General features: G+C 41.4%; 5 protein-coding genes and 3 long non-coding RNA genes across 18 annotated transcripts; 6 read left to right on the forward strand and 2 right to left on the reverse strand.

The window, feature by feature from the left end:
• The first annotated feature begins 3,465 nt into the window (after positions 1–3,465).
• On the forward strand, positions 3,466–41,797 carry RIMKLB (ribosomal modification protein rimK like family member B). 6 transcript variants are annotated; one of them, XM_070464040.1, is made up of 7 exons: positions 4,203–4,276; positions 4,506–4,588; positions 18,840–19,067; positions 31,774–32,004; positions 34,459–34,545; positions 35,566–35,769; positions 39,164–41,797. In XM_070464040.1, the coding sequence occupies exons 3-7, from the start codon at positions 18,893–18,895 to the stop codon at positions 39,625–39,627; spliced, it is 1,161 nt and encodes a 386-aa protein (XP_070320141.1). In that variant the 5' UTR covers positions 4,203–4,276; positions 4,506–4,588; positions 18,840–18,892; the 3' UTR covers positions 39,628–41,797. The 6 variants fall into 6 exon arrangements, with proteins under 6 accessions (XP_020756682.1, XP_020756680.1, XP_020756678.1 ...); XM_020901023.2 differs by lacking the exons at positions 4,203–4,276; positions 4,506–4,588 and adding an exon at positions 3,466–3,485; XM_020901021.2 differs by lacking the exon at positions 4,506–4,588 and having other exon boundaries at positions 4,065–4,226.
• A 1,905-nt stretch (positions 41,798–43,702) lies between these two features.
• Positions 43,703–48,802, forward strand: LOC139033964 (uncharacterized). The gene is made up of 2 exons (XR_011486443.1): positions 43,703–46,607; positions 48,645–48,802. It is a non-coding gene; the product is annotated as an uncharacterized lncRNA (long non-coding RNA).
• A 27,685-nt stretch (positions 48,803–76,487) lies between these two features.
• On the forward strand, positions 76,488–122,713 carry A2ML1 (alpha-2-macroglobulin like 1). Its single transcript, XM_020901014.2, has 36 exons — positions 76,488–76,552; positions 77,671–77,854; positions 78,362–78,524; positions 79,276–79,328; positions 84,034–84,054; positions 84,748–84,907; positions 86,065–86,149; positions 86,842–86,968; positions 87,839–87,953; positions 88,743–88,852; positions 90,481–90,648; positions 92,368–92,592; positions 94,991–95,051; positions 95,584–95,729; positions 96,415–96,564; positions 97,103–97,297; positions 98,662–98,755; positions 99,150–99,261; positions 100,203–100,431; positions 100,971–101,097; positions 102,907–103,028; positions 103,980–104,031; positions 104,394–104,477; positions 107,515–107,691; positions 107,856–107,937; positions 108,713–108,869; positions 111,882–111,956; positions 112,137–112,299; positions 114,172–114,386; positions 115,591–115,806; positions 116,201–116,328; positions 116,492–116,582; positions 117,089–117,157; positions 121,133–121,235; positions 122,017–122,058; positions 122,570–122,713. Exons 1-35 carry the CDS (start codon positions 76,488–76,490, stop codon positions 122,055–122,057), a joined length of 4,365 nt encoding a protein of 1,454 aa, XP_020756673.2. The 3' UTR covers position 122,058; positions 122,570–122,713.
• Positions 91,213–142,094, reverse strand: LOC139033956 (uncharacterized). The gene is made up of 3 exons (XR_011486429.1): positions 141,876–142,094; positions 100,311–100,413; positions 91,213–91,380 (listed from the first exon to the last, which is right to left on the reverse strand). It is a non-coding gene; the product is annotated as an uncharacterized lncRNA (long non-coding RNA).
• Positions 141,668–161,173, forward strand: PHC1 (polyhomeotic homolog 1). Of its 3 annotated transcripts, none has more exons than XM_070464032.1 (15): positions 141,668–141,748; positions 144,578–144,733; positions 145,878–145,988; positions 146,941–147,021; positions 147,600–147,749; positions 148,657–148,812; positions 152,746–153,241; positions 154,926–155,692; positions 156,241–156,388; positions 156,640–156,851; positions 157,602–157,716; positions 158,334–158,442; positions 158,640–158,790; positions 159,229–159,460; positions 160,211–161,173. In XM_070464032.1, exons 2-15 carry the CDS (start codon positions 144,620–144,622, stop codon positions 160,363–160,365), a joined length of 2,997 nt encoding a protein of 998 aa, XP_070320133.1. In that variant the 5' UTR covers positions 141,668–141,748; positions 144,578–144,619; the 3' UTR covers positions 160,366–161,173. The 3 variants fall into 3 exon arrangements, with proteins under 3 accessions (XP_070320133.1, XP_070320134.1, XP_070320135.1); XM_070464033.1 differs by having other exon boundaries at positions 148,681–148,812; XM_070464034.1 differs by lacking the exon at positions 148,657–148,812.
• A 302-nt stretch (positions 161,174–161,475) lies between these two features.
• M6PR (mannose-6-phosphate receptor, cation dependent) lies at positions 161,476–173,833 on the reverse strand. 3 transcript variants are annotated; one of them, XM_020869911.2, is made up of 7 exons: positions 173,742–173,833; positions 166,882–167,061; positions 165,667–165,833; positions 164,539–164,648; positions 163,974–164,104; positions 163,308–163,434; positions 161,476–162,873 (listed from the first exon to the last, which is right to left on the reverse strand). In XM_020869911.2, the coding sequence occupies exons 2-7, from the start codon at positions 167,058–167,060 to the stop codon at positions 162,751–162,753; spliced, it is 837 nt and encodes a 278-aa protein (XP_020725570.2). In that variant the 5' UTR covers position 167,061; positions 173,742–173,833; the 3' UTR covers positions 161,476–162,750. The 3 variants fall into 3 exon arrangements, with proteins under 3 accessions (XP_020725570.2, XP_070320136.1, XP_020725569.2); XM_070464035.1 differs by lacking the exon at positions 173,742–173,833 and adding an exon at positions 173,328–173,500 and having other exon boundaries at positions 166,882–167,043; XM_020869910.2 differs by lacking the exon at positions 173,742–173,833 and adding an exon at positions 173,328–173,500.
• On the forward strand, positions 173,714–177,816 carry LOC139033957 (uncharacterized). Its single transcript, XR_011486430.1, has 2 exons — positions 173,714–173,801; positions 173,948–177,816. It is a non-coding gene; the product is annotated as an uncharacterized lncRNA (long non-coding RNA).
• A 6,975-nt stretch (positions 177,817–184,791) lies between these two features.
• Positions 184,792–213,467, forward strand: KLRG1 (killer cell lectin like receptor G1). 2 transcript variants are annotated; one of them, XM_020904635.2, is made up of 6 exons: positions 184,792–185,055; positions 188,048–188,152; positions 191,369–191,454; positions 201,813–201,913; positions 202,246–202,345; positions 213,235–213,467. In XM_020904635.2, the coding sequence occupies exons 1-6, from the start codon at positions 184,974–184,976 to the stop codon at positions 213,460–213,462; spliced, it is 702 nt and encodes a 233-aa protein (XP_020760294.2). In that variant the 5' UTR covers positions 184,792–184,973; the 3' UTR covers positions 213,463–213,467. The 2 variants fall into 2 exon arrangements, with proteins under 2 accessions (XP_020760294.2, XP_020760293.2); XM_020904634.2 differs by having other exon boundaries at positions 184,819–185,055; positions 191,285–191,454.
• Positions 213,468–216,318: the final 2,851 nt, after the last annotated feature.

The raw sequence follows: 216,318 nt of genomic DNA on the forward strand, positions 1-216,318 counted from the left end.
ACTCTGGAAGAGGAAGCCTGGGGAGAGCTAGACTGACTGCAGCTGCTGCTACTGTTCCTTATTTGTTTGTGTACATTGATAGAAGATTCACTACCTTTTCTCCACCCACAAAAATCACATTAGATATCCCACTGATGGACACTATTTTAGGTACTGACAACAATCCTGGACTCCTTCCTGTTTATAGTTTTTTCTCTTTACTACTTTCAGCCTTTCGTATTGATCAAATCCCAGCTGGTTTCTTTGTCTTTAACCCCAGGAGGAAAAGATTTGCACCAGATGGTAGCTATGGGGTACTTAAAGATTTTTGCTTGACCTGCAGTCTCCGTGGTAGATAAGTTATGCTTTTCTGACTATATACCAAGGCAACTGGAGTGGAATCAGAGAGAACCTGGGCAACTTTGTTGAGAGATTTTGTTTCATCAAATCTTCTGTTTTATGTGCCTCCCCCATTACTGTTTTCACATTGTCCACCAAGACCATTTTAATAAAGTCATAAAGATAATTCCAGCATCTCTGTTGTCTAAACCTTGGTCTTTAGCTTGGGTGCACATTAGAATTCCCAGAAGAGTGTTAGCAAATATTGGTATCTGGACTCCAACCCCAGATATTCTGATATAAGCTCCCCAGTGGTTCTATTAAGTCTAGGAACAAAAATCTGGAAATGTTTTGCTTTATGCAAAAGATGTACTTTAACTTTGTCTCACATATTATTCAGGGTAAAGTTGGTCTCACAATCAAAGGGACATCAGTAAATGTACTATCACCATATGTCTGAACATTGTATAACTTCTCTTTGGTATTTGACTATTTTGGTATCAGCCATGTATAATAATAGCTAATGTGCAGTTACTATATAGTGCATTATATTTATGTTACCTCATGAATCCCTGAGTTTCCCTGGTGGCTCAATTGGTAAAGAATCCGCCTGCAATGCAGGAGACCTGGGTTCAATCCCTGAATTGGGAAGATCCCCTGGAGAAGGGAATAGCTACCCACTCCAGTATTCTGGCCTGGAGAATTCCACACAGTCCATGGGGTTGCAAAGAATCGGACATGATTGAGCCACTTTCACTTTCATGAGTCCTTAAAGTTCAATGAAATAATCTTCATTTTGTTGATGAGAAAACTGAGGTGACAATCCCATGACACTAGTAAATAAAGCTAGGATTTCAAATCAGATAAATCAGATTTATCTGACTTCAGAGACATGAGGTTACTAATAATATGTCTTCTCAAGGGATTCAACTGACCCTCTTCTGAAGAATATTAATTTATAGGTTAAAAATGAATGGTGCATGATTAAATCAAGATAAACTATTGTTCCCGAAAAGAGATGTGAGTCCTGTCCAGACATAATTACCATCAACCTATGAAACCTATAACTACTGCGAACCTGTGATTGAACCTAAGAAACTGAACCTTACTTTCCCACTATGGAAATGCTAAAAATACAGTGACATGCCACTAGATTTGTGTTTTCCTTTTTTTAAGTTATGTATTTAATTTGGCTGCACCAGGACTTAGGCATGTGGGATCTAGTTCCCCGACCAGGGAAGGAACCTGGGCCCCCTGCATTGGAAGGCAGAGTCTTAGCCCCTGGACCACCAGGGAAATCTCTCACTGGTTTTGTTTTTTAAAAACATACTCCCAGGTTTGTTTTTTTGTTTCCCTGACAAGGTTAAGTGAAAACAAAGTTGCTGTGTTTTCTGAATTTCTTAGGATGTGTCTGGCACACGGTGATAGTGTATTGAATGATTGATAACATTTTTTTAAAAGATAAGCAGCTAGTTAGTTACTAGTGTAGTACTCCCTATCCATGCTTTCACCTATACAACCTGGTTTTCCTGGATGTTCATGACACTGTGAATTGGGATCCTCTGCTGGTCATGTCTGCAACCTTTTCTCTGTGCCAGTTTCCCTGTGTATCTTGGACTCACTGTGGTCATATCTCTGTGATCAAGCTTTGATTGCAAAATAACTTTCTTTTCCTCTTCAGATTGAAGAGAAGTACTTTATGTTCCAGGAGATAGTATCAGAGTGGACTATATAGTAACATTTTAGCTCTGTAGACCTTTCCCCCCTTTCTCTTGAAGGTAGTAGATCATATGTACTTCCCTGTTGGCTCAGTGGTAAAGAATTAACCTGCTAATGCAGGAGATGCAGGTTCGATCCCTGAGTTAGGAAGATACCCTGGAGAAGGAAATGGCAACCCACTCCAGTATTTCTGCCTGGGAAAGTCCATGGACAGAGGAGACTGGTGGGCTACATACAGTCCACGGGGTTGCAAAAGAGTGTCATACAACTTAGCGGCTAGAAAACAACAACAGGTCATAAAGCACTTTTGCCCCTCTATGTGTATCTTTGATGAAAATTGTTCACTATCCTAGGTTACGCTCAGTGTCATAACATGTAGTAACAGCAGCAGAACACCCTAAATCATGCTACATTTCTCAGTCAGGGGACTCTGGTAAATAAATAAAAAAGCAGACTGTAAAGATTGGGAAAGGAATGCTGAAAAGAATTTCTTGGCTGAGGGGACTGAGAAGCTATTGTGATCTATCTGCAAGAAGGCTGACTTGTTAGGACACAACTGTAGCACAGCTGGGGATATCTGGGGGTAAGAAGTAAGGTTATTTGGAAATGACTATCTTCCTTATAAAGTATGATTTATCACAGGATATTGAATATAGTTCCTTGTGCAATATGGTAGGACCCTGTGTATCCATTCACTATAACAGACTTTGTAACTGCGAATTCCAAACTTCCAAGCCATCTCTCCCCCAATTCCACTCTCTGAAGACTGTTCTCAGGCTTTCTCTTTTGTAGATAAGTTACTTCGTGTCATATTTTAGATTCCACATATAAGTGATATCATATGGTATTGGTCTTTGTCTGGTTTAACTTCATTGAGTATGGATACTTTCTAGGGTCATCCACCTTTCTACAAACCGCACTATTCCATTCTTTTTTATGGCTGAATAATATTCCTTCCTATCTATACACATCCTCCTTCCCCATTTACCTTCCAATGTACATTTGGGCTGTTTTCAACAGATTCATATTCTTACGCTCCTTTGCAGAGGTGTTTTTGGACCTTCCTCACCAGCGTGAAAACATCAGCATCATCTTTTAAAAAATCTGTTCCTTCTCAGCCATATTGTGAAGAAACATACTGAAGTGAACGTTCCTTTTTACGCAGAGCTTGAGAATTTACAAAATGCTTCAAGTGTATTATCACATTTCATTCTCACAGCAACCTTGGAACATACGCTGTTCAGAACAAAGGCTCAGAGAAAGTTAGATAATTTCATTTGCCCAAGGTTTACACTGGTTTCTAAGTGGTAAAGCTGGCTGTGCCACGCGGCCCCGCCTGCATCTTAAAACCTGCCAAAAGCCCTGAGAACATAGGATGTAGTTAAAAATTGGCCTCACACTATACAGAGGCATTGTCCTTACTCTGAACACGGAGAAGGACCTTAGAGGTATTTACGATCTTTGTCCCCAGATCTTTCCCTCCTGCCTCCGGAGGGAAGACCACCGTTTGAAGGGGCTCGCGGGGACCGGGGTCCGCAGGGGAGCGCGGGCGGTGGGCGGGCCCGGGCGGGAGGCGCCGAGGGGCGGACACGGACACCGCTCACCGCGTCCGGGGACTCGGGGGGGCTCGCGTCAGGGGTGGACTAAGTGGGTCCCGAGGAGGGGTTGTGAGGGAGGGGAGGGTGTGTACAACGGAAGGGATCACCACGCGGTTTCGAGTTGGGAACAGACCTCGCCCCTCCGCCGGTTTCCCTTTCTCAGTGAGGACGGTTTGGGGGCGGGTGGGGAAGGCGCGTCCTCGAAGCGCCCTCGCGCTCCCATAGCCCTCCGGGTGCGCGCGCCCACCGCCTCGCCTCGATCCCAGAGGCCGCAAGGGCTGCGAATGGGGACAGGGCGCCTGAGGGGCGGGTCCCGACGCAGGTGTCAGATCCCCTCGGCCGGGTTCGACTGGCTGGCTAGCTGGCTCAGCCTCTCGCTCGCCGGCCACCGCCCCCCCCCCCCCCCCCCCCGGCCCGCGGCCGCGCCGCAGCTGCGCCTGGAGGGCGGGGCCGGGGGTTGCGCGCGGGTCCTCGGCACGCGGGCGGGCGGGCGGTGCGCGGCGCTTCGGTCTCAGGGAGCGCGGGGCGGCCCCCGCCGGCGTCGCGCGCGCTGTGTGAGAGCGGGGTCGCGCGCGCGCGCGCGCACGCCAGGCAAGTGAGGGAGTGTGAAGAGAGTGTGAGGGAGTAAGGAGCGGCCGGGGGTGAGTGTGTGTGTGTGGGGGTTGAGTGTGTGCCGGGGTGGGGGTGAGGGAGAGCCACACCAACCGCGCGGCTGTGAGCAAGGGGGCGGGGGGTGAGTGGGCGAGGGCGCCGGGCCTGGCTGCTGGAGTCGCGGCGGCGGCGGCGGCGGCGGCGGCAGCGGAGAAAGGAGGCGGCTCCCGGCATCCCGACCCCCTCCCCCTCCCCCTCCCCTCCTTCTCGGACTTCCAGCCCGCCTGGCCGCCCGCGCTGCCCTCAGAGGCCCCCAGCCCGGCACCGCCGGCCAAGAGCGAGGGAGGAGCCGCCCGAGCCAGGTGAGCTGGACCCTCCCGTCCTTCCCCGGGGGTCGTGGCGAGAGGTGGAGGCGCTCCCGCCCTCCGCCTCACCCCCCCGCCTCCTCCTCACCTCCCCCCCGCCCGTCGCGGCCGAGTTGGGGCGGAACGTGCTCCGGAGGAGCCGGCCCGAGCCGGGGAGTCGCCGGAGACCGGGTCTTGTGGAGGCCGGTGGTCGCCTCAGAGCCGGGGGCGGCGCGCGCGAGGCGGACCCCGGGCGGGGCGTGCGCGCCGAGAGGGGTTGAGGATGCCGGTGCGGGAAGCTGGAGGGAGGGAGGTGGCGGCGGCCTCGGGCTCGGAGCAGTGCGGTCTCCCCTCGGCGAGGGGGTGTGGTGACCTGGGAAGGCGCGGCCGAGACGCACACGCGTGGCGCTAACCTGTCCACGGGAGCCCGGTAATCGCTGCTGCCCCTGGTGCCATCAGACGGATTCCTGTGGTGTGAGACCGAGTAAGGCGGGGGTGGTGATGGACATGCATTTAATTCTGTTCTGATTTCACGGTTTCCTCCTTACGTTTTAGAAAGAGTGACAGCCATTCCCCCCTTTCCTTTTGACAGTCCTCTGGATAAGAATGGGGTGACATTTAATAATTGCTTGCCATGATTTTTTTTAAGGCATTTGACCATGATGCAAATCTTTTAACCCCCCCCCCCAATACAAAATAGTTAAGAGGCTAATAACTTCAGATTTGCCTTACTAATTTGTCCTTATCTCTGGTAGCAGATTTGTTTTATCCCCCGTATGTGTGTGAATAGAGATGGGGCGTTGATTCTCTTCTGGGAGTGGGATTTTTATACATGCTCCATGTAACCTCCTTGTAAATTCTTTGATTGTTCTGTTTTCCCATTAATTACCAGACTTGTTCCCACATCTTTGTGGAGTTGGGTTAGATTTGAAATCTGTATGGAAACTGGGCAGCGTAATATGGAGGATTTTCTTTTTGTGGGCTTGATAGGTTGATTATGTTTATGGACTGTTTTTGAACAGACTTAAGTTTTAACTAACCATTAAAATGTAAATAGTGTTTATTTTAAAGCTCACTTTGATAACATCGGATAGTTTCAAGGTCGTTGAAAAAAACAATTGATTGTCCAAACACTTTTAAATATTCATTTAGATTAAAAACAGCCTCTGAAATTTCAGTCATGGAGAGTCACCATTTATTTTCTAACTTTCAGAATGAAAGGCTCTCATACAGTTGTAAGGTAGTGACAGTTAAAATTTCTTTTATATTGGTTACTGGATATTATTTGGTTGGTGTGTCAAAGGGGAGGAGGCCTATTCTGTTTTGACGTGATCTTTTGTTTATTCTGTTCTGTCTTGGTTAGCTATTCGTTTCCTTCTTCACGTGTCATAGATTTAGTTGTTAGTTTGGCAACAAGGCTGATGTTTTTCTGGCTCTGTTTGCCTTGTTTTCTCTCATCTTCTCTTATCCTTGCCCCCAGGTGCTGGAGTCTGCTTGTTGCGGGAGGTGGGCAGTCTGTGATTCTGAGAGCCAAGAAGGGGAACAGCAAATTCTGTCTTATGTTCAGTCACGTTGAGAGTCCTCTACTTAGTCAAGAGCCAGTTTTCTCATCCTGCCTTTCTCCCTGCAGGGGGTAAGGAGCTGTTAAATATCAAACTTCAAGACTTGTGGTTACCAGCTAAAATTCCACTGATCTTAGTTTCTGGTTATGATATCCATGCGTGCTCAGCTGTGTTCAGCTCTTTGCTGCGACCTCATGGGCTGCAGCCCTCCCGACCTCTCTGTCCATGGGATTCTCCAGTCAAGAATACTGGAGTAGGTTGCCATTTCCCACTCCAGGGGATCTTTCTGACCCAGGGATCGAACCTGGGAAGCCCAGTTCCTGGTTGGATCAGTTAATAATTTCTCCTGTTTCATCTTGAATATGACACCTAGGGATGGAGGGGAGAGTAACAACAAGAAATTGTCCCCCTCCCCACCTTTTCCCTTCTGATTCTGTCCCCTTTTGCTCACCAGAGGGAAATTACCAGCAGTATTTTATAAATATTCTAACACTTCCTAGCCATATAGTAAAGAAAGTTCTAAAGTGAAGGTTCGTTTTTTCCTCTGAACACCAACCAAGCTTAGTGCATTACTTTGTTGGGACACAAGATGAAACATACCTTTCAAATTATCTCCCAGTTTTTACTTTCCCCTATTTGTAGTCACCTGGAATTTGCTACTGGATAAGTCACTAGACTGATCTCAAGTTGTCTCTCCTCCCTCTGAGCTGAAGGACTGAACGCTGGGCCAGATCAGGGGAATGGGACAGAGCAGAATGAATTGTTCCACACTTTGGGACATAACACTTTCCTCTGGGGAGCAGATAGAAAGCTAAATACAGAAAATGGGTGGAGAAAGGACTTCTATACCCATGAACAACCCACGAAGAGAGACAAAATTGAGTTTTATTGTATGTTGTTTGCTGATAGCTGTTTTCTTGGTGGGGGAGTACTTAAGTGATGTAGATTTGTAGAGACTTTATGGCTGGTTAGTTTTTGAAGAGTGCTCTCTGCAAGTGGGATTGTCATAAGCATTTGAGAAAAGAACCTTTAGAAGTGTTATTTAATTGAGCGGGTAGATTATGATAAGGACAATGAAAAAAGTAGTAGTATTCAATGTTAGCTGTACTGGCATGTGCAGTTGTTTCAAGAGAGGTTGAATAGGGGAGATTAGGCGCAGAGGTTGGGTAAATTGTCTTTCAGTGCTTGGGAATTTTCCTGCTTGTCATATTTTTAGGGTCATTAAGAAATAATACCTTCAAAAATATGTTTATTATATACTTTAGATTTATGTGCCGTACATATCTGTGTAAGTGTTCAGCTTGCAGAAAAGGACTGATTTTCTGGCTTTGTGGTAACTGATGCCATGGTGTTAGTTTCAGTGTTTTCTTTTCCAGTGTTTTTTCCCTTTGAAAATTGGCTTGGAGGACAAAAGCCACAGAGCCAGCCAGCTCTACTCCCTTAGAGTCTGGTCTGCATGGAACCCATCTGCTTATATCTTTTTTCCTCTCCTTACTGACCCTAACCCTCACCCATACTTTAATTATTAACAAAAGTAATTATTTCAATATCAGTTGTATAACAAGGATGGGAAGTAGCAGTAGGTTTGGGTTGTTTGTTTTTTATGAGAAACTAAAACTTAAATTTCTAACAGTTACATATTATGTGGCAGTTTGCTTTGGTGTTGGTGTTTAATATTGAAAATAGCTATGTTTTTTTCATTTCCAGTTATACTTCAGTATAACAAACTCCTTTAAAGTAACTCCCTAACTCTTAACCCTGTCCTTTCTGAGGTTCTGTGCTTCCCATTGGGGATATTAGTAGAGAATAAAATAGATGGGGATTCTGTCCTCATAAAGTGTATGGTTTAACTTCATTGTTCTCTGTCCTTTGCCCTGTCAGTGACTTCTCTCTTTAGTGTCTTGAGGAGTCTACTCTATCTGTGAATTGATGAGTTAGCAGAACAAATTTGTGTGAATATTGTTATGCCAATTTTTTTTTTTTTACTACCTTTCTTTCAAAAGTGACAGCACACCACAAAATGTGATAAACAAAAACTGCCCCTTAAATGTTTTTGTTCTGTTCAGCTTAACAGTCCTCCTTTCTCTCTTGTCTCTCTCTCTCTTAACCACTTCTAATACTAGTTCTTACCTTCATGTTATTAGAAATACAAAGATAGAGCATGGATTGGCTATATAAGATCAGACCTGTTCTTACTGCTCTGCTCTTCCGTATTTGGCATCATTTCAGTCTTTTGATACTTTATCAGAAAACTGCATCTTGAAAATACATATGCGTTTGCCCAATTATAGCAGCATTGGAATTCTTCCCTGATGTTTTGGAGTTCTCAGTTGTTAGCTTATTCCTTTGACATGTGATGTAATTAGCTGTATCCGTAAAGCCTCATTGAATATATTAACAGCTTCCCAATTGTTTTTTTCAGCATAGTGTCGAGAAAGAAAATTTGGCAAGAAGGCCCAACATTTAACATGTTAAATGTGATGAACTTTGAGCTGTACTGTGCATTGCATCTCAGGAACATTTTTGAAATTTTGTGCCACGTTCCAGAGATACTCTGATGTAACATTTCTCTGTTAAGTGAAATCATTAGAAATGTTATTTGGATTCCAGAGAAAACATAGGTTTTCTTTATACCACAAAGCGTTTTAAGAATTTTAGTAACTAACCTACAGGTTATTTAAAGGTAGCATTTCAGGCCCTTTAGTTGGGAATGTGTGAACATTTGCATGTTAATTTGTTCCTGACAATTTTTTCTTCCTTTTTTCTGTTTTCTTTTTACGGTATAGTATACACCTAAATTTTACCATCTTAAGAGTTTAGTGGTATTAAGTACACATATATTGTGCAGCCACCACCATAGCCATCTCCAGAACTCTCTTTGTCCTGCATTATCGACAACCTGTACCCATAAACATTTAACTCCCCAGTCTCAGGGCCCCAGCCATTAACAACCATCATTATGCTTTCTGTCTCTGTGAGTTTGAGTACTCTAGTACTGGAGCATAAGATTCATTCGTGTTAAGAATGTAACAGAATCTGATGTCTTTCAAAGACATTGTGTGTATACTGCATTTTTATTTATTCATCTGGCATAAAGGTGGCTTGCATCTGCGTTTGAGCTCTTGTGAATAATGCTGCATGTGTGTACAAATACCTCTTTAAAACTCAACTTTCATTTCTTCTGAGTATATACCTAAAAGTGGAATTCCTGGATTGTATGTTGATTCTATTTTTAATTTTTTGAGGAACTGCCATACTGTTTTCCATAGCAGCTGCACTATTTTACATTCCCACCAACAGTTTGCAAGGCTTCCAGTTTCTCCACATCCTCCACATTCTTATTTTCTGTTGTTATTGTTCTTTTTTTTCTTTTTGGTAGTAATCATCCTGTGTGTGAGGTAGTTTCATGTTTTTGTTTGCATTTTCCTAGTGCTTAGTCATACTGAACACTTTTTCTTATTCATGACATTTTAACATCAGGCCATTTTTAGTTCTCTGATGGCTGAGACTTCATTTCTTACCATGATTTTCAGTGTCTTCAGATAAAGTGCATAGTAGATACTCATTAATTAAATGTATTATGCAATTGAATGTTTACTTTTGTATATTTAGTAGTTTATCTTTTTTGACTGTAAATGAATCCCCAGATATCATTGACATAAGTTAAATTTATTTCTTCCTCATGTAAAAGAGATAGTAAACAGTTTAAGGCTATGGCACTGTGCAGTCAAGTTCTTCTAACATGTAGCTCTGCTTTTCTTAGAGTTGACTTACTCCAAATGGATGTTAGAGATACATAACAACTGGAGCAAGGACCAGGGAAGAGTACATCCCTTGAGTATGCTTCCTGAAAGTTGGAGTGCAGTACTTTGACTCAATGCTCTTTGATCACATTTAGTTGCAAGAAAACCTAGGGAATACAAATAAAGGTTCTTAGTCCTATGACACTTTGCTCAGCTAAATATCAGATACATTATTTCTGAGGGTTAGTGGATATTGGGAAGCAAGTGGCAGTCTCTGCTATCGAGTATGTGGAATTTGAAGTGACTCTGGGCTCTTCCTCCTTCTAATTTAGACAAGTGACCTCTCTGCTAGTTTAGCTTCACCTGCCAAATGATGATAATGTGTCATGGGGAAGATTGTGAGGATTAAATGAGGAGATACAAATAAACTGTCTAACATCGTATTTGGTACATGTAAGCACTCAAAAGTGAATTTATTTTCTTTATTTAAATTCCCTTCAGTATCTTTAAGTATCAAAGTAGTTCAGAGAAATTGAAAAATCTGAATCCTAGTCTTGGATCTACTATTGTGATATCTTGGGCAGGTCATCCCTTTAAGATGGGATATGTTATGTCTGTGTTTCTCACATAATTATGTGCAGACTAAATGACATTCACATAATTGTGTGTAGATTAAATAACAAAATATAGGGACTTCCCTGGCAGTCCAGTGGTTAAGACTTCCCCTTCCAGTGCAGGGGGTGGGAGTTCCATCCCTGGTGGAGAAGCTAAGCTCTCACATGTCTCTCCACCAAAAGACTGAAACATAAAACAGAAGCAATATTGTAGCAATTTGTCATTAAGGACTAAAAATACACAACAACAATCTTAAAAAAAAGGAGGGGGGGAATGTTTTGTGAACTATAAATGGAGAATGTTTTTAATCCCACTTGTATGCATTGTTTTGCTTTTTGTCTTTGCTTTTGTTTCTTTGTATAAAAAGGGAAATTTATAGGTGCTTGTTTAGATGTTCCAAAGTGTTGCCTTTCTTTACCTTCATTGTTTTCTGTTTCTGTGTAGACACTCAGTGTTTTATTGTTTTTCTTATGTCTTTTGATGGAGGGTCCCTGTTGAGTCTGTACAGAAAAATGGCTATCCTCTCATTTTTTCACCCCCCAAATAATGTATACACATTTTTAAAAAAGGGGTGTCATATGGAGAGTGTGTGAATGAATGTGTCATGTAAAATTTGGAAAATTAGCTATTTGCTGTTTTTGAGGTATACTCTTTCAAGAATAATGAGGGGACTGTCATACATTTCTTTTCTATCACTGTAATCTTTGATTAATACCAAACCTCCTGCTCCTACTTTCAAAGCATTTCAGTCTACCATCAAGTTAATGTGCTGATGGAAATGGTGTCCAAACAGTGATATTATTGTTAAAGTGGCATCTTAGCTAAAGGATGAGATTGTAGAGGAAGTACCTCTGCAAGTTTCAAAGGGTCAGTCGTTTAGTGGGTAATGGGATAACAGGTGTATAACACTTCAGAAAACTGTATTTATTCATTGGTTTGGCTGCCCTGGGTCTTGGTTGCGAAAGATGGCATCTTTAGTTGTGGCATGTGGGATTTAGTTCCTGGACCAAGGGATTGAATCTGCGCCCCCTGCATGGGGAGCACAGAGTCTTAGCCATTGGACCACGAGGGAAGCCCCCAGGTCTAACACTACTAATTTATTGATTGAGACTCTTTTGAGATTTTCATTTTATCATTCATTTTCTTTTGTGGTGGTTGTTCAGTTTCGTGAGTCATGTCCGACTCTTTCAGACCCCATGGACTGCAGCACTAGGCTTCACTATCCTGGAGTTAGCTGAAATTCACGTCCCTTGAGTTGGTGATGCTATCTGACCATCTCATCCTCAACCTCCCTCTTCTCCTTTTGCCTTCAATCCTTCCCATCATCAGGGTCTTTTCCAATGAGTTGGCTCTTTGCATCAGGGTAATAAAGTATTGGAGTTTCAGCTTCAGCATTAGTCCTTCCAATGAATATTCATTTCCTTTAGGATGGACTGGTTAGATCTCCTTGAAGCCCAAGGGACGCTCTCAAGGATCTTCTCTGACACCACAGTTCAAAAGCATCAATTCTTCAGTGCTCAGCTTTCTTTATAGTCCAACTCTCACATCCATACATGACTATTGGAAAAACCATAGCTTTGACTAGACAGACCTTTGTTGGCAAAGTAATGTCTCTGCTTTTTAATATGCTCTCTAAGGTTGGTCATAACTTTTCTTCCAAGGAGCAAGTGTCTTTTAATTTCATGGCTGCAGTCACCATCTGCAGTGATTTTGGAGCCCCCCAAAATAAAGTCAGCCACTGTTTCCACTGTTTCCCCATCTATTTGCCATGAAGTGGTGGGACCAGATGCCATGACCTTGGTTTTCTGCATGTTGAATTTTCAGCCACCTTTTTCACTCTCCTCTTTCATTTTCATCAAGAGGCTCTTTAGTTCTTCACTTTCTGCCATAAGGGTGGTGTCATCTGCATATCTGAAGTTATTGATATTTCTCCTGGCAATCTTGATTCCAGCTTGTGCTTCCTCCAGCCCAGCGTTTCTCATGATGTACTCTGCATATAAGTTAAATAAGCAGGGTGACAGTATATAGCCTTGGCGTACTCCTTTTCCTATTTGGAACCAGTCTGTTGTTCCATGTCCGGTTCTAACTGTTGCTTCCTGACCTGCATGCAGGTTTCTCAAGAGGCAGGTCAGGTGGTCTGGTATTCCCATCTCTTTGAGAATTTTCCACAGTTTGTTGTGATCCACACAGTCAAAGGCTTTGGCATAGTCAATAAAGCAGAAATAAATGTTTTTCTGGAACTCTCTTGCTTTTTTAATGATCCAGTGGATGTTGGCAATTTGATCTCTGGTTCCTCTGCCTTTTCTAAATCCAGCTTGAACATCTGGAAGTTCACGGTTCACGTACTGTTGAAGCTTGGCTTGGAGAATTTTGAGTATTACTTTGCTAGCGTGTGAGATGAGTGCAGTTGTGCGGTAGTTTGAACATTCTTTGGCATTGCCCTTCTTTGGGATTGGAATGAAAGCTGATCTTTTCCAGTCCTGTGGCCACTACTGAGTTTTCCAAATTTGCTGGCATATTGAGTGCAGCACTTTCACAGCATCATCTTTTAGGATTTGAAATAGCTCAACTGGAATTCCATCACCTCCACTAGCTTTGTTTGTAGTGATGCTTCCTAAGGCCCACTTGACTTCACATTCCAGGATGTCTGGTTCTAGGTGAGTGATCATACCATTGTGATTATCTGCATCATGAAGATCTTTTTTGTATAGTTCTTCTGTGTATTCACCTCTTCTTAATATCTTCTGCTTCTATTAGGCCCATACCATTTCTGTCCTTTATTGTGCCCATCTATGCATGAAATGTTTCCTTGGTATCTCTAATTTTCTTGTCTAGTTTTCTGGTCTTTTCCATTCTATTGTTTTCCTCTGTTTGCACTGATCATTGGGGAAGGCTTTCTTATCTGTCCTTGCTATTCTTTGGAACTCTGCATTCACATGGGTATAGCTTTCCTTTTCTCCTTTGCTCTTTTGCTTCTCTTCTTTTCACAGCTATTTGTAAGGCCTCCTCAGACAGCCATTTTGCTTTTTTTGCATTTCTTTTTCTTGGGGGCTGTCTTGATCACTGCCTCATGTACAGTGTCACAAACCTCCGTCCATAGTTCTTCAGGCACTCTTGTCTGTCAGATCTAATCCCTTGAGTCTATTCATCATTTCCACTGTATAATCATAAGGGATTTGATTTAGGTCATACCTGAATGGTCTAATGGTTTTCTCTACTTTCTTCAATTTAAGTCTGTAGTCAGCATACACAGTGATTGGAACACAAGAAAAGAAAGTCTGTCACTTTTTCCATCTTATACACTTCGGTTTGCCATGAAATGGTGGAACTGGATGCCATGATCTTAGTTTTTTTTTTTTTTTTTTTTATCTTAGTTTTTTGAATGTTGTGTTTGAAGCCAGCTTTTTCACTCTCGTTTTTTACTGCCATCGAGGGGCTCTTTAGTTCTTTATTTTCTGTACCTTTAATAAATCGCACCCTCCACCACCACATATACATATTTAAGTGTTTCTTCCTTTCTCTCATCCTTCTTAATGCTTTTGTCCCTCTGCCTCTTATTCCTACTCTTATTTGTACCAGTAATACAGTCCCACCTCTTTGAGAGACCTTTGGATAAGACAAGAAAAGGAAAAAGGATAAATTTCATATATATTCCAAATTGTGTTTTGTTGGATTTGAGGGGGAGGAGGGAAGCATTAGAATTTATTGAGAGAAAAGCATTGATAATCAGATCCTTGGTTAAAAACCTTAAGCATAACAAAGTAGGTGTTAAAAGTTTTAGTTGAAGTCAATATAGGTGGGTAGTATGATTTGGAGGGACGTTGTTGGGACTGAAAGAACATCTTTGGAAATTCAGGCTATGTTATTTAGTATCACTTAATAAAAAAGTGCATTTCTTAATTGTATTAATAAAAAAAAAGGTGCATTTCTTAATTGTATTAACGTACATTTCTTAATCTATAAATGGTTTCTGTAATCCGTTCAGTTTAGTCGCTCAGTTGTGTCTGACTCGTTGTGACCCCGTGGGCTGTAGCACTCCAGGCTTCCGTGTCCAGTGTCCATCACCAACTCTCGGAGCTTGCAGAATCGGTGATGTCATCCAACCGTTTCGTCCTCTGTCGTCCCCCTCCTGCCCCCCACCACCTTCAACCTTTCCCAGCATCAGGGTCTTTTGAAATGAGTCAGTTCTTCCCATCAGGTGGCCCAAACATCTTTAAACATTGTGATTCTATTAGATCATCTGTTTATAATATATATCATGTCTCTCTCACACACACACACAGAGTTGACTCTTGAACAGCATGGCTTGAAACTGTGCAAATCCAATTCAATAAAATTGAAATGTTATTGAAATTCAATCCAAATTCAATAAATATGTATTATAGTTCTTTGCATGCTTAACTGAGGCAGTAGTGGGAGGCACTGAGTTAGGGATGCCCATTAGGTACATTAAAACAGGATCTGAAATTCAGTTGAACTTCTGGTTGGAAGAATATATTTAGTAGGTCAGTGGTAGTAGTTGAAACTGGGCTGAGAATGAGTTTTCTAGAGAATGGAAAGAAAGATTTCAGAATGAAGCCCTGGGGATTATGTACAGGAGGAGAGCTGTCAGGAGAAAAGAGTTAGAGAAGATAATAGGCAAAGACTGACTGTTCACGAATTTGTTATTTGTCTGTATAAACCGGATCCAGCTCCTGTATTTCACATCCAGGACAGAATGATGTCATTGAAAGCATATCTGTAGTAATTGCCAAATGGAGTAAATTCTAGTTTTTATGTAAGTGTATATATATTTTTCCCAACATTTTCTCCTTTTCTGTCTTTTTATTTTGAGTTCATTTGATGTATCTTATCTGGAATAAAGATTTTTTCTAGTAGTAAGAGATGTCCTTAATATTATCAGATGGTAGACTGTGATTTTGCTTTTTCCTTAGCAGAATAATTATCATTGGGAAGAGGCCTCTCAAGAAAAATAAATGAAGAAGCATCTTAGGATTCTCATTTAATTAGCCTTGCCTGGACTATTGGAAGATAACAGATAAAGATAAATTGGTGTGCTTATCCATAATTTTCACAGGAAAACTATCTCTAATATAAAATTAAATTTTATAAATTTCCTCTATTTCAAAAATGCTATTTTAGCATTCACTTAGTATCTGATATTTATATATCATTTTCCTTGGTACTTTTAGATGAAGAGGATGAGAGTTAGTAGATCTGATTTTACATTCCAAGAGGAAAAATAAGCTCCTATGTGGACATTTGCAGATGCTGTATTTATCTTACTCTCTTGGAGAATAAATTCTTCTCATACAGATATGTTATTGGGTAGCCAGACTTACTCAGTTAAATGTCAGGGGAAAAGGGGGAAACCATTTTATTTTACAAGGGACCCTTTCTTGTCATTGATTGATTGATTGCTGTGTGGCACAGCTTGCAAGTTCTTAGTTACCCAACAAGGGATTCACCCCGTGCCCCCTGCAGTGGAAGCAGAGTCTTAACCACTGGACCTCCAGGGAATTCCCTCCTGTCTTTTAAAATAGTGAATATGATTTGAACTTCAAGGTAGTCCTTTTATTGGCATACTTGGGGCTCTTAGGCTGTGTAGATTTACGGTTATGCTTTTGACTTTTTATCGTTTTCCTTCATGTTAAGAGGTTGGGAAAAAGAAAAGTAGATGTTTTAAAGGGGGAGGAGACACCAATCTATTGGTCTCTGACCCGTAGGAGTGCGTTGGTGGCCTCTCAGGCCAGGAGGGGCTATATGGGTGGGGACAGTTGGGGACAAAGAGCCTGTGCCTTTGTGGTTGACATCTTCACTTGCCTGTTTGCTGGGTTACATTGTCACATGGTTAGATGTGGATCCCAATGGAACAGCCTGAAAAAGACAAACAGCCACTGTAGCAGCATCCCTGAGCACCAAGCCACTTACCCTCCTGTGAAAACTGGAGTGGACCATTGGGCAAAGAGGTTGTACCCTTTCACTCCCTGGCAATAAGTGGTCTCTGGAGATGAGTAAGATTGTAGTAGATAAAAATCTAAACAGGTGTCATTTGAAGATACCAACACCAATGGAACAGTAAGCTGAGGATGGTTAAGCACACTTTGCCTTTTATAACCTGGTGATGCCATTGACTTAGTGTACAGGAAGACTGAGTTGGAACACAGTGTTGCTGCATACCTCTGCAAAACTTTACAAGAAAACCAGGGCATAACAATATTCTGAAGATTTTTAAGTATTCTGCATGAAGATATGTCAGTGCAGCACAGGGTGAACAACCCCCATGTTGTCTGCCACTTAGGTGGGCTTTGAGGAACCATAGCCATTGACATCATCAACGTAGTCTCTACCTTCTTCTGCAGGGTAATAGCATTCTTCCAGTTCTACGTTAGGGGGTTCAGGCAACCCTACTTGAAAAGCTGGGGTGCATTTGTGGCAATCTTTGCTTCACCTCACCCAGATAGAGAGGGAACATCGCTTTCTTTCTTAAAACCCTGGGTGCAAGAGGATTTAGAGCCTCGTCATTAAAAAGAAAATGAAAAGAGATAGGGAGCCTAATCTGAGCTCGTAGTTGTTGGTCATGTACCAGCATAGAAACACCCAAACTTCACTACATGAGGCTATCAGAGCTATGGCCATGAGGCCAGACAAGATGGGTATGCTCACAAGCATCATCTCTTAGGAGTCTGCAAGACTGTGTGAGACTGCAGTCTTGGGATGCCTTTTATTGTGTGATTATAGAATCATTGGAAGCATCATGTGTATTACTGTTGTGGCCTCGGCATATTCCTGAAAGCTGATTTACTGTAACTGCTTCCCACTTACCAGTGGCTACTACAGCCCCATCCTGATTTCTTCTGGGGCCAGAACTGAACTAGTAATGCAGAACAGTTTCATTCAGTGAAATCAATAATAAAAACAGACAGTGGTCAAGACTTCAGCGTGAGTGGAGGCACAGAGGTGTTAAGTATTGGAGGTCAGTGAGTGGGTGTTTCAAAAGCTACCCATTGTAAACACTTTAAGGGCATTTTTATATTAATAGTTTCAGTGGAAACTGGACATCTCTCTGGTGTGACTTGTGGAGCTTTTTCTTCTGAGTGAGACCTTTTCCACCGGTCTGGAAGGCCACATTCCATATTCCTAATATGTAAATTGAGCTCTAAACCCCTTTCTGTGCTTATTTCCTGGTATCCAGTGGCTGATGCAGACAGTGGGTCCTGGGTCAGGTGGGTGAGTATGGTAGGCAGGTCAGGTCAAGGTCTTGACAGAGTGGGTGGTGTGAGTGTTGTGTGTGTATGTGTGTGGTGGTGCCTCTGTCCCATGATGTTCTGCTCTTACTGTGTGCATCTGTGGAGCAGGCCCTTCTGGTTTAGACTGTGCAAAAGCACATGAATGGTGCACAGGAAACCAGTTCCAGCTGCTATAAAGCAGTCCATCTGCAGGACCGTTGCTTCCCTTATTCTTTCCTTTTGCCTTAGTTTTGCCGTGTTATATGGCATAATACTAGAAATCTTTTATTTGTTAAAATCACCTATTAATGCTTGTTAGTAAAACTTGTAACTTTTTGTTACTTTTCATGAAAATGATTTACAGTTCTCTTACTCATGATATAAACTCTTGAGAATTAGCACTCTTTTTTGGTGGCATTCTAGTAAACAAGCTATGCTTGTTTAATAAAAATTCTATTTAAAGATAGAATAAAAACATTGAGTAAGAGCATGCTGTCTCTTGACTGAAAAATAAATTTTACTGAAGAGCTTTGGCATTTATTTTGGTTATTTAAAAGTTTCCACCACATTCTCAAATTTTTATTTTGATTAAATGGTGATTGACATCAGTAGTGATGCTCATCTAGTTATATAGGTACTACCATCTCATTTTTAAACATACCTGTAAAGATGTTTATAATAAATTGTACATGTGCTGTGTGTTCTTCGTTGTGTCCAGCTCTTTGTGACCCTGGAGACTGTAGCCCAGCAAGATCCTCTGTCCATGGGATTCTCCAGGCAAGAATACTGGAGTGGGTTGCCATTTCCTCTTCTAGGGGACCATCCCGATCCAGGGGTAGAATCCGAGTCTCTTATGTCTCCTGCATTGGCAGCTGGGTTCTTTGCTACTAGCACTTACTGGGAAGCCCAGCAAATTGGAATAAGGAAAGCAGTTGAACAGTAACTGCACAGATGTACATTATTTATTCGAGTTTGTAGTGATGGAAAAGATAAAGGGATGTAGTTTTTCCTGTTTTTTTTATGGTTAGTATATAATTGTAGTGTTTATTTGTGTGTGTGAAAGCAAAAACAAATAAGATTTCTTGATTTACTTTGTATGTGTATTTTCTTTTCCATCTAGGAGTCTATATTCAGGACAAAGTAATCCCAGGAAAGGAGGAACAGCAGATCAAGATGTGTAGCTCTGTGGCTGCCAAGTTGTGGTTCTTGACAGATCGTCGAATCAGGGAAGACTATCCCCAAAAAGAGATCTTACGAGCGTTAAAGGCCAAATGTTGTGAGGAGGAACTGGACTTCAGGGCTGTGGTGATGGATGAGTTGGTGCTAACAGTTGAACAAGGAAACCTGGGTAAGTTTATAGTTAAGTAACAGTTTGGATTTTTACCTAGAATTTGGTGATTCTTTTTGTTTTAGGAATAATTAGGTCAAAGGATCTAGGTAATAGGCTTTGTCATTACTAAGTATCATATAGTCTAAAAATCTAGTATATCTTACAGAGGAAATGAAAACACCAGTATTTATTAAACCCTTCATTGTATTATTTATTAAATAGTTGTGAGGGACGTTAAAGATAACCTACTGCTTTTTTCCCATTATTATTGTCTTCTACTTTTTAAAAAGTCTTGCTTTTAAGATGCCTCTAAAGGAATTTGTACTCCAGTCAGGGGTCCTTCTAGTAAATTAATCAAAATCCATGTGCGATTCTTCTTTTCTGTTTTCTTTAGCAAATACTTTGTAGGTATGGTGTATAATATTAATAGTATTTTTAATGGATAAAAGTGTCTTAACTGATGAGTTTTTTAAAAATATTTCTAATAGTTCATATTGTTTTTGGATTACTAGGGAAAGGTATTTTGGAAATGTATTAGAAATTCTTTAGGACTGTCTTTCAGGAATCTTTCAGGACATCTTTCCTTTGGAAAAGTTAGGATTTGTTACAGCTAAATTGGTCACCTCTGTTAGGGAAAGGTGGTTATTGGTGGTGCTAGTGATAAAGAATCTACTTGCCAATGCAGGAGATGCAAGAGAAGTGGTTTTAATCCCTGGTTTGGGAAGATCCCCTAGAGAGGAAATGGTACCCAACTCCAGTATTCTTGCCTGGCAAGTTACAGTCCATGGGGCCACAAAGAGTCGGGCTTGACTGAGCAGTTGAGCTTGCACAGTAGTAAGGCAAAGTACAGGTCTGCTATTGTAGGGTAACATGAGCTAGTTAATAATAGATCCAGAATCTTGCCTGATTTATACTGTGATATCTTGGGTTTAAGTAAGTAGAATCTTGTAGCAAACAGTCACTCTTTGTCTCAGTCCTCTCAACATTTTTTATTGCATTCTCATTACCTTTCAGTAGTTATTGTTTCTTTACAAATAACTGTTTTAGAAACATTTCTAAATTACTTCACTTGAATTAATAAGTAGTTACTACGTTTATAAGGAAGATGCATACCATGTTATTTTCAGTCCAGTTTTTTTTTTTTAAAATACGTGTGCCCAGTTCTAACACCTTACATGGATTCAGAAAAATCTGGGGTAGAGCGTGTGTCATTCTTTCATTAAAATTGAGTACCCACTTTTTGCTAGTTAATTGGTAACGGTGTGTAAAATTAGACATTAACATTAATCAATTGATCACAAATAAATGTAAAATTATTATGAAAGGAATTGGATGTCACTGCATCCTCCTATACCTATAACAGATAAATTTCCCTTGAAATCTTTTATCTAGTATCTGTTACATGCTTTTACAACTTTATAGGGTCCATACAACTGTTGTTGAAAATAAAAACTCTTTGTGTTAGAAGCGTGTTCTTGAAGTCTGAATGAGAAGAGATCTCAAGGACAGCGTGGTGTCTTAGCTCACTAAACACAACTTCCACAGGCTTCTGGTGTATGTTTCTGTGTTTTAAAGGTTGAAATACTAAAGGCTGCATTTCCAAGAGTCCCCTGTGTTGCTCATGTGACCTATCTTCTGTCAAATAGGCACATTTACAGAAAGATTTGAGAGGTACAAAATCGCTATTTTTCAGAAGTTTCATAGGTTGAAAACCATTGTCTTTGATTTTTTCCTAGGTGCCTAATGGACATTTTTACTTTGTTCTCAACTGTTTCCATGCCAGTCTGTCAAAACTGAGCCCATGTTTCCCCCCTAAAACAATCTTATTTCAGTTTTTCTGTCTCTAACATTGCCTTTTGGCCTTTTTATCCATTCTTAAGAGCCATTTATACCACACAATATTGTTGCTTTTTCCTTCCAAGCCACAACTATTCTAACTTCTACTTCTCACTGTCCTGGATCAGCGTCTTAGGGCCCAACGTTTTCATGACACAACATCCCTGTATCTCTTTTTCACAGTCTTTCCTCTGCAGCCCTCTCTCATTCACAAATACTACCTTTATCATCTTAACATGATAAAACCTTGAGAAACTATTGTTTCCCCATAACATTGAATCTAATTTTATATTAAAGACTTTTCATTGACGTACATCATATGAATCCAGGAATTCCTAGTTGGTTTTTTTTTCATATTTTGTGTATTTTTTAATTATTTAAATCTCATACCATCTTGTAAGAAGGTAATATCATTTTATAGATGAGGAAACAGATGAGGAATTAAGTGGAGAAATAATAAAATCCCTCTTCTAACTCTTTATATACCTTTATTGAGAGATTTATTTTTGCATATTACTTTGAGTTAACTGACAAATGTCCTGTCTTTTCACCTTGCAGCTCATAATCCCATTCATTATTTGCTTTTCTGTGAATGCCTCTTTTTTGAATTAGAGTTTTGCTGGGTATAGGAGTCTTAGTTGGCAGTTTTTTCTTTTAGCAGTTTGAATATATTAACTTCCTATCTTCTGACCTCCAAAGTTTGTGATGAGAAATCTACCAGTGATTTTATTGAAGATCCATAGAATGTGGTGATTTGCTTCTCTCTTGCATTTAAAAATTATCTCTTTGTCTTTTGAAAGATTGATTATAGTGTATCTCACCATGTGTCTGTCAAAAGGTGGAGATTGTTGAACTTCTTGAATGTTTATATTCACATCTTTCATCAAATTTGGGAAGTTTCAGCCACTACTTCTTCAAATATTATCCTCCCCGAAGTCTTCCTGGGACTCCAACAATACATAAATTTACTGATTGTTCTGTCTGCTCAAATCCACTTTGAATTCCTTTATGTGAATTTTCATTTCTGTTATTCTCTTCAGCTCCAGAATTATTTATTGGTTTCCTTTTATGTGTTCTGTCTGCTGAGATTAATATTTTGTTCACACATTGTTTCCTTGACTTTTTTCATTCTTTGAGTATCTTTAAGGTAGTTTTCCCCCTTTAAAAAATTTGTATTGAAGTATAGTTGATTTACAGTGTTGTGTTAGTTTCAGGTATACAGCAAAGTGAATCAGTTATTTTACATATAAGTATATCTGTTCCCAATTTATCTCCGCACCCCCTCCACCATAGTTTCTTTTAATGTCTTTGTCATGCTCAGTTACTCAGTCATGTCCGACTCTTTGTGACCCCATGGGCTGTAGCCCGCCAGGCTCCTCTGTCCATGGAATTCTCCAGGCAAGAATACTGGAGTGAGTTGCCATGCCCTCCTCTAGGGAAGCTTTTTGACCCAGGGATCAAACCCAAGTCTTTTATGTCTCCTGCATTGACAGGTGAGTTCTTTACCACTAGCACTACCTGGGAAGCCCAGTGGAGGGAGTGGTACAACAAAAAGTACTATGGCCTCGCTGTCTGCACCTCTGTGATCGGAAGCTGCATCCAGCCATCACAGCAGAGATCCCAGATGTTTTGAGGGCAGGTCGTTACACCCACCCTGACTCCTGCAGGGTGTGTCAGCTGCTCCAGAACCAAGTGCACAGTATGGCTAGAAAGTGGGCGATGAGTAGTTGTTGCTGTTCTGAAATTGATCAAAATTAACTGCGTTTATGATCCCAGTCTTTTTCTGAAAGTTGTGGTCCTTCAGCAAATTGACCAGGGGGTGTCTAGATGGCGAGACAGAGTTCTGATGCTTCCTACTCCTTCATCTTTCCAGAATCCTCTCTATACTCATTTTTGATTGTGGTGTATCTTTTTGTTTTGTTGTTTTACATTTTGGGAACAAGTCTCTTATGGGATTATGTGTACCATGAATATCTTTTATCTGTGGCTTGCCTTTTTCTCTCTGTTAATGACATCTTCTGGTCAGTAAGTGTTGAATTAAGTACAGTTTATATTTTTCCTTTTTTGATTAGTGCCTTTTGTGTTGCAGTTAAGAAAATTGTGTGTGCCCAAGAGTCTTTATTTTAAAACACATGCTGAAAATCTACTTGATAAAACACAGCATTATTAGGTGAAATTAATGTTAAGAAAAGGGCATTATAGTGTGGTACCATTGTCTAAAGATATGTGAGTGTTAACTTTTGCTGGTTTAAGAAATAATTAATAAAAGGATAAATGATAAAGAATTCACCTGCTCAGTGGTAAAGAATTCACCTGCCAGTGCAGGAGATGCGAGTTTGATCCCTGGGTCAGGAAAATCCCCTGGAGAAGGAAATGGCAACCCACCCCAGTACTCTTGCCTGGAAAATCCCATGAAGAGGGGAGTCTGGTGGGCTATAGTTCATGGAATCACAAAGAGTTGTACGTGACTTAGAGATTAGACAACAAGAACAACAATGATTACCTTTAGTGAAAAGAAAAGGATTGAGGACAGGGATGAGCAAGACTACTCTGACAAGTTTGGGCATGTATTGATAATTTTTGAAAGCAGGTACGTTGGATTTATTATATTTTATTTTCTATTTAGAATTTTCCTTAATAAAAATTTGAAATGTTTGACCTGATGAAAGTTTGTTTGACTCAACGATAGAAGGAGAAATTTTGGAATTTAGTGATTTTTGGTATGGCACCTTGTTGAGTTTATAAGTTGTTTCTTGCTTCCTGGATTCCCAGAATTGCCCTGGTGTTTTTTTGACCCCGGTTTTTACAGCATTCTTTTTTTTTTTAATTTTGTGCATAATCCTATATACATCCATTATTATTTTTTTTCCTGCTCAAGTTAACTAGAGATATTTTAATTGCTTACAAATCAAATAACCTTCCCCAATACAAAAATTAATTCCAGAGAGCATGTTGCCAACAATAGACCTTTAGAGACTTGGTTACTTGGCATAGATAGCGCAGAAATCAATTAAGACTACCTTTCCAGAATGGGATTCTAATAATCCAAGGCACACAGTGGTGAAACTGAAGATTAAGTAATTAATTTTATTCACTTGTAACCATGGCCTCTTGATGAAACTGAAAGAGAAGAGTGAAAAAGTTGGCTGAAAATTCAACATTCAGAAAACTAAGATCATGGCATCTGGTCCCGTCACTTCATGGCAAATAGATGGGGAAACAATGGAAACAGTGACAGACTTTATTTTTTTGGGCTCCAAAATCACTGCAGATGGTGACTGTAGCCATGAAATTAAAAGATGCTTGTTCCTTGGAAGAAAAGTTATGATCAACCTAGACAGCATATTAAAAAGCAGAGACATTATTTTGCCAGCAAAGGTCCATCTAGTTAAAGCTGTGGTTTTTCCAGTAGTCATGTATGGATGTGAGAGTTGGACTATAAAGAAAGCTGAGCACTGAAGAATGATGCTTTTGAACTGTGGTGTTGGAGAAGACTCTTGAGAGTCCCTTGGACTGCAAGGAGAACAAACCAGTCAATCCTAAGGAAATCAGTCCCGAATATTCACTGGAAGGACTAATGTGGAAGCTGAAACTCCAATACTTTGGCCACCTGATGGGAAGAACTGACTTATTTGAAAAGACCCTGATGCTGGGAAAGATTGGAGGCAGGAGGAGAAGGGGGTAACAGAGGATAAGATGGTTAGATGGCATCACCTACTTAATGGACAGGAGTTTGAGTAAACTCCAGGAGTTGGTGATTGACAGGGAAGCCTGGTGTGCTGCAGTCCATGGGGTTGCAAAGAGTTGGACACGACTGAATGACGAACGGAACTGATGTCTGTTGAAGATAAACCTTTGCAGTCTGTTAGATACTGCTGCAGAAAACTTTATTTCAGTTTAAAAATTATATTTCTTTTGGCAAACATGTTAGTTTTCTGGGAACCAACTTTTATCTTGGCCATTCTTTTCTTTAGATTTTTAGTTAGTGTTAATTACTTAGTCGTGTCTGACTCTTTGCAACCGCGTAAACTGTAGCCCACCAGGCTCCTCCATCCCTTGAATTCTCTAGGCAGGAGTTGAAGTGGGTAGCCATTCCCTTTCGGGGATCTTCCCAACCCCAGGGATCAAACCCAGGACTCCTGCATTGCAGGCAGATTCTTTACTGTCTGAGCCACCAGGGAAGCCCCAAAAGAAAGCCTATTTCTGCCTGGCTTCAAATTGAGGACCTTTCGCGTGTGCGGAGAATGTGATAACCACTGCATTATGGAAGCACAGTTACTTGGCTGAACCTCACCACATGCGGAACCTTAGCTTCCCGACCAGGGAGTTTGCTTTTAGTTCATTAATTTCTGCTCTTCCTTTTTCTTAGGTGTTAATATGATTTGATTTACCGTTGGTGTTTGAGTTATTTACATCTTGTTTTAGGCGGTATGTCTTCAGACGTTACGTAAAACACATGCTCTGTTTCTTAAAAAACGGTGAGAGGAAATTCCCTGGTGGTTCAGTGGTTAAAACTCCAATGCATGGGGCAAAAGTTTGATCCCTGTTTGGAGAACTAAGATTCCACATGCCAAGTTGTGTGTCCCACCCCTTCCGTGGTGAGACAAGTTCAAATTTCAATATAATAATAATTGAGTATCTACTATATTCCAGATAGTGTTGGGGGATATAGCTTTGAACAAGGTAGTGTTTCCTACTCTAACTGGAAATTTCTGGTTATTCTGACTCTCAGTATCCCTTGTGCAAAAGAGGAAGATGGATGGCAGAGGTGATTAAAAATTATTAAGTGCTTATTATATGCCAGGCACTTGCGAACTAATGTTAGCAAAGTTAATTCTCATCACAACTTTATAAAGGAATTACTTAACTATTCTTATTTTAAAGAACCTGCAGCACAGAGAAGTTCAGTAACTAGCCTGGGGTTACACAGTGGAGAAACAGTAGAGCTTGGATTTGAATCAGATATGGGGTCGTTGTTGCAGTAGATCTGTTCACTTTCTGTGTTTGCCTTTGCTATCCTTTCATTATCTACCTTTGATAATGAGAGAAGAACCTTAATTTACTTCCCCTGTTGGTTTCTTCAGAGTTTTCTGTATTTGGTGAGTTTAATACTGTTTCCTTCTTTGTTGTTTATTATTCTATAGTTTTAAATTTTATTTACAGTTATATATATATTTATATTTTGAATTTTACATCAAAAAGTTCTAGATATAATGTAATTATGTCACCTGCTCTAGTTTGCCAAAGTAGGTTGGAACAGACTTTAACCGGGAGTTGTTGAAAAGTTTACTCTTTTTCAAAGTGGAAAGTGAGACTTGACATTTAAAGGACACCACAAAGATACTTCGCTTCCCCTCTCGCCTTGTCTATACTAGTCTGTTGCTGGAAAACTGCAGTAAATTTTTATGACTGACTTCATTAATAGTGACTAAAATGATATACTTCCCCACTTTTCTTTTCTCTCCATATATATTTTTAACTATTTCAGAATAGATTGCTATCTTATGGGGGAAGAAAATGTATAATTAGATTAGAGATAGTATTTCATACTTGGACAATAGTAAGGGAAAAAACTTCATAAAACTTTTCATGCTAAATGAGAAAAATATAAATATTTTGCTTCTAATACTGAGACCTTATGCATCAAGTATTTAGTAAACCAAGTTTGCTTGGGAGCTGAATACAAAAGGGGATTAAAAAATCAAGTTCCTAAGATATATTACTAATAACAGTTAACACATGTGCCATCAGCCTACCTCATTCTACCATTATAAGCTATAGAAAAGGTAAAGAGAATGTACTCTTAACATGCTGAGCTCGAATACCAGCATTTATAAAATTTAGGTAGTTTAATTAGAATTATTTAGTGGCATCACATTTTTCTGTATTTGTTATATCTTACCTCCTTTTGGGGATAGAGTTGGTTATTTTCACTCCAGATTCTATAGTTTTTAAAGGCACTTAGAGCAGAAACTAGCCAGTCATTACTTTCAATAAAAGATGTCTTTAAAATAGACAGTCATAATCTGAATGCTTGTTTGTTTGCTTTCTACTTTCCTCATCTCTTTCTCCTTTTCTCCCTCTCTCTCTCCCTCTCCCTCTCCCTTGTTTTCAGACACGTGACTGTCAGCTGCTGCACAGCAGTGCTCAGTGATAATGAGGCATAGTGTTAAAGTAGTTTCTTTCTGGACCACTGATGAGGGACCTGGGAAAGAAGTGTTATTGGTTCCTAGTCATTCCCCAAAGAGGACATCTTTTTTTTTTTTTTTTCATTTATTTTTATTAGTTGGAGGCTAATTACAATATTGTAGTGGTTTTTGTCATACATTGACATGAATTAGCCATGGATTTACATGTATTCCCCATCCCAATCCCCCCTCCCACCTCCCTCTCGACCCGATCCCTTTGGCTCTTCCCAGTGCACCAGGTCCGAGCACTTGTCTCATGCATCCAACCTGGGCTGGTGATCTGTTTCACCCTAGATAATATACATGTTTCGATGCTGTTCCAAAGAGGACATCTTTGAAGAACATTTGTTTTTGCTATCTGGGATTAATAGTGAGATAAGTCTTAGAAACAAATTTGAGGGGGAAAAGGATTGCTGAGGATATTAAAGAGGGGTGGCTTGATAGGAAACATAAAATTTATTTTGATGGGAAGCAGGTGAGCAGATAGGAAAGGCATATATATTCTCAAAAGAATGGATTCTTACATTATGCCTGGTTTTTTGATACTTGATACTTTCTAGATGTGTGAGTTCTAACCCAGCCTTAATAAAGACTTTTTAAAGTATTTTGTTTAACTCTTCAGAGTTGTTTGACTCTTGGCACTACAAATTTCCATTACTAATTGCCCTATTCTCCTCAAAATTTGGGCAGTTACTTTCCTCAACAGTTACTTTCCTCCTACATTTTTGGGACCTGTGGGGCAAATAAGCCAGTGATTTTTTTTTTTTTTCCCCTGAAGTTTAAGAAGACCTTTCTGATGTGAAGACAGACCTGCATTTATGGTGGGCAGCAGTCCAATGTGACCAAAGCCCTCTTGCTGCAGTCTCTTTTTTTTAATGTCTCATTTAAAATATTGAAAAGTAGATTTACAACGAGTTGAATATTTTAAAGTGTTCAGAATTATGTGCTTTTTTTTTTTTTTTTTTAAAGATTTTACATGTGGTGAATTTAATAGCTTTGTCAGTTAAGTAATGGATTAGTATTCTGGGTTACTGACCTAAACAACTGAATGTGAATTTAGCAGGGTGTAGGGAGTGTTCAAGGAGAAGGCAATGGCACCCCACTCCAGTACTCTTGCCTGGAAAATCCCGTGGATGAAGGAGTCTGGTAGGCTGCAGTACATGGGGTCGCTAAGAGTCAGATACGACTGAGCGACTTCACTTTCACTATTCACTTTCATGCATTGGAGAAGGAAATGGTACCCCACTCCAGTGTTCTTGCCTGGAAAATCTCAGAGACGGGGAAGCCTGGTGGGCTGCTGTCTATGGGGTCACACAGAGTTGGACACGGCTGAAGCGACTTAGCAGCAGCAGTAGCAGCAGCAGGGAGCGCTCAGAATTTATGACTCTGTTATCCTGCCTACTTGCTTTTTCCAGGTAGAGCTCACAGCCTGAGAAAGAATATGTTAAATTTCTGGTCCAAAATTTGTTTTCGACTACCCCTTCCATTCGTGGAAGCCCTTTCAGTCTGTCTAGGGTCGTCATAATTCATCTGTCTTTGAGTGCTTCCTTGATTTTTGGCATAGAGATTATGTGGCTTTTACATCATGTACAAATAGCACCTTCACTTCCAGTTAAAATACTTAAAGTTATGTCAGCTTTAAAAGATTCCTGAAATCCTGATGAATACTCTTGAACTCTAAAGGATGGATGGAAGAAAAAGAAATGCCAGTCAGCAGGGAGCCTATCAGTTGTCTGTTTCTTATTCCCTGAGGATAAAAACATCTAGTACTTAATCATGTAGTCAAACTAGACTCAAAAAGCACAGGTATAGTGAGATTTTCCCACTTAATTACTGGCAAGGAGATTATTAATATCCGAAAGGAATCTTTCCACTAGGAGAATAGTCAGCCCTTAGCACCTTCTCACTTTGCCTTGACAAAGCAGCAGCCTTTTAACACATAGTACACTTTATACAAAAAATATAGGAACACAAATTTTTCCCAGCCCCAGTGCTATTCTAAGGTTAACTCATTACTGACTTTTGATGTTTGTTTGTTTTTTTTTTCTGACTTTTGATGTTTAATCATACACTTAGTTTGAAACTTAAAATATTTATATTGAAATCTCTATCCCAGTACAAAGCAAAATTAGATGAATAGCTTCATAAGTTACCATTTAAAATGATAAGCAAAAAAGAAGTGGAATTGAAAGCAGAACTGACTAGTGGAACATTCATTTGGAATGAATAGCTGTGGCCACAATAAGTAGAGTGCAATTGTGCCTGTGTATCATGAAAAACAGAGATCTAAGGAAAAGAGTCATTTGCCCCGTATTTCAGTTTCGTAAGCCATACATCAAAGATAAGTTGTATTTACTGAAAGTACCCAAGAGATCAGTAGTACTTTGCCTTTTGGGGGGGTTCACATTCATCTGTACCTGCCTCTGTTTTTTCTGGGTAGCCTCAGATCACCTTCTGCTTGCCTGGAGTAATAAAGTGTCTGTTTTTGTCACAGGAGGCATTGAATTTCTTTCCATCCTCAGTAATACCCATCATAGTGTACTATGCTTATCTGACTGTGCTTTGGGTAAAGTACTCCCGTATTCCCAGTTTCTTTTTGGCAGCAGACTTAGAGTGAAATACTTCCATTACCTTCTTTAATTCCCTTTCTTTAAAGTAGCAAAAACTACAGTTTAGGGAAATGAGAAGATAATGTCATAATAGATGAATTTTCTCTTGACAATTAAAGTATCTTTTTTTCTGCTCACTCTTCTTTTTACCTTTCATGTAACAAATTTGATTATTTTCTTCTGGTAGCACCAGCTTTTCTTATTTTTCATAGTAATACTTAAAACTAGATTTTCTGAGTTTTTTGACTGATTTTTCTTCAGGTTTTTGCTTCCTTCTCGTGACCCTTACCTGAGATTCATCAGGTCTTGGTCCGAGGAATTTCCATTTTTTCTTTTTCGTTTTTCAGCCTATATGTCCCCATTTCTGAAGTATTAAGATTCCTATAGGTGCACACTCACACCCCACACTACCAGAAATGAGTTCTGTGTACATATGTGTGTAGTTGCTATCCATGCTTCGACTATTACAGAATAGTTCTACTTTGATGTCCTTATGTTATCACCAAGATCATCTATGATCCAGAGTCGGCATCTTCTGCCCTAAACCGAATTCCCTTTTCACTTTTTTTCCATTCATTTGGTCACTAGTCTTTTCTCTGATTTCAGGGAAAATGCTGTTTAGATCTTGCCTGTTGAGGCAAGTCAGCACAAAAGCCAAAGAAATGAGAAAATGCAGGATTGCAGAAATCTGTTGCTACTGATCTCTGAGCATGATTGTGAGGAGAATGCCTGGAGCCGTTGGCCAAAAACCTCACATCTGCTGATTACCACAGCGCTACCCATAGCTACCCCCAGAGAATAATGACTTCTACTTTGACATTTTTTTTTTTTTACTTTGATCTTTAAAATTGTGTGTAATTATCTTTCACTGGTGAATTCTCCAAATTGGAGTCCTGCTGATAAGGTAGTCTGGGAAGTGCATCTAGCCCTTGCCATACAGGAAAGGATTAAAAGATAGGGGTGTATCAACAGGCAATACCAAGCTCAGTTCCCTTAATCAGAACAGATTGAGTCTCTTTGACTCAGAATTGTGGATCCAGCAGTTTCACTTCTGAATATTACTTAAACAAAGTCATTATCTTGAAGATTTATCTGTTACCCCCATGCTCAGAGCAGCATTATTTGTAATAGTTAGACACAGAAACAAACTTAATGTCCATTGACAAATCAGATGAGTGTATAAAGAAAATATGGTGTAAACACACACACACACACTTCCTATAAAAGTCTTGGGTATGTAATGTGTAGCATGGTGATTAGACAGGAAGCTTATATACCTTATTTACCAATCTTCCCAACTTTTAGAAAAGAACCTGACACATAGTAATTAATATTTATTGAATGGATATCCATGAGTAAGGGGTTGATCATATGGTGTATCTTCAAGTACAATTCCATTGAGCCCAATAAAGCTATGTTTACATTGGCTTAGATGTCTGTTATAATTTTACATGATGAAAGAAAGTGCCACAAAATGATCCAAACAAAATATTTGTCAAAATTACCTACATATTTTTCTTTACTTAGTTAACATTAGGGGAAATACTAATAGCAACCTGGGATGTTCGATGGGATAAATGTGTTATATTTTTATATTTGAATGTTTTAATAAGTATATATATATTTTAATGAATATAGGTTTTAAGAAGCAACTCGAGTACCTTGTTCCTTTATTTGGGACCTTTTTAAAAATAGAATGGTATTGGATAAAACTGAAGAAACTGCTTTTAAAAATTCTTTTTTTGTACTAAAAGCATATGTAAACACAAAGTTACTTGCTTTTTGAAAGCAAATCTGGACGTGTTTCTGTCTTCAAACAGAGAGATTTATGACAGTCTTTTTGATGAATACATAATATTTCATTGTATTGGTATGTACCAGAATTTATTTACCCAGTACACAAATTCTTCTCATTAATTTTTTTTTCTTACAAAAGAAAATCATTTAGGGAGGAATGTGGCTCTGTCTCAATAAAAATGTTAGCAGAATAGTACATTTTGTTTTGAGACCTGAGCTTTAGTATATATTTATTTCTCTGTTTCATTGTATAGTCTCCTTTGATGGTTTTGGTTTCATTCCTATGTATTTCAGGTCTGCGTATCAATGGAGAACTAATCACTGCCTACCCACAGGTGGTGGTAGTAAGAGTACCAACCCCTTGGGTGCAGAGTGACAGTGACATCACTGTTTTGCGCCATCTAGAGAAGATGGGATGCAGGCTGATGAACCGACCTCAAGCCATCCTGAACTGTGTTAATAAGTTCTGGACGTTTCAAGAGTTGGCAGGTCATGGTGTTCCTCTGCCAGATACTTTTTCTTACGGTGAGTTTACTAATAAGACTTTATAGCCTCAGTTTTAGAGCACTGATAGTATTGAAAGCCCTACTAAACTGATAGGGTTATGTGATACAAGGAAATTTGTGAATGTGAAAGAACTACTTATAGAAGTGACTTTAAGTTTTAACAAACTAGGCAGGAGAATTATGAGACTTATCTTTGGTATGGAGAAGGAAATGGCAACCCACTCCATTACTCTTGCCTGGAAAATTCCATGGATGGAGGAGCCTGGTAGGCTACAGTCTATGGGGTCACAAAGTCGGACACGACTGAGTGACTTCACTTCACTTCACTTCTTTCGTATAGGTAGAATGGACTTATCAAACTTTTTCTGTAAAGGGTCAAATAGTAAATATTTTTGGTTTTCCAGGCCATATGTTCTCTTTTGTGACCCTCAGTAAAGCTGTTGTATTGTGAAAGCTGTTGCTGTTTTTATGTTCAGTTGGTAAGTCGTGTCTGACTTTTTTGTGACCCCCATGGACTGTAGCATGACAGGCCCCTCCTGTCCATGGGATTTTCAGGCAAGAATACTGGAGTGGGTTGCCATTTCCTTCTCCAGGGGATCTTTTGACCCAGGGATCAAACCCGTATCTCTTACATTGGCAGGTGGGTTCCCTGAGCCATCAGGAGAGCCTGAAAGCTGCAGTAGACGAAGCTTAAATAGTAAATGTGGCTGTTCTGTAGTAAAATTTTATTACAAAAAGGCTATGAGCCAAAGCTGTGTTTAATTTGACAACCCCTGAGGTAAAAGAATCTGATAATCACTTTATAGTTTCTGATTCTCTTCATTACCATTTTCATGTTAATGATTCATAAATATTTTCTTTCTTTTTTTTTTTTAAGAAAATGACACTAGATATGCTTTAAACCATTGCTTTTGAAGTCATCTGTGGGAGAGGACCGTTTTTTTTATTTTTTTACGAAAAGAATTTACTGTGGCTTTCAATACTGTAGTGCTCTAAGCCAATTTACAGTACACATAAAGTACTGTAAAAATATCAGAACAATGCCAAATTATTTTCTTGTGTTTACTCATATTTTTCTGAACACATATCAATAGCAAAGAAGTCACAGAGGTGGGGGTTCCTGGACCACACATGAAGTAGCACTGTTACAAACATTGTTGTGTTAATATATTCCTGACTTTCCAGTTCTTCTAGTTTTAAAGAATCAGGCTTACTATAAATCACTGTAGTTTTTCATTAAAATGTCCAGCCGAATGCTTGAAAAGTTGGAGAGGCTTTAAAAAGAAATTACTGTCCTCTTGTTATTTTTAATATTTTAAAGAAGGGAATTCCGCCAGTTTGTATGGCATATGTGGAAACCATTTCTCTTTTTAGCAATTGCACAAGAAAAGACAATATGAATAGTTCTTATTCCTAACAGTTTTGAAATGTTATGGCTTACCTCATCAGTCTACAGTACTGATTTTAAGAGAATGGAAAGGAGCAAAGTATATTAACCAAATCCAGCTTAAAATGTGGATACTGGCTAATCATAATTTCTCTTAAGCTACAAATTTATGATGTTGCAGTTGTTTAATGAACTTTTTCCTAGTCTGATTATTCTGTCATCCATACTGATTTTTTGCAACTACAATCCATTTTTGCGCTTCATCATTTGTTTCTAGGCAGTATAAATAGAAAGAACAAGACATAACATGCAGGTACTGAATATCTCATGATAGAATGAACTCTGCTTTATAATCGAGAAAAGAAAAAGTGATTTGTGTATTTGATAAGAGCGAGAGCACACACGCACATGCATGTTAGCATTTTTTCAACTTTGGATGAGTCTTCCCCACTGACTCACTCTTCTATTTCTTAATCCGAATAGAATGCTGTATACTAAAGTTGATCTTAGGGCTTCTATTACTTGTGTGGTGGAAGAATAAAGGATGAAGATATGAAAAATAGAACTTCCCTGGTGGTACAGTGGATGAGAATCTGCCTGCCAATGTGGGGGACAGGTTCAGCTCTTGGTCTGGGAAGATTCCACATGCTGCAGAGTAACTAAGCCTGTGTGACAGCTCCTGAAGCCTATATGCCTAGAGCCTGTGCTCTGCAACAAGAGAACCTACAACAATTGAGAAGTCCTACAATGAAGAGTGCCCCTCATTTGCTACAACTAGAGAAAGCCCACACGCAGCAATGAAAATGGAGTGCAACCAAAAATAAATAAATAAATTATAAAAACCGAAAAATGTTAATGGAACTAGGAAACTTTGTTTTAACTTCTTTGGTTTGGATATTAGAATATTTATAGTTCAATAGTTTTTATCCATTTAAAAAGGAGTAGTTTTAAACTGATAGTTAACTGAAGACAAAATTGATCCATAAGTTCTTACCTTCTACCTTCCTTGTCTTGCTGACTTTAGATAAAATTTATCATAAAACACCTCTGCTGCTATTCTTAAATCTTATTTTTTGCTCAAACCAGGTGGTCATGAAAATTTTGCTAAAATGATTGATGAAGCAGAAGTACTGGAGTTCCCAATGGTAGTGAAGAATACACGGGGTCATAGAGGTGTGTATGAGTTGTTGCTGTTATACGTAATATTGAAACTATTCTTCAGAACTTGTAAAGAATTGTAGGGAAATTGCTAGGTGTGTGGTACCTCAGACTTGTGGAAGGCTTTTGTGAGTTACTGAGTTCTGCTGGAAGCTATTTCTGTTCATTAAGTGGTTATCTTGGACATTTTAAGATGCATACTTAATTTAGACTGAGTCTCAAGTTAATGATCTATCTTTCTTTTAAACAGTTCAAGGATTCTAGATCACAAACACCATTATCCCCATCCCAATTTATGTTGTTTGAAAACATTATATAAAATATCTTAACTCTGGATTAAGTAATGTAAAATGATTCATAAATCCAAGTACTTCCAAGCTATAGTGCCTTGACAGATAACTGGATGAGGGTTCAGCTGGGGCTTCAGTGCACTATTTCTACCTGATTTCTCCAGTCAGCTAAGAAGTCTTGGGGCTCCTGCAGTGACTGCTCCAGTGAACAAAGAATCTGTTCGACCTTTTACAACCTGGCCTCAGAAGTCAGATAGAATTCCTTTTTCTGTATTCTGTTGGTTGAAGCAGTTACATCCCCTCCTAGATTCAAGCAATGGGACATAGATTCCCCTTCCTCTTAATGAGAAGACTGTCAGAGTATTTATAATTGTGTTTTAAAAACAGACACTTCTATTGGCACAAAAGTAGTAATATACTGCTATCTTACTAGATGCAAATATAGTATCTTAATATTGCATAATATATAAAATTATGTTTTAAAAAATATCTTTTAACTCAGAAAAATGTTTTACTGATAAGTGAGGCTAGTATTATTGGCTAACCTGAAGGAATACAATTCATAAGAACCCAGCCTCACCATATATACCGGAATAAATTCTGTTAAGAGATTGGGGAATGAGAGAGTGACCATAGGCAACCGATTCTGAGAAAGTAGATTGGGACACAAGAAGGTATAGGTAGCAGATATCAACTGCTCATAGTCTGATGACATACTCATTTCTTACTCTTTTTTTGGTCACAGGCAAAGCGGTTTTCTTGGCTCGAGATAAGCACCATTTGGCTGATCTAAGTCATCTTATTCGCCATGAAGCTCCATACCTGTTCCAGAAGTATGTTAAAGAGTCTCACGGAAGGGATGTACGTGTCATTGTCGTGGGAGGCCGTGTGGTTGGCACCATGTTACGCTGTTCTACAGATGGGAGGATGCAGAGCAACTGCTCACTAGGTAAAAGCAATGCAGGAGGTTTTCTAGGATATAAAGGAGTGTTATTTAAGCTTATTCAAGGAGTATTTGTATATAATTCCTATCTTTTTACTTAATAAGTTGAAAAATGTATCTTTCACATGTAAATATGATTTATAGACTTACCACGAACATAATTTATGTATGTATAAATTTGCTTTCACCCAGGCTCAATTTGTAACCCAATTCATGCATGTATGAAAAGTCTACCAGATTCCCTCTTTGGTTTTATATTGAATTGGCCAAAAAGTTCGTTTGGGTTGGTCTTACAGAAAAACCCGAATGAACTTTTTGGCCAGCCCAGTATTATTTTCTGTATAATTGAGGTTCATTTAAGCTGTGACCTAAACTATTTAACTTGTTGGTCCAGATAATATTGCTGATTTTCATTTGTTTAAATGTATATTTTCTGAGATGTTTTATTGTTGAAGTGCCTCAGTGCATAGTCTGGGTGTTTTCCTCTTTATTTTACTTTCTTACCTAGTAATCTTACCTAGCTTGTGGCTTTAAATGCCACTTATATGTCACTGTTTTCGGTTTTTTTTTTCAGATTTCTCTCTCCAGTTTAGGCATTCTTCTTGAACTTGGGCACACATATATCACTGCTTGTCAATAGTACCATATAGATAACTGTTAGATTTTAGTCTCAACCTGTCCAAAACTGAACTCCCTATCTAACTACTTCCAGTATGTCCCACACACTGTTTTCTCCTTATTATTTATTGGCAGCTGTATCTTTCTAGTTTAGACTAAATCCTTGGAGTCGTCCTTGATCCCTTCGCTAGTGTTAAGACTTCATGTGCAGACTCCTTGAAATCTCTACTCTGAAAATGCACCACCTCTTATTCCCTCTGTCCCCCAGTGAAAGGATTAGAACAGTCTTACTTTCCTTCCTGCTCCCCTCCTCTTGATTCATTTATTCACTGAAGAAATATTTTTGAGCATCAAGTACTGTTTTAACAGTATTTTGTATATAACATTGTACAAAACAGACAAAAATTTCTGCTTTCCTGGGCTTAATATTCCATTGTTCTGGTGAAACCATTAAATAATTTTAGTTCAGGTATGGATTAGAATTTCTTTTATTGAGTATTGCTTCTGTTTCAAGAATCTTTATATAGTGCTTACTTTATCCATTCCCAGGCTGTCTTTATCTATTTACAGTTAATTATACCCATATTGGGGCTTCCCCAGTGGCTCTGTGATAAAGAATCCACTTGCAGTGCAGGAGATGTAGGAGACACAGGTTCAATCCCTGGGTCGGGAAAATCACCTGGCGGAGGGCATGGTAACCTACTCCAGTGTTTCTTGCCTGGAGAATCCCATGAACAGAGGAGCCTGGTGAGCTACAGTCCATGGGGTCCAAAGAGTCGGACATGACTGAAGCAACTGGGCACGCACACACTCATAACCATATTGCAAGAATTTTTACTCATCACTGTTGATTCCCCTGCTGCTCCTTCCCATATCTTGAGTTTTCTAGTCTTAGTCATCTGCTGTTAATATCTTTTCTAGATTATTTTCCCTGGATGATGTATGTGAGTGATAGATACCTCAGAGCCTGCTTTCTTTTTTAAGAGAGAATGATATATTGGCTGAGATAGGATTCTGAAATTGCAAAAATCTTGTTTCAGTTCTACTGGTTTGTAGTTTGTGTGTGCATACTCAGTCATGTCCGACTGTTCGTGGACCCATGGGCTGTAGCTTGCCAGACTTCTCTGTTCATGGAATTTTCCAGAGAATAATACTGGAGTAGGGTACCATTTCCTACTGTGGGTGATCTTCCTGACCAAGGGATCAAACCTGTGTCTCTCATGTCTCCTGTATTAGCAGGTGGATTCTTTACCACTAGCGCCACTTAGGAAGCCCACTTTATAGTTTACACTTTTGCAATTGAATGTCCAAATCTGCTCTGATTGGGCAGCGGGGGTGAAATGGGGGGTAGGTAATATATATATGTTTGTTTATTTTGTTTTGTTCTCTTATTTTTGGTGGTTTTACTTGGAAAGCTCAATAATTTTGTTAGGATATTTTTAGATGTGTGTGTCTTCTCAGTCTGTCCAACCTGGATTTTAGTAAGCTGTTTCTATCAGACCTACTTTTTTTAAGCCTCAGGAAAACTCTTCTTTCCTTCTTGGGGAGGAGTTTTTCTGATTTAGTTACTATGTTTTTTATGTTTGTGGCTTCACCTTAGTGTTTTTGTGTGTGCTTCAAAATATTTCTTAAGCTAGATTTTCCAAGTTATAAGTTATACTCACAAAAGCAACTCTCCTTCATTTCTGCTACGAAAGTTTTTAAGTTGGGTAGTCATTTTTGTGTTAGTTCAGAGAGTTTTTTTGTGCTAAACTTGAACTTAATGCTTTTCTTTCTTTCATCCAGTTGTAGATGACTTGTTTTTGTTCTTGTTACTATCCCATCACATCAGAGCTCTGCTCTGGTTATTTGGAACATTGCAAATGGTTTCAGAGCATTAAACATCCATCAGTACTGTGGATGCCGAGAAGCAGCCTTTAATTCATTGGCTAGTGTGTCATTCCCTTACTGAGTTACACGAAGCCCTCCTATTTCCTGGGCTTCTCTCCCTTACTCTTCCAGCCTCACTGGTGGTAGTGGTGGTGGTGGTGGTAGTTGTGGACAGGTGGGGAGGGGTACCTGAATCCTACTCATGTGTACATTTACCTTTTGGTCTTTTTGGGGTCAAGCAGTATTCACAAAGTCGTGAGGTCAACTTTCCTTCTGTTGAGCTCTTAAAGCCAAGGTTTTGTCAAAGTTCTTTTGCTTTCTGGTCCTTATCTAAAGCTTCCTGAAGCTGGTCACCAAATTAGAAAATCTAGTTCTAATTCTTTTCTCTCAGTTACCAGCAAAGACTTCCCCTACACTCAGCCAACTGCCTTAAGCCCCAGGATCCTTTCAGCTTAGGCATGACACATAGAATAGGGGCAAGAGAACCTTGTTCCTCGATTCTATTCTCTATCTCTATTACGCATCTCTGTTATTTTTACAAATCAAAATTTGGAACTGATAGAAACCGGCAACAATATTAAATAGTTTAACTGTATTTTTGCAAAAGTTCCATGTTATTGCAAGTAAGATAGGCTTTAGTCAAAGTTCATTGTCTTCAGAAAACATAACATTGAAAAAGTACTCAGTCATCAATTTGCTGAGACTGGCTTGGAAGGGGATTCCCTAATGAAGGAGTCTTAGACTTTAGAGTCCCAATTTTACATTAGCATAGCACTTTTGTTTTTGCTATTGATTTAGAAGATTTTGAAGAGATGGTTAACCTTAGCGGGCTTTACTTTTAAGGTCTGCTTTAGTTTTACTACAAACATTTATCATTTGGTAACTTTTTTTCTCTTTTTTTTTCTTTTGCCAGGTGGTGTTGGGATGATGTGCTCATTGAGTGAACAAGGGAAGCAGCTAGCTATCCAGGTGTCTAATATCCTAGGAATGGATGTGTGTGGCATTGACCTGTTGATGAAAGATGACGGCTCCTTCTGTGTCTGCGAGGCCAATGCAAATGTAGGTTTCATCGCCTTTGATAAGGCTTGTAATCTAGATGTAGCTGGTATCATTGCGGACTATGCCGCCTCCCTTCTGCCCTCTGGCCGGCTCACCCGGCGTATGTCCCTGCTCTCCGTGGTGTCCACGGCCAGTGAGACTAGTGAGCCGGAGCTGGGTCCCCCAGCCAACACTGCTGTCGACAACATGAGCGCAAGTTCCAGCTCTGTTGACAGCGACCCTGAAACCACGGAGCGAGAGCTGCTCACCAAGCTCCCAGGGGGCCTATTCAACATGAACCAACTGCTAGCCAATGAAATCAAACTCCTGGTGGAGTGATTCCACCAGTAAATAATTAACCAACAAAACCCTTGTAAAACTTTCTTTTTCTTCTTTCCTTTTTTTCTTTTTTCTTTCTTTTTTAAACCAACTTGCAATGCTGTTCATGAAAAATGCTCAGGAAGATGAGAAAATTGAGTAGGAGTAGTTAGGAGGGAAGAAGTGGGAGATAGACATGATCTCTGCTATTAAGATGTTACTTTTATTTACAAATGCTACAAATAGAGAGGCAGAAGAGGTGAGACACAGAAAAATGTCAGACTCTTGTAGTTACTCTTTTAAGTTACTCAGAAATGTGTAGGCTCTCAGGCCATGAAGATCATAATTTTTCTCATGGTCCCTTTTGTTTTTGTACAGTTGGTACAAATTTCACAGGAGTGTAATTTCATATTGTGTTTTAATGGATGAGGTAAACATCCACCTAAATTATAATTTTTCATTTTTTAAAAATCTGAAAATTCAGCCTATACACTATTAACTAGTAGCTTTATCTTCATATTTACGAAATCCTGAGGGACTCTCAGCGACTTTTTTCAACCCTTGAAATGGGTGGGAGGGCAACGTGAGTGTGACCCAATAAATATTTCCTTTAATGACAAAATTGGCATGTTTGCATGATAAAAGGGAAATGAACAGTATTGCAATGTCTGGCACACAAAATAACATTTACTCCATTGTAGATAAAATTGCACTAGTTAAAAATATGTGCATTGACTTGTATTTGTTAGTGTTTTAGCCTTTTTTGAAAGACATATGCTCTGTTAATGTTGCATTTTTTTTAATACATGCTAGTCTTAACATTCCCTGATCTATGCCTGCATCTTTAACAATGGCCAAAGTGAAGAAAATGCTACCTTTTTTGTTAACAAGACACTGACTTGAAACGTGCATTTAAGCCTTTTATTTTTTCCTTTTTTCTTTTGGTGGTTGGGCATTTAAAGAATAAGGACAAAGAAAAATATTTTGGGGGGGCAAATCAAGGGCCTATAAGTTCCTGAGTATAAAATTGAAGTGATTCCATCATTATTTATTTGCATTTTTCACATTTTAAGAGGGAGTTGTATGTGTGTGTGTGTGTGCATGTGCTTACACACGCGTGCATGTTTATGTGTTTGCTTTTTGTTTACACCAACCAATCAAAAAGGATAGATACTAGAAAATGGAGCATGATAGGAAACACAGTTTTTTACTTAAAAAAAAAAACAGTCGAGTTGTTTTCATAACTGTACTCTGCTGGGTAGAGGTACTCACCTGAAGATATGAGGAGAATAGATGCTTTTTAGGCTTTTGTGTATATGTGTGTTTGCTTTTTTTCTTTGATTCTAGACTGTCCAGTGTATGATTTATTCAAGGCTACATGCTTTCCCTCTGCTTCTTGCTGTGCATTTTTTCCTGTTACACATAGATTTCGGGGTGGGGTAGACTGAACATTTTTTGTTTGGGGACTTAGAAGTCTCTTATAGCCCTACTCTGAAGCCTTCAATATTCTCTTTATATTTCTTTATTTCTGAATTCATAAAAGCCCCCAAACTGCATATAATATGAGCCTTTAAACATAGGAAACTATTCCAACGAATGGTTTGGAAGGTGTGTTAAGAAGTAGAGATGCTCCAGAGCTCAACGTAATTTTTTTAAACAGCAAGTTCCATCTCCCTACAATCCTCTGAAGCTTTTTACCCAAGTCCTTTCTTGCCTCTCCAGTGCTTTTTTTCCTTCAGATGGACCTTAAAACATAATTTCTTGGACACTTACTAGAGAGACTTCAAGGCAATAAGATCAGTATTAACCAGCTCTAACGGAGGTTTGATCATGCTTACTTGTACATGCTTACTTTTTTCCCCCATTTAAAAAAAAAAAGGAATGTAATAAAATTTGTTTTCTTTTCCATAGAATTAAATAATATTAAAATGGAGTGAAAGGTTGATTGTTGACAAATAGAATAGTACCTCTAATCTGTGCAGTGTCTCATTTCACCTTAGAAAAAGATGTGTAAGAGGACTTTCTGGTTTACTTGAGGATATTCTAATCTCATCTAAAAGAATTTGACTTGTACAAGGTTATCTTGGGACATATTGTGGCATATATAAGTACCGCTGGCTCACTTGGTACTTCTTTTACTGAATGACCGTACTTTGGAAGATGCACACTGTTTGGGATAGAGAACTGAAAAGGGAGAACATTTAATTAAATCATCATTCATATGTATATAGAGACCATCTGCTTGCCACATAGATGATGACATATACACTTTGAATAGTTACATATCACGTGTATATAGGTCAGTGAATTTGAAAACACAGATAGGACACCCTCTCTATTTGATGAAAAACTCAAGGTTTCTGTTGGATGGGATAAGGCACCAGGAAAGATGTAGATGTAGCCTTGTAAAAAATTATCAAATTGACCAAATACATTAGAAAAAATATCTGAGATTATTTCACTGTTACTTTTGCTCACTATCTATCTTTTGTGCATTCACACTCTGTTAAGACATAGTCTTACCAACCTACTCTGGATCATACACTCATGTTAGAATGAGAAGGGCAAGGGTGGTCATCTTAGAGTTAAAGAACACAAATGTCCTCTTGAATTCTCTCAAAAAAGTAAAAACTATGAACAAACCATACTGGAAGAACCCAAATAAACCAGCCCAGATATTTAAGTGAAAGTTAAATATATTTTCATATGGTTTAGTAAATTCTTAAAATCTTTATTGCTATTATGAGAGTTTAAAATGTGTATTAACCAAATATGTATAGTTGTTATCATGCGAAAATCTGAATTATTGTAAAACTATTATATATTGTTAAAATTGTAATTCTGAATTGTATTTAAACATAATTCTTTCTGATATTGCTTTTATGTCACCCGTGATGAAAAGCGGACTATATATATATACACAAACATACAGATTTGAACTATTCCATTTAAAAGTTTTAATAGTTATTTTCTTTTGATTGGTCATTTCTGCTGGCTTTAACTCCACTGAACTTTGAAATATTTCTGTATATGCTATCAAATAAGAAAACACCCTGGAATATTTAGGAAGAAAATCCATTGAGAGACTTGTTTTCATCGAGCACTTTATCAGACTTTTGAGAAGGTACTGAAGACATTGAAAGAAGTCATTGACTTTCATGATCATCTCTTCTTTTTCACAAGAAGAAAACAAGGAAAAAGAAATTCTCTTCCTTCAATGAATCCCCAGTTTGGGGTCTGGGGCGCTTAGAGACGTTGTGCAATCCAATCTTGTGTTACATTTTTCTCCTGGCTCACTCACTCTTTTTGAGAAGGTTTATGGGCTATATGGCTGGTGAGACACGATCCCCTCCTAAGAAAATGTAGGTGCTCAGACAGGTAACCTCTGCTGCTACTGTTTTTATTTGTTTGTTTGTTTGTTTAATTTCTTTTAAAATTTGTTTTTGTTGTACTAGGATATTTTTTAATGTAATATATTGCAGGATTTATAACCAGGTACTGCTTTCTTTCTTTCTTTTTTTTTCCTTAAAAAACAAAACAAAACAAAATTTCATTTAAGATACATTTAGGCGCCTTTGAAGCTTGGATTTTGGACTGTTTCAGTAGTGGACAGAAATCTGCTGTTGGAATCTCCTAGTCTTCCAGGTTTAATTTGAAATGTTTTTAGTTTTGTTTTGGATTTTTGTGTGGTATTTTATTTCCTTTATACCAATTGCCCTTTTGCCATGCTGTTTTGGGGTGGCTGCCTAACTCTAGTGACAATTCTTTCTACATTAACGAAAATGTGGTGTTTTGAATTCCATAATGTTTTGCATTTTTAAAATTGTTTTTAAAGAAATATTCTAACTGCTTGCACTATTACTGTTCTTTGCCAGCCTTTTCAGGAGCCAAAAAAACAAAAACAAACAAACAAAAAAATACCCAGAGAAAAAGCTTTCCTTCTTCCCCCTTCCTGATGATGAGTGAGAAGTATTGAGAACTTTCGGGGTCAGTGCCCTTCTAAACTCCCCTTCCCCCAATAATGCAGCTGTAGAGTGAATGGTAAATGCAGCGGTTTGGATTCAGGCACAACCCCAGCCTGCTGGCAGGTAATTTGATTCTCCTTTTTTTTTTTTCCATCACAAGGCTAACCTTACTTTCTTTTTAAAAGTTCCTTTCTTTATGTACTTTGAAGGCACCCATGGGTTTGTAATTACTTTTGTTTCAAAAAACAATGTGTAAATTTGTCTAGCAGATAATTTGGTTATAGAAAAACCTTTGGGGGTAAAGTTTGAAGTAGTTGGGAAGAACTCAGAACTTTCTTGGGGGATTTGCTTTAGCCATTTAGATCTTTCCGTTTCTTGCATATATGTCTATGATTATTTCAGAGTGTGACTTTTTTGGCTTTGTTTTTGTTTTGGGTTTGTATGTTTCTTCCATTGTGCTACTCTGGCTTAAGCTTTTTCAGAGGTTGGTGTTCCGAATACACAGTGAGCTCACAGTATAAAGACATCAATTAGGAGTTGACAGGTATGGAAAACTAGAGTTTTGAAAAGGTAAAATTAGGTTCTAGGTTATATATATGGTAAAAACTCACCATAGCCTTCAGTTGACCTTAGTAGTGCTTCTCTTTCTCTGACTTCATTATAGAAGTAAAAGGTAATGAGACCAAGATAATAGATAGTGTTTATTTCAGGAGCAGCATGATTTCAGAAGAAATGATTTTAGTGTTTCTGAAACACTACTTCTCACAAAGAGATTGATGTCAGCAGACATCATAAAATAATAGTTTAAACATTCAAAAAGGTATAGGTTGAATAGATTGGAGGGCACTTTGAAGCACAAGATCTTGAAGCAATTTATTAATTCCATGAAGCAAAGTTATTGGTAGAAATAGGAATATAACTTAGCCATTTTAACAGCCTTCCTGTTAGTAAATATACTATCCCCTTCTCTGTCTATCCCAGTCCACCTACCCTTTTCCTTCTTTTTCCTGTCCTTCCTGAAGTTTTAGCTCTAATGTGAGTTTTGGGAGATAGTCCTCTTTCTGATACGTAGGATTTTAGTGGCAGAAGTCAGGACTTTTCAAAACTTCTCTTTGGATGTCCTATCCAAGCAGGCTGTAAGTCTGATAACCCTCTAGGTTAGTGAATAGGAAATCCTGGCTTGTAGTGTGGTTTCTACTGCTAAAGGCATATAATAAGTTACTAACTTGTTTTGTGCTTCAGTTCACTCCTGTGAGGTAGGGATAGTGATTCCTGTAATATCTTAAGATTTAAAATATTTATCTCTTGAACTGAAATTTACTAACCAAGGAATCCCACTGCACTCCTGTAGTAATTTATGATGTATACTAAATAGGCTTGAATGGAAAGACCTTGTTCTGTTGCTGATAAAAATAGCCAGCATTAGGGTGTATTCACTATGTGATTACTTGGAACGTGGAGGATGTGAACCTCCACTCCGCTGCCTTCCCCACTTCCCCCTCCCTGAAGATCACTTACATGTTAAGAATGATTACTTTCAGATTTCACCATATTCAAACTATATTAGATGGTCCTTACATAGCGTATATACCTGGCTGGTGTTGTGGGGTTCGGGAACATGAGGGGTGGGGTGAATTGTTGTTGTTTTAGGTTTCAGTCAGACAGCCATCCCTGTGCCCCAGTTCCCAGAAGCACAGCAGGCCTCTAGGAGCATCCGTGGGAACGGCGCAGTCCTGACATCAGCAACTCTCCTGCTCAGGCTCATCCCATATACAGAGGTCAAAGGGTGGGGCTTGAGATGGGGGAAGGAATGAAAAAGCAGAAACAATGTCACTGCAGTGCCACTGTTGACCAGCCTTTCTCTAGTGCTTATGTCAGTGTTTTCTTTATTTTTTTTAAGTTGACCAAAAAAGATTTTACTTTGGGAGTAAAGGTAGTGGGAGGGTGGACCAAAAACATGCCATTTTTACTAGTTCATTATTATCACTAGCTCATTCTTGCATATTGTTCTTTAGTAGCTAATAAAGAATAAGTGAAACCTAGACCTCAGTAATAAGGAGAATGTTAATACAAGTGAATCTCAGGATACTAAAAAAGAGAAAAAGCATTTTTGTGGTATTAATTTCCAGTTCTACAACAGTTATTACATTTGTCACTCTTGTCTCCCTTTTTTTGCCCTAATTCTTCTATGTATGTTTACAGTATGAGAAAATGTGCCTTTTTTTTTTTTTTTTTTTTTTTTGTGGTCAGTCCTTTTAAAAGGACCTAATGAAATTACTACTCTTTTGCAAAAAAAAAAAATATACCCATTGCTTATATGGGCATACAAATGCTACCCTATTTTAAATGTAGGTGGCGTATGTGTTCGTGTTTTAATGTATTCAGAGCCATTGGGCAATAAGCAGTCCAGAACATTGAAAACTCAAGCAGGTAAAGCACCTAACACCCTTAGTTTCTAGAATTACTTTTAAAAACTCCTTTATTGCTGCATCTTCCACGAGTCTTTTGGTAGTCTCTGAACTTAAAATTTGTAGGAGTTGTAGACTACCTAGTTAAAATGTTAAGTTATGCATTTATTATTTGTAGGGACAGGTGAAGAAGAAAAGTGTTAACAGACAAGAAATGGCTCCTTGAGATGGCAACTGCTGAGTGTCTGAATCTCTCCCCCCTCCCCCTTCCTCAGCTTAGCATGAACATTGATCATACCTGTTTTGATTTTCTGTGATTGGGATGTTTGTTGTTTTAACTTTTGGTGGGGAGGTTTCAGGGAAACAGGAATTTCATGCACATGTGAAAATATGAAATGTTAAACAAAGGAAGCTTTCTATTTAATGTGACTAGTAAGCGAGAACCTTTTCTATATACTCTCCTGCTGCAGCAGAGAAATAAACTGGTAGGTGGCAGCAGAAGAAAGAATTCTTCAGATTGATGGCTACTGGCAGTCTGCATAGAAGAAGAGAGAACGTGACATACCATGTCCAGCAACAGGGCAGAAATGGAAACAGGACTGCAGTTGCTGATCTTGACTTTAAAATGGTAAGTTAATTTCAAGAATGTGTTTTCAGTCTGATACCAGTGTTCCATAAATTACTGTGGTGCGTAATCATGAATGGCTATAAATTTTTGATGTAGAATGAATATGTCTTTAAATTAGGGGGAGAAAATAGCAATATGTAAAATTAGAGATTTCCAGTATATTGATACATGTAGATTTTTTTTTAATCTCAACTTTATTGAGGTATAAGTGACAGACAAAATCTTAAGAAAGTGTACAACGTGGTGATTTGATACTCATTGTGAAAAGATTTCCCCCCATCAAGTTACTGACATATTCCATATGGGGACTTTAATGATGGTAAAAATTTATGCTATATCATAGTAAATATCGCCTCCAATTTTTAGGGGGAACATTAGGGGGATAACTACAGAAGTATGTAATTTGACAAAGTTTGGGGCCGAAAATGATCTTCTTGCTATCTCTTTCCTTTCTAGTCCCATTTCCTTATCACTGTCTGCCCATCAGTCCCTTCTGCACATCTGCCTTCTCTCTTGCTTATTTGGCTCTGCCTTCCCTCTTTTTCTGGTTGTGCTTCCACTTTCCTGCCTTGGTATTTCTCTTACCTCTGTCTCTCAGTGCTTCTCTTTCTCACTCAGTCCCAGTGGATTTTACTTCATCTCCCTTCTGGCCTATGTTTGTTTCTATTCTGGGAAACAAAACAATCTGCAACAAAGATAGAACATTATATTCTAAACTTCTTTTTCTGACAGATTTCTAGGCTAGTAATGGGAGAAGTAGATCGTTAAGTAGATTGATTGTGTATATTTGGAATAAAGGATTTACAGTAATATGAAGCCGAAATTACTGATATCATCATTTAAATACATGCTGAATTTTCTTTTTTTTAAAAATGGTATAAAAATTCACCTATTAAAAATTGATTAATGCTAAACACAACTTTACATATATTAGAATGGAACATAAGAATACAATGGCTTCAGTTAATAAGATTACAATTTCTAAATTTTTAAAAGAGTTCTGTCACATTTTGGTTAGTATAAGGAAATGTCAGTGCTTTAGAGCTGAAAGAAAATGAACAGCTTGGATCTTAATCAGAGCCAAAATTTAATGCTCATTGAATAACTTACTGAAAATGTAGTTTGTAGCACTAGAGGAAGAACCTTTTAAGTTTAATTTTGTTTGTTCAGGCATTTTGTTACAGTAACTTTCTGTGATATTTTTTCTCCCCTTGGTGCTGACTAAAATAAAACACTGTTGTCTATATGATAGGATTGTTAGGGAGTAATATTACTGACACATTTTTTGTATAATTGTATTTTTTTAATTAATATAAAATTCAGTGTCTAAAATTAGGTTGATTTTTGTAAGATTGCACATATCTCTATAAAGTGAAGTCACTCAGTCATGTCCGACTCTTCACAATCTCATGGACTGTAGCCTATTAGGCTGATTTGTCCATGGAGTTTTCCAGGCAAGAGTACTGGAGTGTGTTGCCATTTCCTTCTCCAGGGGATCTTCCCAACCCAGGGATTGAACCCCAGTTCTCCCGCATTGCAGGCAGACTCTTTACCGTCTGAGCCACCAGGGAAACCCATATCTCTATAGTACAGTTTAAATCAGTCACTAGAAAAATATGCTTACTTGATGTCTAACTGAAATAAGTCACAAAACTCGAGGGATAAAAACAAAATTTTGGCTGTGGTGTTGGCAACATCTTGAAAAAAAACAGATAAAATAATGGACCTATAAATGAACTATTGATTCTAGAGAGAAAATTCCAGGAAATAAGAATAGTTTCTCCCGAAGAAGAGTCAAGTAAATTTGAGAAGTAAGGATGATATGCCTTAAACCTTTCGTCAGTTGAGATCACCAAGGTAAAGTGTGGTGATTACAAAAAGATATGGTTATGGTTTTGGGCAGCAGTCTAGACAATTTACTATTTTTTATTGTTACATTAGCTACTTTTCGTATCTTCTTTTCCTTTTTTCTCATCCTGTTTATTGGCACTGTTTAAATCTGGTTTTGAGTGAGTTGTATGTGTTTTTCCCCTCTAGGTTCTTTTGGTCTCACAGAATGGATGAAGATCGATCTTGACTGAATGTTTTTTCAAATGGAGGATAGAAGTAACACAAAACAAGGCAGCAGTAGCTCTCCAGTGTTTAATTCAATGTGCTTTCTTTCTAAAATAAAAACACCAGAAGTGGGAATGAAACAGCATGGGGTGTGATTCATTCTTCTGTCAGTTATCCCTGCCCACTACATTTTGTGTGAATTCACTTGAGTCCGTATTTCTAGGCTTGTTCCACATGGGTCATTCCTTGTTTCTTTTCTTCACTTTTTGCAAGCTGAAACTCCTTGGTTCTTGACAGACTGATCTCTGTATAATATATTCTGATATGATTATTCCTTTTGGCACAAAGATAGACACTAAAACCTGTATTATGTAGAATTTCTCCTACCCCTTTCATCTCAGTATATCTGTCCACGCTGAATAATTGTTGCCATGTTTTATCTCTGAAGAAGTTCAGCCTTTTCCCTGTCACTCTGACAAGGCTCTGGCACACACCTGTCATAGCACTGCTTACTATGTTTTAATCTTGTGACTGGAGACCATGTCTGACGTAGTTTATTTGAACTGTGGGGTATCTGATAACATACGTGTATATACAGAGGCAGCTGTCATACTTTCAGTAAAGAATGGCCTTTGTATCTGATACAAAGTCTGATTTCATTACTTACTGTTTACATGGTCTTTTTTGATAAGTCACCTGCAAGCCATAAAGGAGTGTTTGTAAGAGGAAAAATGGAAATAATTGTACCTGCTTTACTAGATTAATGTCTAAGTATTAGCTAAACTATAATACATGTATAATTCTTAGCATATAGTTGAGTATTTAATAAATAGTGTCCTTGAATTCTGTAAATTTTGGTTATTGAAATCTCATTCTAGACCTGCTGAATCTGAATTTTTCTTGATTTCCTTTCAGTTTTATTATTTAAGCTCCTTTCACATGAACTTTTGGTTGGATCACTGTGCGCATATGTGTGTGAGAGAGATTTCTCAATACAGACAGGATTATTCCATATTTCCATATTTCATTGGCTAAAGAATTTCATATTAAAAAAAAAAGAAAAAAAACTTGGGACTTCCCTGGTGATCTAGTGGATAAGACTCCCAGTGCAGGGGACCTGGGTTTGATCCCTGGTCAGGAGACTTAAGATCCCACATGCCAAGACTAGGCCCGAGTGCCATAATTACTGAGCCTGCATACCGCAATGAACCCCCTTTGCAGCCCAGATTAAGACACAAAACCTTTTATCTCATTTTTCCTCCATTAGCTCATAACAAAAATGTTCTTTTCTCGGGATTTGCCTGGTCATCCAGTGGCTAAGATGCTGCAACCCTAACACAGAGGGCCTAGGTTCCATCCCTGGTCAGGGAACTAGATCCTACATGCTACAAGTGAGAGTCTGCCTGCTTCAACTAAAACAAAGCCTACATGCTGCAGCTGGGACCTGGCACAGCCAAAAAAGAAAAAGTTTTTTTGTTTTTTACTGTTTTCGTTTACATGCAACCAAAGAATTCTACTAATGATACAGGGAAGGAGACTGAAGGAAGAAAAACCTTGATAGATTTTTCTTAGGGTAACCAGTTGAAAAGAATTTGAATACAAACTCAACCTTGCTAGAAGAGCTAGTATTTTCAGGGAGGAATATGTGTCCTAATGGTAAAAAATGAAGCACAAGCTGGAATCAAGATTGTCGGGAAAGATATCAGTAACCTCAGATATGCAGATGACACCACGCTTATGGCAGAAAGGGAAGAAGAACTAAGAGCCTCTTGATGAAAGTGAAAGAGGAGAGTGAAAAAGTTGGCTTAAAACTCAACATTCAGAAAACTAAGATCATGGCATCTGGTCCCATCACTTCATGGCAAAATAGATGTGGAAATGGTGGCAGACTATTTTGGGGGGGCTCCAAAATCACTGCAGATGGTGTCTGCAGCCATGAAATTAAAAGACACTTGCTCCTTGGAGAGAGAAAAGCTATAACCAACCTAGACAGCATATTAAAAAGCAGAGACATTACTTTGCCAACAAAGGTCTGTCTAGTCAAGGCTATGGTTTTTCCAGTAGTCACATATGGATGTGAGAGTTGGACTATAAAGAAAGCTGAGCACCAAAGAATTGATGCTTTTGAACTGTGGTGATGGAGAAGACTCTTGAGAGTCCCTTGGACTGCAAGGAGATCCAACCAGTCCATCCTAAAGGAAATCAGTCCTGAATATTCACTGGAAGGACTGATGCTGAAGCTGAAACTCCAATACTTTGGCCACCTGATGGGAAGAACTGACTCATTTGAAAAGACCCTGATGCTGGGAAAGATTGAAGGCGGGAGGAGAAGGGGACGACAGAGGATGAGATGGTTGGATGGCATCACCGACTCAGTGGACATGAGTTTGAGTTGGTGATAGACAAGGAGGCCTGGCATGCTGCAGTCCATGGGGTCACAAAGTGTTGTACATGACTGAGCAACTGAACTGAACCCTGGAAAACTGTAGCTGGGGCTTTCCATGGTTTTGTTCAAAGAGAATTGATTATCAAAGGATGGGGGCAAAACATGAGTTTTTAAAAGTAATGGCTCAAGTCCACAAGCCAGGTTATTGGATTGCCTGAGTAACACTAGATCTGATGGAGGATCACTGGCCCATAATAGGAATGTGGTAGGATTAATCAATTGCCAGATCTAGTTAATAACTAGGGGTTAAGGTGCCAGTAGGGATAGTGAAGTCATTTGTACCAGTTCAATAAAATCAACTTGAGTATTTAAGCGTGCACACGAAATATTTTCAAAATCCGTATTTGGCGTAATTAGGGTATTTTATCATACTAAAAGCAAAAAAACCCAAAGTTGCCAGTCAAATATTTCCAAAACAATTTTTATTATCTCTTTAACTATGTACTCCCATCTACAGGAAAACCAATTTGAGTGAAAACATATTCCAACATTAGTCAGTAACATTAATATATATTTGCTAGCACAAGTAATAAGCTTTTTATAAATTCAATTTATGTGTAAACAGATAGATTAGCATAATTCCAGACCACTTTATGTAAGTCATCTCTGCCAAACAGCCTGAAATATACTGGGGCTGGTTTTCACTGGGCCAGTCCTGACTTTGGATAACACAAACACATTATCCCTAGAGTAGATTTATACAGATATCTAAGTTCAAGGAATTTGCAATGAAGTGAAGACCAGTCAAGCCTATTATTTGTCCAATAGTCTCTATAACCCTAGCCTAATCATTTGACAAATACTATCAAAGTCAAATTAAAACAGTCTAAAATTTAGCTTTGCCACATGCTAGTTCTGTTATTGTGGAGAATTTATCTTTGCACCAATTTTTCCATCTGCAGAAATGATCAATGATAGGTTTTTCTTAGATTTAAAAGTAAACCTAATAGCATTTGGAACTTAGTACTAAATGGCTCAGTTAGAATTTCTCCCTTTTTCCCTGAACTATAAGTGATAATCTCTGTCTTCCACTATCCCAAAATTAAGCTGGAAGATGGAAAGAAGAAAAGACACTGTGAATAAATAGTAGAAATGGGAGAAAATTATTTGCAAGCCTATATCTGATAAAGGATTAGTATCTAGAATTGAGAGTTTCTAAAACACAACAGCAACAACAAAAATCTAATTCAAAAAGTGGACAAAGGACTTGAACGGACATTTCTCCAAAGAACATGGACAAGTGGCCAATAAGCACATGGAAAGATGCCGACATCACTAATCATTCGGGAAGTGCAAAAAAAAACTGCAATGAGATATGCTTCAAATCCATTACAATGGTTCCCTCCTAATACATAATAGCAGAGAAGTCAATGGCAACCCACTCCAGTCCTCTTGCCTGGAAAATCCATGGACGGAGGAGCCTGGTAGGCTGTAGTCTGCGGGGTTGCTAAGAGTCGGACACGACTGAGCAACTTCACTTTCATTTTTCACTTTCATGCATTGGAGAAGGAAATGGCAACCCACTCCAGTGTTCTTGCCTGGATAATCCCAGGAACAGGGGAGCCTGGTGGGCTTCCATCTCTGGGGTCGCACAGGGTCGGACATGACTGAAGCGACTTAGCAGCAGCAGCAACAATACATAATAAAATGAGTTTTTATTAAAACTCAATAAAACTTAATAAAAGGGAAAGAGGGTGGTTTTCTTCTCTAAAAAGAGCCAATGAATGGAATGACAGTGGAGAATAGTAATATAGAGATTATTTTCTTGTTTTACTGGTGATATAATATTTGAAAGGTTAAGACAGATTTAGAAGATTTAAGTGATCTTCCAATGGTCACACAGTAGCAAAGCCTAAGTATTTAAAAAGTACTTAGTCACTGTTCTCATAGCGGGAATTTGAAGCATTTTGGTTTATTTTATGATGATCTGGAAAATGGAAATTAATTGGAATAGCTCTGGATACTCAGGAAGTAAGAAGAAAGCTATTTCTTCCATTAAGCCCCCAAGATTCCTATCCTCTGGTATGTATGTGTGTGTTAGTCGCTCAGTCGTATCCGACTCTTTGCGACCCATGGACCATAGCCCACCAGGCTCTTCTGTCCATGGAATTTTCCAGACAAGAATACTGGAGTGGGTTGCCATTCCCTTCTCCAGAGGATCTTCTTCCCAACCCAGGGATCAAACCTGAGTCTCCTGCATTGCAGGCAGATTCTTTACTGTCTGAGCCATGAGGGAAGCAAGCTCTATTTCCCTTTCATTTTTAGAAACTTTCATTATTTATTTGGCTAAAGTCTTTGTTACCAGGTCTTCATCGCGGAATTTGAACTCTGAGTTGCAGCATGCAGAATCTAATTCCCTGATCAGGGATCAAACCAAGACCCCCTGCATTGGGAACACAGAGTCTTAGCCCCTGGACCACAAGGGAAGTCCCTATTTTTTTCCTAACATGTATTTATTCATTCATTTATTTTTGGCTGTGTCGAGTCTTAGTTGCAGCATGCAGAATCTTTTTGTTGCGTGAGCGCTTAGTAGTTGTGGTGTGCAGGCTTAGCAGTTGTGGTGTGCGGGCTTAGTTGCCCTGTGGCAAGTGGAATTTTAGTTCCTGGACCCAGGATCAAACTTATGTCCCCTGCATTGGTAGGCAGATTCTTAACCACTGGGCCACCAGGGAAGTCTATATTTCCCTTTCTTTAAATGGGACCTGTGTATATGGTGGCATACCATTGTGTGATTAGGTTATGTTGTATTACAAAGTCCAGGGACTTTGTAACTATAAGACTGTAATCAGTTGGCTTTAAATTAATCAAATGGGAGATGATCCTTGGTGGGCTCAGCCTAATCAGGTGGGCTGCTTAAAGCTCTAGAAAACAGAAAGAGAAATTGGATTTGAAGGAGCAGAGACACTCTTGTTGGCCTTGCAACAAACTGCCATATGGAGGGCAGAAGAGAGGATGAGGAACAGGGAGTGTCAGAGTCAATGCCTTCAGGCCTACAACCACAAGGAACTGAGTTCTACCAAGATCTTGGACTTGGAAGAGGAGCCTGAGACTCAGATGAGATGGCAGTCTGCTGACACCCTGAGCCGACTTGTGTCCAGACTCCCTACCCATTAACTGTGAGATAATAAATGTTAGTTGTTTTAAATACCTAAACTTGTGATAGTGAGTTATGTAGCAGAAGAAACCTAGTAAGGACTGCCCTGGTTGTCCAGTGGTTAAGACTCCAAACTTCCACTGCAGGGGGCATGGGTTTGACTTCTAAACAGGGAAATTCTGCGTGCCTTGTGGTGTGGCCAGAAAGGAAAAATAAAATCTACTGTATATGTACAACGACTAGGTCTGAAAAAAGAAGCAGTAGAGACAAATTTATGAGCAAGATTGAGGCATTAGGACAAGATTGTCAGGGAATGTTTGACGGGAGGATTCCTACGTGCTGTCTCTCATGAGTCCTTTGTCCCTCTTCAAGCGGAACAGCACGCTGCTCCCAGGGACTGAGGTCATTGTGTGAGGCAGGCTTGGGTCTCCTTTCTCTCTCTCTCTCTCTCTCTCTCTCTCTCTTTTTCTGGCTGACTCTCTGGAGCGTGGAGACCCGTCGTGCTCACTTTTCTGCCCGGGCTTCTAAGACCCCCTCGAGAGGGCGCCTGGTACCTTGGTGAGTGATGCAAGCCCTGTGTCAAGGACTTTATTGGTCCTCTGCGTAAACCAAGGGATATCAGCCTCTTTCTCTCTTTCACTTTCTTATCGTCGACTCCGTACCACCAGGTTCCGGTCCATTGAAGGACCCCAACACGATGATGTGGGGGTGGGGAGATGGGAAAGAGAGAACTTATAGAGGTCAAGTCTGGAAATCAAGAGAGACATGAGCTTCTCCATGCAGCTGGGATGTGTTTTAAGAAATCGAACTTGCCAATTTGGGTCCACTCAAAGGATGACAGGCAGTAAATGTTCTGTGCCTTTTATAACTCTGGCTTAAATCGGAACACCAAGGTAATTACTACCCTGAAAAGCAGAAATCATGTTTTAGAGCTTCTATGGGTACTACATGCTCTTCTGTCTCCTGCAGACAGAGACCTCAGCCCACACAGACTGCTGCTGGCTTCACATGAGGGGCCCCTCCGTGCAGAGCTCCACCTTTGTCTAGGCCAGGAGAACTGGTATTGGCAGCTATCACAGAATAAAAGAATGGAGGACCTGCCAAGCAGTCTTCCTAGTAAAGTATAGTTGAAAGAAAAATGAGATCTGGTGTTATGAAAGGAGGTTGAGTCTAGCACACGTTTTTCTACTTAAACAGAGCTGTAAACTTTTCTACTTCAAAGACAGAACACATGGAATTAGATGGGCCCCTGGGCTTCATTTACACTTTCTCCTGCTTTTACTTATATAACTAATCCCTTCAGGATACTGAAGGAAGAAGTTTCTTTTTAAGCCAACAATTATATAGGTAGATAAATACTTTTAGAAAAAATTTATTGTTGCTTTTTTTTTTTTTTTCCCTTTTAAGAATGGTGGTATTGGGACTTCCCTGGCGGTCTAGTGGTTAAGACTCCGAGCTTCCACTGTAGGGGTCATGGGTTGAATCCCTGGTCAGGGAACTAAGATTCCACATGCTTCAATGGCATGGCCAATAAATAAATGAGAAAACTGATCATTTTTTTTTTTTTTAAAGAAGGGTGGTATTGAAACCGTTTGGAGATGGATAGTGGTGATGGTTGCATAGCAATGTAAATGTACTTACTGCTACTGAACTGGACACTTTAAAGTGGTTAAAAGGGTAAATTTTACATTTCGTCTAATTTAGCACATTTTTTTAAATTGAAAAGTTTACAGTTCTATCGTTAGTTTCTAAGGCCCCCTTTCACATCTTCATTAGCATTAAAAATCTTGATGAATTCGGTTTTTAAAGGAGACTGATGGTATTATATAGCAAGTCTTCAAAATTTCTAGTAGGAATAATATTTTCCAAGTACACATCTGAGCTTCTCCTGAAGTTCTATTAGACATTTTTACCCTTTGAAGTCATGTTTTTGAGGCATTTTAGGCTGAGCTTAATATCAGATCCTGCTTCCCACAGTTTGCGTCACTTAGCCCAATCTCTAGGTTAAACTCTGATCTCTAGTAAAAGCACATTAAATATCTCTGGTCCAACAATAACACTTGGCATCAAAGAATCTTTTTTACTGGCAAGATTCTGATACTGTACTCCATTTTCGATAACCAGATTTCTGTTTTGTCTCTTGTGGCTGAGTGTCTGTTCTGTAACCTTCCTAATACCCTGAATGCTCTGTGATTAGGTTTAGAGCCTCATCCCACAAATATTTACGGGATCTACTATGTGCCACACACTATTTTAGATGTTTGGGTTAAATCAGCAAAAAAATGAAAGAAATCCTCATCATCATTTGCTTTATATTACAGTAGGGGAAACAGATAGTAAACGGTAAATGTTATTAAGCTGGAAATGTGCCTGGAATGTTTGAGGAACAGCAATGAGGCCAGTATGGACGGAGCACAGAGAAATGGTAGGAGAAAGGTAATTAATGGCTAGATTAACAGGCCTTAAGGAAACGGTAGAGACATTGTCTTATGTTGTGAGAAACTGAGAAGCATTGAACAGTTTTGAGCAGAGAAGTAATATGATCTAACATATTTTTAGGTTTTTTGTTTTTTGGCTATGTGGCATGTGGGATCTTAGTTCCCTGACCAGGAATCAAACCCAGCCTCTTGCATTGGAAATGCTAAGTCTTAACCACTGGATGGCCAGAGAAGTCCCTACAAGAGCAACAAAAGAAGCACCTAAAATTATTAGTAGGGACAGTCTCTCAGGCTCACAAAAGGACTTGAACAGTTTGTATTCCCACCAAACAGAATGGAAAACTCAAATATATCATGGGGCCCAAAGTAGGGAACTCGGAAGTGTATTGCCTCAGCAGTGGGGAAAAAATTGCCATGGTTTAAAAGCCATTCGACCACACTTAACAAAGCTCACCAATAAGCCTTACCAACAGGACCTACTGTATAGCACAGGGAACTCTACTCAATATTCTGTGATAACCTATATGAGAAAAGAATCTTCAAAACATGAATATTTGTGTATATGTATAATTGAATCACTTTGCTGTACCCCTGAAACTAATACAACATTGTAAATCAACTGTACTGCAATGAAATGAAAATATATTAAAGAAAAGCAGGTATTTTCCCCGTGGTCCAGTGGCTAAGACACCATGCTCCCAATGCAGGGGATCCGAGCATGCTAGAGCTAAGACCTGGCTGCTATGTAAAATAAATAATGTTTTTAAAAAAGCAAACTTTGATCATGGCTGGGGCAAAGAATAGATTAACCAAAAAGCTTAAAGGGACAAGCTAAAGAGTGAATTAACCATAGGGGCTTTGAAAGCTTCTATATATCCTGGAATCTAGGAGGCCATATGCATGAGTCAGGCTGTACACATGGGTGGGATGTTTCAAGAGAACAGCATTGAAACATGTATATTATCTAGGGTGAAACAGATCACCAGCCCAGGTTGGGTGCATGAGACAAGTGCTCGGGCCTGGTGCACTGGGAAGACCCAGAGCGATCGGGTGGAGAGGGAGGTGGGAGGGGGGACTGGGATGGGGAATACATGTAAATCCATGGCTAATTCATTTCAATGTATGACAAAAACTACTGTAATGATGTAAAGTAATTAGCCTCCAACTAATAAAAAAAAAAAAAAGATCTGAAGAAGAAAAAAGACAAGAAAAAGGGACTTCCCTGGTGGTCCTGTGGTTAGGACTGGGTACTTTCACTGCTGTGGTCGTGGGTTCAATTGCTGGTCAGGGAACCAATAACAACAGTGAACTGGGAAGAGGGGAGAATCTGATTGCCAGAGTTGCTACATTATAATATTTGATACATCCAGTTTCAAAGAAAATATTAGGACACATTAAATTAGCTATTTGAAATATGTTCCAAGAACTAAATGAAAACTTTGTCTAAAGAACTAAGATTTGAAAACAGTATCTCATCAAATAGAGAATATCAATAAATAAATACATATTATAAAAGGAGCCATGTTACCTCGCTGGTGGTTCAGTGGTTGGGACCCTGAGCTTCCACTGCAGGGGGCACAGGTTAGATCCTCATCAGGAAATTAGGATCCGGCATGCCCTGTGACCTGGCCAAAAAATAAAATAGGAGGAGCCAAAGGGCAGCTCTGCCCTTGGAAAATATAATAGCTGAAATGAAGCAAGCACTAAAGGAGCTTTGAGGAGAGATAAGAATCAACAAACTCGAGGACAGGTCATTTGAGCATAAAGGTAGGAGTTCAGTTGCTCAGTTGTGTCCTACTCTGACTCCATGGACTGCAGCACGCCAGGCTTCCCTGTCCATCATCAACTCCCGGAGCTTACTCAAACTCATGTCCATTGAGTCAATGATGCCATCCAACCGTCTCATCCTCTGTTGTCCCCTTCTGCCTTCAGTCTTTGCTAGCATCAGGGTCTTTTCAAATGAGTCAGTTCTTCCTATCAGGTGGCCAAAGTATTGGAGTTTCAGCTTCAGCATCAGTCCTTCCAATGAATATTCAGGACTGATTTCTTTTAGGATGGACTGGTTGGATCTCCTTGCAGTCCAAGTGACTCTCAAGAGTCTTCTCCAACACCACAGTTCAAAAGCATCATTTCTTCAGCACTCAGCTTTCTTTATAGTCCAACTCTCACATCCATACGTGACTACTGGAGAAACTATAGCTTCAACTAGACAGACCTTTGTTGGCAAAGTAATGTCTCTGCTTTTTAATATGATCTATCTAGGTTGGTCATAGTTTTTCTTCCAAGGAGCAAGCGTCTTTTAATTTCATGGCTGCAGTCACCATCTGCAGTGATTTTGGAGCCCCCAAAAATAGTCTGCCACTGTTTCCACTTTCCCCATCTATTTGCCATGAAGTGATGGGACCAGATGCCATGATCTTAATTTTCTGAATGTTGAGCTTTAAGCCAACTTTTTCACTCTCCTCTTTCACTTTCATTAAGAGACTCTTTAGTTCTTCTTTGCTTTCTGCCATAAGCGTGGTGTCATCTGCATATCTGAGGTTATTGATATCTTTCCCGGCAATCTTGATCCTAGCTTGTGCTTTGCCCAGCCTGGCATTTCGCATGATGTACTCTGCATAGAAGTTAAATAAGCATGGTGGCAATATGCAGGACAAAGGTATGAGGGAGTGGAGCTATGTAAGAGTAAAGTTTCTGTAAACTATTGAAATGGAGTTTGTATTAATCCAAGTCAGATTGCAACCAATTAAGATGTTAATGATAATCCACAGAGCAACCACTAAACACACAATTTAAAAATATGTAGGGAATTCCCTGGTGGTCCAGGAGTTAGAAATCTCAGCTTTCACTGCCAAGGGCCTGGGTTCCATCCTTGGTTGGGAAAGTAAGATCCTGTGGCCAAAAAAATAAAATTACGTAGTAAAGGAACAAGGACATTTAAGTGGCCACTAGAAAGCTATAACAAAAAAAAAATGCAGTAATGGAGGGAACTGAGGAACAAGAAGACATAGTAAACAAATGGCAAACTGGCAGACATAAATTCTAACTGATCCTTTAATACATTCAATGAAAGTAGATTAAATTATCAAAAAGCTGAAATTGGCATATGGATGTATAAAATGAAAAATGTGATCCCAATTATATGTTGTCATTTTTTATTCAAAGGTGCAAGTAGATTGGAAGTAAAGGAACAGAAAAGGCTATGCTATGAAACAGTAACCAAAAGAGAGCTAGAGTAACTATGCTGATATCAGACAATGCAGTCTTAAAGACAAAAATTGTTACTAGAGACCAAAAAAAGACATGATGAGAAAAGATCAATCTATGAAAAAGAAATAACAATTATAACATATGCACCTAAAACAGGTCTGAAAATGACAACATTGCAGGAAGAAATAGACAATTCAACAATAATGACTGTAGAATTTAATACCCCACTTTCAATAATGGTTAGAACAAGTGCAAGGAGAATCAACAAGGAAATAGACTTGACCAACTTTACATCTAACAGACATCCATGGACTACTTCAACACCCAACAGTAGCATAACACATTTTTTCTACTACACATAAGGGCTTCCCAGGTTGCACTAGTGGTAAAGAACCCACCTGCCAATGCAGGAGACATGAGAGATGTGGGTTTGATCCCTGGGTCAGGAAGACCCCTGGAGGAGGGCATGGCAACCCACTCCAGTATTCTTGTCTGGAGAATCCCATGGACAGAGGAGTCTGGAGGGCTACAGTCCATAGTATTGCAAAGACTTGGACGCTACTGAAGCAATTTAGCAAAAAAAAAAAAGCGCATATAAAACACTTCCCAGGATAGAATATATGTTTTTCAACATCAAAATCTCTATTTAGATCCTTTAAAAACTTTCTCTCTCTTCTCTCTTTTTTTATTTGTGGCTGCACATTGCACCATATGGGATCTTAGTTCTCCAACCAGGGATCAAACCCATGCCCCCTGCATCGGAATCCACAGAATCTTAACTACTGGACAGAGAAGTTCCCCAAACTTTCTTTTTATAGATATTCTCTATTTGATGAGACATCATTCCCGTACTTTCTTTAGTTCTTTAGATGTGATTTGATCATATTTAAAATAATTGGGAGTGTGGGAGGGAGACTTAAGAGGAAGGGAACATATGTATACTTATAGCCGATTTACACTGTTGTACAGTAGAAACCAACACAGCATTGTAAAGCAATTATTGTCCAATTAAAAACAAAATAACTAACGCAAAGTTTTTACTTAGTAAGTACAACATCTGGACTTCCTCAGTGACCATTTCTATTGATTTTTTCCCCCTGTGTAAGTGATACTTTCTTATTTCTCATAAATTTTTTGTTGAAAATTAAACATCTCAAATAATAATATGGGGCAGCTCTGCAAAGTAGATTCTCCTGCCTCCTCAGGGTTTATCATTTTCGTGCTTCTTAGACTTGTTATTTGTTCTGTGGTTTTTAAAAATAATTCCAAAGAATTTTTCAATGTCAGGCTTTTTCAAAGTCCCTGTGCATACCTCATTCCTCAGCTTTTCTTTTTAAGCTTTGTGGTTAGTCTATTGTGTGTAGCAACATCTGAGGCAGCTGCGATTTTAAAACATTCAGCAAAAGCTCTTCCCTTGGTCCCCAAGGTGGTTAGCTCTGGGCAAGTTTGTGTGCAGTTAAATAAGAGCCTTGCCAGTGGTCTTCCAGGGAACCCCAGCAAATAGATCAAATAATAGCATTTCTTTTGGAATAAGATCTTTTCTGCTCCGCGACCCCCAGGTGGCGCTAGTGGTAAGGAACCCTCCTGCCAAGGCAGGAGACAGAGACGCGATCCATCCCTGGGGTAGGAAGATACTCTGAAGGAGGGCATGACAACCTATTCCAGTATTCTTGCCTGGAGAATCCCACGGTCAGAGGAGCCTGGCGGGTTAAGGTCCATAGGGTTGCAAAGAGTGAAGCGATTTAGCACGCAGTCACGCACAGTATTAGAAATGCAGGGTTTATTTTTAAGGCTGCCATAGAACTGGGAAGTTGGGGATGGGGTCCATCCTAAAGGAGATCAGTTCTGGGTATTCATTGGAAGGACTGATGCTGAAGCTGAAACTCCAATACTTTGGCCACCTCATGCGAAGAGTTGACTCATTGGAAAAGACCCTGATGCTGGGAGGGATTGGGGGCAGGAGGAGAAGGGGACGACAGAGGATAAGATGGCTGGATGGCATCACCGACTCGATGGACGTGAGTTTGAGTAAACTCCGGGAGTTGGTGACGGACAGGGAGGCCTGGCGTGCTGAGATTCATGGGGTCGCAAAGAGTCAGACACGACTGAGGGACTGAACTGAACTGAACTGAACTAAGATAAAATGCTGCAAGGCTCATTGCTGTTACCAGGTTTGGCTTTTTTTCTTCAGTAAATGTTCCTTGGATACATTCTTACCATTTGTTCCAGGCCTTTTTGGTCGCTTTTATGGAAGGACAAATTTTTGGAGGGTCTTACTGTATGATTTTTGCTGAAATTACCTTCATTAGGCCTTTTTTTGCTCTCATTTTCTTTTTCACTCTTTCATATTTATTAAATGCCTCCCACAGCCAGACACTGTTCTAAGTGGCCTGAAGTTATAGCCTGTGGGGCTCACATATTATTAATACATAACCACAGTAATAAAATAGTGGTGACTGGTGTAGAGTATCCAGTGTCTTGCTGTGAAGTGTATAGGTGCTATTGGTTCACTTCAGCAGTCAACAATAACATACTGAATGCTTCCTATGTGCCCAGCATTGCTGACTTTCTAGGAAAACTTTTGTTTCACTCTCACATCAATCTCTTATAGTCTGAGTCTCCAGAAGGAAGGTTATGCTTTACTGGAAGCACTTACATCTGTTTTACTCCTTCCTCTCCTTTCCCCTCTCCCAAGTAGTCGCATCACATTCAAGAAGGGTGGCTTAATATGGATAAATCAGTGCCTCATAGACAAAATAATACAGTTATGACTGAAGAGGAAGGTCCTGTCTTTCAAAATGGAAGATTTTCTTTCTTTTTGACTTTGGTAAAGGATTTAAAGTTAAAAAGTATGTCTTCCTTGGAGGAATGTCTGTTGAGTTCTTTGGCCCATTTTTTGATTGGGTCATTTATTTTTCTGGAGTTGAGCTGGAGGAGTTGCTTGTATATTTTTGAGATTAATCCTTTGTCTGTTGCTTCATTTGCTATTATTTTCTCCCAATCTGAGGGCTGTCTTTTTACCTTGCTTATAGTTTCCTTTGTTTGTGCAAAAGCTTTTAAGTTTCATTAGGTCCCATTTGTTTATTTTTGCTTTTATTTCTGAAATTCTGGGATGTGGGTCATAGAGGATCCTGCTGTGATTTATGTCGGAGAGTGTTTTGCCTATGTTCTCCTCTAGGAGTCTTATAGTTTCTGGTCTTACATTTAGATCTTTAATCCATTTTGAGTTTATTTTTGTGTATGGTGTTAGAAAGTGTTCTAGTTTCATTCTTTTACAGGTGGTTGACCAGTTTTCCCAGCACCACTTGTTAAAGAGGTTATCTTTTTTCCATTGTATATCCTTGCCTCCTTTGTCGAAGATAAGGTGACCATAGGTTCGTGGACTTATCTCTGGGCTTTCTATTCTGTTCCATTGATCTATATTTCTGTCTTTGTGCCAGTACCATACTGTCTTGATGACTGTGGCTTTGTAGTATAGTCTACAAGCAATAAATGCTGGAGAGGGTGTGGAGAAAAGGGAACCCTCTTACACTGTTGGTGGGAAAATGCAAATTAGTACAGCCACTATGGAAAACAGTGTGGAGATTTCTTAAAAAGCTAGAAATAGAACTGCCATATGACCCAGCAATCCAACTTCTGGGCATACACACCAAGGAAACCAGATCTGAAAGAGCCACATGCACCCCAATGTTCATCGCAGCACTGTTTATAATAGCCAGGACATGGAAGCAACCCAGATGCCCATCAGCAGACGAATGGATGAGGAAGCTGTGGTACATATACACCATGGAATACTACTCAGCCATTAAAAAGAATTCATTTGAATCAGTTCTAATGAGATGGATGAAACTGGAGCCCATTATACAGAGCGAAGTAAGCCAGAAAGATAAAGACCATTACAGTATACTAACACATATATATGGACTTTAGAAAGATGGTAACGATAACCCTATATGCAAAACAGAAAAAGAGACTCAGATGTATGGAACAGACTTGTGGACTCTGGGAGAAGGAGAGGGTGGGATGTTTCAGGAGAACAGCATTGAAACATGTATATTATCTAGGGTGAAACAGATAACCAGCTCAGGTTGGGTACATGAGACAAGTGCTCGGGCCTGGTGCACTGGGAAGACCCAGAGGGATCGGGTGGAGAGGGAGGTGGGAGGGGGGACTGGGATGGGGAATACATGTAAATCCATGGCTAATTCATATCAATGTATAACAAAAACTACTGTAATGATGTAAAGTAATTAGCCTCCAACTAATAAAAATTAAAAAAAAAAAATTAAAAAAAAATAAAGTTAAAAAGTAAGAGTGATAGGGCTTCTCAGGTGGCTCAGTGGCTAAGAATCCACCTGCCAGTCTTCCCTGATCCTGGAAGACCCTTCATCACACAGAGCATCCAGGCCTATGCTCCACACAAGAGCAGCCAGCGCGGTGAGAAGCCCACTAGAGAGAAGCAACTTGAGAAAAGCCCGGCAGCAAGAAAGAGCCAGCCGGGCGAAAAATAAATAAAAAAATAAAATTACATATAAAAAAACTAAAGGCCATAGAAGTCCAATGAGAGCCTGCATGAAAGAGGTTCCCTGAAACTTCTCAGTCACACGCTGTATTCCTTTGAATTTTTCCTTTCACCTCTAACCCAGCCCACAGATTTGTCTTCTAAACAAGTATTATCAGTAGCATGCTTTAGATACTAAATCATTCCAGGGATGGAGAGGGAGCCCCCTGCAGTGGAAGCGCAGTCTTAACCACTGGACCACCAGGGAAACCCCACAAGGCATTTCTTTAGGACTTTTCTCATTCATTATTAGACTTTTCATGTGTATGTTATGAAATATTTTCTTTGAAGTCAAAGAAAAAGGTCTTCGAATACTTTCCCTATTAGGTTTAACATGCTGAAGATGTCTTTTATATATAAATTAAATTCACACACACACATGATTTACAATTGGCTCATATAATTGTGGAGACATGTCCAAAATCTTTAGGTTCAGCTGGCAGACTGGACCCCATCTCCAAACACAGTCACACTCCGAGGTACTGAGTGGGGATAGGGCTTCAGCATACAAATTTTGAGGGAGCTCAATTCATCCTATAACAGTGATCAATAGATATTTATTGGAAAAAAAATCCTTTTCCTGTGTGTAATCTGAGCATGTGATCTCTTTGTTTCTCCTTTGCCTCTTGTATTAGGCACGTTCAGTTTTCTTTCATTTCTTACTTCAGGAAACTAAATGTTAGTTCAGGTACTGTCAAAGCTTGGGTGGGGCTGCGTGGGAACCACATTTGCCCTGATGCATTCATATCTGAACTTTGACACATTACATCCTTTGCTAGAATGGATTTGGAAAAGAAAAGAGTTGGGCTTATAATTTGTCGGGAAGGGTGGAGGAGACACAGAAGCAAGCAAGGAGTGGCCCAGCTCCGGGCTGTTCCTCCCTGCTTTTTCCCCAAAAGCAGGACTTAATTCAGTTAGTCCCTGCTCTCCAGAGGTAATCTCAGCTCAGCAGACTGACAGTGGGACAGAAACACACCCTTCTCTTCATTCTTCCTCTCAAATGAGGAGAGCAGAAACCTAGCTTGCTGAGAATACCACAGTACCAACGTGTATCCTAGGAGACTAGCAAGCAAAGAAAGCTGGTCACATTTGGACAACGAAATTTTCAAAGAAAATGTTAGCAGATGGAAGATCAAAGAATATATGTGAAAAAGTGGAAATAACCTGAAAATGAGAAAGTAACATTCTGGAGCAGAAGGGTGTGGGATAAAATATAAAACATACAGAAAAGGATTGGGAACGCTGGGATAACATAAATTAAAAAAATTCCCTACACACCAGAACGAGTTTTTTCCTTAGCTGTACTGAGTACTTGTCATTTAGTCACTAAGTTGTATCTAACTCTTTGTGACCCTATGGACTGCAGCATGCCAGGCTTCCCTGTCCTTCACTATCTCCCAGAATTTGCTCAAACTCATGTCCATTGAGTCGGTGATGCCATCCAACCATCTCATCCTCTGTCGTCCCCTTCTCCTCCTGCCCTACAATCTTTCCTAGCATCAGGGTCTTTTCCAATGAGTTGGCTCTTCACATCAGGTGGCCAAAGTATTGGAGCTTCAGCTTCAGCATCAGTCCTTCCAATGAATATTCAGGATTGATTTCCTTTAGGATTGACTGATTTGATCTTGCTGTCCAAGGGACCCTCAAGAGTCTTCTCCAGCACCACAATTTAAAGCATCAATTCTTCAGTGCTCAGCCTTCTTTATGGTCCACCTCTCACATCGGTACATGACTACTGGAAAAACCACGGCTTTGACTATACAGGCCTTTGTCAGCAAAGTCATGTCTCTGCTTTTTAATATGCTGTCTAGGTTTGTCATAGCTTTTCTTCCAAGGAGCAAGTGTCTTTTAATTTCGTGGCTACAGTCACTGTCTGAAAGGATTTTGGAGCCCAAGAAAATGCAATCTGTCACTGTATCCAGGTTCAATACATGTAATGTAGGGACTTCTCTGGCAGTCCAGTGGTTAAAACTTTGCCTCCCAATGCAGGGGTTGCAGGCTTGACTGGGAGACTAAGGTGCCACATGCTGCATGGCTAAAAACAAGCAAACAAAAAAATACTTGTAGTGTAGATCAGCACCCCTCCCTAGCCTAGGCATTGCTATGTTTTCATTGCACAGTCAATATTTTACTGGATATGCAGCTAAATCATTCTTATTTCTTGCCCGCCTCCATTTTCATTTTTCTTTTAGATCCACAGAGTTAGAAGATGTTCAACAAGGTCCCACAGTTAATGAATTTTTATCTACTAAAATCAAAGGGCCAGAGTAAAAGATCATTGGCTGAAGAGAATGAAGGTGTATTTCTGGGATTTTTGAAAAGAAGAGAGAAGTAGACGTGGATAGTGGTGGGCTCTGACATCTTACAAAGGGAAGAAGAGGAGAAAAATTTAGAATCAGAAAATTCCAAGTAGGAGGAAAGAAGGAAGAGATACATGCCAGAGGGATTATGATAAGCATATTCTACAAAGTTTCTTTCTTCATTATTTATTTATTCATTTTCGGCTATGCTGGGTCTTTTTTGCTGGGCCAGGGCTTTCTCTAGTTTGGGGAGGACGGGCTCCTCTCTGTTGTGGTGCAAAGGTTTCTTATTGTGGCTTCTCTAGGGGTACAGGCCCTAGGCACGCAGGCTTCAGTAGTTGTCACACAGGTTTAGCTGCTCTGAGGCATGTGGTATCTTCCTGGACCAGGGGACTGAACCCGTGTCCCCTGCATTGGCAGGCAAATTCTCATCCACTGTGTCACCAGGGAAGTCCTTTATTCATTGTCAGTCCCTTTGTTTTGATATGTTAAGAAGTATCTTACTCCTACATTACAGCTCAGAATGAATTATTTTTTGCTTTAGGCAGTCATTTGTCTTTTAGAGTGATTTAAATTGATCTATATGCCTTTTATATTTTGACACCATATCCAGAGATCTGCATTTATTTGTGCAGTTTGTGTATGATGTCTTATTCTAGGAGTCAGCACAGTTTTTCTGTAAACGATGAGGTATAAATAATGCAGGCTTTGCATGCCACATGGTCTCTTAATCATCCTTCAGATCTACTACAGCACAAAATAGCCACTGATAATATGTAAGCAAATGAATATTACTGTGTTCCAATAAAACTTTATTTGCAAAACCCGTGAAAGGCTGGATATGAACAGCAGGCCAGTTTGTCAACTCCTGTTTTATTTCTTTTGCCTTAATTAAGAACTCCCTTTAATGTTGTTTGTAGAATACATCTTCTGGCAATAAATTCTCTCAGCTTTTGTTTGTCTGAATAAAACCTCTTTTCCCCCTTCCTTATTAAAAGATACATTTGCTGAGTACAGAATCCACCCCCCCCCCCCCCCCGCCCTTTGATGCTTTAAAGATGTCAGTCCGTTGTCTTCTGGATAGTTATGTTTTTCAAGAAGAGTTTCCTGTAATTCTGACCTTTGTGTTTTTTTAATATGCAATGTGTATATATATATATATATATATATGTATATATATATATTTTTTTAAATGTTTTTTCCTGCTTTGGGCACCTCCAGGACTCCCTATTTATCTCTGGTTTAGAGAAGTTTGAACATGATGGATTAGGTGTGTTTTATTTTGGCATTTATCCTGCTGTGATTCTTGGATATAGTATTTGATGCTTTTCATTGTTTTTGGAAAACTCATCTGTTATCTGTTCAAATATTTCTTCTGCTTGTTTTTTCTCTCTTCCCCTAGGGTTCTAATAACATGTACATTAAAAGATTTGATATTGCCCCACAGCTCTTGGATACTCTGTTCAATTTGTCCTCTTTTTTCTTGATGTTTCAGTTTGGGTAATTCCTATTGACTCATTTCTTTTTTTTTTTTTTCCTATTGACTCATTTCAAGAGTAGAAACTGATTTATTATTTCCTCAGCTCTGTCAGGTTTACTAATGAGGCTTTAAGAGAAGTTGCTCATCTCTGATACCATAGTTTTTATTTTCAGTGTTTTTATCTTTTATCACTTATGTCTTTCTTTTAGAATTCCCTATCTGTTCATTGATGCTGTCCACCTTTATCATTAGATCTTTTAAAAAATTATTTTTTTTGCTGTACTAGATCTTAGTGCAGCATGTGGAATCCAATCCCCTGACCAGTGATCGAACCCAGTTCCCTTGTGTTGGGAGCTCAGAGTCCTAGCCACTGGACCACCAGGGAAGCCTTTATCATTAGATCTTTTATGAAATTTCTCCTAGCATTTAAAATTCCCTCTCTGGTACTACTAACATGTAGATCACCTCTGAACCTGGTTCTCTCAATTGTTTTGTATTTAGAAGGCAAGGGTTTGTCTTCTTTGTTCTTCTTCTTTTGATAGATCATATAATTTTAAAAAATATTTATTATTTTTATTTATTTGTTTGACCAGGTGTTAGTTGGCCAGGTCTTAGTTGTGATATGTGGAATTTAGTTCCCTGACCAGGGATCGAACCCAGGTCCTCTGCATTAGCAGCACAGAGTATTAACTCCTGGACCATCAAGGAAGTCCAGATCATATAACTCTTGATTGAATGCCAGACATCTTGTGTAGAATAGGAGAGATTTAGGGAAATACTATTTGTGCCTCTTCCCAGGCAGTTTAGCTTGATGGATGGAACCATCTAGTTAAAAGGTGAGGTGGAATTAGGTTTTGCTATTGCCAAGATTACTTCTAGGGCACCATAAGTTTCAAATTCCTCTTACGGTGTCTTAGGCTTAGGGTGGAGTCTGAAATGATGGAAAGATTTCTCAACGTTTGTTCTCCACCCTCAATTCTCAATATTCTTTATACACCTTGTAGGCTTATATAGAAGTAGTTTCTCTCCTTGTTCTTGCTCCTCTGCCAGTGGCACATGCTACTACTCATTCCTTGGTGCTTGCTAGAATAGTGGTGATGGATAGGGTGGTCCTCTGTGGTCCCCTTCATTGTCAGTCTTAGATAGCTTTTATGTACCTGGGCCCTGGAGAATGAGGTTTCTCAGCCTTCCTGCCTCCCTCTGCTTTCTCTCTGTGGCAGGTCTTGTGTGGGAAGGATTTTCTTGCCCCTCCTTCGGTTTAAAGAGATCTTAAAGGCACTGGCAGGACTTCCCTGGTGGTCCAGTGGTTAAGAATCTTCCTGCCAATGCAGGGGCACACGGCATTCGAACCCTGATCTGGAAACTAACATGCTATGTGCCTCGGAGCAACTAAGCCTGTGCGCCATAACTACTGAAGCCGTGTGCCCTAGGACACGAGCTCTGCAACAAGAGAAGTCACCACAATGAGAAGACCGAGCACAACTAGAGAGCAGCCCTTGCTCGTCATAACTAGAGAAAGCCCACACGCGGCAATGAAGACCCAGTGCAGCCAAAAATAAATAACGTACATATATACATACATGCATAATGAATAAAAACACTGGCACAGAACTCTTCGCTAGGGCTGTTTCTTTTCCCTCTCCCAGGGTATATTTTTTCCCCCTTATTCCTTCTGTTGGCAACAGTGGGTTTTTGCTGTTCCTCCTCAGAGGTTTAAGACTTCTGAGAGAAGAGTAAGGGGAACTGGCCCTTTCTTGCAGGGATAGATAATACAGTCCTCTATGCCTATACTACTAAGGGAGCCTTAATTTACTCTGTCATCCTTGCTTAGTCTTTCTTGCAAGCACCTGGTCAAAGTCTCGGGAAAGAATCTGTGAGTAAATACAAGTTCCCTTGCTTCTTTGGCACACAGAGATTTTTCTTGGGAGTTACTCAAGCCCGCAGTTAGTTCAGTTCAGTTGCTTAGTCGTGTCTGACTCTTTGGGACCCATGGACTGCAGCACGCCAGGCCTCCCTGTCCATCACCAGCTCCCAGAGTTTATTCAAACTCATGTCCATTGAGTCAGAGATGCCATCCAACCATCCCATCCTCTCGTCCCCTTCTGCTCCTGCCATCAATCTTTCCCAGCATCAGGGTCTTTTCAAATGAGTCAGTTCTTTGCATCAGGTGGCCAAAGTATGGGAGTTTCAGCTTCAGCATCAGTCCTTCCAATGAATATTCAGGACTGATTTCCTTTAGGATGGACTGGTTGGATCTCCTTGCAGTCCAAGGGACTTTCAAGAGTCTTCTCCAACACCACAGTTCAAAAGCATCAGTTCTTTGATGCTCAGCTTTCTTTACAGTCCAATCTCACATCCATACATGACTACTGGAAAAACCATAGCTTTGACTATACAGACCTTTGTAGGCAAAGTAATGTCTCTGCTTTTTAATATGCTGTCTAGATAGCTTTTCTTCCAAGAAGCAAGCATCTTTTAACTTCATGGCTGCAGTTACCAGCTGCAGTGATTTTGGAGCCCTCCAAATAAAGTCTGTCACTGTTTCTATTGCTTCCCCATCTATTTGCCATGAAGTGATGGGACGGATGCCATGATCTTAGTTTTCTGAATGCTGAGTTTTAAGCCAACTTTTTCACTCTCCTCTTTCACTTTCATCAAGAGGCTCTTTAGTTCTTTGCTTTCTGCCATAAGAGTGGTGTTGTCATCTGCATATCTGAGGTTATTGATATTTCTCCCAGCAATCTTGATTTCAGCTTGTGCTTCCTCCAGCCCAGTGTTTCTCATGATGTACTCTGCATATAAGTTAAACAAGCAGGGTGACAATATACAGCCTTGACGTACTCCTTTTCTGATTTGGAACCAGTCTGTTGTTCCATGTCTGGTTCTAACTGTTGCTTCCTGACCTGCATACAGATTTCTCAGGAGGCAGGTCAGGTGGTCTGGTATTCCCATCTCTTTAAGAATTTTCCACAGTTTGTTGTGATCCACACAGTCAAAGGCTTTGGCATAATCAATAAAGCAGAAATAGATGTTTTTCTGGAACTCTCTTGCTTTTTCAATGATCCAACGGATGTTGGCAATTTGATCTCTGGTTCCTCTGCCTTTTCTAAATCCAGCTTGAACATCTGGAAGTTCATGGTTCATGTACTGTTGAAGCCTGGCTTGGAGAATTTTGAGCATTACTTTGCTAGTGTGTGAGATGAGTGCAATTGTGCGGTAGTTTGAGCATTCTTTGGCATTGCCTTTCTTTGGGATTGAAATGAAACCTGACCTTTTCCAGTCCTGTGGCCACTGCTGAGTTTTCCAAATTTGCTGGTATATTGAGTACAGCCCTTTCACAGCATCATCTTTTAGGATTTGAAAGAACTCAACTGGAATTCCATCAGCTCCACTAGCTTTGTTCATAGTGATGCTTCCTAAGACCCACTTGACTTCGCATTCCAGGATGTCTGGCTCTAAGTGAGGGATCATACCATCGTGGTTATCTGGGTCATAAAATTTTTTTTTGTATGTTTCATCTATGTATTCTTGCCACCTCTTTTTAACATCTTCAGCTTTCATTAGGTCCATACAATTTTTGTCTTTTATTGTGCCCATTTTTGCATGAAATGCTCCCTTGGTATCACTAATTTTCTTGAAGAGATCTCTAGTCTTTCCCACACTACTGTTTTCTTCTATTTCTTTGCACGGATCACTGAGGAAAGCTTTCTTATCTCTCCTTACTTTTCTTTGGAACTCTGCATTCAAATGGGTATATCTTTCCTTTTCTGCTTTGCCTTTTGCTTCTCTTCTTTTCACAGCTATTTGTAAGACCTCCTCAGACAATCATTTTGCCTTTTGCATTTCTTTTTCTTGGGATGGTCTTTTTTTTTTTTTAAATTACTTTATTATTCTTTGATTTATTTTTATCATCTGGCTATCTACACAGCATATGGGACCTTAGTTCCCTGACCAGGGATTGAACCCGTGCCCCCTGCACTGGAAGCAGAGTCTTAACCACTGGACCATCAGGGAAGTCCCTTGGGATGGTCTTGATCCCTGCCTCCTGTACAATGTCACAAACCTCCGTCCATAGTTCTTCAGGCACTCTGTCTATCAGATCTAATCCCTTGAATCTATTTGTCACTTCTACTGTATAATCATAAGGGATTTGATTTAGGTCATACCTGAATAGTCTAGTGGTTTTCCCTACTTTCTTAAATTTAAGTCTGAATTTGGCAATAAGGAGTTCATGAATTGAGCCACAGTCTGCTCCCAGTCTTGTTTTTGCTGATTGTATAGAGCTTCTCCATCTTTGGCTGCAAAGAATATAATCAATCTGATTTCAGTATTGACCATCTGGTGATGTCCATGTGTGGAGTCTTCTCTTGCATTGTTGGAAAAGGGTGTTTGTTATGACCAGTATGTTCTCTTGGCAAAACTCTATTAGCTTTTGCCCTGCTTCATTCTGTACTCCAAGGCCAAATTTGCCTGTTACTCCAGGTGTTTCTTGACTTCCTACTTTTCCATTCCAGTTCCCTAAAATGAAAAAGACATCTTTTTTTGGTTCTAAAAGGTCTTGTAGGTCTTCATAGAACTGTTCAACTTCAGCTTCTTTAGCATTACTGGTCAGGGCATAGACTTGGATTACTGTGATATTGAATGGTTTGCCTTGGAAACAAACAGAGATCATTCTGTCATTTTTTGAGATTGCATCCAAGTACTGCATTTCAGACTCTTTTGTTGACTGTGATGGCTACTCCATTTCTTCTAAGGGATTCTTGCCCATAGTAGTAGATATAATGGTCATCTGAGTTAAATTCACCCATTCCAGTCCATTTTAGTTTGCTGATTCCTAAAATGTCAATGTTCACTCTTGCCATGTTCTGTGATCAGGGAGATGGCACTCAAGCCCACATAGGCCTTTAATAGTTAATGTGAGTCAGTGAGTAAAAAGTTACTCTGTTGTGTCCAACTCTCTGCGACCCCATGGACTATACAATCCATGGAATTCTCCAGGCCAGAATACTGGAGTGGGTAGCCTTTTCCTTCTCCAGGGGATCTTCCCAACCCAGGGATTGAACCCAGGTCTCCCACATTGCACACGGATTCTTTACTGAGCCACAAGGGAAGCCCAAGAATACTGGAGTGGGTAGCCTATCCCTTCTCCAGCAGATCTTCCCAACCTAGGAATCGAACTGGGGTCTCCTGAATTGCAGGAGGATTCTTTACCAACTGAGCTACCAGGGATAGCTCATTATAAAACTTCAGCTGGTCCAGAATCTGGCTGCCAGTGCAGGGGACATGGGTCCAGTTTCGGGTCCAGGAAGATTCCACATGCTGCAGATCTACTAAGTCTGGGTGCCCCAACTACTGAAGCCCTCATGTCCTGGAGCCCATGCTCTGCAGCAAGGGAGGCCAAAGCAATGAGAAGCCAGGCACTGCACCAAAGAATGGCCCCCGATCATTAGAACTAGAGCAGATCACATGCACAGCAATGAAGGCCCAGTGCAGCCAAAAATAAATAAACACATAAAATGAAAATAAAAACCTTTAGCTGTATTAGTCTTATTGCTTCCATGATGGCGCCAGTAATTCCCATGTACTGACACAGATGAAACATTCCGTCTTTGCTCTGGAGGAACTGTGCCTCCTTAGGTTTCAGACTGTTTAGTTGACTTAACTTTGACTCAGCTCTCTGATTCAACTTTTTGGTTCAAGAAAAGCTGTGATCTTGCAGTTTGTCTTGCTTTTCCTAATTGGCATTTTTGCAACCATAGAGGAAGTGGACATTTCTAAAAATTAATTTGTCTTGCTATTTCCTCCTCCCATCCCTGCAATTAGTATTGCGAACAATTCTCTTCATCACAAAACCATTATTTTAAATAGCTGGACAGTATTAATTTATATTACTATGGCAACGTTTTCAACCTAACTCATATTATTAGGCATTATAATAGACTATGTATTTTTTTTCCCCAGCATCTTTACCCCAACCCTCTTCTTTCATTAGAGGGTTTCTCGTCTCCAAGTTGTTGTGGTTCGATGGAACTGTCAATCACAGTAAGCCATAACGCTGGCCCCAGAATGACCCAACTCCCTATCATGGTATAAGTAAGCAAGTACATTCAGTTGTGTCTGACTCTTTTGCAACCCCATGGACTGTAGCCCACCAGGCTCCTCTGTCCATGGAATTCTCCAGGCAAGAATACTGGGGTGGCGGTAGCCATTCCCTTCTCTAGGGGATCTTCCTGACCCAGGGATTGAACCTAGGTCTCCTGCATTGCAGGCATATTCTTTACCATTAGTGTCACTTGGGAAGCCCTATCATAGTATCCTGGCTACAATAGTTGATTCAGAAGTGAGTGTGTGAAAGAAGGAAAAAAATCTTTCTTTGGAAATTTATATAACTTAAATGAAAATTTTTGTCCACTGAAATCCTAGAGCTGAAGGAATATGGATTGAGGATGCACAGTTGCCATCTTCCTCATCACTTAAAGTAAATCCTCTGTGTGGTAGGAAATGAACAAATAAGATGGAAAAATTGGGGGTGGGTGAAATTAATCCTGGCAGAATCAAGGCTCCAATTCCAGGTCATAAAGTTTTCAGAGTTCCTCTGATTCAGTTCTTTCTTTCTTTTTAAAAATATTTTTATTTGTTGGGTCTTAGTTGCTCAGGATATTTGATCTTTGTTACTGTTTGCAGGTTGAACTATAAAGAAAGTTGAGCGCTGAAAAATTGATTCATTTGAACTGTGGTGTTGGAGAAGACTCTTGAGAGTCCCTTGGACTACCAGGAGATCCAACCAGTCCATCCTAAAGGAAATCAGTCCTGAATATTCATTGGAAGGACTGATGCTAAAGCTGAAACTCCAATACTTTGGCCACCTGATGCAAAGAACTGACTCATTTGAAAAGACCCTGATGCTGGGAAAGATTGAAGGCAGGAGGAGAAGGGGACAACAGAGGATGAGATGGCTGGATGGCATCACCGACTCAATGGACATGAGTTTGAGTAAACTCTGGGAGTTGGTGATGGATAGAGGCCTGATGTGCTGTAGTTCATGGAGTCACAAAGAGTCTGACATGAATGAGCAGCTGAAGTGAACTGAACTACTGCTTGAAGGATCTTTAGTTGCCGCATCTGGGATCTAGCTCCCTGAGCAGAGATTGAACCTGGCCCTGTGCATTGGGAGCATGGAGTCTTAGCCATTGGACCACCAGGGAAGTTCTCATTCTTTCTTTATGTCTGAAAAGTTTACGTTTGAGTCACTCAGTCATGTCCAACTCTTGGTGACCCAATGGACCATAGCATGCCAGGCTACTCTGTCCATGGATTTTTCCAGGCAAGAATACTGGAGTGGATAGCCATTCCCTTCTCCCAGGGGTATTCCCAATCCTGGGATTGAACCTGTGTCCCCTGCATTGCAGGCAGATTCTTTACCATCTGAATCACCAGGAAAAACCTTTTTTTATGTCTTATTCTCCCCAGTTATTAAAAACTCTTTTTTGTTTAAGTAGGCTTGATTCAGATCGGTCACTGGTGTTAGAAAGTATCCTAACTAATTTATACTTTAGGTGGCTTTCAAGTCTTGCCATTATAAAGAGCACTGGGAAGACACTCTGGATATATTTTCTGCATACGTGCCTGCTCTAGTTCCCCATAAAAATATGTTCCCAGAATAAGAGTCATTGTGTCAAAGAATATGCAAATCAGTGAGGCTCTTGACCAGTATTGTGAAATTGCTCTCTGAAGATTGTCCAATTTATATTTCCTCTATGGTGGGTATAGTTTCCTATTTTCATACAGTCATGATAATAGTGAATAGTATTTTTGTGTGTGTGTGTGAATAGTATTTTTAAAAAATCCACCATTTGGTAAACGCCTACTGCTTTGAATTGATACTTCTCCCACACCTGTGTTTCCAAATACGTCTTAATAGAATAATAAGAAGAGGGAAAAAAAAGATCAAATGTGAATGGGAATTTGGAAAGAAATCAGAAGGAAAGGGAAGGACCTCAAATGTGTTCTAAGAGGTTTACCGCTGTGAATACATCAGCCCTGGTTTTTCCCCTAAACAGGTTTTTGAGACTGGCTGAGCCAGTATGAATGTTTCGGGGAGAAATAAATTTTAAGAAGTGAATAGAAGCCCTACCCTGGTATACCACCTCCGCCTGAGGCCCCAAAAGGTGATTGGCTGTAACATCCTCATTGCTCCACATCCTACCTGGGGGGTTAATATATATATATATATATATGCTACAGGGGGTGAACCAACCTCTGGCTCCTGCTCCTGAGGACTCTGTTACCCACAAAGATGTGGGCTCAGCTCCTTCTAGGAATATTAGCCCTGTTGCCAGCCTCGGCAGAAAAATTTCTCCCGTAAGTGCTTGGTGTGTGAGGGGTGATTTAGGGTAGGTGGCATCTTCATCCATCTTTCTAAGACATAACTATGGGGGGGGGGGAGCAGGAGATAACTTTTGGTTTATTTTAATGCCCTTTCATCTTTTTCTTTCTTTGGTTTTATTTCTCCTTTATCTAGAGAGAAAAGCTAAGATGCCAAGAAGAAACTTTAAAATATATGATAATATCAAAATACGGTAGCCTCCCACTGCCCTGATCTCTGTTGTTCTGGTTGTTCAGTTCTTGCTCTTTCTTTATGTCTGAAAAGTGAAAGTGTGAGTCACTCAGTCATGTCCGACTCTTTGTGACCCCATGGACTGGCAGCACTCCAGGCTTCCCTGTCCTTCACCATCTCCTGGAGCTTGCTCAAACTCATGTCCATTGAGTTGGTGATGCCATCTGACCATTTCAACCTCTCCTTCTCCTCCTGCCTCTAATCTTTCCCAGATTCAGGGTCTTTTCCAATGAGTGGGCTCTTCGCATCAGGTAGCCAGAGTATTGGAGCTTCAGCTTCAGCATCAGTCCTTCCAATGAATATTCTGGGTTGATTTCTTTTTGGATTGATTTCCTTTAGAATTGACTGGCTTGGTCTGCTTGCAGATCCCAAATAGAACTCACTTCCTCCTTGGTACCCTGTGCCTAGGTTCTCCATGGTGGCCTATGGTGGGGGGGGGGGGGGAGTGTGAGTATAAGGCTGAGTTATTTGTTATTTTTCTCCTTCTCCCTTATAGAAAATAAGGCTCATAATGGCAAGTGCTTTGTCTCTTTAATTCATTGCTACATGCTGAGTACTCAGGATAGGGATTAATTAATTTTGCATTGAATAGATGAGTCATTACTGCCCTGAAATCCTTTTGCTTCTTTAGTAGAAGTATAGTTTTGATGGCTCAGATGGTAAAGAATCCACCTGCAATGCAGGAGACCTGGGTTCGATCCCTGGGTTGGGAAGATCCCCTGGAGAAGGGAATGGCTACCCACTCTAGTATTCTTGCCTGGAGAATCCCATGGACAGAGGAGCCTGGTGGGCTACAGTCATGGGGTTGCAAAGAGCCAGAGAGACAACTTAGTGACTAATACTTTTTCACTTTCTTTAGTAGAAACTATCTGGTGACGTTACCAGCCCATCTTAAGTTCCCCTCTACTCAGAGAGTTTGCTTGGATCTAAGTCCTGGTTACAACAATGTAAAATTCACTGTTACTCTGGAGACCAAGGGCAAGACTCACACATTGCTCCAACAGTTTGGACTAAAGACGAGACACTTACATTGCTCGTCCTTTTTGGTAAGTACAGGCTTAGCCCAACTCTCGTCCTCAGTTTTCCTATTCTCCTCCCTGGATGCGCTATAATTTGTCTTTAAGAATGTTTTCTGTTATCTTACTTTTTGCCATGGCTTCTAAACTCATCTCTCATCAACTTCAATTCCTGGCCATAACTTCTGATATTATTCTCTGGCAACATTTTTTTTCTTTCTTTTAAAAAATTTTTTTTAAATTACAGAAATGTATGATAGCACATTTACAGGAGATTTGGAAAATACAGAAAAAAGTTACATATAGTTCCACTATATATTACAATTATTTTTCTAAGTAGATAAATTAAGATTTTTAGTTGGAGTTTTAACATCAGATTTCTGGCAACTTTCTCATGGCTCCAACCTTGCCACCCCCATCAACTCATTCCTTTCCTTTTACTCTCCCTCTTGAGTTGAGACTAGTTGATTCTGTCATTTTCCCACTCCCACCCCCGGTCTCCTGATTCTCTCCAGAGCTCTCCCCTGTCTTGCCCAGGTACCACTTCCTTCTGGGGGCACAGAAGAAGTAGCCACCGTCCGGGTGAGAGGAATTGGAAATAACGTCTACTTTGAGGAGAAGAAAAAGGTTCTGATTCAGAGGCAGCAGAATGGCATCTTTATACAAACTGACAAACCCATCTACAGCCCAGGGCAGGAAGGTAAGAGGCACACAGGTGGGATGAGACAAAAGCCAGGGCGTATCTTCACACATTCGTAGAAGGGCTTTGCGGATTGGTGGTAGCCCCATGGACCGAGGAAGAGATGGAAGGATGGAGGAAGCCTGGAGGGATAAAGGGTTATAGGGGCTGAATGCAGGCAGTGCTGCCCAAGCAAAAGAGTAGTAGGTGGAGCTGCTACTGTGTGTATGTGTGTGTGTGTGTGTGTGTGTGTGTGTGTGTAAAACAAAACACAGGGAATTCCCTGGCAGTCTAGTGGTTAAGACTCCGCATTCTCACTATCGTGGGTCCAGGTTCAATCCCTGGCTGGAGAATGAAGACCCTGCAAGACCCAATGAGTGGCCAAAAAATTCCAAATAAGCAAATAAGTAAAACAAAATACAGATTTCTCCTCGAAAGGAATTTGGTGGGTGTAACTGGATCACTGGGTTCATAGCAAGCTGCCAGTATAAGAATCAGAAAACATCAAGGGCATTTGGCCCAAGCCCTAGGATTTATATTTGCTCCCTCTTCCTTTGAAGCGGATTCCATCCTGAACTTTCAAAGTCAGGAGCTGTGACTGCTGGGGCGTTAGCTGTCTCTCAGACTAGGTTTTATTTCAAAAGCAAAACCTGGTAGGATTTTGCTGACTCAGAAGTATGTATGAGAAAGCAAAAGGGTGGAAGAAAGAAAGATTCTGAGAGGTAGGGGAGGGGGAAAATCCCTTTTGTTGATGACACCCATTTCCTTCTAGTGCGTTTCCGTATCGTCACCCTCACCAGCACCTTTGTTCCAGTGAATGACCAGGTAAGAGTTTCACTGGGAAGAAGGACCTGGCAAGGGAACGCATGAGGGCAGACTGGAGAATGAGGGAGGAGAGATTCTTTCCAGGGGAGGAGGCCCTTTAGAAGCAGAACACTTGTGGATTCTACAGTCAGGGAGCTCGTCCAAACCTACCTGCCCTCATCTGCCTGAAAGCAGGCAGCGGCATTTCACTCTCAGGCTTGACATCTGAAAGCATCGATTAGGTTAACATTCTTAAGAGACGGTTCCATTTGCCTCTGTTAAGTAAGAGTTTTTTCAAACGTCAAGACGTTCCCTCCAGGAGTGACACCTAGTGGCTCTGCAGTTCAAATACTAAGAAGTAATTCAGGAATGCTTTCTTCTTCTTCTTCTTCTTTTTTTTTTAACTATGAGGCAAGGTAATTGATAGCATAGACAATTTTCTTAAGCAACGTTCTGTGCCAAAGGTAAAAATGCGGTAATATTTGGCGAATACTTAAATTTTCCTCGAACAATTCGACCACTAGAATCATAAGTCATAAGATTTGGTTTGCTCTGAACTTAGGGCTTGTGTCATTTCTATACACGTTAGAAGTGCTGGGTTGGCCAAAAAGTTCGTTTGGATTTTATATACCATCTTACGAACTTTTGGCCCAACCCAATACCTCTCAGACACCCCCAGCTGCCTTCTTTCTCCTTTAGTTACAGCCCATGTATTCAAATGAAAATTTTAAAGATAATCATGGAGAAAGCATTGCTTATATTCCACCTCCATGTTCCCAGGCTGCTGTTTCCTTTCTTGATGTACAGGGAGGCTATAAGCTTATTGTTGATCCGTAGCTTCTCCAACCACTACTTTCTTTCCTGATTTAGAATTCATTTTAGTTTCTCCTTCCTATCACCTGTATTCTTTCCTGATCACTTCGGTATAATATTAAGTTGTTGTTTAGTCGTTCAGTCATGTCCGACTCTTTGTGACCCCGTGGACTGTAGCCCACCAGGCTCCTCTGTCCATGGGATTCTCTAGGCAAGAATACTGGAGTGGGTTGCCATTTCCTTCTCCAGGGGATCTTCCTGACACAAGGATGAATCCTCAGTATTCTGTTTGGCAGGCAGATTCTTTACCACTGAGCACCTTGGAAGCCTTTATTCTAGAGCTGAGATGAGGATCAGTTCAGTTCAGTTGATTAGTTGTGTCTGACTTTTTGCAGCCCCACGGACTGCGGCACGCCAGGCTTCCCTGTCCATCACCAACTAGAGGCCAAGGGTCAAAGTGTGGCCACAGCTAGAGTTATTTTAGACTCTACTGCCCCCTGGATGTTGATCTCATTAGCTACCCCTCTTCCGTTGTCTTGCCTCTGTTCAAATTGTGCTGAATTACAGGTGCTGTGATTTCCAAACTTCTCTGCCCTCTTTCTGTTGTCAAATTACTCTTCTCTCCACATACCATTTCTCTAGTCAGCCCCCACTCCAAGTTGCAACTTGGAGCCCTGAAAATCTGAGATACTGAATTTGGAACTCCAAATGAAACGTTGCAATTAACTAAAAATGTTTTACTAAGAAATGTTTTACCAGGGTAGGACTTCCCTGGTGGTCCAGTGGCTAAGACTTCCATGCTCCCAATGCAGGGGGCCCAGGTTCCATCCCTGGTCAGGGAACTAGATCCCACATGTGGCAACTAAGAGTTTGAATGCTGTAGTTAAAGATCCCACATGCTGTAGTTAAAGATTCCCACATGCTGGAACTAAGACCCGGCACAGCCAAATAACTTTTTTTTTTTTTTTTTTTAAAGAAGGGGAGTGACAAAAATTGTGAGTTTACAGAGCTCAATATTTCGTCCTCAAGCAACAAAAGTATACGGGCTAGTAACTGATTGTATCTAGCTTTGTTGCTATACCTAGTTATTCAGAAACCTCAGGTAGCTTCCAGTGAAAATGCTACCTTTCCAGTTGAACACTTACTGGTGTCCAAATCTGCTTGACTCTTTAAAAAAAATGATTTTGTTCTAGGAGGAACTGGTTTTTCTTCCCCCCTAGAATTTATAGCAATGGCAGTAATCTTGGTGACACTTGCCTCCTTATCGTGTATATAGCTAGGTTTGTGCATGTGCTGTTCTTCCCTTTAGGAAGAGAGGCAGAATGTCCACCCCCCCAATACCCCCCAGTCCCAAATGTACCACTTGGGCATGTGGATTCTTTTGAGCTGAAGGCTGGGTTCACCGAGAAAAGAGCTATTACTGAGATAATTTTTTCCTTCCAGTTTTATTGAGATGTAATTGACATACAACACTGTATAAGTTTAAGGTGTACAGCATAATGATTTGACTTACATACATCATGAAATAATGACCATAATAAGTTTAGTGAACATCTGTCATCTCATATGAGAACCTGCCTGCTATGTAGGAGTCACAGGTTTGATGCCTGGGTTGGAAAGATCCCTTGGAGAAGGGAGTGGCAACCCACTCCAATATTCTTGCCGGGAAAATCCCGTGGACAGAGAGCCAGGCCGGCTACAGTCCATGGGGTTGTGAAAGAGCTGGGCACGACCTAGTAACTAAACAACACTCATCTTATATAGATATGAAACTAAAGAAACAGAAGACAATGTTTTTTCCTTGCGATGAGTAGTCCCATTTAAAAGATTTTGCTTGTGTTCCCCTTACCTGAGGAGACATCTCCAATAAAATATTACCAAGGCCAATGTCAAAGAGTTTACTGCTTATATTTTCTTCTAGAAGTTTTATGGTTTCAGTTCGATTGTTTAGTAACATATTGGTTAGACTCAAAGTGTTTGTGGGGTTTTTTTTTTTTTGTAGTTGATTTTTAGTCTCATAGTGTTGTGGTTGAAAAAGATTCTTGATATGATTTCAGTTTTCTTAAGTTTACTGACTTTTTGTATTCCATCATGTGTCTATCATGTCACAATATTCCATTTGCACTTGAAAAGAATGAATATTCTGCTTTGGGATGAAATATTCTATATTATATAGAATGTTCATTTGGTCTAATAAATTTCCAAAGGCCATTGTTTACTTACTGAGTTTCTCTCTGAATGCCTTGTCCATTGATGTACATGGGGTGTTAAAGTCCCCTACTATCATTGTGCTACTGTTAATCTCTCCCTTTATGTCTGTTAATGTTTGCTTCCTTTAGGTGCCTGTATCTTTTAAAAAGAATATCTTAAAATATTATTATAACATCTGAGGAAATTAACAAAAAATATTTAGTATCATTCATATAATATTCATTTCTAAGTTTCCAACTAACAAATTTTTTTTCCAAACTAAGCTCTGATCAGATTCATGCATTATATTTGGTTGTTACATTTAAAAGTTTTCTCATATTCTAAGCTAATCCCCCTTATTTTCTTATTAGTTTGACTTTTTTGAGAGAGGGAGAGAGAGGTGATGTCAGGCTAGATGACTTATAGAATGTTCCCATTATGGAATATGATATTTACTTTTGAGGAAGCCTAGGTGGCAGGGCTTCCCAGGTGGCGCTAGTGGTAAAAAACAAACAAACAAAAAAAAAAAACCCGCCTGTCAATGCTGGAGGCAAAAGAGATGCAGGTTGATTCCTGGGTGGGGAAGATCCCCTGGAGAACGGAATGGCTACCCACTCCAGTATTCTGGCCTGGAGAATCTCATGGACAGAGGAGCCTGGCGGGCTATGGTCCACAGTCTCTCACAGAGTTGAATACAACTGAAGCAACTTAGCATAGCAGCATAGTTGTCTTATGGAATATTCAATATTCTTGATTTGCCTGATTACTTCTTACTGTGTAATATAGCTTATTCTTTTATCTTCTGAAGGCAGTTCTGAAGTCTTAATTAGGTTTAAACTAAACTTTTGGTAAAAATATTTGGTTAAAAAGATAGATAATGTTGGGAACCTCAAATATATCACTTCAGGAGGTACATACTATCAGGTTGTCCCATTATTAATGATGGTGAGTTTGATTACTTAGTTAGGGTGATGGCAGACTTATTTCTCCAGTGGTAAGATGTGTCATTTTTTTTAAATTAACGAGTAATTTGGGGTGACACTTTGACACCTAGCACAAGGACTCATTCTCCAATTAAACCTAGCGGTTTTAATGTCCATTTGCTTGAGGAAATGACATGTGATCCTTTGATGGAGCTATTTTAAACATTTTTTAAAAATTATTTTGCACTGCTTGAAAGTAAGATTCTTGCCCACTGGTGTTCAGAGGAGGAGGCTAGGAGATAGTTGACTCCTAAGAAGAAGTTCAAATATGAGGGAGTCTTCAGAGAATGAGATGGTGGATAGCATCACCATGATTTGATGGACATGAATCTGAGCAAACTCCGGGAGACAGTGAAGGACAGGGGAGCCTGAAGTGCTGCAGTCCATGGGGTTGCAAAGAGTCGGACACAAGTTAGCAACTGAACAACCACCTGCACCACCAGATACTAATACTGTCTTTTAGGACATGTTGTGGAGCATTGAAGGATGCTGAGGGTCAGAAGTTTCATTTCTTCAAAGTTTTTGGAGACTGGCAATTCCTTTAGGAAAGCTCTTCTTTCTCCTTTCCCAACCAATAAGTCTTTGCCCCGTTGTTACTCTTACCAAGGCTCAAAAGAGCCATTTTAGAAAGGAAGGGGTAGGCAACAGAGAGAGAGGCCTTTGTGAACTTTTTGCTTTCAGCAAGCCTACCCTTGTTGCTAGTGCTGCTTTAACCCTTATTATCTGGTTTTCCTTTTCAGTACTCCATTGTGGAACTGCAGGTAAGTAGAAGTTGCTTTCTTTTTTGCTGTCCTCTGTGGAGAAGGTGGCTGGTGCTAAGCCTCAAAGCCAGCAACAACCGTGGGATCTTGGCCCAGAGCCTGAGACTTTGCACCGATTCCACCTGAGCTGTGCCTGTTCTTTTGCCCTCAACCACTGTAAATAAGGACAGCAACCTCTGTAGTGACGAACCTCCCTATTCTGATTCCCGCAACTTCTCTGTGCTGTGTCAGTCCAGCAGAGCTTGGTTCGGTACTCCTCTTAGTCTTTGGGATGGCTAATATCACAGCCACTGAACATGACAAGGATACCTGTGAGAAGTGTTAAGAAAGAGGCAACTCCTCACTGTACCCCCTCCATTTTTCCACCAAACTACCTCTCTTTCAGGTAACTTACAGTCAGTCCTTCAGAGTTACCTGTCTTAAGGGACCAAGCATTAGCCTTCTTTGTAAAGAATATCTTACATAAAGCATGTTATCCTGGATAACATTCTGAAACTGGATAACATTTCAAAGAACCTAGTCTAACTATGTGAATCCATCAAGGACCCTTTTCTTCCTGGACGCAGACCACAGGGGTCATGAACAGTGGATGGGATTCTTTACTTGCTTTTTGCTTCTTTACCTGCTTTCTGCAGTGCAGGGTGGGAATCAAAGAGGCAGGCATGTCATGAGATTTCTTTTTCTTGGGTACAGGATCCAAATAACAATAGGATTGCGCAGTGGCTGAACGTGGTGCCCAACCAAGGCATCGTAGACCTGTCCTTCCAGCTAGCACCAGAGGCAACGCTGGGCACCTATAGTGTGGCCGTGGCTGATGGCAAGACATTTGGCACCTTCATTGTGGAAGAATATGGTAGGTGGGAGAATTAGTAGGTCAGAGTGTTGGACATGATCTTGTGTAAAAACAAGCAAAGGTCAAGTGAAACTTACTATGGAACTAGGTCAAAGATGGCAGAAGATTTTACTTCCAGTGGAGCCTCATCACCAATCCAATGGACATGAACTTGGGCGAACTCTGGGAGATGGTGAGGGACAGGGAAGCCTGGCGTGCTGCAGTCCATGGGGTTGCAAAGAGTCAGACATGACTTGGTGACTGAACAACAACAATAATATACACTCATTGTAACACATTAGCATAAGTTAAGTGATACACCCACTAGTGCCATGACAGTTCCCAGGCTGACCATCAAAGATAAGAAAGTGGGCTGTGAACCAGCCTAGAAATCTCCATCTCTTCCCCCAAATAGTTGGATTACTCTTCCCGCTCATTAGCCTATGAAATTTTTGCTGTTGTTTAGTTGCTAAGTCATGTCCAACTCTTTGGCAACCCCATGGACTGTAGCCCTCCAGGCTTCTCTGTTCATGGGATTTCCCAGGTAAGAATACTGGAGTGGGTTGCCATTTCTTTCTCCAGGGGATCTTCCTGACCCAGGGATCAAACCTGCATCTCCTGCATTGGTAGGTGGATTCTTTACTGCTGAGCCACCAGGGAAGTCCAGCCTATGAAATTACCCAGCCCATACAAACTAACCATCCCATATTTTCATGCCTCTCCCTTTCTGAGATGGCCCGCACTCTGTCTGTGGTGTGTGTTTCTCTTTAAAAAAAATCTAATTCTTACCTTTAAAAAAAAGGGATTATTTATTCATGTTAGTACTAAATCAGTAACTTTGGGAGGATTTTACCTTAATAATGCACCATTAATTCAATTAGCTGGGCTTCCCTGGTGGCCCTAGTGGTAAAGAATCCTCCTACCAATGCAGGAGTTCCGGGTTGCATCCCTGGATCAGGAAGATCTCCTGAAGTAGGAAATGGTACCCCACTCCAGTTTATTCTTGCCTGGAAAATTCCAAGGACAGAGAAGTCTACAGTCCATGGGGCTGCAAAGAGTTGAACGTGATTGAGCAATTTAATTATATAATTAATTATCACTGTTTTATACCCCTCTGTTCACTACCTGTGTAGTCAAACTTTCTTCCTCTTCATTTTCCATGTCTCCACTCTTTCCAGTGCTGCCTAAGTTTAAGGTGGAAGTGGTGGAACCCAAACAGTTATCTATGGCAGAAGACTCTTTCTTAGTAAAAGTTTGTTGTAGGTAAGAATAAAGTTCTGGATCCACTGAGGATGAAAGCTATATTGAGAGATGTTGTGATCGAGCATTATGGGGAGAGGATTGTGGAAGTAGTGGTTAAATCTTGTGATGTTTTATGTGGCTCAGAGTCACAAGTTCCGCAAAAACATACTTTTTTTTTAAATTTTTTTTTATGTGGACCATTTTTTAAAAAGTCTTTATTGAATTTGTTACAATATTGCTTCTGTTTTATGTTTTGGTTTTTTGGCCATGAGGCATGTGGGATCTTAGTTCCCTGACCAGGGATTGAACCTGCACCCCCTGCATCAGAAGGTGAAGTCTTAACCACTGAACCACCAGGGAAATCCCAGGGACAGATTATCTAATTGCATTTTTGTGCTTACTTTCCTCTGCTTTCTCAGCTGGCATTATTGGTTAAGAGCCTACTGTGTGTAGAGCACAGTATGGAATCCCATGGGAAGTAGGAGTAAGGAAAAAGAAAGACACTGCTGTCCTTTGGGTGGCTTTTATTGTGCAATGGCAATACTCTAAAGCTTTAAGTAAAGCAGAGATGTGAATGAGAGCTGGAGAAAGGTGGGACTGTCAGAGCGCTTTCCGAGATGGGCATGTGAAAGAAGGGAAAAGTGTTCGGGGAGGAGGGCCTGGATCACAGGTGGACTTGCCTCACTCTGACTCCTCATGCTTTTCGGGGTTAGGTACACCTACGGAAAGCCCATGCAAGGAGTAGCGCATGTATCGGTGTGTCAAAAGCCATATATTTACCGGTATCTGGATCCAGAACGGCAACATTTACCTGACAGATGCAAGAATGTCTCTGGACGGGTGAGTAAAACAGGATGTAGAAAAGGAAACTTATTTCTATGTCTTAAAGAGTAAGTATGTAGGTACCAATATAGAAAGGTGGTTAAAAACACCCAAAGTAGAAATAATTTCATGTGATTAGTACCCCAGTTCTAAAGAACACAGAAGTCTTTTTACCCCCCAAAGATAAAGCTCTTTTAGAATCTGCCTTGGGATCAAGAGATTAACCAAAACCCTTAGAAGATAACAATTTTTCTGTTCTGAAGGTGGTTCTTTCCTTCTTCTCATATCTTGGAACTTCCAAGTCATGTATGGGTGTATGCTTCATGTTGTGGAATACTTTTTCTATTTTAAAGATGGAGAAACTGGGAATTCCCTGGAGGTCTAGTGGTTAGGACTCCATGCTTTCATTGCCAAAGGCCCAGGTTTAATCTCTGGTTGGGAAACTAATTTCTCATAAGCCATGTGGGACAAAAAAAAAAAAAAATTGAGAAACTGAAGTATAGAGTTAAGAAATTATTTTCTTCTACAGGACATCATGAGTTAGAAGTAGAGATTAGGGTCTTCCCTGGTGGTCCAGTGGTTAAGAATCTGCCTTCCAATGCAGGGGATGTGGGTTCAATCCCTGATCAGGGAACTAAAGATTCCACATGCTGCTCAGCAGCTAAGCCTGGGAGCCATAACTATTGAATCCTGCACCACGACTAGAGAGCCCGTGTGCCCTAGAGCCTGTAAACCCAAAGAGATAGCCTGTGTGCTGCAATGGAAGATCTCCTGTGTCACACCTAAGACCAATGCAGCCAAGTAAATAAATAAATTAAAAAAGAAGTAGAGATTAGGTTATTCACCCTCTTTCTTCCTCTCTCTCTCTCTCTCTGATTGCCTCACTAGACTGACAAAGCAGGATGCATCTCAACTTCTGTGGCCATGTCTATGTTCAACCTCACTGGGTATTTTTACAGACAAGACATCAATATCATGGCTACTGTGGTGGAGGAAGGGACAGGTAAGTGGGATGCTCCTTGGTTCATTAAGAAAAGGGAAAGGAAAAGAATTGTCCAAGAGAGAGACCCTGTATAGTCAAAGCTATGGTTTTTCCAGTAGTCATGTATGGATGTGAGAGTTGGATCATAAACAAGGCTGAGACCCAAAGAATTGATGCTTTCAAATTGTGGTGCTGGAGAAGACTCTTAAGAGTCCCTTGGACTGCAAGGAGATCAAACCAGTCGATCCTAAAGGAAGTCAACCTTGAATATTCATTGAAAGGACTGATGATGAAGCTGCAACACTTTTGCCGCCTGATTCAAAGAACCAACTCATTGGAAAAGACCCTGATGCTGGGAAAGATTGAAGGCAGGAGGAGAAGGGGGTTGACAGGATGAGATGGTTGGATGGCATCACTTGCTCAAATGGACATGAGTTTGAGCAAACTCCGGGAGATAGTGAAGGAACAGGGAAGCCTGGCGTGCTGCAGTCTATGGGGTCTCAAAGAGTCAGACATGATTTAGTGACTGAACAACAACAGCAACTTGGAGGACTCAAGACTCACCTTCATCAGTGCTTAGAAGGGGCTCCGTTCTAAGTTCACAGTCAATGGGAAATGTCAGACTTCATCTGCCATCCATTCTCTATTTCCCCAAAAGTTTGGGAAAGAGGCGTTGGTTTAGATCTTTGATCGGAATGATATTCATCTTCTCACTTCCTGTGGCACCATCCTTTCAGGTAGTCTTATTTTAAACATGCAGATGAGGATGTTAAGTATTTAGATCATCATACATCTGGTTTCCCTCTGCAGGAGTGGAGGCCAACACCACTCGGGATATATACATCTCTTCACAAATGGGATCCATGACCTTCGAAGACACCAATAATTATTATTACCCCAATTTCCCCTTCAGTGGAAAGGTATGTTGAAACTCATCTCTGCTCAGACAGAAGATGCTTAACCACCCTGTCAACTCCTTCCTGAACACATATTAACTTAGCATTTTTCTAAGTACTCTGTATGTATTCACTTTAATCTGTACAACAATCCTGAGTTAGACCTTATTATTGGCCCCATTTTACAGACAAAAAGGCTGAGACACAGAGAGATTAGTGAGGTTAGGTGATTTTCCCAAGGTTATATAGCTCATAAGTGGTAATTATGGTCAGAACTAGGCAGCCTGCCTCTAGAGCAACAGTCCCCAACCTTTTTCACACCAGGGACTGCTTTTGTGGAAGATGTGGGGGGGATGGTTTCAGGATGATTCAAGTGCATTACATTTATTGTGCACTTTATTTCTATTATTATTACATCAGCTCTACCTCAGATCATCAGGCATTAGATCCTGGAGGTTGGAGACCCCTGCTCTAGAGTATATGCTTAATTCCTAGCACTGTGTGTCCTTAATCTCACATGAGATGTGCCTTAAATACTAATGTGACTTCAATGCCCCTCCCAATGCCAGGGGTTCACCTTCTCCTGTGTCAATCTTTGAATTTTAGAGCTGCAAGTTACCTGGTGAGATCATTTAGTCTGAGTTTCTGCATCCAGGCAAGGTTAATATCAAACTTCCTACCACAGAGAGCCACTTATGGCTCCTTAAGTGTCATCTTTAGAGATTTAAAAAAAAAAATGGTAGTGTCTTCTCTCTGATTCCTAGCATTCCACCCCTCTGTCGTCTTCACTTCCCAAATAATTGTTGAACACCATACTATTGTACATATTCAGATCCGTTATTCCTTGGTCATCTCTTCTTTAGACCAAGAGTAGATCCAGACTGTCTTAGAGCCTAAAGATTATACAATTTAGGAGTGGAAGGGGATGCTCTGTAGGAAAATGAAAGCAAAAAAATATACAGAGCTTTGGCAGGGGGGTATGAAAATGAGGGACCCCTATGTTTCCTAAGCCAGGTGGCAAATCTACTTCTTTTTTTGTTCATTCACTTGTTATTTTTTTTAACATTTTATTTTGTAATTGGGGTATAGCTGATTAAAAGTGTTGTGATAGTTTCAGCTGAACAGCAGAGGGACTCAGCCATACACACACATGTATCCATTCTCCCCCACAGCCCCTTCCCATCCCATTAAGCTGCCACATAACATTGAACAGAGTTCCCTGTGCCATACAGTAGGTTCTTGTTGGTTATCCATTTTAAATATAGTATAGTGTACATGTCCATTCCAAACTCCCTAACTATTCCTTCCCCACCACAACCTTAAGTTGTGAGCCTCTAAGTCTGTGAGCCTCTGTTTTGTAAGTAGCTCATTGTGTCATTTCCTTTTAGAGTGCACATGTAAGGGATGTTGTATGATATCTCTCCTTCTCTGTCTGACTCACTTTACTCAGTATGACAATGTCCAGGTCCACCCTAGGTGTGGCAAGTCTACTGCTTCAGGTCAAGCTGCTTCTGTGTGTTTCTCGGTTCCTCGTAGATCCTCATTTCCAACCCCCTGCATCGCATTTACCTTCTTTTGGACTCTTTCCTGAAATGTCTTCTTAGAATTTTGAACCTACTCCAAACCTGACTCTAATGACCTTCACCCCTCAGATAAGAGTTAAGGGCCACGATGGCACCCTCCTCCAGCATCATTCAGTATATCTGGTGATTAGTGGAGAAAATGGAAACGTCAACCAGATCCTGACTACTGACAACAATGGCCTCGCTGTCTTCAATCTAGACACGGCCAATTGGAACGGGAAAAGCATTTCTCTGGAGGTAAGCCCTGGGAGTCCACCTTTCCAGCACTGAAGACCGTCTGAAGGAAAACTTCAGAATTTCCTTGTTTCTCTCTCTGCCCTCCTGGTAAGTCCATCACCCCACTTACTCACCAGTTCTGCCCTCCCCTCGACAGAAAATTTTTCTTAGACACCACCATTTAAAATTCTGATCAAATAAATGACCCTTCAGATTAAAAAAAAAAGATTGCTATTTCTATTAATTCATTTTATAACTTAACTGCCTCTCCACCTGGTTCTCTATTTGAAATCAGATTAGGAAGGAAAAAATGGTTTAGAATCATCTTCTTCCTCCTACTCCCCCTTTCCTTCTTCTTATTACTCATAAAAATAGCAAAGAGAATTTGAGATTTTGCACAACTTGGAAGGTTATTTGTACCAGTTATCAATTGCTGCTTTACAAACAACTTCAGGGTAATTCCCTGGCTATCCCATGGTTAGGATGTGCTTTCACTGCTGAGGGTGACGGGTTCAATCCCTGATCGGGGAACTAAGAAACCAAAACAAAAAAAAACAAACTACAGAACTTCAGTGTTACACAATAGGAAGTATTTACTGGTCTTGTATCTGGGTAGTCTGATGGCAGTTCTGCCCATCTTCATGGAGTTCCTTATGTCTGTGGACCAGTTGACTGTAGGCTTGCACTCCTCATGTCTCATGATCCACTGAGACAGTCCAGGTGTACGAATAGTTCAGTGGGTAAAGAGTCCACCTGCAATGCAGAAGACACAGGGGATGTAGGTTCGATCCCTGGGTCGGGGAGATTCCCCTGGAAGAGGATATAGCAACCCACTCCAGTATTCTTGCCTGAAAAATTCCATGGACAGAGAAGCCTGGTGGGCTACAGTCCACAGGGTCTCAAAGAGTCGGACACGACTGAGTAACTAAACACGTACCTATTCTCATGGCAATGAAGAGATGCAAAAGCAAAAGATATGCAAGGACTTTTCTGAGCCTCTACTTATCTCACGTATTTGAATATCCATTCCCCAAAACGAATCACCTGGTGGGGCCACAGTTAGACCAAAAGGGTCTAAGATTCCTTGGTAGAGGATGATGCTATGGGGAAGGAGGAAGAACTGTAGCCCATAATGCAATGATTCAGCTACACTGCTCAAGCAAATGAATACTATTTCTGTTGTGACTAATTTGCCTATTTCTGTACTTTAGGCATCACTCAATCACTCCTTCTTAGAAACGATTGTTTTCAGTCTTTTTTTGTATGTGTGACTGGCCTGTGGGATCTAGTTCCCTGACCTGGGATCAGACCCACGTCCCCTTCACTGGAAGCATGAAATCTTAACCACTGAACCACCAGGGAAGCCTGATATTAATTTATTTATTTTCAGTCTTATTATCCTCTGTATCTAGTTTTCTTATCTCTGAGATTCATTCTTTAATCTCTTAGTCAAACTTGTCTCTCCTTTGCGTCATCGTGTGAAGGCACATCATCCACAATTTTCTATTACCTGACAGCTATAATTCAGCCCTTTCTTTACACCCTGACATACCAAAATGTTGCTGCAAGTAGCCACTATTATGGAGTCCTCAAACATTCTTGGTTGAACCTCTAGCGAAATATCTATACGCCACTCTTAGGCAGTACAGATTTGAGAATCACAACAGCCCTACCGGGTTGATATAGTTGGGGTACATGCCTTTAAAGGTCTTTTTTTTCCCCTCTCTCTCTCTTTCTCAGGGCAGGTTCCAGTTGGAAGAAACATATGATCCAGAAAAAGTGCCTGGTTACTACCAAAATGCCTACCTGCACCTGCAGCCCTTCTACAACACGACTCGCAGCCTCCTTGGCATCCGCCGATTGAGCGGCATCTTGGAATGTGGCCAGCCCCACGAAGTGCTGGTGGATTACTACATCGATCCGGCTGATGCAAAGCCTGACCAGGAAATCACCTTCTCCTACTATGTGAGACTGGGAGATGGGGGCTGGAGGGAAAGGGAATAAGGGCAGTGAGTCAGAGCAAGTGAATAGTCTGGACGGAGATATAAGACAGGACTTCCCTGGTGGTCCAGCGGTTAAGACTGCTCTGCCAATGCAGGGAGTACAGGTTCAGTCCCTGGGTGGGGAACTAAGATCCCACAGGCCGTGCAGTACTGCCAAGAGTTTTTTAGAAAGCTGTAATGCAAGCCATATAGGTAATTTCTAAATCTTTAAAAGCCACATTAAAAAATTAAAAGAATGGGGGAAACTAACTTTTAAAGGAAATTTTATCCAACCCAACATATGATCATTTCCACATGAAATCAACTATAAAATCATTAATAAATATTTTACACTTTTTTGTTTCAACCGTGAGGCAAAGTATGCATTAGAAACTCAAAGTATGTATTTTATACTTAAAGGAATTTGGACAAATCACATTTTAAGGGCTTCAGGAATCGCATGTGCCCAGTGGCTACTGTGTTGCTATAGGTATAGAAGATGGTAATAAGAAGATTTTGAACAGGAGTTCAGGGAAATTGTGTGAGGAAATAAAACTAGGAATTAATGAGAAGATGTTGCTGACAAGGGCTGAAAGGGAGCTGGGTGGGTGGGTGTGAGGAAGACTGAGGAGAGGATGGGGACTCAGAATAAATTTCCTTATGTGTTTCATTGGTCAGTGTTTTAAAATAGATAATAAAGGGTTAACTTTGATAGAAACTTTGCTGGAGAAATAGGATTACAACTTGTAGTCTGAAAGAAATGTATAAAGACAAGCAGTTTGGTGCCTTGCCTGGTGGTCCAGTGGTTAAGAATCTGAGCTTCCACTGCAAGGGGCATGGGTTTGATCCCTGGTCAGGGAAGTAAGATCCTGCATGCCTTGCTGTGCGGCCAAAAAAAACCCCCCAAAACAAAAAGAAAAACCAAGACTAACAGTTTTACTGGTCACCATGAGTCCAGTTCCTCAGGAATTCCTCAAGAACTGGACTCACGTGATCCTTGGGTTTGATGGTCCAGAGTTTTTTTAATTCCCTTATCATCTTCTAAAGTCTTTGAGAAACTTTTTCCCCCAAATCATTTCAGTGTCTCGATCGATCTAAAACAATCATCCAAATAACAGAATGAGGAGTGGTGGGTGGGAAATAATAAGGCTGAATTATAATACTTATAATACATGTACTGAGTTCAGGACAGAAGTGTGGGAAGCTTACGAGAAAAGTGGAATTGGAGCAGATCAGTGCGGACTTGACTGAAGCCTGAAGAGCTGGCCTACTTAGAAACCGTTGCAGAGTTCATTTTTAGGGGAAAGTGAACAGGAAGCGAGAGTTAGAAAGAGATTGCTTGCCAGAGAGTCAAATGTCAGAGGACTCAAGACAGTTCAAGATGTATTCATTTCCACTGAATTCTTTAAAAAAATTTATTTATGCATAGTTGATCTACAATGCTGTGTTACTTTCATGTATTCAGTTATACACACACACATATGTATATATATTCTTTTTCAGATTCTTTTCCCTTATAGGTTATTACAGAGTATTGAGTAGAGTTCCTATGCTATACAGTAGGTCCTTGTTGGTTATTTATTTTATATATAGTAGTGTGTATATATTAACCCCAAATTCCCAATTTATCCCCACCCCCCCCTTTAACTTCCACTGAATTTTGAATTGAGTGATAATTTTTTTTTAAAGTTGTAAAAACAGAAACAGACTCACAGATATAGGGAACAGACTTGTGGTTGCCAAGAGGGAAGAGACTTGTGAGGGATAGATCCGGTGTTTGGGATTAGCCAGATGCAAACTATTATATATAGAATGGATAAACAACAAGGTCCTACTGTATAGCACAGGGAACTATATCCAATCTCCTGGGATAAACCATAATGGAAAAGAATATTAAAAAGAATGTATACATGTGTATAACTGAGTCACTCGGCTGTACAGCAGAGATTGGCATAACATTATAAATCAACTATACTTCAGTAGAAAAAAATGTTTTTTAAAAAAGGTTGTTAGGATGGATTTTAGTGGACATTATGTTACAAGGATCATAAAAGAATAAAACTTAGAGATCTTCAAGAAATTGTGTCAGCTATCTATTGTGAAGAATGGTTTCTGTTCTGTCTGGTTCCAAAGCCATGGTGGCCTGTGTCTCCTCCCACCCACCCCCTGATTCTTTGCAGACCCTCAACTGTAGGAACAGTCATCAGGACTCTGGGTACCATCCAATATTTGACAAACTGAAGGATGCTCCATAAAGTACTTACCTGGACTCCTGAACTATGAAAGCAGCCTCTCCTTACAGAGAGGTGTAAGGATTGGGCCAAGGCTAAACTCCTCTAACTTCTATGTTGCTGATGATTTTTATTTTTTCTCTTCTTTAGTTAATAGGGAAAGGAAATTTGGAGATGGAGGGGCAGAAACACTTGAAGTCTAGGATGAAAGGTGAGTGTTCATGAATCTCTTGGGAGACTTAAACTTTAAACTTCCAGTTGAATTGGTTTATAATGCTTTTCAGATCTCCTTTGTGGTAGTTTCCTTCTACTTTTTTGTATATTCATCCTATTAATTTTTGAGAGTTTGATATTGAAACTCTAACTAAAAATCTTAATTTATCTACTTAAAAATAATTGTAATATATAGTGGAACTATATGTAACTTTGTTCTGTGTTTTCCAAGTCTCCTGTAAGTTTACATTACATTATATTTGTAATGTAAAATTGTTTTTACATTAATTCAACAAACAAAAAAGAAAGAAAAAAGAAGAGAGACAAGAAAAAACTTGAAACTTCTAGGGAACAGTTCTTATACTAGAAGCAAGAGCAGGAGTAGCAAGAACAGAACAATAACCACAGATCAGAAAAATGAGAAACAACTCGCCCGTGGTTGGCTCAGGGAGAAGTGCAGACACAAGGTTGGATGTCATTGGTGGGTGAGTGTGTACTCTTGTGCCTGAATATCCCCTCTTCTCTTTCAGGACTGAAAGGCTCCTTCTCTCTCCCACTGATCTTCAACTCCAGATTAGCTCCTGATCCTTCCCTGGTGGTCTATTCTATTTTTCCCAATGGAGGTGTCATAGCGGACACAATCCAGTTCTCAGTGGAGATGTGCTTTGACAATCAGGTAAAATGGCAGTTAAGGCAGGTGAAGGAAGGTCTGGGACAAGAGAGAGAGCTTGTGTATCCTGAGGGTGGAGGGAGATAAGGCAGGGCCACTGGGGAAGGCAGGGGATAATGTTGAAGCTGGATGTCATGTTCTGTATCTTTAGCATGGTTTGTTGAACTGTCTCTCCTTCTTCTTTTAAAAGGTCATGCTGGGAAGTCACATGTTCTGTAGCCCTATTCCATAAATTCTCTTTCTACTTTCCATCTTTTAAACTTTCTGTATTATTCTACCATGCTGCTTACTTTTTCCAACTGTATCACAAAACACTGCTTCTAAAGGGCAAGACTTTACAAAGAATAATCAGTATAAAAGTGAAGGACTTGGGGGGAATTCCCTGGCAGTCCAGCGGTTGAGACCTCATCTTCCAATGCTGGGGGTTTGGGTTCAATCCCTGGTCAAGGAGTTAAGATCCCACATTCTTCATAGCCAAAAAACCAAAACATTAAACAGAAGCAATATTGTAACAAATTCAATAAAGACTTTAAAAATGATCCACATCAAAAAAAAAAAAAATGACAAAGCGACTCTGAAAAAAAAAGTGAAGGAGTGGGCTAGGGACCGTACTTAGGGCATATGGCTGATGGCTGTTTCTCCTCCTCTCCAGCCTGATCTGATCCCTATGTTGTTCTTTTCTCTTCCCCAGGTTTCCCTTGGCTTCTCACCTTCCCAGCAGCTTCCAGGAGCAGATGTGGACCTACAACTGCGGGCAGCCCCTGGGTCCCTGTGTGCAGTCCGGGCCGTGGATGAGAGTGTCTTGCTGCTTAGACCAGAGAGCGAACTAAGCAATAGTTCGGTGAGTGGCCTGCTGACATGGCAAGAGGGGGTCGACAGAGAAGATAGGTTGCATCAGGATAAGAGATGGATTCCAGGCAGCAGGAAAGAGAGTCTCAGGGAAACAGTGCATCACACAAGGTGGAGGCAAAGCTGGTGTGGACATGAAGGTAGAAATGATGATATGGGAAATTCCTGGAAATCTAGTGTTTAGGACTCAGGGCTTTCACTGCTAGGTCCCAGGTTCAATCCCTGGTCAGGGAGCTAAGATCCTGCAAGCTGCTTGGCATGCCCTAGCCCCTGAAAAACACGATATGAGAAAGGCGTGGTTAATATGATCATAGGGATCAGGAAAGATGAAATAGGAGATAAGGATCAGATTATGAGAAAAGATGAACTAGAGGAAGGGGTTTAGGATGGAAGAAATTCTGGAGTAATGAGGACAAAGAATACAAGGACAGTAAACTGTGCCCACAGAATCTGAGAGAAGTGATTTCACTGTGTCAATATTTCATTTACTTAAGAAAAAAAGATTAATTTCCTTTTCTGTCTTTTCTCAGGTCTATGGGATGTTCCCATTCTGGTACAGTCACTACCCCTATCAGGTGGCTGAATATGATGAGTGTCCAGGGTTTGACCGATGGAACTTTCCACAGCCCCTCATTGAGCCAGTGCCTGAGGAGCGTTGGAACAAGGCTTTTGTCATGTGGAGGCCTTGGCTCTCTGAAGAAACAGACCTTTTCAGTCTTTTCCAGGTGGATGTTCTTACCCATTCTGTTCTCATAGAAACAATGGTGGTGGGAGGGGGAAAGGAAAGTCCATGTCGACAAAAGCATGTGGGCTCAGGTGGGCACTGACAGGGGCAAAATCTTGAAAGAAACTCCTGGTGGTCAAGGAGCCTCTCTTGGTTCTTATGCTTGAAGAAGTTTCCCACATGTGAGGCTATACACCTATCCTCTCTCTGGGGTCTGCAAACATTGACTTCCATGGGATCCATAGAGAAGGAAAACACACACACACACACACACACACACACACACACACACACACACAAAGAAAGGTAGACCAGAAGTCTCCTACTATTATGGAAGATTTTGCATTTATTTTATTAGCAAAGGTTTGGAATGCTTTAGCCCATGTCTGGCCGTTGGGTCTCTGAGATCAGGAAGCAGGTCTTGTTCATCCTTTGTGTTCTCTCTAATACTTTATCCTTCAGTATATTTTTGAGTCTGATCCACTCAATATATTTTTATTGAATTGATCCAGCTGATATGGTCTCTGCCCTCAGAAAATTCATTTCAAATCAAATAATAAGGATACAGTGACTAATATTCAGAAGAAGTATTAAACATATCAAACAATGAAGTGGAATACTACTATTTAGCCAAAAAAAAAAAAAAGAATGAAATCTTGTCACTTGCAACAACCTGGATGGACCTTGAGGGCATTATGCTAAGTGAAATAAGTCAGATGGAGAAAGACAAACATTGTATGATCTCACTTATATGTGGAATTTAAAAACAACAGTTATTTAGTCGCTCAGTCATGTCCAACTCTTTTACGACCCCATGGACTATAGCCCGCCAGGCTCTTCTGTCATGGGATTTCCCAGGCAAGAATGCTAAAGTGGGTTGCCATTTCCTTCTCCAGAGTATCTTCCTGACCCAGGGATCAAACCGAGGCTCCTGCATTGCAGGTGGATTCTTTACCTCTGAGCCCCTGACACTGTGTGGCATACTTGAAAGCTGCTAAGAGAATAGATCTTAAAAGTCCTCATCACAAGAAAATAATTTTTTGTAATTATATATGGTGATGGATGTTAACTAAATTTATTGTGATGATCATTCTGCAAAAAGTATGCATATGTGTGTATACATATGCATAATACATACATATATATGTATATAAATACAATGAAATAAGTTTCACTGAGAGACTTTCATGCTGACTGGAATAGAAGTGAACCAGTCTTGGTGGCTGAGTATGGGTCTCACAATTAATAGGCAAAGAATGTGTTGGTTCAACCCTTTGAGGGTGAAATTTCTAGGCAGTAGCCCTTGTAGTAAGGGAGAGGACCCCCTCTAACATGTCATTCTCTGGTCCCTTTGGTGCCTATCAGAACGTGGGCCTGAAAATACTGTCCAATGCCAAAATCAAGAGGCCAATAGATTGCAGTCACCGGAATTTAGAACACAGCTTTACGATGTCTGAAGGTAAGCTGCCTCTGATTCACTGAAATATTTAGCATCACGGAAATCTGAGAGCTCCCTCTTTGCCTCCTCTTCTTGCCCTGAGCCTCTAGCCAGGGTGATAATGGATTGCGGGTTATAGATGCAGGCAGTTTCCCCAAGGATTCCACTCTCTTTCTATGGGAAAGGCTTTTGAAGCCTGAAGTTCTTATCTATTCGTTCTCTGGCCAAACGTCCCCACTTGTCACTTTTCCCAATAGCCTTGTGACCAGTCAGTTCCTCAGCGGTCCTTCCTCCTCATCTGTGACTTGCATGTTCTCTGCTTCCCTATGAATGTCTTGCTAGCAGTCCCTCTACTTTGACTTATTGCATGACATAAGTCTTCTGCTTTTCCCCTTATTCCTGATCTCCTTAGCAGCACGTGATATTCGTCCAATGGCTTTCAAGCCAGCTCCATTAGTTCAGCCAGAAGATTCTCAGGTTCGCCAGTACTTCCCAGAGACTTGGCTGTGGGATCTGTTTCCTGTTGGGTAAGTGACACCTCAAAGGTATAACAAGATTATATATACAGTGTGGAGTCAGGAGAGAACCCAGACTCAGATAATTTTTAAAAATTAATTAATTTGACCGTACTGGATCTTAGTTGTGGCATGTGGGATCTTTAGTTGCAACATGTGGGATCTAGTTCCCTGACCAGGAATCAAACCCAGACCACCTTCATTGCGAGCTAGACTCTTAGCCACTGAACCACCAGGGAAATCCCAGACTCAGATAATTTCTAATGAACCTAAGTCTCAATTCAGAAAATAGCAAGGAAAGATAAGAAAGCCTTCTTAAGTGAACAATGCAAAGAAATGGAGGAAAGCAATAGAATGGGAAAGACTAGAGATCTCTTCAAGAAAATTGGAGATATCAAGGGAACATTTCATGCAAAGATGGGCATGATAAAGGACAGAAACAGTAAGGACCTAACAGAAGCAGAAGAGATTAAGAAGAGGTGGCAAGAATACACAGAAGTCTCAAGCCAAGAAGGTTTAATGGAAATATGAGAACGTTTTTCTTTCCCTGGATTCTTAAACAATTGTATGCAATCATTCAAAACAAATCCACACAACTTCACATTTGTGCAGTGCAGACAGGGCAGGGCTGCACCAACAGAAAGGCACATCTTGATGTTAGTTTAGTTTGTGCTCACTCCTTTCCTGCTTGTTCTGACAAACCATAACGATGCGTATTCTCACAGATGCGGAGGGCACTGGGCTGTCTTACAGATATGTTTACACACATACTGCCTCCCCCAATCCTCAGACACACGCTTTTCCCATACTTGTGCAGCCTCACTTGAAGACTCACACTCTGAGATTCACTTAGGCCTCCAGTCCAGTTGCTTTCCCCCCACCCTCATGCACAAGAGCAACAAAATAGTCACTTCTGCAGGCGAATTTATAGCTGAATTCTTGCGTCCTCACAGCTACTCGGGGGAGGAGTCTGTCCACATCACGATTCCTGACACCATCACCACGTGGAAGGCCATGACTTTTTGCACCTCCCAGTCCAAGGGTTTCGGCCTCTCACCCACCGTTGGAGTGACTGCCTTCAAGCCGTTCTTTGTTGATCTGACGCTCCCGTACTCAGTGGTTCGCGGTGAATCCTTCCGTCTGACTGCCACCATCTTCAATTACCTGAAGAAGTGCATCAGGGTAAGAGCTGGGGATGCAGGAAGCAGGTATCAAGCCCCTACACTGGAGGCATACGCATCTCCCCAGAGAAAAAGATGAGACATCAGTGTCTTGGCCCTCCTGTCTTCCTGACCTTCTGTGCACTGTCTGCTTTACTCATATCCTTTATTATTTTTTAAAATGTATTTTAGTTAATTGATTTATTGTGGCTGTGCGGGGTCTTTGTTCCCACTTGGGCTCTCTCTGGGAGGCTTTCTCTAGTTGCAGCGAGTGGGGGCTACTCTTCATGGTGGTGCGCGAGCTGCTCATTGTGGTGGCCTCTCGTTTCGGAGCACAGGCTCCACGTGGGTTTTAGTAGCAGCACGCGGGCTCAGCTGGTGTGGCCCCCGGGCTCTAGAGCACAGGTCTGTGGTACGTGAGCTTAGTGGCCCCTCAGCACGTGGGATCTCCCCAGACTAGCGATCGAACCTGTATCTGCTGCATTGGCAGGTGGATTCTTAACTGCTGGACCACCAGGGAAGTCCTACTCACATCCTTTATCTTTCAAATATCCTCTTCAGGTTCAGACTAACCTGGCTAAGTCAGAGGACTACCGGGTAGAATCGCAGACAGACCCTCAGGCCTCCACCTGTCTGTGTGCTGACGAAGCAAAATCCTATCACTGGAACATCACGGCTGTCAAACTGGGTAAGAGCCGGACGTGGCCAGTAGGCAAGGAGAGCATAGAGGTTAGGAATGCTATCCTTTCCTCTACTACATTTGCTTTCTTTTCTCCTTCCTCTTCTGTATATTTGCCTCTATTTTTCACCCTCTAAGTCTAGGTTATAAATAAATGAGCAAATATTCTTTGATAGGTGACTCCAAATTATCCACATCAGACTATTTCAAGTGTGAAAGGGTGAGCTTTTAAAATGTACACCAAGGACTTCCCTGGTGGTCCAGTGGGTAAGGCTCCACACTCCCAGTGACCAAGTTCAATCCCTGGTCCGGGAACTAGATCCCACATGCTGCAGCTAAGAGTTCACATGACCACAACTAAAAAAATATCCTGTGTGTCCTACCTGTCACAATGAAGAAGACCAAAGGTCCCAGGTGCAGCAACTAAGATCCAGTGCAACCAAATAAATATTTAAAAAAAAATATTTATGGCAGGACAAGGGATATAGTTTCATGTTACTAGTCAGACACTAACTATGGGCCAGGCATTATCCTAACTGTGTTACATGAATTAACTCATTTAATCATCACAATATGGGCTTTCCTCATGGTGCAGTGGTAAAGAATCTGCCTGCCAGTGCAGGAGACACAAGAGACACAGGTTCAATCCCTGGGTTGGGAAGATCCCCTGGAGAAGGAAATGGCAACCCACTCTAGTATTCTTGCCTGAAAAATTCCATGGACAGAGGAGTCTGGTGGACTATAGTCCATGGGATCCTAAAGAGTTGACTGGTCGAGTGCACATGTGGGCACATGCACACCCGCACCCACACACACAATCATCACAATAATCCTTTCAGATGTCATTTGCTCTAAGATTAAATCCTTGCAGCTCAAACTGTAATATTTGGATGAATTAGTGATCTACTGCTGCTTAACAAAGTACCCTAAAATTTATCAGCCTCCAAGAACATTTATTATCACAGTTTCTGTAAGTCAGTGATTGGTATGGTTTAGCTGGGTGCCTCTTGCTCAGTGCCTCTCATGAAGTTCAGTCAGGGCTGTGTTCTCCTCCAAAGATTTGCCCAGGAGAGAACTTACGTCTACGGTCATTCCAGAGCCTCTGATCCTCGTGGGCTGTTAGACTGAAGGCTGCAGTTCTCGGCCTCAGGTATTGGCTGGTGCCTCCCTCTGTTTCCTAACCCATGACTCTTCCCACCAGACTGCCTCCTGACATGACAACTGGCTTCCTCCACAGTGAGTGTCTCAATGGGAAGAGGGAACCCAAGACAGAGCTGCAGTCTTTTTTTGGCTGTGCTGGATCTTCATTGCAGCTTGCGGACTAAGTTGCTCTGCAGCATGTGGGAACTGAGTTCTCCAACCAGGGATCGAGCCCACATCTCCTGCACTGGAAGGTGGATTCACAACCACTGGATAGTCAAGGAAGTCCCTGCAGTCTTTTTTAAATCAATCTCAGAAGTGACATCTCAGTGCTTCTGCTCTATCCTCTTCTTTAGAAGCAAATCACTAAATCTAGCCCACAAGCAAGGGGACTAGATGACACAGCAATGTAAATATCAGGATACAGGCATTGTCAGGGCCCCTTTGAGACCACCTACCACACTAGACCAGCATCAGTGACTCCTGGAAGCTTGTTGGAACTGCAGACTGTGGGCCCCACCCCAGATCCACTGAGGAAAAGCTCTTATTGTAACAAACCAGAGCCTCAGGCGGCTTGCATGCATCAAGTTTAAGAAGCAACAGTCTAGTGGGGAAGAGACCTCATTGGTACCTGTGCTGATGTGGCCAATATCTTCCTTTCCCCCCTTTTCTTCGCAGGCCATGTAAACTTCACTATCAGCACAAAGATTCTGGACAGCAATGAACTCTGTGGGGGCCAGAAGGCATTTGTTCCCCCAAAGGGTGGGAGTGACACGCTCATCAAACCAGTTCTGGTCAAGGTGAGTTTTCTGGAGGTCTAGCTTCGGAGGCAAAGGCAGCTACCAAGGGAAGGATGTTCAGTGTGTGTCTGACCGCATCAGTGAGTCTGTTGCAGTATTCTAAGTCCAGCTGCCATTAAGTAGCTCACCTTTATCCTTCCCTGAGCCATTTCTGCTCTTAAATACTTGCTAAACCCATACCAATGGCCTATGAAAGTGTCTAGTACAGCACCTGTCCTTTTTTTTTTTAAAGAAAGAAATGGAAAATTTTATTCAAGCCAGATTTGAGAATTATACCCTGGGAAGAGCTTCTCAGAAAGCCCCGAGAACTGTCCCGCACTTTGGAAGTCAAGGCACAGTTGCATGAGTTTTCTTTGAGACAGAAGACTATATATCAAATGATACATTATTGAAAATTTACATAATCTGGATATAAGGGTCATCATAGTGGGTCCTGTGACCCCTTATAAGATTAAGAAGGAATGTTATCTTTTTTTAAAAAAATGGAGTATAATTGCTTTATAACGTTGTGTTAGTTTCTGCTGTAAGGCAACAGGAATCAGCTGTATGTATACATATATTCCCTCCCTCCTATTCTCCCTCCCACCCCTCTGATACCTGGTACTTTGGAGACAATGAATATTTTTCTCTCCTATGAAAATCCCTGATGTCAGCATTAGCTGTGTCATGTCACCTTGAATTCCATTGTCCATCCTGTCTCCTAGAAGTGTCCCAAACTTGTCTTTAGCTTTAGCCCAGAAAGAGTCTTATTGAGAGGCCCCTCCCTGGGTTGAAAAGGAGTACTTCTGAATGTCAAAGAGAAGCTCTACTCTCTCCAGTTGTGAGCGAAGCCCTCAGGGCACAAGCAGGGCCTCTTCTTCCCATTTCCCTTCCCTTTCCTATCCCTCCTGGGCCACCTGCCCTGATACTCATCTGGTTGTTCTAACCCATCCTTGCCTCTTTTCCTGTCAGCCGGAAGGAGTCCTTGTGGAGAAGACACACAGCTCACTGCTGTGCCCAAAAGGTGGGTGAACATAGACAGGGGTTGATGTGAGAATTCCCTTAGCAACAGATTTTCTTAGGCAAAAGGAGGAATCTACAGGACAAGAAAAAATAGGAGAGTCTAGGGGTGCCATTCCCAGGGGAACCAACTGGCAGAGAGGCAGGAAAAGAAGAGAAATCGTACAGCACAGTATGGTGCTGGCTGGAATTTATTTTTAGCAAAGACCGCTATGAATAGTAATAAAAAAAAATCTACCTCCAACCCACAGAAAGCAGTGGTTACAGAAAACCCTGGGTGATGGCAAGTTTTTTCTATGGTTTGGGCTCGAGAAGCCCCACTATTTCCACCTTTATAGTATTTTACCCTTTCTCTGCCCCTCACAGGAAAAGTGGCTTCAGAATCCATCTCCCTGGAGGTCCCTGAGGATGTTGTTCCTGATTCAGCCAAGGCTTATGTCACTGTTCTGGGTAAGCAACCAGAGATTCTTGGCTCAAAAAGGAAAAAGTGGGGCCAGAAGCTATCAAGGTGTGGTGTGAGATGAAGCCTATGGACCTACGTGAAGGAAGGTGTGGTAGACTAAAAGAGACAAAGGAAGAAGAGCTTATTTTACAAACTGGGCACACACAGCCTATGCAATATGGATGGGATTATATAGACATATACCTGGTTAAAAACAGAAATGAGGGACTTCCGCAGTGGTCCAGTGGTTAAGACAACATGCATCCACTGCAGGGGGCCTGGGTTTGATCCCTGGCCAGGGAACTAAGATCCCACATGCCACAAGCCAGGACCCAAAAAATAGAGAAACAAAGACAAAAAACAGAAAAGAGACTGGGCAAGAGGAAGTTAAAGTTCATTAAGTTTTATATGTATTTAGGTTTAGGTCTATAAATTGGGTAGAGGGGAGACAAAATGTTTGTGGTAACCATTTAAAATTAAGAACTTTATCCATTTGAATATAATTTTGGAAAGATTCAACCATGTTTAAAAGGATATTGCCGCTTCTTTGGGCAAGGAGAGGGAGCAAGTAGGAAAACATGAGCTTGAACACTGTAAAATGGTATCAAATTGATTTAGGATCTTGGTTATGCCATTTACTAGCCATGTGACTTTGGATAAGTTAGTGAATGATTTTGGTCCCTCTTTTCTCTTCTGTAGGACAGGGATAATAACCTACCTCTCAGGATTGATATAAAGATTCAGTATAATATAATATAAAGTTCCCAGCACAGTATCTAGCACATAGTAGGAGGCTGTGTGTGTTATTCTTTCTTTACTCTTACCCCCTACCCAGATCCCTTCCAGGTTAAAATGTCCATTTTGTCTGTGTTTGATTCTAGTATAGCACTCACCTTCCTGAATTATAACTCACTATCTTTCTGTGTCTTCCACACTGCATCGAGGTCTCCTTGAGGATAAGGGCCGTGTCTATTTATTTACTTAAAATTTTTTATTGTTTATTTTTTGGCTGCCCTGGGTCCTCCTTCCTGCTCGAGCTTTCTCTTACTCTCTAGCTGTAGTGCACAGGCTTCTCAGTGTGGTGGCTTCTCTTGTTGCGGAACATGGGCTCTAGGGTGCCTGGGCTTCAGTAGTTGTGGTGCATGGGCTTAGTTGCCCCATGGCATGTGGAATCTTCCCAGATCAGGGGGATCAATTCCCTACGTTGGGAGGTGGATTCTTTTTTTTTTTTTTTTTTAATTGGAGGATAATTGCTTTACAACGTTGTGTTGGTTTCTGCCATACAACAATGTGAATCAGTCATAACTATACATATGTCCCCTCCCTCTTAAACCTCCCTCCCACCTCCTACCCCATCCTACCACTCTAGATTATCAGAGCACCTGCTTGAGCTCCCTGTGTTATAAATCAACTTCCCACTAGCTCTCTATTTTACTTATGGTAATATATATGTTTCAATGGCAGGCTGATTCTTAACCATTGGACCACCAGGGAAGTCCCAAGGGCCATGTCTTTTTCATTTTTGTACTTAGAGCAGTTCTTGCAGTTGACATTCAGGACATATTTATACATTCGAATTGAGCTCAGTGACTAAAATGAACATGTTCATGAATCACTTACATCAGGCTTCATGGCTTGTGAAGTATATGGAGGGGTCAGGAAATTTAATGTGGAAAAGCGTGCCAGGAGGATGTGTGTGTCTGAGTGAGATGTGGTGATTCGAAGGGTGATGTAGTTATATGCAATGGAGGCAGGTTTTGTTACATCTCTCATCAGCGTTTTAAAGCCTTGCACTCCTTCAGGTGGCCTATGTACCTGTCTGTGTATTCCAGTACCTTGTACATACCTAATATTATAGTACTATGTTATAATTGCTTATAATAAATTAGAATAGTGATGTAGGGACTTCCCTGTTGGTCCAACAGCCGAGACTCAGAGGTCCCCATGTAGGGGGCCCAAGTTTGGTCTCTGGTCAGGGAACTAGATCCCATATGCTGTAACTAAAAGTTCACATGCTGCAACTAAAGATCCTGAATGCTGCAACTGAGACCCAGAGCAGACAAATAAATAAGTAAATAAATAAGTAAATAAATAATAAATACTTAAATAAATAAAATAAGTAAGTAAATAAATAAGTAAAAAAAAAAAAAGAATTGTGGGACTTCCCTGGTGGTCCAGTGGGTAAGAATCCACCTTCAATGCAGGGAAAGTGAAACGTGGAAGTGAAAGTTGCTCAGTCATGTGTGACCCCATGGACTATACAGTCAGGCCAGAATACTGGAGTGGGTAGCCTTTCCCTTCTCCAGGGGTATCTTCCCAACCCAGGAATTGAACCCAGGTCTCCTGCATTGCAGGCAGATTCTTTACCAGCTGAGCCACAAGGAAAGCCCAAGAATACTGGAGTGGGTAGCCTATCCCTTCTCCAGGGGGATCTTCCTGACCCAGGAATCGAACTGGGGTCTCCTGCATTGCAGATGGATTCTTTACCAACTGAGCTATCAGGGAATGTGGGTTCAATCCCTGGTCAGGGAACTAAAATCCCACATGTCTCTGGGCAACTAAGCCCACATGCCACAACCAAAGCATAGCGAAAAAAAAAGAAAGGAAAAAAAAAAAAGCCAAAACAAAAGAATTGCAGTGTATTGTAATTGCTTGCCCCACTGACTATGGGCTCTTTGAGGTGGAGACTGTTGTCCCTGGGGTCACAGAGTAAGGACTCACAAAATGGTAAATAATATGTGTTCGCTGGGGTGCTCCTCAAGTGGTGCTAGTGGTAAAGAACCTGCCTGCCAGTGCAGGAGACATAAGAGATGTGGGTTCATCCCTGGGTAGGGAAGATCCCCTAGAGGAGGGCATGGCAACCCACTCCAGTATTCTTGCCTGGAAAAATCCCATGAACAGAGGAGCCTGGTGGGCTACAGTCCATGGGTTCTCAAAGAGTCAGACCCGACTGAAGTGACTTAGCACACCGTATTCATTGAATGACAACTCTTCAGGGTTCCTGCTTCTCCCACCACCTTCTCTCTCTCTCCTTTTGGACCCCAGGAGACATCATGGGCACAGCCCTGCAGAACCTGGACAAGCTGGTGCAGATGCCAACCGGCTGTGGGGAGCAGAACATGGTCTTCTTCGCACCTATCATTTACGTCCTTCAGTACCTGGAGAAGACAGAGCTGCTGACGGAGGAAATCTGGTCTCGAGCGGTGGGCTTCCTGAAGCTGGGTGAGTTGGCTTACCCTTTCTTCTTGGACACTTGCTTTGGGGCCTATGGTTGGGTTATTAAGACACAGAGAAGTTCTGTGTCTGAAATATCCCTCATCCTTGCAAGCCATGGGAGTGTTTTTTGAAGTTGTCGCTGTCCTCTAAAACCACATCTGGCTTCCCAGGGTACCAGAGGGAACTGATGTACAAACACAGTAACGGCTCCTACAGCGCCTTTGGGGAGCAAGATGGAAATGGAAACACATGGTAATGTTGCCCAATTCCCAGTGAGTTCTGCTCCCCAGAGCATAATTCCAGAACCCTCTGGAATTATTCCTCTACCCTCCCCTTCACCCCATTCTTGCTTTCTATCCTCTACCACTTAAAACAGATTTTTAAAATAATTTTTTTTTTTAAATTTATGGCTGTGTTGGGTTTTTGTTGCTCTGTGGGCTTTCTCTAGTTTTGGTGTGTGGGGTTTCTCTTGTTGTGGTGTGTGGGTTTCTCTTGTGAAGCACAGGCTCTAGGTGTGGGCTCAGCAGTTGTGGTACGTGGGCCCTTAGTTGCACTGTGGCATGTGGAATCTTCCTGGACCAGGGATGGAACCCGTGTCCCTGCATTGGCAGGCGGATTCTTATTTGCTGTGCCACCAGGGCAGTCCTCCTCTACCACTTTAATACTATTTATTTCAGCCTTGTGTATGGTCAAACCCCTTACCCTTCTCCCTGACCTTGCACCTACCAGTTCTTGTCCCCATGAAGGCCAAGTAAGGCCTCCCTTTTCCAGGCTTCCTATGGCATGATGTTTCTTCAACTCTTCTGGAACCACACACCAGAACAAACTGTGGAACTATCGCACACCCTGGAGGAGGAAATGGCAACTCACTCCAGTATTCTTGCCTGGAGAATCCCACAGACAGTGGAGCCTGGTGGGCTATAGTCCATGGGGTGGCAAAGAGTCGGACACGACTGAAGCGACTTAACACATTGAACCCTCACCTAGAAATCTGCCTCAATGTCGATTTCCCTCTGTACCCATGTAGGCTGACAGCCTTTGTCACCAAATGCTTTGGCCAGGCTCGGCAATTCATCTTCATTGATGACAAGAACATCCAGGATGCGCTTGAGTGGATGGCAGGAAACCAGCTCTCCACTGGCTGCTACGACAACGTGGGACGGCTCCTTCACACAGCTATGAAGGTGCGGCCCTGCCCAGGGGCCTGGAGTCCCTGAGAAGAACTTGACCTCTGATTGCACAGAATCAAGAGAGTGCTGGCCCTGGGTTTGGTTCTTTAGGTCTCTGGCCTGGCTAAGGGGTGACCTTGGTCAATATTCTTAGCCAGCCTGAGCCTGAGCTTCCACGTCTGTAAAATGAGAATATGTACTAGGACATGGTTCTCAAAGTGCGGTCCCCAGGTTCAGCAGTACTGGCACCACCTGAGAACTTGTTTGAAATGCTAATTCCAGCTCTCACCCCCAGACCTAGTCAGAGGAACTCTGGGGGCTGTGGGCCAGCATTTGTATTTTAAGTAGCCCTCTGAGTGATTCAAATACTTGTTGAAGTTTAAGGACCATTGGACTAGAAGGTCTCTGAGCATTTTACTAACTCCCTAAGTCTGAAGCAAAGCCATTTGCTCTGGTGGGGATTCCTAAACAGCCCAGTGCCTTTTTTTTTTTTCTTTTAAAAATAACTTTGCTATTTTAAAAAAGTAATTATTTGTTTATTTTGGCTGGGCTTGATTTTTGCTGTAGCACAGGCTCAGTAGTCGCTCTGCACAGGCTTAGTTGCCCCAGGGTATGTGAAATCTTAGTTACCCAAGCAGGGATCAAACTTACGTCCACCCCATTGGAAGACAGATACTTAACCACTGGACCACCAGGGAAGTCCCCAGCCCAGTGTTTATCGTAAGGGGGTCTACTCTCTGCCCAACACTACGCACTCCGTTTATTTGATGTTTAATGTTTGTTGTTGTTTAGTTGCTTAGTCGCGTCTGACTCTTTACAACCCCATGGACTGCAACCCTGCCAGGCTCCTCCATCCATGGGATTACCCATGGGTTGCCATTTCCTTTTCCAGGGGATCTTTCTGACCCAGGGATCGAACCCGTATCTCTTTCATCTCCTGTTTTAAGCAGGCAGATTCTTTACCACTGAGCCACCTGGGGAGCCCATTTAATGTTTACAACAAATCAATATGCTAAGTCCTTAGCATGGGGCTTCCCAGGTGGCTCAGTGGGTAAAGAGTCCACCTGTGACGCAGGAGATGTGAGTTTGATTCATGGGTTGGGAAGATCCCCTGGAGAGCATGGCAACCCACTCTAGTATTCGTGTCTAGAGAATCTCATGGACAGAGGAACCTGGCGGGGCATAGTCCATAGAGTCACAAAGTGTTGGACACAACTAAAGCAGCTGAGCACGCACACACAAGTCCTGGCATGCCATTTTAAGTCCATTTTACAGATGAAGAAATGAGGCGCAGGGGTTACATAAAGCACCCGAGGTGATTGTTTGTGGGTGTGGGACTGCCATTTGAACCCCAGCAGTTGGACTCCAGGGGCATTGCTCTCCTCCATGCACTGCACTCCCTGACCCCTCCCAACACAGGGTGAGGTGCTGGGGTGTGAGCAGCTCTTGTTCAATTCAGAACAGACCCAGTGAAAGAAAGACTGAGCCAACTTTCCTGGAGGAATCATTATTGCTATTCCAGGCCCTGGATTAAAAATCTTGAGTGCTGAAAACAAAATCTCTGTATGATTCATTAGTATTCCTTATGTAAGGTCCTTGCAGTGTCCCCCATGTGTATAGTACAAGCCTGGATGTGACTAGAACAAGATTCTAGAGGTTTTTCCTCCTCCTGTCTTACCAGAGCTGGTCAGTCTGTCAAGAAACACATCATTTGTCTTGTCAAGTTTGGTGGTTTGGTCCTTAGCGGGAGCTCTGGACTTAAACTCCTTGGGCTCAAAACCCAGCCCTTCAGCTTATTAGTTGTGTATTCTTGAACAAACTATTTCACCTTTTAAAGTGTTTGTTCTTTTATCTATTAAACAAAGATCATAACTTAGATTATATATTTTTTTAAAGAAAAGACTAATATTCTTCAGTGAAAGTCATTAATCAAGGACAGATGTCACCTAATGTCTCCTGGAGAAGACGCTGGGCTTTTTCTCACTTGAGGGGAACATTCATCTGGGGAAGGCTCAGATTCAGTAAAAATCTGAGAATAAGAAATTTTCTTCTTATCCCCTGCTCCCTTCTTGTTTTAAAAAAAATCTGTTATGCTTCCTAACCCCTCCTCTTGGGTTTCCTAAATACCCACTCAGAGCTGAAGACCTCATGTTACTTCTTGAAGGTTACTTGAAGGTCACTGTTAAAGGCTGTGCATCATTGAAGTCCCTCCAGTGCTCTTCCCCACCCCCACCCACTGCCTGTCCTGGAGTCTTGAGGTCCAGTCAGCCTGTGGAAAGGAGCACTTTTTTATTTTCTTAATTCAAAAATTGAGGCATGGAATGGAGTGGGAGGTGGGAGAGAGGTTCAAGAGGGGGGAACATATGTATACCTATGACTGATTCATGTTGGTGTATGGCAGAAACTGGCACAATATTGTTAAGCAATTATCCTTCAGGTAAAAAATAATAATAAAGAAAAAATTTTGTTTAAATTGGGAGATAATTGCTTTCCAATGTTGCATTAGCTTTTGCTGTACAACAGTGTGAATTAGGTACATGAGTATATATGTCCCCTCCCTCTTGAGCCTTCCTTCTACCTCCCTCCCACCCCTCCCACCCCCATCTCACCCCTTTAGGTCATCACAGAGCACTGAGCTGAGCTCCCTGTGCTATATAGCAGCTTCCCACTAGCTATCTATTTTACACAAACTAGTGTATTATATGGAGAAGGCAATGGCACCCCACTCCAGTACTCTTGCCTGGAAAATCCCATGGATGGAGGAACCTCTCGGGCTGCCATCTCTGGGGTTGCACAGAGTCGGACACGACTGAAGCGACTTAGCAGCAGCAGCAGCAGTGTATTATATGTTAATGCTACTCTCCCAATTCATGCTACCCTTCCCTGTCCCTGTGTCCACATGTCTGTTCCCTGCATCTGCTAATTCATCTGTTCAGAGGCGACGCCTTTTTGTAGTTTGTAGTTTGCACACAATTCTTGCACGTGCTGGCTGCTGCCCTGACTTCCTGTCTCCCTGTCTCCCTACAGGGTGGAGTTGATGACGAGGTCTCCTTGACTGCCTACATCACGGCTGCATTGTTGGAGATGGGCAAGACCACAGATGTGAGTTTCTCTAGCTCCTCCCCTTGACACTCTTTGGATCATGCCTATTTCTAGAGAAAGTTACCTGGTTTTGTCCCTCTCCAGCCTTTTAAACTCAAAAGAGGGGATGGTGACTTCCTTATCACCTACACTTTTTAAAGGAATACCTTCTAAATTCTGTTCTTTATCTTTACTTTTCAGGACCCAATGGTGAGTCAGGGGCTGCAGTGTCTCAAGAGTTCTGTTTCCTCTACCACCAACCTGTACACACAGGCCCTCCTTGCTTATACATTCTCTCTGGCTGGGGACATGGACGTCAGAAACATTCTTCTTGAAAAGCTAAATCAACAGGCTATCATCTCAGGTATGTTGGCCATGTTAGCTTTTGCTTTGTTTTTTTGCCACACTGCATGGTATGCAGAACTTCCCAGACCAGGGGTCAAACCCACTGGGCTGCCAGGGAAGTCCTTTTTATCTTATGTCCTGATGTGTGACTTGTAGGATCTTAGTTCCCTAACCAGGGATCAAACCCAGGTCTACAACAGTGAAAGCTCTGGGTCCTAACCACCGGACTCCCAGGGAAGTCCCAGTTTTTTTGAAATTGTGAAAAGATGTGAAAAATTTCCCTAGTCTCCATAGTCCCACATATGTTCAGTTCTAGGATTCATTTTAGTAAAAGTTAAGTCATAAAATCACTACTAAGAGTTTTGTGGGAAAACCCCTGAAAGTCCTCAAAGGGCATGTTATATTTTTAACATGAAGAGAAAATAGATGGTAGAAGCTGATCAGAAAACATACTGGCATTGGAGAATCCCCAGTTTAACAGTTCTTTGGTGTAAAGCCACTGAGGCTGATGGGGTAAGATGAACTTAGAGATATCTAGAGGTCCTTCTCAAACTTTGGATGTATTTAAGAATAATTTGCAATAGTCTGGGAAATTCCTATTGGTCCAGTGGCTAAGACTCAGCACTTTTACTACTCTAAGATCTCTAAGATCCTGCAAACCCTGTGGCATGGCCAAAAAAAAATTAGATATTCTAACAGATCTTGTAAATAAAATATTAATGCATTTTATTTACCTAGCTCTTTATTTAAAATTATACTTGCAGGCAGAAATTTAATCTCAGCCTTCATGTATACAAATGTCATTGCCGAATTGTCCTCTCATCAGGGCTGTGGGTAGGTTTTTGGTCTGTGTATAAGCAACTGCAGTCCTGGAATGGGCGTCTCAGACAGTGGGCAGAGTTATACCTGCTCAGATATATATCAACTTAATGTGATCATCTCTTCCTCATTACATTGCATTGTAGGCTCACATGTTTTCTTTTGTTCTTCCACTTAGATTGCCTCCTTTGGGCTATGTATTTATTATCTCTGAACTTATATATTTATATTAAAAATTTATGTTTTGGCTGTGTCAGGTATTAGTTGTGGTATGCAGGATTTTTCATTGAGGCTCATGGACTCTCTAGTTGCAATGTGGGCTTAGTTTCTCTGTGGCATGTGGGACCTTAGTTCCCTGACCATGGATCGAACCTTTGTCCCCTGCATTGCAAGGCATATTCATAACAACTGGACCACCAGGGAAGTCCCTAAACTTATATTTAATAAGGCTTCTAGCTCCCACTCTTCTCATTTCCACTTGCTGTTCTTTATCTTCAAGTTACCATTGTGGCTGTCATAGAGATGGGATTTGACCTCATAATCTATTTGCTTGCTCTCATTAGCATTTCTTCTATGGTTTCTCAGCATTTTTATACATATTCTGCCATATGTTATCATTGTTGGAGGCATTTACTGATGCTCCCAGCTTTACCCAAGGGAATTATGTGTGGGTGTACACACATACACAAATTCTTGCATACACATTATGGCCAATAAGTCAGAAGATTTGAGAAATATTTTTTTCTGACTGATGATTAATTTTTGGTTGCTACTTTCTCCGATTTGGGGCTTTGCAGGTGGCTCAGCTATGAAGAATCCACCTGCCAATGAAGGAGACGCGGTCGATCCCTGGGTGGGGAAGATCCCCTCGAAAAGGAAGTGGCAACCCATTACAGTATCTTGCCTGCAGAATTCCATGGACAGAGGAGACTGGTGGGCTACAGTCCATGTCAGACATGAGTCAGACATGACTGAAGCAACTCGGCACACTTGGTGCACACACATTTACAAAGTGAAAATGGGAAAGTCATTTCCTTCCAAGACTTTCCTAATCATGCTTTTTTCTTCATAGGAGAGTCCATTCACTGGAGCCGGAAACCTGCTCCAACTTCAGATGCCAGCCCTTGGTCTCAGCCTGAGGCTGTAGATGTGGAACTCACGGCTTATGTATTACTGACCTTGCTTAGCAAAGATGACCTGACTCAAAAGGAGCTAAGCAAGGCCACCGGCATAGTGGCTTGGTTGACCAAGCAGCGAAATGCATATGGAGGCTTCTCTTCCACTCAGGTAAATAGCTTGTTCTTCTGCCATTTATCAGGCAAGATTGGATCCCACATGGAGAAGGATGAAAAACAATCACCCTTGCCCTCTAGGTCTGGGGACTAATCATTCTACACCAAGGGAGAAAAATCATGTTTGAAAAAGACATAGAAGGATTCATAAAATTAGGTCATATGAGCACATAAATAGTACTATACATATTTAAGTCTTACTTTGTAGAGTATGAAACATCACAAGATCCATGTTTTACATGTAAAGAGGACATGTATAATTGTGGCTAAATTTACATAGTCACAAATTGGAAAGCCAGTTATGGGGTCTGTAAGCATAAAGGCACGACTTTACGGGCATACCTCCTTCTTCTATTTCAGGTATGGAAAATCTGGTAAGACATAGTCTTTAAAAAGTTTACAATCTAGAAGGAAAGCTAGGAAAAGTTGTATATACTACAAAGTAGGATCTGTCTTATTCTCAGATGATGAAAAGATTGTCACATGGCATAATGGCTAAGGGGCTTCCCAGGTGGCTCAGATGGTAAAGAATTTGCTTGCAGTGCAGGAGTCAGGGACTCAATCTCTGGGTGGTGAAGATCCTCTGAAGACAGGAATGGCAACCCACTCCAGTATTCTTGCCTGGGGAATCTCATGGACAGAGGAGCCTGGCAGGCTACAGTCCATGGGGTGGCAAAGAGTCAGACATGACTGAATGACTAACACACACACACACACAATGGCTAAGAAGGCTTGTCCTTCAAGGATGGCTTTTCCAAGGATCCCCTGATACCCTGTGTCACAGAAGATCTTTATGCAATTAAATAACTTGGAAGAACATGCAATTTTTAGGGCTATCAAGCTACTGCTGTTTCCTCCCCAAATAAGGAGACTGCAAAACAGACATTAGACAATGATCCCCTCACTCCTAATAATAACCTGTTCTGAAGCTAGGCTTCATTGCTGAGTATGAATATATGAATATATGAAATTAAGCCTAACAACCTATGATGTCTGATAATAACTTGATGGTGATTTTCTATGCAGGTAAGATGTGATTTCTATGTGAGCTTTCCCAGCATGGCTGAATGTGGGTCTTAGAGTCTTAGAGAAGGTATCATTCACTCTAGCAAACACTAATTAGGTGTCTAGGCTTGAGGGTTGTTGGAAGTTACTTCCAGTGGCTCACAAAACAGTAAGTATATGCCTATTGTTCTCAGGACACCGTGGTGGCTCTCCAAGCTCTCGCCAAGTATGCCACCACTGCCTATGTGCAGTCGGAGGAAGTCAACCTGGTAGTGAAGTCCGCTCAGAATTTCCAGCACACCTTCAATGTTCAAGCTGCCAACCGTTTGGTGTTTCAGCAGGAGATGTTGCCCCATATCCCTGGTGTGTACACCTTGGAGGCCTCAGGCCAGGGCTGTGTTTATGCACAGGTAAGCAGAGCTTTGGGCTTCCCAGGTGCCTCAGTGGTAAACTATCCACCTGAAATGCAAGAGACTTGGGTTCATTCCCTGGGTCGGGAAGATCCCCAGAAGGGAATGGCAACCCACTTCACTATTCTTGCCTGGAAAATCTCACAGACAGGGAAGCCTGGTGGGCGACAGTCCATGGGGTCACAGAGTCAGGCACAACTGAGAGACTAAACAGCAACAACAAAGCTGAGCTCCGACAGGACTAGTGTGAGTTGGGGAGGAGAGTCCGAGAGTATCTCAACCTCCAGCAGAACCTTCTCTATCTTATTTGTAAGGAAAGTCATTCAAACCATACAATGTTTAAAATTCTCCCCAACTCTGATTTCTCCAACTGTTTTTTGTTTCGTCCAACTAGACGGTGCTGAGATATAATATCCTCCCTCCGAAAACTGTGGAGGCCTTTAGTCTTAGTGTGAAAGCAAGGAGAACTCAGTGTAAGCAACATATTTCACTTGGATCCTTGGTGCTGACGATCCAAACCAGGTGAGGAGAGCAGAGCGGGGTTGGGGGGCATCTAGGATGGGGTGGCTGATCTGGAGTGTGTGTGGATGTGTGTCTGTGTATGTGTGTGTGTATACTGTGAATACACAGGGTGCTGAGAGGGAAGACAACGGGCTGACACAGGTTTGCTTCTTTCTGCCCTCAGTTATGTGGGGAGTCGCAGCTCTTCCAATATGGCTATTGTGGAGGTCAAGATGCTTTCTGGATTCAGTCCTGTGGAGGGCACCAATCAGTTAGTAAGTTGCTTCTGTTTTCTAGTTTTGAAAGAGGACTAATGATCATAGCTTTTAATTATCATTAAAAAGCTGGTGAGTTGGGCATGATGGTTTATACATGCAAGTAACTCATGATTACAGTTTCTAAATGGGCTACAAAGATGCATCAAGTATATGAGATTGAGGGCAGGTGGAGAAGAGGGCAACAGAGGATGAGATGGTTGGATGGCATTGTCAACCCAATGAACATGAGTTTGAGAAAGCTCCTGGAGATGGTGAAGGAGAGGGAAGCCTGGCGTGCTGCAGTCCATGGGATTGCAAAGAGTCATACCCGACTGAGTGACTGAACATAAACAGTTCAGTCTTGGAGCCAGTTACTGTCTTGGTTCCTTTTTCTTATGTTTTTCCATGTTAAGAAAACATATATTGCTTTTGTAACCATGGCAGAGCTTTGCAAGATGACCCTAGAGGATAAGAAAGGCTCTGGCTCTCAGTCTCTCTCTTTTTTCCCATCCTTTCTTATTCAGCTTATCCAGCAACCACTGGTGAAGAAGGTTGAATCTGAAATTGACACACTCAACATCTACTTGGAAGAGGTATGGGGTCAGGAACTGAACCAAAGAGCTTGATTGCTTATGTGTCTTTTCAACTTCCCTGCTAATGTACATGCACCAGTGTCACACACATGAGCTTGAGCAACCTGAGAGGGTAAGTTCACAACCACTTTGGAGTAAGCCCTGTATAGCTCCTTTTGGAACAACTCTGGTGAGTGAACAACTCTGGGGCTTCCCTTACGGCTCAGATGGTGAAGAATCTGCCTGCAATGCAGGAGAACCGAGTTTGATCCCTGGATTGGGAAGATCCTTGAAGAAGGGAATGGCAACCTACTCCAGTATTCCTGCCTGGAGAATCTCCGTGGACAGAGGAGCCTGGCAGGCTATAGTCCATGGGATCACAAACAGTTGGACATGACCAAGAGACTAACACACACACACACTGGTTAGTGTATCAGGAACAACCCTGATATCATGATGCTGTAGTTTAAATGATGCTTTCCTACACACCTTCCCTGAGTCTCACATACCACCCCTCCTTCTATATAAGGAGATTTAGGCTGAATTGATCAAGTAGGTGTGCTTGTCAACTCAACCTTTTTGTCAGAAGTCAAGGTGGGAGTTGAACCTAGGGATACTAATTTCCACAATGCCATTCCTAAGACTGCTCTGGCCAGATGGTCTATGTACCAAGCCAGATTTGTCAGTCAGCTTCTAACTCGAAACATCAAGTCTAATGGTCTAAAAGTCAACCATGATTATATCTGTGACTATTTCCTTTTTTCTGTGTATCTTTTCTTCTTTGCTCTTTACCAGTATCATTGGGGGCAACCTCATTCACATTTAACAAAAGTTACTTTTGGCTGTATTCCTCTTTTCTGCTGTTCTTTGTTATTTGATTATTTGGTTTTGGTGCTCTGTTTAATTAATTTCTTCCTTTTTAAAAATTATTTGTTATTTTTGGCCCCAAGGCTTGGGGGATCTTAGTTCCTGGACCAGGGATTGAACCTGGGTCCATGTAGTGAAAGCACTGAGTTGTAACCACCAGACCACTAGGGAGCGCCTTTGTTTTGGGCTGAAGACAGGAGAGGATATTTTCTGTCATTCTTTTTCTAACTTCTTAAATTGAATGCTAAATTTGTTTATTTGTAATCTCTCATTTTCTAATTAAACTATAAATTTCCCTCTAAGTATATTCTTTGTCCAATGATTTTTGACATGCATTGTTTTAGCTACTTACTTTTATATTTTAATTTTTTGAAAATTCATGGGATATTTAAAGCAACTTTTTTGTTACTAATTTCTAACTTTATTGCACTATGGTCTGAGATCATGATGGTGAGCTTCTAAAATGCACTGAGTTTTCTTTTGTGACTTAATATGTGGTCTGCTTTTGGAAATGTTCATTATGTTCTACAAAAGAATATCCAGGCCCTTTCTCTTGGGTCGGGAAGATCCTCTGGAGAAGGAAATGGCAACCACTCCAGTACTCTTGCCATGGATGGAGGAGCCTGGTAGGCTGCAGTCCATGGCATCGCAAAGAGTTGGACACAACTGAGCAACATCACTTTCTCTTTTTCTTTCTTTTCTCTTGGGTATGGATTTGATCTAGATCTAAAAGTCCAAAATGATTATTTCTGTTGTTCATGCCTTTGTTATCTCTGCTTATTTTTTCTGCTCCATCTATCAGTTTTTGAAAATCTGTCAGAATTTGTAATTACAGTGGTTGAGTGGTCCTTTATCCATTTAGGTATGCTATTCTGTCAGTCATTTCTTGATATATTTTATGATTATATAGTTAGGGTTGTATGTTTTATGAACACATCTTTTTCAATTTCCTTTTTATTAGTATATACTGTCCTTCATTTACATTATATATATCTATATATATTTCTTTGCCTTAGATTTCTACACACATGTGCACTTTTTTTTGCTTTAGATTCTATCTGATCAGATGTTAAGTCTGCTATCCCAGCTTTCTTTTGGTGTATATTAGTCACTTGCTTTAAATCTTTATGATAACTAAATGATTGATGAGAGCAATAGTTCCAAAAACATTTTCTCAGGACCCCTCTATACTCTTAAATGATCTCAAAGAGCTGATGATAGCATGGGTTACATCTATTTATCTTACTAGAAAAGATAATGTCTTATCTTATTAGACATTTATCTTATTAGAAACTAAAAATGAGAAAAACATTAAAATATTTATTAAGCTCTTTAAAAACAATAGTAATAAGCTCACTACATTTTAATATAAATTTCATCAAAAATGTATTTCCCGAAACAACAAAAAAATTAGTGAGAATAGCAGATTGTTTTACATTTTTGCTTTAATATCTAGCTTAATCAGAGAGAGTGAAATTCTCCAGTCTGCTTTGGCATTCAGTCTGTCAAAATATCACAAATCAAGTGGTCCCCTTCTACCAGTATGGTGAAAGAGAATGAGAATGAAAAAAATGAATAATGTCTTAGTATTATTCCCAAAATAATTCTGATCTCACAGATTGCCAGATAGTCTTGGGCATTCCTGAGAATTCCCGGACCATGTTTTATGAAGCCCTGTACCCACTCCAGTATTCTTGCCTGGAGAATCCCATGGCCAGAGGAGCCTGGCAGTCTACAGTCCATGAGGTCTTGAAGAATCAGTCAGAACTGAATGACTAAGTACACAGAACATACCTAAAGAAATCTCTTTCAAAATTTCTTCCACTTCACCATTTATAACTTCACGTCTAAATTTATAACATAAGTCTTATTTTTTCTATTAGATTAATTTATACAGTTGTCTTGAACTCTCTATTTATTCATTTATTCAACAAATAGTTTTTGAGCAATTGACATATACCAGATATTCTTTAACATGATAGAGATGTGGCAATAAAAGTCATAGACATGACTCCTGTCCTCATGGAGCTGATATTCTAATGGAGAGACAAACAATATGCAAAATTAAAAAATACACGTACATGCACAAACGTACATATTTAGGAATAGTTTTAGTAGTCATCAGTGCTATGTAGGAGTGTGGTAGGGCTAAGCCAGGATGTGACTGTTTTATTTTATTTTACTTATTTGCCTGCACCGGGTCTTAGTTGTGGCACTCAGGATCTTTGAACTTCATTGTGGCATGCAGGATCTTTAGTTTCGACATGTGAACTCTTAGTTGTGGCATGTGGGATCTAGTTCCCTGACCAGGGATCAAACCCAGGCCCCCTGCATTGGGAGCTCAGAGTCTTAGCCACTGGACCACCAGGGAAGTCCAGTGTGATTGTTTTAAAGTCAGGTGGTCAGGAGAGGCCTCTCTGAGATGTCATTGGATCAGAGAGCTGAATGAAGAGAGAAAACCAATCATGTGTATAAAGCTGTTAAAGGATAACGGAAGCTTCTGTTCCTTTGGCCACTACACTTAATTTAGTAGAGGAGCTATAGCTTAGACCAGACCAAGAGTGGACCCATTTTACAGAAGGGCCAGGAAACTGTAAGATGCTGAGAAGAAAGAGCCAGAAAGACAGCAGGAGGCAATTTTGGGAGTGGCAAGAAGCACAGGTAGAAGGGTTTCAGGAAATCTGTGTGAAGACAGCAAGAGTCTTTCTTTTTTTTTTAAATTTATTTTTCTTTTTTAAAATTTATTTTAATTGGAGGCTAATTACTTTACAATATTGTGGTGGTTTTTGCCATACATTGACATGAATCAGCCATGGGTGTACATGTGTTCCCCATCCTGACCCTCCCTCCCACCTCCCTCCCCATCCCATCCCTCAGGGTCATCCCAAAGTGCACCAGCCCTGAGCACCCTGTCTCATGCATCAAACCTGGACTGGCGATCTATTTCACATATGATAATATACACATTTCAATGCCATTCTCTCGAATCATCCCACCCTTGCCTTCTCCCACAGAGTCCAAAAGTCTGTTCTTAACATCTGTGTCTTTTTCAGCAAGAGTCTTTCAATCTCCACATTGCAGAGATGTTATTTTCACTTTTGTTTTAATGGGATTTTGTCTGTCTTCCAGCTCGGAAAGGAAACTCAGATGTATACCTTCACCATCAGCCAAAGTGTGTTGGTCACCAACCTCAAACCAGCAACCATCAAAGTCTATGACTACTACCTGCCAGGTGAGGGCCAAGATTTATCTGCATCTCCTGACATATTTCTGCCTCCTTCTTCATGATCTCTCTATTAATTTTCCAAATACTCTTTTCCAAGCCAGGTGTACATCATTATCTCATCTCCTAACACATTTTGATTCAGTTATATGCCATTTTTAAAAAGTCTTCTGAACAAGACATATTTTATACAACATGGTCCATAGACCAAATGAACAATATTCTCTAAGGACTATCTATTCTTAATATGTTTGCTGAGATGAATAATTTACTGCAAGCATGCAAATTTTAGTCATTGAAAACTTGCTGTATTCTGAATATGCTCGTAGCCTACAGAAATCTTTTGGAAAGGGTTAAGGCAGTAACTTTTGTTCTAAATGGATTTTTTTAAAGAGTAGCTTCTAAAATTTATTTATTTTAATTAACTTATTTTATTTTTGGTTCTACTGGGTCTTCATTACTGTGTGTGGGCTGTCTCTAGGTGCGGCGAGCAGGAGCCACTCTTTGCTGTGGTGTGTGGGCTTCTCATTGCGGTGGCTTCTCTTGTTGTGGAGCTTGGGCTGTCGAGTGCGGGCTCAGTAGTTGTGGCACATGGGCTTAGTTGCTCTGTGGCATGTGGGATCTTCCTGGACCAGGGATTGAACCCGTGTCTCCTGCATTGGCAGGCAGATTCTTCTTATCCACTGTACCACCAGGGAGTCCTAAACCAATAACTTTTATGTAGTTTCTCTCTGAATGTATGAATGTATGAGGTCTGCAATATAATGATATATGTTCTTTAATTTTACAGATGAGCAGGCAACAGTTCAGTATTCTGATTCCTGTGAATGAGGTAAGTCCAGAAGAGAGAAGGGTGGGCTTTGGGGGTGGGATGGTAATATTTAAAAGTTAAGCAGTCTTTCTGAGTTACTAGTATTATCCTTTGGAAGCTTATATTTGATAAAAATGAACTTTCCTTTTTTGTCCTGAATTCTTTTATTTAAAGAAATTGAGGTATAGTTGTACACTATGTCCTGAACTAGAAAAAAGAGTTATCATCTCATTGTTCACAGAAGAAAAAGTTAATAGTGGTAGTTGTATGAAGGGGTTCCATGTGATTTTTAAACCACTGTTTTTTCCTAGCTGAAAAACTTTCTAATTATTAATTATATATCTTTTTATATAAAAATACTAAGACAAAGTAAAGGTGAGCTGATTCTACTTCCCTGAGATAACACTCTTACTAATAATCCCATCCCGTGTTTTGCGAGATTCTTTTTTTTTTTCTAGACAGAAAAAAGCTCCCCTTAATTGTGAAGACTTTCTGAGTATCATGATATCTTCTGTCTTTGTTTTTCCCCCAGGAGAGAAGTTGGAAAGAGACTAAAGAAATCCTCCATGATGTTGCTGAACAGCATTCTTCTGAAATGTCTCTGAAAGCAGAACTCATTCAGTTCAGTCAAACAATTTGATTTCTCTTGTGAAAAAATAAAATGTAACCAAGTTAAACTGAAGATCGAATTGACTCTGTGAGGTGATTCATGAATTGCACAGCATTCCATCTAGCAACCAGAAGGATGCTCCAAGACATTATTGTTGCTGTTCAGTCGCTAAGTCTTGTCTGATTCTTTGCGACCCCATGGACTACAGCATCCCAGGCTCCTCTGTCCTCTGATATGTCCCAGAGTTTGCTCAGATTCATGTCCATTGAGTCTGTGATGCTGTCTAACCATCTCATCCTCTACTGCCCCCTTCTTTTTTTCTTTTGCCCTCAGTCTTTCCCAGCATCAGGGTTTTTTCCCTGTGAGTCAGCTCTTTGCATCAGGTGGCCAAAGTATTGGAGCCTCAGCTTCAGCCTCAGTCCTTCCAATGAATATTCAGATCTGTACAAAAGGAAATTAGCAAAAGAAAAGAAAGGATTACTTTAGGCCAGGACTTTTTCTTTTGGGGGGGTTGGAGGGGAGAGAATGACAAGGGTTTTACCACATAGATTGCCTCTTCTTCCTCTGGGGGATGGAGAGGGCCCACGTGGCAGATGATCTCATTGGTGGTGAGCAGAAAACTCTGGAATAGTTGATTAAGATTACATTCTGAGGGAAGGTCAAGACTGCAAGTAGGTTAGGTATTACATTTAGGTTTGGTATCAGGGGATTTAGCACAAGTGACACCATTTTGGGCCTGTGGTTTTTCTCTTTAACAGTCTGATTGACTAGTGAGTGGGTAATGGATGCACAGACCTGAACCTCAGCTACTTTCTATGGCTTCACATGTGCAGAGGTGCCAGAATAAAGTGCTGGGGAAGATGGCCTAGGAATCACCACATGCAGGAGGAATGATACAGGAAAGATCCTTGGAGTAGGATCATTGGTTTAACCATTGTGTTGAGCCGTCTGGGACTCTCCAGAGAGGAGAAGATGGTAGAGGTGTTCCAGGGAAGATAAAAATGTCTTCATGGAGTTTAAATCTAAGGCAAAATGTGATTTAGGTATTTGGGAATAGACTAAAACGATTCTTTTTTCTTCTCTTTGAAAATTTGTGCACTTGACTGCATATTTCCATGGATACCAAAGGTTCTGTTTAAATCTGATGATTATTCTTTAACAAAAACTCACATTATAGTTTCTTCTTTGAAACTTTTGACCCAGACTTCGCCAAGAATCGAGTTAAGTATTCAGAGAGCAATCCAAAGAGAATCGTAATTAAGGGGTTGCATTCAGCCAGTTGTCACTGCAAGGCAAACAGTGATCAATAACAAAAAAGTGGCTGCCAGAGTTCCCTTACTTAGTGGCTTTGCTTTTGTCCAGCCTTTTCCCATTTGGGTTACCTGTCACAGGATAATCTTCCTTGGGGAAATGTTTTTGTTTTGGAAACAAGTTTGGAGGCAATGGGAATAGCAGTGGAAGATAAATGATATTTAAACAGAGAAGATTTTCCAGGTAATTACACCCTTTTACCCTGGATGTCCACACTCTGATCTGCTCCTCTAGGTCAGAAACTCTGACCAAAGAATCAGGGAAAAGTAAGTCCATGATGTACAGATATTTCCCTAAACCCAAAGCCATGCTTGCATAAATTGTTTGTTCCTTATCTCCGCCAACCTAGATGTTGCCCTGCTCCTCCTAGGAGTTTCCAAAATGAGAGAAGATAGAGAACGTATCCCAGAAGACCATCTCTAATCCTGCCTTACCCTTTGGTATCATGTGAAGAGAACAGAGAACCCCAAAGAGGGCAGTCATGGGACTTCCCTGGTGGTCCAGTGGGTAAGACTCTGCACTCCCAGGGTAGGAGGCCCAGGTTCAATTGCTGGTCAGGGAACTAAATCCCACATGTCACAACTAAAGATTAAAGATCCTAAGTGTTGCAATGAAGACTGGCACAACCATGTAAACATAAATAAATAAATTTTTTTTTTTTTTAAAAGGAAATTGTGAATGCTCCTCCTACCCAATGAAAGTTCCAGCCCCCTACTTTTAGGTCTGTAGTTCCTGCCAAAACACGTCCTTTTTTGCAATGGACAGATGCAGTGGTCTTCAAGATTTAGGAAGTTATGTCTGGGCAAAAAAACCCAAATCAAATGATTATAAGAACAATTGTGTCTTTTGGATGGAAAGAATTATCTCATGATTTAAGACCGTCAACTATATTGAATGAAGAGATGTTCATGAGAAAATTCACATCATTCAACTTATTGAAATATAAACATTTATGCATACTTGAGAAGCAAGGTGATTTTAGGGATTAAATAGCTTTTAGCATTAAAGTGACAGGGGACTTTCCTGGTGGTCCACTGGCTAAGATTCTAATGCAGGGGGCCTGGTCAGGGAACTAAATCCCACATGCCACAATTAACAGTTTGCATACTGCACCTAAAGATCCTGCATGTCACAATGCAGACCCAGAGCAGCCAAATAACATTTTTTTTTTAAAGTGACACAGTGTTCTAATATATATGGTTAAATATTCAATACATGCATTTATTAATATGCCAGGTACTTTGCTCAACCTGGGAATACAAAGATAAGTGAGCTCACAGACTAGTGGAGTGAGAAAACAAACACATTAACAGTTGTGATACAGTGTGACCAAAAATAACGATAGAACAAGTACAAAAAGCTATGGGAGTACAGAGGAGAGGTATCTTCCCAGGTCAAGGTGATAGGGTGTCAGGAAAGACTTCTTCAGATTGGTGCCTGAAATGGATGAGCAACAAGCAGAAGAAGAGGGAGCAAGTTTGGGCAAAGTGAGTAAAGTGAAGTGAAGTGTTAGTTGTTCAGTCATGTGCGATGCTTTGTGACCTCATGGACTGTAGCCTGTCAAGCTCCTCCGTCCATGGGATTCTCCAGGCAAGGATACTGGAGCGGGTTGCCATTTCCTTCTTCTGGGGATCTTCCTGACCCAGGGATCGAACTCGGGTCTCCTGCAGTTTCTTTACCATCTGAGCCACCAGGGAAGCTTGGGCTATGTATGAAAGACAAAGGAGGAGAAGAAAGCATGGTATTTCACTGGAGTAGTTCAGTGTCCTCCTGGGTGGTGTATTTGTGTGTGTGAGTGTAAGTGGTAAGAGGTTAGGCCAAGAATTGCTTTTTAGAATGATCATTCTAGCAACAGAGTGAAGAATGGAGTAGAGAATGGTAAAGCTGGGACTTCCCTGGTGGTCCAGGGGTTAAGACCCTGCACTTCCAATGCAAGGGGCGAAAGTTCAGTTCCTGGTGGGGGAACTAAGATCTCACATGCCTCAAGGCTCAGCCAAAAAAAACAAAACAAGAAGAGTAAAACTGAAGTCCTCAAAATCATTTAGGAGGCAATACAGCAGTCCAGGTAAGAACTGGTAAACTGGCAGGGGGGTGAAGAGGAGGGGACCTATTCAAAGGTTACTCACTGAGGAGACAGCCTCAGGAAGACACAGGGATATCAAAGATGAAATACACCAGACAATTAAGCAAATGGTTTTATTCAGGCTGTTGCAATGGAGAGCATGTTCATTAATGAAGACAATCTCATGGAAAAGAAAAGGGACCTGAGATTTTACAGAAGGAAAACTTAGGGAGTTGTGCATGGAACTTATTGGAGTCATGAGAAGGCTGACATGAGTCTTTTCAGAGTATATACAAGAGTAGCATGATTCTTTGCTTTGAGCTGTTTTCCTTGACACCAAAGGTTTTGGGGTTTGGAAAACAAAAAGATGGTGGGATTTCTTAACTGGCCTATTTTCCAGGAACACAGGCTCAGATAAAGCTCAATCCTGTCAGTGGCTGATTGGATGTAAGATAAGAGAGTCATGGAAGTATCTGGGAAGCTATCAGGATGCTAAACTGTAAGAGAGGAAAATCTTTTCCTCTACCCTCTTAGAATCAGTGACTGGGGCCTGTGAATAAATTGGCAAAAGACAGATTAACAGGAGAAAAGGCTGCTTTCGTGTTCATGTCATCGTCTCAATGAAAAAAAAGAAAGGAAAACCCAAAGAAGCAGTCAAGCCTAATTTAAGAGAAATGACAAAGGAGAAGGTATTTAGGCTTCTAGGGGTTGTCAATGGTGGGATGGTAAATATACAGGCAAAAAGGAATAGGAGGTGAGGGTTATTTTAGTAAGGCTTTATGAAGATGAAAGTCTGTGCCACTTAAAAAAAATGTTTATTTATTTAGTTGTGCCAGGTCTTAGTTGTGGCATGCAGAATTTTCACTGTGGCATCCGAGATCTTTTGTTGTGGTATACAAACTGTTAATTTCAGCATGTAAGATCTAGTTCCCTGACCAGGGATCAAACCCAGGCCTCCTGCATTGGGAACTCAGAGTTTTAGCCACTGGACAACCAGGGAAGACCCAACCTTTCCTAATTTTTGAATAGGAATTACTCATAGAATTTCTCAGTTCATGGTCATCATCTTGAATATGCAAGAATGTATCCTGTGACAAAGCCCCTCATTAGTGCAATCCTCTCATATTAGTGGTCTTAAGGAGAGACAGCTCTGTACTATTTTTTAGTTTTTAGGAGATGTGATTTAGATTGTTTTCTGAATCCTGGATAAAGCTCATGAACTGCTCACCATTGGCAGAAGATAGAATTATAGTTTAGTTAGAATTAAAAATGTCTTTAGAATCACCTAGTAACTAAAAAAAATGAGGAAACAGAACCAAAGAATAGAATTCTTTATTATATCCAAGACTAGCTGCATAGGAGACCTGAGGGCTGTGGAAATTGAACAGGCTTAGTATCACAGAAAATCTGATGTGCCAATGTGTCTCCCTAACAATGGGCCTTCTGCAGTGTGTGGAAGGGGGAGATGATTTGAAACAAAGGGCAAGATACCTTGGCTCCTTTTAAAAAAAGACACAAAAGAACAAAAAAACTGTTTCTCTGGAGAAATTCTGGACAAACGTTCAGAGAGGGTCTCTTACCCTAGGGATGAAGAATTTCTTTAATTAGTTCTCAGTTTTGTTCCCTAGGAAGGACACACCAGTTCATGTTCTCTGTGACTGTGGCTCCACCCTCTGGGAGATCCTCCTAGGCTAATTTCCTCTTTGGCCTCATCTGAAGAAAGCGTTGGACCGATGAGCAGGTTTACATCACCTGCAGAAGCTGAAGTCCAGGAGTCATTATCCAATCCCAAATACTCACATATTTCTTTTTTTTTTTCAGTTGAATTTTTATTTTCTATTGGGATATAGTTGATTTACTCCCAGGTTTCTTAATCCATGGTCATGGTTTCAAAATTTAGTTGGCTTCCTAATCTTTAAAATTTTTTTTTCCTTTTTTTGTGTGGTATAGTTGCTTTATAAGTTATGCTAGTTTTTGCTGAACAACAACATGAATCAGCTATAAGTATATACACATTTATCACCTCCCTCCAGAACGTCCCTCCCACCCCCCTTCTTTTCTTTTTATTCTTGTTAGCTCTATATGTCAATATTCATATCTGTATTTCTTTTTTCGAAGACTTACTTCTTGGGACTTCCCTGGTGGTCCAGTGATTAAGACTCCACACTTCCATGCAGGGGGCACAGGTTCAATCCCTGGTCAGGGAACTAAGATCCCACATGCTGCACAGTGTGGCCAAAAAAATAAAAAAAGACCTCTTAATTGTGGGTGCCTCAGGACTCTAAGCTTTGGTAGGAAGTTATACCCTAAGCCATTTTCCCTCCTAATGCTTTAAAAAATTTTGTCTCACGACTTAATCCTTTAGTATTTCTAATGTAAGAATTTGCTGTGCAATATATTAATCCATCCTGAAGTTTTGACAACTAATGGGACTACCATAACTTGATTTGACCTTTGCCATAAAGCTAAGATTGAATTGGCTTTTATTATTCAAAAGCTTTTCCACACAATTCCCTTTTCCAATCCCATAACCCACATTTTTGCACTTTTTCCCTTTTCACTCCTGATTGAAAAAAAAATGGCCAGTTCTTTGCTTGGTCATCTCTCATAGATCTTATTCAAATTCTGTCAAATGCAATAACCAATACACACTACTGAATTTTATTTTCCAACTTCTTCTAGAACTATAATATCATCAAACCCATTATCTGGCTTAAAGTTATTACAGATAATATATTTTCCCAGACTTTCAGTTTCCAATAAACTTCATCATCACCTGCTGACTGGTCCTGAAGCTAAAGTTACATATTTTAGGAATTTAACGAGTGCTGTGGAGTCAGGATTGATTAGGTAAAGTTGTCAAAATAATTTCAAAGCTGAGTGGTTCAGTAAAAGCAGGGCTTCCCTGGCGACCCAGCGGCAAATAATGAGTCTGCTGAAGCAGGAGACATGGGTTTGATCCCTGGTCTTGGAGGATCCACATGCCACACAGAGCAACTAAGCCTAAGAGCCACAACTATTGAGCCTGGGAGCTACAACTGCTGAGCCCATGTCCTGCAACTACTGAAGCCCGAGGCTCTAGAGCCTGTGCTCCATAACAAGAGAAGCCACCACAATGAGAAGCCTGTGCACCACAACTAGAGAGTAGCCCCCATTCTCTGCAATTAGATAAAAGCTCGAGCAGCAACAACGACCCAGCATAGCCAAAAGCAATAAATACACATATTTTTAAAAGATACAAAACTATATAAAGAAAAAGGTAAAAGCATTGATTACTCATTTTACACGTCCATGGAAGGGTGGATAGGGCCTCGGCTCCAAATGGTCTTTGGTCCAGGACCCAAGGTGACTGAACAGCTGCTCTATTGATTTATTGGTGTACACTGGAGCAGAAGAGAGGAGAGCATGAGGTTAGCTGTGTGCACTGGCTCTCGAGGCTCCTGCCCAGAAAGGATGCATATTGCATCCATTCACATTTCATTGGCCAGAGCAAATCACATGGCCATATCCAACTTCCAGTGGATGGGGAAGTACAAGCCTATCAACTGCCCCAAAGGAGAACTGATCTGAAACCCCTGTGACACGTCTTCAAGGCTGCCTCGTATGTTAAAAACATACGAGATTTAGAATTTGATATGAGATCCTTCATCTGTGTTCAAACTAATATTTATGTTTCCAAGAACAAATCATTCAGCATATCGGCATTGGTAACCTCGTCTATAAAAATGGAGAAAACAGTCCTTAATTCAGTGAATGCCTGGAAGGAACAACTAAGACACCACATGTGAAATCACTTAGCCCAGTGTTAGTTTCCCTCTTTTCTTCCATTCACTGCCCAGATATAATGTATCATTTGGTTTTAGTACATTCCATATAGAAGAATTTGTACCTGTTGGTTGGCTGCTGCAATTCACATGAGTGATTTCCTTTGACCATACCATATTACAAGCTTTTTGAGAACAGGGGCAATGTTTTTGGTAAATTTTAATTAACGAACTAATTTTTATCTCTACTAGGTCTTTGTTGCGGTGTACTGGGGCTACTTCTCATTATGGTGCCTGGGTTTCTCATTGCAGGGGCTTCTCTTGTTACAGAGCACAGGCTCTAAGTGTGGGCTCAGTAGTTGTGGCACATGGCCTTAGTTGCTCTTTGGCATGTGGGATCTTCCCATACCAGGGATCAAACCTGTGTCCCTTGCATTGGCAGGTGGATTCTTAATCCCTGGACCATCAGGGAAGTCCCAGGGCAATGCTTTATAGTTCTTCTGTATCTCTTATATTGCTTAGTACAGTGTTGAAAACATTATTTGGGCCGCATATATATTGATTATTTTCCCCTGCGAAGTGTCTGACTTCTAGGGAACTGGGTTAACTTGCAAATGAAGCTTTCAATAAATTTCAATTTACTCTCCTAGAACTTGTTGCTTTTGTTTTACAGCCCTTTCCAATTGATTATTTTGTTTTATACTTAAAATATCATAGGGACACAAAGGAGATATTATACTCATTTACAGTTAAAGAATAAACATTGGGGGTATTTCCTGAGTTCACCCTACAGTTCACCTTTTGGTACAAGGAAACTTAGAGGCTTACAACCCAAGAAACCAATGACATGATTTGGGCTGTGGTTGTTGAGGCAGAGGACAGCCAGTAAATCAATTATGCACTGCTTCTTTGCAGTGATTCCATCTGGCTCTCTCTAAGGACTTCCAAGAAGCCAGACCAGAGACAGAGCTGGAGTGCAGGCTCATTAAGAACCTCCAAATCTAGATGAGACACTTCTGACTGGAAACCAGTAGGCTGTCATATATTTTTCCAGCAAAGATAGATTTATTCTGGATTAGTCCAGAATTGCAGCTCCGGGTCTGCAATCATGATGAGCCAAGAGCAGGTCCTTGTACATCAAGGAAAGGAGAACACTTTTTTTTTTTCTTTTTGGAAAGGAGAACACTTTTACAGAGAATAGAAAGTAGGGAGGGCTACAATAAACAGAGCCCATGGGTTTTCATTGGCCGAGTCCTTGCCAGGAAAGAAGAGGAATCTTTCTTCTTCCTGTTGGGCTCTGCTGTGACCACAGGGCTTGAGGTCTCCCCCTTCTCGTCTCCCAGCTCTCTTTCTTTGTGGTTTCTGATTATTAATTTTTTATAAACCTGTAATCATGATCTCTCAGGATCAATGTGAAAATTAAATGAGTAAGAAGTAAAAACCATCTGGCATAGTTAGTTAATATAAATGCCTGTCAAGGTTGTCATTTGGTCAGTTTGATTGAGATAAAATTCTGTGAGATGTTCCCTCTGATTCCTTCATATTCTGACCAAACTTTATTTCAAATATTATTTTTCTCTTTTTTTGTAGGAAGGACAGCTCTTTTGGAGACCAGATGGGACTTTCATATCTTTGAGTATGCATAGTCTTTTTATAGAGACTGCCTCACACTCTGTGTGTGTGTGTACTCAGTTGTGTCAGACTATTAGTGACCCCACGGATTATAGACTGTTAGGCTCCTCTGTCCATGGAATTTTCCAGGCAAGAATACTGAAGTGGGTTGCCATTTCCTACTTCAGGGGATCTTCCTGACCCAGGGATTGAATGCATATCTCTTGTGTCTCCTGCTCTGGTAGGCAGATTTTTTTACCACTAGTACCACTTGGGAATCCCGCCTACAGTCTAGTTGACTGTCATTTGCTCAGTCATGTCCAACCCTTTGCAACCCCGTGGACTGCAGCATGCCAGGCTTCCCTGTCCTTTGCCGTCTTCCGGAGTTTGCTCAAACTCATATCCATTGAATCAGTGATCCATTCAACCATTTCATCCTCTGTCGACCCCTTCTCCTCATGTCCTCAGTCTTTCCCAGCATCAGGGTCTTTTCTAATGAGTCAGCTCTTCACATCAGGTAGCCAAAGTATTGGAGCTTCAGCTTCAGTCCTTTCAATGAATGTTCAGGATTGATTTCCTTTAGGATTGACTGACTTGACCTCCTTGCAGTCCAAGGGACTCTCAAGAGTCTCCTCCACCACCACAAAAGCAGCAGTTCTTTGGTGATCAGCCTTCTTTATGGTCCAACTCGCCTATAGCTATGTGACTACAAGAAAAGCCATAGCTTAGACTGTACAGACCTTCGTCAACAATGTTATCAACTCTAGTTTGATAACTAATAATAAAATAACAATCAACACTTTTTGAATACTTACCAAGGACAATCAATAGGCTAAATGAATACTATGCATTACCCAACTTTCACAACAATCCTGCAAGGTTGGTAGACCCCCTCACTCTACAGATAGGGAGAACGAGACTTACAGTGGTTGTATTACATGCCCTGGACCATGTAAGTGACAGAACTGGTAAGTAGCAGAATCAGGATCCAAACCCAGATCTCAGAGTTCATGCCCTTAACCACAGGCTTAATATGTATACCTGACTTTATTTCCTAATTATATTGTTACTTGAAAATGAATGAATATTCTTATCCATTTTAATATATTAATAACATCTAGCACAATGCCTTAAACAAAGTAAATAATTAAATCACAAGAAATATTTACTAATTCTTTAAAGAGTGTTATATGTGCAAAGAATTTTAGATTCAGGTATATGAATTCAGGGTTTATGAGTGAGACATCTAAAGATTATTAGAATATGCCACTATAGGAAATTCCCTGGCAGTCCAGTTGGTTATGACTTGGTAACTGTGGCGCAGGTTCAACCCTGGTCAGGGAACTAAGATTCCATGAGGAGTGTGATGCAGCCAATAAAGAGAAAAAAGCAACACTATCAAAAGTGTGTATTCTGTTGATAGTAATTATCTTTCTGTGCAAGTATAGCTTAACTTTAGTTAACTAGTGTCCACAGGAGATGTGTCTTCTGTGTGTGTGTGTGGAAGTGAGTGGGATTGGTGGGTGTGCGTATGGAGGATTAGAAAGACAGAGAGAAAGAGAAAAAAATTAAAAAGATAGGAAAAGAACTATAAAACTGCAAGGCTTAGATAAGAAGTCATCTAAAACTGAGGGCTTTTAAAAAAAAAATCATTTTTCTAATTTACCATGAATAAGAGATGACATTTTACATGCCATCCTTGCACTTACTCATCTCTGTAAGGACACCTAAGGTTATCTCTACTTCTGGCTTTCAGAATTAATCTATCCACGTAGCAAAAATATGAGTACAAACAACCTCCGTGGATAGCAATTTTGCAGTAGTTCCTAAAATATAAAATATTTTATATTTTATATAAACTAACAACTGCACTTTAAGAAATTAAACTTAAAAAAGAAAGAAAGAAATTCATCTCAGGGACTTCCCTGGTGGTCCAATGGCTGACTCCACACTCCCAATGCAGGGTGCCCAGGTTCAATCCCTGGTCAGGGAACTAGATCCCACGTGCCACAACTAAGAGTTTGCCACAACTAAATATTCCACATGCTGCAACTAAAAAAAAAAAAATCTCACATGCAGCAACCAAGATGGATGATTCCACGTGCTGCAAGATCAGCCAAACAAATATATATTAAAAAAAGAAAGAAATTCATTTTACAGTTATGCTTGTATCTATGATTTTCACTTTCATGCATTGGAGAAGGAGATGGCAACCCACTCCAGTGTTCTTGCCTGGAGAATCCCAGGGATGGGGGAGCCTGGTGGGCTGCCGTCTATGGGGTCCACAGAGTCGGACACGACTGAAGTGACTTAGCAGCGGCAGCAGCAGCATGTGTACTGATATATGTTTAAGCAAATTATTACAAATAGCAAAAATGTCTATCAAAATATTACAAATAGCAAAAATGTCTATCAATGTATCTATATTACAGTATAACAAAGATGTCTATTCAATGTAGCGACACAAGGGAATATAATGCAATCATTAAAAAAGAATATGGCAGCTCCATGCAGGCTGTTATAGAATAACCTCCAAGGTCTATGCTTAGGCCCCAGACCTTGGAGGTGCCTTTGTTTCTTTCTTTTTCTCACATCCCACATCCATTACACCAGTAAATCCTACTGGCCCTAGCTTCAAAGTATATCTGATACGGGAGCACTTCTCATCATTTTTACTCTTGTTACTCGAGTCTACTGCAAATTCCTCCTCACTAATCCCCATCCTTGTATCTCAAGCCTGTTCTTATCCTGGCAGCCAGAGCCATCCTGTTAAAAATATAAACTAGGGAATTCCCTGACAGTCCAGTGGTTAGGACTCCCCTCTCTCACTGCCAGAGGCCCAGGTTCAATTTCTGGTTGAGGAACTGAGATCCCACAAGCCTCGAAGCACAGTCAAAAAAAAAAATGTAAGTCAGATCATATTACTTCTCTACTAAATCCTTCCAACATTTCTCAGCCAGAGTAAAAGCAGATCAGGTTTTACAATCATTACTTGCTTCCTCTCTCCCTCCCTGCCTCCTACCCTGGCATGCTCACTCATCTTTACACCTCCAACCCCATCTCCCATTCCTTTCCTCCGGCCTCACTCTGGTCCAGACACACTGTGCTTGCTATTCCTCTATTGGAGGAAAAAGCTTCCTGGCTGTGTCTGAAAATTAAACTGACAAAGACAGGTTAACAGAAGGAAGTGTCAGTTGCTCGGTTGTATCTGACTCTTTGGGACCCCGTAGACTGTAGCCTACTAGGCTCCTCTTTCCATGGGGATTCTCCAGGCACGAATACTGGAGTGGGCTGCCATTTCCTACTCCAAAGTATATACATTTATTGAATATAATTTTGCTGTGACCAGGGAGCCTTCATAAGGAAATGGAGACCTATAGAAATGGTTAAACTCAAGTACTTTTATGCTAGGTTTGATGAAGAATGAACAGTCAAAGAGATCTGATAGAAATCTGACAGGTCAAAGAGTATGAGAAGAATGTTGTCAACAGGGGGAAACTCAACAAGACCTGTGTGTTAGGCTGTTTCTGGCCTCCCTGATTTCAGAGGTAAGGATGTCTCTTTCCTCCAGGTATAGGGAGAGGACCTCTCTCGTTTCAAGGGAGAAGGGTGGGGAGAAGGTCACTCTGACCTTCTTGTTTCTGCTGTTTTCTCAGAAGCCTTCAGCTTAAAATATTCAATATGCCAAGGTGTCTGGCGCCAATGGTAAAGAATCTGCCTGACAATGCAGGAGTTTTAAGAGACAAAGGTTTGATCCCTAAATTGGTGAGATCCCCTGGAATAGGAAATGGCAACCCTCTCCAGTATTCTTACCTGGAAAATTCCATGGATAGAGGAGCCTGGCAGTTACAGTCCATGGGATGACAAAGAGTTGGACACGACTGAGCACGCATGCACACAAGGTGTCATATTTTGAAGTATCATATCTGCCTCATTCTTTAACACACTGGCACATGATGCCTCTGACTGGAGCAAATATACACATGGCTGCCTGTCTTCCTTCCTTCATCTCTCTCTTTTTTTTCAGTTCAGTTTAGTTCAGTCGCTCAGTCATGTCCGACTCTTTGCAACCCATGGAATGCAGCATGCCAGGCCTCCCTGTCCATCACCAACTCCCAGAGTTTATTTATTTAGCTGCACTAGGTCTTAGTTGTGGGATGCGGGGACGCATTTTAGTTGTGGGCATGTGAACTCTTAGTTGCTGCATGTAGGATCTAGTTCCCTGACTAGGGATCAAACTCAGGCCCCCCTGCACCGAACATGCTGCTCGGAACACCAGGAAGTCCCATCTCTCTTCTTAAGTACCACCTTCCCTGTGAGGTCTTCCCAGTCAACTATATTTAGATTCTATCCCCATCTCCAAGTTCTCCCAACTTCTTTCCATTTAAGATTTTTCCTCTATTGTATTTGTCATCATTAACATTCCATAGATTTTAGATTTGGTTTCTTGTTTTTCTCCCCCACCAGAAAGCAAACTCCATGAAGGTAAGGATTCTTGTCCGTTTTGTCTACTGATAGACACGCATGAGAGAAAAAAGTGACTGTCTTACGGTAGGTCCTCAAACAATTTTTGGATACTACCAAATATATTACAGGTATTAGATGTAGGCTATGAACTAAAGAGAAGAGTTGAGACAGATTCCAAGATGTCTTAACCAATGGACTGCCAGGGAAGTCCCTCAAATGCATTTTGAACAGATTTTCAGTATCTCACTGATTCTTTCATCAATTAACAAGTTATATACAATCTTTGACACATGTTCATTTTATTTTTGTATGAGAGTTATGATTCTACTTTTTTGAAAATATACTTGAATGGCATTTCCACAGAACTGAAAAGCTGCCACTCTAAATCATTCCTGAGCACTTTCTCACTGATTAGCCCAAGCATGTGATATGATAAAATTTCCAGTTGTTAGCAAACAAAGAGTAAAGAAGTTGGCAACTAGCTGGACTTTTAGGCAGCAGGAAAGATACAAGATTAGCTTCTGCTTTTTGAAATACCAGTTAGCTTATGTGTTCACGTTCCATTGCTGCTGTAACAACAATTTGTCACAAGCTTAGTGGTTGCAAACAACACAAATTTATTATATTACAGTTCTGTAGATCAGAAGTGGGACACGAATCTCACCGGGTGAAAACCAAGGTGTTATCAGGAGGCTTTTTAGGATGCTCTAGCGAAGAACTCATCCCCTTGTTTGTTTGTTTTTTTTCCGGCTTCTAGAGGCTTCCTGTATTGCTCAGCACACGGTCCCCTTCCATCTTCAAAGCCACCAATGGCAGGATGCATCTTTCTCCCATCACATCTCTCAACCTGTCTCTTCTGCCTCCCACTTATCATTTTAAAGAACTCATAATTACAATGGGCTCCTCCAGATAACATAGGATAATCTTCCTATGTTAAGGTCAGGTGATTAGCAACTGTCAATCAATAAAATAATGCAGGAGGCTACAAATAAAAGCTCATTTGGGGGCTTCCCTGGTGGTCTAGTGGTTAAGAATCTGCCTTGCAATGCAAGGGACACCGGTTCAATCTCTGGCCCGGGATGATCCCATACGCTCTGGGCAACTCAGTCTGTGTGCCACAACTACTGAGACTGTGTACTTCCAGCCTGTGGTCTGCAACGAGAAGCCACCGCAAGGAAAGGCTTGTGCACCACAACTAGAGAGTAGCCCCCGATTCACCACTTAAAATCGAGGGGCTTGAGTAAGTCTCTGGGTGTGTGTGTGCGCGCGCTATAGAAATACTTGTTCAGTTGCTAAATTGTGTCAGACTCTTTGTGACCCATGGACTACAGCACACCAGGCTTCAAGGCCTGTGAAGGCACACCCTGTCCTTCACTCTCTCTGAAAGTTTGCTCAGATTCATGTCCATTGAGTCAGTGATGCCATCCAACCATCTCATCCTCTGCTGCCCTCTTCTCCTTTTGCCTTCAATCTTTCCCAGCATCAGGGTCTTTTCCAATGAGTCAGCTCTTCACTATCAGGTGGCCAAAGTACTGGAGCTTCAGCTTCAGCATCAGTCCTTTCAATGAATATTCAGGGTTGATTTCCTTTAGGATTGACTGGTTTTGTTGTAGGAAGGGGGTCCCCCTCCAGGGCCCCAAGAGAGGGCTCTTGTTGAACACTGGTTAAAGAACTGTCCGAGGAGGCACGTGCTGACAAAGCGAGAGACTTTATTGGAAGAAGGCATCTGGGCGGAGAGCAGCAGGATAAGGGAACCCAGGAGAACTGCTCTGCCATGTGGCTTGAAGTCTCGGGTTTTATGGTGATGGGATTAGTTTCCAGGTTGTCTTTGGCCAATCACTCTGACTCAGGGTCCTTCCTGGTGGCGCATGCATTGCTCAGCGAAGATGGATGCCAGTGAGAGGGATTCTTGGAAGTGAATCAAAAGGTCTCCTTTTGACCTTTCCCAAACTCTTCGGGTTGGTGGTGGCTTATTAGTTCTGTATTCCTTATCAGGACCTCCTGTCGTAAAACAATTCATGTGAATGGTTACTAGAGAGCCTGGCCAGGGTGGGCGGTTTCAATCAGTGTGCGTCCCCTAACAGTTTGATCTCCTTGCAATCCAAGGGACTCTCAAGAGTCTTCTCCAGCACCACAATTCGAAAGCAGCAATTCTTCAGCACTCAGCTTCTTTATAGTCCAACTCTCACAACCATACATGACTACTGGAAAAAACATAGTTTTGACTATACTTTGTCAGTAAAGTGATGTCCTTGCTTTTTAATATGCTGTCTAGGTTTGTCATAGCTTTCCTTCTAAGGAGCAAGTGTCTTTTAATTTCAATGCTGCAGTCACCATCTGCAGTGATTTTGGAGCCCAAGAAACTAAATCTGTCACTGGTTCTACTTTTACCCCCATCTATTTGCCATGAAGTGATGGGACCAGATGTTATTTATTTGAATGTTGAGTTTTAAGCAAATATAGGAGTCTATAAATCTTAATCTTTTCGCCCAACTAGACCTTGAAGTGGCATATAGAATCATGGTGGAATGGGGTGGGATGTATAACACATCCAAAATTGGTTAAAGTAAAGGTTATGGTTTTTCCCCCTACTTCTCTCCCATCCATATTTGCATAAAAATGTGATCACACAAACTTACTTACTTGGTTATTTGTAAATACTTAACACTAACACCTCTCTTCCTTCACAATTTATTGCACATTGCTGGGTTTAGAAGAGAAGCCTGAAGAATTCAGTGGCTATGCAAAATTATATTCCTTTCTATTTGTTTTAGTTGCTGCCAAGTTGATTTACTTCAAATCCTGATCTTTCTTTATTCAGACAAGCTTTGCAGGGGGAGGGCATCAATTTCTACACACTAGGTAGAATGCATTTCCTTTTCACCTATTTAGGTTAATAGCCTTCAGTGTTATGCAGAGTAAAGAAATTATTTGGCCTCTATTCAGAAGACTATTTGGTTTGAAAAAGAAAAGGCTAATTCCAGCATAATCATTAAATGAAAATGAGACAGTTTAGCACAAATTCAAAAAAACAAAAGGAAAGAAAGGAGTCAGTTGAGGATTTTCTAGGGATCACAAAGTGTTTTGCTCTGTTGAGGCTGAGGTAAGCATTTCAGTAGCAGTTCTCAAGCTGATGGAGTCTTTGACGAGGATTTTATGGGTGGAGGTTTCTCTAATACTTCACTTTGCTGTTAATGCATTTCTTTTTTTTTAAGCGGAATTTCTTTGGAAAATTGGCTTGGCTTATGACCCTGGAAGTCTGGTCTGTCTTGGAGAGAGAAATGAACTTGAAAATAATTACTGTGATGTGTAGGATACAAGCCTTTAACATATGAAAATTAAACTAAAGGCCCATAATCAATATGGCATGCTCTGTGACAAGAGTATTTATAGCCTAGATTTATACCAGAAATTCAACAAAATTATATCACTACCTTATTCCATAACATCATCTAAATGTATAACTTTTAAATGTATAACTGATATAGAGGGGTCCATGAGCCAGGAAAAAGAAAAAAAAATCTTTAGGGATAGAATAAAATTATATGCAAAGGTAGTGATTCTGTTCTACTTCTGTGTGTGCATGCTAAGTCGCTTTAGTCATGTCCAACTCTGTGTGACCCCATGGACTGTAGCCTGCCAGGCTCCTCTGTCCACGGGATTCTCCAGGCAAGAATATTGGAGTGGATTGCCATGACCTCCTCCAGGGGATCTAATGGCTTCGGAATAGCCAGGTACCCTCCAACTACGAAATCCCAAAGATTGTTGGAAAAATGAGGGCATGCACTCTGGCATCTGCATTCCTTCTCCTTGGGATATATTACAGACATTCTTTAAACGCTTCAAAGTGATAATTCTCCCATGGAAACATGAATAACGTATCTTGACCTGAATGTCTTAGAATCTAAAAACTGTCTGTAGATAGAACTTTTTCATTGGTGCCAGGAAATTCAGCTTAGGCTCAATCTATTCATTCTAAGCCTCTGCAAGAGACCTTTAAACTTCTTAGGCATGCCAAAAATCTAGGTTTGAATTAAATGACTAGCGCTTTACCTAGTTTCTACCACCAGTTCTTTGCCAGAATCTTTTCGATTCATCCTCAGCCAAAGCTGTTACCCATCCTGACAACATAGCCTTTCACCTCCTCACACCTCCTGTCTTTGCTTTTCCAGTCCTTTGGCTGCCCTCCTATTTCTTCCCTCACATACTTGTCTGACTGGTTCCTAGAAGCTTGGCTGAGATTTTTCTCTGACATAAATCTGGCTACCACAAATTAAGCACTCCCCTAGCCCCGCCGCCCAAACACATTTCTCAATGCAAATCTAAGTAGATGTAATTTATAAACAAAGAGAATATTTCTATTTTCTTTATAAAAATAAATCACGTCATGGCTTTTAAAGGAGAGAATGAAGAGCTAATTGACAGAAAAATAACCGATTAGAGCAGAGATTAGGAAAAGATAGGAAGTAAAAAAAAAAAAAAAAGCTACTTAACTATGACAATAACATCAGAAAAAGCATCAACCTTATTTTTCCACAAGGCAGCCCTGGCCCGATCCGTACAGGTTAATTGAGTTATCTTTGTTCTGTGCTCTGATGTAATTTAAGTCTCCAAAACCGGACTGCACTTAGTAGGTGCTCAATGTTCAGTCTGAAATGCTTAGTCTTTGAATGTTCAAAGACTAAGAGAATTAAAAATTGATTTTTTAAAAAGTGACAAAAGCCACAGCTTCATCAAACGTTTAACCTTCCCAAACACAGCCCCATTGTTCTACTCTCTTTATACTCCTGCCTTTTCCCTTGTTTTTGTCGTTCTTTCACATACATATTTAAATCTAAGAACAGACACGAACACCAAACCCTGAAATAACAGACTTAAACGTGTTATTCAAAGCAAGTTATATTAGGCGGATGCTTTTGAAGGAATGTCAACTCCTAACGGGTTTTCTGTTTGCCGTACAGCTTTTCCCGCCTTCTCCCGAGTGGAGGTGAGGGGTGCGGAATCAAACCATCAACATTCTCTCTCCTTCGCCTCAATCTTTTTTTTCCCCCCTGTCCTTATCTCTCCTTTCCTCGGCTTTATTTCCTTCCCCCATCTGCCGTTTCTCTAGGGTCCTTGCTTGGCTTTCTCCCGCTCAGCCTGTTGGTCCCTTTGATCCTTTCTTTCTATCCCTTATTCCCAGAAGCTCCAGAAAATACCTTCTTTTCCCCCCTTCTTCACGTCACTTCCCTCCCTTCTCCCATCTCCCTCTCCTTTTCTGAGAGAGATGAGTTTCCCCCGCTAGAGGCCACCACTTTCTCGGTTTCTTCCCTCCCACCGACGAGCAGCGCTCGGAGAGAAAGAAGGGAAAAAAAGAGGAGAAAGAGCGTGAGAGGGAAAAAAAAAACCCCGAGGCCTAGAGCGCGGAGGCCCGGCAGCGGCGTCGTCATGGCAACGGGCGCCGGCAGGAAACGAGGGACGCGCGGGAGGGAGGGGGGAGGCCACGGAGAGGAGGGGGAGGGACGGGGGAGGGGTCCGGCTGCCCCGGAAGCACCTCCCCGCCAGCCCCCTCCTCCAGCCGGGCCCGCAGCCCCCGGCCTGCCGCCCCCACCCTCTCCGCCCGGCAGGAAGTGACAGGCCCCAGAGCGAGCCCCGGAGTCCTGGCGGAGCCGCGGCCGGCCCGCACCCGGAGCGGCGGGAGGGGCGGGGAGCCGCGGCCGCTCCGGGCGCCTCCCACCCCGCCCTCGGCGCCCCCGCCCCTCCAGGAAGGGGAGGAGGCGAGGGGAGCCCGCCGCGGAGGCCGAGTGCGCCCCCCGCCCGGCCCGGCGCCCGGGGACCCCGGCACGTGAGGTGGACGCCCCCCACCCCCTATCCCTGGAGCGCCCGGGTGCGGAGCCAGGCGCGGAGGTAAGCGGGCGGCCGCGGCGGGGCAGGGGCAGGACCTCCGGGGGCTTGGCCGCGCGGGGATGTTTCTGCAGCCGCCGCGGGCTGTGGAACGCCCCAGGTACCTCCCCCGGCGTCTTTCCCTGCCTACCTCTGGCGCTTGCCCTGTGGTCCTTCGCTCCGCCGTCCGAGCCTCTCGCTCTTCTATTCATTTTCGCTGTGCTCACTGCTGTCCGCCCGTCACCCTAGTTGCTCCTGACCCCTCCTTCTCTCATTCATTTTCCCTCCTCTGACTTTGGCTCTCCCATCCAAGCGTGCCGTCTAGTTCTCTCTCTGCTTTTTTCTGGTCCCCTGGGTTCCTCAGCCCCCCAATTCCTCGATTTCTGTCTCCCCCCTGCCTGTCTCCCCGCTATCAGTAAGCGCACTTCTCCGCTCACTTGGGGTCGGTTCACTCCTGGCACCACCGCTCCGTGAGCCCCCCTTCTCCCAGTGGGTTTGATTCCTCTTGGGAACTCGTTCTCATCTAGGTTCTAGATACAGGGACCCCTGGGGGCGTCTAGTCTCCTATTCTTCAGATGGCTTCCATTTCTGTGGCATAGGCTACCCCGAACCCATCCCCTTCTCCTGCCCCCCTTCCTATCTGTGCCCCATCTTTGCTGGGAGACAAGAGTTTCATACTTGGGGAAATTGATTTCCTCCAACTCTTGGCTCAGGAGGCCCGGTACCTGGTCCACTTCATTATCTTCCTCTAGCTCCTTTCCAAAGATTTGCTCCAACCCAGCCACACACCCCCAAATACTATCTTTCAGGATGACCCCAGTTTCGTGATTCCGGGGACCTTTATGGCTCAGCTTTTCATGCTTTCTCTTCCAGTTAAATTCTGAAAATTTAAATTGACTGTGCCTCCCAGACTTTCTGTGTTCTTCATTTTCTGTATTTGATTTTACAGTCCCGACACTGAGCACAAATGAGTAGATTTATGTGCCTGGGATCCAGGAATCCTGGTTTTGATGACAGTTTCTCCTGATTTGGTTTAAGACTTTAAGCTGGTTTCTTTCCAGCTCTTTTCTATTTCACAACCTGAAAAATTATTAAGACTTCCATTCTGGGGGGAGATGGGGATCATATAGTTTATTAGCCTTTTCATCTACGAAGGGAATTCATGTCCCTCTAGCTAGTAAAGGGGGTCTCCTCTCTCTCAATCTAGTGAACTAAGTCCGGTCATCTATACAACTATGCTGTGCTGCCTCTAATGCTTACCCACTCTTTTTCCTCCGCATGCTGATAATGAGGATTCATGGGTCTGTATCTGTTTAGTGCTTTGATATTTTGGCAAAAGATGTGGGGTGAAGACAAACTAGACTTGAAGCCAGTGTGATTTCTCCTATGTTCTTCATGGGTTATATCCATGCTTGCAGTGACATTTGCTCTTCCTGAACAACTGAATTCTTGGAGGATAAGGATGTAATCAGATTATAACTGGGAATGGACCCGTAAGAAATCTTCCCAACTCTAGTTTCCAAGGCCAAGCAGTTTGATTTTATTTACTTTCTTTGTTTTGGATGGTATCATTAAAATGGATTCACCTGAGTAAAACTATCGACACACCTTAGCAGATATTCTGATTTGATGTTTACATTCCTAAACCAAATTGCTGTGCTGACCTGATATTTACAATGACTTCTCCATGCCTCAGAAGTAGAGAAAAAATAGTACTTACGTTTAGCAAAAGAAGGGGACAAAAAAGAAAGAACCAAAGAAGCTTATTGTCATTTAACTCTGCTTCGATGGCATGTTTCTTCTTACTTCTCATCTGTTTCTTTGCTGTGTTCTTAGCAATGTTTTCATGTGTTCTTTGCAAATTTTAGAGTAGACCCCAGAGGATAAATTCTGGCTACTTTAGTGGACTAAAACGTTGAATCTTACTTTCTTGAAGATTTGATTGCTGTCTTTACTGTGTTTAATACCTGTAAGTCATTTGTTACAATGATGTGTTATATTTACTTGGGAAGCCTTCTCTGCATCCAGAGGAACTGAGGTATAAGAAGATAAAGTAACATGGCCAAGGTGTTACTAGTATCCCCAGCTCCAGCCAGGCAGTTCTTTGGGTGAGATGGGCTATAGGCTAGCTCTTCTATCTCCCAGTTTTATGACTTTCTATGTTGCTTTGGTCTTTCTGTAACATAAGTCCCTCCTCCATGGAATGAAGACAGTGGGTACTCGAAGTGAGTGACACGGCCTTAACTACAGATTGCTTTTGGTTTGAAGACCTGTATCCTAGTGTAAAGATTTGATACTTAACTAGAACTACTTCCTTAACCTCTGAAAACCTCATTTCCACAATTGTAAAGTGAAGATAATTGTATTTATCATAAAGCACTGATAAATAATGGAAGTGAAGGGCCTAGCCCAGTGAGAGGAAGCACCTAGTGACTTCTCAGTACAGGGTGGCCATTGTTAAGGTGAGGCTGATAATGATGTTGCATATGCAGATAAAAATGAGGTAACAGTAAGTTTTAAATGGGACGATTTTAAACTATTTAAAAGTGTGATGGAGATATAAAGTAGCCTTACTCTTATAAGGAACCATCTTACATTCAGGCCATTTTCTATTTAATGACAGCCAGGAGAGAATATGTAAAAGTTGTTTCTTTTGAGACATCGCTTAGTTTCAAAAGATGGTGTGGGGAAGATGATGGTTATAAGTGTATTGAAGATTTGGTTGTTATTAAAACAGAGCAATCATGGCTTCTGGAAGAAAAGGAAGGTTCTTAGGTAACTTGAATCAATAGTAACATGAAATAGTCATTTGAGATCAGGTGCACATTTTAACCCGTTGCTACTTCCATCTAGGTCTGGAGTCAGCGCCAGCTGTGGGGACCCTGGACCTCTACCATGGAGACTGAGAGTGAACAGAACTCCAACTCCACCAATGGGAGTTCTGGCTCTGGGGGCAGCTCTCGGCCCCAGATCGCTCAAATGTCACTGTATGAACGGCAGGCCGTGCAGGTGAAGCTCAGCACTGAGGGTCTGTGAGCATTGGCTTGGGGTGGGCAAGGATGCAGGAAGATAGTCACCCTTGGTTTCATTCCAGCAAACTGGGTGAGTCTGATCAGGTGATGACAAAGGTCTCTTCCAGGTGTGAGGACCTTTGGGGTTTACAACAGTTTGAGCAAGCAGGCAGAATGAGATATCAATCTTAAAGGTTTTTATATCATTCAGTTCATGTTGCTAGATTCTCATTAACCATTTCTCTTCAAGGATTGTCAGGTTATTATTTTTGGGTCTTTCTTGAAAATCACCATGGGTAGTGGAAGTTAAGAACCTCAAATCTTTTGGCTCCTGGAAAGAATAAAAGGGAATGCAGTTGTGGCTTTGAAGTTAACGCCAAAACTGAATTACTGATACTGTCTTTATAAACACGTGTTAGCATTATACTGTAGATGTTTAAAAATTCCAGTTACTTGAAAATTTTACCTGATACAGCCTTTCATAGTCACTGTTTATTTTTCATCATTTTCAACCCTTTAGAGCCCTGTTGGGCTTCCTAGGTGGCTCAGTGGTAAAGAATCTGCCTGCCAGTGCAGGAGATGCAAGAGATGCGGGTTTGATCCCTGGGTTGATCCCCTGGAGAAGGAAATGGCAGCCCACTTCCAGTATTCTTGCCTGGAGAATTCCATGGACAGGGGAGCCTGGCAGGTTGTAGTCCATGGGGTCTAAAAGAGTTGGACATGACTGAGCACACACACAGACAGGGCTCTATCACCTTTAATGTGTTCCCAGAATATGGTCTTTTATTTTCTTCTTCTCTTTACATTAATCAACATTCCATTTATTTTCAACTAGTTTAGTCCTAATTCTTTGTTATATCAGATATTTCCAGGTTCCATTTTGGGAAATACAAGTTCATGTGAGATTATACTGCTGTATTTTTCAGTTAATTGTGTCCCTACTTTTTAAGGACTACATGAACTCACGGGTTCTGATATAAAAAAGGACATATCAGATGTCAACAGGCTAACCAGATACCCATCTTTTCCTTTGTTTCTCTCCTCCCCATGTGTCCCTTTCCCAGGATCCCAGTGATTTCCACAGCATAGGAGTCCGGAGTGGTTCATCCCAAGTGGATTGATCCCCTTCTCTTTCTCCCTAGGCTCTGCAGGCACTGCAGCGTCAGCCCAACGCGGCTCAGTATTTCCACCAGTTCATGCTCCAGCAGCAGCTCAGCAATGCCCAGCTGCATAGCCTGGCTGCCGTCCAGCAGGTGAGAGGTCAGCAGCCAGCTGGCCCAGGAGGGAGGGGACAGGCGGTACAGGTGGGTCGGGACACACCACACCCTCCACTGAGCCAGGCTGGGAAGAGTATCCTGTGCCTCCTGTCCTGCAGGAGGATGAGTGGACCTCAGTGTGTGGGCTCACTGTAAGAACCGTGGGAGAACTGCCTTTTTGAGGTAGCACGACTGTGTGCTAGCCCTGCACTGTCCGGTATAGTAGCCGTTAGCCACAGGCAGCTGTTGAGCACTTAAAATACAGCTAGTCTAGGACTTCCCTGGTGGTCTAGTGGTTGAGAATCTGCCCTGCAGTGCAGGGGACGAGGACTATGAGTACCACACCTAAGACAGGACCCAGCCACATATTTTAGAAAATCCATCTCCTTTAAAAAAACAAAAAACAAATGCAGCTAGTCCAGATGGAGGTATGGGAGAAGATTTTGGATTTCAGAGACTTTTTAGTTTGAAAATGCTCAGTAGTTCGTTTATGTTGGTATGTGTTAAAATGAGACAGATCAGCTTGAATAAAGTAAATTTTTAAAGTTTACTTCTCCTGTTTCTTTTCACTCTTTGAAAAAGGTTCATATTAGAAAATGATATAGGTGGCTCACCTTACATTTGTATCGATTGGGCAGCTGTGGGCTGGACTTAGCAGTGACTTCTGATGTGACCTGACCACAGGTTCTTCCAGCTAAATGAAAGTGGGAGAAAGAACACAGGCTGCCTACTGCCCTTGGCGGGTTATGTGGGAGTCATGGGGTTAGCCTATGTAGTAATATGAGGGTGATTGACATAGTGAGCACAGTTGTCCTTGCTCCATAGTAGAGGCTCGTTGCTCTTACCTGAAATCTCAGTTATATTTTGTGCCTGTGATTTGTCTTTGGAAGATTCAGAGCCTTTGCCTTCGTTGTCTCTGCTCTCCCTTGTCTTCTTTGCCCCGTAACAGGCCACAATTGCTGCCAGTCGGCAGGCCAGCTCCCCAAACACCAGCACTGCACAGCAGCAGACCTCCACCACCCAGGCCTCCGTGAGTACTGCCTGTCCCCACCGAGGGGCTTTCCTCCCGGGGTCTCTGTCTTTCAGTTAAATTCTTGGGTTTGCCAACATGCAGATTTTTCTGTAAGATATTTCGGGAAGCCTGAGTGCACTTTTTAGCTAACCCAATACTTTGTGCCACTGATCTGAGAGTGTTTATTGCACCATTGATGGTATTTACTGATCATGTGTAGAGAATATCAGTAAAAGGGAGAATAACCAGTGTGGATCTGTAGAGGTGTCTTAAGAAGGAAGAAAATCCTGGGCAGGAGGAATCAAAGGGTCCCAAGGGCTAATCACTGGACCCTTGACTGAGAAGTAGAATCTGTTCCATTTCGTCCTCTGCTCCTCAGCTCTTACACTGGTGATTAGGGCCTGGTTTCTGTACTTTGCTGATAGTCTTCGGAGGCCAGGATGACAGGTGTGGATGGTAAGGTGTTCATTTCTTCCTGACTCTCTGAACGTGAGATACTCTGCTTTTGCTGGTGTCACTCTGAGTTTGTCACTCATGTGTATTTCCTTTTGTCTCTTCCCCCATCCTTAATCCTGGTTCCCTTCTGTACCACACAGATCAATCTGGCCACCACGTCGGCCGCCCAGCTCATCAGCCGGTCCCAGAGTGTGAGCTCTCCCAGTGCTACCACTTTGACCCAATCTGTGCTACTGGGGAACACCACCTCCCCACCCCTCAACCAGTCCCAGGCCCAGATGTATCTGCGGGTAAGCCACAGCCACCGTTGTCCCAGGGGCACAATTGTTCTCTGACTTGTTGAGTGAAAGCCTGTTTTTTTTTTTTTGGCTGCACCATGCACCTTTTGGGATGTTAGTTCCCCAACTAGGGATTGAACCCAGGCTTGAGTCTTAACCACTGGACCACCAGGGAATTTCCCAGAGTGAAAGCTGTTTTATGTCATCATGGTTGAAAGTGAAAGTCACTCAGTCTTGTCTGACTCTTTGTGACCCCATGGACTGTACAGTCCATGGAATTCTCCAGGCCAGAATACTGGAGTGGGTAGCCTTTCCCTTCTCCAGGGGATCTTCCCAACCCAGTGATCAAACCCAGGTCTCCCGCACTGCAGGCGGATTCTTTACCAACTGAGCCACAAGGGAAGCTCCTGTCATCATGGTTACCCAGGTGTTTTAGGACAAGGTGATCTGCTTCCTATGCCTGACTTACCTCTCGATGTGACGCTCAGTGTTCACAGGTAGCTTGCAAACAATTGAGATCCTAAGTTAGAAGATTTCACCTCAGTATTAAAGAAATTTGCACCAGATATAGTCTAATCTTTAAAGCCATGGCTCACGTGCACAAATCCTAAGTGTCACCTCTTGGCCTGTCTGCTTAGTATATATAAACCCTGCTCCCAGCTCCTCATTGTCTCAGCCTCTCTGATGTTTGACTTTGTTGTCAGTGTGTAGTTTATACATGTTCTAGGTTTTCTTCGGATGATTCATCGCACACGGAGGATGAGGGTCTTCTGGGTTGGTATGGAAAGGGGCAGGGCTTAGCGGTTTCGTATCTTCTGTTTATTTTGTCTTGTGGTCCTTCCCTTCCGTTTCTTCTGTCTGTCTCCTCTTTCTCTTGCTCTGTTTCCTCTGTTCTTCCTCTTCCTCCTCTCCTTGCCAGCCACAGCTGGGAAACCTATTGCAGGTAAACCGGACCCTGGGCCGGAATGTGCCTCTAGCCTCCCAACTCATCCTGATGCCTAACGGGGCGGTGGCTGCAGTCCAGCAGGAGGCGCCATCTGCTCAGTCTCCTGGAGTCCACACAGATGCCGATCAGGTCAGTGGCGACCACTCGACCTGCGGACGGGCCCTGGGGAGGGCGAATGGAGTGGCCTCGGACCAGGGACCACCCTTCCACCCCATTACCACTTTTCAGAATCCTTTTTTTTCCCCCTCTCTCAATTTCTGTAGAACTTGAATCCCTTACACCTTTTTAGTTATTTGAATTAGGAAGGGAAGTAGACTTGACTGAAAACAGCCCTGTGGATATGGGAAGCCACCTCCTTTTTTTTAAAAAAAAACTTTTTATTTTATATTGGATTATATGATAATGGTGTGGTAGTTTCAGGTGGACAGCAGAGGGACTCAGCCATACATATATGTGTATCCATTCTCCCCCAAACTCCCCTCATCCAGGGAAGCCTTATTCTTAACACAGGACCGGCGTCCCTGCCCTCCTCTTAGCCCTCTGTAGTTCAGTTTTATTCAGGAAGTCCTAGTTCCCTCTTGCAGTACTCTCTGGAAGATAAGGGATGGTGGAGGGAATTCTGGTTAGACAGACATCAAGCTGAGTTGCTGGCAGAACACTTGATTTCTTCTCTATGAGTTACTGTAGCTTTCAACCTTAAGCAGTCTGTTTTGCCTAAAGGTTCCCAGTATAATCTTCCTTACCAGTGTGTTTCCAGTGCCTTATCTCAAACAAAAATAGATATAGAGAGAGCAGTGTTTTAGCTGCTTTTGCATGGCATACAGACTGGGGTCTCGTGGTACTTATTTCATTCTTTTAGTTTTTATCAGTCAGCAAGTAAACATGGAGCTCTGCATTTCAGTGAACTTGAGCAGATTCTTAAAGGATGGGTGGCGTTTGATTAGGAGTAGCATGAACACTGGAGAGAGAATAGCATGTGTCAAAGCCTGACTCAGATACGTGACTGTGAGTTGGAGATGAGTGAATAAAGTGGAGACAGCAAGCCTGTGGCAGGAAAGGGCATTGTTAAGGACACGTCTGAAAGCCACGTGACTTTGTAGGTAGCAGCGGCACTGCTGACTTGAATAGCAGATTAAGAAGGTCAGGAAACTACTTGAGAAAGACTGATTTCGGAGCCTTTGCCTGGAGAAGGAAGAGAAATGAGGGAACCTGCCGAGAAACTGTTGGGGTCAGTTTCAGATACAGCCTTTGGTTTAGACTACAGTAGTAGTGGTAGGGTCAGGATGAGGTAGAACCTGCTTTCATAGCAGTTCTTTCACTTATGCATCTATTCATCAGATGTTTGTCGGTCTGTGGACGGACAGAGTAGTGGTTGAAAGTGTGAATCTTCATTAGGGTCAATTCCAACTCTGTGACTTACTGTGACCCCTGCAACATCTTCTTGCCACAATTTCTTTGTCTGTTAAATAGCCGTTATAAAATACTTGTCCCGGGGTGTGTGTGAGGACTCGGTGAGGTGATGTGTGTAAGTGTTTGAACAGGGCCTGGACACAGTGAGTGTTTAAGAGTTCGGCTCTCTTTGTGATCAGACAGGCGACATTCCTCAGCCTTGAACGTAGGAACAGGAGAGGAGGGTAAAGCTGGGCTTGGGGAGGGGGTTCAGGCTTGGTGGTGGGAGGGAGCCAGCAGAGGAGAGGTGAATGAAGGGACAGGAAAGAACTGAGGAGGAGGGAATGAGATCCTGAGCCTGGCAAGCCTTTGATGGGAGGAAGGAGAGAAGGCGGCCGGGGTGAGGGGTAAGTGATGGGGGCTGATGGAGGTACAGGGCCAGGTTTGGCGGTGGGACCAGATATGGTTTTATCATCTCTGTGGGAGTGAACAATGAGAGGGGAAAGAGGAAGTGGTTCAGAGGTGCAGGGAGAGGAGGAAAGTTTTAAATAGCCATGACGGGAAGGAAGCTGATTAGAAAAAACTTCATAATTGCCAGGTAATACGTAAGTGGCCCAGTACCCAGTCCTGATGATTTTTGTATATCTCTCTCTCTTCTTTATTACTATTGTCTGAATTCGGGTTCTTTTATTTTTCTCCTGAATTACTGTACTGGTTTCCTAACTGGCCTCTTGATTTCAGCCTTATCTGCTTCTAATCCTCTCCCATTGTTCTATCAGGATAAGGTGATATACATTGTTACTTTAAAAAAAAACTTTTTATTTTGTATCAGAATACAGCCCATTAACATCTGTTGTGATAGTTTCAGGTTAGCAGCAAAGAGACTCAGCCATTCATATACATATATCCATTCTCTCACAAACTTCCCTAACATTATTTTTAATTGTACCTCTGGCCTACAGAATTTGATGAATCATAATAAGTCAAGACTCATGGCATCCTCTCATCAACGGTTCATTCATGGTCCACTTTTTAAAACATTTACTCTGTAAGTTTTAATCATGTAATAAGCCACCCCTAGCTCCAGATGGAGCTCCACTGCCTACCCCTACTCATCCATGGTGACGGTCGTTCTGATTAATCCTTCTCTGCAAACCTTTTTGTATAGTTTTACTGCCTTTACTATATTTCTAAAATGTTCTTTTTAATGTGGAACATTTCAAACAAATACAAAAACAGAAAGCAATATGAATCTGTAAGTGCTTAGCCATCCAACCTCAGCATTTATTGACATGTGGTCAATTTCTCCAGGCCCCTTCCCTTCATCTGTGGATTATTTAGAAGCAAGTTCAAGATACCACGTGGAGATATATATATATATATATATATATATAATATAAGTGTGTGTTTAAATCTATAAGGTACTTACATTGTATATAATCCTTTGGGGAATGCCTTCATTAAATAACTTATTATCAAAATCCACCTGTATTGTTGCATGTGTCATTGTATTTGTTTTGATTTCCATGTAATATTCCATTGTGTGAATGTACTACAGTTCATTCATCCTCTCTTCTGACTGTGGCCATTTGGTTGGTTTTTAGGCTTTCGTTAGGGTGACTAGTGCTGCCGTGACCATTCTTACACATGCCTCCCATTGTCTGTAGCGAGCACTTCTCTTGTGGGACTCCTGGGTTAGAGCGTGTATGAATATTCAACTTTAGGACAAAGTGCCAGATTGTTTTCCAGAGTGACTGTGCTCATTTACACTTTCATCAGCAGTGTTTAAAAGAATGGTTTCGGCAATAGAGTTCGTTGTGGTCTTTCTGATGAATATTCTTCAGTGGCTTCCTGTGATTTATTAAGAGCTCGTCATCCCTTCTCTCCGTTGATACACTGGACTACTTGCAGTCTGTCAGGCACTGTGCTCGGTGCTGGGACTTTCTTATTTTAACATTCCAAGCCCTTCAAGATCTGGTCTCTTTCTAGCCTCAGCCTACCTGCCCAGCTTCATTTCTTGCCATTCCCTCCAGACTGCCCCAAACATAATGAAATAGTTACCATTTCCAAAAACACAGTGCTCTTTCTTGGCTCAGTGGTCTTGCACTGTTGTTACTTGTGTCTTCACACCTTGTTGGTTCTCAGCTCAGACATCGCCTGTGTTAGAATGTCTCCCCTCACGCCCTAGTCTGAGTTACTACTCTTCCTCCTCTGCTCTCCCCTAGCACTGGTTGCATATCTGTGCGTGGTGTAACTTGGTTTTCTTGTTTTCTTGAGTAGAAATTACTCATTAAAAGCAGGGGCTTGTGTCTTTCATCTCTGCATTCCCAGTATCCAGTGCGGTACCTGCAGCATAGTCGGTGATTTGTAGATGTTGAATGAATGAATGAATGGGGAAGAAAGGGAAGGTCTGAGACATTTTGAAAGAATAAAATAACCAAACTTGATGGCAGATTTGATAGTGAATGAAGAAGACTGAGAATCAGATATGACTTGAGAGCTCCTCTCTGGGAAGGCCTTCACTGTGTTTGTACAGGTGAGGGTACAGCTGAGGGGGTCCATGGAATATCTGTAGCTGTCGTCACTGTTTCTGACTCAGTCATGGTAATCTTTCACTTTAGGGCCCCTTGCTCTCCCAGTTTCTCAGTCTGCCTTTTGCTTCCTATCTTTCAGGTGCAGAACTTGGCCGTCAGGAACCAGCAGGCCTCCGCCCAAGGACCCCAAATGCAAGGCTCTGCTCAGAAGGCCATCCCTCCTGGGGCCTCCCCTGTCTCCAGCCTCTCCCAGGCTTCTAGCCAGGCCCTTGCCGTGGCTCAGGCTTCCTCTGGGGCCTCAGGCCAGTCCCTCAACCTCAGTCAAGCTAGTGGAGGCAGTGGGACTAGCATCCCAGGGTCCATGGGTCCTGGAGGAGGCGGCCAGGCTCCTGGGGGCTTGGGACAGTTGCCTTCCTCAGGAATGGGTGGTGGTGGGAGCTGCCCCAGGAAGGGCACCGGAGTGGTGCAGCCCTTGCCTGCAGCCCAGGCAGTGACTGTGAGTCAGGGCAGCCAGACAGAAGCAGAAAGCGCAGCGGCCAAGAAAGCAGAAGCAGATGGGGCTGGTCAGCAGAACGTGGGCATGAACCTCACCCGGACCGCCACTCCCGCTCCCAGCCAGACCCTCATTAGCTCAGGTACGTTGTCTCCTCCCATAGTGTTCTTATTCCCTCGGGGCTAGCTTGACGTCTTCAGGGTACGTGTCTTTGCCCTTCTTGGTCGTTTTGGTCCTGAAATAGTGGAAGGAAAGAATCACATCAACCTTGTTCGTATTAGTCCAGGAGACAGGATGACAGGTAGCAGAGAGGGATCTTGTCTGTTTCTGCCAGGCAGCAGTCAGTTTACAAGTTGCCTTGTCCTCTGCTCCTTAGGTCCCGACTTCTTCAATTTACTCCCTCTACCCTTTCATTCACTAGGGTCTTGTCTTTTTTTTTTTTTTTTTTAAATTTGGTTGTTTTGAGTGTTAGTTGCAGCATGTAGTTAAGTGCTACAGTCTTCGTTGTAGTACTTGGTTCTTCATTGCTGTGCACAGGCTTCTCTGTAGTTGTGGTGCACAGTCTTAATTGTCCCAGGCATGTGGGATCTTAGTTCCCCGATCAGGGATCAAACCCCTGTCCCCTGCATTGGAAGGTGGAATCTTAACTACTAGACCACCAGGGAAGTCCCCACTCAGTTCTTTTTGAAGAGCTTGCTCTGTTCTAGGGAGGGTACTGGGATACATCATTTGAAAAACAGACTTTTCTGCTCATGGAGCTTACAGTTTTGAGTTCTCTCCTCACACATTTACTGTTGGTCAGTTGGCAGCATAGAGCGAAGACAGTGTACCTTCGAGTACTTAGGGTGAGCAGATAGAGCCCTGCTTTAATATAGTCCAACTTGTGATCATCTGTATTGAAGGTAAGGATGGTAAGGATTGAAAAGAATAAATAATAGTAATAACCCAGGGTAGTGCTTGCTTTCAGGCTTTGGATAGAGTTAGATGTGTGTACCCTATGTGGTAGTGGTTATTTTTGCTTCCTTTTTTCTAGTACTCTAAGTGTTGCATATTTGAATAATGTACTCCCCAAATTTAAGAGTTAATTATCAGTTGTTTTACTAACACCTAGTATGGCACTTTACAAACTATGGCACTTGTAATACCAAAGTGCTTTCATGTCACATATATTCTCTGGGCATCATGGTAGGGTGTGAAGCAGGGGAGATCACATCTCCAGTTTACAGTGGAGGGAACTGGGTCAAGTCTGAGCCCACAGCCGCTGACTCTTAAAACTTCTCATGGGTGGTCACCTAAACTGATGAATCATGGAGACCCGAGAGAATCATGGGAAGATGTTGGTATCTTTACCTTTGTGGACATTTATTTTTAAAGTACTGTTAAGTGTTTTTCGTGTATCAGGCCCTGGGCTGGGTTCTAGGGATGTAAAAACGAATGAAATGTGGACTTCACGCTTGAGGAGAAGAATTTAATCATGAAGGCTCTGGGCCCACCATTGTGCGCCCATTACTTGCTGAGTGCCAAGTAACAAGATTTAAGTAAAGCAAAAAAAAAAAGATAAATGCAAGAAATTACTGAGGACTGTTACATGCTTGAGCAAAGGTGGTCTTTCCCTGACATCTTTAAGGCTGGAGATGGTAACGTCTGACTTGGAGGAAAGAGTGTAAACCAGGTGGCCTGTCGGGCACCTCCAGCTCACTTTCCATTTGCTGTTTGAGTCTGCAACTGGGTAAACCGTGGAAGGCTGCTTTGACTTAGCGCCTTTGATGATGTTGCTCATGTCTGCTCTCCCTTCCCTTTGTGCCTCCGGGGGCTCGTTCCCGCAGCCACCTACACGCAGATCCAGCCCCACTCCCTGATTCAGCAGCAGCAGCAGATCCACCTCCAGCAGAAGCAGGTGGTGATCCAGCAGCAGATCGCCATCCACCACCAGCAGCAGTTCCCGCACCGCCAGTCCCAGCTTCTGCACACGGCCACGCACCTCCAGCTGGCCCAGCAGCAGCAGCAGCAGCAGCAGCAGCAGGCCACCACCCTCACTGCCCCGCAGCCTCCGCCGGGTCCCCCGACCCAGCCGGTCCCGCCGTCCCCGTCCCAGCAGCCAGCCCAGACCCTGGTCGTCCAGCCCATGCTGCAGTCTTCACCCCTGTCCCTGCCGCCGGACCCCGCCCCCAAGCCCCCCATTCCCATTCAGTCCAAACCGCCGGCAGCCCCTCTCAAGCCCCCTCAGCTAGGGGCTGCCAAGATGTCCGCTGCCCAGCAGCCCCCACCCCACATCCCCGTGCAAGTGGTGGGCACCCGGCAGCCGGGTACAGCCCAGGCCCAGGCTTTGGGGCTGGCCCAGCTGGCAGCTGCCGTCCCCAATTCCCGGGGGATGCCAGGCACAGTGCCACCAGGCCAGGCCCACTTGGCCTCCTCGCCGCCTTCATCCCAGGCCCCGGGTGCGCTGCAGGAGTGCCCGCCCACGTTGGCCTCAGGGATGACCCTGGCCCCTGTGCAGGGGACGGCGCACGTGGTGAAGGGCGGGGTGACCACCTCCTCACCCGTGGTGGCCCAGGTCCCTGCCGCCTTCTACATGCAGTCTGTGCACCTGCCGGTGAGTGTCGCCCTGTGACTGAGCACACGGCATCCTCGAGGGGACCTGAGCTCAATTTCAGAAGGGGGTAAAGGGTGAGAGGGTTAGGATATTAGTGCTGCTTTTGTAAGAGGGAGTTTAATGGATGGTTAAGATCCTGGCATGTATTCAGTCTTTCGTAAGAGAGAGACCTCAACGTATATAATACCTGAATTTCATACTCCTACATTTGCTACTGAAATTCTGTATTTTGGGATCTATACTGAGTTATATTAAGATACAGCTTTAACTACCAAAATCAATCTTTAGCCCAACAATTCTAGGTTGGGCTGTGATGAACCCGGGTCTCCAGGTCTAGGTCAGGACTAAATAATGTTGTATTTTCTTTTGTCTTGATGTAGAAATTACACTTCTTGGGAATGACCAGAAATTTTACTGTACCATGGGACATAGATACACTGGGGAATCTAGAACTAAGAAAATTTTCTCAGACAGCGTGGGAGTAATTGAGTTTCCTCATTATCCTTTGCTCATAAATCTTGTTTTCCTTCCTGTTTTTCACTTTATAGGGCAAACCCCAGACACTGGCTGTAAAGCGCAAGGCTGAGTCTGAGGAGGAGCGAGATGACGTCTCCACATTGAGTTCGATGATTCCCGCGAAGACATCTCCGGTGGTAGAGAGCCCGAAGGCCATGGAGGAGAAGGGCGGTCTTGGAGGTGAGGAACGGACTTCTGCAGGGCTGCCAGAGTGCACAGAAATGAGAGGAAAGCTCTGAGTGGGCTAAGAGTTCAGTCTGATTCATTAGAATGTGGGCCTGAACTTGATGGATGATACCTGGACGGATAGAAGCCAGGATGACTGATCAAAGAGGAACATGTGTTACTGTGAGGATCAGGTTGGCTTGGCTCATCCTTGGCTCACTTAGGTCATCCCCTCCCTGTTCCTTAATCTTGTGTTTATTTTCCAGATAAAGCTGAGCCAGTGACCAGCTCGAACGCTAACACCCTGAGCAGTGACATTGTACCTTTGGCTCCCGCCCCATCAGCGCCCCCTCCTTCACTGGCCATGGTGTCCAGACAGATGGGTGACTCCAAGCCCCCCCAGGCCATTGTGAAGCCCCAGATCCTCACCCACATCATCGAAGGCTTTGTTATCCAGGAAGGAGCAGAGCCTTTCCCGGTGAGGGCAGGGCCAGAAGGTGGGGCTTTCACATGGGGACTTGGTCTGGTGGGTTGTCTTTTCAAACTCCAGAGACTCAGAAGGCTCAGAACTATTTCATAATTAGAGAACGGTTCAGTTCTGTTGTTTGTAGGATTAGCTATGAAGAAGGAAGGGAAGAGAAGAAGAAAGACTGTAGACCAGGAACTGAAAATAGTGGGGAGAGGAGAAGCAAAGGAAAAGAGTGACCTTTAAAGGCTGTCATGGTTGTTTTTTGTGTTTTTTTGGGGCCCCTTTGTACAGCATTTGGGCATTGTACAGCATTTGGGATCCTAGTTCCCTGACCAGGGACTAAACCTGGGCCTCCTGCATTGGGAGCTTGGAGTCTTAGCCACTAGACCACCAGGGAAGTCTTTAATTAGGTTGTTTTATAGTGAAGAAAATTGTGGTGGAGAAGTTGAGAGACTTTTCTGGATACCATGAGTTGCAGAACCAGGACTTAGAACACAGGTTTCTTGCCTCCTAGTGTGTTCCCTGCAATTTAGGAAGGAAAAGGACAAAATAGGGAGCTGGGGTAGGAGCCCCTTCCCCAGCAGTTTATCTGAAAAAAGCCAACTAGAGACACTAGATTGCCATATTGAAAATGGTTCTGTCTGTGTCGGACTTGGCCATTAACTCTGAGATCCGGGCAAAGATGTGGTGGTGAGAAGTGATGGGGAAAGCTATAGAGAAAGGAGTTAGGCTAATGTAACTCACCTTTTTCTGGAACAGGTGGGTTGTTCTCAGTTATTGAAAGAGTCTGAGAAGCCCCTGCAGACTGGCCTCACCACAGGACTGAATGAGAATCAGTCGGGTGGTCCCTTGGGTGGGGACAGCCCATCTGCTGGTGAGTATCATTTAGAGACCCATCTAGGAACGAGGCTGATGGAGATGTGTTTGAGGACTTAGCGTAAAATAGGAATTAGCTTTTTCAAGTGGGAATTATGTTAAATCCATCTATATCAGAATACGTAGAATCACACAGAAGTTGTTCCCATAGGGCTAAGGGGAAGTTTATCAAGCTGATGTTTATTTACTATAAGGATATGTTTTTCAAAGGATAATCTGAAATAGGCTATTTCTTAGTGTCCAGTACTCATTATTTTAGATTCTGTAATATATGTTAAGGAGTCTTGCTTACATTTTACCCTCCCCTGCTTTTGGAAACTTGTGTGTCTCTGTGTGTGTGGGGTTGGGGCGGGGGGTGGAAATCTCATCTTTCCAGGCATTAGTAATTAGTTCCTCTCTCCTGTGGAAAAGTGCAGTCAAATCTGAGACTATGAATTATGAAGAAATTAGTCACTTAAAATGGAGATCATCTGGCTTAAGGTTGAACTTTGTTTTCGGGATTCTCGGGCTGAGTAGGTCTTTGGGGGGGAGCGCTGAGAGTAGTTCGAGTCCAGCGCTGGGCCTGAGGCGGCCTGAGCAGCAGCAGGAACCCACGCAGTGCTGCCTTGTTTTCAGAGCTAGATAAGAAGGCGAACCTCCTGAAGTGTGAGTACTGTGGGAAGTACGCCCCTGCGGAGCAGTTCCGCGGCTCCAAGAGGTTCTGCTCCATGACTTGCGCTAAGAGGTACAGTAGGCTTCCGTCTCGCCCTCCTCCCTCAGACACCCCTTCCCTAGGACCCGCTCAAGACTCAGAGCTAACGTCTCCTCTGCCTTCATTCTCTTCCCCAAATCGGCCCCTAAAATCCTAGTTCACACGTAGAGCAGGGAGCAAGGTGGTCTTGGATAGCAGCACCCCTGACCTGTACGTTCCCTGACCCACAGGTATAATGTGAGCTGTAGCCACCAATTCCGGCTGAAGAGGAAAAAAATGAAAGAATTTCAGGAAGCCAACTACGCCCGCGTTCGCCGGCGCGGACCCCGTCGTGGCTCCTCGGACATCGCCCGTGCCAAGATCCAGGGCAAGCGCCACCGAGTGAGCCAGCAGTGCGGGGCGCGATGCTGCAAACTGGGCCTGTTTCCTTCTGCTCCCCCACAGAGCAGCTTCTTTCCCCGGGGAGAAAAGTGTGAGGCCAGAACTCTGGTTTCACGTGATCACATCACTCCAGATCCCGAGATCCTGATCTTTTCGTCTTTTCTCACCTGATTTACCTGTTGTGTGTTTCTGTTAATCCTTACACCTTGTTAGAGGAGGGAAAATCTAGGGGAGTTGTTGGCAGAAGAGGGGAACCAAGAGAGGGAGACAGTTCACACTTGAAAGGCACTTGAGAGTGGGCTAGTGACTTTGGGCATTTGCACATGGAGTACTTTACCTGTGCTGAGATTAGTTTTTCCTCCGTGCCTCAAACCCAGGGTGGGGGAAGAGAGGGAGACCTCATGACGCTTACTGATGACCTCACTGTTTTTCTTGTAGGGTCAAGAGGACTCTAGCCGGGGTTCAGATAATTCCAGTTACGATGAAGCACTCTCTCCAACATCTCCTGGGCCTTTATCCGTGAGAGCAGGGCATGGAGAACGTGACCTGGGGAATCCCAACACAGCTCCGCCTACCCCAGAATTACATGGCATCAACCCTGTGTTCCTATCCAGTAATCCTAGCCGCTGGAGCGTAGAGGAGGTCTATGAGTTCATTGCTTCTCTACAAGGTATCAAGGGCCTGTCCACCAGAACCCAGGTCACCTGTATTGCTTTGTTGTTCTGTGGTTTGTTTGAGGCCATCCCACAGGGCTTTGTAAATGGAAACGTAGAGACTTAAGTATGGTATGATGAAGGTGCTGCTTTTGGTATTTATTTGGGTTACTTGTCCACAGCCTGGTTTCCAGGTTGACCGTCCTCTGCTAACAGGCTTCCCAGGTGGCTCAGTAGTAAAGAACCCGCCTGCCAATGCAGGAGACACAGGTTCGATCCCTGGGTTGGAAAGATCCCCTGGAGAAGGAAATGGCAACCCACTCCAGTATTCTTGCCTGGAGAATCCCATGGACAGAGCCTGGTGGGCTATGGTCCATGGGGTCAGACGGGACTGAGCATGTATACACATGCACTTTACAAGGGATAGTTTTGTCCAGAAAGGAAAACCATCCTACCCTCCTTGCTGTTTTGTCTGAAATTTGGGCCCTTAAAGATGGCATGAAGGCTGATTTTCTTGCCGGTGTCAAAGAAAACACTATATTTTGCTCTCTCCCTTCCCTTCCTCAAGTTATCTGAATTGAACAGCTTAGTTGGTGGAACACCTTAGTTCTTTTATCTTGGCTCTTTTTTTAAAAAACAGCTAGTTGCTCTGGTTTCATTTTGCTTCCATATCTTGCCATCTCGGGCCACTGTATCACTGGATTTAGGACAGGTACTTTTGATCATACCATGTAGCTTCTCATACATACCCCACCATTTCCTCCTAGGCTGCCAAGAGATTGCAGAGGAGTTTCGTTCCCAGGAGATTGATGGACAAGCCCTCTTATTACTTAAAGAGGAACATCTCATGAGTGCCATGAACATCAAGCTGGGTCCTGCCCTCAAGATCTGTGCTAAGATAAATGTCCTCAAGGAGACCTAAGGTGGCCCTCTTGCACAAACCAGCCTAAGGCAGACACTCCCCACCGTCCAGGTTATAACCTGGTGCCAGCAGACTCCATGAGGAAGACAAGAGCTGTGCTGTCTTCTGCAGGAGGGATCACCAAGACAGGGAAGAACCATGGAAGAACTGGTCGCTGGTGCTACATGGTGGCAGCTTTGATGTTTCTCTGGGTTTTATTTTTTAAATCTTCACAATTTCACCTACCCTAACCCAATCTTTGTGAAAGAGGCAGTCTAGAGAACTAGGACTGCTCGGCCTTGTCCTGGAGTGGAGTGTCTAGCCAGGGTCTGAATTCTCCAGGAGGAGGAATGTACAGTGTGGCGAGACAAGAAAATGGGTGGACTAGGTGTGCCTCGGCCCCGGCAGCAGGGGAGTTTTCCAGCTTGTGTGACCCAAGTAGCAAAACTTGGTCCTCCCCCTTCCCTCCAGCTCCTCCTGACTGTAGCTGTGGCCCAGACTTCTGTTGTCACTCCCGTAGTGTTGGACATCTTCTCCTGCATCCTCACTGGCCAGTGTAGGGACTGGGTTGCCATCATTCTGAGTTGCTGCAGGGACTAAAAGTATTGGGTACACGTGTGGCTGTTGTCATTCTTTCTGCACCCCCCTGCTTCCTTCAATTTATCTGTTGTCTTCTACCCTACTTTTCTTTCCATTCCAACTCTGCTCTGTCCTATAGCTTTATAAAGCAGGAGTGCGTGGGGCTGAGGTCTGGAGTAGAAGGACCTGCCGTGGGCGCTATTCCTTATACAACAAAAATATTAAATATTTTTTTTCCTCCTCTGTAAAAGGATGAAAATTGGTCTCGATTGTCTCTTACTCCATCATTCCAGTGTATCTCCTGGCTTCTTGCACACAAATGACTAGGCCGACTTTTTTTTTTTTTTTTAATCTTTTAAGTGTTTTTGTACAAAAAAAATGTATATATATTTTTCGCATTTTTAAAACACCAGAGTATGGGGGAGGGATGCAAACAAGTAACAGAAAAATGCTTTTATAACATCATTTTCCCTGCTTAGAAAAGAAAAAATACCATTCCAAAGTCCAAAGATGAAATATCTAAAAGTATCTAAAAGTCCAAAGATGAAATAATTTCATTTTCTTTCCTAAAGGCTAAAAAAGCCCCCTGCTTATTGATTCAGTCCTTATGTGGCCAGGGGAGCCACGTTCCTCTTAAGCGGCCTAGGCTCCCTGTCACACAAAGATCAGGCCAGGTTTCTGGGCATGTGGCCTAAATGGAAGGGCGGAAGCATCAGAGGTTTAAGCCCCTCTCCCCACGGAGATATGCTAGGTAAGAAGACACATCCCTGAGCCAGAAGCAAGGACAGGCGCAGCAGGAGCCTGCACCCAGGGCCGAAGATGGCAGGGCCCTGCATGTCCCACTTCTGCTTCCATTCCCTTTCCAGGAGACTGGAGGGCACCAAAAAAAAAAAAGCCAAAACAAATGCCTGTGAAGGAAAGTGCAACATGTTTAGAAATACTGGTAGAGGGAGCATTTCAGGAGTAAGAAAAGCTCTGCCAGCTTTGACTGCAAGTGGGAGAAGCAAGCCATCAAGGGTATCCCACTACAAGGTAAATGGACTTCTTGCTTCTGCAACCCTGGTGGCACAGGAGGTCCATTTCAGCATCCCTTCCAATGGGCTGGACTTGCGGATTAGGTATTTTAGCTGCAGGTGGACCAGTAACCCAAGATGATGACCCAGGGCCCAGTTCCAGCTGTAAGGTCACTCCAGTGCCAGCCAATGATGTTTGGTTACCTTGTAATCCTGGGAAATTTCACAGTTTCCATCCTGACCCGAGGTGGGAGAAATAAGTCTACAACCTCATTTGGTCCAGGCTCAGACCAAATGGCAGTCCTTGGATTTTGACCAAGTAATCACTGCAAAACAGTTCCCAGCAGCAAATTACATCCGGACTCTCATGGAGACTACTGTAGGGCAGAGTGACAGCATGAAAGCAATCAAACCTATAAATAATGTTTTTTTTTTTAATTAAAGAAATCCAGTGTCTCAAAAACTTGTGAAAATGTGTTTAAAAAAGAGTCAGGGAGCCTGCTGCACCCTTTTGCTCACAGCAACTCCTCTACTTGTACTTTCTGGTATGAAGACACAGTGCAACAGCCTCTGCTGTGATTGGCCCTATTATATTATCTCTGTCCTGCAGCTGTACCTCTCGGGAGGGAAAACCAAACAGGGAACAAAGGGAAAGGCGTTTCTACTACTGACAGGTGGATGCAAACCAAAAGCAAACCAGAAAGCAAGAGCGAGACTGAGGGTGAGATGAGAGACTGGAGTGGAGGCTGCTTCAGAAATCTGCCAGAGGATGCTTTGGTTTGGGGGCTGAAGAAGCTGGACATCTAAAGTGCAATCACATTGGTAATAAATGATCATCCCTTTCTTCTGACTCCTCCCCCAGCTGATCATCCCCCACACCACGATAGGCAGCAGGCACATTTCGGGGTTTAGAGCGGCATACAAAGTCACAGCCATCCTATAGGGGGAAGAGCAAAAGAGGTGATCATGTGAAATCGGCAACCTTCAGGTGGGTACAGTGTGTTTATTGTCTAAGAAGGTGGCAAGAACTAGCTTTCTCCAGGGATAATGAACAGAAAACTCCAAAGCTCCAGTGATTGGCCTAAACTGAATTTGGGGAAACACCCTCTCCTCATGTAGGCCCCTAAATAGTTGGATCAGTATCATAAATCTAAGCAACAGTACCGTTCTTCCAGTCAGTCTGGAAGGTCAGACGTTAAGGTGCTATGTTACTTATTACCCTGTATTAGGGCAACCAACTGTCTTGGTTTGCTGGGACTTGGGGTGGTTTTAGCACCCAAAAGTCCTGTGTTTCAGGAAATCTTCAAGTCTGGGCAAACCAGGATGAATGGTCAGTCACCTGTTTTGTCTCCCAGTTGCCCTGTTACTTACTGCTACCAGGTTGCCAAGATCCTGCCAGAAGGCTAAGTGAGGAAACTGCTCCATTCCTTTGGCTCCGACCACCAGTCGCTGGTACAAGAACCCCCCGATGATATAGACTGCGACCAGTGAGGCAAACCTGTGAGGTAGAAAGACATCTATACTCAAAATCCGAGAATCAGTAAAGCCCATTCATTGTTACCTGTTTCCTAAGCTGTTCCATAAAAATGGAAAAACAGAAGGGTAGTCAGTTGAAAGAAAAAGGGGGCTGGTAGAGCCTGAGAGAACCAATTAAGAGTGCTGTCTGAGAAAACCTTTGGATCAGAAAAAAGCAAGACAGTGTGTGACTCACTTAGGGTTGAGAACAATCACCATTAGATAAACAGTCCAATTTCTTCAAAAGTTCTATTAATCTAATAATGGGAGAGTAATAAAAACTGTCCAGTCCTCCAGCAGGGAAAAAACCCCATCTCCAAATGCATATATTATTGGGGATAAAACATTAAGTCTCATTTTTTTAAACTTGCAGAGTTTAAAGAGGATATTCACAGACTTCTTTCCCCTCCAATTATAATATAGCATACAAATGCACACACACTATTTGGACCCGTATACTTCCAAGTGATTGCTGAGTTAAAAAAAAAAAAGGCTTGGACTGATAAAGGAAGAAGGACTCACGTGACAAGTAAGATAGAACCCACGCTAAGGTGGGAGATCTCTGGGGAACACGCCAGGCTGCTGTCCATCTCAAAGAGGTAGAAACAATCTTGGACTTTGCCTCGCTCCTCAGACACAGGGTTAAAGTTGTCCTGATGGTAAGAGGACAGACACAACATTTATGTGGTAAGGTGTTTGCTTTTGACGCCTGTCTGAAAAGGAGCACAAACCCACAACCCCCCCCTCCCCCCAAACATTTGCTTTCTCTTGGTTTAAGAACTTATTTTCCATGTATGATGGAAGATGGATGCCTCTGACTCAGGGAAAAACTGAACTTCTACTTTTTAAAAATTTTTTCGCAGCTACCAAATGGCATGTGGGATCTTAGTTCCCCAACCAGGGATCGAACCCATGTCCCCTGCAATTGGAAGTGGGGAGTCTTAACCACTGGACTGCCAGGGAAGTCCCTGAATGTCTAGTTTTACCTCATCCACCCCAATTATCTTGTTCCCTCTGGACTTTCTGTACCACCTCAGGTCAGTCCTTTCATCTCCTCTCTAGGCTCCCAGATCCCGGGGTGCCTCACCGCTAGGGTGTGTCGATTGCAGGAGATCATCACCACTGCTCGCCGCTGCTCCCTGCCACAGTGGTTGTCATATTCATCACCCCCTTTATAGATCAGCATGATCCAATTACCTGAGGATGGACAAGGAAAAAGGAGCTTGGGGGTGGGGGAAAAGCAGAGACAGACCTGGGTACTGTGGGAGTGTGGAACCAAGTTCAGTGAAGTTGGTTTTAGTTAAAATAACCCTCAGGATGAGCTCTGGTATACCAGAAATACCAGTTAAAACCCGCCCCTTTACAACAGTTTGTGTTCCCTTGTTAAGACAACTAAGAACCAGATATGCATACAAGAATAATCTTGATTTCCCACACTAAAAGTAGGCAACCGATAGTGCAAATACAATTATGATCCATGTGAGTCATGACTCACATTCTCTGAACACCTGCTAACATCAAGAGGCTTCATTCAATTACTGGGTGGCAAGGGAAAGCCTAAGATCTTAAATTAACCACAGATAAATTCAAAGTGGATGACTTTGAAGACTGGGGACACTTTTCCTTCTTCAATATTTACTTGTTCAAATTTCTTTTGCAAAACATCATTTGATTAATAATCATGTGAGGTGACCAAGGCAAGGATTCTCCTTCCAACTTTGCGTATGAGAAAACAAAAAGTCAAATGATTTTTCAAAGTCATAGGATAATTAAATATGAGCTGGATCAAAAATCTAGTCTTCTGACCCCAGCCCCAAACTGTTGACATTGTTTATTATGTTATTTACAGCAACAACAATCTGCACTTAGTTATCTATTTATCTGCTTAAGGGAATAAAATAAACCATAGTTGCTCACATAGTCCTTTCCAGCAATGATTTTATGACTTTTGAGAAATATTATCAACATAACTCAAGTTGGTGGGGAGACTTTTGTAGAATGACTGGCCTTCAAAAAGCTTAATCTCACTTTAACACAAACATATAAATGTCCTGAGCCTTGGTTGTGGTGGAGTGGTGGAGCTGGGTGTTTTGTGGTTTGCAGGTATCTCAGGTGAGCTGAACCACACACATCCATATGATACAGCCTGGGAAGGGCCGAGACATACATGGTTATCACAGGGATTCAGTGAGCTGATCAACAGGGAGACTCTTACTTCCATTGAAGATCTGAGTCTCGTTGAATCTCCCAACTACTGTCTCCTTCCCGTTACTTTTGTTGATCTGCACCAGGCCTGCCCCAGAGGAGTGGTTGCCAGCTTCTCGGCACACCCGGAACACATAGCTGTACATGTCTGGGCTCTGGCCCACGGTGCTCTCAAAGCTGGGAGCAGAAACGCAGAGAGAGGAGGGAGAGGACAGTTAGAGCTGTCAGCCTTAGAAAGAGAAGCTTCGTTCAAACAACAGTGCGTTCAACTTATTTATCAAACATCATGGCTAAATGTCCTAGTGAATATCTTATTACATCGTGAGGTTAACCATGACCCAGACAGACTTAACTGTTGATGACGACTGATGAAAATACAGACTCCAAGACAGTATTCTAGATATTTCTAGAATAATTGTCCTAGACTACGCTGAAGTATTAGCTAGTACCTCCCTGTGAATAAGGGTGTACGCTCATGATACATATCCTAGTTCCTTAAAGATTATCTTCAGATTTATGTATCTGAAGATTCTTGACACTTATGATGACATGTTGTTGTTGCTTAGTCATGTTTAACCCAGGGATCAAACTCAGGTTTCCTACATTGCAGGCATATTCTTGACCATCTGAGCCACCAGGAAAGCCCCCTTCATTTTCATTTTCAGTGTCCGACTTTTTGTGACCCCATGATCAGGCTCCTCTGTCCATGAGATTCTCCAGGCAAGAATACTGGAGTGGGTTGCCATTTCTTTCTCCAGGGGATCTTCCCAACCCAGGGACTGAACCTGCATCTCCTGCTTGGCAGGCAGATTCTTTACCACTGAACCATCTTGGGAAGCCATTACGATGATGTAGTAGTAGGCCCAAATATGTTCATCTGATACTTCTGAATATCAAGGTATCGAATAATGCTTTCTAATTCCTACAAGCTGGTCTCTTGGGTCCAATCTTACAAACAGCTACTCTTCTGCATAAAGTATCTGCACATCACTGCTGAACACTGGGCTAAGCACGTGCTCTCCATCATACAGAAAAGCAAGACAGCATGGCCAAATAAGGCCAACATTGTGAACATACAGATTAGAACCATCTCTCAGAGGAGGTTATGATACATGTATTCCCTCTATATTCAGTAGTCATATAACAAAAATTAATACAGTCAATAATAGGAGATTCTTTAATAAAGTTGTTTTTTCTCAAGGCCTTTAAGGTTCTTCTCATTTACCTTTTGTTAAATAGTGGTGTCAGCCTCTTCAGGAGAGCCAACTCTTTTTCTGATTCTTTACCCTTTTCTCCCACCAGGTCGCATGTTTTCTCTTCAGTCTGCCAAGATTCTCTGACTGCCACGGAGAAGAGCAGCAGCAGGAGCAGGCCAGTCCTCCAGGAGCTGTGGAGGGGGGACATCCTTTTGGGACAGGGAATGTGTATTTTGGGGAAACAGGGAGAGGATCAGGGAAAGAAATAGAGCACATGAATGTGTAATAAATGAATGGCATTTTGTTTTTAACCTGTTAATCTTCCACCCACCACCTATTACTTTACACTAGCCAGTTTTCTTCATTATTATGATGCGAGGCTTTACCTTCTTGTCTCTATTTCAAGCTCTTTTCCCCTCATTATCTAATATACAGAATTGGATGCTTAAGTCTCCAGGTTTCTTTTTTCCCCAAAACTTTTATTATCTTCTAAAAAATAATTTCATTTATTTTGGCTGTGCTGGGTTTTCAGTGCTGCATGAACTTCTTTCTAGTTGCAGCAAGCGGGGGCTACTCTCTAGTTGTGGTGCGCGGGCTTCTCATTGCAGTGGCTTCTCTTGTTGTGGAGCACAGGCTCTAGGGCTTGTGGGCTTCAGTAGTTGTGCCTCCTGGGCTCTAGAGCACAGGCTCAGCAGTCGTGGCACATGGCATCAGTTGCTCCAGGGCATGGGGGAACCTTCCTGGACCACAGATAAGAACCTGTGTCTCCTGCATTGGCAAGTGCATTCTTTATCACTGAGCAACTAGGGAAGTCTTAAAACATATTTTAAAAGACTCTTCCTACGTGATTCCCTCACCTGATACCACTCTCATTTCCAGTCCTTACTTTGCCCCTTTCATGTGCAATCAACAAAGTGGACAGCAGAGTTAGTGGGGCAGAGTTAGTGTACACAGACAGTTGTTGAGATTTCTGCAATGTGTGCATAAAACAAGAATACATTTTTGGTCCTAGAAATTGTCAGAAGAATCAATCAATGGCTTAGAGAATACTTAAGTGTCACCAATGAAGAGTATTTTGATCTTGCTGAACAGTAAGATTCTTTGGCACCTGCAACAAATAGTACCTTTCAATATCTCTGCACCAAAGTACCTGTGTCAGGAAATCCATACATCTATACACATATAGACACACATATAATATATATAATAATATCTATCACCTGTGTCAGGAAACCCACACATCTATACATATATATACACACACACAAATTAATATCTATCACTTTTCCAGGAAACCGAAACACACACACACACACACACACACACACACAAATATCTACCTATCACCTGTGTCAGGAAACCCATACATCTATATATAAACACACACACACACATATTAGTATCTACTTGTGTCAGAAAACCCATACATCTGTACATATATACACACACATATACTAATAGTTATCTATCACCTGTGTCAAGATACTATATAAATCAATCACATTCAGTCTAATTCATAGGTAAGTCCTTCAGAAGATAACTATAGGGCTGAGCAAAGGGAAAGCAGAGAACATAAAAGAATTACTTATGACAGCCTGATGGAGATATCCTTGCCTCCACCATTTGGTGAGAAGTTAGGTTGAGATGTTTCGTTATTTAAAGCTAATACTAGTTCATTAAAACTACTTCAACCCTCCTCCTAAGATAATACTTGAATTACAATGAACACTTGATAAGGGCTAGTTGAAAGTTATTAAGAAAGATGTAAAACAGAGAAAGAGACCTGAATACTTTGGGCCCTAAGTCCTCATTTTAATATTCAGAAGCATCTAACAGTCTTTGTTCATACTTACCACAAAAATGACGAACAGAGATTAACATAACCACAGCACCTAAGATTTGACATCTATCTGTTCTGTCTCATCTCTAAAAAAATCATTCAACCATTTAAATGACAGGATGAACAAACTTCATGAGGTCCAGATGAGTGGTCTGAGTAAGTATTCTAACACCCACCTCAAGCCATGAAATCCAAGAGTTTCTAGATTTCTAGTAAGTATAACTGTCGTCCTACATTCCAGTTGCTGATAACTCTTGAGAATCACCAAGTCACTTTACAATTAACACATCCAATTCATATGATGCTTGAACTGTTTGAGGTATGGAAACATGTGGCTGTTTTTCCAAACTCATTTTCTTTTCTCTAATTTCATTTATACACCTATGAACGGACTGTAGTGAAAGTGAAAGTCGCTCAGTCATGTCTGACTCTTTGCGACCCCATGGACTGTAGCCTGCCAGATTCCTCTGTCCATGGAATTCTCCAGGCCAGAATACTGGAGTGGGTAGCCTTTCCCTTCTCCAGGGGATCTTCCCAACCCAGGTCTCCCGCATTGCAGGCGGATTCTTTACCAGCTGAGCCACCAGGGAAGCCCAAGAATACTGGAGTGGGTAGCCTATCCCTTCTCCAGGGGATCTTCCTGACCCAGGAATTGAACCAGGGTCTCCTGCATTGCAGGTGGATTCTTTACCAGCTGAGCTACCAGGGAAGCCCATCAGGCTACTCTGTCCACAGGATTCTCCAACCAAGAATACTGGAATGGGTTGCCACAACGTCCTCCTGGGGAATCTTCCTGAACCCACGTCTCTTATGTCTCCTGCACTGGCAGGCAGGTTCTTTACCACAAGCGCCACCTGGGAAGCCCCTTTATACACCCAGGGTACACTGATTTACTATTGCAGAAGAATTCACTTTGGTATTCATTAACCATCCCCCAGGCCATTGCTACCTGCTAATTTTATAAAGTATCACCAATTTTCCTGATACAAAGATTCAATTCTTCCAACTTTTTCTCATTTACAACAAAATATATTCATACTGCAAGTCTAGACTTTGGCCTGAATACTCTTTGAAGTCCTCTAATTCTTCTTCATGCTGGTCTACTGATTCCATTGATTCTATTTAAAACATAAAATAAGCAGAATTTAATAGGTACTAATAGGCACCTGAATAAATTTTCTCCACTATCCTAAACATATATATATATTTTTGAATGTCTGATCTTACTTATTTGTTACTCTTAGACCATCTCATTTTTTTTTTAAAGGGACATCTCATTTTTGACTGGACTCAAGACTCAGAGGTAGAAACTCTGAGAGGGGACAGCTTTCGTCTCTTAGCAATTTGTTCCTGGAGTCTTTCTTTGGCCCACTTCATTCTTGTGGCCAAAAGCTGAGTGTCTCCTGGAGCCTGTTTCTCATTTTTCTTACTACGCTGTTTCTTCAGACAATACGTTGACATTTGTGTTGCACAATACTGGAGTAACAAGATGCTGAATCTTGGGAGCTTTGGTCCTAGGTTTCTCACCTTCCTTGTTTAGGGGCTACTTCGCAGCATACTTGTGGCCACACAGAAAGACCACAGTGGATTCTGCTAGCTCTTCTGCTAACCCCAAGTGACAAGCCACAGTTGCATAGTGAGGCCAGGAATATCCCTCTCTCCCTCTTTTACGATGACCAAATTGAGAACACTCAGACTGGCATCCATGTACAGATTTGCACTTTCTCCAGTCCTCCTTGGTCTGTCACAGGAATGCCCCTTACTCAGTAGCAGGTGCAGGCTCTGCCATGGGCCCAGACACCTTCTTCATGGGGAAACCTTGTTTGCTCGTCCCACCACCGATTCGGACCACACAACTCTTCCATTCTTCACCCAGAGCGTCAATAGCAACTTCTGTGCCTATACACTTCTCAGAAAAGATACGACGTTTTTGTTCATTGTCCATCTCAATGAGTTTCTGACAACCAGTGGCTAGGAAAGAGATGTTCAGCTTCATCTTGAAGTGGCTGACCACACCGCCAAGGCACCACAAGAAACAGTTAAACAAAATTACACTTGATGTTCTGTTTCCCACATTCCACTAGGGCAACCAATACTTGGGAAGTCATCTCCCTGACTTGGTGTCTGCAGAGAGTAAGTACAGCCAACCCCAAAGTCTGAGCATGCATGTGTCCTAAGTCACTTCAGTCTTGTCCAACTCTGTGACCCTATGGATGGTGGCCCGCCAGGCTCCTCTGTCCATGGGAGTCTCTGGGCAAGAATACTGGAGTCATTGCTATGTCCTTCTCCAGTGGATGTTCCCAACCCAGCGATCAAACCCGTCTCTTATTAAGTTTCCTGCATTGGTAGGCAGGTTCTCTACCACTAGTACCACCTGAGCAGCTCCCCAAATTTGAGACTCTCTCCCATAAATACATTTAGAGCATCAATAGAAAACAGTTAACAGAGTGCTTGCTTTTTGCTAGGAATTTAACATGTGTGAAAGTGAAAGTAAAGTTGCTCAGTCGTGTCCGACTCTTTGTGATCCCATGGACTGTAGCCTACCAGGCTTCTCCATCCATGGGATTTTCCCAGGCAAGTGTACTGGAGTGGGTTGCCATTTCCTTCTCCAGGAATTTACTGCATAGGGTTTTGGTAAGGCTTACCTGGTTAATGTATGTATGGAATTTAACATACATTAACCAGGTAAGCCTTACCAAAACCCTATGCAGTAAATACAATTACTCTTATTTTACAGATGAGAAAAATAAACATAGTAAGTGAGCAGTGTGAACCAGATAGTCAGGCTCTGAACTCATGGTTACACTTAACCACTACATGTACATTTTCTTTTCACATTAATTTTTTGGAATGATCAGAGCAGGCAGCCAAAGTCTTGCTTTCTTTTTGACAAAGCAAGAAGGGGAAGTGACCTCTCACACTTCACAGAACAGAAGGCAGAATGAAGAACCCAGACCTCCAACTCCTAGCTTCCTTAAATTAACTTACTGCTCAACACACAATGTGACCAACTGACTAAAATGAAATGAGGCTCCTTTTATTAGACTGATATTCTTTTTTCCAGGACCAGTTTTCTGGAGGGATGCTTGCACAGAAGGCTGTGTTCTTTGGCTTCAAAGTTAGTTCCTTATCTGTTAACAGTTGAGGATTTCTTTCCCCAAATTAGAACAAAGACTCTCCCACAACTAGGAAAGGATGAACAGCTAAACACCCTGCAGTCAGCATTAGTTGAGTTGAGCTATCTTTTATTTGCTCATTGGTTCAAAAAGATAGGATAAGAATAAATTTATATTCTTCTCTTTCTTGCTTAAGGTTTGGCTACATTTGAGCTGCTTCTCTGATTCTGTGGTGTATGTGCTAAGAGCTTTATGTTTATTAATCTTTACAACCCAGAAAAGCAGGTATAATTTCCCCCACTTTACAGATGAAGAAACTGATTCTTATAGAGCTGAAGTTACTTGCTTTAGGTTATACAAGTATTAAAAGGTGTATGAAGTTAATAAGGCAACCGGAATGAGTCATGGCATAAAGATATTTTCTGAAAACTACCTGATAAAAAAAGGAGTGCAATAATGTATCAGTAAGGGGATGAACTAGAGAAGGAAACGGCACGCCACTCCAGAATCCTTGCCTGGAAAACCCCATGGACAGAGGAACCTGGCGGGCTACAGCCCAAAGGGTCTGACACGACTGAGCAACTAAACAAGCACACACAAGGGGATGAAATCCAAGGGCTGGGTAGTCTCTTTTTAATGTGCTACAATTAGATCCTCAAGGTGCAAGTTTAAGCAGCACGGCTTAAAGATTTTGAAGCATCCCTTTCAACTTTCTTGTTCTGTAACGATAGATTCATTTGGGTTAATGCTAAAAGCTTCTCCTTCAATGGGATGACTAATGATGGAGCCAGGAACTGGAAAGAACTTTACATCGCTGGGCCCCTGTACCACTCACTTTCCCCGGTCCTTAAGACTAGCCATGAACATTTCCCGTTTGTCACTGGAATTTCTACTTTCTTCTCTCTGGCTCATTTTTGATACGGCGGCCCTTATCTCCAGTCTCCAGCAGCTCACACTTCTGGAAGAGTAGCCCTAACTAGCTGAACAGCTCAACGTTGAAAAGCCTTAGGAAATCAGCTCTATGGACCAAACGCTGAAGCTCCCTACAAAGAGGAACACAAATCCCTCTATGAGGACTCTTCACACACATTCATCTCCCTCAAACTTCTTCGAGGGCTCCAGACAATCCCGCTGCGTCTGATCTCCCGATTTTCCAACTGCTGAGGGCCATACCCTTTACAAATGAAGCCCCTTGACCTCCCTCCACGATGCGGGCCAAGACCCAGTCTACGGGTATGCAGTAACACCTCGAGCGGACTCCAGACTTAGCGATCTTCCTTTCCCTGCCTTCCAAACACTAAAATCCCCTCTCCAGTCTTGGAGATCCTTTCTCCCTCACTCCCTCGGGGACTCTGTGACTCCCCAACCTCACGCCTCTGTTTTTCTGCCCTTGGGCTCCTTATGTGGAGTTTTGGGCTAAGACCCGGGTCAAGCGAGACTTAAGAGATCCCGGCCCCCGTCACAGCCACGAGGGGTGAGCACTCTCCAGCCCCTCCTCCTCCACGCCCCTCATACTCACATGTCACGTGCAAAGAGAGCAGGCAAAGCTCAGAACCCCCGGCCCAGCAGCTGCCCGTCGCTCGCAGACAGGGCCAGCGAGGGGCCGGCCACAGACCCGGGTCCCAGAGCTCGTGGCGGAGCCAGCGTCCCTCCTAGCGATTAGCTGAGCTCCACTCTGGGAACCGGAAACAGGAAGCTCCGGGTGGCCGCTGGGCAACTGCTCCTCCCACTAGACCCCGCGGCATGTGACCGCAGAACCATTTGGCCCCTTTCCCCTTTCCGGCCTTTCAGATCATCCCGGACGCTGATTGGCCAGGATCGTGGGCGTTAGGCTCCTTCTCCATCGTAACAACTCCAATCCCTATCGAGAGTTTCGAGTTTAGTTCCACCTTTTCGGGTTGCCTTTCTACTAACGGGGGTCCCAGAGTCCCACCTCCTGGCCTCTCGGCTCCGGCCCCCAGTCACGCGGGGTCACGCGCGGTCACGCTCCCTGGTAGGTTGGACGGAGGGGGCACGTGAGGGCGGTGGCGGCACGAGAGGGCGGTAGCGGAAGCGGAAGTGCGGGGCGGGGCCTGCCCCCAGGCTGTGGCGGGAGCTGTAGTTCTCGCGCGCGACTGCTTCTCTCTGGTGCTACTTCAGAACGGGTGCTGCCTCAACGTCTGCCGCCTGAGGGAGACGCTGGTTCGCCGTGTGCCGGCCGCGAATCACTTGATGTCCCACATCGGCACCTAGACGATAGTGGAGAGCGTTGACTGGGTCGTCATCCTGACTTTCTTAACGTCACTTTACGTCCTGTCTGCGGTTTAGTACCCTGAAGTGTGACGGTTGTTACTATTCGACTTAACCTTGTCACCCCTGTGGTATTTTGTGTGATGAACACTGCAACCAATTCTGACCCGAGCAACTCCGTTTTGGTCTTTGCGCCTTGGCCGAGAGCCTTCGCGGTGTCCCTCACATCTGGCGTCTTAGCCGCGTGTTGAAGTCCTACCCGTTGTGAGAACTTGGTTTGGATCCCCAGTGACTCTGGGACTCACCCTCTTGAGACGGAATCCCGCCGTCCTTCGAGTACCCGCTGGTTGCTCCGATCAGCTTCAGGCTGGCTTCCTTCTGCTCAGATTCCTCCGTTGCGTTTGCCTCCCTCTGTCTTGGCGGATGGGGACTAGATTTTGAGTTGTTATCCTCACCAGAGCTTGAACAGCATTTTGAATGAATAATAAAAGAAGCCAACACTTGCGTAGCCCCGCAGTGCCCGGTACTGTTGAAAGTGCTTTAGGCGAGAATGAATTCACTACCAAGCTCACCTTAATGAGGAAATACCTTATCCCAACGTTACAAATGAATAAATTAAAGGCGATGGAGGTTAAGTTACCTACCTTGGACTCCCCAGCTCTTAAGTTGTGGAGTTAGCATTCTGTTTTCATCGTTTAGGGGTAAATTAGTTGTATAGGTGTATAGAATCCATCCTGAGTCTTTTTTTAAAAATTACCTAGGGCATTCAATTCAGGCTAGGGGGCATATTTGGGTTGGGTTTGGATGTGTCTTTTAAAAAAAAATTGAAAGATGAGTTGCTTCCTGGTAATAAAAATAACTTGTAATCAGGAAACACAGTGAACTATTAATCAGAAATCCATAGAGTTACCACGAGGTTGTGTATTTCCTTCATGAGGGTTATTCCTTTCCTCTTAAAAAAAAAAAAAGTTAAGTCAACTATTTCGCCATATCATGAAATTTACAAATACATTTTTTAATGGTTGTATAATTTGCTGCATGGATTGCCAGTCATTTAAGTCATTACTATTGATTTGATCTTATCAATTTATTCAACAAGATACTGAGAGCAATGATACTGTAACAAGTTTGGGGGATACAGCAGGGGAAAAAAACAAAAATCCCCTTTATAATGAACTTTCATTCTAAAATTGATGTTCATTTGTTGGTCATTTCAGAAGCCTTCGTCTTGGTTATTTCCCAGAGTAGTGTTAGGCTGGAGGGAGAGAAGTGTATGTGTGGGAGGTGGAGAAAGGTACTGAAATGCAATTGAGTAGGGCTTCCCAGTAGAGTAAAGAATCTGCCTGCCAATGCAGAGGACATGGGTTCAATCCCTGGTCAGGAAGATCCCCTGAGAAGGAAATGGCAACCCACTCCAATATTCTTGACTGGGAAATCCCATGGACAGAGGAGCCTGGCAGACTACAGTCCATGGGATTGCAAAAGAGTTGGACACAACTTAGCAACTAAACAACAACAAAAGTGGAATAATTTCTTCTTCGGGAGTGGGGGCAAGGGAGAACTTCCTTTTCCATCCAGTTGCAAATGACCTGGGCCACTCCCTGCTTCTCAGGCTCAGTGCCCTTTCTGGGAGCCACCTGTCAGAACTGATCTCAAGGTTCTTGTCAGAGGTACAAGTAGAAGTTAGAGGTTATTTTTTTGCCTTCCTGCTCTGGGCCTCTAGCCTCTTCATTAGCAAGGATGCTCCCCACACTGCACCACATCCAGCCCCTCCTCCCACACGCAAAGTAATGGGGGCTAATAATGGGGTCTGAACCAGTAAACTATTACTAGTTTACTAGTAATAGTAAACTAGTTTACTTTGTTTAGAAAGTGGTTTTATTCACATATACACATGACTATATATAGATAACTAATAATAACCTTCTGAATAGCACAGGAAACTACTCAGCACTCTGTAGTTACCTATATATGCAGATGACACCACCTTATGGCAGAAAGTGAAGAAGAACTAAAGAGCCTCTTGATGAAAGTGAAAGAGGAGAGTGAAAAAGTTGGCTTAAAGCTCAACATTCAGAAAACTAAGATCATGGCATCCGGTCCCATCACTTCATGGCAAATAGATGGGGAAACAGTGGAAACAGTGACAGACTTTATTTTTGGGGCTCCAAAATCACTGCAGATGGTGATTGCAGCCATGAAATTAAAAGATGCTTACTCCTTGGAAGGAAAGTTATGACCAACCTAGACAGCATATTAAAGAATAGAGACATTACTTTGCCAACAAAGGTCTGTCTAGTCAAGGCTATAGTTTTTCCAGTAGTCATGTATGGATGTGAGAGTTGGACTATAAAGAAAGCTGAGTGCCGAAGAATTGATGCTTTTGAACTGTGGTGCTGGAGGAGACTCTTGAGAGTCCCTTGGACTGCAAGGAGATCCAACCAGTCCATTCTAAAGGAGACCAGTCCTGGGTGTTCGTTGGAAGGACTGATGTTGAAGCTGAAACTCAAGTACTTTGGCTTCCTGATGTGAAGAGCTGACTCATTTGAAAAGACCCTGATGCTGGGAAAGATTGAGGGCAGGAGGAAAAGGGGACAACAGAGGATGAGATGGTTGGATGGCATCACCAACTCAATGGACGTGAGTTTGAGTAAACTCTGGGAGTTGGTGATGGACAGGGAGGCCTGGTGTGCTGCGGTTCATGGGGTCGCAAGGAGTTGGACATGACTGAGCGACTGAACTGAACTGAACATACGTACATACATATATGTATATATAAATGTGAGACAGGTGTATATGTCTCACATTTTCTTAACCATTCATTAATTGATGGACACATGTTATTGCTATGTCTTAACTATTAAAAATAATGCTGCAATAAACATGGAGGCACAGTATCTCTTTGAGAATGTGACTTTATTTCCTTTGGATATGTCCCTAGAAATGGAATTTCTGGATCATATGGTAGTTTTATTTTTAATTTTTTGAGGAACCTCCATACTGTTTTTGTAGTGGCTGAACCAATAGTGTTATTCTGTTACCTTTCTAAAAATGTCATTTTGTTGTCTTTCTCCTTTTTGGTTTCTGATGAAAATTCAGCTACAATTCTTGTCATTGTTCTCCCTTGTTAATGTGTTATTTTTGTCTGACTGCTTGCATTATTTTCTCTTTATCTTTGGTTTTCAGCAGTTTTATCACATTATTCTTTATGTGTGATATTCCTTTTATCCTCATTGGGATTCATTTTCTCATAGCTGTTAAGTTTTGCACTATATTGGGGGATTATTTGACCATTAATTCTTCAAATTCTTGTGCTTCTCTATTCCTCCTGTATTTCTAGAGCCTCAGAAATATAGCACTTATGTTACACTACTTGACATTATCCTACAGGTCACTGAAACTCTGTGAACTCAAGAGAAGTTCATTTCTTCCTCTTTTCTTCATATTAGAGAGTTTCTAGCAATAGATCTTCACATTCAGTGATTTTTTTTTAACATTCACTGATTTTTTTCTTTATCTCGAATTTGCTGTTAATCTCATTTTTGAAAGAATGTTAAACTAAAAATTTATGGATATTGTTTTTTTTTTCTGTTTTAGAATATTCACTTGGTTCTATTTTATAGTTTCTACTTCTCTGCTGAAATTCTTCAAAGTTTCAAAGAAGGTAGAAAGCATTCCTTTATACCCTTTACCCCATTCCCCCAGTGTCAATATCTTAAATAATCATGGTACATTTGTCAAAACCAAGAAATAAACATTGCTACATTATTATTAACTAACTCCAGTTTTTCTTTGAATCTCACCAGTTTTCTGCCGGGGTCCAGCCCCAGCAGGATCCAGGGGAACCCTCAGGATGAACGGCGTCGGCGAATGAGAGAGAGAGTGAGACAAAGCTCGGGGCTAAGTCTGAAGTTTATTTTTGCACGGCCCCTTTATACCCTTAACAACATCTTTTTGGGGGAAGTGCATATTGCTTACACACAGGTCATCTCAAAACATTACAGCAACTTGACCTTCAACAGAAACTGGATGTCACCCACATACTTTTCGTTCACAAGAGTCTTTCTTATCATTTGGCCTTCAGGCCTGCTAACATTTTATGGCTTGCACCTGGTGTGACTTAAGCAACTTCAGTAGCCGACCCTGTTTTTCTTATAATTAATCTATTTTCTTTCTAATAAGCGTCATCTCTATGGGAACTAGATAGGATTACATTTTTACAGAACAGAAATGCGAAGGACTGCAAAAACAGCAGATATGGCACAAAACAGGCTCTTAGTCTAAAAGTTAACTACCTGCAAGAAGTCGCCAGCTAATCTCTATCTAAAGTATTTTCTATTTTTAGGCACATTTGTGGCTATCATGTTTGTGGAGCTTTTCTCACCCCATGAAGGGGCCTATGCTTAATAGTTTCTTTTGTTAGCGTACTGTGCTTAGGATGTTTAGAACAATCAAGAGCATTTTTTGCAATGAGAGCACATATTTATCACACAAGCCAGAATGCCAGCAAAAGGGTTTGAATTGAAGCATTTCCTTCATCCCTGGCCCCTTCATAGGGTACCAGCGTCCAGGAGATTTATTAATTAGGGTTTTAAGTTGGTCCTCATTCAGTGAAAGAGGAGCAGGAGAGCTCTCGGCAGGCAACACAAGAATCCGCAGCAGGGCAAACAAGAACAACAGCAGAAAAAGGGGGGAGGATACAGGGTGGGGTAGAGGCCGAGGCCAACCTGGAGGGTCCCTTATCCTAGACGGCCTTGCCTGTCAGGTTTTTTCCTCGTGACCTCGTCATGGATGGGGTCCCGGACGGCCTTGCCTGCCCGGTATTTTCTTCATGACCTCGTCACGGGCGGGACCTCCCATAACGGCTCCCGGCAGATTTTCCATTATTTATTTATTTTTCCTATTCCAGGATGTAGCCCATTTACATTTAGTTTTTTACATTTGCATTAGTTTTCATTATTTTGTAGTCTTTTCTGGTGTTTTATGTTGTTATGACCTTGATGAATTTGAAGAGTAGTGATTAGATATTCAGTAGAATATTTCTCAGACTGGAGTTATTTGATTATTTTTCATGTTTGTCTGATGTTAAGGATTTTGGTGAAATATACTTTAGTGATTAGGTGTCTTTCTCATTGCATCATGTTCAGGTGCATGATCTCAACACGACATCACTAGTGGTTCACACATTTAACCCTGTTCATGGGTTTCAGTTGTTTGCCAGGTTTCTCTGCCATAAAATTACTGTATTTCACATCCATACCTTATTCTTCAGAAGTAAGTCGCTAAGTCTTCCAACACTCAAGGGGAGAAGGAATAAATTGCACATCATGAGGCAGGAATATCTCCATATATTGTTTGGAATCTCTGTAAGGAAAATTTTAACTTCTCCCCCATTTGTGTATTTATTGTCATTTATTTAAATCAGTACAGATTTAGAGGAGTGACATCAGCATGATGGCAGAGTAGGAGAGTCCAACCTTTGCCCTTCCTACAAAGAACAACAATTAGATAGCTATCTACTAGCAAAAATTGCTCTGGGAGACCTCGGGAGTTCACTTAAGAAGCATTAGCAACACAGCAGAGCCAACAACTTGAGAATAACCTCAGGGGAAAAAAAAAAAGATAGGAAGAACAGTTTGATTTTGCCTGCATCATTCCTTCTTCATGTATATGAAGAAAGTCAACTTCATGTTTATTAATCAACTAATTTCTGACAAAGGAATCAAGTCTGTACAATGGAGAAAGGATAGTCTCTTAAATAAATGATATTGGGAAAACTGGACTGTTTTTATTGTTAGCTGCTAAGTCATGTCTGACTCTTTACAACCCCATGCACTATAGCCTACCAGGCTTCTCTGTCCATGGGATTTCCACATGCAAAAGAATGAAATTGCACCCCCCCCCCCTTTTACACCATACAGGAAAACAACTCAAAATGGATTAAAAAATTAAAAGTAAGATCTGAAACCATAAAACTACTAGTAGAAAACAGGGGAAAACCTCCTTGACTTTGGTCTTGGCAATGAGTTTTTTGGCATGTACACCAAAAGCACAGGCAACTAAGCCAAAATAAATGTGTAGGACTACAGCAAGTCAACCTAGAGAAGGAAATGGCAACCCACTCCAGTACTCTTGCCTGGAAAATTCCATGGATGGAGGAGCCTGGTAGGCTACAATCCATGGGGTCGCAAAGAGTCGGACACGACTGAGTGACTTCACTTTCTTTCTTTCCTTTTGGAGAAGGAAACGGCAACCCACTCCAGTGTTCTTGCCTGGAGAATCCCATGGACAGAGGAGCCTGGTGGGGCTGCAGTCTATGGGGTTGCAAAGAGTCAGACACGACTAAGCAACTAACACACACACACACAGAGCAAATCAAACTGTTTCTGCAGAACAAAGGAAAAACCAAAATGAATGGAAGTGTAAATTTGTATAATCACTATGGGAAAGAACACTGAGGCCCCTCAAAAAAATGAAAAATAGAGCCACCATATGATACAGTAGTCCCACTTCTGGGTATGTAACCAACAAAAAGTCACTATTCCAAAGAGATACCCGCACTGCTATGTTCTTTGCTGCATTTCTCAGAATGACTATGATATGGAAACAACCTTTGTGTCTGGTGATAGATGAATAAATAAAGAAAATGTGAGATGTATGTATAAAAAGGAAAATTATTCAGCTTTAGAAAGAAGGGAATTCTGCCATTATGCAACAACATAGATAAATCCAGAGGATATTATCTAAGTGAAACTGTCTGCAGAAAGACCAATCTCACATGATCTCACTATTTGGAACAACAAAAAACGGTTGAACTTGTAGTAACACAGGGTAGAAAGGTTACCAGGGATTGGGGGGTGGAGGAAAATGGGAAATATTGATTAAGGGTATAAACTTTCAGTTATAAGATGAATAAGTTCTTGAGACCTAATGTATATCATAGTGACTACTGTTTACTTGAAATTTTATAAGAGAGCAGATTTCAAGTGTTACCACCACTACATATAACACACACACACACCGACTACACACACACACACACAGATGGTAATTATTGGAGGTGATAGACATTTTTACTAATTTGATTGTGGTAATTATTTCACAATGAATACTTATATCAAATCATATTGTATATCTTAAATGTATACAATCTTTATTTGTTGAGAATAAATAAAAATAAGTTGCTGTGGGTTCATAATTTTTTAAAAAAATTTCCTGGGTTATATAATCCAATACATCCAATACTTACAATATAATCCAATTAATTTTGTTGCTCTAATTGTTTCATTTTGGATTTCAGGAGCTTTTCCAGCACTAAAAGACTAAAAGATGCTCCAGGCTCATCTTGTGTATTTTCCATCCTGGCCCTAGAATTAGTCATTTCCTCAAGGAGCCCTGGTTCCTATGTTGCCTTCCTTTTTTCCTTCTTCATTTTTTTAAAAAAAAATCTTAACCATTTTAAAGTGTGTTGGTTCAGTATTGTTAAGTATTGTTATGGACTGAATATTTGTGTCGCCTCCCACCCCCAAGTTCATATGCTGAAGGCTTAACCTCCAGTGTGACTCTGTTGGAGAAGGGACGGTAAGAAAGTAATAATTAAGGTTAATGAGGTCATAATGGTGGGGTCCTACTCTGATCAGCTTAATGTCATTATCAGAAGAGACAGTACAGAGATCCCTAGCTCTCTCTCTTTTGCATACCTGCACAGAGCAAAGGCTGTTTGAGACCATGGTGAGAAGGTAGCTGCTGCAACCCAAGGTGAGTGGTCTCACCAGACCCCAATTCTTCAAGCCTGTTAATTTCCAGTGTTCGTAACAGTGAGAAAAAAATTTTCGATTGTTTAAGTCTATGGCATTTTGCCATGACAGTCTAGGCAGACAAATACAAGTATATTCACATTGTTATGTAGCCAATCTCCAGAAGTTTTTCATGTTGAAAAACTGAAACTCTTTAGCCATTAAACAACACCCCATTTCTCCCCCTCCCCAGTTCCTGGCCACCACCAACCAATTTTCTGTTTGTATGAATTTGACTATTTTAGATACTTTGTATAAGTGGAAGGAATCACAAAGTGTTTGTCTTTTTCTGACCAGTGTATTTCCTTTCTGCCTGCAATGCAGGGGAGGCAGGAGATGTAGGTTCGATCTCTGGGTCAGGAAGATCCCCCCGAGGAGGAAATGGCAACCCACTTTTCTTGCCTGGAAAATTCCATGGACAGAGGAGCCTGGCTGGCTATAGTCCCTGAGGTTGCAAAGAATTGGACAAGAGTAAAGCAGAAACTAAACTAAAGCCTTCAAGGTTTATCCATGTTATGGGGTGTGACAGGATTTTCTTCATTTTAAAGACCGAATATTATTTCACTGTATGTGTTTGTTGGGGCCCAGGGTAGACTACCCCCAAATATGCCTCAGTGGCACATTGATTATTCTCAATTAAAGTTACTTAAGAAATGGCTGATTCAAGAGTGACTCTGTGGCCTTCCTTTCTGTCTCCCTGAAAGCAGGAAGTAAGCCTCTTCTGTGATGGGAGTGCTTCCCACCTCTGGAGGTATTAATAGAAGTCCACCCTTATCACCAAAGACAGAATTTGGTGCCAAGAAGCTCGTATAAACAAATCTTGTTACTTCTTTTATTTACTACCCCAGTGCCCAACTCTGTCTATATTCTTCACTGATTGGTCACTCAAAACCCAAGTTTCTTTGCCTAGTCAGCTCCTCACAAATTTATTGTTTCTTTGTATGCAAAGTGTAAAAGCTGCCTGCTTTAGTCACCTCTTATGTCCCATTTCTATGAATCCTCCATGTTCATGAATTAAAATGTGTTTCTTTTTCTCCTGTTAATCTGTCTTGTGTCAATTTTATTATTAGTCCAGCCACAAGTACTCTGGGGGGGGGGGTGTATTTCCTCCTCCCCAACATACATATAGACCACATTTTGTTTATATTGTCTTCCTTTTAAGGGCATCAACGTTCATTCTCTAAGGCAGCTCAATTATTGGTGAATCTTTTTGTCAGGCTGTGCTTTGTTTCTTTGTTTGCACTGGTCAGCACTGTACCACCACTGGTGCATGACCACAGGAGGTCCTCTCAGCAGGGACCACAGAGTCTTGCCCTATCTGTGCAGCTGGCTCTTGGCCAGGGACTTAGAGGATGAGCTCACGTGATGGGTTTGGACACCTTTCTTTGTGCCACTCTCTCATGTCAGTCACCCTGATCTGCAAATTCCAGGTATGTGAAAGATTGAAGGCAGGAGGAGAAGGGGACAACAGAGGATGAGATGGTTGGATGGCATCACCGACTCAATGGACATGAGTTTGAGCAAACTCCAGGAGATGGTGATAGGACAGGAAGCCTGGTGTGCTGCAGTCCATGAGGTCACAAAGAATCAGACACGACTGAGTGACTGAACAACAACAAACAGCTCAAAACTTGGATCTCTGCCTCCTCAGCTTCATGAGACTCCTGCTCTATTTTAGGATTCATTTTCCTGTTTGGGGCTGGAAAGTGGTCCTGGGCAGAATACCAGAGTGACCATGGCGCTTACCTTTGTGCTTTTGTGTTCTCTCAAGTGTCACAGTGCTGCCTGATCCGTCCCTGAGAACAGCTGCCTCATGTATTTTGTCATGTAGAGTGTTTTGGCTGAAGGCCAAGTCCAGTATCACTCTGTGACGACTGGCAATAGAATTTTATTAGTTTTTTAATTACTATGCTCTCCCTGTTTCTCTTTCTTCTCTTCTGTCTTTATACATTCTGACTTGGTGACCCTATCTGTTCCTGGAATTTCAATTCCCTTTTATTTTCTTTGACTTTTTATTTTGATTTCACCTATTTGAAATAAATTACTGACACCAGTCAATCCTAAAGGAAATCAACTCTGAATATTCATTGGAAGGACTGATGCTGAAGCTGAAGCTTCAATACTTTGGCCACCTGATGCGAAGAGCCGACTCATTGGAAAAGACCCTGATGCTGGGAAAGATTGAAGGCAGGAGGAGAAGGGGGTGACAGAGGATGAGATGGTTGAATGGCATCACTGACTCAGTGGACATGAATTTGAGCAAACTCTGGGAGATAGTGAAGGACAGGGAAGGCTGGCATGCTGCAGTCCATGGGGTCGCAAAGAGTTGAACACGACTGAGTGACTGAACAATAGCAAATGATACCTTACTATGTATCTACTTAATTTATTCCTCTTTGTGGTTGTCTCAGCATATAAAAATAAGAGAACAAGGAGAGAAAATTAAATGAAATTTCTTATCTGTGAAGGGTAAAGATTAAAGCATAATTGGAATAATGTTTTGGGGAACACAGAGTTATAACTCACTCACAGAACATATATCTGGGCAAGAGCCCATTTCTCCCATGATTCCTGTCACACGCAAACCAACCTCCCATTTCTCTATCACATACCACTACCCAAAGCTCCAAGGAACAATGAGATCAGTCTCATTTGGCATGCATCTGTTTTCCTTTCTTTTATTTATTTATTTATTTTTCATCTCTTTTCTTAAAAGGGAACAAGCAAATATAAAATCTGAGATAAATTCATAGCTAGGAACCACTCTCATATTTTTATTCCAGTTTCCATAATTGAATTACCGAACTTAAGGGCAACATTTCCTTGGTCAATAGAATTATGTGAGATGGGGAGTCAATTTAATTTGTACTTAATGAGCATCTAGAGAGTATAGTGAGGTTAAATAAATAAAACATCAAAAAATCAAAGTTTAGAACATTAATGTCTATAGGCAGCCCCAGAGTTTGAACCATTTCCTGAAAAATTACTTCTGCTTTTGTCATGTTGGACCATTTTTTTTTTTAAACCTTCAAGTTTCCTGCCAGCAGTTTAGAGATTGGGCTGTTTCCTCACTTACGCCTGTCTCTTCACACTTGTATAATTTTATTCTCTCAACTGAATGTGAAAGATATTAGACGAAGATGACTGACAATGTTACTTATTCCGTAATAAAGTCTCCTGCTGAACCCCAAGCTCAGAAGGACGACCGACGGCAGCAAAAAGGTGAGTTAACCAAATGAGTGTGGAAAACTGTCCATAGTCACCATAGGCTAGGTGAATGAATGAGACGGAGAATACATTTGCAGTAGAGGATGCAGAAAAATAGAAGGTCATTTGGAGAAACGCTTTTGGTTCATTTTGAAGACCAGAGTTGGAATATGAAAATTTTGTATGTGGTTGAGGATCTGATCTTAGGTTTCAGGTAAATTGTTTTCTAACCCTTCACTTCTATCATCTTATCTATGAAACACAAGCTCGGGCAATTTTGTTTGTCTTTATTGCTCCTGAACTAAAGCAAGAATTTTGTTGGGAGAACTTTATCTCTTTGTGAATGTTTGGGGCAACTGTGGACCAGCTGTGCAAATTCTAGGCATCTCTGTTTTTCTTGCTATGAAATGAAGAGAAGGACACCAATAATTTTGCCACAGGGTAATATTAAGATTTTGTCAGAAAAGAAGTTATTTCATATAACTAGGTCCTCCCCACATCCCCAGTGTTGCACCAGAATGGTGACAAGTGTAGGAAGAAGGTATTAAGAGCATTACAGATACTAGACCATGTGATTCTGGGAATTTGAAGATGAAACAAACCATTCTTACATAGAACCCCGAGAAAACACTTTCTGAGAAGGCAGATAACTGTGTAAGTGCCAAAATTAGTATTTGATTTTATGTCTTAGGGAGCAAACTTCCATGAGGTGTGTTCTTTAGTGTAGCTCCATAAGCCTTCTCTCTTTTTTGCCTCAGTCTTATTACAAGCTTTAGTATTGTCCCTTGAAATCACTGCTATAATTTGCTAAATCATTTCACTATACTTAGACATTTAGATTTATTTTTATTACTATAAATTATAGAGCATTTAACATTTTATTTGTACTTATTTTTCCTTCTTTGGGGTAAGGTCTGTGCTAATTTTTAAGGAATAGAAATGTTAAATCAAAAAGAATGTGCATTTTAAAGTTTATGTACATGATCACACAATTTGTGATAAATTGAAACTTGACTATAATTATTTTGACTTCCAGGCAAGTGGTTTTTTATTTGTATCCAGTGGACACTGCACATTCTTATCTATTGCCAGTATGTTTATTCCTACACCAGCTTTCTGGGGTGCTCTGCTTGGGAATGAGAAAATAGGTTAGGAGCATTAAGACAATATTAAAAATCTCTTTAGAAAAGTATTGGTGGTGGTTTAGTTGCTAAGTCGTGTCTGACTCTTGCGACCCCACAGACTGTAGCCCGCCAGGCTCCTCTGTCCATAGGATTCTCCAGGCAAGAATACTGGAGTGGGTTGCCATTTCCTTCTCCAGGAGAAATACAAAAAGCATTACATGCTCATTATAGGAATTAGAGAAACTATGAGAGCAGATATAATAAAATAAAATCACTAATAATTTTACAACATGGTGATCATCACTATTACTATTTTGACATATGTTTGCTTTTTTGTACTGACTTTACTACAAGTACTTCACTAAGAGTCTTTTAATATAAAGTATATTAAAAATATTAAATTTCAGTTAATTTTTTAAACTGAATTGTGGTTGCACATATACAATTTATGCAATTATGTTTTGATACTTTTTTATACTTAATGTAATATCTATATCAACATTTATTTCATTAAATATTCTTTTATAGTGCAAATATGTTTTTTTATGTCACTAAAAAATCAAATGCTTTTGGATATATCAGTCCAAACAGTTAAAATACAGAACTGTCTCATTTTAAGCTATCTTCACTAAGAATTTCTTTAAGAAGTTCAAAATACGTCATAGATACCTACATCTACAGTATCATTTACCTAAAATTTAAATTTGAAAGTGAGGCCCAAATAAGCAGAATTATTTTCTCAATTTCCAAATAAAAGGTTATCTATTTGATAAGGAGTCAAAACTAGAACTTAAATGCCTTACTTTATAGATTTTTGCCTTTCACACTATCAGTCCTACACTGTCAGACTAAGGGATCACTACCATTTTAAAATAAAAAATTGGTGTGAAAAATTTGTAATTTTCCAAATGAAAAAAATACCATTCTTAGGTATACATTGTATGCAACATAGTTAATATGAAGTAATGTCCTATCCTTAAACAAATTATCAACCTAAACTGATCACTCTTCCAGTTATGACAGGTTCCAAAGCACTTGTGAGGTGTCAGTTATTTTATTTTCATGTAAGTTTTATTTATCTCAATTTTGAATAAATAATACATCATATGGTTCAAAATTCAAAACGTACAGAAGAAAATAAAAAGTCTTCCTCCTATTTCTGTCCCCATTGACTTGTTTCCCCTCCCCAAGACAAGCAACTTTATCAGATGCATGTGTCTATTTTCAGAAATGCCTATTAGCATACACTGTTTCACAGACCACTGTTTTATTAACTGTTTCCCTTTATATTACTTGAAAAATCACTCCATATCTATGAAAAAAGCTTGTCTTTGTTTTATTGTTAGAAATTGCATATTGACTTTATGGCTACGTCAGAATATATTTGACTCATCTTTTATTGATAGACAGTTAGGTTGAATTTAGTCTTTTCCCCCTACAAATATTGTTGCTATGAGTGGCCTTAAAAATTTGACATTTTATACATGTGTGAATGTCTGCAGGAAAAATTTCTTGAAGAGAAATTGCTGAGTCAAAGGGTAAATTAATGCCTTTGTGATTTTTGGACACAGCCAAACTGCCATCCAAAGAAGTTGTTCTAATTTATATTCTCATCACTAAAGCATGAAACTATGCAAGCCACAATTTCAAAATAAAAAGTATCTTTCACTGGATAAGTAAAATATGTTCCTTGATGAAGCTAATGGTGGCCACCCTCAACTTCAGAGCATGGCCCTGACAGATCCAGGAAAGGAAACTTTAAGACCTGGATCGCAGTTCCAACCAGGCCAAATTGCTTCAAAATCCCAGCTATCCTTCCCTGACCTTTTCTCCTTTGACTTTTATTCTGACTCAGGATATTTTCTTGGATTCTATTCTTGCAGCTTCTTCTTCGAGATCCCCTCGCTCTTACCATGTGACGATAGCTTTGGGGCTTCTGTCCATCATTCTAGCGAGTATGCTGCTATTGCAGTGGATTCTGTACCGGGGTGAGTGCTACCTTAAACCAAAGTTTGTACATAAAAGCAATATAACATTACAGAAAACTTGAAAAATACTCCCAGCAAAATAAATCACCAACAAACACAAGACTATCTCCTAGGCATAGTCTTCTAGTTTTTGAGTACATGCATTTGTGTTAAGTATTTGTTCTTTTAACAGGATTTCAGTTAAGTCCTCTAAAATCCCCCTTGCCTCACTTTATTTTTTTCAATATGGCTGGGTATAGTTCTGATCACAATATGCTTATAATTTTGTGTATTGCTTTTTGGTTTGATATTTCCTACCTACATTTTCCTACCTACTACCATATTTAGCAGGAAAATCAAATTATAATTTTAATACTGTGTTTAACTTTTCATATGAGATATACTGTAATTTAATTAAGCATATTCTAATTTTTCCCATTTACTGAGCTTTCCCATTTTCTAAAATGAACTTTTCTAGATTTACTTGAAGGTCCTTATATATGATGATCCAGAGAGCCTTCGATTTTTGTTTCACAATCCAGAGTTCTAACTTAGGTTTTTGTTATCTGAGCATGATTGCTAGTGACAGGCTAATGCTGTTGTTGTTTTGTCGCTAAGTTGTGTCTGACTCTTTCTGAGACCCTGTGGGCTGTAGCCTGCCAGGCTCCTCCGTCCATGGAATACTAGAGTGGATAACCATTCCCTTCTCCAGGGGATCTTCCAAATCCAGGGATTGAACCCAGCGTCTCCTGCATTTCAGGTAGATTCTTTACTGAGCCACTAGGGAAGGCCCAAGTGACAGGTTAGACAGATTTTATTAATTGGGGTTCTAAGGGTTCAGTCCTAGGACCGCTACATCAGATCCAAGTCCTACGTTTGGCAGAAGGAGACTCCTGGGCAAATCAGGAATTTTTCCTTCAGTCTGGATACCGTCACAGTTGTATGGAAAAAACACAAATTATAAAGTGTCGACTTCATAGCTTGATCTCCAGAACCCTATGTTGTTCCCATGCCAGGCCTTCCTACAGAAAGGTTGTCTACTTTCCCCACTTTTTAACTTCAAATCTGGAATAGATACATAATCTACTCTGCAATTATGTATCCACATGTGTGCTCACTTGATATAATGGTTCACACTTGCCTATTGTGAGATTGTGTTTATGGAGGGTTTATACAAATATGTCTTATAGAAGTAGAAAATCAACAGAATTTTAAATTTGCATTGAATTATTATCATGTAAGCTTATTCAGTTCTCTTTCATTTTCACGGATCTATAGCACAACCACTTTATTTTATTTTATTTTATTTTATTTTATTTTTTTTATTTTTTTCCATTTATTTTTATTAGTTGGAGGCTAATTACTTTACATCATTGCAGTGGTTTTTGTCATACATTGAAATGAATTAGCCATGGATTTACATGTATTCCCCATCCCGGTCCCCCCTCCCACCTTCCTCTCCACCCGATCCCTCTGGGTCTTCCCAGTGCACCAGGCCCGAGCACTTGTCACATGCACCCAACCTGGGCTGGTGATCGGTTTCACCCTAGATAATATATATGTTTCGATGCTGTTCTCTTGAAACATCCCATCCTTGCCTTCTCCCACAGAGTCCACAAGTCTGTTTCATACATCTGAGTCTCTTTTTCTGTTTTGCATATAGGGTTATCGTTACCATCTTTCTAAAGTCCATATATATGTGTTAGTATACTGTAATGGTCTTTATCTTTCTGGCTTACTTCGCTCTGTATAATGGGCTCCAGATTCATCCATCTCATTAGAACTGATTCAAATGAATTCTTTTTAATGGCTGAGTAGTATTCCATGGTATATATGTACCACAGCTTCCTCATCCATTCGTCTGCTGATGGGCATCTAGGTTGCTTCCATGTCCTGGCTATTATAAACAGTGCTGCGATGAACATTGAGGTGCACGTGTCTCTTTCAGATCTGGTTTGCTCGGTGTGTATGCCCAGAAGTGGGATTGCTGGGTCATATGGCAGTTCTATTTACAGCTTTTTAAGAAATCTCCACACTGTTTTCCATAGTGGCTGTACTAATTTGCATTCCCACCAACAGTGTAAGAGGGTTCCCTTTTCTCCACACCCTCTCCAGCATTTATTGCTTGTAGACTTTTGGATAGCAGCCATCCTGACTGGCGTATAATGGTACCTCATTGTGGTTTTGATTTGCATTTCTCTGATAATGAGTGATGTTGAGCATCTTTTCATGTGTTTTTTTGCCATCTGTATGTCTTCCTTGGAGAAATGTCTGTTTAGTTCTTTGGCCCATTTTTTGATTGGGTCATTTATTTTTCTGGAGTTGAGCTGCAGAAGTTGCTTGTATATTTTTGAGATTAATCCTTTGTCTGTTGCTTCATTTGCTATTATTTTCTCCCAATCTGAGGGCTGTCTTTTCACCTTGCTTATAGTTTCCTTTGTAGCACAACCATTTTAAAGGAATGAGAGTGTCTGTATATAAAAGAGGTCAGTGAGGAGAATGGCATGACTTTTCATTTTAGCAGCTGATATCCTTCTCTGTCAGAAAATCTTTTATTTTTAATATCTAGGATGAATTCTTTTTGATGAAGGATGTCTTTTGTCCGATTTCTATTGAATTTTTAATGCATTTGTGATTAAAAAAAAAAACAGCCTTTCATTCTAGATAAGTTTGTTCTTTCTAGTTTCTGTCCTTTTCTTCTGCACTATTATGGAGTGTCAGACTGTGGTTGTATATTCTCAGAGATTCTACCTGATTTAAACAATGTGCATTATGCTATTACACAATGTATGCTCTGAGTCTATATAAATAGTACAGCGATACATTCATGCAAATACACTGTTATATTACCTGTTGTGCATGTGTCACACGTGCATACTGATGTCTAGCACAAGCAAGGGACTCTCCTCCCAGTCTTCAGCCAGCTTATATCCACTTCCTTCCCTGCTCCTTCACATCCTTGCTTAACAGAATGTTCAGTAGTAGTAATAGAGTTGGACATTGTGAGGTATTTAATTTGAGACCGTGCATTGTTGTACATTTCTCTAAACCTTAATCTGAAAGGTAGAGGACAGGGAAGACAGTTTATCCCCCATTTCATTGCCAAGACCAAGTGATCCATAAAGATGTGACCCAAGTCCTCTTCCTGTCCAGGCTCCAAGTTCTCCACTTGTGCCGGCTGTCCTCACTGCCCAGACTTCTGGATGGGGTATGGTGACCACTGTTATTACTTTTCAGTGGAAAAAAGGAGCTGGAATTCTAGCCTGGAATTCTGCTTAGCCAAAGACGCGAATCTCTTTATGTGTAAAGACCAAAAGGAAATGGTAAGTGCAAACATTTAGTAAACATAGGCAGTTTTGTTGGAGAATGCTGTTCAAATGTATCGTGTATCTTCTTTTGAGGAGCAAAAGGAATGTTCTTTCCTTTCCCTTCCCCAACAACCCTCAGTTATATACCTAGTTGCTCCAGTTGGTATGTATGCCTGTGTGTGTGTGTGTTGGAGGTGGCAGGATGGTGAGTATTATGGGGAGGAAGTAGATCATAAATATAGGGCTTCCATTGTGGCTCAGCTGGTAAAGAATCTGCTGCAATGCAGGAGACCTGGGTTTGATCCCTGGGTTTGGAAGATCCCCTGGAGAAGGGAAAGGCTACCCACTCCAGTATTCTGGCCTGGAGAATTCCATGGACTGTATAGTCCATGGGGTCTCAAAGAGTCAGACATGACTGAGCGACTTTCACTTTCACAAATCTAATAAAAGAAAACATTAGATCCAGACACATATGAGTCTAATAGTAAAGAAGCACTTTACTCACTTTACAAGTTTCACCAGCTCTCTCTTACCAGTGAGAGCTGTTGGAACTTGGGAGGGAGGGAAAGAGAGGTAGCCTAGGAACTTAATACCTTCTTCATAATGTTTTGTCTTCATTCATTAGAATTCAGTAAGGTCTAGGCTAGGAATCAGTTGGGGTTGTGTAGAGGGCATGAGGAAGAAGCAGTTCCAGAAAGTTGAGAAAGAAGGAAGGAAAGTGTGTGTGTGCAATTTTAAACTCCTCGCAGAGTTGAGCTGCTGGGCTCCACTTCCTACTGGCCTCCCAGATCTTTCCTGTCTGCTCAACTGTCAGGAAGCGAGTTCTTTATGAATCCTAGAGCATCTCAAAGTAACACAGGAGTTGACATCCTGAGCTTACCTGGTACAAAAATCAATCAAATTCTAACTTGTCAACTTAAATAACATATGCAAAGAAAATAAGGAATCTTACTTAGGTTTTGTGCTAATTTCATGCTGAGCTTTGTGTTTTGATATTGTTTTACATCTTCTTTTTGGGGTAGAATCACAGAGAAGAGTTTATTAAGAATTCAACTATATTAAACATCCCTTAGGGGAAATTCTGAGAAGCAATGAATTACTCTAAAGCAGTTGGACAGAGCATACGGTCTATAAAGTTTGTAACTTCCTGTTTTAAGTGTAGACTAAAGCATCTGGATTCCTGTTGTCTGTCAAAAGAATACTCATTCCTTTGAAATTCTGCATAAACTCTAACTTCAAATCAGTCCACTTCTGTGACTTACTTTTCCTTTATCCTCCCATAAACTAGGTGACAGAATGCACTGGGGTGTATTCTTTAGACCTGTTGAATCATGCTTTTATGGCACCTAGTAATAATAACCTTGGTTTCTCAATCTTTTTGCAGCAACTCCTATTCTCATTCTGATACAACTGCCTCTGAGTTCTTAGGCTGAGTGAAATCAATAGCAGAAGTGAGCAGACAACTTGAAATAATGTTGAGCAAACACTGATAAACAGAGTAGTGAATCATAATACAAGACAGTGCCTCGGAGAATTGCAGAGAGGCAGCTACCATAATTGCAGTGTGATAATGACGGCTGCAGCCCAGAATAGCTGGGAGGTGGGGATGGTTTTGTTTCTCTGAGGTCCCCTGGAGGAATGTTAAAGGATGAGTGTTCAAGGATTTCATCTCTCCATTCTTTCTCTACTTAGTATAAATCCTGATCTACTGTTGAGTAAGCTGAACAGAGTTAGACTGGATGCATTTCTAAAACTGGTTTACCTCCTTTTAAGGACCCTTGATTCAAATCAGTCCTGGAAAGGATATTCTATGCTCTCAGTAGAATATCCCTGAGAGATTGCATAGCAGCTACAGATAAGTCTTACTTCTGACTTTCCTGTGGAATTTTGCTTGGTTCTCTGACCTGACTCTTTTTCTTGCCCTCAGCTTTTGTAAGATCCTGTAAAACCAACTTGACTTATATCTAGTCTGTTGACTTTGTTGTACTAGTGTTGTTATTCTTTCACTCTCATGGCAATATTTATATATATAATTTTAAGATAAATGCTTGCTTTTCCTAGTATTGCACGTGATAAGTTGCTTCAGTCATGTCCTACTCTGTGTGACCCTAGGGACCGTAGCCCACCAGGCTCCTCTATCCATGGAATTCTTCAGGCAAGAATACTGGAGTGGGTTGCCATGCCCTCCTCCAGGGGATCTTCCCAACCCAGGGATCGAACCTGCATCTCTTGTGTCTCCTGCACTGGCAGGCAGATTCTTTACCGCTAGCACTACTTAGTTCTAAACAGCTACCAAAAGAGTATAAAGATCTATGAAAACCAAAGTTTTCTGACATTCCAGTGGTGGAGAATACTGCTAGGGAATTAGTTTGCTCTATGCTAGAGGCTCCAAGGCTATCAGAAGTGTCCCTCTTACACTGTTAAATAGTTATTTTTCAGTAAGATATATAACTACAGTGCACCTCTTAGATCAGTTATAGATAGCAAAGCTTATAATGAAAATAATAAAAATAGAAACTACTGTGAAAATAATAAAAATAGAAAATAGTAGAAAATAATAAAAATAATAGAAAATAATAAAAATAGAAACATAGAGCACCTGCTATGTGATAGGTATTCAGTTCTACTTTATTGTTCTTAATCTTCACAGTGTATCTTATGAAGTAGAATTCAACCTCTCCATTTCATTGAGTGAATAAAATTCAGAAGAGTTAATGAGCAAGTCCAGGGCTACAAATCTGACAGAGCCAAACTTTCTTTTCAGAGCCAAATTTTTAAACTCCACACCAATCCACCTTTTAAAGTCTTACGGAAATACTGTGTTTTGACAGCTTTCAGAATCCATCTTGTGTATGCTGAAAAATGAAATCACTTTTCCAGTTGTTTGTCTGCTGGCTCCTTTTATTTTCTATGCATGTTTAAAATATTATTTGAATTTGAATCTGGGATGTATATTTTATTGCCCTTGGGGTTTAAATATTTTTAAATAGTGAGGTGTTCACTTATATATTTTACTATTCTTAAAAATTTATTTACATGAAAATTATATGCTGAGGTGTTCACTTATTATCTCTTTTTGTGTCTTGGATTTCAAGATTTATTTTATTTTTGAGAAAATAAAAAAAATTGAAGTTGAATTGTTCTATTATTTCCTCAGTGTTCTGTTTACCTTATGGCATCTGCTCTTTTTGGCTTTTGCTGTTCTTTGAATTTATCTTTAGATCTTTCAGTTCAGTTCAGTTAAGTCGAGCAGTTGTGTCCAACTCTGTGACCCCATGAATTGCAGCATGCCAGGCCTCCCTGTCCATCACCAACTCCCGGAGTTTACTCAAACTCATGTCCATCGAGTTGGTGATGCCATCCAGCCATCTCATCCTCTGTCATCCCCTTCTCCTCCTGCCCCCAATCCCTCCCAGCATCAGGGTCTTTCCCAATGAGTCAACTCTTCGCATGAGGTGGCCAAAGTATTGGAGTTTCAGCTTCAGCATCAGTCCTTCCAATGAACACCCAGGACTGGTCTCCTTTAGAATGGACTGGTTGGATCTCCTTGCAGTCCAAGGGACTTTCAAAAGTCTTCTCCAACACCACAGTTCAAAAGCATCAATTTTTTGGTGCTCAGCTTTCTTTATAGTCCAACTCTCACATCCATACATGACTACTGGAAAAACCATAGCCTTGACTAGACGGACCTTTGTTGGCAAAGTAATGTCTCTGCTTTTTATTATGCTGTCTAGGTTGGTCATAACTTTCCTTCCAAGGAGTAAGCGTCTTTTAATTTCATGGCTGCAGTCACCATCTGCAGTGATTTTGGAGCCCCCCCAAAAAATAAAGTCTGACACTGCTTCCACTGTTTCCCCATCTATTTCCCATGAAGTGATGGGACCAGATGCCATGATCTTAGTTTTCTGAATGTTGAGCTATGTTCAAATTCTTGATTTTTGTTGTTATTTTTTTCTCCATATAGATAAGTTTATTTTGATTGTTAGCTTTTGTTTCTTATAGTTGTTGGTGTGTTATTTTTAAATATATGTTGACTAAAGAGTTCCCTGTGGAAATACTTTGGTTTCTTTGCATCTATCCTGATACTCCTCGCCCTATAACATCTTTCTTCCTCATTATCATAATTTGAGATTATATCTTCAGACTTTATTGCTTTAACAATCTCTCATTCAAGTTGAACCATCATCCCTGTTAGAGTATATGACTTTGGGATTGTCCCCATCTTCTCCCTGAAATTTCAATATTGGCTTTTCTTATAGTTAGTGTTTACATCTAATTATATCCAAGGTTTCCTTCTGTGACTACATACACTATGATAAGATGGTCACTTTTCCTCATAATGTAAAGTAGATTCAGGTAATGAAAAGAGCTTCATTTCTTTCAGACAGACATGAATTTCTTTTTACTAAATTGCTTACTAGCGATGTGAGCTTTAGCAAGTTTCTTAATCTCTTTGACTCTCAGTTTCCTCATGTACCAAGTGGAGAAATTTTTTCCGGATTCATTACAAGTATTAAGTGAGAAAATCTATGTGAAATTGTTTTTTAACATAGGACAAATCACTTCATTTTAGCTTTTCTTCTTTCCACTTTAATTCCCCTTGAGACTTGAAAATAAAGCCCAGAGTTGAAATAACTTTTGTTTTTCCTTTCTGTCTTCCAGGGCTTGAAATTTCAGTACAATATGTATCACAAAGTTAATTATGATTTGTTGAATTGAGTTTTTCCCTTTTGAGGAAACCTGAAATGATATGTTAGAAGACAGAACTAAATAGCTGGAAGCAGGAGAATTGTTTTACTTGAGGTCTTCGTAGTCTGGGAATGTGTGCGTGTTTGTTACTCTTTCTTCATAACCAGATAAAGCAACCATTATGAACTTCACCCCAAAGCATACCTTTGGTAGGTAGGTTAGGATACTTCCAGTCCTTTTTTTTTTACTTAAAAAGTTGTGGTAAAGCATGAGTAACATACAACTTACTATTTTGACAATTTTCAAGTATACAATTAAGTGGAATTAAGTATATTCACATCGTTGTGCAACTGTGACCGCTGTTCACCTCCAGAACCTTTTTCATCACCCCAAACAGAAACTCCACACCCATTAAACAGTAACTCCCCATAACTCTGCCCCCCAACCCCTGGTGACTACTAGTCTATTCTTAATGTCTCTGAATTTTCCCTTATGTCCTTTTGTATCTGGCTTATTTTATTTCCTTGGCTTCATTTGTTTAGCATATTTCCAAGGTACATCTGTGCTGTAGCAGGTATCAGAATTTCATTCCTTTTAAAGGCTGAATAATATTTCATTATATGGATAGGACCACATTTTGTTTATCCATTCACCTGTTGATGGACAGTGTTTTACTTTTTTTTTTCTTTCATAATTGAAATTGTACTGATGGTTTTGAGGATCAGTATTTTGCTGTGTTGTTCAATCGATGTCATGTCTGATTCTTTGTGACCCCATGGACTGTAGCATGCCAGGCTTCCCTGTCCTTTACTATCTCCCAGAGCTTGCTCAAACTCATGTCCATTGAGTCAGTGATGCCATCCAACCATCTCATCCTCTGTCATCCCCTTCTCTTGCCTTCAGTCTTTCCCAGCATCAGGGTCTTTTCCAGTGAGTCAGCTCTTTGCATCAGGTGGCCAAAGTATTGGAGCTTCAGCTTCAGCATCAGTCCTTTCAATGAATATTCAGGGTTGATTTCCTTTAGGATTGACTGGTATACAGAAGTTTAAATTTGTGTATAATTCTTAACATTTGTACCAAAAATCTAAAAAAATAACATGTAATTGTGATTCTTTTCTGAACAATTATCCCAGTTACTCTCCAGTTTAAAATCTGGAGGCAAACTTTTCTTAACAGTATGTTAAGTATGAATGCCTTCAAGTGTTCATACACTGTTATATTACATATCCCACAGATTCACAATTTGAAAATTCATTAGTAGTGTATGTGACATTAATCTTTCACAGCAGATTAAGAAAGTTACTAGGAAAACTGGATTACCTGAACAAAGATGCTATAGAGTGCACAAAATTCTGACAGGGAGAGCAGAGATCAAGGTGTGGTTTTTCTTTAAGAAACAGTTCCATCAAAACCAACATGGGAATAAAAGTAATTCAACGTGTCCAAGACATGTTAAACACACAACTGACTCCAAATTGCCATTTAGTGCGCTTTGTATTGGAGGATGTAAAATCTGCCCCAGCTATGCAATGTTAAGCTGACACCCAAGACAATCAAAGCATCTGTATTCAATATCCCAGTATTTTCTGGTTGTACCCAAAAAAATAAACAACCAGTAAATGATTTCACCTCTTAAAGAAAAGCAGTTAGCACTTAAAAAATGGAATAAGGTTGAATTTCCTCCTTCTTAAAAATGTTTCCAGAGCTACTCACAATTTTGCATTTACAAAATAGTTGCTAAACATATTGCCTTGTATTGTACAAGAAGGGAGACAGAGACCACTAAAGCCGGGCGTGTGATTTGAATCAGATTTGGCTTCTTTCCTTTCCTGCTTTGTCAGAGGCTGGGGTCTCCTTGCTCTTAGTTTCTCTGTTTTCTGCAGGTAAATCTTGTCTTTTGGTTAGCCTTTTTCTCTTGTGCTCCTTTTTCCCCTTTTGTGGTTTTTTTTTTTTTTTTTTTTTTGTCTGAAGATTTACCCTTTCCTGCCACCTGTTTTTGGCTTCCACTCTGATTTCCACTTTTGCAGAAGCAGGTGAGCTGACAACCTCATCTCTTGGGCTCCTCCTTTGTTGCTCCCAGGGTGGAGCCGACTTCCCTCCTGGGCATCACAGGGGGCGAGAACATGCCAGGTGCCTGTGGGCAGGTGCATCCTGGAAGACTTAGTGAAGTGGGAGTGCGGGTCCTCCTGCCACCCCAGTTGGTGGGACCCCAGCATTTCACTCTTTTAAAGAGAGTGTTCTGGTTTATAGAGCAAGGCCTACTAACTTTTAGTATTGTGCACATACACAAAATTATAGAGGAAATTCTTATCAATACTTAATTCTAGTAATTTTGTACCCTGTCAAGTTTTCGTTAAACCTCCTATCTGCATGTTTTTATGTGCTAGTAGTCAATGCTTACATTCTTATAGGATATATTTGAAAAGTCTGGAAACAGAGGATTAAGTTATTTTTAAATAGTATATTTGTTACACTTTCAAGTAATATGCTCAATGTGTGTTTCCTCAGCCTTCCAGACACATTTTCAAGTGAAATACCTCTAAATTGAAAACAATAGCTCTAATTAATTTTAGACTTTACAGGTGCTCTGTATTGTACTTTTTTCCCCCCTAAGTAATAACTACATGTATTATTTTAAGTACTTCACCTGAAAAAGTGTCTGGGGGATTGAAGAAAAAAATGTAAATGATATTATTTGAAGACATAACATACATATTATTTAAAATTACATATTCACCCTATGTAAATATCTAGGCTTTTGAATATCATATGTTCATGTTTTGCTTTTTCACATAACATTATTTCATTCCTTTTTCCACACGTTAAATGATTCCAGATACTTATCTTTAAAATTTCTGTATTATTCTATTTTTGCTTAACTATTTTAGTATTTCTAGAAAAAATCTAATTTTCAAATTTTAAGCAGCTAGAAACATATGTAAAAGAATTATTTTCTTGAGGTTAGTTATTTAGTATATAGTCCCTGAAATTAAGTTAGCCAATCAAAGATATATCCAGCTTAGCTTTGGTATTTTAGTAGTTTATCTCCATATGGGTTGAAATATCTTAGCTATATCCTGTAAACCATGTTCATTTTGGAAGTGTAAGGAGTATGTTCTATAGCTTAGCAGGATTTTAATTACAATTTAAAAATATGCCTGCAAAAGCATGTGTGTGTGTGTGTGTGTGTGTGTGTGTGTGTGTAAGACATAAATACTGACCTTAAAAATAAAATGAAAAAGAAAGAAAAAAATGTATCTGATTTCATTTGTTTGCGTTCTGTCTTCATCTTGCTTTTAGGTTTTGTACTTTTTTCCTCTCTAAAGTATAACCAAACATTACTAGTTCTAAAATGACATAGCACCTCATTGCTCTAGTTCACACCTTCTCTGCAAGATAAGCCTTCTGAGGTCACACCCTTGCAATAAACACTCTTGTTTATGCTTTTATGCTGCTTCTATAGTAACACACACACATCACTTAAGAGTCCATAGAACCCTATAGATAATCGCACTCTGGTTCTAAAAGCTTCTTTCAAGTGGGATGTCGATTTTCAAGTGAAAGTGATCCAGTAAACATTTGTCCCGTCCAGTCTCATTAGGGAGAAGTAGTAAACTGGCAGAATCATGTGACTTAAAATTGTATAGATCTTGAGAGTAGTGATCAAGTGTAGGATTGGCATTTGTGAGTATTATCGAATCCCAGCTCTCAGACTGTAATTGAGGTCTATGTTTATGTTTATTTATTTAATGAATGAAGTCTATTCATTTCTGTGTTTCATTAGCTGTCATTCCTTCCACTGAAATGCGAGGAAGAAAGAGATGGACAGTTTTTCTTATAATCCCATTGGAAGAATGAGGATAAACTCACTTTTTTCATAATTTAAATAATCATTTTAAGCAAATTGTTTAAGTAATGCACAAAAGGTTTCCAGCTAATCTGGAGATTAGGATGTCATTTCATTTATCCTACCCTTCCTTTACACTTCAGACTGTCCCCCCACCAGTGTTCACGATTAAGTACTTGATGGGAGTATAGGGCCATATCCAAGGTGGTAGTTTGCTGCTGCTGCTGCTGCTGCTAAGTCGCTTCAGTCGTGTCCGACTCTGTGCGACCCCATAGACAGCAGCCCACCAGGCTCCCCCGTCCCTGGGATTCTCCAGGCAAGAACACTGGAGTGGGGTGCCATTTCCTTCTCCAACGCATGAAAGTGAAAAGTGAAAGTGAAGTCGCTCAGTTGTGTCCAACTCTTAGTGACCCCATGGACTGCAGCCTACCAGGCTCCTCTGTCCATGGGATTTTCCAGGCAAGAGTACTGGAGTGGGGTGCCATTGCCTTCTCCAAGGTGGTACTTTACTTGCTGCTAAATATATTTATTACACTAGCACCAAATCCTATACAAAATTAACCTTCTGGGATTTAACCTTTATTTTAGTTCATTTTATTTCTAGAGATAATTCCATTAGGATATAAACTCCTTCATTTGACGGTCAGTCTCAACAGAGCAAAGGATCTTATTTCTGTTCTAGTGGGTAGAATGGGACATGTAAAGAGTATAACCAACTTAACCTTACCATCAGCTTTTTCCTTAAGAACTGTGTTTATTTTTTCTTGCCATATGCAAGATTGATGAGGACTTGGAGAATGGGAGTTTAGTGGGGAAAAAACAACAATCCAAATACATTGTTGCAAGTTTAATAATAACATATGTGTTAAATTATGATGTGAAATATGTGTGTTCACAGCAGTATTTAGCTTCTTTTCTTTCAAAGTTATCTGAATATATATATATCTGGTATTTATCTGAATACCTATTTGGTGCTCCATCTAATCAAGGAGGAAGTTGCAGTGGGAGGTAGAGATGTAATATTTATCTTATCTATCATGATCTAAGACTATAATTATAGGCGTGAAGTTCAATACCAGGAAGTATTGCACTCTGCAACCAACACATCTCTAGAATGAAGGTTTGAAAGAGAGAGTAGTTATTTGGAGTAGGTGGTTGTTTCAGTCCGCTTGGACTGCTGTAAACCATAGACAGGGTGGGGGAGCTTAAGCCGCAGATATTTCTGTGTCAGAGTCTGGAGGCCAAGTCCAAGATCAAGATGCTGGTAGACTTGGTTTCTGGTGAGAAACTTCTTCCTGGCTTGCAGACAGCTGCCCTCTCATGTGGTGGTAAGAGACTGCATGCTAAGTCACTTCAGTCATGTCTGACTCTTTGTGACCCTGTGGACTGTAGCCTGCCAGGCTCCTCTGTCCATGGGATTCTCCAGACAAGAATACTGGAGTGGGTTGCCATGCCCTCCTCCAGGGGATCTTCCTGATCCAGGGATCAAACCCATTTATGTCTCCTGCATTGGCAGGTGGATTCTTTACCACTAAGCCACCTGGGAAGCCTTCTCCTCTTCTTTGAAGAGCACTAATCCCATTTTTAGTGTGGGGCCCACCCTGAAGACCTCATCTAAACCTAATACTGCCCAAAGACTACTTCCAAACACCATCACTTTGTGGTATCAGAGCTTCAACATAACACTGAGGGGGGAGGGGACACAAACATTCAGTTCATAAATAACAGCGATGAGAGAAGGTGTAAGGAATAACAGCATTACCATGACCCTACATCTCTTTTTTAACTTTCAGCATTTTTTCCTACCCTTTTTCATCTTCTGCAACCTCTCATTTAGATCCAGCTCCAAATTTTCCTCAGTCAGGAATATTACTGGATTGGTCTGAGAAACAGTTCTGGCTGGAGGTGGGAAGATGGATCAGCCTTAAACACCTCAAGGTAAGGGGCTTCAAAAGAGTGCAGAGAGATAGAGAAGAGAAAAGAAAAGGGGAAAAGAAATTATATGGGGAAATAGATCAAGGATAATGGATAGAGAGGAGAGGATAGGAAAAGGAAACAAGGAAGGAAATCAGTAGTTGATAAGGGCAAGAAAAAAGAGAGGACATTTTAAAGAGGATAATGAGTAATTTTTATTCTGCAGTTTTGGGAGCTGAGAGAAGTGAGGTCAGAATGGGAGGAAGAATTTGCTCATTTTTTTATCTTTTCATGCCTTAGAACTTCCTTTTTTCTGCACATCACCTTAAGTGATTGATTTTTCTGGTTTCTTACAGGATTGCTTCAAACAGCTTGGTACAGAAGTGTGGTACCATTGGCAAAGGTGGTCTCCAAGCCTCTAGCTGTGAAGTTCAACTTCCGTGGGTCTGTAAGAAGGTCAGACGTTGATGAATGTTCTGTCTGTCCTGTGGCTCCCTAAAAAGAGGGAGATGACCTCTTGTGAGTAACCTTTAGTGAGTGCCGCCCTTCTAGCACATAAATTAGATGTGAGATTAATGCCGCCTCCCTGGGATTGATGGCTTCTTGCTGGACTCTCTTTGAGAGAACTTAGATGTTATCTTAACACTTTAAAGAGTGTGGGCAAATCTGTGAAACAGATAAGGTTTGTTTTTAGTATCCCTCTTGCTAGTGACTAAGGTTGTTGGCTTAGTCATCCCCATCATCTCTGTCAAAAATGTACTTTTAATATGTTATATTCTGAGCTGAGTTGATGAAATCTGTGCAACTATGTACTATTGCCAGTGTACTAAAGGGTTTTTCTGGGTGCCAGTGGGTTGACATGCTACTCCTCCCCAATAATACATTTTTATCCTAGCAGTGCCTCTTTGCAGGTCAAACTTGAATAAGTTGTGGAAGGTGAATGAGTGAGAGCAGGCTGGCACTTTGTGGCTCAGCTCTTCACACTTCCACAAAGAGCTGGCCTTGACTGAATTTAGTCTTTTCAAAAATGCGTAGTTGTGGTTGAATAAACCAGTGTGTTTATAAACCAGTATCTTTTCTTTGTTATGAATGTGATTTGGACATTAATTTCACAATGTGAAATGTGGGCAGTCTGGTAAGACATTATTATAGAGGAAAATTTACAGAAGCAGTTTATGTGGATTGATCTCCCAATTATTTTTGGCACAAATGACTATAAAATAAGAAAAACATTATTTATCCTTAGTAGGGTTGGGCATAGATGAGAAAGCAAGGTGTTGTTTAGAGATAGAGGAGGGCTTAGTAGGATATAGTGACAAATAAAATTAAAGGGAAAGAAGGCACAGTGTTGTCAATAGAATCTCAGAAATAAAACAATCGCTTATTATAAGTCAATAAAGAAAAGAAAAAGAAAAGATACAGGAGGGAATGATGAGGAGATTATAATTCTGTACTGTTGGTGACTATGGATTCTGATGTTTATTTGAATTTCCCTTTTGTATTATTTCTAGGACAAAGACTGTATTTAACTCACCCTTGTATCCCAAACTCCTAAAATAGTGCTTGCTTGTATCAGTGAATATTCAATGCTTGAATAAAAAAAAAAGGAATTTAAAATTTCTTATTTTAGTTGTTTATATTAGCCCATGAGTTGATTAGAGGAGTTGAGCAAGAAATATTGTATATCTGAATCCCCCCTTAAACCAACCCATTTTTGCAGAGGACTAGTTTAATCTAGATATGCTCAACACTATATACATATATTAATATATTTGGGAACAGCACCCTTTATTCAGCAATAAACACACAATCTGTAGAGACCTAGTCCTTAGGAAAAAATTAGAAACTATTTAAGTATCTATCAATATCCAAGAGATTAAATAAATAACCACCTAAGTTCCTTTATTTTTTTTCTGTAGGACTTGTTTGGTTCTGTTGCTCTGGAGAAGGAGAGTTAGCACTAGTTGTGTGGTCCCACTTGTGCTTTGAGTGACCTGCTTAATGTACCTTCTTCTCTTTTTTCCCCCTTTTAGATCTACTTTCAAAAGTTGCATTTTCTGAGGCTTTCTTTCCAATGCAGGGAATGTGGGTTCGATCCCTGGTTGAGGAACTAAGATCCCACGTGCTCCATAGCTAGAGCCCACGTGCTACAACTAAGACCCGATGCAGCCAAAAAAAAAAAAAAAAAAACCAAAACTTTTAAAAAAAGTTGCACTTTCTCTGCCCCCTCAAAACAAGTCCTACCCTGTCTTCAAAAGGGCCACATCTTTGGTCACTTGGATATAGGGTCAGTGACCTCACTACATTCCAAATGTTGTCATGGATGCCAAGACTGCTCTTAGGCTTTTCCTGTCTTAGCTACAGTGATGTCCCAAGCTGTGATATATGTGATGTCTCTCCAAAGATGGGCTAGAATGTGCTCTCTAGAGCCCCAGTAAAGAACTAAAAGTTTGTTTCCTCTTAGTTCTTCCTATTTTCCGCTTAAATAGTTTTTTATGACTTGCAAAGCCCTGCATGACTTGTAACCAACTATTTGCATCTAAATGCTGCTAACTGTAACAGGTATGGAATGCTCAAACGCTTTCCTGAAGACTGTTACACTGGTTCCTTGTATGTGTGTGTGTGTGTGTGCTCAGTTGCTCAGTTGTGACCAACCCTTTTGTGACCCCATGGACTGGAGACCCCTAGGATCCTCTGTCCATAGGTTTCTCCAGGCAAGTATACTTTCCTGGAGTGGGTAGTCATTTCCTTCTTCAGGGGAATCTTCCCAACCCAGGGATCGAACCTGTGTCTCCCACATTACAGGCGGATTCTTTACCACTAAGCCACTGGGGTTCTTTGTATATATTTTTCCTTAGAAAATGCCTTTTTCCCCTCTTGAGAGCCATGTGAAGACAATGGGAAGAGCACTGATGCTGGAGTCAATAAGACTGACTTTTTTTTTTTTGAAGACCAACTTTTTAAAGATTTTTTTTTTTTCCCCTTTGATGTAGACCATTTTTAAAGTCTTTATTGAATTTGTTACAGTATTGCTTCTGTTTTATGTTTTGGTTTTTGGCTGCAAGCATGTGGGATCTTAGCTTCCCTGATCAGAGATTGAACCTGTACCCCCTCCATTGAAAGGTGAAGTCTTGACCTCTGGATTGCCAGGGAAGTCCCCAGGAGCAACCTTTCCTCAAATCCTTTTTCTAATAATTGCTGTGTGACTTTAGGCAAAAATACTTTACTTCTCTGAGCTTACATTGAGCCATATTATAGGATTGCTCTGTCCAAAACAGCCAATCTCCCAGCTCTCTGTGACATCCGCTTGTTTAGTTTCTTCAAAGCTCTTGTCACAGTCTTATATTCTTTATGTGTTACTTCTATCAAATTATTATTTACCATTTTGAAGCTGAATATGTGCACAGTATAAAATTTAAAAGTTATAAGACATAGCCATGAAAAGAGTCTCTGCTCCACCTCTGAGTGCCAGTTCACCAGTTCCTTGCCCTGGGGAAAAATTGTCGCCTTATGTTCTTTCTCAGATGTAAATTGTTCACAGACAAGCATTTATGTACACGAGTGCACACACACACACACACACACACACACATGGGCTTCCCAGATGGCTCAGTAGTGAAGAATCTGTCTGCTAATGCAAGAGATGTAGGAGACACGGGAAGATCCTCTGGAGTAGTATATGGCAACCTTCTCCAGTATTTTTGCCTGGAAAATTCCATGGACAGAAGAACCTAGCGGACTACAGTCCTTGGGGTTATAAAGAGTCGGACATGACTGAGCATACATGCGCACACACAAACACACCTCAAGTTGTAACATAGTATACACACTGTTCTGCAATGTACTTCCCACCCCCCAATTAACAATACATCTTGAACCTATGTTTATATACTCATTAGAACTGCCTTATTATTTTTAATGGTGGGACAGAATTCTATTTTATGGATTTAACAATTTCTGTAACTGGTCTCCTATTAATGGAAGTTTAGATCATTTCCTTTCTTTTGCCTTTACAAACAATGCTGCAATGACTATATTTCTACAGATGTAATTTCTTGCTTTTTGAGTATTTGTAGACTTCCCAAATTGCTCTACATAAATCTGCAGATTTGTACTCCCTCCAGCAATGCATGACAAGTTTCATTTTCCTTTACATCTTTACCAATGCAGTTTTTCATCAAACGTTTTGATCTTTGCGAATTAGAGAGATGAAAAGTGGTTTCTCATTGTGGTTTTAATTTGTATTTCACTTATTAAGAATTATCTTTTTACATGCTTGCAAGTCATTTGTATTTCCTTTTCTGTGAACTGACAGTTCATAGCCTATATCCTTTTTAAAAAAGAGATTGGGTGATCGATCTTTTCCTAAATAATGTGTGAGAAAAAGTTCTTTATTTACTAAAGCAATGAGCCAGTTGTGTGTAGTAGATGCTGAAAGTATTTTGTCTTAGTTTGTAATTTTTCTGCTTATGTCCTTTGAAATCCTTTATTCTACATTCTAAGATTAAATTAGTTTAAGGAAAACCACAATGAGGTACCATTACACGCCAGTCAGGATGGCTGCTATCCAAAAGTCTACAAGCAATAAATGCTGGAGAGGGTGTGGAGAAAAGGGAACCCTCTTACACTGTTGGTGGGAATGCAAATTAGTACAGCCACTATGGAAAACAGTGTGGAGATTTCTTAAAAAGCTGGAAATAGAACTGCCATATGACCCAGCAATCCCACTTCTGGGCATACACACCAAGGAAACCAGATCTGAAAGAGACACGTGCACCCCAATGTTCATCGCAGCACTGTTTATAATAGCCAGGACATGGAAGCAACCTAGACGCCCATCAGCAGACGAATGGATGAGAAAGCTGTGGTACATATACACCATGGAATATTACTCAGCCATTAAAAAGAATTCATTTGAATCAGTTCTAATGAGATGGATGAAACTGGAGCCCATTATACAGAGCGAAGTAAGCCAGAAAGATAAAGACCATTACAGTATACTAACACATATATATGGAATTTAGAAAGATGGTAATGATAACCCTATATGCAAAACAGAAAAAGAGACTCAGATGTATAGAACAGACTTGTGGACTCTGGGAGAAGGCGAGGGTGGGATGCTTCAAGAGAACAGCATCGAAACATATATATTATCTAGGGTGAAACAGATCACCAGCCCAGGTTGGGTGCATGAGACAAGTGCTCGGGCCTGGTGCACTGGGAAGACCCAGAGGGATCGGGTGGAGAGGGAGGTGGGAGGGGGGACCGGGATGGGGAATACATGTAAATCCATGGCTAATTCATTTCAATGTATGACAAAAACCACTGCAATGATGTAAAGTAATTAGCCTCCAACTAATAAAAATAAATGGAAAAAAAATAGTTTAAGGAAAATATAAAACAACTGACCTCCAGTGAAAGGCATAATTATAGAAACACTAGGAATTAACTGGAATTGGCATTGTTGTGTCAATAAGGATGGAAAATTGGTGCATTTGCTAGAGAAACAGGGAAATGAGCGCAGTAGTTACATGTGTGAAGGCTCACCCCGGAGGCTTTAAGAATCTGTATGTATAGCACTATAGATATTCACTGACAGACTAGGGGACTTATCAAACAGCTCTAGACTCAGAACAGAGTCAGTAGTGGACAATGCTGTTGAGAGCCGAGAGCAACCTGGGAATATTCTTTGAAGATACAAAATTCTAGATAGATGCTCAGCTATGAATAATTGATTTTTTTGAGAGTGCAAGAACTTCCCCATTGATGAGAGAAATAGAATATCAGAGAGAGACTTTTTCCCCCGTGGTCTTAAAATTTTGGCTGAAACCTAAAGCTGAGAATAGTAGGTGATGAAAAGTCCTATGTTCCAAAGACAGTCCTTGGACATACCTCATAGGACTTTCTAAATGGGTCTGGGGACAGTTACCCACAGCCCATATAATGAAAAATTCAAAACCAATTTACAGAGGCAAATTTTTTGAGGGAATCTGTGGATGATGAGATTGCTGGCATGTTTCCCCTCATTCAGCCCAGGCCAAGTTGGGGAGGAACTAGGAGGGCCCCTGCTCGCTGGAGGTGGACCAGTCCTCCCCGGTCTGTGTGGCTCAGTTCTGGAAATTTGTAGACCCGGGGCTGACTGGCGAGCAAGAAAGTGCTTGTAAGAACATGACCTAAGTGCCCTGTTGTGGACAGCATAGAAACTTCCATCTGAATGTTGCTTGGAGAGGTCTGGTGGTGGGAAGCTAGCTGAAATTGCCGCTCATGCCAAGGTAAGGAGGGGCAGATGCAGTGGATGCCAGTTGCAATTTCGCCATTTGTGCAGTGGGTATAGGAGCACCCCAGGCCCAGAGGAAACAGAAGAAGGTAATGGGGTTTGAGTCGTCTACAAAGGGGGCCCCAGGAGGAAGAGGTACTGTAGAATGTTTCGCCATGAGTGAAGAGGCCCTCCAGAGAGCATATCACCTGTATCAGGAAATGGTGCAGGGTGGAAATTCCTCAGGGGTGTGTCTAGCTGTGTGTGGGATCTCCTGAAACTCACTAGTATCTGGGGATCATATCAGTCTGGGTTCAACAAATGAAGCAGAACCAGTAGGAGATACATTTAAAAATAAATATATTGCAAGGAATTGGTTCAGGCACTTGTGGGGCTAACTAGCAAGTCCAAAACTCAAAGGGCAGGCTATCAGGAAGGGCAGACTGGGGACACTGCTGTCCCCAGGAGGAAATTCTTCTTAGTCAGGGAAACTTCAATTCTGCTCTTAAGGCCTGTCAACTGATTGAATCGATCCCACCCAGATTATGGTAATCTCGCTTGCTTAAAGTCAACCGGTTATAGACTTTGTGTGCAGTGTGCTGAGTCGCTTCAGTTGCGTCCAACTCTTCGCGACTCTAGGGACTATAGCCCGCCAGGCTCCTCTGTCCATGGAATTCTCCAGGCAAAAATCCTGGAGTGGGTTGCCATGCCCTCCTCCAGGGGATCTTTCCTGACTCAGGGATCAAACCCGTGTCTCCTGCATCTCCTGCATTGCCAGGGGGTTCTTTAACACTAAGGCCACCTGGTAAGCATACCTTCACAGCAACATCTAGACTAGTGCGATGGAGCTTCCCTGGCAGTCTAGTGGTTAAGACTGTGCTTCCAGTGCCGGGAGGTGAGGATTTAATCCTTGGTTGTGGAACTAAGATCCCACATACTGCAGGGCGCCACAAGACAGAAAAAAAGACCAGTGTTTGATCGAATGACTGGGGACTGTTGCCTAGCTGAGATGACACATCACAGGACCATCACAGGTATCAGTCACACAAAGTGACAGCTAGATAACAGAGTACCAGTAAAAAAGACTTTGTTCTTCCAATCCCCAACTCCAGAGGCTAGAGGGCTATCTCACTTCCCCACTACTGTGGGGGAGTCTGTGAAAACAAGACTCAGAAGCCAGAGAAATGTGGCCTGAAATTTTATAAGACTGATATTTTGTTTTAGATTGGATTAAACTTTTGGTATGAGTTTGTGTACACAGACATTGAGGATTGACAAAAGATTTTATTTGGTTTCTGCACATGTATAAACTGAGTTTTTTTAAATTAAAATTCATTTTTTTCTATCACTTGAGTTTGAGCAAACTCAGGGAGATAATGAAGGACAGGCAAGCCTGGCATGCTGCGGGTCATGGAGTCACAAAGAGTTGGAGACGACTTAGCGACTGAACAACAATCACAGTCCTTTCCTTCCTTCCTTCTCTTTCCATCCGCTTTAAAAAGATGGTGCTCAAGGAAACCAGATCTGAAAGAGCCACATGCACCCCAATGTTCATCGCAGCACTGTTTATAATAGCCAGGACATGGAAGCAACCCAGATGCCCATCAGCAGACGAATGGATGAGGAAGCTGTGGTACATATACACCATGGAATACTACTCAGCCATTAAAAAGAATTCATTTGAATCAGTTCTAATGAGATGGATGAAACTGGAGCCCATTATACAGAGCGAAGTAAGTCAGAAAGATAAAGACCATTACAGTATACTAACACATATATATGGACTTTAGAAAGATGGTAACGATAACCCTATATGCAAAACAGAAAAAGAGACTCAGATGTATGGAACAGACTTGTGGACTCTGGGAGAAGGAGAGGGTGGGATGTTTCAGGAGAACAGCATTGAAACATGTATATTATCTAGGGTGAAACGGATAACCAGCTCAGGTTGGGTACATGAGACAAGTGCTCGGGCCTGGTGCACTGGGAAGACCCAGAGGGATCGGGTGGAGAGGGAGGTGGGAGGGGGGACTGGGATGGGGAATACATGTAAATCCATGGCTAATTCATATCAATGTATAACAAAAACTACTGTAATGATGTAAAGTAATTAGCCTCCAACTAATAAAAATTAATAAAAAAAAAAAAAAAAAAGATGGTGCTGATTAATTTATTTTCAGGGCAGCAGATGGAGAAGCAGACATAGAGAACAGACCTATGGACACAGGGGGAGGGGAGGAAGGAGAGGTGAGATGTGTGGAGAGTGACATGGAAACTTACGATGAAACTTACATGAAATCGATAGCCAACGGGGATTTGCTATGTGCCTCAGGGACTCAAGCAGGGGCTCTGTGGCAATCTAGAAGGGTGGGATGGGGAGGGAGGTGGGAGGGAGGTTCAGGAGGGAGGGGACATGGGTGTACCTATGGCTGATTCTTGTGATGTGTGGCAGAAAATGGCAAAATTCTGTAAAGGAATTATCCTTAAATTAAAAAGTAAGCTAAAAAATAATGAACTAGCTTATCTGAACAAGTTCAGTTTACATATCCAGATTTGGGATCTTTAATAAAACAAACATGTATGATGACCTCGTGTGATTTTAACTGCCCTCTTGTGGTCAGAGTCAATGATTGCCCTGATCTAAGAGTTGCTAAAGCTCTCTGTCCAAGGCCATGTCAGAGGGTATGGAGTTAAATACTGCTCTTTCAGGTTTTTGTTTGTTTTATTTTTAAATGATCAATCATGTGTAGAATCTGTTATATCCAATCACTTACCTTGATTCTAGAAAATTTTTGTGTCATTTTGACTTTACTCAGATCCCCAAATAGTTCATTTGTGGTGAATCATTCCCTTTGTCACCGTACATTTTCAAACAACAGGTTTTTGTTTATTTTTAAATGATCAATCATGTGTAGAATCTGTTATATCCAATCACTTACCTTGATTCTAGAAAAATTCTTGTGTCATTTTGACTTTACTCAGATCCCCAAAGAGTTCATTTGTGGTGAATCATTCCCTTTGTCACCATACATTTTCAAACAGAAATCTAGGCTGATTTGATTAGTCAGGCTGCTTGTACACTGTATGCAGGTCACTGCCAGTTATCGACTCTAGTCCTAGAATGACAGTGAGTGAATAAGAACAAAAAACATAACATTAAGTAGCAAGGAAAGTAAAAGTATCACTAGTAGCATGTGTCAGTAATGAAGAAAAGAACAAAAGAGGATAAAACAGAAACACATCATATTTTTATCAAAAAGGTGACAATTTATTACAGAAAATTAAGCTTTCCAGAAATTAAGAGAGAAAGGAGAAGGTGCAGGTAGAATCAAGTGCCAATCTTGCTATCATTTTGGAATGGTTCATAGTCACATATACTATGTAATTTCACTGTATGGCACAGGGACTTTGCTGGTGGCCCACTGGTTAAGACTCTGCTTCCAATGCAGAGGGCCCAGGTTTGATTCCTGGCTGGGGAACTAAGATCCCACGTGCCATTTGGCTTGGCCAAAATGTAAAAAAAAGAGCATCTATTAGATGGCGCAGAATTATCATAAAGCCCCTGATGTAGTGCTAGGTCCCCAGGCTTTTTCTGTCCTTAATAAACAAATGTCATCTAATCCCCTACCCCATTTTGAAAGACAAAAGCCATGCCGTCCATTTTTCTGTTTAAGTGCCTTCTGTGTTGGGTTATCCAGTTCCGAAACCTTAGTGTTCTGCAGAGAACACTAGATTGGAAATCAAGAGCTTTTTCACTATTTGCCTGAAATGTAGCAATGATGTATTTGGAATGTTAGCTAGCCCTTCTGTCCTGTGCCTCCCTCCCAGGCCTACATCCGGCATTCAATATTCCTAAAACTTATTTTCATTAGAGGGCATTTCATCTGAATCGCTTTTTATACTCCGTGTCCTTATGGACATCACGTGGCTGCTGCCAGTGCAGAATTTCCTAAAAGAGTGCCTCACTATTCTCTAGATTGTTTGCCAAGCTGACAACCATTTTGTAGGTCTTCAAGCTAACACTTTTTTGACCTGACTAGGAGTTGTCAAAGGAGGGTTTCAAACAAGCAGAATTCCAGTTCCTTTTTCAAATGACTCACTGACTACAACACTGAGAGATTAAAGCTGTTTAATGGGAAGGTCAATGGGAAAGCAGCCAAGTTCATACATGAAGAAGGAATGTTGACTACCTGACAGCTATTGTGTAAAACGCTGTGTCAGACTTGTTTCCAAAGATGGCTGCCCGTCTCCCATCAAACGCGATCTTTAAAAACAAAGACAAATGCCTTCATTGAGTGTAGCCGATGTACCATGAACTACACCTATTTGAAGTGCATAAAATAATGAACCACAGTCTCTTTTGTCCTTGCCACTCCCCCATCAAGAACTAGAGTCCATTTTCCCTACTCTTCATTTGGGACTGAATATTTATTGCACTTACCTTTCTTTGTTTCCTCATTATTTATTGAGCTTGTGTAGAGATGTCTTGTAAGTTCAGATTTCTTTAGCAACTAGGGATTCCCTGGCGGTCCAGTGGTTTGGACTTGTGCTTTCACTGCAGGAGCTTGGATTCAATCCGCAGTTAGGGAACTAAAATCCTGCAAGCCACGTAGCACGGCCCAAAACCCCCCGCAAAGAACAACAACAACAAAAAGCCCACCCAATTTCTTCAGGATCTATACTTGAAGAGTAGTACTTAACGAGCTTCACGCACAAACCCCATTCACACCTGATTTTGATGCTGAGGTCCTAGCGCATCCATAATAAGGTGAGAATGTCTGGGGAGAGGCTAAAAATGTTTTGTATGTGGGGGAGAGAAGTAATTTTAATCAAATGGCAGATTTAGCAAAATGTGTTTCCAAAGGTGGCTACAACAGTTCCTCCATCTACATGGTCTTCTGTAACATGATCTTAGTACTCCTTCACGACAGAGTCTGATTGACTTTCTCTTGAATATAAGCTGGACCCTGTGATGCTCTTGATCAACTGAATGTATTAAAAGTGATTCTTCATGAGTTCTGGGGTGTTCATTAGGACTGTTTCAGCTTCTGCTTTTGTTTGTTGGGAGCACTGAGTTGCCCTCTAACAGGTCCAGGAACCCTGTTGGAGAAGAGACAAGGAGGTCCTGAGCTACATGGAGAGGGGGGCGACCCCAGAAGTCCAAGAATCCCAGTGGAACCTTCGGATAAATCCAGTCCCAGCTCCTATCAGCCTGCAATTTCATGAGAGAACCGTGGCAGGACCATCTGAAGAGCCCCCTGAAGAAGCTCAGTCAATCCATGAAACTGTAAAATACAATAAAATTGTTGCTTTTTAAGCTGATTGAATTTTGGAGTGATTTGTTATGCAACAATACATAAAAAAATAGATATTACCCACCGTAGGATGTGTCCCCATTACAGAGATGTTAAAGTGTGAAAAATGTGCCTCCCATATGCGCGCGCGCTCGCGCGCACACACACACACACACACACACACACGCACACATCCACATAATCACTACTCCCAGAATGCAATTCTGTGGACCAGTAAGGACAATCTGTGTGCTAGTTACCTTGCTTTGTTATCTTCTTATTATAAATTTCCGTGATTATTTTATTCCTCTCCTTCTCTCCTCCCTGGCCTAACTTTTAAATTTTGTGCCAATTTTTTTACAATTAATAAAGCGGCAGTGTTCATATTTTTTAACCTCTGCTGCCACCCTGTGGTTATCTTTCATTACTGTACGTAAAAAGAGGGCATCTTAGGGCATCTGCTAAGGTATCAGATCAGGCACAAGTGTAGCGGAAGAACATCCAAAAAAAAAAAAAAAAAAAAGAAAGAAAGAAAAAGAAAAACTGGCAGAACATCCAAGATGGTCTTTTCACTATAATGCTCACGATCGGAGGCACAAATCTACTATATGCTATATATGTGCCTCCAATGTATCAGTATTTATCCTTTAAAATCCTTTCAGTATGTCTAACCTTACCTTAGTAGTTCCCCATTCCTCATCTTAGTTCAAACTAAGATGTATAATTAATCACATTAATTGTTGATCTTGCCTTACCATGAGTGTCAATTATGGCTTTTAACGGACTTGGGAAAACAATTGCATAGAGAATTAAACTTATTGATGGTAGACCCATACATTAAAATGTCTTTGTAGACTTTCATGTTGGTCTAGAACTTGTCAGACTGGTGCGAAGCATTTTGGCTTTCTTTAAGTGGCAAAAATGAAAGAATCACTTTTAAGAAGTAGAATATATTCACAGCCCATTTTCCACAAGAAATAAGGACTATTAATCTTCTTGTCACCTATCTTTACCTCTCTTGCTCCTTTTTGTTGCTTCTTACTATCTCAGATTAAATCTTTGATGCTACTAAAAAATCACTAAAGAGCTTCTTGATGAAAGTGAAAGAAGAGAGTGAAAAAGTTGGCTTAAAACTCAACATTCAGAAAACTAAGATCATGGTATCTGGTCCCATCACTTCATGGCAAATAGATGGGGAAACAATGGAAACAGTGACAGACTTTATTTTTTTGGGCTCCAAAATCACTGCAGATGGTGACTGCAGCCATGAAATTAAAAGATGCTTGCTCCTTGGAAGAAAAGTTATGACCAACCTAGACAGCATATTAAAAAGCAGAGATATTACTTTGCCAACAAAGGTCCATCTAGTCAAAGCTATGGTTTTTCCAGTAGTCATGTATGGATGTGAGAGTTGGACTATAAAGAAAGCTGAGCACCGAAGAAGAATTGATGCTTTTGAACTGTGGTGCTGGAGAAGACTCTTGAGAGTCCCTTGGACTGCAAGGAGATCCAACCAGTCCATCCTAAAGGAAATCAGTCCTGAATATTCATTGGAAGGACTGACACTGAAGCTGAAACTCCAATACTTTGACCACCTGATGTGAATAACTGACTCATTTGAAATGACCCTGATGCTGGGAAAGATTGAAGGTGGGGAGAAGAAGTGGATGATAGAGGATGAGATGGTTGGATGGCATTACTGACTCTATGGACATGAGTTTGATTAGACTCCAGGAGTTGGTTATGGACAGGGAGGCTTGGCGTGCTTCAGTCCATGGGATTGCAGAGTCGTACATGACTGAGTGACTGAACTGAACTGAACTGATGCTACTACCCTTTTCTAAAAAGTGTATTTTGCTATGTTGGATCTTGGTTGCTGTGCTCGGGCTTTAGTTATGGTAAGCGGGGGCTACTCTCTAGTTGCATTGTGAAGGCTTCTCATTGTGGTAGCTTTTCTTATTGCAGAGCACAGGCTCTAGGGTGCTTGGGTGTCAGTAGCTATGGCATGTGGGCTCACAGTTGCAGCTTACAGGCTCCAGAGCACAGGCTCATTAGTTGTGGTCTTCTAGCATGTGGGATCTTCCCTGACCAGGGATTGAACCAGTGTCCCCTGCATTGCAAGGCGGATTCTTAACCACTGGACAACTAGGAAAGCCCTACTATTCTGCTTTTTTTTTTTTTTTTTTTTTAGGTAACAAGTAGATTTATTCAGATTCAAGAGAAGCACACTCCACAGACAGAGTGTGGGCCGTTGCAGAGAAAGAATGTGGCCTACTATTCTGCTTTTAAAAGATTCCATTGGCTTCCTATTACAGGAACATCCTTGGTAAATCAACCTCAACTGATCTGTCAAGCTTCACTTTTAATTACTCCCATGGGGCCTTCGTCTGACTCTGCACCCCATGGACTGTAGCCCACCAGGCTCCTCTGCCCATGTGGATTTTCCAGGCAAGAATACTGGAATAGGTTGCCATTTCCTACTCCAGGGAATCTTCCCCGACCCAGGGATCAAACCTGCATCTCTTGCATCTCCTGCACTGGCAGGTGGATGCTTTACCACTAGCGTCACCTATGAACACTGCCTTTTGATTGAATGTTAATTCAACTTGGTCTAACTAACTCTCTTAATGCAGAATAAAATTGAACGCTGCTTTCACCATCTGTCCTAGTTCTTACACATTCTAAGAGCATCAAGAATCAGATACCAGTCAACAGGATTTTCTCTATTCTTCTTCCCCACCAAAGGCAATGCTAGTGGTTTTCGGTTATTTACTTGTAGTGCTTCTAACTCATTGCATGAAGTTGGGATTCCCTATTAAGTCCTATGTCCATTTGGCGGGGCTGGTGGGGGGAGGATTCTACAAATCTGGGCTCCAGGC

This window comes from Odocoileus virginianus, unplaced genomic scaffold (assembly GCF_023699985.2).
Source record: "Odocoileus virginianus isolate 20LAN1187 ecotype Illinois unplaced genomic scaffold, Ovbor_1.2 Unplaced_Contig_11, whole genome shotgun sequence".
Taxonomy (NCBI): Eukaryota; Metazoa; Chordata; class Mammalia; order Artiodactyla; family Cervidae; genus Odocoileus; species Odocoileus virginianus.

Excerpts from the sequence above, each read along its gene's own strand:
- M6PR (XM_020869910.2), bottom strand. Across the intron at positions 165,834-166,881 it reads ACACCACTATTTAACAAAAG|CTTTGAGAGCACCGTGGGCC; the intron begins GTAAATGAGAAG and ends TTCTGCTCCCAG. Across the intron at positions 164,105-164,538 it reads GCAATCGACACACCCTAGCG|GACAACTTTAACCCTGTGTC; the intron begins GTGAGGCACCCC and ends TCTTACCATCAG.
- PHC1 (XM_070464032.1), top strand. The coding sequence starts at position 144,620 with ATGGAGACTGAGAGTGAACAGAACTCCAACTCCACCAATGGGAGTTCT. Across the intron at positions 147,022-147,599 it reads CCTCCACCACCCAGGCCTCC|ATCAATCTGGCCACCACGTC; the intron begins GTGAGTACTGCC and ends TGTACCACACAG. Across the intron at positions 158,443-158,639 it reads TCCATGACTTGCGCTAAGAG|GTATAATGTGAGCTGTAGCC; the intron begins GTACAGTAGGCT and ends CCTGACCCACAG.
- RIMKLB (XM_020901023.2), top strand. The coding sequence starts at position 18,893 with ATGTGTAGCTCTGTGGCTGCCAAGTTGTGGTTCTTGACAGATCGTCGA. Across the intron at positions 19,068-31,773 it reads AGTTGAACAAGGAAACCTGG|GTCTGCGTATCAATGGAGAA; the intron begins GTAAGTTTATAG and ends TATGTATTTCAG. Across the intron at positions 34,546-35,565 it reads GAATACACGGGGTCATAGAG|GCAAAGCGGTTTTCTTGGCT; the intron begins GTGTGTATGAGT and ends TTTTGGTCACAG.
- A2ML1 (XM_020901014.2), top strand. The coding sequence starts at position 76,488 with ATGTGGGCTCAGCTCCTTCTAGGAATATTAGCCCTGTTGCCAGCCTCG. Across the intron at positions 77,855-78,361 it reads TACATTGCTCGTCCTTTTTG|GTACCACTTCCTTCTGGGGG; the intron begins GTAAGTACAGGC and ends TGTCTTGCCCAG. Across the intron at positions 99,262-100,202 it reads TGGGATCTGTTTCCTGTTGG|CTACTCGGGGGAGGAGTCTG; the intron begins GTAAGTGACACC and ends GCGTCCTCACAG.
- KLRG1 (XM_020904634.2), top strand. The coding sequence starts at position 184,974 with ATGACTGACAATGTTACTTATTCCGTAATAAAGTCTCCTGCTGAACCC. Across the intron at positions 188,153-191,284 it reads GCAGTGGATTCTGTACCGGG|GCTCCAAGTTCTCCACTTGT; the intron begins GTGAGTGCTACC and ends CTTCCTGTCCAG. Across the intron at positions 201,914-202,245 it reads TCAGCCTTAAACACCTCAAG|GATTGCTTCAAACAGCTTGG; the intron begins GTAAGGGGCTTC and ends GGTTTCTTACAG.